General features: G+C 45.0%; 1 protein-coding gene across 1 annotated transcript; it reads left to right on the forward strand.

Annotated features, from left to right (window-relative positions):
- The first annotated feature begins 69,079 nt into the window (after positions 1–69,079).
- LOC130487203 (tetraspanin-15-like) lies at positions 69,080–192,946 on the forward strand. The gene is made up of 8 exons (XM_056860648.1): positions 69,080–69,171; positions 97,728–97,913; positions 127,438–127,512; positions 134,173–134,268; positions 141,463–141,573; positions 161,254–161,307; positions 165,694–165,810; positions 192,509–192,946. The coding sequence occupies exons 1-8, from the start codon at positions 69,085–69,087 to the stop codon at positions 192,722–192,724; spliced, it is 942 nt and encodes a 313-aa protein (XP_056716626.1). The 5' UTR covers positions 69,080–69,084; the 3' UTR covers positions 192,725–192,946.
- Positions 192,947–210,811: the final 17,865 nt, after the last annotated feature.

Consider the following 210,811-nt stretch of genomic DNA (forward strand, 5'->3'; position numbering starts at 1 on the left):
ATATTCAAATAGGTTAAAATAAGTTTTTTAAAAAAAAGGAAGATATACAATATTATCTGCTTGTGATCCTTCTTGAACCTGAGTAGACCAAGGTTTCCTGATCTTTAAAACCAACCACCCAAATGTTGCCACCTTAAAAGTCATCTCCTGGTTCTTATCTGATAACATACTATAAAGGTAAAACATTCAATTCTTCCCTGGAGAGCCCTTCATTATTGGAACAATCAAAGTATCCCAAATATGTTTGTACATTTTACAGTCAAAAATGACATGTTCTAAAATTGTCTAAGGCTGCCTCTCCAGTGTCTCAAGTTGAGGTCTTTCACTTCTGATCCTGTTAACTGCAGATGCCAGTGTTTGAACCTGGGACTGTCGGTACAGAGAAGCAGATACTCTGCCACTGAGCCTGGATTCACCCTCAGTAAGGGGACAAATGCCTGGCTGGGGGATTGCCCAGCTAGAACAGTTTGCCACTTTCCAACAAGATTGTCCCAGTCAGTGTTTCTGTGCACAGCATTTCCAGTTTCTACCAGTCATTGGTCTTCATGGGGCGGGGAAAGAAGACTTTCTGATTCTGTATAATAATTGGTCCTGCTTTGCACGTACTATTTTGCCATCTGGGGTAGTACCTAGGGTTGCCAAATCCCTCTTTACACCGGTGGGAGGTTTTTGGGGTGGAGTCTGAGGAGGGCAGGGCTAGGGGAGGAGAGGGACTTCTATGCCATAGAGCCCAATTGCCAAAGTGGCCATTTTCTCCAGGGGGATTGATCTCTCTCTGCTAGAGATCAATTGTAATAGCAGGAGATCTCCAGCTAGTACCTGGAGGTTGGCAACCCTAGTAGTACCTGTTAGATGGGAGCCAAATATATCTTGTGCCCACTGGTAGGCAGGCAGAGCTGTTCAGGCTGGGGTGGAGGAAGATAAGAGACTGAGGCCCAAGCTTTGTTTTCCCAGGAATAGGCAGGATGTGTCCCTATCTTGCTGGGGACAAGAAAGAGGCAAACACTTTGCTTGGACTAGCTGGCCTGGCAGGCAGTCAGAGTTGTGAAGAAAAAAGCAGAAGCTCAAAGGATGCCTTGCCTCTTACACATTCTGGTGTGGTCCTACTTCCTAGCCTCTCAAATGAACCATGATGTCACTGTTCCTAAGGAACAGTCTGTCCATCCATGTTCTATAAACCCCCAAGCAAAAATATATTCTCTTCTCAGCTTATATATTCCATGTGGTGTTTACCTCCAGGTTTGTTCTCCAAGCAGGCCGCTGATTTATTGTTTCATCCACCTGAGCTGACACAGCCTAATATTGCTTTTTTCACTCTTGTTCTTTTATTCTCCAAGTTGCCATGCAAAAACTGTTTTTAACTTGTTTACTCTTTAAGGGCACTGCTAGTTGACTGCGAAGAAAAAAAACATAGGGAAAGCAGAGTGATGTTTTAAATGCCCATCTTGAGATACAGATTCAGATAGAGTTTGGATTCACTAGCCCATTTTCAGGCCACGTTATGAGAATGAACCTTTTCCCTGTTACGTCAAATGAGTCTTTCAGGATGAACAGAGGGCAGATGGTTTGGGTGTGCTTAATAGCTGTTGATGGAGACATATTTTAGTTCCACCTGCTTTGAGTCTGCAAAGTGACAGCTGGCACTCAGACTCAACTCTCCGATAATCACCACCTCTTCATGTAAAAAAAGCCAGAGACACACTGAAGTCATTTGCAATTCCAGCCTAGTTCTCTGTCCTGGTTCCTTCTGACTGCGCTTCATTCATCAAGTACTTTGTCATTTGTGGCCTCCACGTGATTCTTGGGTCTTTCCCAAAAGGAAGTAGCTTGCTCACTTAATTGCTGTCTGTTAGTTTAGTTTTTTATATAATTAATTGCGAATAAACTGCAACTGAAAATTACCACGAAAACAGCTTCCTGAAAGACATGGGTATGGATTTTGCTAGGATGCTGGGGCTGCCTGAGTACAAGGCAAACACTAGGCAGAATGGCACCAGTCAATCAGGGTTTTTTTTTAATATGATTATTGCTTTCAAGAAAAGTCTAAAATCCTTGGCGATTGGATAAAGGTTGATGAAGGGTGGTACAATCTAGAAAAGGAGCCTATGGCAGAAAAAATCACAAGGAGCCTGGCATTTTCAAGACTATCAAGTGTCTTGGAGCATGAATGTTCATTCCCAATTGCCTACTCTATCAGATGCATGAGGTGGACTTGGGCTGGCAGCAGAGGGTGTTAGGATGCTAGATTAGGATGTTAAAATAGCGCTGGGGCAAACAAAGCCAAGTGTCCCTTGCACTTTTGGCCATTTTGATGGTGACAATGAATGTAGACTCATGATGGGTGAGCCTCTACTTGATCCTTATCATTGCTGCAGCCAGAGTCTGGCCAAATGGACCCCATGGCACCCCTGGCACTTGAAGGGTCCACTTGGCTAAGCTTTCTCCTGGGTCAGTGGACAAAAGCTTCAGTGAAAAGATCTCCTGTGTCATGGGGCAGCCTGCTGAAGCTTCCTCAGATGAAGAGGACCTTGAAGCGGCAGGCAGTGGAAGAGAGGAACAGCAACAAGCTGAGTGGGCACAGACGGAGGTATGTCCCCTGTGCCTACAACCACCAGGGCAGGGGACTCACCTGTGCCCAATAGCAGCCCTGTGGCGCTGAAGGTGGCGCTGAAGGTGCAGAACATTCCTACTTGAGTGTAGAAGGAGTGCTAGGTTACAAGCACTATGAAGAGTACTGCTGGCTGACAACGATGAGAATAATGAGCTCCCCTCCACAGAGAGTGCTGAGTCAGAGGAACCACCAGCAGCAGCTGATTCCGCTTAGGCTTATTTAAGCACACACTTGCATCCAGGCTGATGTGGGAACAACTTGTTACCACTACCATGTGTTCTCTTGGTCCTCTGATCATTCCTGAGACTCTCATGGCCTTGACCTTGGAATGTACTTTGACTTGGAATTTGGACCTCTTTTGATACTGACCCTTTGGATCCAGACCTAGAACAGCTCTGTATTGACCCTCAGACTGCTGTCTGACTAAGCTACCCATTTCTGGCCCCCAGGTCTGCTGGCATTCAGGACATCCTGCCTCCGAAATCATTTTATGTTGGGGGCAGTGGGATAATGTCCCAAGCTTGTCCCATAGGATAGAGGGTGGATTTTGCTTATGCTGCGGGATCACATTTGAGGTCAGTATTTTACCCAAGATCAGAATGGCTCCTGAGGCCACTTCCCTACCACTCCCAGCCTCAAACATTTAGAATCAAGTAGAATAACTCCATCAGTCCCAATTAGAGCTAGTCACAATCCTCTTGTGCATCTGTAAACTGCCATCACGTTGCAGCTGCCTTAATGGCGATCCCAGCAAGGGGCATTCAAGGCAAGTGAGAAGCAGAGATGGTTTGCCAGGCCTTCCTCTGCAGAATCCTTGCTCATCTCCCTTCCAAGTACTGACCCTGCTTAGTGTCTGAGATCTGACGAGATTGGTCTATACCATGCTCCCTTCCCGCCCAGCTATCCTCTTGTAGGTAAAGGTAAAGGTCCCCTGTGCAAGCACCGGGTCATTCCTGACCCATGGGGTGACGTCACATCCCGACTTTTCCTAGGCAGACTTTGCGGGGTGGTTTGCCAGTGCCTTCCCCAGTCGTCTTCCCTTTACCCCAGCAAGCTGGATACTCATTTTACCGACCTCGGAAGATGGAAGGCTGAGTCAACCTTGAGCCAGCTACCTGAAACCGACTTCCGTCGGGACCGCACTCAGGTCGTGAGCAGAGCTTTTGACTGCAGTACTGCAGCATTACCACTCTGCGCCACGGGGCTCCTGTAGGAAAAAGTAAATCAATATATTTATCAGCCGTTTGAAATCACAATTAAGATGAATCGATTAACTTGATTTTAATAAGGAAGAAAAAAAGAGTCAATTTGAGAAGTGAGAGGAGAGATGAGGTTGCTGGAAGAAGAGATTGACATGGTTTTTGTGCTGGTCTGTTTAGGGCAGATCAGAGTTACTCATTGGATCCGGACTGAGAGGAGTCAGTGTCAGTGAAATGGTAGCAGACGCTGGAATCCTCCCCACGCACATATACCCCACGGGGAAGAGAACTGGGTATCAGTTCCAGACCCAGTGATACTGCTCATATGAGCAACCAGTTCATTCTCTCTAGGGAATCCACTTACCTCCTCCTTAAGCTTCCATGTTCTCCCCAAAAATCTTCTCTGAAGTACAACCAATTTAATTTTGTCTACAACAACAATAACAACCAATTTAAGCCCCATTTACCATTGGCTGAGGGCCAAGCAATATAATAGTATGGAGGGGCAAGGTGATGCTCACAGTAAACATTGCGATGGACTGGACTACCATCTTGTTCCCTTATAAAAGCAACCTCCTGAGTTATTTCATGCGTAAGGCTGGATCATGTCTTTTCAAAAGGGAGAGTCTAGGTCATCATCATCATTGTTGTTGTTGTTTATTTGATTCATTTCCTGGCCAAGGCCGGGCTCAAAGTGGCTCAAACCCTTTTAAAGCAATTTTTAAAACAATCCATAAATTACACCGCATTTACAATAATAAAACCAGGCGCCTTCACAATAGAAGCACAGAATGTCTGTAAAAACGGCAAAGCAGCAATAATGCTTATACCAGGTTGTGGAGCTTTCACAGAGGCAGAGCGAGGAGGAAAAAGGGAAGCCAGCCAGATGGGAAACCGTCACTTTCCTCAACCATATGCCTAGTGAACCAGCTCAATTTTACAGGCCCTGCAGAATTGCTTTAAGTCCAGCAGGGCCCAAATTTCACTGGGCATAGCATCCCACCAGGCCAGGGCCAGAGCTGAGAAGGCCCTAGCCCTCATCGAGGACAGCCGGATACTCTTTGGGCCAGGGATCACCAGTAGGTTTTCACCAGCTGATCGGAGCGCTCTCGGGTGGGGTGTATCTGGAGAGATGGTCCCACAGGTACGATGGTCCCAGACTGTTTAGGTCTTTGAAAGGCAATACCAAAACCTTAAACCTGATCTGGTACTCAATCTGGAGCCAGTGGAGCTGGCGGAGCAATGGTTGGATATGTGCTCTCCAAGGGGTCCCCATAAGGACCCGCGCCACTGCATTCTGGACCAGTTGAAGTTTCTGGAGCCGTCTTAAAGGAAGCCCTGAGTAGAGCATCCCTGCTTCAGTTACCAGGGCTGTGAGCTTTGCTAGCAGCAACTTTGTTTATACTCATTCTACACAAAGAATGAAAAAATGCCAAGTTTGGAATGAAGATTAAAAAGGGAGATGAATCACTCAACACAAAGAAAAACAAGCACAACTCACTATGGCAGGCTGTGTACAATGCAGCATTTCCTTTCGATACCAGTCATCACAACCTTGGCAGCTTCCAATCCATGAAAAGCACCCCCTGCCTGGTAAGATTTAAGTTGGAAGGAGGCCATGGCTCCTCAGTGCAGAACTCAGAGTATTTTTGCAAGTCCCAACAGCAACCTGCCTTCCTTGAAGAAGAAGAGTTGGTTTTTATAATACTGACTTTCTCTACTACTTATGGAAGAATCAAACCGGCTCACAGTCACCTTCCCTTTCCCCTCCCCACAACAGAGGGACTGTGGCTCAGTGGTAGAGCATCTGCTTGACATGCAGAAGGTCCCAGGTTCAATCCCCGGCATCTCCAGTTAAAGGGACTAGGCAGATAGGTAATGTGAAAGACCCCTGCCTGAGACCCTGGAGAGCTGCTGCTGGTCTGAGTAGACCATATTGACATTGATGGACCAAGGGTCTGATTCAGTAAAATTCAGCTCCATGTATTCATGACACCCTGGCCATTTTTGCATGGTAATTAGCAGAGCGTTCCAGGCTGAATTGCCCTGCATATTTTTTTGAATTTTGCATGCTGAACCGTCATTCTGGAAGTGACTGTGAAGCCGGCACATACCTGCTTTGCATTACAAAAAAGCCCATCTAACACCACCTTTGGTGTTTGCTGCAAAGAATCTCCCTGAAGGAATCATGCAAAACAACAGCAGGCGGGTTAACTATGCATATGCTAATTGCTATGCAAACAGGAACAAAGGAGCAGGCAAGCGGGGGGAATGGAATTTCTCCTTTTGCTCCGGGACCATGAAAAGGCATTTGTAAAGTCACATTTTAAAAAAGAGCTTTCATCGAGCATCAAAACTTACCATGCAAAAAATGGCCCCTGTGAGGTAGGTGGGACTGAGAGAGCTCAAAGAGAGCTGTGACTAGCCCAAAGTCACCCAGCTGACTTCATGTGTAGGAGTGGGGAAACAAACCCAGGTCACCAGATTAGTCTCCGCCACTCTTGTGGAGGAGTGGGGAATCAAACCTGGTTCTCCAGATCAGAGTCCACTGCTCCAAACCCCTGATCTTAACCACTACACCACGCTGGCTCTCTTGAGTTGGGCCACTCAGATTCCAAGGGCTCATTCTTACATCTTGGTTCCGATGAAACGTTCCTTTCCCATTTCCTTTTGACTCATCACCAAATTGCATTGAAGGAATATGTTCTAACATTGCTTGAAGCATAAAGCTTCCATCCACTTCCTTTGCTGCTTTGCTCTGTTGCCTGTGGAAAGCGATCCTTTCCCCTGCCAATACAAAGCTACAAAGAACTAACCAGAAAAGGCGACTGTGAGAGGAACCATTTCTTCCCTTCCCAGCTCCTTTAAGGCCAGGTCCAGTACTGAGATGGAAGGGAAGGAAACCAGATAAGCATGAAAGAAATCCTTGGCATTTGATTCTACTTTAATTAGAACAGTGGAGTAACAACAATAGAAATGAAGCCCAGAGAGTTAAGAGGAGCCAGACACTCGACAAAGTCTCTTTGTTGCACATTATCAGCAAATCAGCTAATCTGCATACACATTAGATGAGAATTCTTTTTGCATGCAATCCAAGAAAACAATTCTGATAAATGCTTCCTTATTTTATGGTGAATGCTCTCCTCTGAGTGCAATGGCTCATTTCTGCCTCGTGTGTATATGTGGGCTGGCTTTGCTCCTTTGACCATCTGCTACACAGTTGAAATGCACGGCCTTTCCCAGTGGAAGTCTCACAATACGGACGTTCTACCATCCAGATACGGAGGTTGGAAGGAGAGTGTCTGCTTGGTGGTAAAAGCAAGAACGGAAGGCCAGATTAGATGCTTTAACAATGCAATCCTATGTAGAGCTGCTTCAGCGGAAGTAACTTCTGCATAAGACTTATAATCAAAAGGGATCAATGTTTAGGGCCAGTAACCAGAGCATTCTCCTTGCATGTTGGGCCAGACATGTGTTTCAGGGCAATTAGCTAATTCAGGATTCATCTGTCTAGTGTATACCATGGTCCCATTTGAAGGCAGCACTCTGAAAGAAAGAGAAAGAAGAGAAGCTTTGAATGAGAATAATGACATAATGACCTGTTCCTCCCAAGCCTACTAGCTCCTTTGCCATTCCAGTTTTCATTTTGGAAAAGTGAGACTCTAGGCCTGTTTTTGCAGAGATATAAGGGGGAAGTCCCCATATATATCTACACCAAAAAGGGCTAGAGACGTACTTTTTAACTTACTTTTTACAAAAATGAAAGCTGAAATTTCAAAGGACTAGTAGATCTGGCCCACCTGGAGTTTGCCACCTTAAATTGGAGCCACATTGAAGCCATTCCCCCCCCCCCCCGATCCCTGCTCTCTCTGTGATCCCAGAGAGACCCAGCTAGGCTGGCGTGAAATGTGGGGAACTGTCTTAAATGCATGTCACTGGTTGAACAGTATGGGGTCTGTGCTGGCTGGGGATCGTTGCCACGGTTGCCCCCAAGGGAGAACAAGATTTCTCCCTGCTCAAAAGCCATCGAGAGGGGCGCCCCATCCTCCGATGCTGGGGGGGGGGTGAAAGCCAGGGGAAACCCAGCTTGCCCATTGTGAGCTCAGTGACAGGCGGGGGGGGGCTCCTTTGTGACATCACTCCCTGCTGGTGCTCTGGGCCCTTGCTATCCTGGGGGGGCTCTGTGGGTTTTGAGAGAGGAGAAGGAGAGGAGAGGAGAGTGCTTTTGACTGTGATTTTTGGCTGTTTTGATTGATTTTGCCTGATTGATTAATCAGACTAGTCGCATTTAGCGATTCTATATATATTTATAATCCTTGTTTATCTTATTCATAGTTATTTATTGGATATAATTGTATATATTTGTAAATATTGTATATACATATTGTGTATGCTGATGGCCGCCCGGCACAGGAGAATGTAAGTGTTTTCTCTTCCCATTACTATTTGGCTCCTTCCTCTAGGGTTGCCAGCTTCGGGTTGGGAAATTCCTGGAGATTGGGGGGGGGGCGGAGCCTGAGGAGGGCGGGCTTTGGAGAGGGGAGATGCTTCAATGCAGGTCTCTGAAGAGATAGATCATACATTTTCTAAATAATAAATAAATATGGGATCTGAATGCAACAAACAATGCATAACCAAGAGAGAAGAAGAGAGAGCCAGCGGGGTGTAGTGGTTAAGAGCGGTGGTTGGAGTGGTGGAGTCTGATCTGGAGAACTGTGGAGGCTAATCTGGTGAACTGGATTTGTTTCCCCGCTCCTACACATGAAGCCAGATGGGTGACCTTGGGCTAGTCACAGTTCTCTTTGAACTCTCTCAGCCTCACCTACCTCACAGGGTGTCTGTTGTGGGGAGGGGAAGGGAAGGTGATTGTAAGCTGGTTTGAGTCTCTCTTAAGTGGTAGAGGAAGCTGGCATATAAAAACCAACTCTTCTTCTAACATCACCAGGTTCTCTTAAGTGGTCCAGCTTGGATGGAGGCAACTGCTTAATGGGCAGTTTTGCCCCCCACTTCAGGAATGGGCTGTCCGGGTGCCAAACGTTTGGGCTAAAGCTGATGTAGTTAAAAATGGAATAAAATTTACCCATAGTGCTTTGTGACATTGATGAGAGAGAGCAAGAGTCCCTAGTCCTGTCCCACACACCCACACATTGCATCAACAGTGCCTCAGTCTCAGCTGGATCAAACCTCCGTGTGTTGGTCCTCATCCAGTCCCTTGCCAGCTCTGGGCCCTGTTTACTACCATATCGGATTTCAGCGTAAAGGAGAAATAGAGCTAGATAACATCAGTGATTTCTAGGGTGAAGGAGGGTGGCCAATTCTGGTTTGAGAAATTGCTGGAGATTTTGGAGGTGGAGTTTAGGGAGGGTGGGAGCTCCTTGGGGTAAAATGCCATGGAGTATAATGGGGTATAATGCCCTCAAAAACAGCCATTTTCTTCAGGGAACTGATCTCTGTTCTCTGGAGAGCAACTTGCGATTCTGGGAGATCTCCAGTTCCCACCTGGAGTTTGCCACCTTAAATTGGAGCCACATTGAAGCCATTTTCCCCGACCCCTGCTCTCTCTGTGATCCCCCCCTTCCCCACCAGTCCTGTTCTTTCCTTCTCATCCACCCTTCTCTGTGACGTCTCTGGTCTCCTCCTTCAGGGCTCCAAGGGGTAGAGACCCTCCTCCTGCCCTCTCGGAAAGACAGGCCAGGGCCCCTATGGGTTTGCCCGCCAACTTGGAAGAGACCCCAAGAGCCAAAGAGACCCCCCAGTCTCTCCTCCACACTGACACCCCCTCCACTGCTGCCTGGCCCCAGGGGGGAAGTCTCAGGAAGGTGACCCAGCTAGGCTGGCATGAAATGTGGGGAACTGTCTTAAATGCATGTCACTGGTTGAACAGTATGGGGTCTGTGCTGGCTGGGGATCGTTGCCACCGTTGCCCCCAAGGGAGAACAAGATTTCTCCCTGCTCAAAAGCCATCGAGAGGGGCGCCCCATCCTCCGATGCTGGGGGGGGGGGTGAAAGCCAGGGGAAACCCAGCTTGCCCATTGTGAGCTCAGTGACAGGCGGGGGGGGCTCCTTTGTGACATCACCCCCTGCTGGTGCTCTGGGCCCTTGCTATCCTGGGGGGGCTCTGTGGGTTTTGAGAGAGGAGAAGGAGAGGAGAGGAGAGTGCTTTTGACTGCGATTTTTGGCTGTTTTGATTGATTTTGCCTGATTGATTAATCCGACTAGTCGCATTTAGCGATTCTATATATATTTATAATCCTTGTTTATCTTATTCATAGTTATTTATTGGATATAATTGTATATATTTGTAAATATTGTATATAAAATTGTACAATTGTGTATGCTGATGGCCGCCCGGCACAGGAGAATGTAAGTGTTTTCTCTTCCCATTACTATTTGGCTCCTCCCTCTAGGGTTGCCAGCTTCGGGTTGGGAAATTGGGAAGGTGATTGTAAGCTGGTTTGAGTCTCTCTTAAGTGGTAGAGAAAAACCAACTCTTCTTCTTCTAACTTCACCAGGTTCTCTTACAGCAGGCCTGATCATGATCCTCCTTGGGTCTGTTCAATGGGGATTACTCTCACGAAAGTAGTTTTAGGATTGCATGGATAGAGAGCCATCTGCAGCAGAGAGCTCATCATAGAAAGTTTGCTCTTAGAGAGAAGTAGGAGTTGAGCCTGCTTTTGACTGTGATTTTTCATGTTTGGATTGATTTTGCCTGTTTGATTAATCCGACCAGTCGCATTTATTGATTCTATATATATTTATAATCCTTGTTTATCTTATTCATAGTATTTATTTATTGGATATAATTGTATATATTTGTAAATATTGTATATACATATTGTGTATGCTGATGGCTGCCCGGCACAGGAGAATGTAAGTGGGGCTTCTGTTTTCTCTTCCCATTGCTATTTGGCTCCTCCCTCTAGGGTTGCCAGCTCCGGGTTGGAAAATTCCTGGAGATTTGGGGAGCGGAGCCTGAGGAGGGTGGGGTTTGAAGAGGGGAGATGCTTCAATGCCCTTGAATCCAATTGCCAAAGCGGCCCTTTTCTCCAGGGGAACTGATCTCTGCTACGGTTGCCCCCAAGGGAGAACAAGATTTCTCCCTGCTCAAAACTCATCATCTGACGCTTGGGGGGGTAGGGGGTGAAAGCCAGGGGAAACCCAGCATGCCCATTGTGGGCTCAGTGACAGGCGGGGCTGGGGGGCTCCTTTGTGACATCACCCCTTGCTGGTGCTCTGGGCCCTTGCTGTCCTGGGGGGTGGGCTCTGTGGGCTCTTATAGAGGGGTAGGAGAGGAGCCTGCTTTTGACTGTGATTTTGCATGTTTGGATTGATTTTGCCTGTTTGATTAATCTGACCAGTCACATGTATTGATTCTATATATATTTATAATCCTTGTTTATCTTATTCATAGTATTTATTTATTGGATATAATTGTATATATTTGTGAATATTGTATATACAATTGTACATATTGTGTATGGCCGCCCAGCACAGGAGAATGTAAGTGGGGCTTCTGTTTTCTCTTCCCATTGCTATTTGCCTCTGCCCTCTAGGGTTGCCAGCTTCAGGTTAGGAAATTCCTGGAGATTGAGGGGGTGGAGCCTGAGGAGGGTGGTGTTTGGAGAGGAGAGATGCTTCAATGCCCTAGAGTCCAATTGCCAAAGCGGCCCTTTTCTCCAGGGGAACTGTTGTAATAGCAGGAGATCTCCAGCCACCACCTGGAGGTTGGCAACCCTCCCTCCCTCTCCCCCCAATCCATAGAGTGCTGCTCAGGATGGGTGGTGCAACATTTCTTCCCCTGTTCCCCTTCCGCAGGAGGCACTTGGCAGCTTTAAGTCCGGGCTCCTTTCACCCGGTTTTGGGCCACCCAGAGCAGGGTGAAGCCCCTGGGAATGTGGTTCCCACAAAGGCCGAGTGACGGTCCGGGAGGCAGCGGGTTCTGCTTCCACAACAGACCCAGCTCCTCTCAACCACTCTCCTTGAGAAATGTGGGGGACTTCGAGGGAACCCTGGGTGCTGCCAGTCCCGCTCTGACCTTCTCTCTGCTCTCTTCCAGCCTCCAGCGCCTGCGGGCCCTTTTTGGGAACAAGAATAAAATCACCCCTGCGGCCCAGGAGGAGCCTGCAGGTGAGGGGATGCCCCAGGCTGAGGTGGCATTGTGGGCAGGGAGGGGAGGTGGGACCGAAGGTCTGCTCTCTCTGGGTATGAACCGAGTCCTCTCTCCCCAGCTACAACAGCAGCTGCTGCCAGCAAGATCCCTGCAAAAGAATATGTAGAAAGGTATCTTAATGGGAAGATCAAGGTGAGCCCCCTGAAGCGCAGGGACCTTTTCCAGAGCCCAGGGCACTTTCCCTTCCCTTGGGGGGTTGGGCAGGCCCCGAAGCATCTCCAAGGGACCCCTTTGGTTCCACTCCCTTTCTGATTTCTCTCCCTCGAGGGCAATCTGTGTTGTGAAGGAGGGCTGGGGAGTGTGGGGTGGGGGGCTGCCATGCAGATCCTGTGCCAGCTGACAGCTGTCCTGAGCAGGGGTGGTGGTGGTGGTTGCAGGACAGGGAATGGTTTGCCCCCACTCCTGGTGCCCCCCGGGCTGATGAAGGCTGCATTACTGGCCCAGGAGCACCTCTTGGAGGGACGTTGACTTCCGTACTGCCTCTGTCAGGGACACTGTCATCTGAGCGTCCTTCGGGGCCCTGCCCAGAGGCTGCCGGGGCAGGCTGGCTGGTTGTGGGGTTGCCAGCTCTGGGCTGGGAAAGACCTGGGGAGTTTGAGGGTGGAGGGGCCTTGAGCAGGTCTGATGCCGGGGAGTCAATCCTCCAAAGCGGCCATTTTCTCCATGGGGACCGATCGCCATCGCCTGGAAACCCGTCGTATGAGTGGGAGGTGCCCAGATCCACCCTAAGGATCAGCCCGCCAGCAATCCGGAGTGGGCCGGGCCGCCCTTTGGGCCAAAGAGGCCTCAGTGGCTTTCCGCTCCACTCTTCTTCTGAGCCTCTTGGGGAGGGGGGACTGGCCCATCTCCTGTGAGACCAGCAGCATCTCAGGAGGGATGGAGACGGAGACCTGGCCTGCCTGTTCCGGGGCAGCAGGGACCCCACCAGGGGGGGGACTTTTCAATTTCACGGGGGGGGGGGGCTGGGGCTGGGCCAGAGGCATTGCTATGACATCATAGGGAGGAGCCAGTGACATCACCAGGAGGGGTCTCTGTTGCTACTAGCTGTGGAGGGATTTAGGGAGGGTCTTCCCAGAAATTTAGGGGTGCTTCAACAAATGATCATCAGACAGCTGAAATACAAGTTCAACATTTAATTAACTCTGGAAACTGTTTATTTACATCTTTAAAAGTACTGTAGAATCAAACAGTCTCCTAATCCCCTGTTACCCCTTCTGCAGCTCCCACAAGCATCCTCTCCTGCCATATCCCACCTATCCTTCCCAATTTCCCTTCACCTCCCCACCCCAATAGTCAGCATGTGTTGGTAGGATTAGGGCAGAAACAAGAAGAAACTCTGCTTGATGGAACTGTAGGTTACTTTTTGGAAGAGCTGTGTCTAATGCGTCCACATTACCACACAAAAGCAGCAGTAAATGTAGCATGAACTATGTAGCAAATCTCAACAACCTTTGTGCACATCCACTGCTTTTGCCCCAGTACTCCTCACTCCCAGAAGATTCCATGCTGGCCCTAATGAGACAAGGCATAGAGAATAAAACTGCTGCTATCATACTGCCCTTGTACAAATCTATGCTGAGACCACACTTGGAATACTGTGTAATGTTCTGGTCACCACACCTCAAAAAGGATATTTCAGAGCTTGAGAAGCTGCAGAAAAGAGCAACCAAAATGATCAGGGGGCTACAGCAACTGACCTTTGAGAAGCGGTTAAAGTGCTTAGGGCTATTTAGCTTGGAAAGAAGGTGGTTAAGGGGAGACATGATAGAGGTCTATAAAATTAGGCAAACTTGTTCACCTCACCGTTCACCCCCAACTAATGGTCACTGATGAACAGGTTGAAAAGATGTTCTATTGTCATTTTTGTTGGGTTTGTCTTGTAGCGAGCTGTGCCCGGTTATCATTCTGACCTTTCCAATCATCTTTTTTTTTTTTACCATATTAGCATGATATTGTAATTGCAAAAATGCTTGCTGTAGCTCCTTCAAGTGAGTATCTCTGTCCGAGGGGTTGGAGCAGATGCAACTATAGCGTAGGGCTTGGCTGTAGACAATGGACTGTTTGATATGGTTGGGGCAGTACCAGGAGGCATATAGATATGTTTGCTAATCTGATGGTTTCCGAATAAGATCGTCCTTGTGCGTCCCTTGTGTATCCATACTGTATTGTCCAGGAAGGTTATTTCTTTTCTTTTCTTTTTAATTTTTAAAATATTATTTATTAAACAACAACAAAAAAAGAATGGAGATGGTTAACTGGGAAACTATTTGGTGCAAGTAAATGCATAATCTATATGCCAATAAATACAGCAAGAGATGAGCTATCTGATTACACCCAACTGTCTAAAAAAGTTTAATGGCAATACTGAACTACAAAGCAAAACAGAAACCAATACAACAACAAGGCCCATAAAACTAATCACAACAACCTAAGAAATAAATGATGGTACATAAATCAAAACAGTGAGTACAAAATGTTAAAATCAACAGCTCAAGTAACAAGGGATCCAATGATTTCTACATTCAAAATGTAGATTGATGGTGGGGTGGAAGTTGTTGAAAGCCCGGTGAAATTTTTTTAGGGCTTCTTTGCCATGAGTCCAGATAAAGAAAATGCCATCAATGAATCACAAGTAAAGGAGAGCTACCGATGGGCAGGAGTTCAGAAAACGCTGTTCTAGAACTGCCATTAAAACGTTGGCATACTGTGGAGCCATGCGGGTGCCCATGGCGGTGCCAATGATTTGAAGGTATAACTCCTCACCAAACCTGAAGAAGGTGTCTGTGAGAACAAACCTGCAGAGTTCATTGGAAAGATCCTTTGGGCCATAGGAACAGGTCTTTTAAGGCAGTGTTGAAATTCTTAATAAACACACGAATACATATTAGCAAACAGGAACAAGCCCCAAAGAATAATGGAAACTGTAATATGATACAATGGGAAAGTAGGACGGGGCTGTGCTTCAGCTGCCATTGTAACCGAGCCCTTCATGTGGGCACTGCTTTCCCGGGGGGGGGGGCTCAGCCCCCCTGGCCAAGTTCAGAGGGGCTCGAGCCCCTCAGCCTCCCTTTAGTTTACACCTATGGACCCCATGGCTCTCACCCCGCTAATAGCCCCCTTCTTGCCACTTCCAGGGCCGAAAAAACCATGGCCAGTTCCTTCGGGCCGTGTATCAAGTATGCACGGCCCAGGAGAGGAAAGGGCAGCATTTGCTCCCTTTCCAAAAAGAAGCAGTGGGGGAGGCCATCAAGGTGAGTGAGACTCAGGGCCCGGCTCCCAGGGGGAAGGGGGTGGGTGGGAGGTCCCAGGGTTGGGTTGCCGGGGGGGGGGAGGAATTGGCTCCCCCCCACCAGTATTATTATTATTATTTTGCTTTTTCAATGGGTTGCGCTTATGGCAGGCTGAGATCTCCCTGGTTTTGCACGTGTCTTGCCTCGGGAGCTCCATTTAAAGGCAGGCGGGAATCCCAGAGGGCCGTTCCTGCTCCCAGGACTGGTGTGCAGGTCTCTGGGATGCCGAAGAGCCCCGGCTCTGCGCGAGGGAGGCTGAGAGTGGGAGAGAGCAAAGGAGAGAGCGAAGGTGGGGCAGGAGCAGCCCTGCTGGAGCCCACGGAGCACTGACCTCTTCTCTCCCCACACTTTGTTTCTCCCAGGAGATAATGCTCCAGTCCTTTTGGGAGCTGGAGCAAACATTTCTGTTGGCCCAGAAAGCTGTCGGGCACCTTAGGTACGTGTGTCGCGGAGGGAACCTTTGAGCATTACAGTCACAGGGAGGGGGGCTCTGTGAGGAGAGGGGGAAGCAGCCGATGTGGGGGTTGCGGGACCAGCCCCAGGGAGCCACGTTGCTCTGTGCTGGCCATTTGTCCCTTGGGGCCTGGGGGGAGCAGGGGTGGCTCTGTGAGCACCCCCTTCCAGGGCAGGAGGACTAGCCCTCCCTCACAGCACAGAGCCCAACCCTTGCCTTTCCTTCCCACCAGCAAATTCCAGCCTCCCCTCAGCCCTGGACTGAGGGGGTCCATGGTGGGCTGGGCTCTGGGGCTGGTGCTCGGCCGTAGCCCAGCCCACGAATCGGCAAAGAGCCAGGTAGGTTACACGCCAGGCACCATGTGGTCAAGTGTGTGGTTTCCGAGGCCGTGTCTGCCCTGGAGTCGCAGCTTTGGGGAGAGCGGCGTTCTTTGGGCACAGCAGGAAGAAGCCAAGGAGACGGGGTCCCTCTTTGGGTCCGGGATCCAGGGGCCTGCTTCCTGCAGGACGGGAAGGCTGGCCCTCAAGGCTTTCTGTGGGAGGGGGGAATCGGCAAGCCCACACCGGCCCCCTCTTCCTTTTAGGCGCTGAGAGGCCCGGCGGAGGAGGGCCTGCGGAATATGCTCCAGGCCCTTCTGCTGGAGGACCCCACCGCAGGGCACGTGACAGCCCTTTTGGATGTAAGTGTGCGGAAGGCCCCTGTGTGGCAGAGGGCCTTCCCTGGTCCTGGGTTGCTGCTATGACCCCTGTGCCAGTTGAACCCCGACCGGCCAGGCCAAGGATGGTTGCCCCAGCTTCTCTGCCTGAGGATGCAAGCGGAGGCTGTGTGCAGGCAGCTATCCCACAGGAGCAGAGCCCCTTTCCAAACACGAGGGGATCTCCCTGCAGAAGAACAGAGTCTTTGGTGGGCTCAGCTGCCAGCGGTCTGGCAAGGGGGCCCTGCCGTCTCCCAGCCCGGGACTGAGGTGTCGCTTTCTTTCCACAGCAAGTGGCATATTGGACCCAGGTCCAGTGGGCAGGGCCCAGACGCAGGGCTGCAAACTTAATTGGTGCTCTGCTGGGCTTCCTAAAAGAAAAGCCCTTTATGGAAGTAAGTTCCCCACCTGTCCCCATCCCCCAAACGTGGCATGGATTGACTCCAAGGGCTATGGAGCAAAGCCAGAGAAGCGGGGCTGCCCCAGCTCTTGGGGGGTGCAGTTGAGGACCGGTCCTCCGGTCTCCGGGTGTCCTTCCCGCATTAAGACTCCTCCCAAATGCTGGAGAGTCTGACACTGGGACATTCCTCGCTCTCCATTATGATGACCGCCTTGGCTGGGGGGGGGGGGTCAGAAGGGGGCAACTCTGCGGATCGCGAGCTCCTTTGCTATCTGGGGATCTGCAAGAGGGGCCTCTTCTTCTCCTTCCCTCTAGATCCTGGATGCCACCACCTTGGGGCATGTGGTGGGGCAGCTGGCCATCTCCTTGGCCGACCCGGAAGCAGACATCCGGGAGAAGGCCAGGGAGAACATGAGCCAGCTGCTCAGGCTGCTTCTCCGCCGGCAGGGTGAGTTCGCTGGGCAGGAGGAGATGCACTCCCTTTTGCTGCAGCTGGTCATCTCTTCTTGGACCCCACCAGCCCCCCACCCCTGAGGTCAAGCCTGGCTGTGCACCCCCTCCCTTCTCAGCATAGGAGCTCCTCCCATCAAGGAGCTGCTCCCGTCTTCCAAAAAGCTGACTGAGAGGTTTCTGGATGCCTCTTCCTATGTGTCCCCATGGCCCCAGCCCCTCCACCCCTCTTCAAGGGGAAGACAGTCCCTTTCAGGAGGGCACGAGCCAGGCCGAGGGGGGTGGGGGGCTCGGAGAACCTTGCCCCATGGGAGGAAGAGACACCCCCCAGCCAGATGGAAGCAAAGCCGCTCTGTGCAGGGCAATTCTGCTGGAGCTCCGTCTATCTTCTTGGCAGGGTTGCGAAAAAATCCTCCCACCTGGGAGGATGACCCAGAGCAGCCCTGGAGGGAGAGCTGCCTCAATCTCATCTCCGTGGCTGAGGTAAAGAGAGCCTTTTTCCATGGTGCTGGACGGGCCTCCTGGAAGCACGAGACCCACGGGGGAGGGAATTCTTTGGGCAGGGGTGTGAAGGGGGTCCTGGGGCTCTTCCCTTGCCCAAGGAATGCCACAGCCATGGGTCATTCCTCTATTCCTCTCTGATATCCGTTTACCCACAATACTCCTGGCCCTGACCAGAAGAGCAGGCACAGGAGAGTCAAGGCCCTGCCTCAGGGAGTCGTTTCCAGTCTCCCTGTGGAAAGGGGCTGAAGGAGGGAAGGCAGGAGTCAAGATGTGGGGAGATCAAACACCAGGGCTGTGGTTTGGCTGGGCAGGAAGGACTCAAAGGGAGACCTTGTGGGTTTCAGGTGTTCCAGGTCCACCTCAGCCAGGGACAGTGGCTCTCCCTCCAGGAGGCAGCAGTCGAAAATCTGATGAGCCACGGAAGCCGCTGGGTGAGGCTGGGGGCCCTGGTCCTTGCATACGCCACCCTGGGCCAGGCACAAACCATTATAGGAGAGGAGGAGGAGGTGAGTGGATGGGTGAGGCAAGTGTGGCGGGTGGGGGGAGGCAAAGACACCAGCTCTTGGCTGAGATCCCAAAAAGGATGGGGATAATGTGGGCCATTTTCCCATCTCCCCAGGAAGACTATCTCCAGGGAAGCCTGGCTGCCCTCCTTTATGACCACCAGAGGGGCAGAGGGCTTCCCGAGATCATGGCACTCCTGCCAAAAACAGGTAAAGACCCCTTTCTGGGAGAAACTGAGGTGGGGAGGGAGCCGTGGCCACAAAACCACCCCAGGAGCCGAAGCTGCTCCTGCTCCATGCCAAGGCCCACCATCTGCAGCCAGGGCTGGGCATGAGTTGCCCGAGGGTTGCCCTCTTTCCCTGAACGGGGGCTGCACGGGACCACACCGTTGACATGCCAACCTTGCCCCAGGGCAAAGAGGGTGCTTTCCAGAAAGACCCGACAGCCCCAGGACAGGTTTGCCCACCCACTTCGGGACACCAACTCAGAAGCCATTCTGCCCTCTCTTGCATATGTGGTGGTCCAATGTAAGAGAGCTGACGTGGGGCCATGCCTGCCTTTCTTCTCTTCCATCCAGAAGATCTTCAGTAGTATGCTAGGATCTGCAGGAGTGCCCTTCCTCCTCCTCCTCCTCCTCCAGCTGGGCCTGACATCTTGGTTTCCAACTTATGGTTTCCAACAAGATATTATAAATATCTTCAAATTGACAAGATATTTATAATGAAAACAAAACAAAACAGAAAGGCTGACAAAAAACCCAACACGTCAGAAAAAGAACTGGAAGAAGCAGATAAAGAGGAAGAAGAAACAGAAACAGAAGAACAAGAAGATACCCAACCTAGTAGGGGGATGAAAAGTAATATGGAGAAAACGTTAGAAAAGCTGGCAAACCAATTGGCGGCGCTAACGTCACAATTAGCAGGAACAGAAGAAAGACTAAATGTCAAAGTGGATCAAATGAGTAAGAAAATTGATAAAGTAAACAACTAGAATTGTTAACAAAGGAATGCACTTCAGTCAGGGTCGATATGCAGAATGTTCAATCAGAGATGAACAAGAACTGAATACGGGCTTCTCGGATATAAAACAAAAACTAGAAGAAAATACCAAGGAAATATTAGAAAACAAAACAGAAATAAAAAAGATTAGAGAGGCAAAAAATGTTTGAGAAAACACTCTCAGTTCAACAGTCATGGAAAGCGGAAACAGAAACTAGGCTGGCTGTAAACGAGATGCAATCGAGGGAATGCAATCTCTGCTTTCAAGGAATCACAGAAGATCTGGATAAAGATGGCTTAGAGGAAGAAATGACCTATCTCTTGTCGAATTACATGGAGAAAGAAGAATTTTTTTTAGATATACAAGAAATTTATCGTGTAAATTCGGCTTATGCAGCACAGAAACAACTTCCAAGAGAAATACTAATAAAATTTGCGGATAAGAAAACAAAAGAGGAAATACTGACAAAACAAAGAAGAGATCCCTTGATGCACAAAGGAAAAGAAATTGCAATTTCCCCAGATCTTCCACCAGCAGTAAGGAAAAAAAGACATGAGTTTGACTCACTAAGGAGAACTCTATGGGAAATGGAGATAAGGTATTGCTGGGTTGTACCCTACTCCCTCAGTGTTCAGTTGGCCACTGGAAAAAGAATGATAAGGAACATGGAAGAGGCCCAAACGTTAGAAGAAGAATTATGTGCAGAAAGTCCAAATCAAGCAAAGAGAGATACAAAATCAAATACTAAGCAAAGGAACAAGAAAGACCAGCCACCCAAACAGGAAGAGGACAAATTGGATGAAGCTACGGCTCACTAATATTAGCAAAAAATTATGGAGAGCCTAAATATTATTTCGATAAATATTCGGAAAAAAACATTCAAAAATACAAAGCAAACAATGTGTTTACAGGAAACACATATAAAAAAGAAACACAATTACCTACTCAATGAAAAAAACTCGGTTTCCTCAGCAACGGTGAAGAAGAGAGGAATAGCTATATATATTAGGGATGAAAACATCAATGTGTTAGAGAAAATAACTGATACAGAAGGCAGACAACTGATACTCAAATTACAATTACTATCAGGAGAAATAAAAATACTTGCCTCAGTCTATGCACCCCTGTTGGCAAAGGAAAAATTCTTCATGACCCTCTTCTCTATACTTGAAGACCATCAGGAACATGAGATTATAGTTATGGGAGATATGAATGGGGTTTTCGATTGCGGTCTAGATCGCTCTAAGAATCAGAAAAGCGGCAGGCTCCCAAAATGTGTAAGACAAGGTATGCAAAATCTTAGCCTACAAGATATTTGGAGAATTAAAAACCCAGGAGTGAAAGACTTCACGTTTTACTCCGATAGCACAAAACCTACTCAAGGATCGATATGTGCTGGATATCGGCGACTCTAAAAAGAAATTTAGAATCCATCAAGATCCTGCCAAGGGTAATATCAGATCACAATCCAATTGTGGTGAAGTGGAAAAAGAGAATGACCAGGACATATAGATGGAAACTGGATGAGGGGATATTTTATAGACAAGCTGATGTTGACAAAGGTCGTGCAGAACTTAAAGAATTTTTGCAGATAAATGAAACTCCAGAAATAAGTAAAGCTAATGTTTGGGACTGTTGCAAGGCATATATGAGGGGTGTCTTCATTGCAATTAGCTCAAAAAACAAAAAGGAGAGGGAAAACGATCTGACAAATCTACAAGCGAAACTCAGATATCTCGAAAAGAAACATCATACAACTAACAGTAAAAAGATACTAAAAGAGATAAGAGAAATAAGACATAAAAAGACCTACTTCAAACAGAAGAGATGCAAAAAAAAATTCCGATTCATGAAGCAAAAATTCTTTGCACAAGCGAACAAATCGGGCAAGTATTTAGCGCACATGCTTAACAAAGAAAAACAGAAGAGGATAATAACATGTGTCAAAGAGAATTACAAAGATGAGGAGATATCAAGGTGCTTCTTAAAATATTTTGACGAATTATACAAAAACCCCTCAAAGTCTGAGAAGCAAGAGGCGATGAAAGAATATATTGCATAGAACCCACTGAATCGGCTCTCGAAAGAAGAAAAAGACTCCCTCAACCAAGAGATCTCATTGGAAGAAGTATTACAAGCTATTCACAAGCTAAAAACAGGGAAGGTGCCGGGCCCAGACGGATTGACAGCCACTTACTACAAACAATATGCAGATGAAGTGGCCCCAATACTTAATAAGGTGATGAATGAAAATAAGATATATAAGGTTCCCGAATCCTGGAGGGAAGCGCATATTGCTCTCATCTTAAAGAAAGGCACCGACCCTTCATTACCATCCTCATACAGGCCAATATCTCTTTTAAACACCGATTATAAACTTTACCTCAATATTGGTACAGCGCCTAATAACAAACATCGACAAATTAAATCACAAAGATCAATCAGGATTCATCCCGAAACGTTACATGAAGGACAATGTAAGGTTTTTAATAAATGTGCAAGAACTAGTGAGGAGTAGGAAGGAGAAGTTTGCATTTCTTTTCCTAGATGCTGAAAAAGCATTCGACAACATCTCCTGGGAATTCATGCTTCAGATGCTACACAGTCTAAGTGACAATGGAAATTTTACAAAATGGATCTCCAGTATCTATTTCAAACAAGGCGCAAAGTTGATAATAAATGGAACGTTAATGGAAAGTATAAATATTGAGAAAGGTACCAGGCAAGGCTGTCCACCGTCCCCACTCTTATTCAACTTAATGTTGGAAATATTAGCAAACAGGATTAGATCAACTTCAGCTATAGAAGGGCTAAAAATACAAGACGAAGACTTTAAAATAAGGGGATATGCAGACAATGTTCTATTGACAATCTCCCAACCACAAAAAAAACTTGGAAAACTGATGGAAGAAATACAATACTATGGTGACAAATTAAATAAATACAAATTAAATAAAGCAAAGACAAAAAATTTCTTAGAAAATATGTCCAAGGAAGAAGAAGCTGCAATCGTCAAGAAGACAGGATGTACGGTAACTACGGAACCAATAAAATATTTGGGGATCATTATCCCAAAGAGGAGTACAGATATATACAAATGCAACTATGAAACAGTGTGGGGAAAAGTAGAAAAGGATTTACAAAAGTGGATCAAATTGAAGACCTCTTGGCTGGGCAGGATTGCTATTATAAAAATGAATATTCTTCCTCGGCTGACTTCCTATTTCAGATAATCCCCATAAAAATCAGTGATAAAACATTCAGCAACTGGCAGCAAAAAATAAATAAGTTTATATGGGGAGGGAAAAGGCTACGGATAAAGTTCAAAATCATGGAGGACGAAAAAGGATGAGGAGGACTCTCGTTGCCAAACTTGAAAATCTATCATCAGGCAGCAACCTTGGTATGGCTAACAGACTGGATAATGTATCCCGACGATAGAAACATGAAGATAGAACTGGCTGACCTTCAATGCGGCTCTCATTATATGCTCTGGGGAAAACGATATCTGAAACAGATTCAATCACACCCGGTGAGCGGAAATATGATAAAAACGTGGCAGAAACTTAAACACAGACTAAGCCCTACCCCACCATTAGTAATGGCTCCTTTCAATGCCTATGGAACCAAAGAGGAAAAAGCTAAGTTTGGAAAAATAAAGTACCGTGACTTAATAAATGAGCACGGAAAACTCAAAACCTTACAAGAAATTCAGGAAACATATGCTAAGATATCTTGGCTTACATTATTTCAGTTAACTTCAAGATTGAAAGAGGACTGTATGATATGAGGGAAAATAAAGGAGGAAACGGACTTTGAAACATTGATAAGCAAACCGAGAGAACATCTTTTAGGAAAAATTTATAAGCTGCTAAAGTATGATATGAAACTAGAACAGGTTCAGGCATCTCAAATTAAGTGGATGCAGAACTTCAATGAAAACTTGTCTATAGAACAATGGGAACATCTCTTCCGGAAAGGCCTGAAATTCAATAAATCCTTTGTCAAGAAATCCATGAAAACTGGTTCAAAATGCTCCATAGGTGGCACATAACGCCCAACGACATTCAACATATGAACAAATCATCAACAGGACTGTGCTGGAAATGCCAACAGGCCAGACGTACTTTTTACCATTGCTGGTGGTCATGCAAAAAAGTCCAGAAAGTTTGGGAAAAAATCCACAATAACATCAAGAACATCTTAGAACAACATGTAGACTATGACCCCAAACTATACCTTTTAAATATAGTCCCGGACAATGTAAAAAAGGACCAACAAGTCATAATAAAATATGTAATAACTGCAGCACGGGTAACAATGGCAGCAATTTGGAAAACCAAAGACGTTCCAGATATTCAAACATGGGTTGGAAAATCTCTGGAATATATAACGTCGGCGCAATTAACAGAATATCTAAGAGATAGAATATTAGAATACCATCAAGAGAAATGGAAACCTTTTTATGAGTTTATCAAGAGAATCTAAATAGTAAGACAAGTAAGACGAGCAATGTTACATATGCACAACTACAGATATAACGCAAATAGAAAACTGTGGAGTATGATACTAATGCTTTAGATACAAACAGATATAGATACAAATCAAGAGTAACACAAGAATAAATAAGATTATGAATCAAAAGCTGACAAATTGCTGAGGGGGTAGAAAAGATTAAGAATGAAACTGTTATATAAATTTCCCTTCCCTCTTTTCCTTATTGTACACCCATACATGAAATACAATAACAATTGTATGCATTCTGAAGTTGCCATTTCCTCCAGGTTAATGTATCCCTGTAGTGTCGAGATCAGTTGTAGTTCTGGGAGAATTATAGGACCCACCTGGAGGCTGGTAACCCTACTCAGGGCTAGAGTTCTCAACTCTGGGTTGGGAAATATCTGGAGATTTTGGGGGTGGAGCCTGAAGAGGGTAGGGTTTGGGGAGAAGAAGGACCTCAGTAGGGTATAATGCCATGAAGTCCACCCTCAAAATAAACCATTATCTCCGAGGGAACTGATCTTGGTTGTCTGGTGATCAGTTGTAATAGCATAACATCTAGGGTTGCCAGGTCCCTCTTTACAATCAGCGGGAGATTTTTTGGGTGGAGCCTGAGGAGGGTGGGGTTTGGAAGGGGAGGGACTTAAATGCCATAGAGCCCAATTGCCAAAGCGGCCATTTTCTCCAGGTGAACTGATCTCTATCGGCTGGAGATCTGCTATTACCTGGAGGTTAGAATTCAAAGGCAAAGCACAAGAAAAAACAAGCCCAAAATCAGGCTAATGAAACTCAATAATGCTTTTTAGAAAAATATATTGGGAGGCAAAACCTCACAAGGACAACCGCAGTTGTAGGAGAGAGACCAACAGGTCTGGTGTTAACAAAGTATAAAAACGCACGGGGCGTTACACAGATGTAAAACAAGGTGCAAGGCTCTCAAAGTCATAAAAGTCCATACATAGAAATTAATACAATAAAGCAATGGAGAATAGACACTGCGCAATGGGCTTCCAGTAAATTCCCATTTCATGAAGAATTTTTTTCAAGCTTCTAGTCCTTCCGTATGCCAAAGGATACTGCAGAAAAAATTACATTGCTAAAATGCATGCTCATCATTGTGAAATGCTATACAGGTAAGTAACATTCCAAGAAAAAATATGTACACATAGTGACAACAATACCAACATACCATTCATGGAGAAAAGGAGTGTACCTTCCTAGTCTGTACGGATGGCTGGGTAGGACGTCTAAAGTTAGAAAGTTCAATGAGCCATTTTAAGAATTGCTGCGATAAGCGATCAAGTGAAGTACCGTATTTCTCCTAAAGTAAATTACCAAATATATGCTATATAATGCATATGTGCAAAGTATTTGTGATCCAGTTTAGAGCACTTCATGAAAATGTGATTCCCCAGGAATTGATTGGTGGATCCCAAAAGGGGTAAGGGTATACTTAGTAGGGTGAGAGGAATGGTACAAAGAGGAAAGCAGTGAGAGAATGCACATGTGCAAAAATATTTAGAACAATGGTACTCATTCAGTGGTTCAGGAGCCATATGTGGCTCTTTGACATGCTACCTGTGCCTGTCCCTCAACACAGTACCCTTCCAATGTTCTAAGAAAGTCAGAAAGGTCATTGCTCAGCAGGGCTTGTGTTTGGTAGGTGGTTCCTGTTGCCAGAGTATGCTAAGTATGCAGAGGAGCATCAGACTCACTGATTAAAGATAAAGTTGCCAGTATTGAGGGAACTAAATTTTAGGTTCAATAAAAGCTGAGAGACAGAGCCTCTCACTGTCTATCTAGCTAAGGAGGGAGAGAGAGGGAAGAGTGACTTCCGAGAAGAAGGAAGAAATTGTCCCGTAAGAATATCAGTCTTAAGGACAGACAAGAAAAGTGAAAAAAGGGTGGAAAGGGCTCTAACCTACAGCCCTAACTAGCTGTCCACTTGCCCACCCCCTGCTGGGTCTTCTTCTCAGTTCCTTTGCACACTAGACATTGTACTCTTCCAGCCTAACATCTGTTCTGGGTAAATTGGTGCAAACTGTTTTTAAAGAAGTCCCTTGCCAAAGGCTCCATAAATGTTGCAGTTGTGGGATTAGAAGATGGGTCTTTTCATTGGTTTGAAACTGTTTAAATAACAGTAAGCAGAGAACAGGAGTAAATGTACAGTTCTTGCAATGCAAGGAAATAAACAGAGAGGTTCTGCAGGGATCGGTATTGGGACTGGTGCTATTTCATTTATTCATGAATGATCTGAACAGTGATGGGGTAAAGTTTGTACATGACACCACATTATTTCGAATGGTCACTACCAAAGCAGATCTTCAAGAGGATCTCCCCAGGCTGGGAATTTCACTGCTAATGAATTTCACTGCAAGTGTAAAGTAATGAATCCTCATCTTAAAAATATGCTGGTGGGGTTTGGCCGAGCGGTGGCTAACTGGGAGAGAGATGTTGGTTTTTTTTTGGGGAAACAGCTCAACAGAAACTTTGATTCAGCGTGCAGCAATGGTGAAAAAGACAAGCTCTATGCCAGGGATTATTAGGAAAGGGGTTGAAAGCACACCGATCAGCATCGTAATACCCTTGTACAGATCTAAAGTACAGCCACATTTTGCTGTATCCCCAAAAGAAACTGTAGTGCTGGAAGTGATGCAGGGAAAAAGATAGGCAAACTGACCAAGGGGTTGGCGCATCTTCCCTTTGAGAGAAGCTAAAGAGCCTGGGGCTTTTCATTGTAAACAAAAGACGAATAAGTGGGAAACATGACATAAGTTTATAAACGTATACATAGGAGGACAAAAGTGGATGGAGAGAACTTTGCCTTCCTCTCCAATAAATATAACTTTTATAAGCATACAGTGAAGCTGATGGACACAAGATTCACTAAAGAAAGTGGAAATACTACTTTGCTGAATGAATAATTAACTTGTGGTATTCACTGTCATGCCCTGACCTGGATGACCCAGGCTAGCCTGATCTCATCAGATCTCAGAAGCTAAGCAGGGTCAGCCCTGGTTAGTATTTGGATGGGAGACCGCCAAGGAATACCAGGGTTGCTGTGCAGAGGAAGGCACTGGCAAACCACCTCTGTTAGTCTCTTGCCATGAAAACCCCAAAAGGGGTTGCCATAAGTCAGCTGCGACTTGACGGCACTTTACACACACACAGTAGATCATTACATCATAAAGGTATAGTGATCTACAAATTATCCATTTTTTAAAAAGCCCTTCTCAAACCCTCCAGGGGCATAGGAGGTAGGTGGAAAGAAGAATAAGAATAAGAAGATGATGAAGAAGAAGAGTTGGTTTTTATATGCTGATTTTCTCTACCACTTAAAGGAGAATCAAACCGGCTTACAATCACCTTCCCTTCCCCTCCCCACAACAGACACCCTGTGAGGTAGGTGGGCCTGAGAGAGTTCAGAGAGAACTGTGACTAGCCCAAGGTCACCCAGCTGGCTTCATGTGTAGGAGTGGGGGAAATAAATCCAGTTCACCAGATTAGCCTTTGCCGCTCATGCGGAGAAGTGGGGAAGCAAACCCGGTTCTCCAGATTAGAGTCCACTGCTCCAAACTACTGCTGTTAACCACTATACCACACTGGCTCTCTTGGTGAGGGAAGGAAAATGACACCAATGTGGAAGGCATTTCTGTCAATGGAACAAAACTTTCTTGCCTCCCCCTTTCACTGAGCTCCCTGAAATGCTGGAGGAAAGGGGGCCCTTTTGGGGGGCTTAGTGGGCTGCAGCAAGAGGGGGGAAGCAGAAAAGTTCCGTTTGGAATGGCTCCGGCTCTCTGTCTGTGCTCTAGAGGGTCTTAATTTTTATTCTTCCGTAATATAAGCTTCATCGAAAGGTTGGAGGAGATACTAAGAGCTACTGACTTTTCCAAAATGAGGCCTGTTTCTGGTGCAGCAGAGGGCAACTCTTATTGCGTTCCGTGTAATTGCTTTTCTTGGAGGAATTTTCATTTCTTTAAAAGTCCTGGGGAAACATATATGTTTTCAAATGGTACCTGAAGGCCATTTGTGATAATATAATAAAGGTGCCAATTGCATCTCTTGATGGAGGAACTTCCATAGCTTGGGGTGGGGTGGGGCGGCTATGGCCAGGTCAGGTTTCTCAAGAAGCAGCCATAGCTGGTGAACCTCCCTGAGCTGGTAAAAATCACCTCTACCATTTGTTTGTCTAAGGACAAGAAGGGTCCCTGTGGGGTAGTGGTTAGAGTGCTGAACTAGGATCTGTAGGGTTGCCAGGTCCCTCTTAGCCACCAGTGGGAGGTTTTTTGGGGCGGAGCCTGAGGAGGGCGAGGTTTGGGGAGGGGAGGGACTTCGATGCCATAGAGTTCAATTGCCTCAGCAGCCATTTTCTCCAGGTGAACTGATCTCTGTCACCTGGAGATCAGTTGTAATAGCAGGAGATCTCCAGCTAGTACCTGGAGGTTGGCAACCCTAAGGATCTGGGAGGCCTTGGTTCAGTTCCCCTCTCTGCCATGAAGTTTAGGCTAATTACTCTTTCTCAGTTTAATCTACCTTACAGGGTTATTGTGAGGATCAAGTGGGGGAAAGTAGGACCAAGTGCACCTAATTATGTGTGGCTTGATCATTCCTAGGGAACATAACCCCTCATCCAAGACAGGCTGCATTGTAACTCTTGGCCCACCTTATTCCCAACTGGGCCAGATTAAGCTTTTCTTTGTTTATTCGCCTGCACGCTCATAGAATCATCGAGTTGGAAGGGACCAACCTCCAGGTATTAGTCCAACCCCCTGCACAATGCAGAAAATTCACAACTACCTCCCCCCCACACCCCCAGTGACCCCTACTCCATGCCCAGAAGATGGCCAAGATGATCTGCCTAAGGTCATAGGATCAGCATTGCTGACAGATGGCCATCTAGCCTCTGCTTAAAAACCTCCAGGGAAGTGCTCTCTTCAGCACTGGTTCAGCATTTTCACCACTTTCACTGGAACTTGAGAGAACGATTGTACATGGTGGTGAAATTTATGTACTGATGACATTTCACTTCAGATCTCTGACTGATCTCTCCCAACAGTTTCATGTAAATATTGAATAGAATGTGGGGGGGGGAGGTGGAATTTTATTGCACCCTGGTACCCAGGGGGTGGAACAGAAATTCCCCACCACCACCATCTGCAACCTACCTTCCAGGAAACACCTCAGCCAACAGCAGACCATGCCTTCAAGACCCATCCCAACCAGGTGGTCCAGAAAGATATCAGTGTGGTATCAAAAACTGCTGAGAAGGTCCAGGAAGACCAAAATGGATGGCCTGCCAGTTGACCAGCAGAGTTCACCTGCCAGGGCAACCAAACTGCCATACATATCTCAAAACCATACTTAAAAGGGTCTACTCTAGATCAGGGGTGTCAAATTCATTTGTTACAGGGGCCAGATTATATAACATAAATGTTACTTGGTCGGGCCGGGCCGGGCCATGCCTCACCAGCCCAGATCGGGACTGGGGGACGGTGGCTGCCTTGGCTGGCTCACGGGCTGGATAAGAGCTTTCAAGTTGCTGGATCCGGCCCATGGGCAGTATGTTTCACACCCCTGGTCTAGAGAATCAATCTCACCCAGAAATACCTGGAGTTGTAAAGCCACCAGCCTTTCAACAATTGTTGCCTTAAAATAAAGCAATTTAGACATGAGCCAATAATTATTGTAGTCTATTGCATTCGGTTAAGCTATTTCATCTTCTTTTGAAGCCAGAGGCATTGAGCAATCTGTCAATGAGATGTTAATAATTTGTGCCGTTCATTGGGTCAGTCGTCTCTGGCAGATTTAACTAAGCAAGCCAGACAAGGATTCAGATGACAGGTGCTTGGTTTCATGCCTCCAGGTATTCTGTCCCCATCCTCAGACTGCATCGGCTCAAAGCCATCCATAAGAACATAACAAGTGGAAGCCCCCAGGAAGATTCAATGACTCTGATTAATGAGGAGTCCAAGTTGGATCAAATGCAGTCAATTTTTATCTGCAAAATGCTTAGCAAATTGGTTACTGCTTGCTGCTAAGGTATTTGATATTTTCTCTTGGGGGCCCGGGTGTCTTGCCTCTTATGACAACATTGCTGGATGGCACTGGGCAGACACGATGGCGGTGGAAAAGTGTGTTTTCCTAGACTCTTCTCTGTCACGGAGCAGGTGCTAAGATGAGCTGTAGCTTGTGTTGGATTGGCTTCAGCACCCATCTTTGACCACCTTTGGTTTAACTGTCATCCCTGTCATGTCATGGGCCCAGTTTCTCTGAGGACCAGGGGGCCAAACGAACACATGGGGAAACATGGGGTTGTTGCTGTAGCAGCTTCAGCCCCCTTCTAGGAGAAATCTGGCTTTATAGTTTACTAGGGAGTCAGGAGACCTGAAAATTAATGGAGAACAGCTGGAGCGTCATTGCTTAGAACCAAACAGAGCGAACTATAAAGTCCATTTATAAAATTATCAAATGGAAGAGATAGTGGTGAAGATTTATTTCTCTGCTACCATTAGATCAGCTGAATCACATCCACTGTCCTTCAGTGTTACTCCTCTGAAGATGCCTGCCACAGCTGCTGGCGAAACGTCAGGAAAGAAAATACCAAGACCACAGTCACACAGCCTGGATAACCTACAAGAACCAATGAACTCTGACCGTGAAAGCCTTCGACACATCCACTACATTTATTTTCAGTCTCAGGTGGGTGGCTGTGTTAGTTGCACCTTAAAGGCTGCCAACATTTTCAAGGGTATAAGTTTTTATGAGGGAGGGAAGGCGGCATGGTATAGCCTGATCTTGTCAGATCTTGGAAGCTAAGCAGAGTTGGTACTTGGAAGCGAGACCTCCAAGGAAGACTCTGCAGAAGAAGGCAATGGCAAACTACCTCTGCTTCTCATTTGCCTTGAAAGCCCCTTGCTGGGGTCTCCATAAGTCACCTGCAACTTGATGGCACTTTACACACCCAGAAGCTTTTATGACTCAAAGTTCATGCTGTCAGATACATCTGGCTTCAAGCCTGGGTTACTTGGACAGAATCAGAAATCCCTCCCAAAGCCATTCAGATAATACAATGATTGGTTGAGCACAAAATATACCAATTGAGACAAACATTTCTAATGGGAAGTAAGCCCTTTGGTTGGATGGTGTCTCTGTCTCATACATACCTGACAATGCTGTGCTACTCTCTTTCCTTGATGCTGCAACAGGGCATTTTTCATCATTAAAAAAGTAAATAAACAAATGTAAGTCAGCTGCGACTTGACAGCACTTTACACACACACACACACACACACATCCCTAAAGGCCCTGACCCAGATGGCCCAGGCTAGCCTGATCTTGTCAGATCTTAGAAGCTAAGCAGGACCAGTCCTGGCTAGTTCCTGGATGGGACACATGCCACCAAGGAATACCAGGGTTGCTATGCAGAGTAAGGCAATGGCAAACCACCTCTGTTAGTCTCTTGTCTTGAAAACCCTACTGGGTTGCCATACGTCAGCTGTGACTTGACAGCACTTTACACACACCCACACCCCTGAAGCAAAGTACACCGAGATGCTCCCTCAAACCACTTCAGTGTTGCTCCAGAATTCAGCCCATTCTACCCTCTTTTAGCAGTCCTCCTTGCTTCAGATCTGGGTGCTTCAGATCTGAGTCATTGCAAGTGGACATGTTGGGAGGTTAATTCTGGCTGAACAGTGAGAGCTACACAGTGAAACTAACATGATTGTTAAGAGTACCAAGAACACTCAGTATGCTAACATTCATGCATCTTTCCTTAACATCTTGATATTTGAAGCTGGAGCTTGAGGGGTTTGGATGCTGTGGCCAAGAATAGCTGAACTGGCACTCACAGGTTCGTAGCCTTTGCTATACTATTTCAGTTGCCACAAACACCCTGCAGCAGAGGGGGAAAGGCAGGCACATGTAGCTAGAAAGGTCTCAGAAAGGGCACTTAGATATCACACAGTTTCCCCTGAATTCCTGTGTTAGAAGTGTTTAGTTATACTGTGTCCCCAGTCAAGTTCTTGTCAGCTACTGATCTTCAAGGGCAAAAGGCCCTTCCCTTGAATGAAAGCAGGCAGAGTCAAGGGTATGGGGGGCATGTGTGTCATCATTGTCCTCTTTGTGAAGGCCTCATTACATAAAACAGATTAATGGAATTCATAGCCAGTTGAACACGTGAAGCTGCCTTATACTGAATCAGATCCTTGGTCCATTAAAGTCAGTATTGTCTACTCTATAAACATTCTGAAACCGATATGAGGTTTTTTGTGTTGTTGTTTTGTGTTGTGGGTTTACCGTGATCATCCACATGACCATAGGGATGTACAGAAAGTGCTCCTTCAAAATGAAATGCGCTTTATACATTTATTTAACACCCTGGCTCCCAATGGGTTAAATAATGAATTTGATTTGTCCTGTTTTCTATGAATTGAGCTACCTTTTTGACAATGTGCCTTTAAGAATCTAGTAACAACAACAACATGTGACCCATGAGCTCTATATCTGCTTACGCAGTACATTACAATCTAACTTAGGACCGGAAGGTTTAGCAGCCCTTTTTTTTGGGAGCGTAAAAACTAATAAAAAATTGCAAAAATAGCATATTATAAGAAACTAATATGTTTGAATAATAAAAAAATATATTAAACTATATGGATCATATTCCTCCCAATTAGTATGCCTTCTAACACACTAAGAGGTAAGCTATTGTATATTATTGTTGTCTATCCTTATATTTACTATTGATTATGTATAAATGAAAAATATCATGAAAAATATTATGTAAATTTTATAGGCTGATGAAGCTATGCTTTGGTGAAAGCGCTAAGATATCCGGAATAGCGTTTCCTCCCTCCGTTGTCTTGATACAACCTTTGGACTTATGTGGACTTTGTGCCTTCGTTTGGATCAGAAGATGTTGGAATAGGATAAGACCTTTGGACTTTGGACTTTTTCCATTTGCTCCTAGTATTCCTTTGTTTATATTGTATATATTGCACACTTGTGGTGGTTTCATTTATAGCACTTTAATGAATTGTTCAATTTCTTAATTGAGTCGTGCTAGTTCTTTTTTCCTATACTTGTTGTTACTAGTATTGTGAGCATTTTTTGCACTACCTGGAGGTTGGCAACCTACTTCTCTCTCTCTTCTGAGGTTCTGCCCCCAGGGCAAGCCCTACTCAAGGAACCCTGGAGAAGGAGACAGCCCCAGACTCCTGCCTGAAGCCAGAGTCTGACACATTCACCTTTTGAGCAAATCAGAAGTTGACATTCATCCACGTGTTGTTGTCCCAGTATACATGATTGTGTGTGAACACATCTGGAGGAAGACACACAGTCAGCATCTCTCCTGCCCCTTAAATATTTTGTAACATAGTTCAAATATTCTCTGGCATTCTTGCTGGCTAACTTAACAGTATTGTAAATTATCTGCCACACATTTATTTACTTCAGTTATATTTATTCATTTGTTTATTATTACATTTATGTGCTGCCTGTCCCCATGGCTCAAGGTAACTTAGAATACATAATTAAAACATCAAACAATAATAAAACCCCAAATTCCTCCTAACCTAATAAAGAATAATAAAATATAATAAAATGCAATAAATCCCATCTATCCTGTGTTGTCCTGTGCTGGCCAGAAATTCAGCACACATGTTCATGGCAGTGAACAAGGGGTGAATCAGAGAATGACCAGATAGTATACAAGCAGTTCTCTGATAGCCGAGATCAGGTTTCCATGCAATTATTCAAAGATAGGTTCTTCAGGACCTTGGAAAGCTCCCATAGATAGCAAAAGTTGTTCCAGTGGAGTCCAAGATATTGCAAGTTACAATACATGCAAAGGGATGGAGCTCTAGCTTTGAACCAATGAACAACTTAATTCTCTGATGTGCTAACCTTTCATCTAAAAGGTCTGACCTGCCAGTCCTGAGTTCAGTATATGGCAATGTGTGAAAAGTCTAAGGAAAGTTACCCCATCAAACTGTGCACATAGAAAATCCAAAGGCCATGGTACCCAGACAGAAGATTTTATTAACTTGAGATTAGTGGCCTCACTATAAGATAGGTTTGGGGACTGGGTCACAACATAAATTGCGACAGTTTGCCTCTGTTGTGATGAGGGAGCAACAATCAATGTCTGAAGAAGCATCTGAAGAAGTGAGTTGTGACTCACAAAAGCTCATGTCCTGCTAGAAATTTTGTTAGTCTTTAAGGTGCTACTGGGCTCCTGTGTTTTTCTACTGCTACAGACAGACTAACATGGCTACCCATCATGATCTATCAACAATCCATGTTGTATGCTTCAGAGAGTTCTAAAGGAGTCCAGTGTGAAGAGATAGACAGGCCTCCCTTCCTCCCTGCCAGACTCTATATTTTTTAATAAAACATTTTTATTGTTAATAAGCACTTAAGCAAAAACAATAATCACCAACAGATTAAACAACACAGAATTAATATGGTACATGTGCTAGAAAAAAGGACAAATCTTACTTAACAGTAAAGAAGGATTATCCTTAATCTTAGTGATGTGTATTCTACCATGCTACTTAGCAAAGTTCGAAGCTTTCCTTCATCCTAAAGAGCCTTCCTTCAACTTAAGTGGTTCTTCATCCAGCAGAAGCTGGAGGAAGGCTCCTTAAATTGGAGGAACTTCCTCCAGTCTAAATAGGATACATACCAGTATAAGTAACATTTCCAGCTATCTTCATAATTGCCATTCCTTTGCAAGCCTTCTTGTACCTGGATATACAGAGCTATTTTATTCATTATGATGAGCACTCATAATCCCATATACCCCTCCCTAAATTTAAAAGTGTCTATGCACTTCTGATATTTTGCTTATATCAATCTTGCCACTGCCAGCCTCTCACAGGCATGAGAAGAGACACTTTGTTTAGGACCATACTCTGCAATGCATTCATTGACCTATGAATAGTACTCAACTGTCTCCAGCACAGAATACAAAATTACCTCCAATACAACTATGATCAGTGCACAACTTTGCTTACAGAAAGTCCTAAATTCTATCCCCGCCCTCGCCAGTTATATGACATCACAGAGAAACCTTCCTTTGCTTGAGAGACTTTGAAGAGCTGCTGTTGGATAGAGGACACAATTCTGAGCTGGGTAGACCAGTGATCTGACACAGCATCAGGCAGTTTCATATGAAGTGAACTGGATTTTTCTTTCAACTCTCAGGGATAACCCACCAATTCTGATAATAATTTTGCAAATCGCTGATCATGCAAGTTCCTTCTCTTGGCCTGCCTGCACTTCCCTCAAAGTGAACTGAAATATGAAACTATGAGCAGTGCAACTTGGGGATAGGAAGCTCTGAACGAACAACTTGTGTGTGTGTGTGTGGGAGAGCCCATCAGGCACCTTGGCAGCAACAAATATATTTGCTGGAGTGTCAGAGGAAATTATCGCAGTGTCATAGATCTTGGGATAATTTGGAACATCTGTTTCTGAGCCAAGATTAGAACAATGTTTAGTATACCAAAAGGAAGCAATTGAGATACAAAATCATGCAGTGTTTAAATCTAATGAGAACCTTTTTGAGAGATCCAATATAACCGTAATCAGGCCTTCTTGATTGCAAATGAGCAAGCCACTTGGACTTAAGAACTGACCTGAGCAACATCCTAATAAACGTTGCCAAGTCAATGCATACACTGTTAATGAAGACTTAGATTTCTGTCTTCCCTGCACACATAAAGTGCCTGGTTTGCATTAGCAATGCACAGTTGGACGGTAACTAATCAAAACCCAAACACAACACACAACACTCTTTTACATAGTCATTGTAAATAATCAGAACTGGAAAATTAACAACATTCAGTAATATTAGAAAACATTCCAGTCTGTTGCCTGTTCTAATACCTGGCTGCGTGGCTTAGAATAGTTCCTGGAAACAAGACAGATATCAAATCAGAAAAACTTCCCAGAGCTGGTGGGATGGTGCAATGCGTGGCCAAAATGGGAAATGCTGGCACAGAAATGCCAGTTGGGATGATCCTGTTTGACCAGAAAATACATTCACTATTCTGTCTGGACAAGATCCCTGTCAGGCACGATCATTGAGCAAATCTCTCCCTTTACTCCCCTTCCTGTGCCCCAAGCTCAAGAAGACAAAACCAAACAATGAGGTGCTGGAATGACTGTTAGATTAGAAGGTTGTCACCTTCTCCTAAATGTCAGAAATACGACTCGGTGGTCATTTTTAATCAGAGCATTTTCTTTATTTCTAAATGAGCAGTGGTTAGAACAGGGCCATAATTAGACCACTGAATATCTACCGCATATCCCTGGGAAACTGAAACCAGACATCCAAATACTGCCCAGTTGTATCTGACGTCTCTCGGATGCTGAAAATAATACTTTTTCTGTTCACATCATTTGCGATATTTACAAGTGGATGAGGCTAAGGTTAAATCTTGGTTAGTCAGTTCGCTGATGGCACAAGTCTGGAGTCTATAAGTCCCCATCACACCAGCTCATTGACTACCTAAGACTTTCCATTACCCTAGAGATTCCCAGCTGAGGAGGCGACAGACCTGACATAAAGCCACTGAACAGTGCCACTGTGCTGAGCTGCATGCCAAGGCAGCTGCCCCATTTTGCATCTTTAACTCACACGTGGATCTTTGTCCAGTCATTAGTCATTAATATGTGGTGGTTCATGGGACACCTAGCCTTTGTTGTAGCAATCTTTCAGCCGCAGCCCTGTGAAATGTGGATCCCTTTTAAATCCAGTTAGTCTTAAGCTGCACTTTCTTCACTCGCTTGTCCGTCTGTTTGGCCATTCCTTCCTTTCCCTAGATTTAATAGCCATTAGCTATTTATCTGCCATTTCACACTTAAAGGGGGGGGGGAATGAAAATTAACTTCTTCTGGACTATAAAGAGAAAAGTTGCCACATTTCTCATGCAATTCACCACTCTACTCAATAGCAGATAACGCAGTATCCTCTTCTCAGAACGTGTCATTAGCTGTTTTATCCAGAGAGCAATATATTTATTCCATGCAATATTATTTTGTGAGCAGGCCAAAACAATGTGGGCTGGGGAGTCTGCTTGATCGGGACAAAATGGACATTTGTGTTCTTCTGCAATAATTTTATTGTATCTCCCTTGCATCTTGTCTAAGTCTAAGGCATTTCACCTTGCCAATAAAAAGCTCGTCTGAATTTATGGACCTCTAACCAGCAGAAATAGTCTGGCAAGGGAAAAGTACCATTCAAGGTTGCCTGCTTGATCTATAAGTTACTGGCCTGCATAATTTGTAGTTTGAGAAAGTTGACTCCTTCCTAGCATCTCTGCGTGCACAGTGGCAGCACACTTAACTGGGAGTCTTCTTCTAGTTCTGGGGATTCTCAGAGAGCCAGCATGGTGTGATGGTTAAGAGCAGCGGACATTAATCTGGTGAACCAGGTTTGATTCCCCATTCCTCCACATGAAGCCTGCTGGGTGACCTTGGGCCAGTCACAGTTCTCTCTGCACTCTCTCAGCCTCATTTACCTCACAAGGTGTCTGTTGTGGGGAGAGGAAGGGAAGGGTGATTGTAAGCTGCTTTGAGACTCCTTAAAGGTAGAGAAAAGCAGTGTATAAAAACCAACTCTTCTTCTGCTTTCACTGAGGTGAGTCGCTTCTCCCATCCCAAGAGCCTAGAATTATTATTTTTTAAATCCCACTTTTATCTTTAGCAGCAGGGACAGCATCAGCATACCTAAAGGTGTGGCAGCTGCCGAGGCCTTCTGGCAGGGTCCACTGTCACTTCCCTGATGTGTGCTTGCCCCACCACATGCCTGTGCACTCTTCCCCCACCTGCTTGCTCACTTGCAAGCCTCTCTGCCATCCTCACTCCCAGCCATATGGGCTGCTCAGCACCCCCAGTATGGTGTAGTGGTTAAGAGTGGTGGTTTGGAGCGGTGGACTCTGATCTGGAGAACCGGGTTTGATTCCCCACTCCTCCACATGAGCAGCAGAGGCTAATCTGGTGAACTTGATTTGTTTCCCCACTCCTACACATGAAGCCAACTGGGTGACCTTGGGCTAGTCACAGCTCTCTTAGAGCTCTCTCAGCCTCATCTACCTCACAGAGAAAGTCATCATATAAAAACCAACTCTTCTTCTTCCCAGGGGAAAGGTGTGTGGGTGATGCATGAGTCTGGGAGCACAGAGGGTTGGAGGGCTCACAAGCCAGAGGGGAGGGCAAGATGGATGGGTGGACAGTGGGGGAGGGACTCACAGGTGGGAAAGGGGGATGGGTCAGGCACTCTTTGCCCATGGCCCCCTAAAACCTGGAACTGGCCCCAAAGAACAGGGGTTTCAGTGGCATATCGTAGATGTTTTCTTGCTCCCTTCCTGTGGCTGAATTACCTCGTCGTCCTGCTGTCTTTTGCTGTGACCTAAGTGAGAAATAAATAGGAGAAGAAATCTATCTAGAAGAACAGCAAAAATGCCTTTTCCATCATTACTTCAGAAAATAAAAAGAGACTGTGACAACAGCAGCTGCAATTGATACGTCTGATAAGAGCCATAATGAAAAAAGCCATAATGAAAACCTAATATAGCAAAATGCATCTGAACAACAACACAAAGGGAACCTTTCCTTTAGCAGCTCAAGATGAAAACAATTCCACCTCGAAAGATGGGCTCACCCCAGAGAGACACTGATGAAAGTGAACCTGCTTCTTGGAGCTGTAATAAAAACAGAGGCTGTGAGACTTTACTCGTTTGTTTGGTATCTCTATAATAATCTGGCAAAGAACCCCCTGATAAAAGACGTGATGCTGCATTTCCATGACATATCAGGGTTCTGATCAAGCTTCCACCCCTTTGTTGTTCCTTTAAGCAGAGTGTTACGTAAGGCAGAGTAAGCTAAATAAGACTGAAGAATTGCAGAGAAAGAGAGAGTGAGCGATAATAATGCCACATTTTTTTTTGATCAAACGGTTCTACAGTTCCAAAAAGATGTTGCCTTCCACATAGCCCACACAGTGTGCTACGAATTACTCAGGCATCTGAAGCTGCTTTATACCATCAAACAGTTGATCCATCCCACAAGGTCACTACCAGGGCCCCTAAATCAGCTGGCAGCATGCAATTGTAATGTAAACACATGCAGATGGAGGAGAGATTTCAGCAAGGTTTAAGAGGGGAGAGGCTGAATTCAGTGGTAGAGCATCATTGTTGTATGCAGAAAGTCCTAGATTCAATCCCTGGCACCTGCATTTAAAAGGATCTGGTAGAAGGTGATGGGAAAGACCTCTGAGACCCTGGAGAGGCAGTGCCAATCAAAATAGACAATATCGACCTTGATAGCTTAATTGTCTCACTCAGTATAAGGCAGCTTCATGCATATGTATTCATAAGAGCCAGCATGGTGTAGTGGTTAGGAGAAGAGGACTCTAATCTGGAGAATCGGGTTCGATTCCCCACTCCTCCACATGAGCGGCGGACTCTAATCTGGTGAACTGAGTTGGTTTCCCCACTCCTACACATAAAGCCAGCTGGGTGACCTTGGGCTAGTCACACAGTTCTCTCCAAACTCTCTCAGCCCCACCTGCCTCACAAGGTGTCTATTGTTGGGAGAAGAAGGGAAGGTGATTGTAAGCTAGTTTGGGACTCCTTAGAAAGTAGAGAAAATCAGGGTATTAAAAACCAGCTCTTTTTCTTCTTCTTTTTCTTCTTGTGACAGTCAAAGGGAGTGATTCTCAGAAAAGGGGCTCATCACAGGATTGTTCCTAATTTCATCTGTGAATTATTGCCATGTTCAGTAGGTTGCCTTGTTTGCAGCCTACATCTGAGTGACATCCCTCGGAAGACTTTTTTACACTGGCACGAGACTATCAGCATATTTTTGATAGTGCGCCAGAATAATATTTGCTGACATTAATTTTATTAAGCAGCAGATTAAGGCAGACTTGTATTGCCATTGAAGCAAAATACATCACAACGGGAGGTTTTCTATAATTTCTCTCCCCTTGGCATTAATTCAATTGAAGCTCATTAAACTACTAGGGTGGTGCGATAAACAGGGTTACTTAATTGTGGAAAATCAAGACCTTGACCAACCAGCTGTCTTTGTTAGGTGCTTCAAGTGCTTGCTTGTGCCAGCTGAAGTTCACAAAAGGCTGAGTGTAAGAAAGGAGCTGAACTGGGAGAGAAGTGGAGCACTGAACCACGCTAGGCAGAATACCTTGAGTGGCATCCCAGCCTTGAAAATGTACCAGTAGATGCTGCTAATCTTGCATTTTCTTGAATCCTGAGCCACTTCCTCATATGAATACCTCTCTTTCTTGCTGTTTTATTTTCTAGAGCAATTTTGTTGTGGATGCCTATGAGGCCCAGGATACTGTTGTCTCTCTAGGGTTGCCAACTGCCAGGTAGTAGCAGGAGATCTCCTGCTAATTCAACTGATCTCCAGCCGATAGAGATCAGATTGCCTGGAGAAAAATGGCCGCTTTGGCAATTGAACTCTATGGCATTGAAGTCCCTCCCCTCCCCAAACCCAGCCCTCCTCAGGCTCTGCCCCCAAAATCTCCCACCGGTTGCAAAGAGGGACCTGGCAACCCTATGTCTCTCACACAGAAGGCCCAAGAAATACCCAGTCTTTCTGCTTACACAAGCACTCTTATTGAATGCATCATCTATGGGATCATCTATTAATTGCCCCAGCCATAGGGATGCCAACCTCCAGGTACTAACTGGAGATCTCCTGCTATTACAACTGATCTCCAGCCGATAGAGATCAGTTCACCTGGAGAAAATGGCTGCTTTGACAATTGGACCCTATGGCATTGAAGTCCCTCCCCTCCTCAGGCTCCATCCCAAAATCCTGGCAACCCTTCCCAGCCAGCATGTTTGCCCACTACTCCAAGGACGTAGAGCACCTGACCGTGAGAAAAATGTTGCCAGTAGGCTTGACCCTTTGAAGTCCTAGATTGGTAAACCTTCTCCCTCTTCCCTCTAAAACACCACAAAAGTACCTGGAAAATAATCACATTTTGCCAGCTGCAGAATATCAATAAAATTCAGGCCCATCTTCTTGGTACAAGAATTTTAAATTCAGTTGCTTGTCAAAGGTTGGCTAGCTAGGAGCTCTGTTTATGTTCCTTTGAAAACAACCATAATCTCACTTTTTTTTCTTTATCTCCCACAAGCTTTATGCATCTAAAACTGGAGAGAATGCTCTCTGCCAACCCATTGCTGACCTCCCTCAAGCCTTAGTGTCTTTGGCTTCATGCTGATGGAACTTTCAGATCTGTGTAATATTCCGGTGACTCTTTGTCTGCTTTTCACTGTTGCATGAAATGAGAGAAGCAGACGGGGCAGTGAGGAGAGAGAGAGACTGAGCAGGGAATCTAATTGACAGGGGTGCCTTTCAACCATGTGTTATCCCTCTGATAAAGATAATTCCCACAGGTGTTTCTGTGCAACATGTTTCCACTTTCTGTAAATTATTGCATGGTCCCCATTGGTTCAGGAAGGCTCGCTTGATTATATTAAAGGTCCTTTTGTTTGCTATACCATCTTTTGTTATAGGGCTGCCTGCTTGCATAGGAGCAAATGCTTTGACTAGCATGCTGAAAACACATGGGGCAGGCTTCAGCTCCCTCCCACCCAGCCCACATTTTGCTTTTGCTGAATCTGTCAGTGCCAGGAAGGGAAACTTTGCCGGGGACCCTTTGGTGGCCCTAATCAGCCCTGTTTGACTCTGGCCAACAGCAACCCAAGAATGCTTTCTAAATAAGCATTGCAGTCTGCCCTTGTTACACCCCATCTAACTGGTCTCCTTCAAGTAAGAGCTACAGTCTAGAAGTGGATAGGATTATTTGGACAAGGAACAGCAATTGTCCTAAACTGCAAAGTGTCTGTGGTTTGGAGATAAATGTTTCTTAGTAAAATGTGCTAGTCTGATTTTGGCTTTCTCTATGCTCTAAAATGCCCTTGGGAGGTACTGAAAGGAATCCCCACCCATTGCATAACTGACATTTTAACTATTTGGAAACTTGAGCTATTTCAAAATTCTAAGTGGCACATCTACAAAGAACTCGCATTGTACTACTTTCATCCATAGCCTTGGATTTATTTAGCTGCAAGAGGAAATGCATGTTTTGATTTTCTCTTTGGAAAATAACAAGTACTTCAATGAAAAGCTATTTTTCTCTTTCTCAAAAGGCCAAAACAAAATGATACATTTTGCCCAGACCGAGTTCAATGAATTGTTTGTTTGAACCCCTAGGACTGGGGAGCCCAGTTCCTACTGACTACCGGTAAGCTCTCTTGCCAACAGGGTCATGTCTGTACTCCTATGTAATCATTTGCTGTCCTGGCTTCACTTGAAAGATACAAACCTAATATTAGCTATCACTGCTGAGAAGTCTTGCCTAACAATTCTCCTTAATACATCACTTCTGCAGCAGCCAAACGTTCATTCGGATTTAGTATACTTGAGGACCTTCGTCAGTAGGAAAAGAGGCTGATTTTCCTCAGAAAGGGAAACAATGGTCGGAGAATAGCTACTTTCTTGCCTTGGTCCAGATTTAGAGATGAAAGGAGTCCTGAGACATCGTGGGCTAGTGGAAATGGTAGAATTGTGCCCACTGCTTGCTGTAGGCCTCAGTTTCTGTTGGTATTCAGGAGAATTCTTTGGTAGGTCTCTCCCCTTCTGTTAACCCAGGGATGTCAAACATAAGGCCAAGGGGCCGAATCTGGCCCCTTGACAGCTTTTATGCTGCCTGTGAGCCAGCCACACACCCCCATTCCCAATCTGGGCTGGTGAGACCATTATGGGCTCGCCAGCCAAGGCAGACCCCTTGGTGGCAAGGAGAAGAAGAAGAGTTGGTTTTTATATGCCGACTTTCTCTACCACTTAAGGAAGAATCAAACAGGCTTACAATCACCTTCCCCTTCCCACAACAGACACCCTGGGAGGTAGGTGGGGCTGAGAGAGCTCTTAATAGAGCTATGACTAGCCCAAGATCACCCAGCTGGCTTTGTGTGTAGGAGTGGGGAAACAAATCCCGTTCACCAGATTAGCCTCCTCCGCTCATGTGGAGGAGTGGGGAATCAAACCTCCAGGTCAGAGTCCACCGCTCCCAACCACTGCTCTTAACCACTATACCACGCTAGGCCAAGAATGGAAAGGTAGTGGCTTAATGAGCAATTTATACTGCAAAACACCGCAGTATTTTGGCCCCAGTGTCACTGGAGATCTCCATCACTGGAGATCAGGGAGTTTCATCTACGCTAGCCAGAAATCCCCCCCCCCCTGCACAAGTTTTCAACAGGAGGACCAGCAGATGAAACAAAGACACAGACTGCATTTCCCTAGCAAGGCTTGGCAAGTGGTACAGAAACAGAAAGACAAATGTGCCCACAAGCTCATTAATTTTCAACAATGATCAAGATAATTAAACTGGAATTTTATTCTGCTGTACACAACAATTCCCCGGTACAATTAATTTGTTAAAAGGAAGCGGCCAGGCTGGTGTCCCAAGTTAAAGCAATAATGTTCATTCATATCCCAAGCGATTGCAATGATGTAATTAGTGCCTTAGTGTGAATGGAAGAGATTTGGCTTCTTGAACAGAGCTGGCTTGGATCTTGAGCTGCCTGGGAGCAAGCTGGCCTGCAGGGGGTGCTAGCACAGACCTTGGCGTTTCCGCGGCAGATGGGACTCCTGCGTCTAAACAGGCCAAGGCTCCGGCAGTTGTGCGCCAGAGAGGTTGGTTTTGATGTTTAGGCTGCTTCAAAATCAGAATATAGTTAGTAATAGGCAGGGACATGAATGACGCCTTCCCTGTTATTGTAAAACAGGCATTCATGAAAATTGGATGGATCTCTAATAGAAGTCTGGCAGACAACGAGTCTGACAACTGGACTTGGGTTTTTTTTCCAAGTTGAATTTTTGGGTTGTGGTGGTGAGTTCTCAGAGAGGTCTTTTCGCACATTCATTTATTATCTTGCGTTCTTGTGTTTTTTCTTGCAGGTTTAGGTTGTGAGAAGATGTATTTGTGCTTTCAGTAGGAAAGCCATCTATCTTGTTTTTAATGGGTTAGTGATCTTAGAGAGACTCTGGCACAAGTCTGTTATCAGCATGATGTTGCAGTTTCACAGTAACTCTGTACCGTTAAGGCATTTATTACTGTGGGTGAGGAGAGTCCTTTTCTGTTAGCTTCTTTTCTGTTTTCCACTGGATGTGGAATGTTGCCATTGGTTTACAGATGGAGAAAATAGATGCTTCTCCCTCTCCCCTGCTGATAAGTTTCCCTAGAATAAGGATAACTGAAAATTGATTAATGGAATGGTTTCCCCATCGGGATCCCCCAGGCATTTTTTGAAAGAAATTTTTAACTAGGTGTTCATTTCCCAGCTCTGATTTTGGATCTTGATAGGTGCTGGCACGAGGTTTAAAACTTTGTCTGGACATACAGAGAGGCTCCTTCATTACAGCTATGGGGGATGGCCCACAGACTATGTTCTGAGCAGTGAACTGCTAGACCAGGCTCTCCTGGAAAACAGGAGTAAAAAAACAAGTTATGAGATTGTATGCATCATATGGGATTGTGGCAAGATGCCCACATTACAGCTTTGTACTGGATCTGAATAAGTGGTTTCCAACCTAAATTTAAGAGTTTTCAATTCATTATTTGAATGAGGTATGTCCATTTTGTGTCCATTATGACCAATAGGTATGACTGGGTGTATATTTAGACTCATGCCCCTGGGACTCATGTGAGGACTTCTTTTCTGGTTTGATGGACATTTGAGTGATTTTACACCTTTGTTGGCTTGCAGGTTTTATATTTCTAATAATACATTGAATAGATCCTCTATCTCAATTGGTAATTATATTACAGATTATTATCATTGTCATTTGTTTTGCAAATAATATTGTGTCAACCCAACATGTGTGATTGTCCTACCACAGCTATTAGCATCATCTTTGATTTGTACTGTACATTGCATTTTGATATTTTTGTGCTTTTAGTTTTGCTGTTACTGATCACCCCATTCTCCTATCCTTCCATCTGTCTATCCTTATCCATCTGTCCATCCATCTATCACTTCTTGAAAAACCACAGATATTACAAGAAGGAACCACCAATCCCTGCTGCTTGTCTCCAAAATCTGATATTTGGAAGTATATTGGAGAGGAAGGCTCAGTTTTGCTACCATAACTAAAAATTATTGATAGGCTTACCCTCCATTACTTCACTCCTGAAAGTGCATTCTGAAAGTGAATTGTGTGAAAAAAAAGTTTCCTTTTGTCTATGGTGAACCAGCCGTCAACCAGTTCCACTGGAAGAGCAAAATTCTAATGAGAAGGAGGAAAATCCATCTCAATCTTCCTTCCTGTCATCTGAATACAAGAATGATCTATGCTGCATCAGACCAAGGCCATATGTAGCTGAGAAGGCAACATGTTGTCTCTAAAAATGGCCAACCAGTTGCCTCCTGAAAGCTCAGAACTGGCTTGGAGGCAACTCCCTTCTTCCATTGTCATTCCCAGCACCTGGCATGTCAGTTTTCTTGTTATAGAGAGCACCTCTCAATAAGGAAAGAGGCTAGAGGCTTCTTGAAAATGGAAGATGACTCTACAAGGAATTGATCGATTTAGAGTCTTCCCCTTCCACCCACCAACCCACCAATACTCTTCCAATGCCTATGGGCCTTGGGATGGGAACAGATCTTCTTTCACTTATGGATCATGACGTTTCTTGTAGATTTTTCAGGGGCAGGGTAAATTTATTAAGACCTGTAGTACTGGCCAAAAATAGGGAGGGGTCTCATCCTGGACTAAGGATGATGATACAGAAATGAAAACACTCTTGATCCCCAACAGCCTGCCTGCCTTTAGCCGTCCAAAGCTACATTGCATCTATCTAAAATATCAAGGCTGCTGGTTTGTTTCAACGTGCAGGCTTGGCTGAAAGTGATGCCTGTGTGGGTGAGATACAGATTTAAAGCCCCTGAGGCTCTTCCATAAGCCATTTCAACACTCCAATAATTATAATTGGGAAAGAGCAACTTGAAGCACTTGGTGTATTTAGCCTTTTTTTTTTTCATCTGGCTCCTCTAACTGATTTTTTAAAAACCCAGTGACATTTCACAACACTTGACAGGCCAGCTGAAGAGGGAAGCAAATCTCTTTGTCCCTTTCCGAAGATGCCTCAGTCAATTCAGCATTCGTGGCATAAGAGGATGGGTCCTCTTATGGATTAAAAACTGGTTAAACAACAGGAAGCAGACAGCAGGAATAAATTGACAGTTCTCACAATGGAAGGAAGTGCGTAGGCAGCTCCCAGAAGGATTGGTACTGGGTCTGGTGCTATTTAATTTGTTCATAAATAATCTGGAATCGGGGGTGAGCAGTGTAGGACAGTAAAAGCCAAGGCAGACTGTGAAGAGCTACAGGTGCTTCCCACTTTTGATGGGGTTCAGCTAACACTTGCTGACTCAAGAGCCTTGGGGTTATGCTGGATCCAGCATTACTGCTGGAGAAGCAAGTAAATGTGGCTGCAAACAATGCTTTCTTCCATCTTGGCCAAGCCTGCAAGTTAGGCCCCCTACCTCGACTCGGTTGCTCTGGCAACCTGGACCCATGCAATGGTAACATCAAGACTAGACTACTGTAATGCACTCTACATAGGTTTCCCCTCAAAGACAATTTGGAGAGTCCAGTTAGTTCAAAATGCCGCAGCTAAGTTATTATCAAGAGATATGCAGAACATTTGTATTGCTCCCATTCTGCACCCACTCCATGAGTTACCGGGCTCAGTTCAAGGTATTGACCATCACATACAAAGCCCTTCATGGCCTTGGTCCCACTTATCTGCAGGGCCGCCTCTCTCCCTATGCTCCACCATGACAACTTTGCTCATCCCAGCAGGGCCTTCTGCAGGTACCATCCTGCAAATGAGCGAAATCAATAACTGCCCATACCTGTGCATTCTTTATTGTGGCTCCCACCTGATGAAATGGCCTCCCTGACAAGGTTAGGGAGGCTCCCGCTCTCCTGGCTGTCTGCAAACTATGCAAAACAGAATTATTCAAGAGGAAGTTTTGCACAGGTAAACAGAACTATACTGTAATGAAGAAAGTTGCATTGGTCAAAGGACAGGGTCTGTGACCTAGACAGGTCACTGTATTGCCACCTAATACTGTATGTATGCTCCAGGCTAGATAGTTTCTACACTACTTAAAGTATCATGTTTAGAAACTCAAGCTTTGTTTCAACTCTGTTTGAAATTTCTGTTTGTTTTCAGATATCTGTAGTCCAAACCCTATTGCATTGTTCACTAGATGTCATTTCCTGTTGGTTGTACTTGACTTAAAGTATGTAATCTGCCTTGAGTCTCAGCAAGAACATTGAACTATAATTTAAAAAAACAACAACAACATCATCATCTCTCTACACTGGGTAAGTGGACAATCGCATGGCGAATGTTCAGTGTAAATAATGCACATTGGAGTACATTATGATGCACATTTAGGGTTGCCAGGTCCCTCTTCACCACCGGCGGGAGGTTTTTGGGGCGGAGCCTGAGGAGGGTGGGGTTTGGGGAGGGAAAGGTCAGGTCTTCAATGCCATAGAGTCCAATTGCCAAAGCGGCCATTTTCTCCAGGTGAACTGATCTCTATCGGCTGGAGATCAGTTGTAACAGCAGGAGATCTCCAGCCACCACCTGGAGGTGGCAACCCTATGCACACTGGAGCAAAAACCCTAACTATAAATGTATACTGGACTAGATGGACCACTGGTCTGAACCCATAGGGCATCTTTCTGGTTCTTATGTCTGTTCTGACAATGCCTTTTCAAAGATTCTGTACCTTCTAAAGTACACTAATGAACTTGAAGAAGTTTGAAAGAACCTAATGCAGAAACTGAGTAGGGAGAGAGTGGCAGGCTAGTGGCCCTAGCCTGCCACTAACTCACCGGGGTGCCCAAGTCAGAGGGACTCAACTTCACAGGCTCCTCTGTCTGTTCAGGGTGACTATCCATAGACCAAAACAGTACCCTCGAGGAAAGTTCTCTGGAGCTCTACGGATTCCTTCTCCGGGTCAGCGTCCTTGTATTTTCTTGTCCTCCCTCAGTCTTGCTGGAAACTGTTCAGGGCAGTGTGGAAGCATGAAACATGGCATTCTGCAGGGTGGAAATGTCTGTAATGCAAACAACTCGCTGTGAGAAGGGAAAGATGTCTTCTCTTCTGGGTTCCTGAAGAGGAAAAGGTCAGAGGGATAGAAAGGGGTGTTTTGCATCAAGACAGGGCCAAGTTTGACATTTCAATTAATGAGCGCTGAGTTAAAAGCATTTAATGGTTCTAGCTGTCATCAGGAAGTATTTATAAAGTGGGAAATTACACATTACTTCTTTCAGGAAATGTGCCCTACGGAAACTTCTCATCTCCTGCTAAAGGAAAGAGTATCTGCAGAGATTTGCTCAGTAGTGAAATAAGCCCTTTGGATGTTGATGGGTGCGATATCTTTACACCGAAGGTTGCTCTATTCTTTTTGTCTGCACTGCTTCTGTACATTTATCAGCTTCCCAACCTGATGCACAATAATTTAGCAGGCAAAGCTTCTTCTGGCATACAGACAAGTGAAGGGGAAAGCTTTACCTGTTGGATTTCTGCATGCCAAGCTACCTCAAAGCAGGGCTTGTAGAAAAACTGTAGCAACCCAAATGAACAAATTAAAGGCAAGAACAACCAAAGGGGAAAGAGCCTGAGTGCAGTGGTTGTAGACATATGGATTGTAAGTAGACATATGGAGGCCTGGGAAGAACGTTCTTTCTCAACACCACAAACAATCTGTTCAGTATGATTGTATGTTTTTATCTGGGCAAAATTCACTGGCAAACCTATTCCTGTGCTTCCAGGTAGAGGAAAAAGGCCCCTAAGCAGAGTGGAAGCCTCCCAAACTGCAGAACGTTTTCCGATCCATGCACTGGTATAGTCAAGTGAGAAAAACACAGGGAAGGAAAGAGACAAGGAGACCTAGGTTGGGAAATACCTGGAGATTTTTGGGGGTGGAATCTGAGGAGGGTGTGGTTTGGAGAGGGGAGGGTTTCAGTAGGGTATAATGCCATAGAGTCCACCTTCCAAAGCGGCCATTTTCTCCAGGTGAAGTGATCTCTGTCATTTGGAGATCAGCTGTAATGGTGGGAGAGCTCCAGCCACCACCTGGAGGTTGGCAACCCTAAGGGGACCCCTTAGGCCAAAAGGCTTCCCAGAAGAACTGGAGAGATTTTTCCTCAGTGTGTTAATGTTTTCATTGAGGTATGAGTCACTTCAGAAGGGTGCTCCTAAGGGAAGCCCTAATAGCTAGGGTTGCCAACCTCCAGGCATTAGCTGGAGATGTCCTGCTATTACAACTGATCTCCAGCCAACAGACATCAGTTCACCTGGAGAAAATGGCCGCATTGGCCATTGGACTCTATGGCATTGAAGTCCCTCCCCTCCCCAAACCCCGCCCTCCTCAGGCTCTGGCCCAAAAACCTCCCACCGGTGGTGAAGAGGGACCTGGAAACCCTACTAATAGTTGTTACAGAGGGTCGGGATGGTGTATTAGTGTGTTGGACGAGGCCTGGGGGTATCCAAATTCAAGTTTCTACTCTGCCACGAAGCTTCTTGGATGACCTTGGATCAATCACTCTCTCAGCCTAAAATGGCGGAAAGGACAATTATGTAGCCATAGTGAGCTCCATGGAGGAAGGGCAGAATAAAAAGGTGGTAGAGGATATATGTCATGGTGTACCTGTCATCCTTTACATTTCACCAGTGCATGGCCAAAAATCTCCAGGTATGTCCCAACCCGTAGCTGGCAAACCTACTCCCCAGGCTCCACCTCCCTGAATCTCCAGGAATTTCCCAACCTGGAATAGGCAACCTCAGGGACTCCCCCTGAAAAGTCTAATGTCTCATAGAGTCCAATAAAGACAATTAGGAGGAGGTTACAATCAGTTCTTTATTTAGCTAAACAACAGAGCTGGGGTGAAATAGCCCACAATTAAGATGCAGGGTACTCACCAGAGAGACAAAGGAAGCATCAAACCTTTATGCTTTCATATGGGGGCAGGCCCATGGCTATTGACACGCAGATTGACATAGAAAAGCCCCAATCACACTTTAGGGATATACTTTACTTTGATTAGACTATCCTATAGATTTTGCCTGATGTTGTTTCTAGGCAGCTCTAGGTCTTGTGATCTTGGAAGTAACTAGATACCACATTCCTCAACGGAAAGGTAATTCCGAAGATACGCTGCTTACTGGTGAAAGCCTGTATCAGCCACAGACAGCGCCAGCTGGCTGATTCATGCCCCCCCGATGCCAACCTTCCCAAAGCTTCCATGTGTGCATTATGAATACACAGTATTCCAAACCTGCTTTTATACTTTAGGCCTAGCTTTTCCAGAAGAGCAATTATGCAAACTGAACACATATGCATACAATCATGATTACAGACATTACACCCCCCCACACACACACAGAGAGAGAGCTATAAGGCCACTGAAGAAAGGAACAGGATTCCTGCCTGGGGAAGAAGGCAAAGGAGACCTGGCCAGAAGCCTCTCCCAGTCAAAAGGCCCATTGGGTCTAGGGTTGCCGGGTCCTTCTTCGCCACCGGTGGGAGGTTTTTGGGGCGGAGACTGAGGAGGGCGGGGTTTGGGGAGGGGAGGGACTTCAATGCCACAGAGTCCAATGGCCAAAGCGGCAATTTTCTCCAGGTGATCTGATCTCTCTTTTTTTTTAAGATATTAACATTTTCAGAAAGAAAACACACAAATTACATATACACATTGGTTCTTGTAGGTTATCCGGGCTGTGTGACCGTGGTCTTGGTATTTTCTTTCCTGACGTTTCGCCAGCAGCTGTGGCAGGCATCTTCAGAGGAGTAACATTGAAGGACAGTGTCTCTCAGTGTCAAGTGTGTAGGAAGAGTAATATATAGTCAGAAAGTGTGTACTCTTCCTACACACTTGACACTGAGAGACACTGTCCTTCAGTGTTACTCCTCTGAAGATGCCTGCCACAGCTGCTGGCGAAACGTCAGGAAAGAAAATACCAAGACCACGGTCACACATCCTGGATAACCTACAAGAACCACTGAACTCTGACCGTGAAAGCCTTCGACAATACATATTCACACAGTTTGTACTCCTTCGGGGAGTCTGTCTCTTCATTTCAAATATCCTATATATTATTCTTATAGTCAATTAAAAAAAAAAGGTCCATCCTATATAGTAAGTTTTATAAACTAATCTTTATCTCTAACAATCTATCTTTTCTGTTTAGCATATTTGATATAGCATCCCCCCCTTTTTTTTTTTTTGAAGTCTTCAGTCGTCGTCTCTTTTATCAAACTGGTGATCTGATCTCTATCGGCTGGAGATCAGTTGTATTAGCAGGAGATCTCCAGCTATTACCTAGAGGTTGGCAACCCTAACTGGGGCTGTCTACTCAGAGACAGGAATGAGATCCTACTCTGAGGTGGAAGGGGAACAGGAAAAGAGTGCCAAGGGGGAACTGCTTATAAGAGGCAGAGCAGGGAAAGGCTGAGGAGGGAAGAGCTGCGGAGCCTAGGAAAGTTTCCTTAAAACAAAACAAAAAAACCTTTGGCTCAAAAAAGGCCTCACTAATTTTTTTCCTTCTCATCAAAACTGGTCCTTCCAACAGTTGCTTTTATTACATTGAAATAGAGCTCATGGGAAGAAAAATGTCTTTGAATTAACTTTTTAAAAACACTATCTGATTTATTAGAGCATTTTCATTATCTCTGCATGAAATATGGCTCTGGGAGTTGGAAGTCAGCATATGGGATTAAACAACTCATTATACTAAGAGGGCTTTTCTCCCCCCTGCCCCCACTAAAGCAACTCGCTGTTGTATTCACAAGGCTTTGAATCTACTTGAAAATACTTACTGCTCATGCACTCCACAGTGCTGAGTCAGGCTGTTGTGCTAAGGGGAACAGCCGGACAACTCAGTAACCATTTGGGGCATTAACATTTCTCCCACTGTACTATTTGTCTCTTTTAACAAGTACTGGAGGCTGATTTGTGTCCATCTTCAAGCAGCACTTAGAATAGGGTTGCCAGGTCCCTCCTCACCACCAGCAGGAGGTTTTGGGGTGGAGCCTGAGGCGGGCAGGGTTTGGGAAGGACATCAATGCCATAGAGTCCAATTGCCAAAGCGGCCATTTTCTCCAGGTGAACTGATGTCTATGGGCTGGAGATCAATTGTAATAGCAGATCTCTAGCTAGTACCTGGAGGTTGGCAACCCTAACTCAGAACCAGTCCAGGGCCCAAATTGCTCAGGGATACATTCAGGACCTTCAAAGTTGCCCCCATACCTTACCAGTCCCGGATCAGGATCCAGGCCTTTCCAAGGGTTTGGGCTGGCCCAGTGGGATTTTTTGACCTCTACAGCAACCTGTACTGTAAATATCTCAAACTGCTTCAGAAAAACTCATCAGACTAGACCTGTGGATGACAATGAACAAGGGGCTGCTGGCAAAAATGGCAAGCCCATATCATGTTCCCCTTCTGGTCCACTAATGCCATTCAGGAAGTATGTACCATAGGATGTGACATCATTACATTACAGAGTTGCCAGATTGCCAGCATTCCAAAGCATTTCAGTCTAACAGAATAGGGCCTAATGCTCTCATGGAGCTGCCTGGAATGACAATCTGGTATCTGGGCAGAGCCTGGAAGTGGGCAGAGTCCAGCTGTCAAGGTCCAGATCCTGGCAGTAGATGCTTGGTTCATCAACACAGACTCATCGTGTATTAAATGTACTCTGCTCATCCTAGGTGGTATGGTTCTGCCCGGCCTCAGCTCTGAGTACATTCCTTGAAGTCTGTTGTCAGTTACATTGCCAGTTACAGTCAGAAGCCCATTTATTCAGCTTTGTCCCCTGCCTCCTTCCAAGTCATGATCACCTGAAGACAACCAGATGCTTCTGTGACATCCACCGTGACATCTCCTTGATCAAGGCTGAGACATCAGCCCAAATCAGAGCATTTCAAGTGATAATCCCCATGAGGTGGAGCAGCAGCTTGCCCAAAGACACCTAGAATGTTTTTGGTGAGATTTGAAGCATGAATTTCCTGACTGAGAGCTCCCACTACAGTTCTCAGACCAACATTCAAGGCTGGTTCCCTGGCCAAGCCACCTGTGGGTAGAGTTGCCAACCTCCAGGTAACAGCTGGAGATCTCCTGCTATTACAACTGATCTCCAGCTGATAGAGATCAGATAACCTGGAGAAAACAGCCCGCTTTGGCCATTGGACTCTATGGCATTGAAGTCTCTCTCCAGACTCCACCCTCCTTAGGCTCTGCCCCAAAAACATCCCATCGGTGGCAAAGAGGGACCTGGCAACCTTACCTGTGGGACTGCTTAGAGTAGCATAATGAACAGGGTACTGATGCACCTCAGGTGATCAGCAGCATGGGAAACAAATGGCATCACCTTCTAGGTCCAAAATGCCAGTGGCCAGATCCCAGCTAAGCCCAGCCAACAGTGGCATGAGTCCAGGAAGTGATGGGTCTACCTTCCTTGGGGCAACAAAACACCTTGAACTGGCCTCACCCACATTAATTCTGCTTATATCTCCTTAGCTGTTTCTAAGTTAGTATCTGAGGATTGCATCCAGGTTGCAGAAACCTTGCAGAAACTATAGTTTCATCCACTTGTGATGTTCTGCCCTCTCCACTGTTGAAGAGGGGGTGGAAGTGAAAACCAGTTTCCTCATCCTTCTCACAAGGTTTCCCAGCCTTTAAAAAAATACATTTTGTAAAGATAATGATATGTCTGTGGCCTAACTGGCTTCCTTTTTGAGTGATATATTAGGTGCTGGTTTTAATTCTCTTCCAGGTGGACCTGTACTTTGTGACTTGACTCATTATTCATCTTTTGGACTATAACATCTCAGTTTCTGCAGTTTCCATATCAGAGGTAAATATGGGGCTTCAGATCTTTCCCTCAATGGGTGGGAAAGTGGTGAGGGTATTGGCTTTGACTGGGAGAAAAAATGCCTCCAATCAAAAATACTCCAATGAAAATGGCAGCCCCTGCGTTTGGATTTCACAAAAACAAAACAACCAGGGAGTGATCACAGACATCCTGTTTTTTCTGTCTAGATTGGCCCTGAGTTACTTGCATCCTCAATAGTGCCAAGGGAGGAAAACATCATGAGAAACAAGGCAGCCCAGATTGGTGGCCTCCTTTACATTCATGTTTCGTTTAATGAACTGCGACACATCATTTCCTTCATGAAAGGAGCCACTCTTCAAAGCTGTAGGTGATACCATCATTTTGTGCCTTTTGCATGACTGTCAGAAGGCCCAGGTGTGCTTTCAAGAGGCATTTCTATCCATTACAATATCATTTGATTGAAGAATGGCTGCTAAATTGCCAGAAATCAACTACTGCCAAAGAACATGACAGGATTTTAAGATAACAGAAGCTTCCAAGCAAGTGCAGTGATTGCGTACAAAGGTACATCAATAGACTGTGGGAAATTATCTGCGGTTTAAATGGTCTCCCGAGCGTTTGAAAGTCATGAAGATGATCTCAGCCCCAAATGCTCTTCTCCTGCTAGACAGTGAAGGTAGGCCCAGTCAGACTTGGCTCTTTGAAGCTGAGGACAGAATGAGACATAGGCAGAACAGGAGCAAGGCCAAAGCCAGCAGGAGCATATTTTCCGTGGGCCTAGTCCAGGAAGAAAATCTGACCTGAAAGCATTTATAGGTGTCAGGGAACTCAATCTCACTTGTCCTGGCTTTGTAATGTAAGAAAGCTGCCGTGGCTGGTCACCCACTGGTTCCTTCTTTTGGACAGGGCTAGGAGGTGCTACCCAGGTTGAATCCCTGCAGTATCCCTGCACAATCCCTTGGATCACCAGTTCTCGACCTGCTGTGGGATTTGACTCCTGATAGATCCCTGCCTAAGAGTGGGGCACAGAAGCAGAGGCCACAGGTAATTTAGTCCAACCCCCAGCCCAGAGTCAGTCAAGCAGGGAACAGAGGGCCTGCAGAAAAGCTTCATGTTGCTCAAGAAATACTACCAAGCTGCATGCAGGTGGAGAAGATGAGTAGGAAGCGTGTTTGCACTTTTGCTATGAATAGATACTATTGCAATAGCTTCAGCTCATGGCTGTGGGTTGTTGTTATTTTACTGATGTTCAATGAACAACAGCAAGTCTAAACATCTAGAATTCAAGCAATCTGGAAATCATACCCAACCACAAGGAAGGAGGCAAAATGAATAAATAAATTCAGTTTTGTAACACTTCAACTGCAAGATGCAGGGGGACTCTTCTTGGCCGGGTCAGAAAACTTTCCCTGTCTAATGCTGTATGTGTGCCCTAAAGAAATTAAAATCCTGTACCAAAGCAATCCAGATTCTGAGCCAAGAAAATCTGGATTCTAGGGAAGCCAGCAAAGTTCATAATTTCTAGGCACATAAGATCAAGCTCATAATGCTTGTCTTCATCTCTTGAACACTGGAACATTGAAAGCATACTTGGCTTCCCCCAGCCCAGGAATGGGACTTGGGCAGACAAAATGGGTAAACCAAGAACAAAAACCAAAAACACAAGACAAAGCCCAGCTTCATGGCTCCTTCCCTTCCCTAGGGCAGGGCCAGGATGTTGAACAGCGAAAAACGGAAAGCCCCCCCCCCCAAAAAAAAACCCCACCCTCAAAGTACCCCTTTTGTGAATATTTTTTTCTCCACGCTCTTCTGAATGGGGTGGAGTGGTTGAAACTCAATAAGGGAAACCTCCCTGCTCTACCTCTGTTCCACCTCTGGTTTATTCTTTATTTATGCCTGTCCACTTCCCACCTGAATATCCACCACTACTGCCAGTATGGAAGCATGTTAGAGCCATCTGGATTTTAGATTTTGCTGGTTTTAAACTGTTTGGTTTATATTGTACTACACATTGTTAACTAAATATTGTCGAAAGCTTTCACGGTCAGAGTTCATTGGTTCTTGTAGGTTATCCGGGCTGTGTGACCGTGGTCTTGGTATTTTCTTTCCTGACGTTTCTCCAGCAGCTGTGGCAGGCATCTTCAGAGGAGTAACACTGTCCTTCAGTGTTACTCCTCTGAAGATGCCTGCCACAGCTGCTGGTGAAACGTCAGGAAAGAAAATACCAAGACCACGGTCACACAGCCGGATAACCTACAAGAACAGATTGTTAACTGTTTTTATATGTTATATACTGCTATGATATGGATTTAACTGGATTGTGTCCTTGTAAGATGCCCTGAGCCCTACTTTGGTAGGGATCGGGTGGGATAAAAATCTAACAAATAAATAAGTCATGGAGTTACATTCTGGACTGATGCCTTCCTTAGCACACAAACCACAATTCCCAGTGGCAGTACAAGAACACACACACAAAGTATTTGTGATCCAATTTAGAATGCTTAATAAAAAATGACGGTTTTTTAGGTGTCTGAGGATGAAATTTGTTGTTTGAGCATTTCTAGATGTAATATCAAAAGGGTTATGACTATGCTGCCAGCTCAACCCCTCACTCAAGCATGCCACCACATTGAATGCTGGTGTGTCCTTCTTGCTCAGGCTGGTCAGTTCTGCCATCTCCTCTGTCATCATCTGGGTCACAGAGTTCCCACTATTGGTCACCTGGCCATAGACCACACTCTTCCCCAGCTAAAGGGGAAACTGCAGAGCTGTTTCGAACATAAGAAAAGCCATGCTGGATCAGACCAAGGCCCATCAAGTACAGCAGTCTGTTTACACAGTGGCCAACCAGGTGTTCTAGGAAGCCCAAAAACAAGATGAATGCAGCAGCATCCTGCCTGTGTTTCACAGCACCTATTATAATAGGCATGCTCCTCTGATACTAGAGAGAATAGGTATGCATCATGACTAGTACTCATTTTGACCAGTAGCCATAGATAGCCATATCCTCCATGAATATGTCCACTCCCCACTTAAAGCCTTCCAAGTTGACAGCCATCACCACGTTCTGAGGCAGGGAATTCCACAATTTAACTAAGTTTGTGTGAAGAAATACTTCCTTTTATCTGTTTTGAATCTCTCACTTTCCAGCTTCAGCAGATGACCCCATGTTCTCTCCATACCATGCATAATTTTATAGACCTCTCTCGTATCTCCCCTTATCGTATCTTTCTAAGCCACACAGCCCTAAGCGCTTTAACCGCTCCTCGTAGGGCAGTTGCTCACAGCTGAGCCTGTGCAAAAGAATCCTGCTACAGATGAAAGAAAGAGAGAAGGGAAGAGAAGAAAACGATGCACGTTGCCCGGAGCTCCTTGAAGAAGAGTTGGCTAAAAATGTGCTAGATATGAAAAAGGAAACGCATTGGGGCCTTGCTTAGATAACTCCTATTCATTGACCTCCAATGATGAGAATGTGGTGCTCCTGCAGGCTCAGTCTGAGTGGCCCTCGACTCAGAAAATTGCTCTTTTAATTGCCTGCACTTTTAATCCCTGTGCACACCTTCCACCCCCTGCCCCCTGCTAATTGCAAGCCCTTCTTTGCCATTTCTCTTTCCCCCCCTACAGTTGCATACCCTTCCCAGCCACTGTGTTCACAAGCCGGCTGCTACCAGCTGCGCCCTCACTTGCAGCGTTGCAGTTTGCCATTTGGAGCTTTAATCAATGCTTACCTCTAAAACTGCAGGCAGCCATCTCATAACACCAGGGTAATTGCCTCTCTGAAGGCTGTTTCATTCCGCTGTGTACTTAGTGCTGTAATTCATTCATTAATCCCACATACAGAAGATTGTCAGGTTTGGGAAACAGTGAAGCAGCATATGTGTTTGTGTAGAGGCCAGTGGTACAAGGGAGGGAACCAACTGTTGAATGATTGCTTCCAGCCCCAACGTTAAGCAACGTTCACTAGACCCTCCCTCTGATATGCTCCACTGAGGTTGCTCTGCCCAGCTAGGGTTGCCAGGCCTCTCTTCGCCACCGGCGGGAGATTTTGGGGGCAGAGCCTGAGGAGGGCGGGGTTTGGTGAGGGGAGGGACTTTAATGCCATAGAGTTCAATTGCCAAAGTGGCCATTTTTCTCCAGGTGATCTGATCTCTATCAGCTGGAGATCAGTTGAATTAGCAGGAGATCTCCTGCTTCTACCTGGCAGTTGGCAACCCTATGCCCAGCAGATCAACCCTTATGAAAAATTCCATCTTGCCAATGAATGAGAGGTGCCAGCAAGAAACAGAGGGGTTTTTTTTTTGTGTGTGTGGTGGCCCCTACCTGGTGGAACCACCTAACCAATGCTGCCAGAAAGGTTCCCACCCTGATGATTTTTCAGAGGCAATACAAGGCTGAATTATTTCAGTATATGTTTTGCAGGTGGGAAATGTAAGAGGCTGGCAGAGGGCTTACATGAATTCCAGGCTTGGTCTGATGATCGTATCATATGCTGGCTGTTGGTGTTTTTTATTGTATTTTAAAATGACACTGTAACCTATCCTAATTTTTTTTGTTTAAAAAAGAGGGGTCAAAATACCACAAATACATAAATAAGTACATCCATTAATAAAACTTGGGGCTCGGATGAAAATGATTTTTGTTGGTAAGGAAACTTGGTACTGATAGGAAATTGGAAAGCTGATGGTTCAGGTGACCAGCTGCAAAGGAAGACCTGTCCCCTGTACTATTAATAGATGTATACAGCAGGGGATTTTGATAGTACTAATTGCTGTCCAACTGATTGATAGATAGATAGATAGATAGATAGATAGATAGATAGATAATTTATTTATGGCCCTTAGCCAGTCAAAGCATGATAAAACGGAAAGCATGGACTAATAGATTCTTACAATCAAAGAATTACAGTCAGAGTCTTAAAACACTTAAAAAGAAAATTACAACCGAGACACATCTGTCAATTGCGCTAAGAGGCTGTCCTATGGGGTCGAATTTTCATTGCTGCCATGCAAAATTTCGCAACCTGAAGAGTGACTGAGGGATTATTCCCTTGTAGGAGCGTCTCAATCCTTTCTCTTGCCCTGTCAGGTCCCGTTCTTGATGAGAGGGGCTCAATAAACTTTGAACGGGGTAATGTATAAAAATTGCATGCTCAATAGTTTCTAAGTCCCCTGATTTGCAGGGGCAGAATCTCTTCTCCCAGGGTAGCTTCTTAAATTTCCCCTCTAGCATAGCAGAAGGTAAGGCTGCACATCTGGCCAGGGTAAAGGCCCTTCTATAATTATTTATCTCTAAATAGTGGAGATAGGCTGCTGGTGCTAGGATGTATTTAGAATGGAGGGGTGCCATGAATAGAGGCGCCCTTGCTAAATCTGCTTGTCTTTCAATGTCTTTAATCCTTTGGGATATAATTAATTTAGCTTGTTCCCACCCTAACTGAAGTAGTGCTAGGGGTGTAAAACCCAAGTTATTTAATTTGTCTTCTATGGCTATCACCCATTTTGACCTAAAGGTGTCACAAAGGATCAGTGGGAGAAGGCCCTTAGGGTTGAAGTTAATTTTTAGCCAGAGATAAATGAAGATGCTGTCCAACACAAAACATGTGCCTTCTAAGAGACTTTGAATCCAGTGTTTCCAAACAGAATTATTGCTGACATTTGGGACTGTGACATTCAGGAGTATCTGGAAGCTGGTTTGAGAGTTGTTCTGGCACTAGACTAGCACCATTTTCCTGGGCAGTGGGAGGGGTAGTGAAGGGAAAGAGTGACTAAGAAAATTATGTGCTGGCAGGGAGGTTGGCCATTCAGAACAGATAGCCAGTCTTCCAACTAAACAGGGTAATCCTAATGGTATTTCTGTTTCTACTTTCTGCCAGTCACTGTACCATGCCATTGATTTGGGGATGGGTTTCTGATTCACCATAAGCACAGTATTCTTTTGCTAAGCTACTGTGTTATTGGGTCAGTGTTAGGGTTGCCAGGTCCCTCTTCACCAGCAGCAGGAGTTTTTTGGGGTGGAGAGGGACTTCAATGCCATAGAGTCCAATTGGCAAAGCAGTCATTTTCTCCAGGTGAACTGATCTCTATCGGCTGGAGATCAGTTGCAATAGCAGGAGATCTCCAGCTAGTACCTGCAGGTTGGCAACCCTAGTCAGTGTACATGCTAGGCTGACAGATGAAATGCTTTGTTATTTGCAACTATATGAAAACCACATGTTGTCAAGAACTGGTGCTAAATTTATTAGTACCTGCAAAGTTGGTTTTTGCAGGGCACTGAAAACCATAGATTTCTCTCTGATGAACGGTTGATAAAAGTATGAGCTGATTAGATTAGTCAAGCTGACAGCATTTGAGACATCTAAAAATATGAGCAAATTGGAAGATATTCAGTGTGAGATGTTATGTTAGAGATAATGGATCTGATAACTTACTGCAGTTAAAATATGATGCAAATGGGGGGAAATGATCTTTGGTATTAAATATGGATTTGTTTGTAGCTCTATGGCTGTTTTGATAATTTTTAATAAAAAGGCTTTGCTTGTATCTACTAGAAGCAAGGCAGAGCAAGCTGGGTTGGATAATGGCAGAGGCTGCAGCTGCGCCTTCTCAATAGGCAGTTGTCCTGCTTTGCAAACTGGGGGGTTAAAATAATATAGCTCTCCCCCCCGCCACACACACACACACCACAACAGGTAAGAAGTGCAACCTGCCTGTCTTCCTTCCTGGGGAGAATTAGTGGCAAAGGCTTTCCATGCTCATGATTGCAGATAGGCTGGGAAGATTTGGGTAGAAGTACGACACAAAAGGTATAACTCCCTTCTCCCCCGTGCCATGATAGGTAGGCAGTGACAGCCAGCCTGCATGCCTGGCAGAAAACAGATCTCGTAGCTTCTAACAAATAGCCAAGGTAGTATAGATTGAGGGTGAGGCAGTGAATGTACGCAGGTCCAAAAAGAACCTGAAATCTCTTTGCCTTAAAGAGAACTGAACACACTCAGGCAAAAAGGTACTGCTGTGGGGTGGGTAGGGTTGCCAACCTCCAGGTACTAGCTGGAGATCTCCAGACATTACAACTGATCTCCAGCCAATAGAGATCCGTTCCCCTGGAGAAAATGGCTGCTTTGGCCATTGGACTCTATGGCATTGCAGTCCCTCTCCTCTCCAAACCCTGCCCTCCTCAGGCTCTGCCCCAAAAACCTCCCGCCAGTTGCAAAGAGGGACCTGGCAACCCTAGGGTGGGGCAAGGAAGTGTTGTGCAGGGTTGAGTGGATTGGTGTGACTATGTTCTGGGTTTGGTAAAGCTGCACTTGTTGAATTTCTGTGAGGACGCGTCCCTCAAGCCAAAGACTGGGCTGAAATAACAAGGCAAAGTGTGAGTTCAGGGAGTCAATGTTTTAAGCAAGAAAATACGTGAGACAAAAGGGGAACCTGTAAGGACTTGTGTGGGAAGGGAAATCCAACACACCCCTCTGGACCCCACTTCTTCCCCTCTTACTGAGCATGACCACTAGTTTTTTCCCCACAAATGCCAAGGCATCCCAATACAGTTTATCCATTCCCCCAGAACTCTGCCTGACTACTAAGATCTTCAAGGCCTAGTATTGTGCGCCCCCCTCACTTTCTGGAGTAACTAGGTTAGCAGCATCTCTTTGCCTGGTGCCTCTTCTTTTTACTTTCATTGCCAGGTAAAGGCATCGTTGGTTTCCTGGGCATTTGGCAGAGGTAAGCACGTGTTGGACTGTTTCTTTTCCCTGTGAGAAACATATGTTTTTGGTACTATTTATTGTCATTTTATTGCTGTTACTATTTTTCGTATTTTAACCAATGGTTACGTCTTTACAGGGTTTAATTGTAACTTGCTCGTCGTTTGCCGCCTGGGGAATGTTTTGTCAAGAGGCAATGGAGAAATAAGTTAAAAAATCAAATACATAAATTCAGCAAGCCGCTCGTTTTCAGCTCCCAAAATACACAATAGAAAAAGAGGGGCATTTGCATATCCAAGAGGATGCTTCCAATGGCAATAACTGGCTGCGCACAGTCAGAAGCTTGCGTAGAATTACATTCTTCTCAGTACTTGACAGTTTATATTCCACTAGAGACCTTATGAAATCTCAATATCCCTTCATGAGACAATATCAGTCAGTGAGACGACTGTAACTCCATCTCACAATTTAATACCATAAATTGAATTTCAGCGGATCCAGAGTGTTATCTTCAGATTTTTATACCAAAGCTTCGAATCACGCCAACCGCAACGGGCTAGCTAATAAAGCGAACACTTCAACAATATTTAAATAGTATGTCGACTATTTCTAATTTATCTAAATATAAAGGCTATCAGGCGGCGAATTGTTTAGTAAACATCGTCGCTAACAGAAATGGCCCTGTTCTTTGCCATCTGAGATTTAATGCTGTAAACATGAGACAACGGAAAGCCATTTTAAAGGAAATGTGATGCTATAACTTTGGAACATTGTATTCTGAAATGAAAACTGGGATGAAAAGAATATCATCCCATCATGGTGGCCTGGATCAGTATAATTTTTGAATGCCAGTATGCTTATGCCTATAAAGGTATGTTTATGCGTGTGTGAATGTCAGTATGCTATCTTCTACTCAGAAGGAAACGAAGGTTCCCAGAATGAATGTATCAAAGGCTTTCAACCGCATAGACAGGAATAACGACAGAGAAATTCTTCACACAGAGTTGAATGCCAGCAGCAGAGTAAGATGTTGTTTGGGGCTGGCTGGTGGAACAGAGATAGGCAGAATATTAAAAATAAGCACCAGATTAAGATATGTGTGGAAACAGGGGGCCTGAGGCCACAAGCAGAGTTGTTTGTTTATCAAAAGTGACTGCTGCTGTCTATTGTCCTGCATTGTGTTCAGTTATTGCTTGACACATATACACAAAAGTTCAAATACACACACCCCCCCCCAAGTTGGCATAATAGATGCTGGATTTTTACACATTTTATAACTTGATAAGAAGAACCAACTGACTTCTCTAAAGGGTGGGTTTGCTGGAATTAACTTCATTAGACCTAAAGGTACCACTGGATTTCTCTCTTACTTTGCTACAACTAATATGGCTGCCCTTTGAAAATGGCTATCTCACAGGGTTAAGGTAAGAGTAAAATAGGATGTATGCCAATAAAGGAGATTGTTGTTGTTGAGTAAAATAGGGAAGGGAAAACCATTGATGCTGATCTGAGTTCCTTGGAGAAAAAGCATGATAAAAAACGTACAAGAGAGATAAATAGTAAACTATTTATAATTTCTGCTCAGAATAATAACATTGGTAATCCTTACCTTAATTAAAATGTGTGAAATTTTGCCAAGTGACAGCTTGCATTAACATTTAATGTCGTAATTAAATCTGATTAGCGGCAACCTTGCTGGGATCCCTTGTGTTCTTTTTCTTTTCAACCAAAATGCCGTTTAAGTCAAATAAACTAACCCTAAATTAGCAGGGATACAAGCTACCTAACCAACAAGATCCAACGGCAAACTTGTTATTTTCATGTAGGTCTTCTTGGAGGAGATAATTTACTTTACATGTGGCTCTGATTTTATGGAAACTGCCTTGATTTTTGGAGCTTTGTGAATAGGTGAACTTATCTAATGAGCTCATCCTGTCACATGTTAACTGAGCTAGAATTCTATTCCCCAAGCTGCCTACAGGAAGGGGCTTCTATGAATGCTGGAAACTGGAGGTGGACAAAGTAATCTCCTCCCTTGCCCTAGCCAAGTTTCATCTCGCTTGTGTCCTTGGCCCAACTGGTTTCTTGCTTTGTGAGCCAGAAGGAGTGACTGTCAGGGCCAAACAAGATATGTGTGTGTCAAGTCACAGCTGATTTATGGCAGCCCCATAGAGTTTTCAAAGCAAGAGACATTCAGAAGTGGTTTGCCATTGCAACCAAATCTATGTATTAGCATGGCTGCCCCATTAAAGTCTAAAACAGAGCTGGTGCCTAATGTTGACATGATGATGGCCGAGAATCCTGTGAATCTCATCTTTGGTGTTCTTTTTCTAAGTCTCTTTGCCCTCATTGTTTCAGAACTATTTAATATAGATTAGGCATAGAACTGAACGTGGTCTGGTATTTATTCTTTCATTTCAATGCCACACAGGCTATGTCTGAAACTCACTTTTTAGGGAGAATCTCATGAATACATGAAGCTGCCTTCTACTGAATCAGACCCTTGGTCCATCAAAGTCAGTATTGTCTACTCAGACCAGCAGTGGCTCTCCAGGGTCTCAGGCAGAGGTCTTTCACATCACCTCCTTGCCTAGTCCCTTTAACTGGAGATGCTGGGGATTGAACCTGGGACCTTCTGCATGCCAAGCAGATGCTCTCCCACTGAGCTATGGCACTTCATTGATAGAGACGCGGTAATGGCCCCAATGCCTTGTCTGGCTGTCCTGCCCATTTGTCTTTCTGTTTCTGGCTTTGCTTCCTGTTCCTAAAATTGTTCCCTGAAGTTCCGGAGTCGTGCTGACCAAGTGACTAGAAGCCTCTCATTAAACTCTACATGTGGCTAGCACAGACTTGCTCAAACAGTTTGTGTGATGTAATTTTCAACAACACTTCTGAGTCTCGGCAAGCACAGAGCAGCAGGGACCAAGCTGACTGACTATTTATACCTTATCACTTCTTTGAGCAATGCATACAGTGTGTTATGGTTAACATCTTTGCCACAAACGCCCCCAAACATCTTGTGTGAATATAAGACCCTTACTCTGAGACCAGATTGTACTCAAACAAAGGTGAAGGGTTACCAGAACAGACAGGGAGCACCAGTAAACTGATCCAGCCATTGAATTTTTCTTTCTCTACTTCTATAATTTGTAATGAAACCCCAATAAAATTGATAAATTTTAAAAAACTATGTTGTTATTTATTGTTTATACTTGTATCCCACCCTTACCCTGCCTGGTAGGGCTCAGGGCTGCTAACAACAAACACAAACATAATAATGATAAAATTTAAGACTATTAAAACCACAATGATGAATTCAGTAGATTACATCTCAAACCATCAAAGATGACGCTTAATAAAAATCAACAACCCCCAGGTTAAATTATCCGATGTTGACCCTACAGAGAACAAGGGAGGGGGGGTTTACAACAGCTAGCTAGTTGGGGTCTTTCCTGGGCAGAAAAGATCTGGCCACCGTGATTCACTGTGATGCGTGCTCTAGATTAGAATATTGCAGTGTGCTCTATGTGGGGCTGCCCTTGAGTTGTTCAGAAACTTCAATGGGAGCAGATTGCTGCAGCCAGAACGTTGACTGGAATGGGTCTTAGGGACCATTTCAGTCTTGACCCATCTACACTGGCTCCCAATTTGTTTCTGCGTACAATTCAAGGTGCTGGTCGACCCCCCTTCAAACCCCTGTATAATTTGGGACCAACAATACTCCCTTACGAACCCAACCACTACAGTCATCTTTGGAGGCTCTGCTTTGGGTGCCCCTGACTTCTCAGATTAAAAGCTAAAGGTCCCCTGCCCTGTGCAAGTGCCGGGTCATTCCTGACCCATGGGGTGATGTCACATCCTGACGTTTACTAGGCAGACTTTGTTTATGGGGTGGGTTGCCAGTGCCTTCCCCAGTCATCTTCCCTTTACCCCCAGCAAACTGGGTACTCCTTTTACCGACCAGGGAAGGATGGAAGGCTGAGTCAACCTTGAGCCAGCTACCTGAAACCAACTTCCGTTGGGATCGAACTCAGGTTGTGAGCAGAGCTTTTGACTGCAGTACTGCAGTTTACCAATCTGCGCCACGGGGCTCTTCTCAGATTAGGTGAGTAGAAACCCTGGACAGGGCCTTCTCAGTCATGGCACCATAGCTCTTGAACTCTTTCCCAGGGAGATTCATCTGTTCCCTTCTGTTGCTGTCTTCTGCCAGCAGGTGAAGACTTTTTTTGTTTTGTTTGGCTTTCCCTCAGTGCTCCCTCCTTCTTAACCAATGTTTTAATTGCTGTTTTTATGTCTTGTTTGGATTTTAACTCCAATTGTTTTAACTCCACACACTTGACACTGAGAGACACTGTCCTTCAGTGTTACTCCTCTGAAGATGCCGGCCACAGCTGCTGGCGAAACGTCAGGAAAGAAAATACCAAGACCACGGTTACACAGCCCGGATAACCTACGAGAACCAATGTTTTAAAATTGTTTTAACAATTGTTTTAAATTGTTTTAATGATGTGTGTTTGAGATAGTGGTGGTGATTTTAATGTTTTTAATATGTGATTTTATCAGGTATGTTTTAATTGTTAGCTGCCTTGGTGGCCCTTGTGAGGGCAGAAAGGCGGGACACAAATTTTGTAAATAAATATATATTGAACAGTGTAACTCTTCTTAGGATTGCATATTGACATATTGCCAAATGACACAGATCTGGGAATCTACAAAATTGCATGAACTCTCAGATGAGTTTCCTCAGAATCTTCATCAGGACCCACATCCAGGTGACTTTAGATAAATCCCACACATGTCAGTATATGATTAGAGCATCTCAGTAAGCACCCTACCATCTCTCAGTACTAGTTGTTGAATCAAGTTCTTCAGATTGCCACTATCCAACATCTATAATACTATCAGCAATGCTGATTCTATGACCTTAAGCAGATGATGAGAGGGAGAGCATCTTGGCCATCTTCTGGGCATGGAGTATGGGTCACTGGGTGTGTGTGTGGGGGAGGTAGTTGTGAATTTCCTACATTGTGCAGGGGGTTGGACTAGATGACCCTGGTGGTCCCTTCCAACTCTGTGATTCTAATCCAAATCAGGGAAGGCTAATCAGGGGATGAAAGCCAATTTAAAACTACAAGCATATTACTTGTCATTTTATGAATTCTTACAGGTAAGGAGCCAGGCTATGTAACGTGGCCCTTCAATTTAAATTGGTTTTTTTAAAAAAAAATCCATCACGTTCTGCAACATGAAAACCAATTCAAAGACTATTTGGCATGACAAGTTTTGACATTTCAGAAGAACTGAAAAATGGATGTACAAATATAAATGCTTCCCCTTTAGGAGAAAATACTTCACTCATTACAATGTCCTCTGGGAACCAAGAATTACCCTGGCCTGAAGGACTAGAGCTGATGCTGTTCCCTTGCAGTTTCTCATCCATAGCAATGAGGCGGTTGTTTTTTTAATTCTTTGAAGATACTGTGAAGTGATGCCTCCCAAGCTTGCAAACAGCATTTCTACTAAAAGTCAGTATTTATATGTTTGCATCTATTTTTCAGTTCTCTTTCATTGGTCGAATGCATTACTGTCACTTCCAGCTAACAATTTCAATAAAATGGCAAACAGGCTTGAAACTGACACAAGCAGCCCAGCAAGCCATAGAAACCCCAGGGAGGCAGAGAAAGAAAGGAAAAAACGGGTGGAGGGTGGAACAGTCCCAGGAGCCTCCAAATGCCAGCTCTGATCTTTCTGGTTTATCCCAAATATTTCTGGGATTTTTCAGACCATTTTCGGTATTCCACAAAAATCCCCAAACATATTTTGGATGCCAAATATATTATTTTTCGGGTATATTTTTGGCTGGGGGTTTCACCCAAATGCACATCCCTAGACCTACATTTCCACCGTTGTTCTACTCTCTATATACCTGTGCCTCCTAGATGCTGGTAAGAGGGTGTAGAGAAGGAAGATGCCACAGGCTGGAGCTTTTCATGGGTTTCTTCACTGTGCCTGTAGTTGAGGGGTTGTAGAGAGACATGGGAGCTAGTGTTACTGAAACCTCCACACCTTTGGTATCAGAAATGGAAAGGGATTACTTCAATGAACAATGATGTCTTTGCTGTTCAGTGACTGATGCTGTCCGTGTACAGAGGATCAAAAGGGATAGTTGGTTTTGAAATGACCACTTCAGTTTCCTGAAGTCTCCAAAGTTTATCCTCTGATGAATTATGCCTACCATAAATGGACAGATGGATAGGCAGGCCAATTCTTTTACTACCGATTCCTGGTAACAGCAAGCCACATGGTTTGTTTTGTTACGATATTTGGTTCCGGTCAGGGTCATATGGGAGGGGCAGATGGAATCTTTGTCTGGGGCCCATGGTGGCTCTTGGCAGTCCTGGTGGTGGCATCACATGCCCACTGAGCTCCTTCCCCTCCCAAACCTTTGCTTTCCCTAGGATTCCTTATAGGATTCTATAGGAAGAAAACAGATTCCTTTGAAATGTGGTGTTGGAAGAGAATGTTACGGATACCGTGGACTGCCAAAAAAATAATCTGTGAGTTATAGATCAAATCAAGCCTGAACTGACCCTAGAAGTTAAAATGACTAAACTGAGGCTGTCGTATTTTGGTCACATCATGAGACGACAAGAGTCACTGGAAAAGACAGTCATGCTAGGAAAAGTTGAGGGCAGCAGTGTTATGGATACCATGGACTGCCAAAAAACAAACAAACAAAATCATTGAGTTATAGATCAAATCAAGCCTGAACTGACCCTAGAAGCTAAAATGACTAAACTGAGGCTATCGTATTTTAGTCACATCATGAGACGACAAGAGTCACTGGAAAAGACAGTCATGCTAGGAAAAGTTGAGGGCAGCAGGAAAAGAGGAAGATCCAACAAGAGATGGATTGCCTCAATAAAGGAAGCCACAGCCCTCCATTTGCAAGATCTGAGCAAGGCTGTCAAAGATAGGACATTTTGGAGGGCATTGATTCATAGGGTCGCCATGAGTTGGAAGCGACTTGACGGCACTTAACACACACAGGATTGCCAGGTCCCTCTTTGCAACTGGCAGGAGGTTTTTGGGGTGGAGCCTGAGGAGGGCGAGGTTTGGGGAGGGGCTTCAATGCCATAGAGTCCAATGGCCACAGCGGCCATTTTCTCCAGGTGAACTGATCTCTATCAGCTGGATGTCAGCTGCAATAGCAGGAGATCTCCTAGACACCACCCAGGAATTTCCCAAGCCAAAGAGGGCAATCCTAACGAGAAGGAATATGTTGGGGGGGGGGGGGAAGCAGAGAGAGCTCCGGCTCCTCCCCCCTCACTATGTCGCCAGTCGGAGTTCAAAGGTTGCCAACTGACCAAAGTCTGGATTTTCGTAGCGGCCCAACCAGCAGGGGAGGGGCCCTTCACAGCAGGGAGACCAACACGGCCCCTCCCAGCTCCGGTGCCCACAACTGCCCCCCCCCCGAGGGTTGGCTGCCTATCTGTGGACGGAAGGGTTAACCCGATCCGGGGCGATGCCGCCGCCCCGGCCCCTGGGATGGCTTTCACTTTCGCCGGAGCGGAAGTTGGAAGAAAGAAAGAGCCCCGGGGGAGCTCCTCGCGGAGCCCCTCCGAAGCCAGACAGGCGGCCGCCGCGATGAGCAAAGACGCCGAGTGGAGGGACTCCCTGCTCTACTACTACTGCATCAAGTTCGCGCTCTCGGCGTACGCCACCCTCTTCTCGGTAAGGTGACTCAGGCGCCCCCCCCCCGAAAAGCCCCCCCCTCCTCCTCCTCCTCCTCCTCCTCCTCCCTCCTCTTGTCGCTTTCCCAAAGGATCGTGATGCTCGGGCACAAAGCCTGGCCCGGTGCGCGCCGCCCAGAGCGAGCCCGCCGGCTTCCCCCCGCCCCGAAAAAGGATCAGAAAAGAGCCAGAGTCCAGTAGCCCCTTCAAGACTGACAACAATATTTTCTGGCAGGGTGGGAGCTTTCGTGCCTGAAAATATCCTTGCTAGCCTTGAAGGGGCTACTGGGCTCTGGCTCTTTTCTGCTACTGCAGACGGACTAACGCGGCTACCCATTGCGAAAAAGGATTGTTATTGGGCGGAAACGCATGTAGCCTCCTTTATTCCCTGTTTCAGCCAGGATTCAGCCAGGATCGGAGGCACGTTCGGCGAAACGCATCTGCCTTCGATCCTGGCTGAAACAGGGGATAAAGGAGGCTCAAGCGACCCTGCGTTTGCGCCCATTGTCTCCATTTTGGCGGCTGGAAGCGCGCTTGTCTCGCCAGCCATCGGTGCACGGGAGGGTTCGCCTTGGGTTTGCCGCTCTCCAGATGCACGTTTCTCTCTCAACAATGCTCAAAACTCTGCATGGGGCTTATCGTTGAGTTTTGAGCATTGGGGTGGGGGAAATGGGCGTCTAGAGAGCGGCAAATCCAAGGCGAGACCTCCCCTGCAGGGATGGCATGAAGGCTCTTTCTCCCCTGAATCAAAAGGAATGAGCAGAGTGTGTTTTCTCACCTGCTTTTAATCCCTTCCCCCCAAACAGTAAGGTAAAGGTCCCCTGTGCAAGCACCGGGTCATTCCTGACCCATGGGGTGATGTCACATCCCTGTGTTTACTAGGAGCTGTCTCTTCAGCCTCTGAAGTTCTTTAAACCCATAACAGGGATTTGGTCCTATTTCGAATCTGTTTTGAACTGGTGTGACCTTCGCACCGCTTCTGGTTTTTCATCCTCTCTGGTTATGCTGTGTGTGTTTTGCATACGGCAGCAGTGGGTGTACGCACACGCCCCTTTTTGTTTTGAAGGAGCAGGTTTGAAGGAACTGATGGTGAGGGGGACTCCTGTCTCATCCTTCCAGTTCCCCTTTCAGGGAGGCTGGTTTTTATGTAGCAGTGGCCGGCTGCCTGAACCAAGGCAAACAAAGTTGAGAAGCTAGAAAAGGAAGTCCTCAGCATAAGGATGGATGCTCCAGGGGAAGCTTGTGTAGCCTAGGGGCCAAGCCGTGAATTGGGATCTTCTCAACTGGCTCCCAGGGCTTCATCTGTGCCAGATTTCACCAGGGCTCAGCCTCTGGTAGGGGATCAAGCCTGCGCTATAGGAATTAAAAAGTTGTCTCTGAGATAGCGTAGTGTGTGTTTTCTCACCTGCTTTTAATCCCTCCCCCCAAACAGTAAGGTCAAGGTCCCCTGTGCAAGCACCGGGTCATCACCCATGGGGTGATGTCACATCCCGACATTTACTAGGCAGACTTTGTTTTATGGGGTGGTTTGCCAGTGCCTTCCCCAGTCATCTTCCCTTTACCCCCAGCAAGCTGGGTACTCATTTCACCGACCTCAGAAGGATGGAAGGCTGAGTCAACCTTGAGCTGGCTACCTGAAACCAACTTCCATTGGGATTGAACTTGGGTTGTGAGCAGAGCTTGGACTGCAGTACTGCAGCTTACCACTCTGCACCACAGGGCTCTTCCCCCCAAACAGTAGCAGTCATAAATTTAAGTTAATCCCACCACTTCCTGTAGGCAACTTGATTTCAAAGTGGCCTTCTCTCCGTCATCTTCCATTCCATTAAGATCACATTATCTATAAGGGTTGATATTTCTGATAAATCCTGAAGGGTGGCCTGTGTTTGTCTGCTGTACCAAAATAAAACAAGAGAAAATAATTTCCTCTTTGGTGCATCTGCAGACGTAAGCAGTGACTCACAAAAGTGCTCTGTGGAATAAATGTGACTTCTATTTTATTCTGATGTTAGCGAAACAATAGCGAATCACTCTATAAACGTTCAGCTTTTATAAATACATATTATTACTGCAACTGCATTCAGTATACAGGTGACTTCTTTCAGCAGTTGATTTTTGGGAGCTTTAATGGCTTGCCCACCCAGCCACTTGATGTGAAAGGCAGCTCTGCTGATCGTCACAAAGCAGTGCCACAGTTGGCTTATCTCGGCTACTAGCAGGGGACGTTTTAGGTGCTTGCATGACCCCTTCTGTCCAGTGTACTCTTGATAGTTTGGCTAGCATTGTCCTGGACTGAGTTGTACTAAAAAGCAACAATGTGTCAGTTACATTTGCGTGAAATTAAAATCTAGCTGCAACTTTTTGACCAACTCGGGGGGGGGGGATGGGCCCAAAGTTACTTGGATTATTATAAAAGCACAAATATACTTAGTATATATAGCCAACTTAATGTGTGCCTTGTATGGGAAGAGAATGAAGAGCAAGTGGTATAAGGTGCCTTGAGGGAAGATAGAGACAGGGCCATCTGCTGCTGTGCATGAAGTTGCTGGTGGGAAGTGTGGTCAAGTTGCAGTCTATTTATGGTGACCCCTTCCGGTTTTCAAGACAAGAGATAAACAGAGGTGGTTTGCCATTGCCTTCCTCTGTGTAACAGCCCTGTACTTCCTTAGTGGTCTCCTATTCATATACTAACCAAGGATGACCAGGAGATTGGGCTAGCCTGGGCCATCTAGGTCAGGGCATGCATGAACTGACAAGGTGTATAAAAGGGGTGATAGTGGTCAGGGAGGCCTTATTTTGAGGAAGTTGAATGAAGACATAGAGTGATCCTATAGAGCCTGCAGTGGGAGAACAGGGCGGATCACTAAGCTTCTGTTAAGTGGTGCAGGATTTGGCTTTTGTACATTCGTTCATTAGGTGTGTTAACAAGGAGAATGAAGAAAGCTTTTATACATGGCAGTGATGACATGGAGAGCATGATGAAATGCTACCAGTAAATGAAGCTTGCATTTTACAGTCAAATTTGCATGCCCCTGGATGCTATGGAATGACTTCTCCCCACACACAGTTCAAGCCTGATTCATGCACATGAAGAAACAACAGAACTTTAGCTAGTGTCATGGTATAATACAGTATGATCTGGCTTATTAAGGAACATTCAACCACCCACAGCCAGATGGAGTTCCAGTTACTGCTGTAGCCATTAGCCATTCCTGGCTGATTGGCCTTTTCCCAGGCTTCTGCTGCCAGAGGGCTGCATCCCTTTAGCATGGTATTTCCTCGTGGGGTTCTGTCACATGGTGGTGGAGGAGGAAGGTATTACAGCTGCAAGCAGGTGGTAGCAGGTAAGTTTTGGGGAGAATAGTTGAGCAAATAATAACAAGCTATCTGTAAGTTGTGTGTTGGGCCTTCTGGTGTTAGGATGGAGCATGGGGTAGGAGGTATGGCAGTAGGAGAAGTGCTGGTTGGGGGAAATGGGTGAGGAGGTGCTTATTTTATTTATTTGTAAAAGTCATGTCTTGCCTTTTCACCCAATTAGGGCCCTTAAGTGGCAGATAATTAAAAAGGCATTGAATCAACTTTTAAAACAGTACACACAGAGACATGAAGTACCAGAGGTTAAACACACACACACACGAGGCCTCCGAGATTAAAAACAAACAAAAAGGAGCATCAGGAAGAGAAGGACAACAAAACAGAAAAAACTTCACCTGCTGGCAGAAGACCTGGGGAGGAAATTCCATGATTTTGGTGCCACAACCGAGTAGGCCCTTTCTTGGTGTGCCATCTGTCTAGGCTCAGATAACAGGGACTCTTGAGGATGATCATAATGGTTGGCTAGGTTTGCATGGGAGGAGAAGATCCTTAAGACATGCACACCATGGCTGTCCCATCCATAGAGATGTCAGTAGAGGTGTTCTTCTTTCCTCTATTTCAAACTTGTTGATGTGCATTGCCAGATATGTGAAAAATAAAGAGCTTTACTATTCATGATCTTCTGTTAGAAGCTCGTGTAGATCTGGGCTTCTTTCACATACAGGTTTTTCTCTGGTTTGGGTTTTGTTGCTTTTTAACACATCCATATGATATCACCCCCTAGTTGTCCGTGATCCATGTCTTCTCCTCCTTTGCTATGATCTTTCCCAAAACTGGTTTTGTACAGTCTTTTGGGAAAGATTGCCATCAAAGTACCCTTGCATACTGTGTGGATGGGAAGGTGCACATTCTTGCAGATCCTGCTCACGTAAGAGTCGTTTTCCTTGCCTCTGCCCCCTGTCTCCCTACACCCCCAAGCCACTGGGCATTAAAAGAAATTAGTAACTGACAGATTTCAGTATGTTAATGCTACAGAGATGTGTCAATTACATTCCGCTAAAGAGATGTGTCAATTACTGTTTTTTAAAAGTCCTCCAGTGGCATAGGGAAAAGGCATGGTCATTGTTTGTGTGTGTGAAGTAGGAAGAAGAAGAGTTGGTTTTTATATGCCGACTTTCTCTACCACTTAAGGAAGAGTCTCAAAGCGGCTTACAATCACCCTCCTCTCAACAGACACCTTGTGAGCTAGGTGGGGCTGAGAGAGTTCAGAGAACTGTGACTAGTCCAAGGTCACCCAGCTGGCTTCATGTGCAGGAGTGGGGAAACTAACTCGGTTCACCAGATTAGAGTTCAGTGCTCTTAACCACTACACCACGCTGGCTCTCAATGAAGAAAAGTATATTCTTTATGGCAACAGAAGGAACACAGAATCATTGCCATGTGGATGTCCTTGGCTTGCTAGTCCTAAACCTGCTGGATGAATCTTCTAATGTCATTCTATTTCAGTTAGAGCTATCCAGGTCCTTCAACAACCCTATACTGGAAGATGGGGTACCTATTTTCTTCCCTGACTCCGTTTTCTGTCTGCATATGCCTGGTTTATTGTCTATCTTTCGCTGTGAGGATCTTATGTTATGTTTCCAGCACTGATTAAGGCTGCTGTTGTTTGCCAGTGGGTAGGCTGGTTGAGCTGTCATGATCTCGGATGTGGTGTTGATTACCTTGAGGATGATTGTCCCAGCTCACTTTAACGTTCACGCTGACAGGTCAAGGCATTTATGATAACCATGGGACTATCCCAAGTTGTGAGGGCTCAGTGCGTTATAAAGGGCATATGCTGAGCTGCCTTCTTCTGTACAGAGATGTTATCTGATAGTCCGTTAGGGATTCTAAAGATTTGGGCCTCGATCATGGTGTGATCATTGTCAGCTGAAGGCATGGTTGGACTTGTTGCAGTCTCCTCACAGGGGATGTGGACCTCTTAAGGTAGGTCTGCCCTTGGAGACTGATAACTAAAGAATCTTTGCTTCCTGGATAATGTACGAGTGACCGGGCCATTTAGGGGTACACAAAATCCCCTGTTTTTGGGACAAAATATATAAGTGTCTTTGTTTCAGACTCTTCTAAGAATCATGGTGCCTATACCACAAACTTCAGGGCTCTGGTTTACCAGGTGCTACACCAACAAATTTCATTTTCCTAGTTAGTGATACCCAAGTATCTTGTGTGCATCACACATATATCCACCCAGATTCTTTGAGACTGGGCACAAGCAAAAACGCAAGTAAACCCTTTGCATAAGTAGACAATGGGCTGTGTGTTGGGGGTGGAATGCAAGTATTCTTTTCTAGACCATTTCCTTGTTAGCTCAGTCTCCTTACTACTTGTTTGCACAGGTTGTGTGGCAGACTGGTAATCTAGTGACGGGTGGATTGCTCTTAATTACAGGAATTGTTTTACTGCTCAGTGAATCAAAGTTTGCTTGGAAAAGGGATTTAGCTCACAGATTGCATAGGTTTCTGTGCAGAAGGCAATAGAAACCAGGAAGCTGTTTTTGCCTTAGAGGCGGTTGATTGACAGCTAAAGGCAGTCCTGAGAATGGCTAGTGAAAGTGTGACATTCAGCTCTCAGTCAGTGAGAGGTGCAATTCAGCTCCAGAGCTCAGGACGGAGCTGGCAGCTGTGTGAGGAGTAGTCCTCAAGAGTGAAACATAAAGGAACATGATTATAAGTTGTTGGATTAATACAGAATCAGCAACTGGGTCATAAGGACGTTAACTCTGAGGGAATAGAATGAGTCTGGGTTTTGTCATTGGGAGTTAGCCCTGAGGAAAAAGAGTTCTCACAAACCAGGGAGAGGGAAGTCATCTCAGGTGTATTGAATGACCCCTAAGTAAGGTTGAGGATTAGTCTCTAGAGTCCTGAGTAATCCCACTCCAGTTTAGGTGTGAAACTGGTGAAGAGTGTTGTGTAGTTCCTTACTCCAGAAATTGAAACTGGAGTGTGTTTTAAAGTCAACTCAAGTGAAAACAGAACAAGACATAATTGACAAGCAAAGACAAGCCACTCAGTGAAAACAAAGATCTAGCATCCTGAAGTCAATTTAGCCACGCCATCTAGAATAACTAAACCTCTCTTGTGTAAATAGATATGATTGTGAAGTGCCTACTCTCTGTTTGCTTTTCGAATATCCTCATATCGTTCTGAAATCCAAGGTTACCTGCCTAAACCGTCATCCTGCCTTTCTGTTATAAATAAATTCCTGTTGTTTTGAACTTTTACCACAAGCCTCCGTGCGCCATCAAATTTCTGACAGACCTAATTTCCCTGAAAAATCCAAGTCTCCCTTTGATCCATCGCAGTTCCCAAAAAGTGAGTGGCAAAAATATGAAAAGTGATAGTGTTTCTGAGCTGGGTATGTGTTACACTCGAGTATGAAGACTTCTGACATGCTTCATGGGGGCAACGTCTGGCCCTCCTTCAAGCCTCCCCACTTCCCCATCCTCTGTTTCTCTGTGACAATGGTCAGCACTCTGACCCAGGTTGTCATTTTTTTCTTATCCTGTGTATGCATGGACCAAACAGGTGTCTAATGCAGTGACTTTAAGTGAGGGTACACAACTTCTCAAAGAAGTATACCCAGGAGAAAGCTAGGCTGGGGCATGCTTCTATCATGGAGGTGGGGGAACCATTCAAACAAAGCCAATACCTTGCCCTGCAGAGGCTTCATAGTACTCTGGAGATGATTTGTTTCAGTTTGACATCGGGGAGTTGCGGGCTTTGACTGTAAACACTTGTATCGATCTGTCTGATAATCATCGTCATCAGCCTGCCTGTCAAAGGGTGGCCTCCATAAACTACAGGAGCTATGTTTCCTGCAATAGCAAGGCACTGTTTAGAAGTACACTATTCACTAGGGAAGGGGACATGGCTCAATGGCTGAGCATTGTCCCTGGTTCAATCCCCAGCATCTCCAGTTAAAAGGAACAGGCAGGAGGTTGTGTGAAAGACCCGAGAGCTTCTGCCAGTCAGAGTAGACAATACTGAGATCAGTAGACCAACACTAAAGCAGCCCTGTGTAATTATTCATATGACAGCTTTAGATGGTCCGCTGGACAAAAAGGCTTTTGTACTTCTACAGAAGAAAACCAGAAGTCCTTGAGTAAATTGCCACAAGTTTTTTTTTCTTGATGATTATGATCATTCTGATTGTGCTTTTGGGGCTCATCAAACATTGGATTATGTTCCTTGAGGAAAGTATTGTATGTAGGAAAAGTTCTGTTTAGATCAAATTTAATCTTGTTGAGCCTTTCGGGTAGAAGGTGGTTCAAGTGGGCTATACAGGTGATAAGGGTGGCCATCATCTCTCTGTGAGGTTGGGTACCTGGACTAGGGTTTAGATTTCTTTAGCGGTGGTGGTGGGGGAGATTGTAGAAAGATGGCTGCCACTGCCAGCTGTTTTAAGATTTAAGTGGCACTTTCTTTTTCTTGCTGCAGGCACTGGAGTAGCCAGAGGCACAAGCCAGAGGGCAAGAGCCAAAGGTCCTTGATGGATCGGCTCCAGCGGATCACAGGCAAAGGCTGGATATTTAGTGTACATCTTGTTGTTGCAGGTGGTTTCCTCAATAATTTTGTATTGGGTGGTATAGCACTGCATATTGGGTACTGTTGCTTGTGGAGCTTCTCTTGGGTGTAGTGGTTAAGAGCGGTGGTTTGAAGCAGTGGACTCTGATCTGGAGAACCAGGTTTGATTCCCCACTCCTCCACATGAGCAGCAGAGGCTAATATGATGAACTGGATTTGTTTCCCCACTCCTGCACATGAAGCTAGCTCCTACATATGAAGCCAGCTGGGTGACCTTGGGCTAGTCACACTCTCTCAGCCTCACCTACCTCACAGGGTGTCTGTTGTAGGGAAGGGAAGGTGATTGTAAGCCGGTTTGATTCTCTCTTAAGTGGCAGAGAAAGTCGGCATATAAAAACCAACTCTTCTTCTTCTTTTTGGAGGTTTGCCAATTTCCCTAATGGTGGTATGTCAAGTGTTCAGTTGATGAGTCCATGAAAAGGATCTATGGGGAAATGTAGCAATGATTTTGCTTTCTATCATTTGATTTGCATTGATTTTAAAAGTTAATAAAACAATTAACATACATTATTACCGAAACTCAGCATGGCCAACCATCAGCTAGACTGAAAATATTGTGACTATCCATTTAGGTAAACTAGATTAAACAAATGTGATGAAATGGCCAACGCTTCTGCTCAGCCAAAGGAAACTGAGAGTTGATTAAGGTTCATGCTACAAAGTAATAGCTTTACAGTACAAAGGCAAGACTGACGGGCCAGTCCATACATATGTTCAGTGCTTGATGTGAAAATGTGAATGAGCCATCACAGGTCAAGACCTTGGACATAATGTTCATATTACCTTGTATCGCCAGTGTCATGATTTGGAGGCAGGCAATGGCAAACCACTTCCAAGTGTCTCTTGCCTTGAAAACTCCACCTGGAATCACCATAAGTCAGCTGTGACTTGACAGCACACACACAAAAAAGTCCCTCCAGGCATTCCTCACAAATGCTTCAGTGAAAAATAGATTCTTCTTAAAGTCCCAGTACTCTTTCTGGGGAATATGTAGGGAAATTTTGGTCATTTGGTGATGGAAGAAGAGAGGACTCTCTCTTCGCATGCTTATTAATTTGGCCCTGTGGTTCTGAAACACAGTTTCATCTGAGGAAAGCCTGGCTTGAAAGTCCTCCGGGAGAGGCCTGGAGCAAGATCTTCCTGGGTCTCACTTGGTCTTCTGTAGAACCAACAATTTCTCCTTGAATGAACCTTCTAACTGTACCCAGTTAGATGAATGAAGTCATCATGGTAGTGCTGGTGCCAATGGGCCATGGAGCCCTGCGCTGCGGGGAGTCACCACTTTTATGTATATTTGCATGTGGACCCAAATAGCTTTTATAGATGAGAAATTCAACAGATGCAGCTATTGTCTCCTGCCTGGAGACACTGATGGGGAAACTTCAGCTACTGAGTTTCAGTCTGTTGTATTATTGTTAACGATAATACAATAAAAACAGCGGCTCTCTTTTTTTTCTTCCCCCTTCCCATGCTTGTTTATTATACACTTTAATTTTACTTCCTGCTTCTTGAGTGATTTTCACATTCATTTCTGTAGTCGGTGGGACTATAAAAGCTAGGTTGTCAACTTTTGGGGAGGTTGTCTGTTTTCACAATTAAAAAAAAATCCCTGTCCATGTTACCCCTTAGGGAGGAGCTGTGACTCAGTGGTAATCTGCTTGGCATTCAGAAGGTCCCAGGTTCAATCCCCGGCATCTCCAGTTAAAGGGACTAGGCAGGTAGGTGATGTGAAAGACCTCCGCCTGAGACCCTGGAGAGCCGTTGCCGGTCTGAGTAGACAATACTGACTTTGATGGACCGGGGGTATGATTGAGTATAAGGCAGCTTCATGTGTGTTCATGTGTGTGTACCATCTTTCCTGGGTTCTTAGGATTGCCTGACCTTTTTGAGACAGCCCTGTTGTTCCAGGATTGAGACGATTGCCTTCCAAACCTTCTACGGAGATGATTAATTGCATAGAAAAAGGCCATATTGTAATTAGGGAAATTGCTATCTTGTGGCAGGCCTGCATAGCTTCACAAAAGTAGCCCATTTGGCTGTTAAGACTGCTGTGGCTTCTGTCTGCAAAGTATAAAAGAGATCTTCAGGCAGTTGCTGTGCAATTAGGGAGGGTTTACTGGCAAATTCAATTATGCCTGATGTTGAATAATGGGGTGTATGTGGAGAGACCAATGTCTTCCAAATTATGCATCTGACAGTTGAGCGCTAATTGAATTCACATTGTAAAGTTCCACCAATGGGATTCTAAGGGAGGGGGAAGGTTTGCAGGATGTGAGGCATACAATCCCTAGCCTGAAAGCTGCTATGTACTTAACAGCTGTGGCTATTGTTTTCTACCTGGTTTCATTGTGTCTGCCAAAGCTTGCTGATCAAAAGGAAAACAAACCACGGTGAGAATGCTGAAGTGTGGGGGTTTTTTGTGGGTAGGGACGTTTTTTGACATGGAGGAATGTTCAAGTGTAATCCTCTCAAGCACTCCTCAGAACTGTGCCACATGATTTACTTCCATGTGTAGATCGTCTTATTAGTGTTCATCTTCATATGGGAAGATGGGATCAGAGAGCATGCCTAATATATTAGGTTCTGTGGAACACAGGGAGGATGCTGCTGCTGCAGTCCTGTTTGTGGGCTTCCTAGAGACACCTGGTTGGCCACTGTGCGAACAGACTGCTGGACTTGATGGGCCTTGGTCTGATCCCACATGGCTTTTCTTATGTTCAAGAACAACAAGAGTCTCAGAGCTGTTCTGATCCCTGCTGTGGTGTACCCTTCACTTCTTTGAGAAGAAGCTGTGACTAGTTTCCCTCCTGGTTATAGTTCTGAGAGCATCTCAGACCTGGATTACACATGCAGAACAACGAGGTGGTAAAGCAGGTGCTATCCCAGGAGGTACAGGGTGGGAGATGCCATTTTTGAATTCTTATATATATTTTTAAAAAACTCTCAAAGTAAAAAATTGGGTGGGGAGATAAGTTCTTGCCTGCTTGCTGGGCATTCTTTTACACAAGGCATTATTTCAAAGTGGGATTGTCCTTTCCCATGCCAGTCTGAAACAGTGTGGGTTATCCTACCACCTCTAGACCTCTTTTTGCCTCATGCATAGACATAGCCTAAGAGCTGAACAGAGAATTTGGTTGAGTCAAGAATGACACTGTGAATAGCCATTGTTTCCGTGGGAGGGTGGATTACAGGGCAGCCTTCCCCTTAAACCAGTTTAATTGGTAGAACATGAGATGCTTCATCTTGGAGTCATGAGTTCCTGTAGAGCAAGCCGAAAAAGAAATGGCTATAATAGAAGATGTCTGATGCTGTTCTTCTTTGGTCAAAATGAATCATGGAGAAGGAGAGGGAAAGAGATGCCCTTCAATAAGGCAGGGTTGATTGCTGCTGTTGGGCTGACCTTTTAAATAATGGAATTAAATTGGTGTCTGGTGAGCAAAGAAGTATTTCATGCTTTGCTGTCAATAATTGTTAACTACAGATACTTTGGTGACTTGCCAGTCTTGGACTAAAAGATGGCAGATATTTTCTGTGTGGCTGAGAAATGTGCACCTTTGTGAGTAACTCATGGAAGGGTCCCAATTCCTGGTGTGACCAACTTAGCATAACTACATCATTGCAAATTCTGTATCCACAGCATATGAGATTCTTCATCGGAATCCCATTTTCCTTTTTGTAACCAAAAAGAAGGGGCCTATTTCTCACCTCAGTAGAGGGGATGAAGTAGTTTTCTTTGTTGGTTGATGGGAAAGTTTTGAATGGCCAGTGAAGGGGTTGTTTACACTTCTCAGCATTCCTCTCTCCCAAGGAGTCTCAGTCTCAACTCCCCCTCTCTTATACTATCTTATGAGCTAATTCACAGTGGGTAGCTGTGTTAGTCTGTCTGCAGTAGTAGAAAAGGGCAAGAGTCCAGTAGCACCTTAAAGACTAACAAAAATATTTTCTGATAGGGTATGAGCTTTCGTGAGCCACAGCTCGCTTCTTCAGATACAGCTAGAATGTGAATCCATCGGTCTTTAAGTAGAGGAGAGTGAATTCAGACAAGCATTAGTATGTAAATGTTAACAGTATGTCAATGTGAATAGCAGGCGTGATGGGATTAGGTGTGGTATGCAGAAGAGTCTGTGATGTCCAGGGGAGAGATGGGTGTGGAGAAATCAGCATTGGTAATGAGCCATGAATGCAAGGTCTTTATTCAGCCCAGGTAAATGCATTGACTTTAGTTTGAATATCAACTGTAATTCAGCAGTTTCTCTTTCCAATCTCCCTTTGAAATTCCTTTGTAAGAGAACTGCTACTCTTAAATCTGCAACAGAATGTCCTGGAAGGTTGAAATGTTCTCCCACTGGTTTTTGAATATTGTGATTTCTGACGTCAGACTTATGTCCATTTAATCTTTGTCTAAGAGACTGACCTGTTTGTCCAATGTAAATTGTGGAAGGGCATTGCTGTCTGCAGTAGTAGATGGCATAAATCACATTAGAAGATGAGCAGGAGTATGAACCTGAGATAGTATGGCTGACATTGGTGGGTCCAGAGATGATGTTCCTAGAATCTATATGAGGGCAAAGTTGGCACCTTGGTTTGTTGCAGGCCTTGGTGTCAGAGTCTATGTTCCTGTTAAGTAGTTTATCATCATGGGTGAGAAGTTGTTTTAGGTTAGCCGGCTGTCTGTAAGCAAGAAAGGGACGCCCCACCAGTGCTTCAGCGAGGGAAGTGTCACAATCCAGCATTGGTTGTAGGTCCTTAATAATACGTTGGACTGGTTTTAGTTGGGAGCTATAAGTGACAACCAGAGGTGTTCTGTTGTCATTCTCTCTGGGTTTATCTTGTAGTAAGTTGTGCCTGGGTATCATTCTGGCCTTCTCAATCATCTTTCTCCAATCCTTCAGAGATACACACTTGAGAGACCTACAGCAAACATTTTTGCAACTACAATATCCTGCTGATATGGTGAGAAAGATGATTGAGATGATTGTCCCAGTTGGCTTTTCTGTAGGCAGAATTTCCATTTTCTGAAGTTGTTGCATCATCTCACTGGCTTGGGAAAGCTTGCTGGTGCTCTATAAGCACAGGTCTTGTTTGCATAACTGTCGTGATAACATGCCTTTAAATATCACATCACACTGAGGTAGGGTTGTCAGAGCCCCCCTGACCACCAGTGGGGGATTGGAGGGGGGCGGGTAAGGTTGCCAGATATAGGTTGGAAATCTCCTGGAGATTTGGGGATGGAGCCTGGGGAGGACAAGGACCTCAGTGGGGTGCAATGTCATACAGTCTACCCCCCCCCCAAAGCATCCATTTTCCCCAGGGGAACTTATATCTAGATGAGTTTTTAATTCTGGGGGATCCCCAGGCCCCACCTGGAGTCTGGCATCCTGTAGTATTGTGCAACACACCCATAAACTGAGAACAAATGCAGAGACATATAAGGAGCATTTTGTATGTTTCTCTTATGTATACAACCTTAATGCAACGACGAGCTGTCCTGTTACCTAAGGCTGAATACACGCTAGGTGGGCAGTGGAAAGGCTATGATTGCACATGATGAAAGGCATAGCAGGTGTGGGAGGATGAAGGCACAAAGGCTGTGGTTCTTCCCCTGCCCCGTGAGGCAGGGAGGGCTAGCCAGCCCCCAGGTCTTGCAGCTGACAGAAGGAAGCATGTTGCCCATTCAAGCTGGCAGGCAGAGCACAGCAGAGACAGTGAGTAATAGAGACCCAGGCTTCTCTTGCCCCTTCCCTTTCCAGAGACTGTGGGGAACATTGATTTGATTTCTATCTAATGTGCTGCATGGGTAGCAACCTAAGATGCCTTCTTGCTGTCTTTCACAGGCACACAGACACTAGCCCAGATGCGATGCAAGAGATCTGCACTGAAGGATCAGATCTACATTTATTGTTACGGCCATTGGCCAGCACAATCAGATCTCTGTGTGTGAGAGAATTGTTGGTTGAAAAGGATCTGAGATCTCTCAGGGGTCTGTAATGCAAAAACTATAAGTAGATATACTTTCCCCCCCATACAAATCCCTGCCCCCAGATACTGCAAGCTCCAGAAGGAGACAGGAAGCCTTCCTCAATTATGCATAAGAAAAGTAGGGCTGGAGTGGTCTATTTTCAACAAGGCTGGTGGGTGCTGCCAGGGAATGAGACCCTGCAGGTCTAGTAACAGCTTGGAAGAAGCTTCTTGTAATTGCTTGGGAACTAGCTCAGGGGCTGCCATGCTCTTTGTCTTACTAGCCAAAGCTTCTTTTTTTTTCTCATGAAGTTCTTGATGTTTCTTATACTTTTAACTGGTTGCCTCCTTTTGTGCTTTCTTCTCTCCACTCTACTGGTTCTTCATTTCCTTTTGCTGTCTTAACAATATGCTGGTGAACTTGTACACTTGGGGGGGGGGGTGTTTTTTCTCCCAGACAGACTCCATTGCAGGAAGTCAGCTGGGCTTGGAGAAAATTTCTGAAAGTTAAGGCTTGGCTCCACTTGCTTGTTGTTTTGTATTTTTGTAAGAAGAGGTGTGTGTCCCCCCCTACCTCTGCCTAAGGTTCCTGGGAAAGGAGAGAAAAGCTTGCTTGGATCCAGTTTATTTAGTACATTTATTTAGTGAGTTTTAACCCACCCTGGTTAATACGTGGTTCTCTCTGTTGGAGGGGCAGAGAGGTGGGGAGAAGATGGTGCAAATTTAAAGAGTAACTATTTTTGTTTGCACACTTTAAAGGGCGAAAACGCATGGTCGCTTTATCCTCTTTTAATCCCTGTTTTAGCCAGGATCGAACGCACATTAGGCGAAACGCATGCGTTCGATCCAGGCTGAATCCTTTATATCTGAGATTCTCCTGTTCTCCATTGGCAGTGTCATTTTCTGAGCAGTGGATAAAGTTTGCCAGGTGTGAAACTGACAGAAGCTTAACAACCCTTGGATCTCCTTCCAAGTCAACCACCCTTGTGCCATTGGCACTGGAGTGTTCATAATTCCTAATTGCTCACCTCCTAATTAAAACGAAAAAGGTGCGTAGCTGATAAGCATCCAATGGGCACACACCCAATGATGAGGAAAGAAACCAATTCATGATCTGTATCTATTTGCTGTGCTTTCTGAAAAGAGTGTCCATGTCCAGCAGATCTCTGGTTCCAGGCATTTTCCATTCAACATCAATTGAAATGAATGTTTATGGTGTCTGGAGCTGCTCTGGTTTCTTTAAAGATGCTTAAGATTAAAATTAGCTGTTCATGTTTGCTACTTTGCTCACAAGGCACCCATAATGGTTAGCGTATTTCCCCTCAAGCTAGTCAAGGGAAAGCTGGTATCAGGGCACTGGGCAAATCTGGAAGTGACCCTTTGTGCATCTGTCATTTCAGATGGGGGAGCCTCTGTAGTGTACTTCAAATGAGTTAATCACACCAGCAAGGCAGCTGACACCCCTTCCCCCCGGTAATGATATGTTATGGTCCCCACTGTAGGAAATTCTAGGGTTATGCCAAATGCTGCAATCTTCTTCACCAGCTGTGTTCAAAACTGGCCAAATATTTAATTTAGCCTCCCCCCACCACCCAATCAGCTAAAATGTTTCAGTATACACTGGCCACTTGTTCTCAAAGTACATTATCATGCACCCTTGAGTATCTGTCAGACTTGAGAAAATGTTCGTTTTGTGTGTCTAAAGAGAGTGCTTGCGTCTGATGTGAATCACACCAAGTCCTCATGTGGGAAAACCTTTTTAAGCTTCTCTTTTTATTTTTATTGTTGTTCAGAAAGTTTATATTCTGCCTTTGTACCATTTAAAATTTTGGTTTTTTAAGATATTTTTATTTGGAAAAGTTATGTCCTGCCCTTATACCATTTAAAATGGCACTCAAGGCAACCTCCAAAGTAAAAGTTAATTTAAGAGTAGATAAAATACACAAATAAGAAATCCAAATAACAACAATCTCAAACAACATTGAAACAATAGTGGTAAACCAAATAAAATTGGCTAAAACAATAAAAACATAAAACTAATGATTAGCAGATAAAACTGATCACATCAGTAGAATCGAGAAAAAGCATGGCTAAAGGCCCTCCAGCATACTTTTAACAGGTTTTTGGAAGGCCAGGTACAAAAGGGGGAGGGGACTAAAAACCTTCCCTTCTTTAAACCCCAACTAAAAATAGCTTAGAAGCAGGTGTGATTGATTAACATTAAGGTTGTCAACCTCCACTTATTAGCTGGAGATCTCCCGCTATTACAACTGATCTCCGGCCGATAGAGATCAGTTCACCTGGAGAAAATGGCCGCCTTGGCAACTAGACTCTATGGCATTGAAGTCCCTCCCTTCCCTCCTCAGGCTCCGCCCCAAAAACCTCCCTCCGGTTGCAAAGAGGGACCTGGCAACCCTAATTAACGTAACTACTAATTTTGCTCTAGGAAAGGGCAGAGAGACCAACTATGACCACTACCAGAAAGGGGGGTTGTGTGCATGGTTTTCCCCCTGCTGTCAATGCCAAAAACAAGTGTTGCAGTTTTGGGAACTGCCTTCATTCATTCATTTTGAAAATGTCTATGTCACCTCTCCAAAGAACCTGCCCAAGGCGGCTTGAAATAAAACATTAAATGCCATAAAAGTTAATCAAGCCCTAGCATTAAAAAACCCAGCCACGACATAAAACCATAAAACATTGAGCAAAGCAAGTGTTAGTTTACAGACTGAAAGCAGATTATAACAGTGGTGTTAATACATCAGCCTTTAATATAAGAGTCTGGATGAAAAGAACCATTTTGGCCTGGACCCTAAAAGGGAGCAGGGCTTGTGCCTTGGTAGGTCTCCATAAGCTGCATCCGAAATTGCAGGTTCTCCCACAAACCAACTAGTTGCATTATCCATTGTCATTTAGGGAGCACATTGAGAAGTGTGCTGGGGTAGGGGGAGGACCTTCTGACTAATTTCAGAGAGAGAGCCAGTGTTGTGCAGAGGTTGGAGCATCACACTAGGATCTGGGAGACCCAGGTCTGAACCCCCCTGACCTTGCGTCAGTTGCACACTCTCAGCCTAACCAACTCACAGGGTTGTTGTGAGGATACAGTGGAGAAGAGAATGACATAAGCCACTTTGGGTCTCCATCATGGAGTCAGGTGGGTTATCTTACTGGGTCATTTTGTTCAGCAATGTGTTTCTAAAGTGGGCAGCCTTTGGAGGGCTTTAAGCAAAGTATTTGTTTTGCAGCTGTTTGCCACAAGCACCTGAGAGAGTGCCTCTGAACATGGAGGCCCCATTATAGAAAATCCATTGAGAAAGACCTGATTTTTTTTAAAGGGTATTAAAGATAGTGGTTCTGGATGGCACCTTTCTTTTTAAAATCCTGTATTGCTGATCTAAAAAAACACACAGCATTTATGTAGTAAAAGTCTCATGAACACACTGTCGGGGTCAGTATTATTAACTCAGTGGCTCTCCAGGGTCTCAGGTAGAGAGGTCTTTCACATTGCCTCCTAATCTGATCCCTTTTAAACCCTGGAGGAGCCTTGGATTGAACTAGGGACCTTCTGTAAGCGAAGCAGATGCTCTACCATTGGCATAGGAACCCTCCTTATGTGAAGGAGCTAACTGTAGGTTAGAGACTGAAGAGACTGAGCCATGGAGAGACGCAATGAAGGAAGATGGAGGATGCAGGAGGTAGCCAAAGATGCTTGTCTGATTTCCTGGCATTCATACTCATCAAAAGAATCCTGCAAACTGTCTTTCTCTCTCACACCCATTGACGTCTCTTCCTGTGGGGAGCTGTGCTTTCAGTCTGAAGTAAGAACCAAGGGAATTCTAAATCCCCAGTGTAGGATCCTGTGGGATCCATCTAGAGTTTCCCATGCACTCCATTGAACTGAGTTGAAGCCACTGAATATCAAAAACTCCCTTTAGCAGGTAGTATAAATAGCACACCATTTCTGCCAAGACCGAGCTTTGTTGAGACAGATCTCCCTGTCCTTGGCACCAATAGTACTGCAGGTTAGTAATTCTTATACTTTGTCTTTGTGAGATGCGTTAAGACTTAAAGCCGTTGTTGCTCTTGCTTGGGTGTTCGATTGCCTTCCCTCAAGGCCGCCTCGCTTAGAGGGCAGGGGTGGGTTGCCCGGGTGTCTAATTGCATCGGAAAAACAGTTGGCAATCACAGTCACTCCATTCTCAGCCGCTTTCTTGGCACTCCTCAGTAACATGAGTGACACGAAAGGCCAAGCCGGCTGTTGCAGGCTCAGAAAGTACTGGAGGGCTTATGTCTATTCATATGTTTTTCATTTATCAATCTGTGTTGAGCGGGGAGGAGTGGGCCAGAACCAAAACAGGCGGTGCAAGTTTTTGAAGCAGGAGTGGTTTTTCTCGCTTTTCCACCCCACCCCTTTTTTACCCCCACCCCTTTTCCACCCCCAGCCTGCTAGAAGGAAAAAAACCTTCTTAGTTCTGGACTGGTGATGGAATAGTCATAGGGCGAAAACGCACGGTCGCTTTATCCTCCTTTAATCCCTGTTTTAGCCAGGATCGAACACACATTAGGCGAAACACATGCGTTGAATCCTGGCTGAAACAGGGATTAAAGGAGGATAAAGTGACCGTGCATTTTCACCCAAAGTTTCTTTGGGTTGGATTTGGAGAGGCTGGATTGAAGCAGTCTCTTCTTTGAGTCTCTATTCCCCTGTAATAGCTGTTCAATTTCTGTTTGTAAATAGTCAGATTTGCACAAAAACAGTACTGATGGAAGTCAGGATTAGGGATGCTTGATTACCTGCCAGTTCAGTCCTGTTTGCCAGGTGTGTCCAGAGAGCCAGCATGGCGTAGTGGTTAAGAATGATGGTTCGGAGCAGTGGACTCTGATCTGGAGAACTGGGCTTGATTTCTCTCTCCGCCATATGAGCTGCAGTGCTAATCTGGTGAACCGGATTTGTTTCCCCACTCCTCCACATGAAGCCAGCTGGGTGACCTTGGGCTAGTCGCAGCTCTCTTAGAGCTCTCTCAGCCCCACCTACCTCACAGGGTGTCTGTTGTGGGGAGGGGAAGAAAAGGTGATTGTAAGCCGGTTTGATTCTTTCTTAAGTGGTAGAGAAAGTCGGCATATAAAAACCAACTTTTCTTCTTCTTCTTCTTTTTGATGGGCTGTTCCTCTCAGCAGCTTCAACTGTCCCTTCCTATCAGTACAGAGCTCCACAACTGGCTTTATGCACATACATATTCTCACACAGCCCAGTTAGGTTCTGCTCTCCCTATCGTTTCTGCTCTGCTCAGGAGGCAGTTGCTTACATAGACAATTAAATCAGTCACTAATAAATACGATGATTTTTTAAAGTACCTTTTGATGTTCATCTCAGTTGCTTGTAGAGATGTCAAAGGCTGCCAGTCTCTTTGGATCAGCCATGTTTTCTGCAATCACAGTTCTGCAAAAGCTGGCTGCAAGTCTCTTCGGCAAGCATTGAAGTAATTTGGTGTGGAACTAAACAGGCCCGGTGATCACAGCATATCTGGTCAGGTTGTGTGATGGTGACTGTTGCTTCCGGGACCAGCAGCCAACCCAGGCAGTACAATACCGACTCTCTTGATAAAATGCTGGCCAGATGCTCCGCTAGCGGCACAGCAAGTGGTCACTGCTTGAAACTTATCCCTTATGGTATTTCTACATGCATCAACGGTTATTTGTCCAAAGATATGTTATTGGTGTGTTTCTTTCAGCCCTCTTGATCCAGCACGGAGCTAATCCGTGGGCTCCCTCTCTCTGTTTTCCTCACTGCCACAGTTCAGAGATGATGGATGTAAAGTATGTAGGTTTTTGACAGCATAAGACACTTCAGAGCAAATTGCCGAGTCCAATCCAATGTATGCAAGTGGGGAAGACCAATTGTCATCCATCAAATTAATTGCTATCAAGAACAGAACAAGAGCAAATGCAGTAAATGTGGGAACCAGAGAAGGCTCCCCCACTGGAATTTTCATTCCTTGAGAACAGTGAGGACGAAGCTACTCAAAGACTTAAAATGCTACTACCTAGAGGCCAGGTTTGGTTTCCACTAGTCTGTTGTGCCCACTATGTCATTTGAAGCATAGAGCCTCCATGTACAGAAGTAGTTTGCCTTTAACTACAAGGTACAGGGGTGCACTGAGAAGGCAATTGCTCTGATACAGAGTCTACATTGGCCTCTTCCCAACTTCTGTTGGAGACAAAATGCTAGACAAAATAGATCCCCCACAGAGCAATACCAGATCACTTGGGTTAGGGGGAAGGGTGACAGAGATGGGTTGGGGGATTGTGCAAATGCTAATACCTCCCACCGAAATGGATTCCACTTCATAGCAGGGTGGGGATAGCGGATTAAGCCAGTTTTGCCCATGCGAAACTATTTCAAGTTTTAATAGGCATCTTCAAATGTGTCATTCCAGTGGAAAGACTTTATTTTTAAATGCATTCTTACAGTAGGATGACGCCTGTAAGTGACAGTCCCTAAATGAATACTTTGAGGTATACGATCTTGAAAGACTTGCAAAACAGCTACTCCCTACATACAAAAACCCCCCCCCAACATTTTCCTGTTTTTTTTTTCAGTAGCATGTTTTTCATCTAAATGAGAAAATTGTTAGAGAGCACCTTATATTGTAAGCCCTTCATTGCTCTCTCCAAGGCAAGGCCTGGCAACAATGCCCGTGCTTGTGCTCCCTGGACACTTTTGAGGGCCTCCTCGAATTGCTCTTGCTCCAGCATCTTTCCAAACCCTTTTGAGTTCTACCCAAACATTTTTCCGAAACTTGGTTTTTGCTGTTAAGCCTCCGGAGTTTTCCAACACTGCCTCATGCAACTGGAGCAGGGGGCTTGAGTCCAAAAATGACTGGGAAGCAAGTGGTGATGGTTTTCAGGAAAGCCGTGAGCCCATGGTGATTCTTTCACAGTGCGAGGGCTGCACAGGGAGAATGAGTAAAGCTGCAGTACAGTCAGGGCTTTGACTCTTCAAAAGCATATTACCGTATATACCCATGTATAAGCCGACCCGCGTATAAGCCAAGGTGCCTAATTTCTCCCCAAAAATGGGGAAAAATTAGGCACCCGCGTATAAGCCGAGGGTCGGCTTATAACCCCTCCCCCCCCCCGCAGGCTTACCTGACAGGGCTCTCCAGCGGTGAGGGTCCGGCGGCGGCGTGGCCCGGGGGGGCCTGGGCAGCCTTCCTGCGGCTGCAGGAGGCTGCCCCAGGCCGCTCCCGGCGGGAGGAAGCGGCGGCGAGGCCCAGGGGGACCCAGAGCAGCCTTCCTGCGGCTGCAGGAGGCTGCCCCAGGCCCCTCCCGCCCGGGAAAAATGGCGGCGGGGGGCGGGAAGGGCCGGGGCAGCCATCCTGCGGCTGCAGGAGGCTGCCCAAGGCCTCTCCCGCCCGGGAAAAATGGCGGCGGGGGGGCCTTGGGCAGCCATCCTGCGGCTGCAGGAGGCTGCCCAAGGCCCCTCCTGCCCGAAAAAAATGGCGGGGGCGGGGGGGGCCTTGGGCAGCCTTCTGCGGCTACAGGATGGCTGCCCAAGGCCCCTCCCGCCCGGGAAAAACGGCGGCGGGGGCGGGGGGGCCTTGGGCAGCCATCCTGCGGCTGCAGGAGGCTGCCCAAGGCCCCTCCCGCCCGAAAAAAATGGTGGCGGGGGCCGGGGGGCCGGGGCAGCCGTCCTGCGGCTGCAGGAGGCTGCCCCAGGCTGCTCCCGGCGGCAGGAAGCGGCACGGGCCCGGCGGCGGCGACGGCGGTAAGTTTCCCCCCTCCCTCCTCCCTCCTTCCCCCCGTATTGATCCGCGTATAAGCCGAGGCCGGCTTTTTCAGCCCATTTTTGGGGCTGAAAAACTCAGCTTATACGCGAGTATATACGGTATCTGCGGTGATAGCCATAGATGTCAAATTAAACAACTTGGGTTTTACACCCCTAGATTTACTTCAGTTAGGGTGGGAACAAGCTAAGTTAATTATATCCCAAAGGATCAAAGACATCGAGAGACAAACAGATCTAGCAAGGGCGCCTCTATTCACTGCCCCCCTCCATACTACATACATCCTAGCACCAGCAGCCTATCTCCACTATTTAGAGATAAATAATTATAGAAGGGCCTTTACCCTGGCCAGATGTGCAGCCTTACCATCTGCTTTGCTTGAGGGGAAATATAAGAAGACACCCTGGGAAGAGAGATTCTGCCCCTGCAAATCAGGCGACTTAGAAACTGTTGTGCATGCCCTCCTGAACTGCAATTTCTATACACTACCCCATTCGAAGTTTATTGAGCCCCTCTTATCGAGATTGAGACCTGACAGGGCAGATGAAAGGTTTGAGATGCTCCTACAAGGGGGTAATCCTTCAACCACTCTTCAGGTTGCGAAATTTTGTTTAGCAGCAATGAAAATTCGTCGCCTTAGAACAGTGCAATTGACAGATGTGTCCCAGCTGTAATTCTTTTTTTAAATGTTTTAAAAATGTTTTAAGACTCGGACTGTAATTCTTTGATTGTAAGAATATTAGTCCATGCTTTCCGTTTTATCATGCTTTGACTGGCTAAGTGCCGCAAATAAATTATCTATCTATCATATTATCTGCCCTTGAGCCAAACCACCTCTGATAATATGTCTGTGTATGGTATGGCTCTGTACAGTCCTGCTCTTGGGGTTTGGTAACTGGGTGAAAAGGCCTGCTTCTGAATCCCCTGTTCTTTCTTTTTAAAAAATGGTTTAATCCCTTACATCAGAGTGACTTCAAGTTACACAGATCTCCAAGGTTTTTCTTTTCTTTCCTCTCCAAGGCAACGTCTATCCTGGTCTCCTCTAAGAGGAAAAAAAACACATCGCTTTGCAGCTGAACTTCCTGAGTTTGCGGCCCTCTAGGTTAGAAAGGGCTCGAAGCCTGCAGTAGCTTACAATGCGCACCCCTCTCCAACTAGAAATTTGCATAAGGATTGAAAATTGCTTTGATACTGGAATCTAATAACACTTGAAAGTGTTCTCTGACCTTCTTTCAGAAAAAGCAGTTCTTCTAGACTGATCTCGGGAAGGATGTACATCCTTGTCCTTAGTATGAATAAAATGGAGAAGGCTACTGAAGGTTGCTTTGGTCCCCATTGAGAGAAAAGCAAAGTACAAATGTCTAAATGGTAAAATTATAGTAGCATCTTTATTGTTGCTTTGATTTGATGAGGACTTGAGCTGCTCCTTCCCCAGGGCCTATTTCCAGTATCAATTAACTCTTAGAAAACCAGTCAACTTTCCCCCCTTCTTTATTAGAGCATGTTGCAGCAAAATATCTATCTTGTCCACATGTATAACAAAACATTTTCTCATTTCTCCTGTCTTAAAAATGCAAACTGTTGGGGGACCTCTGATCTCAGATGCTTTTTTGGGGTGACCCAATATTGTCCCTTGAAGTTACTAAAAAGACCACCTTGCTTTGTAGTGTGGAAGGTTGCTCTGTTAGACTCTACACATTTCTGTCATTGCCCTCACAATTAATACCTATGGGGCAGGTATAATATCTCAGTACATTTCACAGCTGAGTCCCCCTCTGCAGCCAGGGAATTGTCTTGCATCACAGATGAGGATGGATTGCTGCAGCAGCGCAGAACAGCCATGAATTTAAATGGAAGGACAAAGATTGGCAATGAAGATATTGGGTCCAGCACCTAAAGTAAAGCAGCAAAATAAACAGCCACTGTCAGAACAGGGAGGAACAGGTCTATACTGATCCACCTCCCCTCTTTGTCTGCCTTCCTAGCGTACAAGCCTTTGAGAGGCTTAGGGTGTCCAGGCCCATAGCAGGAAACTTTCCACCAGCAACGCTTTGTCACGGTCTCTGACATAATTATGGTATTCTGTGACCATGTGCAGAATTAATTCCATATAGAGCTAGTACACATCATGCAAACTGAGCCACAGCAGAGGTTTGTGTAATGCATAATGAAAGCCTGTGTAATGCAAATGTCCTTAGAACAGGCTGACAGAATTCTCTCAAGGTCAGCTCTATCAAGAGCTAACTAATTATGTTACCCTGGTCTTGTCCTTGAAGGGGAAGAGCAGAGCCCCTTTCCTTATCTATCTGTAAGATGTAACTAAAATCACCTTTCTGACTCAGCTGCCAGATGTCAGAATCTCACAAGCAGAATACTTTTGCCCTTCTCAAGGTCTCAAGATATCTTAATGTGCTGAGAGTGCATTAATAGCTTACACTTGGCTTTTTATAGCTCAAAAGGCATTAAAGTCCCATCAAAGATATAGATAATATGCTTTCTTGCTTTCTGTAAGCTATGCAACTGACCAAATGGTCATAAAGTGACAATTGTAAACAATAATTGTGTTTTATGAGTTATACAGTTAAACATTGTGCTACAGATTTCTAAGTAGTCTCATTTAATGCGTATTGTCCTAACGAAGAGGATGGTATAAAAATTAAGTATATAATGTGATCATGAAACTCAGAAATAAGTGTTTTTACTTTAAGCAAAGTGGACTGAAAGGAAAGGAAGCCCATATATGGTCATGGAGACATGAGCAGCTGCTACTAAAACATTACCGCACTGCTCATTATATCTGATAGAGGGAATAAAAGGTATCCCTCTTGATGGATAAGAAAGAGGGGATAAAAGATTTCTCTTCACTCTTACTGAGTCTAGAAACCGTATAAATACAGCTACAGTTAGCCCAGAGATTTAGAACCTTCCAAAAGGCTCTCAGAAAAGGCTGAATGGTGTGTATGGTTTGTCACGAGGGGGTTTCGGCCCAGGCGTGGGAGGGTCTCTGCCCGGGAGGAGGTTGGGGTTGAGACAGTCTCTTCCGCCTCAGACCAGTCCGAGGGGAAGTCAGAGCTCGACTCTCCCTCAGACGTCACCAGGTTGCCGCAGGACACACCTTGCAGGCAGCCTCTGGCTTCTTTCCTCCCCGGCAGTCAGACTTCTCTGGCCTTATATACCCTCCAGGCCAGAGAAGCACCTCCCCTAACTCCGCCCCTAGCCCTCCCCCCGGAAGTTCATATAAGGGAGAAAAAGGGAGAAAAAGGCGCGAAAAGTCCTGAATTCCTATGCTCTTGTGCCATATCATATTCCCCCTCGAGCGCTGGTTCGGTGAGGCACAGAAGGAGAGGTGACTGGCGGAGGGGAGAAAAAGGCGTGAAAAGTCTGAGCGGGATAAGCGGCCCTCGGCTCTTTCCTGGCCCTTCGCTCTTGTGAGGTGATTAAACGGAGCTCTGCTTTGAGGGATAACTGCAGTTCTGTGCACAAGCAGTGTCCCAGTCACACGAGAGGGGGTTTCCTCGCGAGAGCCCTGGCCTGCTTGGAAGAGTTTTTGGGGAGAGAGGGGAGGACAAGGAACACAGTGCATGCTCAGAGGCACTCTTTCCTTCGTGCCAGGAAAGGTTGCCGCGCCACACAGTCACAGCCGCTGCGCAACAGGTGGTAGTACCGTTTACTTGTTTGTTTTAAACTTTAAAATTTAAAGTAATTACATATATGGATACCCTGGACTGCCAAAAAAACAAATGTGTTTTCTTTATCCTATTGAAAATGTCATTTATGCAAATTTATGCAAATGTATGCAAATGTGACGGGGGTCACAGGTTACTTGGCAATTGTAAAAGAGGGTCGCGACTCGAAAAAAATTGAGAACCACTGCTGTAGCTGGCATCAGCTGTAGCAGATAAAAAGCACTCTGTGCTACAGAGGAGATCCAGGCCTCCGACTGTAGCCACCTGTTATCATTGGGCTGAGCACACTGTTGGCCTTTTGCCTGGCATTCTCTCTCCTTTGCTTTGCTGCCATTGTCAGCAGTGTGGTACTGTTGTTGTTTTTTATTTTCAACCCCTTTCCAACTCTTTCAAGGGAGTTCCCTCTCCCTTGCTGCGTTTTTGTCTGACTGCAACTGCTTCTTTTCGACTATTTCTGCTCCTCACCTTTTGTCCACTCCTTAGTGTTCTTCGGTCCCCCTGGCAACCACAACTTTTCAGCAGCCTGCTCCTCCGGGATCGTTCCCTGTTAAAGGTTCAGCAGTATTTTACTTTGCCGTTTAATGGGATTGCACCCTCACCTTCCTGCTCAGTCAGTGCAGAGGTCTTTAAGCTCTGGAGGAAGCTCCATCGGTCTGGGGTGGGATTGAGCCGACCACTGAGTTAGGAAGTTATTTTTAGATAAACTGCAGGCTGCAAGGGGAGTGGGTGCACTAATGCCAGAACAGAAGTCACTCAACAGGTTTGCAGAAGGGGCTAAAATAGGGTTCTTTTATGCAAGACGGATGCATTTTTAAGACAGAGGTGATTCGAGTATTGGGGGGGGGGTAGAACAGTGAGAGGGTTTTTTTTGGGCTAAGTGGAATATGACAGGAACAGCTGTGTGTTGACATTCGAATTGAGGAACATGGTTGACTTAAATGGTGGTATCCTTTTGGTGATGAAAATGGAAGCGTGAAATATCCAGAAGCAGCCAGGAGATGTTTGTCATAGCAAAAACTGGGCCATCATCCACCTTGCTTTGAGAGCACAGGCAGGGGTGGGGGAGGAATGACGCTGATATGCCAGGCACGAGGGTAGCAACAGTAGTCTTCCAATAACTAATTAACTCTCTTTTGTTCCAGTTTTCAAGTTTCACTTCATTAACCTTCTGTTCCATCCTTCTAGAAACCTTGTTTCTAAATTCAGTGAAACAATGAAAATCGGTGTTTTTTTTCCTGAGTTTAGCTTTGTGCTCCAATATGTCATGCAAATCAGGGAATGAAAGGCCTGGACCCTGGGAGTGTCTGACGTTGATCAAAGCATACGCTTGTCTGGGCTTTCCACCCCCCACCCCCCTCATCCCTGGCATCTAATGTGAATGAGGCCTTCCTCTAAGCTCTGCTGTCTGGTTCAGTGGAAGGAATTTCTGGTGGATTTTGCCCCGTGCGCAAAACTCTTTCTATATTCCTTCTATGGTTGCCAACTCTGGGTCAGGAAATTCCTGGAGTTTTTTTGGGGGGTGGAGCCTGGGAAGGGTGGGTTTTGAGGAGGGGAGGGACCTCAGCATGGTATAATGCCATAGGGAAGGGATGGGGAACGTCAGGCCCGGGGGGGTGTATAAGGCCCGCGAAATAATTTCATCTGGCTCTTCGTGGGTCCTGGCAGATCTCTAGCTCAGAAGGATCTAAGACTGTCGATCGCTCAAAAGCGAGTCGCTCTACGTGGCAGACACTTTGAGCCGTATCCGGTTATGCCTCTTAGCCTGCTATATTTGGTCACACATTTAGCCAATTTTTAAGCTGATAATTTTGTACAGCCCGCGAATGATGTTATAAATATCCAAATGGCCCTTGGCAGAGAAAAGGTTCCCCATCCCTGCCATAGAGTCTACCCGCCAAAGTAGCCATTTTCTCCATGGAAATTGACCCCTGTAGTCTGGAGATCAGTTGCAATTCTGGGAGATCTTCAGGCCCCACTTGGAGGTTGGCCATCCTACTTCCTTCTCTACTAGGGTTGCCAGGTCCCTCTTCGCCACCGGCGGGAGGTTTTTGGAGCGGAGCCTGAGGAGGTTTGGGGAGCTGAGGGACTTCAATGCCATCGAGTCCAATTGCCAAAGTGGTGATTTTCTCCAGGTGAACTGATCTCCATCGGCTGGAGTAATAGCAGGAGATTTCCAGCTAGTACCTGGAGGCTGGCAACCCTGCTTACCACAAGGGAGCCCTAGACTGAAGACCAGGAGGGTCAAGTCCCAGCTGATCCTGCCATGGCCACTAGGGTTGCCATGTCCCTCTTGGCCACCGGCGGGAGGTTTTTGGAGTGGAGCCTGAGGAGGGCGGGGTTTGGAGAGGAGAGGGGCTTCAATGCCATAGTGTCCAATTCCCAAAGCGGCCATGTCAAAGCACCTCTACCAGCACAGGACTGCTTGATTCAGAGCCTTCGGTGACATTATTGATCAGTGTCAGCTTACTTACCCCTTGCCTTCCTTATGTATGGTCGCCAGTTTGTGGGAGGAAGCAGTGGGTGCACTAATCCCCGGCATCTCCAGTTAAAAGAGACTAGGAAAGTAGGTGATGTGAAAGACCTCTGCCTGAGACTCTGGAGAGCCGCTGCCGGCCTGAGTAGACAATACTGACTTGGATGGACCGAGGGTCTGGTTCAGTATAAGGCAGCTTCATGTGTTCATGTGATAATGCTTAGATGAATGGTCCCTGGCTTGTACCACCCCCACCCCCCACCCTGCGGGGGGCTGCTTAGCTTGGCTTGCTCCAGGACCACTTTCACTTCCCAGTAGAGTTGCCAACTGCCAGGTAGCAGCAGGAGATCTCCTGCTAATTCAACTGATCTCCAGCTGATAGAGATCAGATCACCTGGCCGCTTTGGCAATTGAACTCTATGGCATTGAAGTCCCTCCCCTCCCCAAACCCCGCCTTCCTCAGGCTCTGCCCCCAAAAAATCTCCCGCGAAGAGGGACCTGGCAACCCTACTTCCCAGTTTGTCCTGGTAAGAAGAGCAGGATATGTGTATATTTATGATGTTTAAATATGTTGATGATGGGTTCATTTCTTCATTTAAGTGAGTGCCTAATAAGTAAAACTTTACTTTCTGTGCAGAAGAATAGTTTTGCAAAGCTTGTTCATGTCATGGCCACCTCTCTCCCCCACCCCTTTGCAGATCATAGGCCTGGTGATCCTCTGTGTTGGCATTTATGCTGAGGTGGAAAGACAGAAGCACCGGACCTTGGAAGGCCTCTTCCTTGCTCCAGCTGTGATCCTTCTCCTGTTGGGCATAACTATGTTTGCAGTTTCCTTTATTGGAATGGTGGGATCCCTCCGAGACAACAGGACACTACTGAAAACTGTAAGGCTCTTTAATTCTCTTGGCCCCTTCTTGCTCTGTATGAGCAGACATTATTTTCTTCCAGTTTAACTGTCTCTGCTTCCTCCAAAGAATCCTGGGAGTTGTAGTTTGAGATGCTGGGAAATTAAAGACTAGCCCCCTCCCCTTTACTTCTAGAGTTTCAGCTGCTGAAGCCTGCAGTGTAGACGCAATTTGGAGACAAAGGCTGCATTCAGATGTCATGAACAAACCATAATTTGTTTAGAGTACTGTGTGTGAGTTAAGTGCCGTCAAGTCGATTCCAACTCATGGCGACCCTATGAATGAAAGTCCTCCAAAACGTCCTATCTTTGACAGCCTTGCTCAGATCTTGCAAATTGAAGGCTGTGGCTTCCTTTATTGAGTCAATCCATCTCTTGTTGGGTCTTCCTCTTTTCCTGCTGCCCTCAACTTTTCCTAGTATGACTGTCTTTTCCAGTGACTCTTGTCGTCTCATGACGTGACCAAAATACGATAGCCTCAGTTTAGTCATTTTGGCTTCTAGGGTCAGTTCAGGCTTGATTTGATCTATAACCCACTGATTTGTTTTTTTGGCAGTCCACGGAATCCATAACACTCTCCTCCAACCCCACATTTCAAAGGAGTCTATTTTATTCCTTAGAGTCCTACAGGCTTGAAATCCTTGAGCTTTTGCACACTGCCCAGCTAACACGATTATTAATATACATGGGATGATCAGGAAAGGAATTGAATTTTTAGAAGCTGGGGTTATAATATTTATGATTTGACTCCATCTGAAATACAGCATAGAGCTGGGAAAGGCACAAGAAAAGGCAGCCAAGGGGCCGGAGCCCTTTCTCAGTGAGAAAAGGCTAAGGAGTTTGGGGCTCTTTAGTTTAGAGAAAAGTCATGTCAGGAAGGGGACGTCAGAGGTTTATAGAACTATGCGTGGTCTGGAAAAAGAGGGGAGAGAGAACATTTTCCCTCCTCCCAAATACTAGAATTCTGATGGGCAGTAGATTCAAGGCAGATGAAAGAAAGTATTCACACAATGCATGCTACCAATATCCCCCACCCCCACCCCCCAAGAGCTTTACACTCTTTGACAGTAGTCTGGTGATCTCTGGTCCAAAGCTTATCCTCATCCAGAGCTTTCTCAGTGGTGGCCCGAACCAGGTGGGACTCTCTGTCCAAAGAGACCAGATCCCTGAAAAACTTCACTCAGTTTAGAAGGCCTTGCAAGACAAGAGATGTTCCGCCAGGCTTATGATTGAGGACAGCGACATTTACCATAAAGTGGGGGCCAAACATGATGCCTCCCTTTGCCACTCTTCTGCTGGTCATCTCACCAAGTTCACTACTACTGTTGCCACTCAGGTACGACTGCAGTGCTGTCCCTTGTATTTTACTGACTGCGGCCACTGCTTTATTTATATTTTTAGTAGAGGGACAGTTGCTTGTGCTATTTGGATGCCATCTTTTGTATGGATTTTATTGTATTGTAATGATGTATGTATTATGTTTCATATTTAGGTCTTACTGATTAACATGTGATTGTATATTGTTATATGACCCTGTAAACCACCCTGAGCCCCACCTTGGTGGAGGAGGGTGGCATAGAAATTTAATAAATAAAAGCTTGCAGAACTCACTTCTACAGAATGCAGTGGTGGGCTTTAGGTACCATAGGTGGGTTTAAAAAGGGATTAGACAAATGCCCTGATGATAGGTCCCTTGGTAGCCATGATAGGTCTCTTGGTAGCCAATGAAACCTCCAGGTTTAGAGGTAATAGACCTCTGAATAGCAGTTGCTGGGGATTCTGTGCTCCCTGATTAGTCATCTTCTGGGGCATCTGGTTGGCCACTGTGGGAGAAACAAGATGCTGGACGAGGTGCATCATTGATCTGATCCAGTAGTACTCTTGGGGGGGGGGGAGGCTGATTCTCAGTGGAAGAGTATCTGCTTGCATTAAGGAGGTCTCAGGCTCAATCCCTGGAAACCAGCCGTTGCTTCTGGCAGAGTTCTTTGTAGCGAGTAGGGGACCAGTTACAAGGGGCAGAGTAAAACAGAAAGAACATTTGTGGGGGGTACAGGAAAAAGCCCTGGGATTGGATCCAGACCAACCTTTCCACAAGCACGAGGATCCCCGTGCATGGAGCGCAGTTTTCCTGCCTTCCTTCTCCCGCAGCTGCCCCAAATGCCCTCCAAAACCCTGACAAAGGGGAAAGAGAAAAGAAAGTTACACAAAATGAAAACAAAGACAGTTGTGTCCTGTAGAATGTATTTATTCTGCATTGGCATAAGTTGCCTGAAGGCAAATGTGAAGCCTTCAAAGGACGCAGGGAGGCACAGGCTACACTGCCTTCCCCCCCAGGTGTTCTGTAGTCTGGAGGTCACTTATAATTCTGGGAGAAGTCCAGGCTCCACCTGGATGGTAGCAACCTTTTGGGGGATCCTACCTCTCCCCCCCCCCAATTCTTTGTGGAAGAGTCTCTACAACCACACCCTCATTAGCACATTATCTTGATACTTACAGGACAATGGTTAGCACATTACCTTTGTTACTTTTTGCAGGTCAATGATTCAGCTCAAACCCAACCCCCTTCTGACTATATATTACTCTTCCTACACACTTGACACTGAGAGACACTGTCCTTCAGTGTTACTCCTCTGAAGATGCCGGCCACAGCTGCTGGCGAAATGTCAGGAAAGAAAATACCAAGACCACGGTTACACAGCCCGGATAACCTACGAGAACCAATAAACTCTGACCGTGAAAGCCTTCGACAATAAATTGCATGGAAGTTAATCAAAAATCAAATACTGCAGCAAAAAGCTGCTGGAACAGTGGAAACACATTAAAATTCACATCAAATTATGTTTGTGTGTGCACTGAAGCAGGGAAGTTGTTCCCAGTCTTTCAGAGACGCCTCTTTTGCAAGGCAACTGAGCATCTCTTGAATAACCAGCTCAAATCAACTAAAACAAGTCTTTTCTTAGAAGCAAACAGAACATGATGAGAGCACTAAACCAGCTGATTTTCCAACTTAGGGCTCTATCAGGTTTCAAATGTTATGGTTTGCCCAACACAGATTTAACGGTGAACATTTTCAACGCAATCCTAAAGCGTCACACTATTCTAACCCAATGACTAGAAGGATGTAACTCCACTTAGGACTGTACTGTTAGTCACTTGGAGACCTTGACTGGGACACTGCATCACACTCTCTCAGTCCCAATTCCTCATCTAGCAAACTAGGTCAGGAACTGCTGTTAGGTCTCTCCCCCCCACCCTTACGTTTACTTATCATAATGTTGAGAAGAAAAAGAGTTGGTTTTTATATGCCAACTTTCTCTACCTTTCAAGGAGAATCAAACCGGCTTACAATCTCCTTCCTTTCCTCTCCCTACAGTGGACACCTTGTGGGGTGGGTGGGGCTGAGAGAGTTCAGAGAGAACTGTGACTAGCCCAAGGTCACCCAGCTGGCTTCATGTGTAGGAGTGGGGAATCAAACCCGGTTCTCCAGATTAGAGTCCACTGCTCCTAACCACCACACCATGCTGGTTCGCTGAGGAGGGACTCATTTGATACTCCATGGGCAAGTAAATGTGAACTGTCCTCTGCTGGCCCTTCAGAAATGCTGAAGCATTCAGGAACTTCGGCACTCAGTTCTTATTTGGTATAGGAAGAGTGCAACAGAGTAAACGGCAGGGTTACAACACCAAAGAATAATATAATAATAAATTAATTAATAAAATACCAGTTATGAAGGTAGAAAGCCAGCAGGGGTTGGGGGGCTATCCAGTGTGCTGCATGGAGTGGAACTCCCTGCCCCAGGATGTGGTGATGGCTGCCAGCTTGGAGGGCTTTAAGAGGGGAGTGGACATATTCATGGAGGAGAGGGGTATTCATGACTATTAGTTAGAATGGATACTAGTCATGCTGCATACCTATTCTCTCTAGTAGTCATGCTGCATACCTATTCTCTCTAGTATCAGAGGAGCATGCCTATTATTTTGGGTGCGGTGGAGCACAGGCAGGATGATGCTGCTGCAGTCGTCTTGTTTGTGGCTTCCTAGAGGCACCTGGTTGGCCACTGTGTGAACAGACTGCTGGACTTGATGGGCCTTGGTCTGATCCAGCAGGGCCTTTCTTAGGTTCTTATGTTCATTCACAGTCCCTGTAGAAGTCCATATTCACATTTGGAAGGCCTCTCTGGTTCGTGGGTGCCAAAGTCGAAGATCTGAAAATATTACCAGTACTGACAGACAAGGAATTCCAGCCCATTCAACTGTATTTGATGTCTGCACAGACAAAACTTCCCGTGTCATGCTGGGCTGGGGATGACAGCTTCACGACAGTTTGGTTTACACAGTGACAGTTGCTCAGTGCTTTTCCATTCTCTTTCAATAAGTGTCACAGCTGCCTGGTGGGTGTGATACTCTACAGAGAGGCCTTTTCCTCCAGTATGTGTGGAACCTGGATAGCCAAGTTACTATTATTACTCTCGATCTCGTTATCTGGTGTCTCTATCCAAGGGGGTTCCTTTATGAAAGTTGGCAAAAAAACATTACTTTAATGATGATTTTCCCCTGAGTTGCTTTCAAAGGACCTGCTGGCTCTTTCTGTTTTGCTAGGGATGAGGATATAGATTCCTAATGGGACAGTGAGGTGCACGGTTGCCATGCCAGCTGTCCCAACTTTTTGCTTAGGGTGGCTGCTTGGGGGAAGGGCAGAAAGGAAGGAGTTGCGGACCCCTGATAGCTTCCAGTTGCCACCAGTTTTTCATGCTGCCTTCTACCCAGAGATTTGGCTCCTGCTTCCCTTTCCAACTTCCATTTTTATTGTATGTTTTGTACAACATGGTGCTTATTCTGAGCATGATGTGCACATTTCCCAAGGTTTTCCCCTTGAGCCAGAAGGGAAAGGGAAAAAAAACCCCTCTTGCTCTGGCTCAAAGGGGAAACGGCAGGGTGGCTGTAGGTGACTAACTGTACATTCCTGAGCCGCGCCGGCGGCCAGGACGAAAGGCCTCTGGAGGCTGTTGACGGCCTGCACTGGTGCAAGGGCCCACAGCGCCGGTGTCCAGGCAGTGAACACCGGCGTTTGTGGCCCCAACGCCAGCATGAAGGACAAGTCACCGGCCACTGCCATGGCAGCACTGGGCCAAGACGCTGCCAGAGCCTTCCGCCGGTGTCTGGATGCCAGCAAAGTCTGCGGTGGCGTCCCGGGAGGGATGGCACTGGCCTGGGGGTGGAGCCGCCCGGGAACGCCCCCTTTTTTGTAGGCTGAGATACACCACCATTTAGGTGGCGATTCTCGAGTTGCATGGATTTTTGGCGCTGGGCAGAGGTTTCGACAGGGCCGAAACCTCCTTAGGAGGCAGTGCTACTGCCGGCGCAGGTATTCCCCTCAGGAATGCATGGTAAGAAGAAGAGTTGGTTTTCATATGCTGACTTCCTCTACCACCACTTAAGGAAGAATCAAACCGGCTTACAATCACTTTCCCTTCCCCTCCCCACAACAGACACCCTGTCGGGTAGGTGGGACTGAGAGAGTGTGATGCAGTGTCCCAGTCAAGGTCTCCAAGTGACTAACAGTACAGTCCTAAGTGGAGTTACATCCTTCTAGTCATTGGGTTAGAATAGTGTGACGCTTTAGGATTGCGTTGGAAATGTTCACCGTTAAATCTGTGTTGGGCAAACCATAACATTTGAAACCTGATAGAGCCCTAAGTTGGAAAATCAGCTGGTTTAGTGCTCTCATCATGTTCTGTTTGCTTCTAAGAAAAGTCTTGTTTTAGTTGATTTGAGCTGGTTATTCAAGAGATGCTCAGTTGCCTTGCAAAAGAGGCATCTCTGAAAGACTGGGAACAACTTCCCTGCTTCAGTGCACACACAAACATAATTTGATGTGAATTTTAATCTGTTTCCACTGTTCCAGCAGCTTTTTGCTGCAGTATTTGATTTTTGATTAACTTCCATGCAATTTATTTGACTCCTGTGGTAGGGTTGCCAACGTACACATAGGGCCTAGAGATATCATGGAATTTCAGCTGATCTCCATGTATCAGTGTCCCTGGAGAAAATGGCAGCTGTGGAAGGCAGACTCTATGGAAGAAGTCTTCAGTGTAACACCTGTGGGCATCATGGCGCCCACCAACACCTTTCTTGGTGCCTGCCAAGTGTTTTTAGAAAATATGAGGGGCCAGGTGGGTCATTTGCCCAAAAGGGCTTCTGATTGGCCATTGGAGATCTGATTGGCTGTGGAGATTTTTTAAAAGTTAGTTTGGCATCAGCTGCAGGATCTTTGCTGTGTGACTGAAGGTGTAAACTGAGTTGTATGCAAGAAAATGTTTTTAAACAATATATTCATTTTCAAAAGGCATCCTGTTAAATAGACCTGCCTAAATTGTGGAGGAGTTACCATTAGAGTTATGCGTGACCTCACTCCCTGACATTTTGTGGTTGTGCCGAGTACCCTGTGTCAAAATTCCAAAGGTGCTCACAGGCTCAGTAAGTTTGGGAGACCCCCGCTATAAGGCATCATATCCCTACGAAGCTCCTTGAGAGTCGCCAGCCCTCTGTGGGCAATGTCCAGGAGTTTTTTGTGGGCAAAGTCTGGGAAGGGGAGTGTCATGAGCGCCATGACATCAGGTCTAGTTGAGTGGCTAGAAATGAAGTTGCTGCATCTGCAATGCCCTCGGACAGTGATGGCGAACCTTTTAGAGACCAAGTGCCCAAACTGCAACCCAAAACCCACTTATTTATCACCAAGTGCCAACACGGCAATTTAACTTGAATACTGAGGTTTTAGTTTAGAAAAAACAACTCATACATTAACATCTTTTGTCTTAAAAGAAAAACACAATAACAACTTTTTATGGAAAGGTAAAAGTTTGCATTTGGCATGCTTTTGAACAATCTAGTCCAGCTCCTGTATCTCACAGTGGCCCACATCTATAATAAGGAGGTAGCACATACCCATCAGGGCTAGTAACCCGTGATGGACTTTTCCTCCAGAAATTAGTCCAATTCCCTCTTAAAAGCATCTAGGCTAGATGCCATCACCACATCCTGTGGCAAGGAGTTCCACAGGTTAATTACATGTTGGGTAAGTGGGTGTTCCTCTTTTATTGAGCAGAGGGAGAGTAACTGGTCCTCCGCACACCGGCAGTGTCTTTTCTGGTGGCTGTCTGCTGGTGGTCTTTTGCTTCTTTTTACATTTTGGGCCCCTTATGGATAGGTAGCAGTTAGAAAAGTGAAATATAAATACTGTCAATAATAGTAATACTGTGCAAGATTGCATTTATTTTTTATTAAGCCAGCAGTATCCTAGTTGGATGGCTGCATCCTGCTGTATTTCATGAACACTCACAGCTATGTGCAATTCTGCATGCACTTCTTTTCCAATAGGATTGGAGAAGCAATTCTGTGGTTTACCTTTAAGATCACATAAATTAGTTTTGTGTGACGTTCTTACAGATAAGCCTCCAGTGGGCAACAAGGCAGGGCCAGCGGCATGTGCAGGGCTGGCACCGCAAAGCCCGCACTGTGGCCTGAGTGCTCTGCTCCCCTCTGGCTATGCCATGCTGTGAGCTATGCTCCCCTCCAACCTAGCTCCTCTCCAGCCCCACCATGGGAATCACCTTCGCCACAGACTCAACAGGCTGCCATCCGCGCTGCACCCTCATGCCGCATGTGAGCCACCCGCCTTGTAGAGGAAAACGCAGGAGCCTCCGCTCCCTGTTTCTCTCTTAAGATGGCCAAAGAGACATTTTTAAACAAAACGCTGAGCACAGTAATCCCCTGAGCTCAGCCAGTAGTCTGCCACCAGCCCTTTTCAACCAGTTTAGCCCCAGGCAGAAGATAAGGGCAGCCCCTGCCTGCTGGTGCCAAATTAACATGTAACGCTCACCTTGCAGGGAAGGAAGCCCGGCAAGGGGAGACTACAAAAGCAAAGGGTTTGGTAGGCTGACCCCAAACAACAAGGCACTTAGAGTTAGGACACCACAACCAAAAGTATATTTTATGGATTTATTCAAAAGGTTTGTGCTCGTTACAGAATTGAAAGGATTTGTGAAGCAAAAGCAAATCAAAACAACAAAGCTTTTAAGCAGCTGGCTACACAGTAGGATTCTTAGGTTCAAGAGTTTGGCAAAAGCAAAGCAAGTAACAAAAATGTTACCCGTTCCAAAAGCGATGGTGCACATCAGTTCAGCATTCAATAAATGTTCCAAAAGTTCCGTTTGGCATATCCCTGCCCCAGGAATCAGATGGATTGATGGTATCCGACATGCTGTCTGCATGTCCAGACCACCACACGCACAGTTGTGTGTGTTCCTCTTTTATTTTCCGGGATCTGGGGGGGGGGATGCCAACTGACCAAAGATTGATGACATCCGGCTTGCAACAGAAAACACCAAGGTGACAAATGCTTACAGAGCAGATCACCTGGGGTTCCCTGAGGCAGGATAAGAGTTAATTGCAGGACCATTTGTTACTATGACAACAAGTGGTCCGGTGGATGGGGGAAGCAATTGCATTTTTTACCAATGTTAATTGAGGCACATCCTGGAATGTCTTGCAGTTTGATTTCCCCAGCCAGACCAAAGGCCTGGACCAAAGATTTTTCAGCAACAAGGAATTGGGGGGGGGGGGTCCCATTTCCTTGACATGCCTTACCCCAGACAGGGGAGGGAGGAAGTGCTCCCATTGGGCTGCTGGGCAGAGGGGTGGGTGATGTGAGAAATGCCCTCAGGCGCATGTGGAGAGGGGGAGGGGAGCAGCCTGGCCCCACGTCCCTCTGGCTTTCTAGTAATGAAGTCAGGCGAACTCTGTACTGGGGTGACGGTGCGCGTGCCCTCAGAGAGGGCTCTGAGTGCCCACTCTGCCACGCGTGCCATAAGTTCGCCACCACTGCCCTAGGAACTGCCCAAATCTCTATAGCAAATACTATAGAGAGGTGGGAAGCACCTAGAATGTTGCAGACATTCATAACCAGAAGTGACAGCGTGGCCAGTGTTTCCCCATTTTCCCCTCCTGCAGTTCCATAGAGGCAGCTCTATCTCTTTCTTCCCCAAACTCTGCCCTCCCCAGGCACACACCCCAAAATCTCCAGGAATTTCCCAAGCCAGGGTTGGCAACACTATCCTGAAGCATACAAATTCCTCATAAAAAACAAACAAGAATGTGACTGAAGGCTGTGGTACTTGCCCTTCTTCTAGCCTGGACAATGAAGCAAGAATGCTACACGAAAGAATTCTGCTCCTTGAGCTCTCCTCGATCTCTGCCTTTTTCTTTCTAAACCCTTTTCTGGCTTAGCAAATCAAGAGCAGTGTAGACAGAGAGGTAGTCTGGTTCCTGTGCTCCCTCTCTTGACTCTTTCCTTCTAGGTCCTTGGGGGGGATTCAAGAGCCGAGGAGGGAAGGGGGAGGCGATTGGCAGCTCAGTGTGGTGCGTATGTGGAAGCAGATGGCAGACTGGGTTTTGCCTGGAAGGTGCCTCTTGCTCTGCCTATTTACCAAGTCACTGGATTTAAGCCCGCTAATGTTGGACTCTGTAAGCCTTTACTTCCTACATGGTGGTCTTTTCCCATATACTTTTGTGGGTTCCATTCAGAGTGAAACCAGATGTTCAGAAAATACAAATGTGAGAGAGCTCAGGGGAGCACGGACCAGGAAGCAAAAATAGCCCTGGAGCAGCACAAGCTGAGTGGATGCTGCAGTGCTACAAACCAGTGCTGCCAAGACTGCTGAGTTTCGCAGCGCCGGCATTGGGTATTCGCGCCCCCACTGTTTCCTCCCACAAACTGGCAGCAGTGTGAGAGGTGGCAATTGCTGAGCGGATATGAAGTGGCCCCTGAGGCATTGGCAGAGTTCCTGGGGCTTGGCTGTGCTTTCTCCAAGCCACCAGCAGTCCTTCAGAGCAGCAGTGCGCCGGGAAGCTTCCCTGTAAGTTAAATGGCCAGTTCACACCTCAGCTCACATGAACACATGAAGCTGCCCTTGGTCCATCAAAGTCAGTATTGTCTACTCAGATCGGCAGCTGCTCTCCAGGGTCTCAGGCAGAGGTCTTTCACATCTCCTACTTGCCTAGTCCTTTTAACCGGAGATGCCGGGGATTGAACCTGGGCCTTTCTGCATGCCAAGCAGATTCTCTACCACTGAGCCACAGACCCTACCATAACTTCAGTCCTGGGACAGAATGGGGGTTTATGGCTTGCAAAGGGTTCCCAGACACACTTCAAGAGTCAAAGGGGGGAAGGGATCTGGACTGGAGGGGGCTGCATAAGAAAACTTGGCAGACAAGGAACTAATTAAGCCCTCTGCCCTTCATTTCTCCCCTCCAGGTCACCCCTCCCTGCCATTTTCAAGTAACAAAGCCGCAGCCAGGTTTTCTAGCCCTTCGTTTGTTGCCCAATGTTGCCCTTTTGTATGTGCTAAAAGAAGTAATTCTATTAGTATGCTTTCAGTTGCCAAAATTGCTTCTTGCATTCTCTTTGTCTTGCATTCTTGATCCTAAATTGAGGTGGACATGCAATTTGTGCAGAGCTACCTCCGCAGCAGAACAAGAAGAAACAACCCAAGGAAGACTGGCTTTACTGTGAGAACATGGCACCAAGCTGCCTTTTGAGCATCCTGCCAAGAAATACAAAGATGCATGCTGTTCTTCTTTAAATCTTGCACACCTTCATTCGGCAGGGAATTATTCTGAAAGTAACTCATGTGAATGTGTTGTTTTTTTTAATTGTATGGTGTGTACATCATATTGAGTATATTGTACAAAGTGACAATAGGAGTAACTAATTCATCTTAATGCTCATTTTATACACTTGGAAATGAGATATCACCTCAAAACCTGCCAAACTATTTTCTAAGCCAGTTGTTTTATCGTCCAGTTTGGATATACATACTACTTTTTACTATAAGTTGGTGTAGCTCTTCTCTTTTTCTGCAGAGTTGCTTTGTGCCAAATTGTGCAGTTTTTCAAAAGTATAGATTTTTCTTGGGACCAGCTGCACATCAGAGTGTATTGTGCTATAGGTAGCACCGTACTGGAACAAGGGTTATTAATTATATATAATTTATACCCTACCCTCAGCAAAAACTCATTCCACGGGTGACTAGCAACCTAATTTAAAAACAATGAAAATTTGCAACCAGGAAAAAACATTTTTTCTTAAACGCTGAACAACCAAGGAATAAAGTACAAACTAGGCTGTGTTGCCTGGATTCTGAGCTATGGGTGTCCCGAATGGGATTGGTAAGGTGCTTGGCAGAGCTGTGATTGGCTGCGGAGTTAGTTGGTATTCTAAGCAGCTTCAGCACCAGGTGGAAGGACAGGAGGCGGAACTTTGTACTGTACTTTCTCTCTCTGTGTGTGTTTATGGTGGTTCTAGATCCCTGGTTCCCAACCAGGGGTCCATGGACCCCCAGGGGTCCGCGAGAACTAAATTAAGGTCCGCAAAACAAAGTTATAAACCCATAATAAATTAATATTTTCAATTAAAAGTTCTCTATTATAAAAATATATATTCAAATATTATTCTAAGTTTAATGTTTAACTAACAGTTATGATTAAAGTTTATTTTCAAATTCTCAGAATTTTTATTTTGAACCTTGGGGTCCCTGCTCCGAACAAAAAAGTCCTAGTGGTCCCTGGTCAAAAAAAGGTTGTGAACCACTGTTCTAGATTCACCAGGTTTGCTGCCATAAGGTTGTGCTGGTGCTTTGCGCTGAGGAAAGCTGAGAAGTCCTGTTCTACTGATTTGCCTTTGGGCTCACCTCATTTCTACATTGTCTCTGTGTTTACACTGCTGTGGTGCCAATTCAGCTTGGCAACAGTGTAGCACCGCCTTATGCCACCACTAGGGTTGCCAACCTCCAGGTACTAGCTGGAGATCTCCTGTTATTAAAACTGATCTCCAGCCGATAGAGATCAGTTCACCTGGAGAAACTGGCTGCTTTGGCAATTAGACTCTATGACATTGAAGTCCCTCCCCAAACTCCGCCCTCCTCAGGCTCCGCCTCAAAACCTCCTGCCAGTGGCGAAGAGGGACCTGGCAGCCCTCTAGCTTTTGCCGACCCCCACCAAGCAGTTGGCAAGCCTAGCCACCACCATCGGGCTCAGTTATAGTCCTAAACCATCCAGAGGCAGGGGTTTAGCGGAGGCTGCAAATCCAGTTGTGTGGATGATTTCACAGGCCTTCAGAAACAGCTGGTTTCAAGTAAGAGGCCATGTAAGGTGCTGAACAAGAAAGCTTTGAAAGATTTGTAGTCTGAGGCATATTTATTCAGGCACATGTCCCATTGGACTCTTAATTAATGTGTCTTAATTCTGAGTAAACAGCGAATAGGATCAGACTGTCATTTACTTCTTTGGACCTGTATAATTCAAATCAGGAGGTAAATCAAATACATTCCAGGCTGCAGCTGAGTCTAGGGTGTTGCATAATTCTACCAAGCAAACAAAACTTTCCCTAAACGTGAGCCTAAACCACCAACTATGCTAACTTTTTTTAAAAAAAATAGAGGAATAGTTTGGGTTGCCAACCACCAGGTAGTGATTAGAGATCTCTTGGAATAACAACTGATCTCCAGATGACAGAGATCAGTTCTCTTGGAGAAAATGGCTGCTTTGGAGGGTAGACTCCATGACATTATACCCCCCTGAGGTCTTTTCCCAAACCCTGCCTTCTCCAAGCTCCACCCCAAAATCTCCAGGAATTTCCCAACCTGGAGATTGCAACCCTAGGAACATTTCAAGTGCCCTTTTGGGTAGCTCAGCTATATCTAGTTTGTTACCAACTTGGCATCCTTTGGGCTAGATCAAAGACAAGGGTTAGACCTGTGCATTGTGCTGGCAGATGCAGGGCCCCAAACTTGCCTTGCCAAGGTGAGGGGAAGGGGAGCTAACTGAAGGCCCTTTCTCCCTCTCCTTGGGTTTATGTCAAGGTTGGAGCACTCATTGGGAAGAACAGCTGGGAAGGGGGGTGGCAGGTAATACGTAGACTCATAGAAACATAGAATTGGAAGGGACCTCCAGGGTCATCTAGTCTAACCCTCTGCACAATTCACAGCTACCACCTTTGCCTTACAAAGGTTTCTTCATACTAGGGTTGCTAGTTCCTTCCCAGTTGGGAAATACTTGGAGATTTTGGGGGTGGAGCCTGAGGAAGGCAGGGTTTGGGGAAGGGAAGGACTTCAGTAGGTTATAATGCCATGGAGTCCACCTTCCAAAGCAGCTATCTTCTCTAGGTAAACTGATCTCTGACACCTGGAGATCTCCAGCCACCACCTGGAGGTTAGAAAACCACAAAAATAAAGCACGCCTGTGCTAGTACCATAAGGTTAGGAAATCAGCACAGAGATATCGGTACAAAGTGGACAACAGTGGACAATAGTAGATCTACTATTTCCCTATGAACATATTTATTGAAGTACCTTATGGACTGTTTTAAGAATTCTCCTACAATTACTATCACGCAAGAATACCTTTTTGCATAAAGACTGCATCAGAAAAAGAATTATAGATCTGTATATAGTTTTATGTGTTCTTGTATGTAACACTGCACTTAGTTTCAATATATGTTTAAATACCACTACACTGTGTCCACTTTGTACCGATATCTCTGTGCTGATTTCCTAACCACCTGGAGGCTGGCAGCTCTACTTCATTCAGAATAGCTCCTGTTAGAATCTGATGCAGAACCAGGCATGTTCCTCTCCCCCAAGCCATTTGAATGGGCCCACTCCTTACTGTGAGAATAGGAAGGCACAGGTGCCGTCCCCAGGATATTTATCAGGTCATTAAGCTCAGGAATTTTGGAGAGACTTCAGTGTGCTCATAATTTGTTTGATTTTCAGCTTGAGCCTTTGGCTTCCTTTTTGCTTTGTGTATTAATGTGCTTTGCAGGTGACAGAGAATACGGCCTCCAAAACAGGGCCTCTTTGCTTCCAGTTCATTTTACACCGGCAGTTTCCAGGCTTGCAGCCTCTGATCACAGCAGATGGAGAGCTGCATCCATTTCATGTCAGGGATGTGATAACCTGCAGTCAAATCAAGCCAGGGAATAAAAGATGTGGGAAGTAAAACGACTCTTCCACATTGTCGTAATGTGTAAATGAAATGGTACATTGAGAGCACTGGGAAGAATTGCATTATAATTGTGAGTGTGATCCCACTTATGATTTCAGTGGGGCATGCTTGCCTCCTCAAATAGTTGCATTGACGAAGGTTGGTTGATTCCCAGGTCTGTGGGATATAAGATTAAAAAAATGAAATGCCTATTTGGAATTCAGTTTCCAGATTATTTGGGGCAAGTTTGCAAGAAAGGCAGTTCTGTTGCCGAGGGAACTCTGGGCTTTGTACCTTCTTGGGTCCAGCGTGCTGTGGGCCACTCGTTCCATACAGTTAACAGGACAATTGCCATAACTGGAAAACAGCTACCTAAATGGTGTTCTGGGGAACACCAGAAGTATACAAAGAGTATGGAAATGAGAGGATCAGTAATGTCAGACAAGTTTCCCTTGGCTCAAGGGAGGACACCAACACAACATATTGGGGGGAAATAGGCCCCAGCTTTGTTAGATACAACCTCAGGAGCATTGGCGCAGCATGGATCCCACATTGGGCAATGTGTGACTGTTCTGGTGTGCCTCTTGACTAGAAGGAGGTAAACCCAGAAGGGTTACTCATCCAGGTACTTGGTAGTCAGCCTCCTTCTGCTGCGTCTTTGCATTAGGATTCTGGAGAGGTAGCTGTGTCAGTGGTAGCAGAAATAAACTGTGGCTGTGTGACATCCTGGTGGTGGTAAAGAAGTAGTAGTATTAATAATAATAAGTTTCTAATATGCCGACTTTCTCTACCACTTAAAGAAGAATCAAACCGGCTTACAATCACCTTACCTTCCCCTCCCCACAACAGACACCCCGTGGGGTAGGTGAGGCTGAGAGAGTGTGACTAGCTAGCCCAAGGTCACCCAGCTGGCTTCATGTGTAGGAGTGGGGAAACAAATCCAGTTCTCCAGATCAGAGTCCACCGCTCCAAACCACTGCTCTTAACTACACCAGGCTGGCTCTCCAATGTAGTGTACTGGTTTGATAGTCAGACGAGGATCAGGGAGACCCAGATTTGAATCTCACTCTGCCATAGAAGCTTACTGGGTCATTCACATGTGTACGAGGTTATGAAGGGGGGGGGATATTGTAGATCACGAAATACTGAAAATGAATTCCAGCTGATTCCTGTCCCTCAACCCTGCCCTGGCTGCTCGAGCTGATGAGAGCTGAGGGCCTGACTCACACCCATGAAAGGAAGGCTGGGAGAGGGAAGCAGCCAGGACCCATGCAGATCACTGACACAGTTGAGAACAAGGATGGAAGCTAGGCAGGGCGGGAAGGGGCTGGGTCCCAATTCAAGGCCAAGATCAGTTCACCCGGAAAAAATGGCCGCTTTGGCAATTGGACTCTATGGGGTTGAAGTTCTTCCCCTCCCCAAACCCTGCCCTCCTCAAGCTCTGCCCCAAAAACCTCCCACCGGTGATGAAGAGGGACCTGGCAACCCTAAGCCAGGGGAAGGAGCAGGGCAAGGAGACAGGCAGCAGGGGGAAGAGACAGAGAACGATTCCCTTTCCTTTTATAGCATCCCAGGTGGAGCAGGTGGAAGGGGATTGGATATAGGCCAGGTGGCGGGTGGGGCCAGGTAAACCCATAAAAGGGAAGGCACCTCACTGGATAAGGGAGGAAATATGGCCAGAGTGACCCAGGGAAGGAAGAGGACCAAGGTGCCAGAACCCTCTCTTCTTCCCAATTCTGAGGCTGGAGTGAGGAGGGCTTCCTCCTCATTCCCCTTTCATCTGGGGGAAAAACAGAGGGCAGGGATCCTACCCCAGGCAAACAATTTTGGTTAGTCTTGCCTTGAAAACCCTATGAGGTCGCCATAAGTCAGCTGCAATTTAATGGTACTTTACACACCCACACACAAGGGACCTCAGATCCTTCGGCAATGATGTCAAACTTCTCAATGAATTCTAATTATCCCTGCAGCATCCCCTTTAAGTACTTGAGAATGGTGACACATCTTCAATAGAATGTCCCAGGAATTGTTTGTCCCTGCTGCTTACAAGTTTTTTCCCCCCTTCAGAACTTTGCTTTATAGTGTTTGAATGATCCAGGCATATCCACTGAAGAGACAGGACAGAATGACCTATTGCTGAAAGCCTAGAGCATTAACTCATGCATAGGCCCAGCAGGGGTCTTGTGTTTGTTCAGTGCTGGTTTGGAATTTATAGCATTCAAACGGGGTGGGGTGTTCCCCATGCCGAAGCTGCATCCCCTGTTCTGTGCGAACGCAATCATTTGCAATGACTCCCTTTTCTGCCTCTCCCCTCCTTGCATCTTGTTTCAGAGAAAGCACGGTGGAGCTTCGTTCCCTCTTCCGGATGCCTTTTCACTCTGCCGGTGTCTCACTGCCTTCTTTGTTCTTCTCCACACTGCTTCGTCTCAGGACAAACTACACATGACATGCAAATGCCAGTACAAGGAAAGGGTTGGGGATTTTTAAGCCTTAGGAGGCTGCAATTTTGAGCAGAGAAGTAGCAGGGGGAAGGGCTGATTAGCCACCTCTCAGCTGGCTGCTTTTCTGCTTCTCCCCTGCAGAGTTTCGGGTCACATGTTCACGGGGATTTTGAATGCAAAAACAGCTGGTGAGGAAAGGGCAAAACTCTCACAAATGTAAATGCATCCGTGCATTTTCAATTTAAAAAGCTGGATTTTCAGTAAATGTGTGTGGTTTATCCCTGAAAATTGCTTTCAAGCTGGTGGTAAGTGAACGGTAATAGATCCACTTGGTGCCAGCTGTGGGAGGGAGGGAGCCATCTTGGGCAAGCCTGCCGGATCTTGGCAACAATGTCTAAGGTTTGTGAAGCTCCCTTGCCTTTGTGGGTCCTTCTTGCTTCCTGGAACACATCGACATATTATACTGAGTCCGATCATTGTTCCTTCACAGTCAGTTTTCCTATTTCAAGGGCCCCCAACCTTGCTGAGCCCGGTGGGCATCACCAAAATGGCTGTCATGGAAGGTGAGACCAACCACAAAATGACAGCTATGGGGCAGTTGAAAAAGTTGGGAAGTTCAAAGCCAAGCATCCTGATTTGATGTAGGCAGCTGCTTCTGAAAACGTACTCCCTGCAGACTCAAAGAAAAGCCATGCTGGATCAGACCAAGGCCCATCAAGTCCAGCAGTCTGTTCACGCAGTGGCCAATCAGGTGACTCTAGGAAGCCCACAAACAAGACAACTGCAGCAGCACCATCCTGCCTGTGTTCCACCGCACCGATAATAGGCATGCTCCTCTGATCCTGGAGAGAAAAGGTACACATTATGACTAGTATCAGTCCTTACTAGTAGCCATGAATAGCCCTGTCCTCCATGAACATGTCCCCTCTTAAAGCCCTGCAAGTTGGCAACCTGGGGCAGGGAGTTCCACCATTTAACTGCATTGTATAAAGAAATATTTCCTTTTATCTGTTTTGAATCTCTCACCCTCCAGCTTCAGCAGATGACCCAGTGTTCTAGTATTAAGAGCGAGGGAGAAAAGTTTCTCCCTGTCCACTCTCTCCATACCATGCATAATTTTATAGACCTCTGTCTTCTCTCCCCTTAACTGCCTTTTTTCCAAGCTAAACAGCCCTTAGTGCTTTAACCACTCCTCATAGGGCAGTTGCTCTAGCTCCCTTATCATTTTGGTTGCTCTTTTCTGCACCTTCTCAAGCTCTGCAATACCCTTTTTTAGGACCAAGTGTGGTCCAAGTGTGTAGAGTTGTACAAGGGCAGTATGAAGGCAGCAGTTTTATTCTCTATTCCTTGTCTAATTATGGTCATCATGGAATTTGTCTTTTTCACAGCAGCTGCACACTAGGTTGATCCCTTTCTTGGTCTGTCGCTAGCAGCACAGATCCCATGAGTGTATATGTGAAGTTGGGATTTTTTGCTTCAATATGCATCACTTTACACTTGCTCATATTGAATGTCATTTGCCATTTTAATGCCCATTCCTCCAGTTCGAAGAGATCCTTTTGGAGCTCTTCACAGTCTGATTTTGTTTTAACCACCCTAAATAATTTGGTGTCATCTGCAAACTTGGCCACCTCGCTGTTCACCCCCAACTCCAGGTCATTGATGAACAGGTTGAAAAGCACTGGTCCCAACACAGATCCCTGAGGGACCCCACTGCTCACATCCCTCCATTGTGTGCTAAGTTGGGGATCTCTGGTCTAGTGTGACTGGCAGCAGCTCTCCAGAGTCTCAGGAAGAGATCTTTCACGTCACCTACTACCTGCTCCTTTTACCTGGAGATACCAGGGATGGAACTTAGGACCTTCTACATGCCAATCTCTGCCACTGAGCCACAGCACCCTCCCTTTTGTTGCCCATTTCTAAAGAGCAATAAATGACATTTCTCCCCCCTTAAGGGATGTGAAGACACGAACAGTGCCCTGTGCCAGTTCAAACCAGCTGACCCTTCCAGCTTTTGGGAGTACACTTGCTCCCCTTACAGAACTGGTTCTAAGCACTATTGATTTGGCAAGGATACTAATTGGCTTTCCAGAAAACTACCGTCCTACTTGTTAACTCTGTAGCTGTTCTCAGTCCTTTTTAAGTGGATGTCCTGTGATGCTGCCTTTTGGACAGAGGGTTGACCTTGAAGGCCTTTTGTTCTTTTCCACACATCTCTTGAAAACTTCTTTAGCGATAGCTCTGGCTTGTCAAACAATAAAATTAGGGATTTTTCCTCTCAGCCAGAGACTGTATAAAATCAGCTCTTGTGATCTGGAGAAGTAGAAGCCGCCTGTCTGATTTGCAGTTGTCTTGAAAGCCCCTTTCAGGGTGCATGGGGAGAGGAGGGAGATCACTCCTGACTTCCATGTTCTGATCAGAAGGTGTCAGAGCCTGTGTGAGTACAAATTTGCACATATGGTCAGGGGCTTTGCATGTTGCATCTGATGCTGCCATACACTGTGGTGGGGAGTAGGTTGCCAACTCCACCTCGGTCAGTTCCTGGAGATATGAGGTGATACCTGGGGAAGGTGAAGTTTGGGGAGAGTCTGGGCTCATCATTAGGGTTGCCAGCTCCGTGTTGGGAAATACCTGGAGACTTTGGGGGTGAAGCCTGAGGTTGGTAGGGTTTGGAAGGGGGAGGGACTTCAATGCCATAGACTCCAATTGGCAAAGCAATTTTTTCCAGGGGAACTGATCTCTGTCACTTGGAGTTAGGGTTGCCAGGTCCCTCTTCACCACTGGTGGGAGATTTTTGAGGCGGAGCCTGAGGAGGGTGGGGTTTGGGGAGGGGAGGGACGTCAATGCCATAGAGTCCAATTACCAAAGCGGCCATTTTCTTCAGGTGAACTGATCTCTATCGGCTGGAGATCAGTTGCAAAAGCAGGAGATGTCCAGCTAGTACCTGGAGGTTACTGATAGGAAATTGTATGAAACTATCCCCAAAGGGAAAAATGTACAGCAATGCAACCATTAACAATTATTATATAAGATTCCACAGTCAAGCATACAAATTGGCTTTTATGCATAAATTATTCAATCACATACAGCATGTAAATATAGTATAGTACAATTGACAATCAGTGCAGCCGCACGTCCTCCGAAGAGGGGGGAAAAAAGAGGACGTGCAGCTGCACTGATTGTCAACTGTACTATACTATATTTACATGCTGTATGTGATTGAATAATTTATGCATAAAAGCCAATATGTATGCTTGACTGTGGAATCTTATATAATAATTGTTAGTGGTCGCGTTGCTGTACATTTTTTCCTTTGGGGATAGTTTCATACAAGTACCTGGAGGTTGGCAACCCTACACCTACCTCACAAGGAAAGCGATTGTAAGCCAGTTTGAGTCTCCTTTAAAAGGTAGAGAAAATCAGGGTATTAAAAACCAACTCTTCTTCTTATGATTTGAGCCATGGAGAGTTTGCTGATCACTCCCCGGGACTGTCTCCTCCAATCACCAGCAGCACTCTAAGGCCACCTGAGGCATTAAACTTGGGACTTTTTGCATGCAGAGCCTACACTCCACCATTGAACTATAAGATCCAATAAGATATACACTCAGAGCTGCTGACAGAATTGGTAGCCCTGAGGGCAAGCACAATTCATCTTCCTGCTCTCTCCCATACACATATTTCGCCAACATTTGACACTGGTTATCAATAGCATGGCCACGCAAGAAGAGGTGAATTACCGTATCTGCTAGAAGGGAGTGATTTCACCACTGACAGACCCCAAATATAGCATGCTTGGCTAATATGAAATGCATTGTCTTTTGGCAAAACCTCATACATGAATTTATTATAGGTATGTTTCCCTTTTGTCATTAAGAACATAAGAACATAAGAAAGGCCCTGCTGGATCAGACCGAGGCCCATCAAGTCCAGCAGTCTGTTCACACAGTGGCCAACCAGGTGCCTCTAGGAAGCCACAAACAAGACGAGTGCAGCAGCACCATCCTGCCTGTGTTCCCCATTGTTATGGGGTACAGGGAAGGGAAATCTTGTGAGTGACACAAAGAAATTTATCATGTCCTTTATAATAATGTGTTCTGTGGCTAACCAGCAAAGATTGCCACAGTGAGCATTTCAGTTTTTCAGTGTCGTGCATTTGATTTACTTAAACCAATATTATGCAAGCATATGCATGAGATGAACAAGGGCATGCCAATTTTTGAATGAATCCTATTGAAATATTAATGCTCATTCATTATAGGTATCCAGAGAACATGGTTAAACTGAACATCAAAGCCAAAAATGCTTGTTTTTAGCACCTTGTTTTTGTCTGTTCTTTTCCCTCAATGCCAAACAGATTTGGAATGAAAAGGCTCACTTTGGCAGACTTCCTGGAGGTGCCTTACTGTAGTTCGGTGAAAATCATATTGCCCCTAAAGCACGCAAATCATGTGGTTCCCATGAAAGGGTCATTTCACAACTGAAAAGTTACAGCTTCCCCGAACGCAAATATTCCTGTCTCTCAACTTTCCAGCGGCATCTTTTCCATCTATGTCAGCAAAGCAGATTGGGGGAAGAAGTGGACCGCTGAATAGACCAGACTGACTCGTAGAATTGTGGGACCCATAGAAGATTGTCCAATTTGCTTCTGACTTTTTGGATGGGCGATATTTCTGTTTTGAATCCAAACTTGTATGTCTTCCTTGTGTTCCTAGGTCACTTCTGCACAAAAGATTTTTTTTTTCAGTTTGGCATCCAAACTGGAGCAGGGTTTGTTTTGGGGTTTGCTTGTTTGAGCATCCACTTGATGTTATCCTCTAGGCCATTTGTGCATTGGAGGTTTTGCCTTGGATTTGCCGCACTCTAGATGCACATTTTCCCAATCCGAGTTTTCAAAACTCGGCATGGGGTCTTACTGAGTTGTGAGAATTTGGATGGGGAAAATGTGCATCTAGAGAGTGGGAAATCCAAGGCAAAACCTCCCATGCGGTTTTCCCCTGCTTTGATGTGAAGTTTCCGAAAGCTAATTTGGTACAATCTTTTTTTAAAAGATTGATCTCAAGCGCCTTTGCATCCTCTGTGGATAAGAAGGTGATTGTTTTAAAAGTCCTGTCTGCATCAGCAATATTTTCCTTCCCTCAGCCCCCCTCTCCAATAGCTCCCTACTACCACAAGTTGGCTTTTGGGAGGTTGTTTTAAAAACTGGCAATGCTGGATCACTTTAGTGCAGTAACATTATAACCATCTACTGCCATGATCTGCCCCTTTCATTGCAGAAATATAAGGGGGTTTGCATTTCGCCTTAAAACTCCACAACAAAAAGGTTAGAGACTTAAAAATGAAAGCTGGGAATTCAGAGGAACCAATAGATTTACATCTTGGCAATATATCATTATATAATGTTATTCAGCTACACCTATATAGCAACTGCCATTTTTTTAAAAAAGCCCTCTTCTTGATGGATAGCCAGTGGCTATTAAATCTAGGGAAAGGAAAAGCCCTCTGATGGAGCGGGGATGATGGTGGCAGCTGGAGAGAGCAGAAACATGGGAAGCACAGGAACAACTGCCAAGCACACGCTCCATTGCCACTGCAGATGCCTCTGAATTTGCAGCAGCAATGAGAGCTTTGTGGAGAATCGTTGCCATATGGAAACAGCCCTGCTCTTCACTTCAGAGAGGCTTATACACCGGAAGGGAACCTCTCTGATCATTCATCAAAACCTGAGGTTGCAAATGTCAAGCAGTGGCAGAGAGAAAATCATTTGGGGAGCAGGGACACGGCAGAATTTGAGCTACCCTGTCATTAGTTGAGGCTGAGTTGATCCAAAATGATCTGAACAATGTGGTGTTTGCTCCACTCTCTTTTTCTGGGTTGGTATTGGGGCAAGACTTACTGCCTCATAAATAAACCATAGTGATTTTTCTAAATAAAATATTGTCTTTGGATAGAGCGCCAGACAGACAAGCCAATTAACAGGCAGATGATAAAACAGGAAGAGCTCTGTAGAGACACCAAAGACCGCTCGTCTGCTCAGCGCTCTCGCTCCTCACTGTTTTATCTGTACACTGGAAATATTGCTGTCAGGTTGTTTGCTCAAAGCAAGTCTGAAGGGCCTTTGCTGGGGAAGAGTAAATAGCTTGGTAAAATTACCTTTCAAAAATGGAACTTTCTATATATATATGAGCTTCTCTGAGAGAGAAAAAAGCCTCTCTGATCATTTGCGTGAGAATAATTTCCTGATATGTTTTCTTTGCTATTTTAGCAAAAGTGTTATGTTTAAAATGTCACAACTGCTAGCAAGATTCCCCCTCCTCTTCAGTTCCTTCCTCATCAGTCACAAGCTCTGCATCATACAATGGGGAAAAAACTGAGCTGTCTAGAATAGGGTTGAAAACCTCCAGGTAGTGGCTAGAAATCTCCCGCTATTACAAATCCATCTTCCAAAGCAACCATTTTTTCTAATGCCTGGAGATAAGTTGTAATTCCAGATCTCCAGCCACCACCTGGAGGCTGGCAATCCAGAGAAAAATTCCAAAATTGCATAACGCCATTTATTAAGATCAACTAAAATATCCCCAAGCAGCATGCAAGTTGCTGAATTCTTCAGAACTCTTTACCTGCCTAGCTATTCAATAAACCAGAGGGAGGAGGGAACAAGTTTGTTTGTGCTCATGATGGAAAGGCCCCAGGTCTACAGATAAAGACTTGAAAGCTTGCATGCTGTTTGAGAATTTTGGATTCTAATAAAAGGGAGAAAGTGGAACACTGCAATGCAAAATAAACGAAAATGGAAACTTCTAGGCTACAGTTCCCTTTTATCAGTGGTAAAGAGCAAGAAATGATGAGCAGGCGTCATGTATAGGAGAGGGGAAACAAATCCAGTTCACCAGATTAGCCTCTGCCACATGTGGAGGAGTGGAGAATCAAACCCGGTTCTCCAGATCAGAGTCCACTGCTCCAAACCACTGCTGTTAGCCACTACACCATGCTGGTTCAGTACAAGAAATGCAGGTGTTTGTGCCTCTCTCCTGGTGTACTGATTATGCAAAGAGGTTTCTTTCATACTATAACAGTGGATTTTCTTCTTTGCTCTGTGATTTAAGGCTCTTTTGTTCTCACAGAGGGCTGTTTATTCTTTTCACTGGGATCCTGTTCCAGCAAAATCATGTGCTGTTTTTTAAGTCTCTGCTTTCAGTTGCCTTGGCAGGACCCAGATTTCTGAAGCTAGTTTTATTACACATGCCTGGGAGACAATGTGAGTACTTCTCAACGGGTGGGGGAGCCATATATGGTGTGTTTTGTCACTTGTGGCTGTGGCTTTCCCTTGAGGTCTTTCCCATGTTTGCTTCAATTACAAACCCACTTGGTGGGGGATTGCGTCATGGGGAAGAGGCTGTGGGTCATATGAAGGGGGCTGTAGCTTCCCTAGGTCTGGTCACTTAGGGCACCTTCTTCTGTGTCAATGTAGAAGTGTTCAGGTTAGAATAATCATGTGGGTCCAGTATTAAAAGCCTGGGCACAGCCAGAGGTTCTTTTACCAGAGAGGGGGGGATTGTGGGAACATGGCCGCCCACTGTAGAAGATCAAGGCAGAGCATTTGTCTGATTTCCTTTTTCAGGTATATAAAAGCCTGGGTGTTGCCAAAGGCACAAACCTTTTGGTGCCAGTCAAAGGACTCTTGGCCTGTGGTTTGCTGCCCACGGCTTTCAGTGGGCCCACTGAATGTCTCCTCAAGCAGCCTTGGAATGAACTGAATTATTTTTTCCTTTGCTGGTGGTTTGTTTGATAATATTTGTGTTTTTAATGTAAGCCACTTTGGATCACTTGGGAGAAAGCAGTGTATAAATATATTTAAATTAATACATTGGAAGAAACAGTCGTCATCATTCGTAACTAGGGTTGCCAACTCCAGATTGGGAAATTCCTGGAGGTTTGGGGATGAAATCATTAGGGATGTGATGCCATAGAGTTTACCTTCCAAAGTTGCCATTTTCTCCTGGGGAAATACTTACCGTGACCTCATTGAAAACCAATACAAAGGCTCACTTTTCTGTAGGCCTCAGGCCTACAGCACTTGTGTCCAAGAGTGTATTATTTATTTATTGTTCATATTTTTCATATGAATGAATTATTAATGGCCACTTAGAACACACCAGGTCTTCACATGATAATTAACCAAAGATAAAAATATTAGAAGAACCCTTCTGGACTGAAGTAAGCATCCCTTTAGGCCAGGGGTGGGGAACCTCAGGCCCGGGGGCCATAAAAGGCCCACGAAATCATTTGGTCTGGCTCTTCATGGGTCCTGGCAGATCTCTAGCTCAGAAGGATGCTGCCCTGCCTGAATCTCTTGGGCCCAGCTGGGGACAGCAGAGCTCAAAAGCGAGTCGCTCTATGTGGCAGACACTCAGAGCCGTCTCCGGTCATGCCTCTTGGCTAAATGTTTGACCAAATATAGCAGGCTAATTTTTAAGTTGATAATTTTGTATGGCCTGCGAATGATGTTATAAATATCCAAATGGCCCTTGGCAGAAAAAAGGTTCCCCACCCCCTGCTTTAGGCTAACAGCCTGTTTGCAACAGTGTTCCCTAGGGGTGCGCAGCAATTTTTTCGGTATTTTTCGGGTTTGGATTTAATAGACTTGGAAATTTTAGGAAAAGCTGAAAAAGCTGAATCCCCATACCAGTTTGAGGGGCGGGTGGTTTGTTTGTTTGTTTGTTTGTTTGTTTGTTTTTTGGATATTTTAATTTTTGGGGGGTCTATTAAATCCAAACCTGAAAAGTTCCAACTGCCTCCAAACTCCACATGGATCTTGGAGACGGCAGGCAGCACAGAGCTGATTGCTGGGCTCGGCTCCAAAACCCACTTGGAGTTTGGAGGCAATTTAAGGGAGCTGAAAAGTGGATCCTGAATAATGCCAATTTTTTTCGGCATTGTTCGGGCCACTTCGGCCCTGCTGCCCTTTTTTTAAAAATGGGAGGGATCCCCGTCTCCGTCTTGGTCCCAGAGGCGGCAGGCAGCGCAGAGCTAAACATAGAGTTCGGAAAATGGTGCACACCCCTACTTACTAAAGGTTACTGATTACTTGAAAAGAAGCCAAACTACAATTTACACTTTCTGAATTACTACTAAAATGTAGTCTTAAATATTTGTTTGCTATATTTTAGTAAAAGTGATTGAAACTAGTTTGTTTGTTTTTTAAATGAAACCTCTAAATCCATCTCAGCATTTTTTCTTTAGTGTCAACTCTGCTAAGTTTCCCACCCTCATTGTATTGTTTCTGGTGAACGTTCATGAATTAGTGAAACCAAGCACAAGCAGTTAAACATTCCCTTTGGGTGGTTTGGAAGGCAGGATTAATTGTAGATCTGGAATGGAGCGTGATTTATTGTGGTGTGGGACTGAGGAAGTTCTTAAGGATGGCTGACGGGTGGGTGGTTAATTGAATAAAGAATGAAGGATTTATTTCTACTGTGAGTTTGATTAATTGGTAGCTGGATCCTTTATTAACTATCTTGTCCATTTTGAACTTTAGCAAAATGTCTTTTCTTTCCTTATAAAGCGATGTAATTGTCAGGCACTTGGGGTACATTAATCCACTGAGAAGCTCCACTGAATTGGGCCCTTTGGACTAATTGAAGATATTATCTAACAATCTTGTTAGAAGAGGCTGTGTGAACACTTGGTGATTCTTTGAGTGTAGCTGGGACAGACAATATGCAGGTGCCCTGCCAACCATGCTTTGCAAATTATAGGTCAGTCTTAGGAATAAAAAGGAGTTTTGTGGCATCTTAAAGATCAGGAGATTTATTGTGGCAGAAGCATTTGTAGACTAGAGCCAAATTCATCAGATGCATGTGTGACCTCAGTTGGCAGCTCTGTGTGTGTATATCAAACTATATCCAATAGTGGAAGGCTAGCTCTTGTCAGTTCCAGCACCCTGACAGTAATATAAGGTTTTACAAACCCAATGGAGTCCCAGTAGGGGTGGGGATGGGGGAATTACCATTGGCAAATTGAGGCCTAGCCCCCACATTGTCAGCAATGTGTTCACGTGACTTCCAGCATTCACCAGAAGTGACGTCACCATGTCATCGCCGTGGGGACAGTCTGACAGCCAGCACCGTGTAGTGGTTAAGGGCAGCGGACTCTAATCTGGAGAATCGGGTTTGATTCTCCACTCCTCCACATGAAGCCTGCTGGGTGACCTTGGGCTAGTCACAGCTCTCTCTGAACTCTTTCTGTCCCACCTACCTCACAATATGTCTCTTATGGGGAGGGGAAGAGAAGGTGATTGTAAGCCGCTTTGAGATTCCTTAAAGGTAAAGCAGGGTATAAAAACCAACTCTTATTTTTCTTCTATTTCGGCAAAAACTCTATGGCAGAAGCCGTTTTTACCATAGAGTTTTTGCCCAAATACCAGAGCATCCCCATATCACCAGCGACGTGATGATGTCACTTCCAGTGAGTGCTGGAAGTGATATTGACACACCACTGATTGCATGGGGGCTAGGCCTCAGTTCACTGCTGGTAAGTCCCCTGCCAGCCAGCTGAACAGCGCTGGGGGAGGGGGCCCAAAGCAGGGGATCCCCTGCCCCTGGAGGGGGTATGGCAACCTTAGTTCCCAGATTTGCAGCAAAATCTGCCTTTTTTTGGGGGGGGGAGACTAAATTGGGGGAAGCCTTAATTGTGATGTCTGCACATGCAATTGACATAACAGCGAAATGATAGGTTTCGGGTAGGATTTTTGGGCTGTAACAACCTAAATCACAAGCAAAAACCTGGTGGTAACTAAGAGGTGAGGAGGAGAGCCAAAACTAGAAATGGTGGGAAGGGGGAGCAAGAGCCAGCAGTTGGGAGAAGGAAGCTTCAGCAGCTAAAGAAACAGACATTGATGTGACACCTGAGGCATACTTCATGCATCCCACAAAGTGGGTTGTTGTCCATAAAAGCTGATGCCACCAAAAAACAAAAACAAAAAAAAAACCAAACCCTCTTAGTCTTGAAGGTGCAACTCTTTTTGCTTTTGCTACAACATACTAATGCAGCTCCCCTTCTGGAATCCTCCAGCCTTATGAACACATGTTCCCTTCATCCACATCTTTCCCTTCCTGGCCATAACCATTTCTTCACGTTACACATGCATGACTGCAAATTCCAGTTTTGCGCAGGCCAGGTTCTAGGGTTGCCAACCTCCAGGTGGCACCAGGAGATTTCCTGCTATTACAATTGACCTCCAGACAACCAAGATCAATTCCCCTGGAGAAAATGCCTGCTTTGAAGGGTAGACTCTATGGCATTATACCCTGCTGAGGTCCCTCACTTCCCTAAACCCTACCCTTTCCAGGCTTCACTGCCAAAATCTCCAGGTATTTCCCAACCAAAAGCTAACACCCCTACCAGTTTCCCTCATAATAATGTATTGCAAATTGACTTCAAACCATGGTTTCAATCCATTGTTTGTGAAAACCTTGGGGTGCATAATTGCACCCGATTACCTCCAGAAAGGGAAGGGAGATGGGAGGGAAGAGAGTGACTCTACCTGGGGCTGCCCTTCCATATGTAAACCTTGGTTTCCTTCCCAACCAAGTGCAAGAGGCACCTGGAGTCAGATTATAGTTGTGATTTTTACCTAAACAAGAGTTATTTCAATCTTCCATTCTTTGTTCTTCTCAAGGGGGCCACACTAATAATTAGCGCTGGATTTCAGTTTGTGATTAAGTACCTGCCTGAGAAAGGTAATGCGGGGCAAAAGCAGTATTTAGCCCTTCAGTGCTCTGGTTTCATGGTTTTATTTTTAAGTTTTCTCTCCTTTAATTCCACAGCAAGGTGAGAATTGGAGTTGTAAGAGAGACTTACATTAACCTCATAACTGAATTTGGCTCTGACTGCATTCCAAGTCTGGGCTTGTGCAGATGCCCACATTGTCTGAGGGAGGTTAAATCATCTGTCTCAGGTGAGAGGAGAGGCAAGGCTATGCTTGTGAGCTTCCTAGAGGCGGCTGGCCAGCAACTGTGTGAACAGAATGCTGGATTTGATGGGTCTTTGGTCTGATCCAGCATGGCTCTTCTTATGTTCTTGTGCTATAAGTGGGAAGAAGACTCTCTTGGAAGGGTTCACAGCACATTGAACACTAATGCAGCTTTTATGAGCCAGGCCCCATTTCATCCAACTCAACATCATCAGATGCCAGAGTGGGCCCTGGCTCACAAAGGCTTTTGACATGCTAAATTGGTTAAGTCCCACAAGAATCTTCATTATTTTGCTTGCAGCACACTTCCACAGTTTCTGCTCTTGAATCATACAAGTATAGTTTGCCTCATTCTTGTAGCTTCATCCCTTCCTTTAACCACACCCACTCCAAATCCCCCCTCCCACCTTTGGCTGTCTTTCTTCTTTAATGAAGAAATTAAATGTCAGCCTTGACATTGGCTGCTCCTATTCCTGTCACATGACTCTGCTGTTGTCATGCACTTGCAGCCCAGTGGATCTTGGCTCTGGGAAGGTTGAAGTCCACCATTTTAGAACACCCTGTACATTGCTGGTGCCACATTATATCACAAATGGATGGGACCCAAAGAACTGTGAAACTAGTTTTATGTACGGGGTGGGTGGGTATAGTTGTATATTCTCAAACCGCAGCCCCACCCTAATGCAATTTGCAAGATGTTGTGGGTGTGTGGGGGGAATCTGTTAGTCAAAGAGAAAAAAGTCAACATTCTCAATTGTGCATACATACAGGCCTATCTAATGATGATGTACCCCAGCTCAAGAATTTGGTAGGGTCCTGCTGTTTCTTCTGTTTACCTTGCAGTGGGAGAGCAAAGAGATCAGGCTGTACATCTGTCTGTGGCTAGTTTGTATTTCAGAGAGAGATTGTCACTCTTGTCATTGTGTATGAACAAAGCCAGAGAATGCATAATTAGTTGCAAACTTATTTATTCATGATTTCTGTATCCATGTGATGAGACACAATCCCAATCTCTCCTTTCCCTCCTCTCTTCCTGTCTTTTCTGCACAGTTCTTCTGGGTCCTCTTGGCGATCTTCATCACAGAATTGCTGCTGCTGCTTGTCGAAATAATCTTTGAGAAACAGGTAAGTCATCCTTTGCTTCTTGAGAGAAATTTCTATGCGTATTTTAGCCCATTTCAGAGGCTAGAGACCAGCCTGGTTGCAGGCTGTGGATCTGAAAGACTGGCTGGAGAGACGATTACCCCAGGAATATCAGGTGTCATGCCAACTTTAGAGCTGGGCCCAGAGTAATCAGCCCTCTGAAATAACTTCTCACCACCACCTCTTGTCATTCAGTCTGAAATTTATCTCTGCCCTATGAAATTAGGAAACTCAGAGGAATTATTAATAAATGTCTGAGATACTAATGTTAGCATCTGCTAAGGTGCAGGAACTACTGTTGTATGGTCAGAAATGCATAGAAATTTGCAAGTCTGTTGAAGAATTCCAACCCTTATCTGAAAGGGGAGGGTACAGGCTTCCATCTCTTGTGGCTGCATTTCTTTAAGGTCCAAAGAAAGTAGCCCACAGGAATATTGATGAATAAATATAAGATATCTGCCAGTCTGAAAATCTAATGCTGGAGGATGTGACCAATAAATCATATTAGCAGCATAAACTTGGATGAGCAGTAGGGTGAGGTGGCGGGGTCAATTGATCTGATTGTTAGGAAGGAGGTGAAGTACCCCATATTTAAACTGTGTATACTGTTCTAATCTATAAAGATATTGTTGGCACTGTTTTAGAGTTGGCATTGTTTATAAACTAAAATAGTTTTTTTTAATCGCCTTTGCTATACATTTGCATAACTCAGAAAAAGTGCCCCTGCAGTCTCCTGGCTGCCTCTCCTAGCTTTATGCAGCTGGAACGTGGAGAAAGGTAGAGCGGGTTGGCTTCGCACCTTAATCCAAAATGTCAGGGATGACTGTTGTGGGTTGGATGCAACTAACTTTTCAATGGAGGGAAGGAAGGAGGTTTCCCCTTTGACCATAAAGAAGGCTATGGTGGGGATCCTGGGAACTGCATGAACAAAAGCTGGAAGTGATGTGGGTGTAGTGCTAGGTGCGCACACCGCACCAGGCGCTCGCACTGCACGCTACAGCCACGACCCCAGAAATAGGGTTGCCAACTGCCAGGTAGTAGCAGGAGATCTCCTGCTAATTCAACTGATCTCCAGCCGATAGAGATCAGTTCACCTGGAGAAAAATGGCCGCTTTGGCAAACCCCGCCCTCCTCAGGCTCCGCCCCAAAAATCTCCTGCCGGTGGCGAAGAGGGACCTGGCAGCCCTACCCAGAAAGCTCCCGCTGGTGGAGCTAAGGGGCCTGGCAAGCCTATCAAGTTGGTGTATTGGCCTATAGTTAGATGTATCTTTCCGTACCCCACCACCACCTTTCTATAGATTGGAACAACAATGGAAGAAGTCCATTCCTAGGGGAACTTTCAAGTTCTGTCCATAATAGGTGAAAGCAGTATGGGGTATCCAAAGATGTAAGAGTGCATTATCTGTCCAGTTATCTGCTATAATCCTCCTAAGGCATAAATATTCCTTATTTTCATTATATGTGTACTGCAATACATGTCTTGCAATATCCATGAACCTTTATTACAGCTATTTTGTATGTTCTTGTAGTAGCTACAATAAATGTCTTGCAACCTCTGGTGCTGTGCACCTTTTTTATCTTCTTCTAACAGAGGTTTCTCCCTCCTCTAGTTTTCTGTTTTTTCTTTACACCTTTCTGGATTTTGTAAGTATTTTATACTTGATCACAGAAGGGTCTACAGTTGGGCTGTTCACATAACATAGCAATAATGACTTCTTTCCCTAGGCATGCAGTAAGGAGTTTCCCCTAAAAAAATGAGTCATTATGTAAAGCAGAAATGGACATGACATTTTAAAAAGCAACACTTCTTAATTCTCTCATTAAATTGAAATCTTATAACAATGGAAGTGTCATCTTTCCCGTTTCAACTTGGGGGATTTGGCATTTGAATCTCAGTAATTTAACCCAGTGCCAGCTCTTTAAGAGAATTAAATAATGCAAAACAAACCAACAATTTTGTTTACATAATTGCATTCTTAACTGTAAATGCCAGGTTAATTCTGATTACACGTGTATACCTTTCTTCCTGAGGGTTGACAACAGTTCAGGAGGAGGGATAAGGTTGCATGAGCCAGTAGCAGTCCATAAAAGACTTAGACCATGTGAAGACACAGAACTGCCAAATCCGGGTTGGGAAATTCCTGGAGATTTGGGGGTGGAGCCTGAGGAAGGTAGAGTTTGGGAAGTTACCTCAGCAGGATATAATGCCATAGAGAGTCTACTCTACAAAATAGCCAATTTCTAAAGAGGAATTGAGCTCTGGAGATCCATTCTAATTCTGTGAGATCTCCAGGCCCACCTAGAGGTTAGCAACCCCAGAGTATGTGAGGAGCCATTCTTGCGCATGTTGGTCAAATAGATGCTTCACTGTCACTACCCACTCCTATGAGTCAAGGCAAAAGAAATCTTGAGGCCAAGGGGTCAGGCAATGTCAGGCGGCCTCAAGAGCTGAAGAATGATACTAGACACTTAGAAGGAAGAGTCCCTTTCTTTCTCGAAGCCCTCTAAACAGTCAGTGGACAACCCAGGGCTAGGAACTCTTAATTTAGAAAAACTGGATACATTGGGGGGGGTTGAATTCCTTTTTTAGTGTTTTTCCCCCCAGTTTCTCCAATGGAAATTTTGGGAGCTTTTTGGGAGAAAACCCTCCTATGAAATTTTGGTTTCCTTTAAAATGAGTGAAATTCTTTTAAAGGTCAAGTTGGACTCATTGAGAACATATAGCATGAAAATCTGAGAAACCTTTTTTCAATTTTTTCAATAACTTTTTTTTTGGATCAGTGTAAAAAAAAATCCCTCTGAAATGTTTTGTTTTTGTTTTGGATTTTTTAAAGACACAATTTTGCTCATTCAAAATATATCATATGAACGTCTGAGGTCTTTTACAATTTTATTTATTGGAAAAATTGGAAAATTTTGGGGAAATGCTAAAAATGCTCCTAGCTTATGGTCCAGCAGTTTGTAACTGTCTCGTGGTAGTATTGGGTACATTTGCTCCAGTGGCCCTTGCCCACTGGCACTCCAGTAGTCAGTGGAAGAAAGTTTTTTTTAATGACATCTTGCCTCTCTAAGAATTGCCAGAAACTCTGCGGTAAACCCATTTCTCTGTAGGAATCTCTGAAAACTCTATGGGGACTTTTTGCCGTCAAGTCACAACTGATTTATGGTGATCCTGTAGGATGTTCAAGGCAAGAGACATTAGGGGGTGGTTTGCCATTGTCCGCCTCCGTGTCACAACCCTGGTTTTCCTTGGAGGTCTCCCATCTAAATACTAGCCAAGGTCAGGGCTGAGAGTATGTGACTGGTCCAAGGTCACCCAGTAAGCTTCCATGGCACAAGCAGGGATTTGAACCTGGGTTTCCCAGGTCACAGTCTGAAACCTTAACCACTACACCACACTGGCTCTCTCTATGGTAAAACCATCGAGTTTTTGGCTATTCCTAGAGAGGTGTGACATCACTTCTGAATTTTCTCAATAGTGACATCATTCTGTTGTTGATGGCTATCCCTCCATGTCTCCCACTGGTTGCCTGCTGGGCCTGGTAACTTAAGTTAGGCCAGAACACATCCCAGGGAAATTGCTGCTGTTGTTGGTGCCCTGCTAAAAGCCAAACTTTTGTTACAGTAGGGACAGAGCTGTCACCTGTCAAACCACTGTGATTTATCTTTTTTATGTTTTTTATGTTTTATAACTGTGTTGGGTTTTAAAAAAAATCTTGGACACCTTAGATGCTAACACATTTTTATTCTTGCATCACATTTCATGGACTAGAAAGAAAAATTACAGGAAGGTTAAAGAGCCACAAAATGCACAAAATAGAAGGTGAGATGTAATTGCTTTAAGTGAATGATAACAATTTTTTGTTAAATCAGAACAAATTCTCTGGCAGTCTGTTCCTGGGTGTGCTAGAGATGGATGGTTTAATGAACTTCAACACCAGAAGTTTCTTAAAGAAATTTCTTACACACACACACACACACATTTTTCATATTTTCCCCTTAATGTTACTTCACTTTCTCTGTCTTCCCTGTTTTCCCAAGATTTCTCTGCTTTTGTTCATTGTTATTCTTGGGCTTTGGCCTCTATAATTTTCATGTCAGAATTAATTAGGCAAAATAAATTTGTTTTTAAAAAAGAGGGGGAGAAACAAAACAAACCAGTTTCCTTCATTAATATTTCCCTTTGTTTGTGCCTGGTGGACTTTTTCAGGAGACAAACCGCAGATGTCTCGGGGAGGAGGGCCTCCCCTATCCGGCAGGAGAGGTTCAGCCTTGAGGGGAGCAGGAACCTTCTGAAGCATCTGTTCAACCCATTTTATATTCAATTACAGCTTAGTTTGAAGCATCCAATGTGTCAAAGTAACCCTGAGGATATGTGCTCTAGGAATTGTAGGGGGGAGGCATTTGATTGCACCCATCTTTCCTCCCCCCGCCCTCTTTTTCATCAACCGAAGACACGGGCATAATTAAATGATCAAAAGCACCTGCTTAAAAATTAAAAAGCAGTGTTAAGTCCTCATACAAAGCGGCCTTTTCCACTTGCAATTTTGCTTCTCAATTTGCATATCTTTTTTTAAAAATTGGGGGATATATTGAATGTTTCCATTGCTTCTGTACTTTAAAAGATGCCATTATCACAAAACAAGATGGAGAAGGGACAGAGCTCAGTGGCTGAGCACCAGCTTTGCATGCGCTCAGGTTCCATCCATCCAATGGGGCAGCCTGGGCAATTGCCCTGGGCCTTGCACTTGAGGGCCCCCAGTGACCAGTGGGGAGTAGGGCTGTGCATATTGATAAACTCAAAGCGAAAATAAGCCAAAAAAAGATATTTTGGATAATCCGAAGTTATGGGGTCTGGAAGAGGTTGCCCCCTCCTGCTTCCATACACAAGCATTGGAAGGTAAGAGATTCTCTGTTCTCTAATCGGCTAATGCTTATCTATGGAGGAGGGAGGGGACGACCACTCCAGATCCCATAACACTGGACCCCCTGGCCCAATCTTTACCAAACTTTGGGGTTCGTGCAAGGAGAGTCCCTGAAAGCTACCCTGAAAATTTGGGACCTCTGCCCCCAAAAATGCCCCCCAGGAACTTTGCAAGAAAATCCCCATAGACTTTAATGGTGCGAATTTTCAGTTACCGTAGCTGACTTCCGCAGGATTGCATCTATGTAGCGAAAGTCGGCTAATGGAAAATTCCCACCACTAAAGTTTATAGGGATTGATGAGTGATGAAGAATGACAGTCCTTGGTGTGAATAGCTCCAGATGCCTTCAGTAGCCTCTCTCGTGAATTCCTCAATGAAAGAAAAACACTTCTCAACCAGGTTTAGAATAAAAGCTGATAAAAGTCTGGGGTGAATCTCTCTCCCTAGCCCCCTTAGAGGTCCCAGTGGAGAAGGCCAAAGGATACCTGACAAGTGTATGGTTTCAAGCCAGAGAACCCCTCTGAACTTCCTCACAACTTCACCTGAAACCCTAGTGGGCATAAAGGCCATTCTTGGGCTATAAACACTGTTGGGCTTTAGACTTTTGCTGGAGCTTCTGCATCCCTAGGAGCAATCAGGACAGGAACTCTTTCATTGTGTCGCTTGAGGTTTGCAATCAGGGCAGAATGGCCATTTAAGGTACCAGGAAAGTTCCTGATGGGTAGGCCACTGCTCTGGCAGCTGGGAACAAGCAGAGCCTAGCATGAGACAGCTCCACCAGCACTGAAGATGTCACTTGGCTCACCTCCTTCAACAGAAACAGTGAACACTGTCAGTTTGTTAGATGTGTCTTCCCACACTGTCTCCAAGAAGAAAAAGAGTGGGTTTTTATATGCTGACTTTCTCTACCACTTAAGGAAGAATCAAACCGGCTTACAATCACCTTCCCTCCCCCTCCCCACAACAGACACCCTGTGAGGTAGGTGAGGCTGAGAGAGCTCTAAGAGAGCTGTGACTAGCCCAAGGTCACCCAGTGCAGGAGTGGGGAAACCAACCTGGTTCACCAGATTGGAGTCCACCTCTCATGCGGAGGAGTGGAGAATCAAGCCCGGTTCTCCTGATTAGAGTCCACCGCTCCAAACCACCGCTGTTAACCACTATACCACGCTGGCTCTCAATGCTGGCTCCAGAGACAATGGGTGGGCTGATGTACTTGGCAACCAGATCTGAGCTCAGTGGTCCTTGCAGTGCTGTCCTACAGCACTGCAGGCTGCTCAACTTGGCGTGTCCTTGGGCTGGTTACAATTTCCTGTCCTCCCTGCTTGCAACTCTGAAGCTGGGCCAGTGTGCCAATGATGCCAACCGTTCATAGAGTGTTTGCCTCTGAAGAAAGCAGATTAGGAAGCAGAGTCTTCCAATCCCACAACTGTGTTTCTGTATTAGTTCAAATATTATCCCCCCATATCTCTTTTAAAAATCTAGAAAAACAAAGCTCTGAATTAAATTGTCTGTGATTATTTCAAACTTTAACCTTTTGAAAGGCACTACTGAGTGGGCGTTTTTAGCATCTGATTTTTGACAGCACAAAATTGGGGATTGTTATGAAGACAAAGGTCCCCCAGTCTTGCAAAGGTGTTGGGGGAGCGGGTTGACTTTGTTGACTTGGTTTCTGTTATTGAAGAGTAATTTGTACGTGTGAAATTCTGTTCCTTTCCAGATGAACGCAGTCTTCCATGCCAGTGTTCAAGATGGAATAAGGCACTATTACGATGACTTGGACTTCAAAAATATTTTGGACTTTGTGCAGCAGAAGGTGCGTTCTTGCTTTCTAAGAGGCATCTGGGAGGGGTGGAGCTCCTGAATGCTGTGGCTGGCCCTAGAAGAACTGCATTCTAATCCTCCCGTAAGTGTGGAATGGATTCTATAATCCATTTCAAACCATGAAGTGGCTTCTGTGCATCAATATGGTTTAAACTCTGAGCAGTCTGAGAGAGAATCAGTGGTTTTGAGAGAGACACAAAATCCTTTTCAGTGTCTGCTCCTTCCCTCTTTCTATAAAGAGAGTTCAAGTTCTTTTTGGAAAGCCTCCATAAAGAGAGTTCAAGTTCTTCTTTTTGGAAAGCCTCCAAATCACCCCTGCCTATGCTTTTTGCAGCTGCAAATTACTACTGTGTTCAAAACATGCCTCTGCGGCTAAGTATTGTGTTTAGCTATTTTTATGTGTATATCATTAAGTACCACTTGAGCAGATTATAATGTTTGATTTTTCTGATAATTTGAAATCCTTTTGGAAAGCTCTGGCATCTTAGATGCATTTTTTTTTCAATTTTGGGATCAGGTCATATTAATAGAAATAGGATGACTGAATGCCAAAGTGGACAGCCATCTGTATCTTTAATAACTATCTTGATGGTGGTACAGTTGGATAATTTTAGACTCTGGACTAAATGGTATTATCCCTCCTCCCCAATGCTAATGATTGTAACTTCACTTCTAATGTAAAGCACTGAATAAACATTCAACAATTGCCAGCTCCAGGTTGGGAAATACCTGGAGATTTTGGGGGTGGAGCCTGTGGAGGGTGGGGTTTGGAGAGGGGAGGTGTAGAGGAAAGCCGCCCTGCTTCTGCTGGGCGGTCCTCTGTAAAGGTGGTCCCAAAGTTACTTCTAACCAAAACACTGAGCACAGGAAGTTTTCCAGAGCTCAGCGGGTAAGCTGCCACCAGGCCTTATTCAATCAGTTAGCCCCAGGCAGAGGATAAGGGCAGCCTCTGCCCGCTGATACCAAATTAGTGCGTAAAACTCACCCTGCAAAGTAGGAGGCTCTGCAAGGAGAGAATTGACACAGACAAAAGTTTGGGTGTTGGTAGATGGACCCACAAAACGATAAAGCACTCAGATTTAGACTTGAAGCCCCCAAAGTCAAAGAACACAACCAAAATATAGGTTAAATATTTATTCCAAAGATTTGGGCTTGTTACAGAAAAGGAAAAGACTAATGAAATGGTTTAAGCAGAAAATAACAACAGGTTTAACACAGCTAACTACACAGTAAGATTCTTAGGTTCAAAAGTTTGGCAAAGCTTTAGGCAAGTTTCAAATAAGGTTTACCGGTTCCACAAAAATCATAGCATCTTGGTACAGCATCCAGAGTTGGTTCCATAGTCAGTCTGACAAAAAGTCCCCCTAAAAGGGCAAATCAAAATGGGTTTTTGATGAAGCTGACATGCTGCTGCATATCCCAAGCATTCATAGATTATGGCTATCAACTGGCCATTTTTATTCCCGTAGTCCCAAAAGAGTGAGCTCACATTGTCCAATGAGACTGTGAGGAAATCCATAAACCAGTAATTAATTGACATGTCAAACATTGCCCCACTCTTGCATCAGGGTATGTCAAAAGGTGAGCTTGAGCCTGCAGAACTCAATTCACCTGGTACTCCTCAGTGAGAGATAAGGCCTTGTCCGACAGATTAGTTGCCCTGGTGACTAACGGCCTTCAATTTAGGGAGGAAGAAAGTTGTAAAGGCTTCACAGCTGCATCTTATCTCCCCTACCCCACAGGAGTGAATCTTTCAAAAGTGAAACCGTTTCCACGGCAATAAATTGCTGGCTGGAATGTTTAATTCCAACTGCTCAGAGTCTATTATCAATCTAGAGCAGGCCCAAAGCCTGAACCAAAGAAAGTATAACAGCAAGGAATTATGGGGACCCATTTCCTTGACACGAGGGACTTCAGTGCCATAGAGTCCAGTTGCCAAAGCGGACATTTTCTCCAGGGGAACTAATCTCTGTCACCTGGATATCAGTTGTAATAGTGGGAGATCTCCAGCCACCACTGGGAGGTTGGCAGCCCTATTCAACAATAACTTATACTGCATATAGGAACTGTGAGGATCTGAACTGGTGCTTCGGCTGATGCGGGGAGACACTCTACTTCAGCTATGTTGGTCCCAGGTTGTTAACAGATGCTAGTCATTTGGAATATATCCAGCCAATTCTTTTTAGTAATTGGTGGCCACTTTTGTGTCCAAGTACAATTCAAAATTCTGATATTTACCTTTAAAGCCTTTGTGGCTTGGGGCCATCTTACCTGAAGGGCTGTTTCTCTCCATATGAGTCCGGTACCAATTAAAGTATTGGTGGTAGCCCCCATACCGTGCACACACACACACACACACACGTAAAGACAGTGCAGCCCAGAAACAAACCTTAATGTGCTGTGGCACTCACCTTACGAATTTAACGCCCAGAGTGTGTTAGAAAGGGTAAGTTTCTTTACACAGTTCTGGATGTGGTGAGAAACTTTCCAGATTAACCTTTGGCTCATAGTTATTAATATGTCTGGAGTCCGTGGTCTGATAGTCTTTGATTGCATTGTAAACCTGCTTGAGTATCAGAAAGGTAGTCTTCACATTTAGAAAAAAACAAACAAAATAAAAGCCAAATGGTGTTGAAACAGGATGTTGGACTAGAAAGACCTTTAGCCTGATTCAGCCAGGCTCTTTTCAGGCCCTGCCGTTCTCTGCCTAGCGGGCGATCTGGAAAGTTATCAAAACATTTGCTTTTCTTTCTGATGTTGTGAGGTGAACTCTCCTAATGGCAGGTGCTTATACGGAATGTGTGAGTTACCCAGGGCTAGAAAATAGCACGCTGTGACTTGGATTCTTTTGATATGCTTTTAAAACCAGTGCCTCCTAGGGTGAATAACACTCGCTCAGCTGAATGAGGTAGAATAGCAGAGAGGCAGGGGACCCTGTGGGTTAATTACAAGGCATCAGGCTGGTCTTGCTACTGGATGGGGGGCATAAAAAGAGCTCTGATGAAATTGGCGAGCGGGGGGTTAGTTCCTAATTCAATCTGAAAGGAGAAACAATTGGGAGAATTAGAGAGTTGTTAGAATTGTTTAATTGATCTTCATAAACTGCACCAGCTTGTGTTTAGTAGATATGGAACACTCTAGCCCCTTGGTGAGCTTTTTCTTTCTTTTTCTAATGCTAAAACCTTTACAATCCACATTCAGATCAGCATAATCTACTTGAATAGAGCCTTTCATCTGTGAAACTGACATCACTTTACAAGCAAACCATAGCCTTCCCCACATTGTGTAAGACAACTCAAGGTCATTCTTCCATTATCAGTGAGGGAACTTCTAACCTGATCCTGAATCGGAGTTGACCTTCGGTGTTAAGGAACTGATTTTTTACAAGGTTGTGTAAAAAAGATATGAAAAGATAATATTTCATTGTGATTCTTCAGTGGCTATTCATTTCTACCAATGTGACATGGTGAAAAAGAATGCCGGATTATACAGGAAGCAAAGTCATTTCTGCACCATATGACTTCAGCCTGAGTCTTGCTTGTTGAATGCTTTCCTCAAGGAGAAAGCTCTCTGTCAAATTGCCCGGCCAAACTGACTCCTTTTCCATGTCAATACTGATTCTATAGAATAGCTGACACCAAGGTAGGACAGTTTCCTTAAAAAAAAAATCTTGAACCATTCCAGCCTTCATAGGCAGCCTTTCATCAGAGCTTGTAGAGAGCTACTTTTGTTATGCCCCCAAGGGCCACTTTACTTATTAAAGAGTCCTTGTGTTTATTGCATGACATCACAAGGACTTTGAGTCAACTGTTCAATGGGATTTTTGAGCCTCCCAGACTCCAGAGCAAAGGGAGACTGCAACTGAGAAATCAGAAGAAGATTGAGACTGGGAAAGGCAGCCATGAAGGAGCTAGAAAAGATTCTTAAGTGTAAGGATGTGTCGCTGGCAACCAAGATCAAGTTAGTTCATGCCATATTATTCCCCATTACTATGTGTGGTGTGAAAGCTGGAAAATGAAGAAAGCTGACAGGAAGAAAGTGGAATTTGGGGAGGATGTGATGCCACTTCTGGGTGACACTCTACGCTGACTCCCTTAGTTTCTATGGTCTTTAGCTATAGAGATTCTGGGAAATTCCTAAAGCATCATTATTTGGGACCATTTTTTCCTCCTAAATCCCTCAAGAGTGGGAAATCAGGCCTGGGGGCAGGTAAATAGGAGGCCTACCACAAGGCAGTATCTACTGTCCTCTGTGAGCTGCTGATCTTTGTGAAGTGTGCACCTTCCTGGATATAACATAGGAAACGTAGCATAGGAAAGCTGTTCTAGGGAAAGGAATATTAGATCGTCATATGTGATTTGTTCATTTATTGTGACAATTGGGGCTGATTTCCTTTGTGTGTGTGTGTGTGTGTGTGTGTGTGTGTGTGTGTGTGTGTCCCCATGTCCAGGTTAGCTGCAGTTTCCATTAAATGTTGCAGTAGTAACACACAAGCTCTGCAAGACACACATCTGCATTCTGGACAGGAGGACAGACCTCTGTAATTGGCATTGCAGTCTCTTGATTGCCTGCAGAAATGATGGATTCTTCAAGCAGATTGAATTTCAACCCTGAAAAATTGGAGAATTGGAGTAGCATGAATAATGTTGCATATAATTAGCCTGTGTGGATTCACTCCTGCCCTGTGGAGTGAGACAGGAAGGGAGAAGGCTTGTTCAGAATTTTACATTTCTCGAGAAATACTTCCTTTCTTCAGCCTGGTAAGGTTCTACTAATGAGACTCAAGGGTGTAAATTTTTGCACATTGCGTAGTTCTTGAAAACTGCACCAGGTGAATGTTAAGGGGGTATCAAATGAAGAGTAGCGCTATTTTTAATGACACAACTGGATTAAAGCCGAAAGGACATTCAGTTGTTGACATGAATGGATGCAAGAGGAAAGTCCAAAGCTGTTCGACACATATATTAGGGAACACGGAATATGAAAAGTATGAATCAAGGTAAGCTCGAAATTGTAAAACGAGAAAGGGAACTTTAAACATTGCAATCCCGGGAGTGAGTGAACTAAAGTGGACTGGATTAGGACATTTTTAGTCAGAAAATTACAAACTATTTTTCTCAGGGAATGACAAACACAGAAGAAACAGAGTTGCTGTAAAAGTGAGGCGAGATGTAGTATAGGCAGCCAGGGACCATAATGCAAAGTCTGAATGAATAATTTTAATCAGACTTCATGGAAAGCCTATCAATATAACCATCATTCAAGTTTAGGACCCAGCTACAGATGCTTATGAGGAAGAATTTGAAGGCGTCAGGTAAAGAGAAAGACCCAACATCAGATGGATTGACTCTATAAAGGAAGCAACAGCCCTCAGTTTGCAAGACCTGAGCAAGGCCATTAACAATAAGACATTTTGGAGGACATTAATTCATAGGGTTGCCATAGGTTGGAAGTGACTTGATGGCACTTAACACACGTGTACACCTATGAAGAGACAGGTCATAGGAAAAATCTAGGGGAAAACCTACAGCATTAACTGAGATGAAAATGCTTAGTGTCCTTGTGGATCAAGTACTTTTTAGATGTCTCAAAAGCACTTTGAAAGAGGGAGATCTTGATTCAATTGTGACAACCCTAGTTAATTGCGGATGTACTGCCCAAGTTGGGGGGCAGTAACACTGCTGTGGAGCGTGGGAGACAGAGGTGAGGGCTGAATTTCCTTATCATCTGTGAATGCCATAAATGGCTAAACAGGACTGCAAAAATAATTGATTGGATCAAAAATAGTTCATATATACCCATGACAGCAGGGCCCCCAAATCAAGGTGATTGAAATCACCAAGAAAAGACTGATTTAAATAAGGCTTCCCATTTTGTAATTCATGCAATTCCTGACTACTAATGGGTTGTTATAGCAACTAAAACATATCCACTTGCCACTAAATAAAACCTTCATAATATGGAAAGGATCACAGTGCAAAAGGATGCATGAGGTTTTAGATTAATTAGATCTGCTTAGAGAGACAAGGGGATGGGGTGTGTGTTTTTCTTTGGCTTTCTGTGCACCTGCAAGGTTTACTTACTTGATGACAAGGACCACAAGGTAACTCTTGTAGTGCATGGTTGGAGAAATGTCAAGCGCTTTCCAGAAGCAAAACTGATTTATTTACTGAAGCATTTGCATCCTGAACAATGAAGCTGCTTTATACTGAGTCAGGGCATTGATCTACCAAGGTCAGTATTGTCTACTCTGACTGGCAGCAGCTTCCCAGGGTCTTAGGTAGAGGTATTTTACGTCACCTATTACTAGGGTTATGAACCTTCAGGCGGGGCCTGGATAGGGTGGCCAACTGTGGCTTCAGAAATTCCTGGAGGTTTGGGGATGGAGCCTGGGGAGGGACTTCCATTTCTTCTAGACTCTGTGGTATACCATAGAGACTGCCATTTTCTCCAGGGGAATTGATCTCTGTCATCTGGAGATCAGTTGTAATTGTAATTGTAATCAGTTGTAACCCTAGGCCTAGAGTTCTCCCAGAATTACAGCTGATCTCCAGAAAGTTCATTTCCCCTGAAAGAAATGCCAACTTTGGAGAGCAGACTCTATGGCATCACATTCCTGCTGAGCTTCCTTCCCCCCCACAGTGTCTATCCTCCCCAGGCACTGGCCCCCAGATCTCCAGAAATTTCCCAAGCAATCCTATTACCTGACCCTTTTAACTGGAGATGCCAGGATTGAAGCTGGAACCTTCTGCATGCAAAGCTACTACTACTGAGCCATGGTTTTTTCAAAGCATGAAATGGCTAACAACATTAAAGTATATCCGTCTGATACAATCCTAAAATCAGAGATTATCAGCAAAAAAAGGCATAACTCAATAATATACTTCATATACTTACAAACCCGCAAGGGCGCAAAGTACTAAATTAGCTCAATTTAGCCTATGCAGTATCTGCCATTAATCTTAAAGCTTCAGAGGACACAACTCTCCCGTCTCAGGGAATTCAAAAGGCAAAACAGGCCACCAGCCAGCCAAGTTCAATCAGTTTTTGCCTAGAAAAGCCTACAGGAAAAGGGTCAGATATGCATGACTTTCTAAATCTCTACATCTCTTCTCTGGCAGAGTTGGGGCTTTGTGTTTTTGACAATCACGCGCACGACTCAAGTGATTCTCCTTTCTTTTTGCAGTTTTCCTGTTGTGGAGGCGACGAGTTCACAGACTGGAATGTTAATCCATACCATGCATGCAACGGCAGTGGCCCTCTGGCTTGCGGGGTGCCCTACACTTGCTGCAGGAAGGTGAGATGGAAGGACTTTGCATAGTTTCTGCTGAAAGGGAGAGATGGTTGCTCTCTGGGCCACTCTCAGGAGTCCAGTGCTATCTGTAATGGTGCCTCTCTAGGCTAAATGTTGGTAATGTGAAGATTAGACTACTGCCATGTGCTCTATGTGGGGTTGCCTTGAAGAATATCCAGAAGCTACAGTTGGTACAGAATACTGCAGCCAGAATGTTGACTGGAGTGGGGCATCAAGACCATGTCACTCCAGTCTTGTTCCACAGACACTGGCTTCCAGTATGCTTCTGGGCCCAATTCACGTTGTTGGTATTGACCTTTAAAGCTCTTTATGGCTTGGGGCCAGCATACCTTAAGAACCACCTAATCCCATATGAATGTACCTGACCACTCTGGGCTTCTTCAGAGGTCCTGTTTTGGGTGCCCTTGCCATTTGTGGCATGATAGGTGGCGACTAAGGTTGCCAACCTTCAAGTGGCACCTAGAGGTCTGCTGCTATTACAACTGATCTTCAGGTGATAGAGATCAGTTCCCCCTGGAGAAAATGGCAGCTTTGGAGGGTGGGCTCTATGGCATTATATCTTGTAGAGGTCCCTCCTCTTCCCAAACCCCACCCTTCCCAGGCTCCACCACCAAAATCTCCAGGTATTTCCCAACCCGGAGCTGGCAATCCTAGTGGCAACCCAAGAAAGTGCCTTCTCAATCATAGCACCAAAACTCAGGAATTCTCTCCCTCTATCATTGTCCTCTGCCAGACTTTTTTGGTTTGTTTGGCATTCTCTCACTAATTCTTATGGGCCCTCCTTCTTGTTCATGAGTCTATTTATTTATATGTTTTATTTATATATGTATTTATATGTTGGGAGGGGCTGTGGCTCAGTGGTAGAGCCTCTGCTTGGCATGCAGAATGTCCCAGGTTCAATCCCTGGCATCTCCAGTTAAAGGGACTATGCAAGTAGGTGATGTGAAAGACCTTTCTCTGCCTGAGACCCTGGAGAGCCGCTGCCGGTCTGAGTAGACAATACTGACTTTGATGGACCAAGGGTCTGATTCAGTATAAGGCAGCTTTGTGTGTTTGTGTGCGTGTATTTAACTGCTTCAAATATATGTGTATATATGTATCTATTTTGATATTATTTTGATTATTTGCCATCTAGGGGACCCTATGTTGAGTGGAAAGGTGGCATACAAATGTTTTCAATAAATAATAAGTTTCGTTTGTTCTAAAGAAAGACTGCTGTCCAAGAGAACTGCTGTTCAAAGTAGAGTTGTTTTAAGTCATTCTGCATTTAGTTAGTCTTGATCTGTGGATGCAGAAATAGTGCACCCGCAACTGTCCTTTCCATATAACAAACTTTTAATCTGATTGTGTGGAGACCTATCCAGCTTTCTGGCCTGTTTCCAGCATTAGCCAGTTCTGGATGCTTGGGGAAGCAGGTAACCGTTATAATGGCTTGTTTTTAGTGGTTTATTTTTTATATTGTGGTTTTCAATTGGACTTTGAAGAGGTGGCTTATATCAAAGGTCACTTCTGCTTCCAGGGATGTAGCTGTTTTCTTTGTGGTAAAGTCCAAGAAACAGATACTGACAGTGCAATCCTTAATAGAGTTATACCATTCTAAATCCATTGACATCTTTGAATGTGGAAGAGTGTAACTCTCTCTAGAATTGTACCATAAACAGGACTGGATTTATACTTAAGCTAAGTTAATGGTAGTTTAGGGCCTCTGATTATGAGGGGTTTCTCAAAAGAAAAAAGTTACTAACAATTACAAACTTACCTTTTTTGGTAATATAATGGGGCCTCTTAAATTGGACCTAGCTTAAGCCTTAGTTGTCTTAATCTGGTCCTAACTGTAAATTTCTTAAACAATTAAGAGTTATAGCAATTAAATATGAAGAATCATTTGGTTCCTAAGTCATGCAGTGCACAATTGTGGAAATTCTCAGTCATCCATTACAATTGGCTGCTGGTATTTTTATGTTGCAGAAACCAAACAAGACTTCTTTCTTTGCACTCCCAAAAGGATCAGGGTCCCCTGGAAAAGAGGCAGCTTAACGATTTATTTATGGTACTTTCAACCCAAGGATTCTTGAAATGGTCTGCATAAAAAGAGGGAGCAATTAAAGCATTGGAACACAAGAAGGCTGATGGCATGAGAGCAAATTAGAGCACTTATCACAAATAGTGTTACCAGGCCACAGCCAGCAACCTTTGGGGGCATTTAGGGGGCAGGGATTGGTGTACCGGCATTGTGCTGACAACACTTGCAGGCTCTGAAAGTCATGCCATGAGACACTCTAGGATTTACAAAACTCTGTGGTAAAACCATAGAGTTTTGTGGATCCTAGAGTGCTCCACCCTGACCTGAATAGCTCAGGCTAGCCTGATCTCGGATCTCAGAAGCTAAGCAGGGTTGGCCCTGGTTAGTACTTGGATGGGAGACCACCAAAGTATACCAGGGTTGCTATGCAGAAGAAGGCAATGGCCACCTCTGAAGTCTCTTGCTTTGAAAACCCCATGAGGGCATGCCATAAATCAGCTGCAGCTTCACAGCACTTTACACACACACACAGTGCATTCCATGACATCACTTCCATTTTTTACAGGAAGTTACATCAGTATAGTGGTTCAGTGCTGACACACACACCCATTCCCCTCTCCCCATTTCCTCACACCAGTGCTTCATCCACTGGCAGGCAACAGAGTTGCTGGGAAATCTCCCACCCTGATCACAAAGGACACTCGGTCCAGGCATGATGGAAGGCTTTGACTGGAGTAATTCCATACAGGATTCTACAATAGTAAGAATTGTTATGGCAACTTAAGAAACATTTGGGGGGCAGTCTACAAAGTAGATCCTTGGGATTTCACAAACCTAGAACATCTTATAAGGTACATACAGTGACAGGCAGAGGAAGTATCAGCGCTGTTTGGTCGATTCATCTGGCTCCTTCTTTTTACCCAGACCTTTAACTTTTAACTGAACAGAAGAAATGTATGGGGTTTTTGTTGTGGTGGTTGTTTAAAATGTATATTTTAGCCTTTTTAATTGTTTCTTTCTTTTTATATGTCTCTGTAAGCTTCCTCATAAGCTTGGAAGGGTTGACAGTGTGGGATAAACCTTACACAAACAGAGTAGAGAAAGTGCACATTTTCTCTGAACATTGTTATCATATCCCTTCAAGGCATAAAATGCACCAACAAACCACAGAGGGCGCTGCCTTGAAGTGCCAGACTAGCAGATAACAATTTCCCAAACGCCCAGAAATATCCCGTTTAAATTGGAAAGTTCTCCAACTCTATGTAGTGTGACTAACAGTAACTTGAAAGAAGCACTTTGGGAGAACTTCCATTTTAGTTATCAAATTCTGATTTAACCTGGAGGCGCACAGAAAAGTCCTCTGGCACTTTAATGAACCCTTTTGCTTCTCGATGACTCAGGAAGACTTGAAATGTTTCCTCTTTATTTTGACGTCTCTCCTGACTGCAAGTTCAGATGTTTGGATTGTGCATTCACAACATGTTTCCTCTGTTCTTGTGCACAGTCAAGGATGGGCAAACTCTGCTGGTAGCTTAATGTTGGCAGAACAAAGACAAAAGGGAGCATCTTTGTCCGGAAGAATTCTATTTATTTTGCAGGTACTGCCCAATTCAGTTTAGAATGCAGAGTGAAGGTGGTACCGTTGAGTACAAATTTCCATATTATTTTGACTTCATCAGAAAAGTGCATTTCACCTTTGGGGCATGGATGTCCAAAAACAGGTGATTATTGTGAAGAACAGCTTTTCTAATTAGTTTTAGAATCATCTTGCAACCCTTTTTCTAGATGTTTATGTTCAGGGCCTAGACTACTGTCCAGCGTTAGTTGTGTCAAGGCATCATGCCCAGTCAGTGCATGACTTCTGGCTCCAGTGTGGTGTAGTGGTTAAGAGCAGTGGTTTGGAGCGGTGGTGTCTGATCTCGAGAACCAGGTTTGATTCCCCACTGCTCCACATGAGCAGTGGTGGCTAATCTGGTGGTTTTCCCACTCCTACACACAAAGCCAGCTGGGTGACCTTGGGCAAGTCATGCTGTCTCAGCCCCACCCACCTCACAGGGTGTCTGTTGTGGGGAGGGGAAGGGAAGGTGATTGTAAGCCGGTTTGATTCTGCCTTAAGTGGTAGAGAAAGTTGGCATATAAAAACCAACTCCTCCTCCTCCTCCTCTTCCTCCTCTTCTTCTAAAATATAAACCTCTTTTTGTGCAGTTTATCAGGTAAACTATTGGGGGGGGGGCTGTGGATGCTTCCCTGTCACCGCCATAGGAAGAAAGAGCAGAGCTGAACTTCACATTTCCCCCCTTTTCAGCCCTTTAAAGGTTTTTTCCCCATTTCTTTCCTGAGCCACACCATATCACCACAATGCAACTGAGAGAAATAAAGATGGAAGTCCCTTAAAGAGTTTTTAAAGGTGTTGTTAGGGGCTGTGGGAGAGGGGGAAGAAGCAGCGGTGGGGCAGCAACAGGGCAAGGGATGTGGGAACAGGGTGTGTGAACACTATTTCACTTGCTGCTGCTGCTGCTTTGGTGGGGTGTGTTTTCACACCCTGGTCTAGCAGCAGCCCTAGCTTGCATGTGTTGTGGTCTGAACAGATGTACACATGAGCTGCCTTATACTGAATCAGACCCTCGGCCCATCAAAGTCAGTATTGTCTACTCAGACCGGCAGCTGCTCTCCAGGTTCTCAAGCAGAGGTCTTTCCCATCACCTACTTGCCTAGTCCCTATAACTGGAGATGCCAAGGATTGAACCTGGGACCTTCTGCATGCCAAGCAGAGATCTTATGCAAAGGCCTTTGACCAGTTTGCATTTGCTTATCGTGATTCCCTGTCTAAGAGTTGAGCAGCTTGCACACCTGGCTAGGCTGTTGCTTAAAATGCACAGCTGTCACATTGCCTTCCCCAGGTTGTGCAACTAACAGGGTTTTCTTCTGCATGTTATCTGAGTGCCCCCCCAGTACATAAGCCATTGATATGCATACCATACCAGGCCAAGACAGAAGGGGTGGTGTATGCCAGAGACTTGATCAAACCCAGCTGATGTGATCAAGAAATGGCTGTGTCCTGATGAGCTGCTGTGGTGTTTTCAGGGCTGACTAAAACTCCACAGTCTTGTTTATCAAGCCCCAAGGTGGGGGTTAGCAGCAGCAAGAACTTTTCAACAAGGTACAGTTTGTCACCTCTCGGTAGGGGCTGGCCAAACTGCCATTGCTTTTTAATTTTCATGGTTCTTTCCCTCGAGGCTCCACGTGCTGCGGGGTGCCAAGCTGACACTTCAAAGGCGCACAAGGGGAGGCTTTAAACCACCACATCGACGTCCTCCCTAAGCCGCTCTGCAAGTACATATGATCAATACCGCACAATAGTTGTGTGCAGCTCATTGTGACCTTTGCAGCCAATGATCCAAGTGCTTTGTAAAGCCCCTCTTTTTCCAAGTGCAGGTGTGTGTGTGTTGGGGGGCGGGGGAGAGAAGGTTCTCCTCCCAAGCAGACCACTGCTGGGCAATGCCATTGCTGTGGCCCCAGAATTGCAAACCCCTGTGATTCTGCTCATTTTCCTATCAGGTTCTTCTTCTGATTCTTCTTCCCTTTTTGGTGAAACAGTTTGTGGTCTATAGTGATGGCAGGAAATGGAAATGAAAGGCCCTTCTGAATTTTGCTGGGGTCCCCCCCCCAATGGCTTGGAATGGGAACCTGGGAAGGTGAGGGCATGTCTCTCTACTTACCTCTTTGCTACTTACCTCTTTCCTACTGTACAGATTACAAAACAGAGACAGATTATGTAAATTGAGGAGTGGAGAATGTTGTGAACCACTTTGGGTCCCCATTGAGGAAAAAAGTGGGGCATAAATGAAGAAAATAATAAATAATTTGCCTGTGGAGATGTCAGTGGCAAAGCAGGAAGAATACTGTACCTGCTACACCACTTTGGCGCTCAGGGTATTAGACTGCTAGGCTCTAGGACACTGGTTCCCAACCAGGGGTCCATGGACCCCCAGGGGTCCACGAGAACTAAATTAAGGTCCGCGAAACAAAGTTATAAACCCATAATAAATTAATATTTTCAATTAAAAGTTCTCTATTATAAAAATATATATTCAAATATTATTCTAAGTTTAATGTTTAACTAACAGTTATGATTAAAGTTTATTTTCAAATTCTCAGAATTTTTATTTTGAACCTTGGGGTCCCTGCACCGAACAAAAAAGTCCTAGTGGTCCCTGGTCAAAAAAAGGTTGGGAACCACTGCTCTAGGAGACCTGGGTTCAAATCCCCCCTAAACTATGAAGCTCACTGGGTAATCTTGGGCCAGTCACTCTCGTTTAGCCTAGCCAACCTCACGGGGTTCTTCTGAGGACAGAATGAGAAAGGGAGAGCCATGTATGCCATACTGAGCTGCTTGGAGAAAGGCAGAGTAACAATGTCCTAGATCCATACAGACTTCAAGAATCTGCTGTAGCCTGTTTCATCTTGGCGTGATGAAATCTAAAGAGGATAAACATTCTAACATCCACCATTTTAACAATAATACTTACCATTTATACCCCCATTGTGATCATTATTGCCCTGACCTGGATAGCCCAGGCTAGCTCGTCAGATCTCAGAAGCTAAGCAGAGTTGGCCCTGGTTAGTACTTGGATGGGAGACCATCAAGGAATAGCAGGGTCATTATGCAGAGGAAGGCAATGGCAAACTACCTCTGTTAGCCTCCTGCCTTGAAGATCCTACTGGTTTCCCATAAGTTGACTGCAGCTTGACTGTACTTGATATATGATTATTATCACCATGTTGCTGATAGGGGAGACAGGCTGAAAGAAACTTGTACAGGGCCCTTTGGGGGAGGGTTGAGCAGGTTGGGGAGAGGAAGGGAAGGCAATTGTAAGCCACTTTGAGACTCCTTAAAGGTCTGGATCTGGCCCTACTCCCCCATCCCCTGCCAGTAGGTTGGGGGGGGGGGACCTGGCAGCCCCACTTCCAAGCTCTGAGGAGATCAGGCTAGCCTGAGCCATCCAGGCCATACTTCTCCTCTACCACACATGTATAACCTCCTCCAGTGGCCATATTACATTCCATAGTTCCCCTGAGTACATTCCCTCTGTGCCATGCCACCATCACCTTCGCCTTCCCTTCTATGGAGAATGCTACCTTCTCTTTCTCCGTCCATTCTGTCACATCTCAGCTTCATCCAACCTTTTTTTAGATATGGGGGATGGTGAGCTTCCCAGCAATTTCCAGCTTGGCTTCCCCATCCCATTCAGGATTGACTAAACACTGTGATGTTCATAAAAGAAATGAAAGAATCAAAACACGAATAATGTACTCTGGCAGCTTCATGAATTAGACCAGGAATGGGAGCCGGGCTTTGCCCATCTCAACGGAGCTCCCTAGAAATAGTAGCAATTAGTTTACAGCCGAGAAGCTAATTTGTACAGACATTCTCGAAACACGACTGGCTGTTGTTACTGGTGACTCTTCTAAGCCAGCCAGTTTGTCAGAGCAGGAGAAAGCTTTGGCTTTTAGGGTGGGTTTCACAGCTTGCCTTGTCATTGCTGCAAAGTGGGAGAATTTAATTAGAAACATTTGCCACATATTTCAGTTGGGGAAGGCAAATAATTGGAAGAAGTTCTTTTATGAGGGCATACACATTGAGGCAAGGTCCCATATAACGGCCCAACTAGACTGCTGTAATATGCTCTCCATGGGGCTTCCCTTGAAGGTGACCTGAAAACTGTAACTGAGTGCAGAATTCAGCAGGGTGTCTCCTTGTACAGGGGGGGAGATGTTGTTTTATGCATATGACACAACTTTAGAAAGAGTTGCACTGGCTTCCAGTTTGTTTCTGGGAACAATTCAGACTGCATTTGGAGGCTGTGAGGATGGTGTACGTTTTAGTGTTGTTTCTTTTTTGGATGTGTTTTGGGTTTTGTTGTTTTAGGTTAGCTCTCTGTTTGGAAACTGGCCAGAGGTTACTTTTAACCAGCGCCTGGCTTTCAACTATAAAATACTGGTTGCGGTTGCGTTATAATTTCGACCCTACTAGTCTTACTTACCAAATGCTTGAAGATTACAAATCTTTAATTGGTTAGTTTATAATTAGATCAGCTGGTCTATCTCTCAACTCGTTCTTTATGCTCTCAGCCACAGAGACATTCCAAATAATAAAACACAGATTTTTGGAGTCTGAACACCAAAATCTCAATAGTGCAGCAAATAAAACGTAGTCTCCTCTTAACTTGGGGATCTCCCTGGAAGGAGGCCAACCATCCTTGTATCTCTCCCCCCTGCAAGTTCCACAGCAACACAGAACCTTCTCCCATGTGAGCTTTAATGCCTTGCCATCTTCAATTTTGTCTGGGAGATTTCAAAATCTACCCCACTCAGCAAAGAATTGCCCGTGTGGGAAGAGCTGTGTTGAAACAATTTCACACATGCTCTTCTATTGTTCCTACTATGACGAAATTTGATCAAAAATTTTAACACCCATCTTGGTAAACAAGACTGGATTATCTGATTCTATAAAGGTGTCTTTTCTCTTGATTAATCGCTCTCCCATCATAACTTAGAACGTGGCCAAATTCTTTCAGAGTGTCATAAAAGTACCACATGACAAACATGGCAAACCTCAGGGATGAATACTGTTTACGATTGTGACATAATTTGATCTACATGTAATCTATTTTTCCACTGTCTTCCACACATATTCACATCAACAGGCGCAAGTATGTGCCCACAGTTTTTCCCCTGCTTAGGAAAGAAAGGAAGATGGTCTGTTTGAAGCCTTAGGAGAATAACATGACCCTCTTCCAGCAATCATTCTTCTGTGTTTCATAGTGTGGGTAAAATATTGGTAACAATAGGTGGTGTTTTTGACACAGAAACCAAGAGTGATCATTAAGCCATAATGATGAGGTTTCCTCACTGCATAGAGGAAAGCTGCCTCAATGTCTTTGACTCTGGGCAATTGAGGACCCCTGACTGCATTCTTGGGAGAATATCATGACCCTCTCCCACCAATCATTCTTCTATGTTCCATAGTGTGGGTAAAATATTGGTAACAGTAGGTGGGTTTTTTTTACATAGAAACCAAGAGTGGCCATCAAGCCATAACAATGAACTGCATAGAGGAAAGCTGCCTGAATGTCATTGCCTTTGGGAGATTGAGGACCCCTGACTACATCCTGGGCTTCAGCCTGAGGGCCTAACTACATGTTATAAAATCCTTAGGACTTTCAATCAGATGTGAGTTGCGAGTTCCCCTCTATAACTCAGTTCCAAGGTGCATGGGACCCAATTTGGATCAAGACATTAGCACATAGGGAAAGGGTGCTTATATTCCCCACTGTAGTGGGGAGCATAAGTACCCCCTGAAATGACCTGAAATGGGGAAGGGCCGTGGCTCAGTGGCAGAGCATCTGCTTGGCATGGAGAAGGTCCCAGGTTCAATCCCCGGTATCTCCAGTTCAAGGGACCAGGCAAGCAGGTGATGAGAAAGACCTCTGCCTGAGACCCTGGAGAGCCGCTGCTGGTCTGTGTAGACAATACTGACTTGGATGGACCAAGGGTCTGACTCAGTGTAAGGCAGCTTCATGTGTGACCTGGGGTGGGCTGTTTTCCTCACTGGAGACTCCAAGTGCACTGATGGGGCTCATTTTGGTTTACCCAGTGGGGCTCTTTCAGGTCAGGAAAATGGTGTGAGGGAAAATGTTTAAGCATCCTCTCTCCAAGTCCAAATCCAAATCCATGCACCAGGGAACGGTTTTGAGCACAGAACTCACCAGACATGTCTAACTTGAAATTCCTCATGGTGGACCTGAACATGACCTGAAGTCTTTGTAACTTGTAGTTAGACCCTTCAATTTGTTTGTTACTCAAACCAAGGCCATACCTGAATTCCCACTTTGCTGGAATTTTTTGTGTGTGCTTGGTATTAGGGTTGTCAGCTCCAGGCTGGGAAATATCTGGATATTTTGGGGGGTAGAACATGAGGAGAGTGGGGTTTGGGGAGGGGAGGGACTTTAGTGGGGTATAATGCCATAGAGCCCACCTTCCAAAGTGGCCATTTTTTGTATCTCTATGGAGGCTCGGGGTGAACTTTGACCACCATTTAAAGCCCTGCTTCTCCATTGAGATACATTGTGAAGATCACACTAAAGCATCTGAACACAGCCACTTTGCCAATGCTTTTCAATGGAGGAGGATGGGGGCAACCCCTTCCAGACCCCATAACTCCGGACCTCCTGACCCAATCTTTACCAATCTTGGGGGTTCTTGGAAGGAGAGTCCCTTCTAGCTACCCTGAAAATTTGGGACCTCTACCTACAAAAATGCGCCCCCCCCCCGAGCCACGGAAAGACATTCCAGAAAAAGCTGGATTTTTATCTGGCTTTTTCAGGAATGGCAAATTCAGCTTTGCCAACCTCCCGGATTTTGCGGACTCAGGAAACCCGAACCCGAATTTTACCAAATTTGCATTTATTCGGTATTTTTTTCAGTTCGGTTTTTACCGAATCAACAGCCCTATGAAGAACTTTACAGAACTACGCTAAGGGAAATTTATGAATGCGCTAGTTGAGTCCAGTCTATTTCTGGGGTGGCCTTCTCCAGGAGGCAGCTCAGAATGGAGAGCTGTTATACATTGCTTAATGAGGCATGCACACCTGAAGGAATCATTTTGGCGCTAGGGAGAAAAATCAGCATCTATCTAGATGACACAGTAGGTGCAGCTGTTACAAACAGCACACTCCAACAGTTTTCCTTCTGTTTGTCTGAGATCTCCAAGAAATTTTTTGCCAGTCAAAATAACAGCAATTCAACCTTTTGCAATAATAGCTGAGTGACAAACCCCCAGCAAATTCTAAAAGTGTTCCAGTCCACATCAGCCCCCTAGGAGAGAGCTGGACTTGTCCAGAGCACTCCAGTCTAGCACTCCAATCTAGACCTAGCATAATAATAACCCTGTCTCAATGGTGTCCCTTTAGGGTTTTAGTATAGCTTCAACACAGGTTCTTTGGTTGGGGAGGATGAATGACCATGGTTGAGAGGAGTTTCACCACATTGAGGCAATGCTGTAGGATTCACCCAAACTGTATGGGTTTTACCATAGAGTTTTAGGTCTATCCTAGAGTATCATTCCAATGCAGTGATATCACTTCTCAGTTTATGCCAGAAGTGTTATCAATGTGACACCAATTTCCCCTCTAATTTTGAACCTGCTGCTCTCCTGAACAGCAGTGAAATTGGTGAGGCTCAGGGCAGAGGTCTCCAACTATAGTGAGACCTGGCCACCCTCCTTTTGATTGGACCTGTTCTCCTGAAAAGCCCTACACATTCAACAAATCATACGGTCAATTAGGTGTTCCTTGATGGCCAGAGGGAGGATAGCCTGTAGGTGAGGTCTTGATCATTCCTTTCATATGTATCTAGGAAGGTTTAGCTTCATGGGCACTCCCACCTTGTGCATGGATGAACGTCTAGTTAGGATGATCACTCCTTAGAGACTAATGAGTCCAGATAGTTTCTCAACATCTCATCACTTGTACTTCTGTCAAAACTTTAGTTGACCTCTAGAATAGAGAGGGGTGAATCTAGTCGTTCTTCAACACATCCTCCCACTGATTGAGGCTCCTTTTGCTCTGGGGTATACTTATGGAGCTTGAGATAATAAAGGCATGGGGATGATGAAGGGAGCATCAGAAGGGGAAATCTTGGGACAAATACAACAGAAAACAGTGGAGAGCACATTTTAGAGCTTATTCTCTGGTGATCTTTTTGTGTGTTTCAAATAAATTGCTGTCTTGGAATAGTTCATTTAACTTTTTATAGCAATTATCAAACATTTGTGTGCATTGCACTTTTATACACAATGAGTCAAGTAGTTTAATTGTTCCAATTAGTTCCACAAAATAGTGATCTAAACACAATGGTATGACTGTGTGATAAGCAATTTAATGTGAATTTATATAACCATTTACCAGAATCAGTGGCATCTCAGTATAAGACTTCTTCCTGATCTTTTACTGTTACGTTTATGCTTTATAGACATAAAGTGCGTACTCTAAATATTTTTATTAAGATAAGTCCATCCAGCAATGTTCTTTGGGAAGAAGCACTTAAAAGTTTAACATGTCTTTTTGGCCACAGTACATCTTGAACCGTAGATGATGCATCCTTTTAGACGGCATCTGATTCAGAGATCTCGAGTTGTATATGGAAGAGAGCAGAACATTAAAAAAAGTTACTAGCCAACATGGTGTCGTCGTTAGTGTTAGACAACGATCTAGGAGACCCAGGTTCAAATACCCACTCGCTGTGGAAGCTCACTGGGTAAGCTTGGGACAGTTACTCTCTCCCAGCCTAACCCACCTTGCAAGGATAAAATTGAGATGGGGTGAATGATGCTGTGAGCCACTTTGGGTCCCCACTGGGGGGAAAGCAGGGTAATAAATAAATGAATAAATATACTATAAAATGCATGGGAAGAATTTACCTGGGTGAGTGAATTAAGGAATACTTTTGTATATGAGAGAACACATCTTCCTGACCAGTTCGGTGTCATAAATTCTTTTGGTGCAGTTTGTTTGAAGTTAATCCATGAACCTCTTGGATCGATGCCTCTATAGCTTTCTAAATCTTTCCGTGCTCATTGGTTCCTTCTAGTGGCAATTTCCTGTATTAAGAGTTGGAAAGAATAATTTCTCCTTTCCCTGCAGTGTCCATAATTTTAAAAATTTCCTAGCATGTTGCCATCTCTGCTCCCGAAGGCACCCAGCACCATCTTTGGTGTTTTATGTTATTGATAGGCTGCTAGTATATCATTGGTGGAATCAATACATAGTTAGCCTGTTGTCACGTAGGTAGTAAATAAGAAACAACAGAATGGCCAAACAACAAATGGTATGCAAGGGTGAGCGTTGTTGTAAGTATATCAAAGGAGTGCAACAAGGTGCATAAGCATATAACAAAATACAGCTTATATTCAAAATACAAAAATACAGGAGTATAAAAATACAAAAATGTCCAAGAAATATAGTCCTTTTAGTTCACAATGTGTACCTAGTTAAGGTGCTTTCAGGGCAAGTCATCCGTTTGCTTTATAGCATAAGTTCTTGGACATAAAGAGCTGTTGTAGAGTTCCCTTGAACTGTATCAAGAGTGTGGGAATACAGGGATCCAGTAATCTTCCTGTTTCGATGATTAATCTTCCTCAGAATAGGCTATATATTAAGGGAACATAACGTAAAGACTACTATATAACATGTGAACTATATAAATTTATTTAGTAGAAAGTTTTTAAACAGCAAAATATTTTTATCATTTTAAATAAATTTTAAACATATTTGTCATATAAATATCTTATTAAACAAACATTATTACTCTCTATATATAATACTCACACGTGGACTGTTCAATGGCTAGCTCATGCGTCAAATGAGAGAAGTTCTCTAATACAGTTTTGTGGAGGAACTAGAAGTAGTGTTTCACTACTGTAACAGCTGAAAGCGCTTGTTGGATGATTAATTACTAGTAGGGGTAATTTAAAGGAATAATATCTAAATAAAACAAGATAAATCCCAAGATGTATTCAGTCCTTTGGGGTACTGAGTCTGGAAAATATGGACAAATTTAGCCTCCTGTTAGAGAAGTAGTCTGTCCACATCAACCTGATTATATCTATGCTTTTCATATCTCCAGATGACAAAAAAAGTCATATCCCCATCATTGTGGCCTTTATTGATATAGTGCTGGACCAGAGGGGTCTCGAGTGTTTTATTACGGATACGGGAGTGATGGTCTCCAATCCTATATTTAATTGGGCGATTGGTTTTTCCGATATACCAAAGTTGGCATTCGCACTTTATCGCGTAAATAAGATTTTGTGATTCACAATTGTTAAAGGTTTTGATATTAAATTTAAAACCTGTGGTGGGATTCGTGAGTTCCTTAACTGGTAACATAAATTGACAAAATGTATGTCATTGGTAGCAATCACTTGGAAGCAGCTTGTGGCTTGCCCCACCAGAGTACCATAAAACACACCATTTAATTTGGGTCTTGCGGTCTGCACTTTCCTTGCATGGCTCCAGGCTAACTGGATTGGCAGGCTACTGCCTAAAATTTAATTCACGCAAGAGTTTGTGATTGCTTCATATGTGTATTCATTACGCCCAAGAGCATTTCAGCCTGTTTCTTACAGTAGTCAGGAATAAAAGAGTAAGGGCGAAAATGCATGGTCGCTTTAGCCTCCTTTATTCCCTGTTTCAGCCAGGATTCAGCCAGGATCGAACACATGCGTTTTCGCTGAACTGCGTTCAATCCTGGCTGAATCCTGGCTGAAACAGGGAGTAAAGGAGGCTAAAGCGACCATGCGTTTTCGCCCTAAGACTTTTCTTCAGAATGCCTCACCGTCAGGAAAAACTGACATTTTTGTTCCATTTGACTCTGCTATAAAAGAGTTAGAGAAGTATTAGTTGAAAGGAATTCATCTATCTGCTTGGGTTTGGGGGTAGGTTTTTTAAAAGGCCCTGTGAGTAAATTGGGTTTTTTGTTGGCTGTGCTTGTGTTCTATCAAACGGAATGCTGGATTGTGGAAAGAGGCCACAAGAAACAGAAAGATGAGAAGTAAATCGGCCTGACAGGTGGGGAGGAGGAAGGAAAACTCTTACCCTTATACCCAGGCACAAATACACTTCTTAATGTGAATTTTCTTTGTAAAAGTACCAGTCTTCAACATTTAGAATCCCATCCCAACATTATTATTTTTGCCTTCAGTTGTCAAAGACAGACAAGTGCATGCCTTGCATGGTCTATTAGCCACAACCTACCTGCATGGTCTATTAGCTATCTAGGATCAATGTATCAGAGAGAGCCGGTCTCTGTATTCAATGGAAGAGGTAGTCAGGAACACCTTTTCCCAGTTTATTCTGACAACCGTTCCTGAAAAGAGTGGGACTGGCCTCAGTTACACATGCCTTGGTACATAGATATAGTAACATCAACAGTGCACAGCAGTGGCCTTGCGCTGCCAAGTGTACAGCATGCATCACCAATTATAGCCAGTCCTGAACACTATATCATGGCACATGTTTTGCTGCTAGGACCATGCAACAGGCAGATCAACAAAGGTTGGTGGAGTTCCTAAACCAAGCTGGACTCCAAGGAAGATTTGTTACTCTAATATTTCTACCTAGGCTTGCCAACCTCCAGGTGGAGCTGGAGAAAGGAGGCACTAGGTACTTGTACGGGAATCAGAAACAAAATGAAGTACCAAACAACGACTAGAATGCAAACACAGATTTAGTGCAAATTTCGTGCAAGTGAGACATCAGTGCAGAAAGTGAAACAATGACAAACATCACAATACAATTCTAGAATACATTGCTCCCAACGGAGTCTTCAATGAGAACGTCTAATACTCTTTGCAATGGTCCCAAAGACTTCATATAAGAAGCAAAAAGCAGAACAGGTCAGATCGTGGTCGAAACGCAGTCCGGATTAACTTGACGTTTTCACCACCGCAAAGGCGGCTTCATCAGCAACTCTGTTCGGTATCAGGAGACAAGGCTCCTAAATAAAACTCCTATATAATACAATAAATACTATAAATATTTAAAATTGATACAAAATGCAATAAATAGATTACAACATAGTCTGCCTGACATACCTTAATATAAGAGTGTATCAAAACTCTACAGGGAGGAGGATAATTCTGCAGCGCTCACTGAGCTGCTCCGTTCAAAGTCGGATACTAAGGCTACAGGTGATGTTAATTTATACAGTACTTTCCAGCAAAAATTTCTTAAAGAGAACTCAACCAAAGGTGTGTAGATGTATAAAACTGAACCTAAACAATAGCAGCCAGATTAATATTAGTAATTACAAAAAACAAGACAAATCCATTTCATTGTTGAGCCCAAACGGAGAGTAAGATTTAAGTAAATATATAAAACGCATTTCCTGTTGTAATAAAATTTTTTGTACATTCTCCAAATCGAACTGATTACCTTTATAGGTCCAAATTACGAAAAAACGAATATCATTTTCGCTATGTTTATTATTAATAAAGTGCAAAGTGAGGGGAGCATCTAAAATCTTCTGTCTGATCCTAGATTTGTGCTCTCCTATCCTAAGCTTCACCTGACGAATTGTACTGCCCACGTATAATTTACCACACTTACATGAGATGCAGTAAACACATCTACTAGTAGAACAGTTTGAGAATTGATTGAGTTTGAAAGTAAAGTTGGACGTGGTAGATGTAAAAGTTTTTAAAGGTAAACTTAGAGGGCAGAAAGAGCACGAGCCGCACGGAAAATGTCCATTGATGGATGGGATAAGTCTCTTAGGGCGGCAGTCTGAATGAACAAGACGATCTCTTAAAGAGACATTCCGTTTAAGACCAAACATCGGGGGATTCGGGTGGAGCCTGGAGATCTCCTGGAATTGCAGCTGGTCTCTAGATAGGGTTGCCAACCTCTAGGTGGTGGCTGGAGATCTCCTGCTATTACAATTGATCTCCAGGCAATAGAAATCAGCTCCCCTGGAGAAAATGGCCGCTTTGGCAATTAGACTCTATGGCATTGAAGTTCCTCCCCTCCCCAAACCCTGCCCTCCTCAGATACCACCCCCCAAATCTCCAGGTATTTCCCAACCTTCAGCCAGCAATCCTATCTCCAGAGAACAGAGATCATTTCCCCTGGAGAAAATGGCTGCTTCAGACTCTATGACATTATACCCTGCTGAAGTCCTTCTCAAACCCTGCCCTTCATAGGCTTCATCCCAAATCTCCAGGAATTTCCCAACCCAGAGCTGGCAACCCTATTTCTGTCTTTGCCTCCTAGCCTTGCCCTGAACTTCTGAATCATTCTTCATTGGGTCCCAGTGAGAAAGGCAGACTATAAATGATGATGATAACTGGTGATAGCCAAGTCAATAGGCATGGACACGGGTGCCCCCTTGCTGAGTCCTGTTTTGGTTTGGTTTTGAGCCACAATGCAGCAGCAGTAAGTTGCTGCCTTATACCCAAGACTTGGTAACGGTTAGATGAGTAGGATTGCCAGGTCCCTCTTCACCACCGGCAGGAGGTTTTTGGGCAGAGCCTGAGGAGAGCATGGTTTGGGGAGGGGAAGGACTTCAATGCCATGGAGTCCAATTGCCAAAACAGCCATTTTCTCCAGTGAACTGATCTCTGTCTGCTGGAGATCAGTTGTAATAGCAGGAGATCTCCAACCACTACCTGGAAGTTGGCAATCTTATAGATGAGGCATACTGTAACAACCTCTGCTGGAGCTGAACAGGTCAGTAACTAATGCAGTTACCAGCCTCCAGGTGGGGCCTGGAGATCTACTAGAATTACAACTGATCTCCAGACTACAGAGATTAGTTCACTTGAAGAAAATGGCTGTTTCTGGACAGTAGACTATGGGATTATACCCTGCTGAGGTCCCTTCCCTCCTCAAGCCTTCCCTCCCCAAGGTGCCACCCCCAGATCTCCAGGAATGTCACAACCTGGAATTGTCACCCCTACTACAACTTGTCCAGAATTTGGCAGCCAATTGAGTAACTGGGATTTGGCATGACCAGTTGTTTGCCTTTCTGGTCCATTGCTAGATGAGGCCAGAAGAGAGAGAAAGAGAGAGGGAGAGAGAGATGGTAAACATCCCCAGACTTTACTCCCTTTGTGGATGGCTTTCTGGACATTAGTAAAAACAGTTCTTTTCCAGAGTGCCTTCAAGGGGGTCTATTTGCCTCCCTCACCCCCAAGTGGGTTGTTTTTATACAAGGTTTTAAATCGTGATATATTCTGCTTTTGTTTTAATGCTGCTTGGTTCTTTAATCTTTGTTGCTAGGGGGTTGTGAATGTTTCTCAATGGCTGATTTAATTCCATGTTGTTAACTTTATGGTTTTAAATAAGTTGACTGTTGTAAGAGACCTTGAGTGCTTTAAAATAGAAGGGAAAGGCATAAGTTTGTATAAATAAAGGGAAGTGGCCGTGTTCTCTAGGCTGCAGCCTGGGAGCCAGAATTGTATCTTTTTAAGCCTCACAGCTCGATTCCCTCACAAGTGATTGAACTCCATAATAAAGTTGGAGCCTCCTTGCAGTAAAGATTTCAGAGAAATGCAGCACATGCTTTCCCGGTGCAAGAGGATATGGAAGAAGTCATTATTTGTCATTCTTCATGCAGTGAACATCTGAATCCCGAAGAGAAGTAGGGTTGCCAGGTCCCACTTTGCTACCAGTGGGAGGTTTTGGGGGAGGAGCCTGAGGAGGGCAGGGCTTGGGGGAGGGGAGGGACTTCAATGCCATAGAGTCCAATGGCCAAAGCGGCCATTTTCTCCAGATGAACTGATCTCTATCGGATGGATATCCGTTGTAATAGCAGGAAATCTCCAGCCTCTACCTGGAGGTTGGCAACCCTACTTGAGGATGATAGAAGAAAACACAGATTGGGGCCAGAGCAGTGTAGTGGTTAGAGTGTCAGACTTAGGATAGGCAGCTGGCAACCAGTGGGTAGCTTAGTGGGGTTGCAGAGGGGCTCCAAGGGGACAGAGAGGCAGAATGGCATCATGTGACACAGCAAGGCCATTTCTGGCTGAAAACCAGAAGTGATGTCATCGCGATGCGCTTATGGAAATTCTAGTGTTTGGCCAGAAATTATGTTGAGGTGCATGGTGCCAGCCCTCCACCCTTTCCTTCCATTGCTAAATTTACTGGCAGGCAATAGGTTGTACCTGAGGATAGTTAGCAATCCTAGTCTGATTAGGATTTGGGACAGCCAGGTTTGAACCCCCACTCTGCTATGGAAGCTCGCTGGATGACATAAGGACATAAGAAAGGCCATGCTGGATCAGACCAAGGTCCATTAAGTCCAGCAGTCTGTTCACACAGTGGCCTACTAGGAAGCCCACAGATAAGACAACTGCAGCAGCATTATCCTGCCTGTGTTCCACAGCACCTAATATAGTAGGCATGCTCCTCTGATACTGGAGAGAATAAGTATGTATCATGACTAGTATCCATTTTTACTAGTAGCCATGAATAGCCCTCTCCTCCATGAACATGTCCACTCCCCTCTGAAAGCCTTCCAAGTTGGCAGCCATCACCAGATTCCAAGTTGGCAGATTCTGGAAGAGCTACAAAGGGAAAGTGGAACTGCAGCTCGCCTTCAGAAGACAATATGGGTGAAAACGCATGGTCGCTTTAGCCTCCTTTATTTCCTGTTTCCACCAGGATTCAGCCAGGATTGAACACACGTTCGGCGAAACGCATGCGTTCAATCCTGGCTGAAACAGGGAATAAAGGAGGCTAAAGCAACCATGCATTTTCGCCCATTGTCTTCTGAAGGTGAGCCGCAGCAAAGGCCTCAGTCAGTGTTGTCGTCAATGTAAACTGTGTATTTAGTGCTCACTCAGTCCCAACGCCCAAGTCGGAAAGCCGACAGTGGTTCACTGGGTGCGCTTTATTAAAATCCTTTATTACTGGTTTGCCAATTGTTTGTTTTTTGCAGTGTGGTGAAAAAGTCTAAGGAACGATCTGGAGAATCATATCTGCTTTCATACTTCTTTTAGCTTTGTGGGTTGTTGTTTTTTAATCGCATCCATTCATGCACTGTTATTAAGTTTGGAACAATTTTTCTTCTCTCGCCAGGTCCCTGGAGAGGTCATTAACACACTGTGTGGATACAGGACTCTCAATAAAGAGGTAACAAACTTATTAACCCGTGTATCAGGGGCTGAACTAAACACCAGGCAGGAAGAAGACCGAGATCCCCATTTGCCACCAGACACCTGCAAAGGGCTCCAGGGGGACAAGGGCATTGGCAAGGGAGAAGCTGTGAAGGAAAGACAACAACAGATTAGGGTGTTTTCCTGCACAACCGAATTGAAATGAACAGGAACTTTAGAGGTGCACGGCTGCAGGCTTTTCAGGAGGATTTGTGCCTGGATTGCTGTTGGTGGGGAAGATTCTCCTGCCTTTTGCTCTGTGGCCCTGAACAGCCCCCATATCCACTGCCTAAGGCAGTGATTGAAAGGGCATTTGAAGTTTGTACATATTGCTCTGCTTGTCGATGGATGCCAGTGACTAGGGTTGCCAACCTCCAGGTACTCGCTGGAGATCTCCTGTTATTATAACTGATCTCCAGCTGCTAGAGATCAGTTCACCTGGAGAAAATGGCTGCTTTGGCAATTGGACTCTATGGCATTGAAGTCCCACCCCTCCCTAAACCTCACCCTCCTCAGGCTCCACCCCCAAAACCTCCCGGTAGTGGCGAATAGGGACCTGGCAACCCTACTGGTGACCCTCCAGGGCTGCAAGGCTGGGGAGCCCACAGGGAACTTTCCTACTAAATTCATGGGCCGGTCCACCCTCGGTTCATGGCCTCTGCAAAGCTGTTTTTAAGAATGGGAACTTGTTCTGTACTTGTTGTTGTTTTTTTCCTTAAGATGAGGATGAATTTTGTAGGTTTTAAACTGACACTATAAATGCAAGCGGAATTACTGTGAAACACTCCTTGGCAACCTTTGTGTTGAAGGAACCTGTTAAGAAAGGGGAGGGGTGTCAGCCACACATTCAGAGATCATTGATTACAGCTAGAGTTATTTTTAAAAGAAAAAATGTTGACTTTCTAAGTGCCATATTTAACATGTCAAATGCAAGTGGTGTGTCATGCAGACCCCTCTGCACATGGAAATAAATGTCCTGCATGAATGGCACTGTGGGTGTCCAACTCTAAATTAGTGGTGAATGTGGCAGTCTGCTGGCATTCACTGATGTTCTGCTTACAATGAAAAATGAAAAAGAGGGCGTGTTGGGCCCTGTTAAAACAGCTGTAGATGCTGAACAATTGTCAATGATGTATTTGTATGTTTTTCAGCACACCTTTCTAAGAAGTCCTTATAGATTGTTAATATTATTTACAAAATTTATGCCCAGCCTAGGGTTGCCAGACCCCTGCTGGGAGCGGGGGATTCCCCGCTTTGGGGCCCCTTCCCCTGGTGCCATCCAACTAGCCACTGGGGGTCTTACCAGGTGCAAAATGAGGCCTAGACCTTGACGTTGCCGGCACGATGATCCCACTTCCAGAAGTGATGGAATCATATCACCGACGATTAGGGAGACACTCTGATATTAATCCAAAACTCTATGATAAAAACAGCTTCTACAGTAGAGTTCTTGCCCGAATGCCAGAGCATCTCCCTTGTCGTCGGCGACATGATGACGTCGCTTTCAGAAGTGACGTCATCGTGCCTAGGCCTCATTTAGTGCCTGGTAAGATTCCCCCACCCTGACCTGGATGGCTGCGACTTGAAGGCACTTTACACACACACACACACACACACACACACACACACACACACACGATTCCCCCACCCCCGTCAGTTGATCCCTTCTTTCTGCCCTATCAAGGCCTTTAAAACAAATTAGACAGAGTTGGAGACTGGATCTAGCGTGTGTGTAAAGTGCCATCAAGTCGCAGCCGACTTATGGCAACCCCTTATGGGGTTTTCAAGGCAAGAGACTAACAGAGTTGGTTTGCCAGTGCCTTCCGCTGCACAGCAACCCTGGACTTCCTTGGTGGTCTCCCATCCAAATACTAACAAGGGCTGACCCTGCTTAGCTTCTGAGATCTGACGAGATCAGGCTAGCCTGGATCTTACAATGGCTATTAACAGGGCACCTTCATGTCCAAAGAAAGTATACCTCTGAACAACACTGCTGGGGGACAAAGAGGGGAGGGCTGTTTTGTTCATGCCATGCTTGTAAGCTTCCAGAGGCATCTAGCTAGCTACTCCAATTCTAGACTAGATGAACCCCTGGTCTGATCCAGGAGGGCTGCTGTTAAAATGTGTCATTTAGGGAGGTCTTTCAGAACCCATGAGACAATTGCACAGAAGCACCCTCAGCTCCAGTTTTTGTGCAGCTGTGACAGTGTTATGGTATGATTGCTGAGTAGAGCCTCCATGTTCAGAGGCAGTATAACTCTGACTAATAAATACTGGGGACAAATGGGACAGTTCTAAAGGTTCCGTTTAAAACACAACTATGATGTTGACTACAGTGTGAGCATTTGAGGCGACAGAGCTTCACATACAGAATATTCCTAAACTGTTCTACTCAGTAATAAGCCCCATTTTATTCAGTGGGGTTAACTCACTTAGGAGTGAGTCTCACTTATCTTAGATGCCGGTTTGTTTACAGAAGTGCCGATTAATAAGGGTTCCCCCACCCCAATGGTTAGTTTCAGGTTGAGTTCCTTGATTGATGTGCTCAGGATTCTTGTGGTACTGAAAACCACCAACTGCAAATTAGACTCTTGTCCACCCTGGCTGATTGAATTTTGCTGTTCTGCTCACCAGAATTATATGTTCTTCTCTAAGTGAAGGGATTTTTCGGAGAGCACTGAAAGACGGTCTTGTAAACCCATTATTGACAGACACAGCTATGGGAAAGAAAGATCTTGGCAAGTACAGGCTGTCTTAAATCAAGCTGATTGAGTGGGTGATAGCGGAGCAACACCAGAGATTCTTGGGTGGTTTGTCTGCCCTTGAGCCATTTCAGTCAGGCTTGAGGGCTGACTGAAACAACTTTGGTTGTGTGGATGGATGCTCAGTTTACAAAGAGTAGAGGAAATAATTCTCTTTTGATGTTGAACTTGTCCCTGGCATTTGGTACCTGACACCATCAGATATTGGTGGAGCATTTGGAAAATGGAGTGGGGGGTATTGGGGTTAACCTCTAAAGGTTTCAGTGATCTCTGTCAGACATATACAAAAACTTTCCATTTGAGAGACTGTATCATCAGTATAGAAGTAGAAATATGATGTCTCTCAGGTCTCTGCCCTCTCACCAAGCCCCCAAATGAGATCATTTGTAGTTCTGGAGTTGGGTGTCATTAACATGCTGATGACCCCCAGCTATACCTATTGTTCACAAAGCCTCCCGAAGCATTTCTCTGAGTCCTGAATCAGAGCCTTGGTGCTGTGGGCAAGAGGATGCAGATGCACAAGCTGAATCTATTTCCAGATAAAACGGAGGTGATTCTGGTTAGGAAAGCTGGTGTTTTGGATGGGATTGTCTTGCCAGTGTCAGGCACTGAGACACGTAGCCACAGATTCTGGGCTGAAGTCCTCATAGCACCTGACAGACAGGCTATGACTGTTATTAGTCGATCAGGAGCACAGTCTGCTGGTGCTCTTGAACTCAGCCTTGTAAATGGAAAAACAGGTTAGGGCTGTTTCTAGGATTGCTTTCTTTTATCTTATCGGCACCTCCAACAAGGTTCCCCAGCCACCGCAAGGCTTAAAAAAGCCTTTTTTTAAGTTGAAAAAAGAAAATGGGGCTCCCCCCCCCCAATAGAAAACAGTGATGCTGTGCCAGGAAAAACTTGGTGCAGCAATGCTGTTGCTGGGGGGGGGGGGTGTTCCTGGGCTGAAGGGGCTTTGGAAGCTGACTGCCATCAGCTCTGCCCCTGGGAACACCCCGGGGAGGTGCCCCCCTTGGCGGCACCACAAATCTCTTCTGGGATTTAGGTCCTGGAGAGACCGTGGCATCGGAAGAGGGGCGTGCAGCTCCGCGGCACACAGGTGCTGACGGAACTGCCCCCCCCCCCAGCATAAGTGCCTCTTATTCCCCGATAAGAGACCACTTATCCTGGCAGTGGGGTCACTCCACCTTCAGAGAACTTTATTTAATTATTTATTATTTCCATTTGTTACCCCGCTCTTCCTTGGCCAAAGCCAGGCTCACAGCAGCTTTCAGCCCCCCTACCTCAGGAATGCACTGTATGTTTGCATTTGCAGGGTGATTCTTTCCAATTATTATTTATTTTTCTGTTTATTGATGGGTGGATTGGATTGTTTGCTACGGAGAGTTGATTTTAGCCCTATTGTAAGCTGCTCTGAGCTCTCGGAAGAACAGGGCAGAACTTTAAAACAAAGAATAAAAATAAACACAGCACATTTGGTCCTGCAATACCTCAAATCTTTGTGGCTTTCAGAAGTCCAGTGAGACCTCTAACGTAGTCTGCTCTGCGAGGAGAATTTGTGAAGTGTGGAATACTTTCACTATTATTTATTCTGTTTGCAGAGGCTGGAGCTGGTAGACATTATCTATGTGCGCGGCTGCATCCATGCAGTGGGCCTGTGGCTGAAAGATAATTTCGAGGCTACTTTCGGAATGGTTTGTTCTTTGCTGCTTCCTCAGGTATGTGGGTCATTTTGCTTCATCATTTTCTTTTCCAAGGCAGCGGTAAAAGATATTGCTTCATTCTTTTATTATTGACAAGTTTAGATCTTGATACATTACTTTCGCAACCAGGATCCGTAAGTTGATTAACAAAGTTATTTAGAAAGATGAAAACAGGAGGGCCATTTCTGATTTTAAAACATTATAACTAGATCCACTTTCTCAAATCCTTACCAGGTTAGTCATTCTTATTCTCATCATTGCCTGCTGGGCTCTGTTAATCCTATCATGCATTAGAGTTACTTGTGGGACCTGGTTGCCAATCTCCAGGTGGGGCCTGTAGATGTCCTAAAATTATAACTGATTTCCAGACTACAGAGGTCAGTTCCCCTGCAGAAAATGGTGGCTTTGGAGGGCACACTTTATAATGTTATATCCTATTGAGGTCCCTCCTAGGGCTACCAGCAAAAGGCTAGCAACTGGCAGGAGACTCACTATGGCAGGTGGCTCTACCATGTGGAGCAACTGGAAGTGATGTTAGCATGTCACCAGTGATGAACACATGAAGCTGCCTTACACTGAATCAGATCCTTGGGCCATCAGACTCAATATTGTCTACTCAGACTGGTAGCGGCTCTCCAGGGTCTCAGGCAGAGGTCTTTCATATCACCTACTTGCCTAGTCCCTTTAACTGGAGATGCTGGGGATTGGACCTGGGACCTGAGTGCCAAGCAGATGCTCTACCACTGAGCCATGGCATTCAGCCAAAACTCTATGGATTAACCCTCGAGTTTTGGCGAGATGCTAGAGAGCTGTCATGGATGCACCGACATCACTTCCAGTTGCTCTACAAGTGATGTCAGCATGTTGGGATGCTGATGGTTGCCCCTCCCATCCCCCCCCATTTTCTCTCACCACCCAGCTGAGTGGAGGTAAGAGGAGCCCACTGGGGTTGGGGAACCACAGGAATTTGGCCAGCCTAGTCCCTCCTCAAGTCTCCACCCCCAAATCTCCAGGAATTTCCAAGCCTGGAGGTAGCAACCCTATGGTCCTACATGAGTGGACCAAGCGCAGGCAGAAACTTAGCACTGGGTTCTTTTCTCCCCCTCTGGGACTAGATGGAAAATATAAAATCAAGTGATGCACTACATGAACACCATTATCCCTTCCTCCAGCCAGCTTTACCCTGAGACCCGAGGCTTTGCCCAGAGCCATCCACATGTACACACAGCATTAAATGATTGGTATGTTTCAGTTTTCAGATTCTATAGTGCCAATTAATAAGTTCCAGCTAACAGTATGTGCCTGAAAGTGAAATTGGTAAAAACAAAAGTTTGGGAACTTAAAAAAATCAGTTAAAGTTAGGCTGGGGGAGGCTCCCATGAAAGTGCCTTATCCTGAATCAGGTCAGTGGTGTCTTTTTGGACTGGTGGCAGCTCTCTAGAGTCCCAGGCAGAGGTCTTCCACATCACCTACCAGCAGATTCTTTTGACTGGAGATGCCAGGGGTTGAACCTGAGACTTCCTGCATGCCAAGCAGATGTTTTACCACTGACCCATGGCCTCTCCCCTGATTTCCAGCATGTGTACATGTAGTAGTAGCAGAAGAAGAAGAGTTGGTTTTTATATGCTGACTTTCTCTACCACTTAAGGCAGAATCAAACTGGTTTACAATCACCTTCCCTTCCCCTTCCACAACAGACACCCTGTGAGGTAGGTGGGGCTGAGAGAGCTCTTAATAGAACTATGACTAGCCCAAGGTCACCCAGCTGGCTTCCTGTGTAGGAGTGGTTCACCAGATTAGCGTCCGCCGATCATTGTGGAGGAGTGGGGAATCGAACTCAGTTGTGCAGATTAGAGTCCACCACTCCAAACCACTGCTCTTAACCACTACACCACTCTGGCTCTAGTACTTCTCCCATATCCTTGGGCTGAAAGTGACCAGCTGCCTTCTGCACAAGAAAACGGGTGGAGATTCTCACCAGCTTGAATTTCTGTTTCCCGCGACACCTCTTTTAGAGGCATTTTCATTTACATAGATAATTGATCGTGGTTGATGCATATGTTGCATAATTAGCCATTCACTTACCAAATGATTTCTCTTATTACATTCAACAGACAATTGTGATGGATTCTCCATCTCTGGTGCAGACAGTAGTAGTAGTCATGTCATCTTAAATTACATTCCAATCTTGCCCATCGCTCATTTCCAAACCGTTTCACACATCTGAAATTATTGTCTGTCTTTAACTCTGGGGGAAGCAAGAAAAAAAGGCCTGCCAGAGATCTGATAAACTTCCTATGAGAAGGTGAGAAATTTATTTGCATGTGGCCATAGGCCTTCACAAAACTTCCTATGAATTTATTTACTTGTCTTGCTAGGCTTTGGATGTTAAATAGACACAAGATTGTATTGTTTTCAGAGTTATTTCCCAGTTAATCTTTTAAGGCCTAAGTGTGCTGGTCAGTTAGGTTCCTAAGTCCTTGTACATCTGATATTTTATGGCTTCTGCATAGTCAAGCAGTTGCCACATTCTGCACATGATGTATCAGAAGTCATTTAAGGAATTCAGCCTCGTATTTATACCTCTTACATCAAAGAGCTCAGGGGATGGTATACATAATAGGGTTATTGTGTTTAGAGAGCAATCTTAGAATCATAGAGTTGGAAGAGACCACCAAGGTCATCTAGTCCAACCCCCTGCACTATGCAGGAAATTCACCTCCCCCCACACCCCCAGTGACCCCTACTCCATGCCCAGAAGATGGCCAAGATGCCCTCCCTCTTATGATCTGCCTAAGGTCATAGAATCTTGAACAAGTATACTCTGATCCCTTCTTGGGTATATTCTATGAGGCTTTACTCCCAGGAAAATATTCTTATGATTGTACTGTTATTTGCTCACAACAGCCCAGCAAAGCAGGTTAAGCAAAGAGAAAGTGCCTTTCCCAAAACTTCATGACAGGAGCAGAAATTATTTATTTAAAATGTTTTATTAACCTTTTATTTCCTGTAAGTTTAAGGTGGCTTCCAAAGCATGGCGATATTAAAACCAAAACAATACTATAATAAAATCATTAATAGCATCACCACAGTCACAACTAAACAAAGAAACCGGTTACTCCAGAGATTCCAACAGATTTGTGTAGCCCGTACAATAACATTGGTGCTATGGCAGAGAAAGTACGGGAATGAAGGAAGGTTGCACAGTCTACAGTGAGTGCATGATAAATGGGGCCACTACCAGGAGCATATTTTCCATGGGGGTTCATACCAGAAGAGGCAGTCCTTCCGATATGTGGGTCTCAGACTGCGACAGATTTTAAAGTTAAGAAGCAATTTTCTGAAATTGAGCCCAGAGCTGTGCCAGCAGCCAGTGTATCTGCTGAAAAACTGGAGTGTGTTCAAAGTGGTTAGCCCCAGTAAGAAGGCGTGCTGCCACATCTTGCTGTGGTTGAAGCTTCTGAATTGTTGGGCAGCCCCACGTAGAGCATGTTACAGTAATCCATTCAGTAATCCAGATCAGCGTGGCCAAATCAGTCAAGTCTAGAAGGGAGGATAACTGCACACCAGATGAAGATTAAAAACACATTTCCAGCAACTGTACCAAACGTCTTCTCTGCTTACAAGGATATAAGGATATATCCAAGAATATACCAAAGAGCACATTTGATCAGCTAAGGACAACTTTATCCCATTCAGACCTGGCAAATCAGGCCCTTCCAGAACATCAGATCTGGCCAGCATCGCCTCTGCCTTGTCTGGATTCAATTTCAACTTCTCCCCTTGACTACCCCATTTAGGCACAGCTGCTTCTGGTGGCTTAGTTAATGAAATATATAGTTTCATCAGTGTGCATCACTGATGCAAGTCTCTGCAGTGCAAAATAGTTTTGTCATTGTTATGTTTGGTGATGACCCAAGAGAAATTCAGCAGCAGGTGTGTAAATATAGCTTATTAACCATACCGTTCTATTTTTGTGTTGCGAGGACTGTGACAGAAAGTTGTATAAGCTTCCAGGTTTGCAGTTATCTCCCAAATAAGGTGGGAGGAAAGATCTGGAATAAATAAATGGGATCAGTTAAGAAAGGGCCAATGGCTTGCGAAGGAACTTGATCAGTCAGTCCAAAAGAAACGATCAAGTCTTTCCAGTGGCAAGATATCTAGCTTTTTAATCCATTTCTCATATTCTAATTAGAAGTCTCCTTTGCTTCCAGTACAGTTCTCAATGAAATTAAGTTACCACTGGTTATTGGAGCTGCCAAGGTCAATCATTAGTCCAGTTGCAGTTCACAGCTCTATCAACTGTAACCTGTTGGTTTGTCAAAAATGCATAAAAATGCATTCATCACAGAAGTGCCAAAAATGGTTGTTGTAAAGCAGGTTGTAGGGTCAGTGCAAAGAGAAGATGCACCCGCCTGCCTCTACAGCAGTGACCCCCCCCCCCCGGAAATAAATAAAACCAGGCTTTTACATTTGTAACAACAATTTCCCTCTAACACTTCCCTCTAACCAGACTTAGTTTTAAAAACATTTTTTAATTTACATTTCTAAGCAACACTCAAAGTGATTTCCAATTTAAAAATGTAAAACGTATGAAACAGCCAAATAAAACCATCACAGTAAAAAAAAAAAAAAAAAAAAAAACACTCCACATAACCCTGCAACAGTCAAACACATAAATAACCAGCAGTGGTAACCTAAATACATGTATTCACAGCCAGCTTCAAATACTTGCATCAGGTTGTGAGGAACAACCACGCTTTCACTTGCCTGAGGAAAATGATCCAAGCACAGGCCAAGCAAACCTCCATTCGACCTTCATTCCCTAGATCACCTGTGTCTAAGAATGAGACATGAGGCAGAGCCTTCTTGGTATATCTTAGGAAAAAGAGAAGGGTGGAGGTCCTTTCTGAAGTATGCTGGTATCCAAGTGAGTTTCAGTCCTTGCAGGCAGAAGGCACAATGGCAAATCTGAGTATGACGACTTAACTTGTGTAATTTTCAGGAATCAGTTTGGGTTCTTTTAAAATGTGTAACATTTTGGAGGAAGGTCATAGATGGTTGAAGGTAAAATGGGTGTAAATTTGCAGGGTCTTGGGACCCAGGAGGTATGCAGGCAGTGAGTATTACTCTGCTTGTGCAAATGCTCTTATAGAGTCCTGAATGCTGTTTGGGTCAGTTGGGGTAGGGTCGGACTAAAGCAGCCTCACAGGACAGGAAACAGGACAGGAAACTGTGTGCATGGTTGTAGTCAAGCCAGGAGGTCAAGTTCAACCCAGCAAACAGCCGGTCCAGGGAGCGGTAGAGGCAGAGTATAATGAGGCAAGGGGTCCTGTCCAACGATTGGTCCAGAGAAACAGGGATAGCCATGTTAGGTCCTTGCAGTACAGACACGTTTCTGGGACTGAGGAACTATCTGTCACCTAGCACCTGCAGTCTTTCAGGCAGCAGTCCAAAAGCTTTTATCCAGATTTTTAATGAAGGAATTGCATTTTTTCAGCTGATTTAGGGTTGGCTTCTTGTCAGAGGTCTGTTTTATGGGTCTATTAGGCTACTCTGTGATTGGTTTATGCTGTTTTTTTATGCTCCTGCCTTGTTTTTTAATATTGATAATTCGTGTTGGTTTTAGGGTAGTTTTTAATGGGGAAGGGCCATGGTTCAGTGGTAGAGCATCTGCTTGGCTTGCAGAAGGCCCCAGGTTCAATCCCCGGCATCTCCAGTTAAAGGGACTAGGCAGGTAGGTGATGTGAAAGACCCCTGCCTGAGACCCCGGAGAGCCGCTGCCAGTCTCAGTAGACAATACTGACTTTGATGGACCGAGGGTCTGATTTAGTATAAGGCAGCTTCATGTGTTCATGTGTTCTGGAGAAGCTATGATGGGACTCTGACCTCTGGCTTCCCCAGTTGCTTGCAGTTCCTTGAGTGGCCACTTGCAGGATGGTGCTGTGGTTCACATTGGTCCTAGCTCGGTTGACTTGCTAATGGCTATGGTGGGGGCAAGAAACCAGTTCCTTTTTGGTTCCCAGTGTTCTGAGTTTGAATCCCCCATCTCTTTACAAAGAGAAAGCGTGAGTTTTGGGGAAATCAGTCTACACTCTTTTCTGGGGAGCCCAGGGCTTCCTCAGAGGTTTAGCAGGAATGCCCCAGTGAGAAGGTCCATAATGCTTGACAATTCCCCAAAAGCTTTTTTGTGTGTCACTACCAACCTTCCCCCTGCAATGCCCATGCACAGGAGTTGTCCGGGAGTGTTGTAAGCAGAGCTCTCCATTCATGTGGGACAACGGGTTGAAATTAAATCAAAAGAGTTTCCGTCTAGACATTAACAGTTAGAGCAGTTCCTCAGTGGAACAGACTTCCTCGGGAGGTAGTAAGTGCTCCTTCCCTGGAGGTTTTTAAGCAGAGGCTAGATGGCCATCTAAGAGCCCCGTGGCGCAGAGTGGTAAGCTGCAGTACTGCAGTCCAAGCTCTGCTTACAACCTGAGTTCGATCCCAATGGAAGTTGGTTTCAGGTAGTCAGCTCAAGGTTCGCAGCCTTCCATCCTTCCGAGGTCGGTGAAATGAGTACCCAGCTTGCTGGGGGTAAATGGAAGATGACTGGGGAAGGCACTGGCAAACCACCCCATAAACAAAGTCTGCCTAGTAAACGTCAGGATGTGACGTCACCCCATGGGTCAGGAATGACCCGGTGCTTGCACAGGGGCCTTTACCTTTAGATGGCCATCTGTCAGCAATGCTGATTCTATGACCTTAGGCAGTTCATGAGAGGGAGGGCATCTTGGCCATCTTCTGGGCATGTATAGGTCACTGGAGTGTGGGGGAGGTAGCTGTGAATTTCCTGCATTGTGTAGGGGGTTGGACTAGATGACCCTGGTGGTCCCTTCCAACTCTATGATTCTATGATTCTAACAAAGGCCAAAGGGAACTAAAGGTACACCCCTCTCTGTCTGCACATTGGGGTTGTTTCAGAGATGTGTAGCTGTTCTTTGGCAGCTGAGCCAGTGTGCAAAGGGTTTTCTGAAGGATGAAAGTTTAAATGCTCTTGGGCCAGAGCAGCAGATTAAAGAGTGATTGGAGACAGGATTTGAAAGGAATACCCTGCAACAAAGAACATTTTTGCTGTAGCAGAGGTTGAAAGGCCCACGTGATTAAGCAGTAGGCTTTCTACCATGTCAGTGCCGACTAATGATTTTTCCATCTCAGAGCCCTTAACTGCTGCTAATGAATGAAGGCATGACAGCCAGTCTCTGAAGATGCTCTTCATTCTGCATTGCAAGATGGGATTCAGTGGGTCCCACACCATTGCTAATGAGGCACAATTTAATGAGAACACCTCCTGCCTGCTCAGGTAGGAAATCATAGATCACACAGTCCAGCACAAAAAGGCTACAAAGTACACACAACCACTTTTATCTACAGCATCCTGACTGAGCCCTGGTAGTGGGTCTTTCAAGCCCTGCTCTTAAGGCCTCTTTTCTGCATCCTGTGTAGAAATATCCCACAGATGAGAGTAGATGAGGTGATACTGGGTGGAGCTCATATCAAGCCGTGCCTTTAGCTTTTCCAGGGAGAAGAAGGCAAAATGGCAGGCTCCATGTTTCTGTAGCATCGAGTGGGACCCATCCCTTAAAAGTATCAAGAGCAGAGGAAAAACAAGGTAGTCACTGTATTAATGTCCCACTATTATCTCTTGCCTGTTTGACCAGTTTTCCTGTTTTGGCACTGTTTTTTATTTTAAAAAACTCAGAACATGGCCAGAGATGATAAGAAGGGTCAAAAGAAATGATGAGTGCTTTTGGCTTGTCCAAACAGACCATATCAATAAAAACAATCAATCAAATGATGAGTGCTGGGGATAGCAATGCCTCTAGCCCTCTCCATGCCACCCTTCTGCACTTTGACTGAACATGTGGAAAAAGACAGTGGGCATGAGTGTGCTGGTCTCCTTTCCTTCGCACATAGGTGCTGTGCTAATGAGCTAGCAATTGCGTGGAGCCAGAAATTGCCAGCGCACTCATGCTCACTCCCTTTCTGCGCGTGTTCAATCTAAGTGCAGAGGGTTCATCTCTAGAGAGGGGTTCTGTCATGGCTTAATAGCTATTTGTGACCCAGCTGGGCTGCTCCAGGGCAACCAGATGGTTTTGGCTCATGAGCATGCATGGGGGTGTGACAGGGAGAAATTATCTTTTCTGCTTGAGAAGAAAACCTGGCCACTTCTTCTTTCTCCAGAGGCAGGGGCAGTCTTATCTGTGGGCAGACTGGGCAATTAACCAGGCCCCTGCACTGGGTGGGGGGGCCATGACCAGTGGCAGTGATCGAAAATGGTGGTGGAAAATAGTCAAAACGCAAACTGGAAAGGAAAGGAGTATGTTCACAGTGAGCCAATAAGGCAGAGGGCAGTTTATTCAAATGCTTCCTCCAAAAAAGTTTTGGATCCTGCTTCCCGCCACCACTTCTGCAGTAGATAGGAGAAAAGTATTTTTTTAAAAAAACCCTGCCAGCAATGGCATGACAGCAGTCTGCTGTAGGAATCGCCAGTAATTCTATGGTTTTACCATAGAGTTTGTGGCAACTCCTACTGCGGTGTGATGGCAATTCCAGGTTTTCCCCAGAAGTGACATTACGCTGTCTCTGATAGTGTCCCCATGTCCCCACCCCGCCTAGGACACCCACTAGTTGCCAGCCACTGGCCGGCTATCCTAGGTAGAGAGGATGTTAGAGGTCTTCGACTGGAAGAAGTTCTCCTTTGATCCCACTCGGAAAGCTTACCAGACCATTGTAACAGTTAGCTTATGTGTCTGTACTAGAAGGCAAAGTGCCACATCCTGGACGTTTACATGACTTGCCCATCTTGGAAGAATGGCATTTTTAGTTCAGCTGAGATCCCCGCACAAAGCTTGGCCCTTTTCTTCCAAACAAGGTTGTGTTCATGGCAAGGCTGTGAAAGTGTGGCTGTCCTATGGTCACCTGGCAAACTTCCTTGTGCTGTTTATTTATTGAGGAAATTTATTAGCTGTCAGAGCAGTGTAGCGGTTAGGAGCGATGGACTCTAATCTGTAGAACCTGGTTTGATTCCCCACTCCTACACATGAAGCCTGCTGGGTGATCTTGGGCTAGTCACTGTTCTCTCCAAACTCTCTCAGCCTCACCTACCTCACAAGGTGTTGTGTGTGGGTGGGGGGAGGGAAGGTGATTGTAAGCTGCTTTGAGACTGCTTTCGGTAGAGAAAAGTGGGGTGTAAAACCAACTCTTCTTCACAAACCCGCTCGAGATGGCTCACAACATTCGAAAAATCAAATGATAAAAACATAAAAATCTTTAAAAGCTAGCATAAAACCCACAGCAAAAAAGCCCAGAGCATAAAACATTTGGCAGTCTAAATAGTCCTCAAGTTGAAAGCAGATTTTAAAAACAAAAAGATCAAAACCTTTGTTATGTGCAAGGAATCACTTCGCTGTCCCTCCCCACAAACTCGCACATGCACCCCACTGTGGCATGCTGGTTTCTGAAGGCTTTATATACTCCACATGCTTAAGCAGTATCAATTTATTCTCCAGTTGACGGTCTTCCACTAATCTAAAATCCAGGGGGTGGGGGAATTCTTTTGGGCTAAAGCTATACATGAACAATGTAACTGACCAATAGTTGTTATCAACAGTTCAAAATACACGTCAGCAACTGCAGGGTGTGACCTGGCAGGCTGTACTTTTAATGTTCATGCTTATGCCTTGGAGCTAGAATCATCCATGCCCCACTTAGAGAGGGACCCAAACTCGGAAGAATGACAATGCTAGGGACCTGGTGTCAGTCTATGTGAGTTCAGTATTGACTCTCCAGAGCAGGCACAAAACTTACAGTCAGATGTCATGGCAGAACCAACCCGTCCTGCTCAGAGCCTGGACCCAGTGGTCCAGCTGTGAGCCCTCAAGCTACTAAGGCAGCAAAGGCTGACAGGTGGTGGCAGCAGTAGAGAAAGGCACTGGTGGCTAAAAGACATAGTGCCCGGCTGGAAGCCTACCGGCATGTGCTGAAACAGCAGCAGAACTGTGAGTCCCCACAGGAGGAGGACTGACAGAGAAGTCAGATGCCAGAAAAGCCTCAGCTGAACAGCCCAGGGTCGAGGAAGCAATGCAGTGCATACCTGAGCAATCTGCTGCCCCCCACGCCTGAACAACACTGTGCCTTTAGACCTTGGACTGGCTGTTGGACCTCTGACTCTCCGTAACCCTCAACTAGGGCTGTTGAAAAAAAAATTCAGAAAAATTTGGATTCGGCAAAATTCAGCCCGTTTTTATTCAGGAAATGCCGAAGTCCAAACCCCCTATTTGGATCCATGGAATTCGGCATGAAATTCGGCATTCTCGAATAAATTTGGCCGAATAAAGCTGGCAGCGTAGATCTGTTTAAAGACCCACCCGTCCCCCTTCTCGGCAGCGCGGATCTGTTTAAACAGCCACCCCCACCCCTTCTCGGGGCTCTTTCCAAAAGGCGGGAAAAGGCAGATTGGGGATGCCAAATTTGCACGAATTTATTCGGCGTCCCTCTGAACTTGCTGAGTTCGGCTTGTCCTTTTCCCGCCTTTTTTTACTTTGGCTTTATCCGAACTGTAAACCGCCGAATTGGGGCAAATTCGGCAGTTTTTCAGTTCGGATGGAACCGAATCAACAGCCCTACCCTCGACCTTGGACCGGCTATCTGAACTACGAACCGTAACTGATTTGGCAAGTACTGACTGGACTCTGATTTTTGGCTTTGACAAACGGACTTGTTCTTTGGACTCTGCTTTACCCTCTCCCTGCCGTTGCCAACCGTCAGGAGCAGTATCTCAGAGACACTGCAAGTGGAGACCTGAGCATTGGCAGCTAGCCAGCACACCCACATTGTCAAAATGTTAACAAGCCTTCTCCAAAAGGAAGAAAGGGCACAAATAAGGGACAGGGTCAGAAAACAGGGACAGTCCTTGGTAACCAGGGACAATTGGCACATATGATGTGCCACTCTGAGCCTTAATGATAGAAGGGTATATAAATATATCAAACATGTCACTGTCCCTCTCGACGTTCTGCAGAAAGAGAGATGGACTTCAGATGTTGCCCGGCAGCTTCTACCTCATCTGCTTAAAAGTGGTGCCTCCAAGCCTTCTCTAGACCTGGCAACCCCTCACATTTCCAGCCAGTTAAGATCCATTTCTAATCCTGAGAAGAAAACTTTTTGGAAACCAGTGAAGGTTGCTAAGTGACAGTGAAGCACTTAGCAGCCATATCTTTTATAAGAACAAAGTGTTATAAAAGAAGGAAATGAATGGTTTCAGGACCTCATAAATCTTAAAACTGCCCACTGAGTAAACATAAACACATTATTCACACTAAGTAAAAAAGAACAAAGAGAAAGATATTGATGTTTTGTCAGAATATGCCAACCTGAGCCTCCTTGGAATGTTAATATATTCGTGTTAACTACATGACTCAGAGACAGTGCTAATAACTGCATTAGCCAGAATCCCAGCTGCTTTCAGACAAGAATATTTGAGGTGCTTTATAAATACTGGATGATTTTAAAAAAACACAAACACACAAATTATAGCCTTTTAATTTTGTGTGTGTTAAGTGCTGTCAAGTTGTTTCCAACTCATGGAGACCCTATGTATCAATGTCCTCCAAAATATGCTATTGTTAAGAGCCTTTCTCAGGTCTTGCAAACTGAGAGCCATGGCTTCCTTTATTATAGAGTCAACCCATCTCATGTTGGGTCTTCCTCTTTTCCTGCTGCCTTCAACTTTTCCTAGCATTATTGTCTTTTCCAGTGACTCTTGTCTTCTCATAATATGACCAAAGTCATTTTAGCTTCTAGGGACAGTTCAGGCTTGATTTGATCTAGAACCTGCTTTTTTGGTGGTGGGGGGGCAGTCCACAGAATCTGTAACACTCTCCTCCAACACCCCATTTCAAAGGAATCTTTTATACATTGCTAATTTAGTTACAAGGCCCTGTTGACTATGATGGTACAGATGTTAAGAAAACAGGAAAGTAATGTTTTCAAAGAAAGCTTTTCTCTTCATTCTTTGTCTCTCATAAAAAATCAGTTCCAGATAGGGGGCAGGGTTAAGGGGTAACGTTGAACATGCAGGGAGAAGCCCATACAAATCTGGGCAGATTATGTTGTCAGCCAACCATGCAGATCACTGCTTGACTGAATAACCAAACCAGCCTGATAAGAATTGATTACTTTGATCCCAAACATCTCTGTTCTATACCCCTTAAACAGATAGTCTGCCCCGTTCATTTAAGCAGAGAAAATACCTCCGTTGACTATAAAAGCCAGCCATGAATGCATTGCATATCGTATTGTTCCATCAGACTTGAACTGGATCAGTGGCTATATAAACTGCTTTCACACATTTAGGGATGACCCACAGTCATCCTGCTCACTAATGGGTGGGATGCATCATGCCCCAACGTACACTCTACCCTGATTTTGATCTTGCCCTAGTCCCCAAGGCAGGGATTAGCAGCCCGCTATAATTAAAGAGCCAAACAATGTCAAAATCCAGATAAAGATATCAACAAACAGCCAGTCTAAGAAAGTGCCATTTGCGTAACCAAAAATATGCAGCATAACATTACTAGTAATGGGCGTGTTGATTAACAAGCCATAAATTTTCTGCAGGCCAGACTCTGGTGCTTGCGAGTCCTTTATTAGGAAGTGGCAGATGTGAAGTCTCACAAAAAATATACACAGGAGCACTTTGTACAGTTGTTCTGGTGCACTGGCATTAATCTGTGTGCAGTTCATATTTGGATTGTTGGCAACTGTTCACCTCTACCTTCCCCTTTAGTCTGCTACAAATCTTTGCTTGCCATTAACTTCACATACAGGTTGTTTTAGCATCAAACCAAGGGTTCCCAGGTCCCTCTTTGCCACCGGCGGGAGGTTTTTGGGGCGGAGCCTGAGGAGGGCGGGGTCTGGAGAAGGAAGGGACTTCAATGCCATAGAGTCCAATTGCCACAGCAGCCATTTTCTCCAGGTGAACTGATGTCTGTCAGCTGGAGATCAGTCGTAATAGCAGGAGACCTCCAGCTAGTACCTGGAGGTTGGCAACTCTAATCAAACCTAATCCCCCAGTATACCACAGACTGTAGAATCCTGCCCCAAGTTCTCATCTCTTGAAGGAAGAGGGTCCCAACCCCTCTTTCTCAGTGGGCTTCTGCTGAAGTTCAGCTATGAGAGATTCTTCCTTGTTGCGCTGGCCTTTATTGCTTGCAGCTTGACTCCCCCTTTCTCTAATCCCTCCCTATCCCTGAGTTTTTTTTTTGGGGGGGGGGTGTTATTGGGATATTTGGTTAATATAGTAGAGTTTGCCCAGCCATAGAAGCTTGATATTGAGTGCAGTAAATAAATCTCCCAAGAAGTATATTGCAAAAGTAAACTTACATTTATTCAAGTAAATTCAGTTCACATTTAGGTTGCAGTCAAAAGGAGAAAGAGAAGGCTAATCTGAAGAGTACCTTCTCTATCGCAACTGGCCAGCTGATCCAGCAACGTGCGAATGGAAGTATGAGACACTGTTTCTACAGGAAAGACCTGTAGACATGTGTGACTCCATGAAAAGCCACATGGAGAAACGGAAGAACAAAGGATGCAGCGAGAGAGAGAAAGGGTCAGAGGGAAGCTCCCAGGTTAAGACAAAGAGAGAGACATCCCATTCACTGCCTCTCCTGATATGTGCCCCAGAGGATCAACTTACTAACTAACACCAACTTACTGGTGGTCCCCTGCCCAAAGAGTGTCCAGCTGGTCTCTACCAGAGCCAGGGCCTTCTCTGCCATGGCCCATGCCTGGTGGAATAGCCTCTCCAGTGAGATCTGGGCCCTGTGGGACCTTAAAGGGTTCAGCTGGGCTTGCAAGACAGAGCTATTCCGCCAGGCTTATGGTTGAGGCCAGCGATGGTATCTTCTATAAATGCTGGCCTCCCTACCCCTGCTCCACTTACCCTTTATGCTCCTCTAGGGGTTTCATTATCCAGCATGCCCTACTGTGTTCATCTGTGCAATTAAGGGCACCATCGGATATACATTATCCTTTATTTATTGATTTTATAGGATGGGTTTTTAATTGTTGTTTTAAAATGTTTTTAATTCTTGTTTTATTGTATATTTTACAATATTGTATATTTCTGTAAGCCGCTGTGAGCCTGGCTGTTGCCAGGGAGGGCGGGGTAAAAACGTGGTTAAATAAATCCAAGGAGATGACATTTATTCACACTTAGTGTGTTGTAGTGTGTCTCTCCCTCCACCCCCACAAATGTCCAGGCATGCTGAGCTGCTCACTCTGACATTTTTACCACAGTGCCTCCATTTGCTCCCTTTGACTTCCATCTTATAGTTTGAGACTTAGCTTGACTCCAAGTATTAAAAGCCAGTAAACCAAGCCTCTGGTTAGCAGAGAACAAAAGGAAGAGACTGAATTCAGATCATGAATCAAGGACCCGTAAATCTCTTCAGCAGGCCCTTTGCCACAACAGACTCTTCTGCCAATGGTCTGTCCTTACCCTATGACCTGTGCCCATAGCTGGGTCACAAATGCCTCTGTTCTGTTTACTGCCTTAGCCTTTCAATTTGACCCTGAACCTCCCTCTTCTTCTTAGACTGTCTCCAGTTTCACAAACTACTCCATCCTGGACACACACCACCCCCTCATGTCTGCCCTCTAATTCTTAAATTGCCCTCCTTTTCTTCTAGCTGAGGGCAGAATCCTTCCCTCAAAACCACTTCTGCCTGCTGAAATACTGTAATGTATGAACTGCAGACCTCCCATCAAGCACACAATATGGGATCCTCCCATTCCTTATTAAATGTATTTGTTGCCCAGACCTCTGATTCAGTGCTGACTGTCCACTGGGTCCCAGGATTGGTAGCTATAGATCTCTCTCATTCCTTCAAAACCAGCTTCTTCTGCCTTATCTCCACCACCCTCCCTTCCATCTGCATGGATCAACATGCCCAAATTCCTTGGAATTGGTCTCTAATCCCCCCTGCTTCAACGGGGTATATGATTTATCTTTAATAATCTTTGTTTCTGGTTTTTCAGTTCTGTCTCAGTTTTTGGTATTCCTTCCAAGTTTGTAGCAGTAGTTCATTGTCTAGCTGCAGATCCTGGTTACTGATGTGGGGGCCATTGCTCTGGTTTACAGCCAATGTTACCCTCTAACAGTGCATTCCTGAGGTTGGGGGCCAAAACCCCTGTGGAGGGGCATGACCCCTACACCAGCAGCCATGCCACTTGTGCCATGCCACTTGTGCGCGGATGCCAGCGTAGGGGCACTTAGCATTCTAGACTTACAAAAGTTCACAGAGACATGTGTCCAGGGTAAATACGTTCCTTCCCTCATGCAGTGACACATGCCTACTGCCTGCTTCAATTCCTCCTCAACAGCATCTCCTCTCACCTTGGACACCTGTGTGATACCCAGCAGCAAGAACAACATCTTCTGCCTGTTAAGGCTGCTTTCTGTAGTCCAAGTTGTGCAGTCAGTCTGCCAGGCAGAGATTTGCTGTACCCAGGGAGCCAGCCTAGTACCTACTAGTGTCCCTCTTCAAGGGATCAGATGGGTGATAGAGCATATATATGTGTGTGTGCGCGCGCGCATCCACATATAATAAACACCCATGAAAATTTTCTAATAATTCAAGTGTTTACTCCATCTTTGTTACTGATTTAATACATATATGTCTCACACTTCTAAAAAAAAAAAATTCCCAAGATGGTTTGTGGCAATAAAAAAGCATGAAATATACAATAAAAACAAATCCATAAAATGTAATAACAGCAAGAGATAAAAAACAAATGTGTGAGCAGAAAGGGCAATTAAAACACAGCAAGCAATAAACAATTGATCACAGCCATCAGCTGAAGCCCATAAAGGCCATAAATATGAGCAGGCGATCCTTTAGATACCTTCATCCTGTACCATTCACAGCTTTAAAGGTAAGGTGCAGCACTTTGGATTGAACCTGTAAATGAACCGGCAGCCTGCAGATTTCTTTATAGTTCGCACTTTTTAGTTAGTACCTGCAAGCATCTCTTCCTCCTCCATTCCAGACTTACTAAAGTTCTAAACCATCTTCAGACAGAACACAGAAAATTCTCTAACTTTCAAGTGCATGGATAAATATGGTCAGGTCCTTTTTGTTAAAGGAGAGCTTCAGCTGAAAGTCACTAATGTACCATAGTTGATCTTTGTGTATCCCTCTGCAAACACAGCGGCCTAAATAGCCCAGCGTAGCCTGAGTTCGCCAGAACCAGGAAGCTAAGGAGAGTTAGCCATGGTTAGTACTTGGATGGGAGACCACCAAGGAAGACAGGGGTTGCTATGTGAGGAAGGCATTGGCAAACTACCTGTACTCATCTCTTGCCTGGAATACCTATGGGTAGGGTGCCATGAGTTCTTTGTGACTTGATGGCATGTTCTTCTTCTGCAGACATGAACCTAACAGTGTCTCAAGCTGCATACTTGACCCTTTAGGGTGAGGGAAACTTCCTCCGGAAAAGATTGGTTTAATGCAGAACCCCAACCAAGGCAGGCTGGCTCCATCACCTCAGATACATCCTCTCTAGTCAATTTCAGCAGCAAGAGTTCTTTTTAGTTTGCCAGCACAAGACCCCTGCTTTGAGATAGCCAGAAACAAATTGGGTGGGGGGGTTCCTTCTCTGCTTTGGCTGTAAAATGGTGACTAGGTTGCAATCTGTTGAAAATAATAACGCTGAGACGGTAGTTATTAATCAAAGTAACAAACTTTATCTAGTCTTTAGGGAAAAGGTAAAACAGGAAATTCCTGATAAAATAATAAACTCCTAAGTGCTACATAGTCGGCTTACTAAAACATTAGGTTACATACCAACAAGCAATTAGGCACGGCCGGCAAGTGGCTATACGACTGAGTTACAAATTAGCCATTTTACCAAAATCACTACAGGAAACCAATTGAGCTCGTTAACCAACTCAAACAATGACGTAATTCAAACTGGCAAATCAGTTTGTCAAACACACCAAATAATACATAGGATTGGTTAAAAGCCAGATTATACTTTGAGGTCAGGTCTGTGATGTTGCTAAACAAATACATTAACCCCATAATGACTAAATTTAAATCTTTACTATTACAACACAATCAAATGTAAGAATCCCTCTCCGGGGCTGGCAGGGGCTGGTGACCCAGGGCACCCTCTCCCCTCATTTTTTGCAGTGGCATTTCAGTGATAAAATGGTAAAATAGTAAATATAAAAGAAGAGTAGCCAAGGGAAAGACTTGTTATCGAAAGATAGTAATTACAAGTCAGTTAATTTGCCCTACCTCAGTTGCACAGAGGTAGGGTGGGGGAATCTAACAGAACACATCACCAGATGTTTGAGAATGGTTTGTGTCCTTTAATGAACCCTCATACTAAAGTTTATTGAAAATGCCTCTGCTTGAAATGAATGAAGAGGCCCTCTGGAGCTCCCAGGCCTATAAGAAATCATTGGATCAAGGTAATTGTGTCACTTTACTATGTCATTTTAGTAGTCACTCTACTATAGACTGAATTTTATGTCATCCTAGGCTGCATTTTTCTTTGACTCAATCAGCTGTCAGTGTTTCCCACTCAAGCCCTGCTGCTCCTCTGGAGAACAGAGGGGTTTCTGCAGGGGAAAAATTCAGCTGACCATCTGCAAAGTGCCCCAGGGCTTAGAGAAAAATGTGATGAGTAACCAACTGCTCGCTCTTGTCAGGGGAAGAGGTTTATAGCAGACATAAAGTACATGAACTTGTCAAAGCAGAAAGTGCTAAAAGGTTTGGTGACATGGGAAAAACCTGCTTTATCAGCGGGGTTGCCAGTTCCAGGTTGGGAAATACCTGGAAATCTTGGGGGTGGAACCCAAGGAAAGTGGGATTTGGGGAGGGGAGAGACTTCAAAAGGGTATAATGCTATAGAGTCCACCTTCCAAAGCAGCCGTTTTCTCCAGGTGAACTGATCTCTATTGCCTGGAGATCAGTTGTAATCCAGCTACCATTTGGAGGTTGGCAACCCTGTTTATAAGTCCTGAATTGCTCAGGGAAGGAGCTGCCACTCCAGCCTGCTAAGAAACTATGCACATAGGGCCTAACTAAACATTACGTTTCGCTCACCTCCGCTCTGGGTCTACCACAAGCACATCTGAACAGAAGTGCACTTTGAGTTCTATGATGGAACTCCATTCCCAGGCATAAGAGGGCCCAATTTGGAGACTGCAGTGTGCAAGGACAGATGTGTTGATCCTTTTCCTTCCCCGCACTGTTTCCTTGACCAGAAAGGGTCCTGGGGAGCCTCTCTTTGTCACGCTGGGGGAAAGGACCTGTTGCCATCAGCGCATGTAAATTTCCGCAGTGAGGCAAACAGTGACTCGCTAGAGTTATTTCAGTTTGGGAAAACAGTAGGGGGCAAGTGGAAGCCTCTTTTCCCCATGTGCTGCCGTCACCCATCCAACTCTGGTCTGAGTGCCTGGGATCTGAGTTCTGAGCATAGAAGGAAGTCATGGCACAAGTCTTGATGGTGGACCAAAGAAGGAAGCAAGGAAAATGCAACCTGTGCCCCCCCCTTAGCATCCTGTCCCTTTGTTATATTGCCTGCGTGGAGTAGTGCTGAATTGGTTCTAGTGTTTGTAATAAGGGCTGCAAGTAAGTTTCCAAATAGAGCAAATTGCAGCTACCCAGGGCTGTTTCACTTTGTGAAGGGGGGGGGGCTGGAGCCCATTCATGTGCACTGTGATTATGACCAGAGTACAACCCCTGTGTGCCTGGGTGGCACAGAACTCCCAGCATACGTGCAATATACAGTCCTCGTGGCAACCACAAGGATTGTGTGAATTAGCCCATTTCAAGAAGGGGAGCGCAACCTGAACAGTGCGAATGGAGTAAGTTACAAAGGGACAGTCACTAGGGTTGCCAACCTCCAGGTGGTGGCTGGAGATCTCCTGCTATTACAACTGATCTCCAGGTGATAGAGATCAGTTTTCCTGGAAAAAAATGGCCCCTTTGGCCATTGGACTCTATGGGATTGAAGTCCTTCCCCTCCCCAAACCCTGCCCTCCTCAGGCCCCACCCCCAAAATCTCCAGGTAATTCCCAATCCAGAACTGGCAACCCTAACAATCCCTGCCTCATTCTCTGGACTAGTTCTTGCTCTACTCGATAACCTGAGGAAGAGGGCTGGCCACTCTACATCTTTTTCTTTTTTGTTACTTGTAAGAAATGCTCTTTTTGTGCAAGAGGAAACGTTCCCTCGTTTTGAGAAGCAATAAAAATGGAATTCACATTAAGGAGCCTTTTGCTCCTGGAAATGCGATGTCCTTGGTGACTGGCTTATTGAATCCATCTGTATCTCTCTGACAGCTTGTTATGGTTCTCTTAAGTAAAGTGTAGGTGGGTTGTAGAGTGAAGAAAAGGAGAGCCGAATGTTGCATTCAAAATAGTTGGACTCAAAATTCCGAGATCTGATTGTTAGAAATCTGCATCGTGTATCAGACTGCAAATTTACAGTTACCCAAAATGGAACCAACAGTCTTTACTGCTTACATTTGAACAATGTCATTAGCGACCATGACCCAGAAGTTGCTATTGAAGTCCTACTAATATTTGAAAACCAGCATGATAATTATAAATCTGATATAGCTTGAGATGTTTGATTGTTTTAGAATGCATATACTTAATTGCTTTAAGCCCAGACAAGAGTGAGATATATTTGCACATGGTAGGCACTGATGCCCCTCCCCCAGGTCACTTTTACCTCTCTGCAAATGTTAGTTCTGCCTCCAGCAAGGTACAGGTAGACCGGCTCAATTCAATGCACCAATTTATTTATTTGCTTCATTTATACCCTGCTTTTCTCCCCAGGGGGACCCAAAGTGGTTTACACTGTTCTCCTATGCTTTTTTTTTTATCCTAACAGTAACCCTGTGAGGTAGGTCAGGTGGAAAGTGGCTGGCCCAAGGTCACCCAGCAAATTTCCATGGCAGAGTGTGGATTTGACCAAGAACCTGAAAGTTATAACAAAATAGTAATATTTATTATACGGTGTACACAGAAATAAAAAAACTGGGCCTGATATACAGACTAATCAATTAAAAGAATAGATATAAAAATAAGTACTAACTTTCCAACATTGTTGATGATAAAAACCAGTATAAATGACCTATAAATAACCAAGTTGTATATCATGGATATTTCACCATTTGAAGTCTTGTAAGACCATAAGAACGGCCATGCTGGATCAGACCAAAGCCCATCAAGTCCAGCAGTCTGTTCACACAGCGGCCAACCAGGTGCCTCCAGGAAACCCACAAGCAAGACAACTGCAGCAGCACCATCCTGCCTGTGTTCCATAGCACCTAATATATTCAGCATGCTCCTCTGATCCTGGAGAGAATAGGTATGCATCATGACTAGTATCCATTTTAACTAGTAGCCATGAATACCCCTCACCTCCATGAACATGTCCACTCTCCTCTTAAAGCCTTCCAAGTCGGCAGCCATCACCACATTTTGGAGCAGGGAGTCCCACAATTTAACTATGCGTTGTGTGAAAAAATACTTCCTTTTATCTGTTTTGAATCTCTCACCCTCCAGCTTCAGCAGATGACCCCACGTTCTAGTATTATGGGGGAGGGAGGAACCCTGTCCACTCTCTCCAAAGCATGCATAATTTTATAGACCTCTATCATGTCTCCCCTTAGCTGCCTTCTTTCTAAGCTAAACAGCCCTAAGTGTTTTAACTGCTCCTCATAGGGCAGTTGCTCTAGTCCCCTAATTTTGGTTGCTCTTGTAATGTATTTCTAATGTTGTACGGATGTATATACCATCAATCGGTGATAAAGCGGATATATAACAATAAGTGACAATAGGCCACACAATGCTTATTGCTTTGTAGCATACCTTTTATATGCATTTCTGGATGTGTCCCTATAATGTAATTGTATATATGACCACTGAAGAAGGCCATACAGGCTGAAACGCTTCCTGGTTATTGATTGGTTATTTATATTGGGTTTTATCATCAATAGTGTTGGAAAGTTAGTAAATATTTTTACACATATTCTTTTAATTGATTAGCCTGTATACAAGGCCCAGTGTTCTTATTTCTGTGTACACCGTATAATAAATATGACTATTCTGTTATAACTTTCAGCTCAACTTTCAGGTTCTCGGTTTAGTTCAAGTTGAGTTTTTTTTTTTTTTCTTCCCTTGTCGTTTGTTCCAGAGTGCGGATTTGAATCTGGGTCTCCAGGATCCTAGTCCGGTACTCTAACCGCTACACGACAATGGGTCTTGCATAGCTGGAACAGTACCTGCTCTTAATACTAGCTGCATTTTGATTTGCATAATGGGGCTGCAAGCCTGGGAACCCTCATCCTGATAATCCTTATCCATGCTCATTTATTTTTCAGGGGGCAACTGTGAAGTTAAATTTAATATCAATTGCTTCTCCATTTTGTTACGGTAGTTTGTTCAGGAAGGGCCCACAGAGAACTTGATTAATATGTTTTCATCACATGTGTGAATATTACATTAACACAGATGTAAATTGATGGAGTATTAATGCTCTTCTCTTAGTTAACAGTTCACTGGATGTCTAATTTCTGGTTGCATATTTCCCAAAGTGCCAAGCTTATTATCTGCTAATTGTACAGCCCATTGCCTGATTGGTACTTTCCCCCTTCCTGTTAATAGAAGAATTGTTGTCTAATTGACAGGATGCTTAAAATGTTCATATAAACCCACATCTGCTTGTTCACATTTGCCATTTGTAAGGCTCTTGAGTAGACTGACAAGTACCAAACAAAGTCATTAGCATCATTTGTCCAAAACTACAGAAATTGCTTAATTTTGACTTTAATAAATATTGGTCAAACCACATCGTTATTTCCACATATATACTAATAACCATTTGAGTCAAGTCTCGTTGGGAAGTGTCTGCTCAGGTGCGCTCACATAACAGCTTTTTGATTGTTTCAGAAATGTTTACGCTGCCTCTCCAGAGACCTACTTGAGGAAACTCACTAAGTAAAAATTATACAACAGTGTAAAGTCAACAATATAAGAATTATGAATATGAGAACAAGCTATAAAAACAAGTCAGGGGCATAAAACAACATTTGGTAGCCATTAGAAACATGATTTGGCTAAGATACACCAAAGTATTCCACAGCATGAATGTCAGCAAGAGCCAGCATAATGTAGTGGTTAAGGTGCCGGACCAGGACCTGGGAAACCCAGGTTCAGACCCCCACTTGTGCCATGGAAGCTTGCTAGGTGATCTTGGGCCAATCACACACTCTCAGCCCTGACCCTGGCTAGTATTTGGATGGGAGACCTCCATTGCCTGCAGAAGCAAACCTCCCCTGAATGTCTCTTGTCTTAAAAACCCTACGGGGTCACCATGAGTCAGCTGTGACTTGACGGCAAAAACAAATGTCAGAAGTTTTGTTCCTTGGAGAAGATACACAACTCAGTTCTCTGATCCTAAGACTCACTGCACCAGGATGGGCTCTTAAAAGAACTGCACGCATGCCAAAAGCTGTGCTAACATGATTAGGGTTGCCAACCTCCAGGTACTAGCTGGAGATCTCCTGCTATTACAACTGATCTCCAGCCGATAGAAAATCAATTCACCTGGAGAAAATGGCCACTTTGGCAATTGGACCCTATGGTATTGAAGTCCCTTCCCTCAGCAAGCAAAGACATTTGGACATCAGATGATCATGGATCTTCAGCATCCAACCTAGTTGTGTCAGAAGGGAACAATTCTGCGACACTGGAAATGTCCAGGTCCGTCCCCAAAAGGGACCAAAACACACACACACATATATATATATGCATCAAGGGTTGCCAACTGGCCTGGAGAAGAGCTAGATTTGAGTCCACTAGAACCTTAGAGAACAACAAGATTTTTGGGGTATCAGCTTTTGGGATCAAAACTCTCTTTACCAGATACTTTGAGTCTTGAAAGCTCATACCCTGAAAATTCTGTTGGTCTCTAAGGTGCTACTAGACTTGAATCTAGCTCTTTCACTGCAGACCAGCATGGCTACCCTCGGAAACTACCTTCATGGATAGCCTGGAGAAAAATGGGCAGGCTGGAGCTTTTCATGGCGCTGTGGTCAAGAACATTGCCCTGTAAATAATATCCCATTATGCCCTTTTAATATTTAGGCCTGCTGGCAACCCCAATACAAGAATACCTTGGAGATATTGTGGGTTCGGTTTCAGACCTCCACAATCAAATGAATATCGCAATAAAGTGAGTCACATGACTTTTGGGGTTTCCCAGCGCATATAAAAGTTCTGTTTACACTATACCATAATCAATTAATTATGCAGTTTAGAGATAAGCTGCCTTAGTCTGGAGTTAGCCAATGGCTCTTAAGAAACTAGAAGATGGTATGATAGAATCAAGGGGCAATCTTGATCCTGCTCATACTGATCATTCAGGCTGTGCAGGTTTTTGAAGCAGCACAAAAACCTGCACAGCTTGTTTGATCACAGTGGATATCAGGGCAAACAACAACAACAACAGTACACATATCAGAAGCAACACTAGTAACGTATGCAATAAAATGTGACTCCTCAGCAATTGTTTTCAAGCTGCTATTGAACTTGGTCCAAATAGCTTCTGTGCAAAGGAACTATAATTTGAGTGATCAAGGAGTTAATGCAAAAGAAAAAAAGCTTCCTTGATTTTACCAAAGTGCCTGCTGTTCCCCAGGAGCCCTGGATGGTGTTGATTGATATTGTTACAATTAGAATTTATCATCAGCATCTGCTCTAACTAACAGCTTGTATCTGATTATTTTTGAGAATGGAGTGCATTGTCTGTTAATATATATGGCTCACAATTGCTGCATTGGGAGCATTAATAAGGAAACCATCCAGTGAAATCAGAAGCTATAAATAAGCATTCTTCACAAATGAAGTAGCACTTGGGGTGGGGTATGACTCTATTTGTAATATTCTACGAGTAACATTTCCATCTTCCTCTTAATCCGGGATGATGTTGGCCCAATTTTTATATTATTCTGGCGTTGCGGCTGTCTCTGGGATCCCAAACCACGTTTGTTGCTGCCCCATCGGTTCACCACTTGTCTCACCAGCTGCCCACAGTGTTTGGAGTGAATTTTGCAACATTCAGGAAACAAGGGCTGCCAACAGGGTTGTTTGGGGGAAAATGTCCTGCTCCCCTTTAACAGAGACATAATGTGTGGATATGGGCAGTTGAAGCTTTTCATGGCATGGAAGTAAACACACACACACACACCCGGTTTAAACCTCTATTAAAGGTACAGGACTTTTTTCTCCAGGCCTGTTGGCAACCTTACAGGAGACTCTGAAGTTTTGCAAGGTTTCCTGGCACCTATTCCTGTCATCTTCAGCCTTATCATAAGTCAGAATATGGCTTCTATTTGAGGCAGGCTGTCTTAAGGACACAACGTTGTCGCTTCATGTATTATATTTTCTCTAGCAGGATTAGCAGTTTTGCAGTGCAATCCTAAACACTCAGACACACACATAAATCCCGTCAAGCTCAGTTGGGGCTTACTCCCTAGCAAAGTCCCTGACCTGGATGGCCTAGGCTAGCCCGATCACTTCAGATCTCAGAAGCTAAGCAGGGTCAACCCTGGTTAGTACTTGAATGGGAGAACACTAAGGACTACCAGGGTCTCTGAAGAGGAAGGCAGAGGCAAACTGTGCTTAAAATGGCTCTACAAGTGCCTGTTTTAGGATTCTAGTTGCTTCCAGAAGCTGTGCTGAAACAAACATTACAAAGGCAGTATTTATATCCTGCATTCTCTCCCATCCAAAGAAAACAAAACCGTTAAGCACGCTACCACTAAAACTTCTCACCACTTAGGGAAGTGGGAAATGCACAACATTAAAGACTGAGTCATAAAATGAACTATAATTGGAAGTACTTCTCTGGTTTTATATTATAAATGGAGCTTCTTCATAATTTATTATTTGATGGTTGTTGAACAAAATGAGCAAATCTTGTTAAAAAAAATGCTGCTCCTGCAAGCAGAATTCTTAGACAGTGCAGAAGCCTGATACACAAGAAATAAATCTTGGTTCTTGTAGAAATGCAGTCTCTAGGAAATGAGAACTGGAAGTGCCCATTTGTTTTAGAAGAGTCATTTTCTTCCAGCATAACCGACCTCACAGGGTTGTGAGGATAAAATGACAAATCATGTGTGCCACCTTAATTTTTTTGGGAGGAAGAACAGCATAAAATGTAATAAATAAATAAATATGCCTGTGTCTCATTCACCCACCTCTGGTCCTACTCTCACTCTCTTGCCACACACATCTCCTTTCTGCTGTTCTCTTTGCCATCAGCCAGCATGGTGTAGTGGTTCAGAGTGGTGGTTTGGAGCAGTGGACTCTAATCTGGAGAACAGGGTTTGATTCCCCACTCCTTCATGAGTGGCGAAGGCTAATCTGGTGAACCGGATTCGTTTCCCCACTCCTATGCATGAAGCCAGCTGGGTGACTTTGGGCAAGTTACAGTTCTATTAAGAGCTCTCTCAGTCCCACCTACCTCACAGGGTGTCTGTTGTGGGGAGGGGAAGGGAAGGTGATTGTAAGCCAGTTTGAGTCTCCCTTAAGTGGCAGAGACAGTCGGCATATAAAAACCAACTCTTCTTCTTCTTCCTTCTTCTTCTTCTCCCTGTCTCATAATACTAGAACACAAGGTCATCTGCTGAAGCTGGAGGGTGAGAGATTCAAAACAGATAAATGGAAGTATTTCTTCACACGACACATCGTTAAGTAGTAGAGAAAGTCAGCATGTAAAAACCAATTCTTCATCATCATCATCATCAGGTTTTTTTAATGCAACAACATGAATCTTTGTATGCCAAGACTCACAAATGGCTGCTATCCCTGCAAGCATTGTGTTAAAATAAATTGTGTTAAAAATCCATAATCAGGGATCTGTGGTGGCCATTGGCACAGATGCAAGTCAGGAGAGAACCTGCCAGGCCAGGTGGGTGGATCTGGATACCATATCTTTCTCCCCTGGTTTCTGATGCCACAATAGTCATCCCAACTTCCCTGGTGCAGTTATTTGAAGGGCCAATCCGAAGAGCAATTTCTTCAACAGAAACCATTAGAACTTGATGGAAGCGGAGTAGGATGCCTCTAATACCCAATCGCGCTAAGAATGTCCTTTTCTAGGGGTGTTCAAAATGCATCTTTGTCGTCTGCTTCTGGGCTGGATCATTAGGGGCAAACACAGAATTTGGCAGAGGAATTCTTAATGGCCACAACCTTTCCCTGAAGATCCTTCTTCTATTCTGATCAGACTCAAAGCTGCCGCACTTGGGACTAGACAGTTACACCAACAATGTTGCTAACAGGGAAGCCTTGGTTGGCCCTTAGAAAATATTGTCATTGTTAAATTTTGCACTCTCCCTTTCTGCATGGGCCATAGTTCAGTGGTGGAGCCTCGGCGTGGCATGCAGGAGGTCCAGCTTTCAATCTCTGGCATCTCCAGTTAAAAGGACTAGGTAGTAGGTGAAGTGAAAGACTCTACCTGAGATGCTGGAGAGTCACTGCCAGCCTGAGTAGACGATACTGGACTGATGGTCAGATCCAGTATAAGGAAGCGCCGTATGTTCATTTAGGCTTGCATATCTCCATCTTTTCTTTCAGGCCATTGGCTTGGTGATGACTTGGCTCTACTGGCAGAAGCTCAACGAGATTCATTCCAGGTTGGACACGGTCGATTTCAGGCGACTGGACATGAGCGACTTCAACTTTGCCGCTGTGGACTTGACTGGGGCTGGCTGGTGCTGGTGTCTGCCCCGAGAAGGAGGCTACATTCCAGTCCACAACAAAGATGAGGATGTAGCCGACGATGTCGTCTGACAAAGCAAAGTAGGACATTCTTGGGTTCTCTGAATAAATGGCCTCCACAAGACAGGTTGCAGCCTGGAGCGTTCAAAGATGGTGCCATGTGAAGGAAAAGACACAAGGGGCCTAAGTTAATGACATGTAGCATGAATAACACATAGCGGTGTGGTTTTTATCACAAAAGGTGCTTGTGATCATACACAACCTTCAAGGCTGTATGTCTGTGTGTGAATGTTACTAATAACAGTCCCAGTTTGGGTCCTGAGAGAGCAATTCCCTGATTTAGGGGGGTCCCAAATTTTTGTATGTCTTCTTTCTGAAAAGTAAATTTGGATTTTGTGAAAGAAAAATACTGTTTTGTATACTATTATCTGGTAATACTGTCTGGTCTGTTATGTGGAAGAGATGTTAGGACCGGGGAAGGGAAGGATAGCTTTCGACGCCCCACATGAAGGGTTAAAATGTCTCTTCTCTCACTGCTCTGTGTATCCTTTGTTTGTTTGTTTTTAAAAAAATATCTCATCCTTCCTCTGAGGATCTCAGGGCAACGTGCATGGCCCTCATCTCCTGCTGATATCCCACAACAATCCTGGTTGGGCAAAGAGAGTGTCACTGAACCAAGCTCAGCCTGTAAGCTTCATGGTGGGGGCAGCACTTGAAGCTGGCTCTCTCAGGTTGTAATCCAGCCCTCTTGATTATTACACCATGCGGCAGTGGTGTGCCTGAGTGACTCACCCAAATACGTTTGAGACAAAAGCAGGCTTTCCACAGGTGAGAAAAGGTTCCCAAAACTTTCTATAGGTTTGGTCGGGAGGCTGACCTTCCTTGTTTGGTTTGGGGAGGGGGCGTTGGGGGTACCTCTTTGCAGCTTTATCATGCTGCTGCTTCAGTGCCATTGTTAAAGTTTTGTTCTTCTTTGCAATATGGGACTGGAACACTCATGGGGAGGCCAGAAAAGGAGGTGGGGAGAAACTCTTTTCCCTACAAGGCAAATAAAACATTAACAATTCTTGATGATGGGGTCTGCCGCCTCCTCCCAAGGCCTGTTCTCTGTGCCCCGGCCTTCAGAGACGAGGTGGATGGCAACCAGAGACTGGGCTTTATCAGTGGTGACACCTCCTTTGTGGAATGCCCTGCTCCTTGAAGCTCACCTGGCACCTACCCCACTCCCTTTATGGCCCAAACATTTCATTTTACCCCAGGTTTTAATTAAGGGGTTGGTCTTTTACAATTGTGTTTACAGTCTGCTTCTAGCCCGAGAGCTGTTTAACCAGAATCCTCTTAGGCTGCTAAATGTTTTTGTGTGGTTTTTATGCTGTGGCTGGGTTTTTAATGGTTTGTTCATTTTTATGATTTTGTTCTGTTTTGCTTTGCAAGCCAACTTGAACCGTCTCTGGCGAGGCGGCACGTAAGGGTTCTAAGTACAAAAATAGATAAATATTACTTTGCAGCCATTGGAGGATTGTATAAGCCAGTAGCAACGCTTCGAAAGACTCCTTTCCAGAAGTGCTAACTATAGTTCTACTGATTTTGGGAAGGGCTGTTACATGACCTTCGCCCAACAAATCCAGCCCCATTGGAGATGCTCTGGATGCTGGTCTAATGGCCAAACAGTTTCACGTGGTTTGGGAGATGTGGGTTCCTCCCCTTTGTGATTTTCTATGACCCATCAGCCTCTGCCCCCACCCAAACCTGGCCATAAAAACTCCCATTATTACAACAGCCTACCTCAAAGGGTTGTTATGTGGGCAAACCCAGTGAAGACTGAAGTACAGTGCAGATTTAAAGGCTGCATCCATTATATAAAATGTCTAGGATACGAGGGGTTTTAAAAAGGATTTTGACACACATTCTTTCCCTTGCTTTACAAAGCCGATTTCTCCCCCCGTTTCCCTCCCTTTTTAACAAAAAAAGGACCTTTTAAGATACCTTCATTTTTATTTATGACTTTCCAGCTGATATTTCCAGAGGACTTTTCCCCTTGGAAGCTTCCACTTTGTTGAGTTTGATGGTTGTTCTTCCATTGCTGAGTCTTGTCAGGCTGGAACAGCTGCATTCGCAGAGCTTTGATGCCGTTTATTTCCATCCCGGCCCCTTGATGTATAATGCATGTTGCAGAGCAGCATAAATCATTCAGTGATTATTTCACACCTTACCAGATGATATATCTATACAGAAATGATCTCAAGAGGTGGATCTTAAGGTGAGGCCCTTCAGAGACTGCAGAGATGATAGTCCAAGAGTGGCTTGTTGAACAGAGGGCTGGTCTTGAACTGTGTCCAGATCTTAGCCCAGGTGTGGATTCACCAAATTGCCCTGGGCAATTAAATATCTTGCCTCTGTTCTCACATGTTAAATGAGGCTAATAGTAACTGAGTGGCAAAACCTCCATAAAATAATTACAAAGTCCATATATCCACACTGGTTTTTCTTTACTGCCTTGGGCTTCCATGGAATTCCTCTCTTCCACAATTCTGCCCTTAGGGAACTGAATAATCCGAAGTCTGTAGCAAACCTTGGATGCCTCCAGCTTACATAATTAACTCACAGATCTGAGGCCTATTTGTGATGTATTTATTCATGTATACCCCACCTTTCTGCCCAGTGAGGTCCCAAAATAGCTCACATCAGGGGCCCTCAAACTTTCTAAGCCTGTGGACACCTTTGGAGTTCTGATACAGGGTGGTAGATGCCAGCACAAAATGGCTACTGCAGAAGGCGGAGCCAACCACACTGGGTAGCCTGAGTGCAGGGGAGAAGCGGGGCAATTTAAAAATATGCTGGGAAAGAGCAGTGAGAGAAAATTCAGCACAACACTGATGTGGCAGCTGACACTGAAGTAATGGTTTTTAAAAAAAAATCAGCGTAGCCAATCAGATCTCCAGTGGTCAATCAAAAGCCCTGCTGGGCAAGGCTCCTCTGGCCACACCCACTTTCTAAAAACACTTGGTGGGTACCAGTAAAGCTGATGGTGGGCACCGTGGCACCCATGGAGACCCCTTGGCTTTACATCATTCTCCTCCATTTTATCCTCACAACACTGTGAAGTAGGTTAGTCTGAGAGCATGTAATTGACTCAAAGTTACCCAGCAAGTTTCCATGGCAGTGGTGATCCATCCTGGAGTCTCCTAGATCCCAGTCCAACACTCTCAGCACTGTACTGGTAGACTATAACATGGACTACACCTCCCATGAAGCAGTGTGACTGAGTGAAATGTGTGTGCACATATCACCACTGAGGAGGAGGGTTCACTACTGTGGGTTGCTGCCCTATTTCTTCTCAAGGCAGAATTCAGGTTGATCCCAATGCCTTGGCATTACATTGCCCACAATCTGCAGTGGATTTGGTTTGGCTTCTTTTCTGGGCTGAGCACTGTAACCTTTCCATGGGCTAGTGATTACTTCAACCCACAGCAGCACTTGGTTGCGTGATGTCCTGTTGTTGGCCTAACCAGCTCATCCGTGGCAACCTCACATCTCCTGCTCCACAGGACAATCTTATGTCTGTAGATGCATCCTCCAATTCCATTTCCCCACTTTTCCTTTGTCCCTTGGGGCAGTGAAGAGAGAGAGGGATTCGGCAGATGCGTGCCGGATAGATGTGTCACTCAGCTGCATCACTTGGGCTGCAAAGCATTTGACCTGATTGGGGGAAATGCTGTATACAGGAAAGCCAATCATTTTAAATGGGTTGGGAAGGGCTCTAATTCCATTGAACTGTGCTGCATGCTGGAGACATTCCATCTATTGAGCATTAGCCTGACAGTAGGAAGAAGCAAACACCTTGCCTGCAGCTGACGGCTGCATAGACAGAAGGGGGTGGGGAACACAGGCAGAGGTTTTGACTTAATTTTTTTAATAGAAAAGGGAACATGCAGATGGAACAAGATAAAGCCAGCACCCTTCTAATCTCATCTTACTTGTGTGAAGTATTGCATTTTCTCCATACAAACCCATTACCTTGATAGAAATGGGAAGTAAGTTAAGATAGGCATAGGCTGGGAGATACATGCTGAAATCCATGGTGCTTGAAGAGAGTTTGTGCATGTGTGCACAGGGTTTAGTTCCCCTCACAATTTCTGTTCAAAATCAGGTCCTCTAACTTGCCCAGTTTCATCCCCACTGGAGGCAGGAGGTGGGGGAGACATTATATCTTCCATTGCCTCTTGAACTAGGATGTTTTCTCCTATCTGCCTGAAATCTGAGAAGCAGGATTCCTTGGGTGAAGGATACCCCCCACACACACACACACCTGAATATCATCCCAATTAGATGGGAGACCCCCAGAAAAGTTACAGGTGGGAAAGTGTTTCACATTGGAACCAGTGTAAATATCACCCGACTGCAATAACAACCCCAAATATGTGACACAGCAATATTGAAGACTCAGAACGAAATTTTTAATAAAAGGAATGAGCTGAACCTGAACCCAAATAAAAGTTCTGTGTTTCTCCTGAGAGGGAAACCCTTTCATTACAAAGCCACAGAAAAAAGAAAAAGAGCCTTTTGTAAATATACAGATGTAATGTAAAAAAGGACTTTTGTAATCTTGCCAGTTCCCATTTGGAAGGTGGATGTTGCTGTTAACACTTCTGTTCTATTCATCGGTTTGAGGAAATGGTTTCTTTTGCCTGTTTGTATTATCAGGTGGACAAAGATAGCAGGTTGAATCTAACCAGCTTCTCTGCCAGTGAAAAAGGGAGGTGGGTTAGGATGCCCAACCAAAAGGCCATGCTGTGGGTCATACAATGTGATTAAACAAAAGCCACATGGGACCAGGACTGTAAAAAGAGGGGAAATGAGCACGGCTGAGTGAAAATGCTGGCAAGATCCAGCCCCGATGTATGAATCATGTTTAGATGGCACTCCCATTTTAACTGTAGGCTTTTAATGTAACAATTGTAATTTTTAAAATTTTACTATAGTAGAAAAATGTTGGCTTTTTACCTTATGTATGGTGTATAGATATTTTTTATGCCTGTTAACACGTCGTCTGTTAAGTCAGGATGCAAATTAAGAAATTGATAAATAAATAATTTAATTGGTTACTGTGTGTATTTCACTGCTGTTGGCCTTACTGAAAAATGTTCTCTTAAGCGAAGGTGCATAAATATTTCAGAATTCATACATGGTCTCTCCCACTCTTTGTGTGTGTGCATGAGAGATAGCACGAAAGTTTTACATGTGCTGACAGTTGGTTTCTGAATTGTTGCATGGCCCAGCAAGAGGCTAGAGTCACAGTTCCCCTTCAGCCTTCCTGTGGTTTACATTTCAACTGTGAATGGAGGTTTCTATTTTATTTGTAGTCCTTCCACAGAGTGGAATTCAGAAGCCGAAAGGGGAATCTTTCCAACAGGCGAATCTCTCCTCCCTGTGCCAAAGGGCAGTTTCAGCGGTTTTAGGAAGGTGAGACTCTCATGTCAATTTCACCACCCTTCCTCCTGTCATGTCCTTCTTGCATTTGTTAAAGAGGTTTACACTAATTCCCACCTTCTCTCTAAAGAAGCAGCATGAATGAGCATGGAGAAGGGGTAAAGGGGTACTCAGCATGGAGGGAGCAAAGAAGAAGCAAAACAGATCACCTCCACCCTGATCATTCCTCCTTTCTAGCCCAGCAAATGGACTGTCTGGGCTTTGCAGCATCAGCTTCTCTCCACGCACCTCATCTACCTGCCAGCCTTCCCACTCACCTTCAGTTAAAGAAGATCTTCACTCCTCCTCCACTCCTTTCTCACCCAGTGTCAGAACTCTGCAGGCTTTCTGACCTCAATTGTTTGCTCTTGGTACCTTCCCCCGTCTGCTTTGTAGTAATTGCTGGCTGTTCCTGCTCTAAAGATGATTATGAGGTTCCCCAGCATGCCTTGGATCGGTGCTTGGTGCATTATGCCATTCCTTTCTCTTCATTCCATTCCCACCTGATAGGAATTGCAAGACTGAAAGGTCCCTTAATGGAAAAAAAGAGTAAATGGCAGCTCAATTGCAAAGTGGAAATGGGATCAGGAAATAATGTCCTGTATTTAATGATCAATTACAGAGCTGATTAAACTAACAGCACAGGGAAAGGCAAACAGGAGGCTGAAGAAGAACAGTTGGTTTTTATATGCCTACCTTCTCTGTCGCTTAAGAAAGAAACAAACCGGCTTACAATCACCTTCCCCTCCCCACAACAGACACCCTGTGAGGTAGGTAGCTACCCACCATTTCATCCGCACAATGGAATGCACTTCAGAAAGCATTTGCAAACATTTTAAACTCACAGGGATCAGCATGGGCCAGAATATAGTATAAGCAACTGAGGAGTACACTGGGGAGGGGTTGATATTTAAAACAGGAAACGTTTCTCTTGTGAATAATAGTAATCTGCATCCTTTGTAGTGAAGAAAAATCCCTGACTGTTGATTATGATACTTTATACAGCTTGTGTGATTTTGACCTAATTCTACAGTTAAGGTTAACCAATTATCACATCACAAGGTTGTCTTTCTGTGACTGGCCACTTGATTAGAGTTCAGACCGGGGTGTGTCATCACTCAGCATTTTTGCTTGAGCTGTGTTGCAGTATTTGCTTGCTGTCTCCAGGCACTGCGATACTTGTGGTTAGAGTTACCAAATATCTTGTCTCTTTTAATAAAGGCTTAATGGGATGTTATTTACCAGCTGATGTTGTATATTTCTATGTCATGAGAAGCTTCACCTGCCCATTTCCACACATTAAGCCTCTGTTACAGACAGGGCTTTTCCCCCTCCAAGCTGTTGGCAACCCTACTCTTAACATAAGAAAAGCCATGCTGAATCAGACCAAGACCCATCAAGTCCAGCAGTTTGTTCCCACAGTGGCCAACCAGGTGCCTCTAGGATGCTCATAAACAAGACAACTGCAACAGCACCATCCTGCCTGTGTTCCACAGCACCTAAGATCATAGGAATGTTCTCTGATCCTGGAGAGAAAAGGAATGCATCATGACCAGTATCCATTTTTACAAGTAGCCATGAATACCACTCTCCTTCATGAACATGTCAATTCCCCTCTTAAAGCCCTCCAAGTTGGCAACCATCACCACATCCTGGGGCAGGGAGTTCCACAATTTAACGATGTGTCGTGTGAAGAAATACTTCCATTTATCTGTTTTGAATCTCTCACCCTCCAGCTTCAGCAGATGACCTTGTGTTCTAGTATTATGAGACAGGGAGAAGAAGAAGAAGAAGAAGAAGAAGAAGAAGAGTTGGTTTTTATATGCCGACTGTCTCTGCCACTTAAGGGAGACTCAAACTGGCTTACAATCACCTTCCCTTCCCCTCCCCACAACAGACACCCTGTGAGGTAGGTGGGGCTGAGAGAGCTCTAACAGAGCTGTGACTTGCCCAAGGTCACCCAGCTGGCTTTGTGTGTAGGAGTGGGGAAACAAATCCAGTTCACCAGATTAGCCTCCGCCGCTCATGTGGAGGAGTGGGGAATCAAACCCGGTTCTCCAGATTAGAATCCACTGCACCAAACCACTGCTTTTAACCACAACAGTCATGCTGGGAAGTGTTGGCGTGACTAACAAGTATTATAGCAGTTCAAAATAAAAATCACACACACAAGGAAACTTTTTAGAGAACTTCAGCTGTTCTTTATGGTATAAGGAAAGCAGATAGCCCAGCTTAACCCGAGCTTGCCAGAGCTTGGGAGCTAAGCAGGGTTGGCCACAGTTAGTACTTGAATGGGAGACCATGAGGGAAGACGGGGGTTGCTATGCAGAGGAAGACAATGGCAAACCACCTCTGCTTGTCTCTTGCCGGGAACTAGGGCTGTCAAAAAAAAAAAATTTGGTACAGTTCGGATTCGGCCGAATTTGGCCCTTGTGGGTTCGGTACGTGCCGAAGTCTGAAATCCCCCACTTCGGATCCGTTCAATTCGGTGGGAATTCAAAGTTTGGAAAAAAATTCGGCCGAATAAAGCCATTAAAAACACAATCGCGCCTTTCCGCGGCTCGGGGGGGGGGCATTTTTGGGCTTAGAGGTCCCAAACTTTCAGCAGAGCTTCAAAGGACGTATATTGAAAGACTCCCCATGTTTTGTAAAGATTGGGTCAGGGGGGGCTGAGATATGGGCCCTGAAAGGGGTCCCCCCCACCCTTAATGTGCATCTCTCAGCAGAGCTTGCCGCCCACGCACAAAGCTCCCAGCCCCGACAACAGTTTGCAAAGCAACTCAACTTGTAAAACAACACCTTTGCAATAGGGAAAAACCAGAAGACACACAACTGAAACCTCCCCCCTCAAACCAGGGAGCGAGAGACTCGAGGGGGAACACACACCCCAGGCAGAACCGACGAAAGCCCCCTTTGGCTTCCCCCCCACCTACAGAAACTGCTCCCTCCCCACACACACACAGACTCTGCTTTCCCACACACACACACACATACACAGGAGAAAAATTATAGATTAAAGCCCCCAAAGGGGTCTTACTGTGGCTGTCTTCTGTTCCATCAAGAGGGGCTGAAGAGGACTTGTAATCCAAGATGATTCCAATTAGGCACGGGAGGTTTTCTCTGGAGAAGATGCACTGGATCGGCTGATCCATTCATCCCAAAAGGGGAAAGGGGAAAGGGGAAAGCCCATATCTCGGGACCCCCTGACCCAATGTTCACAAAACTTGGGGGGTATCTTAACAACACTGGTCTGAAACTCCGCTCAAAGTTTGGGATCTGCACCCAAAAAAATGCGCCCCCTGCAGCCATGGAAAGAGAAAAGGGGGGAGGCGATATTTCTGCCCCCACTGAACCCATCTTTACAAAACTTGGGTAGTATCTTAAGAATAATTGACTGAAGCTATGCTAAAAGTTTGGGGGCTATATCCCCAAAAAAGCGCCCCCTGCAGCCCATAAATGGAAAAAGGGGGGAGGGAAAAGGGGGAGAGCCCATATCTCAAGACCCCATGACCCAATGTTTACAAAACTTGGGGGGTATCTTAAGAACACTGGTCTGAAACTCCGCTCAAAGTTTGGGATCTGTACCCCCAAAAATGCGCCCCCTGCAGCCATGGAAAGAAAAAGGGGGGAGCCCATATCTCGGGACCCCCTGACCCAATGTTTACAAAACTTGGGGGGTATCTTAAGAAGCTTCATCTGAAGCTCCAGTGAAAGTTTTGTGTCTGTACCCCAAAAAATACGCCCCCTGCAGCCACAGAAAGGAGCAAATGTGCACAAGCACCCCACACACACACACGAGGATTTCGCTCTCTCTCTCTCTCTCTCCCTGGCCGGGCCGCACATCAGCTGATTCCTCCAGTACTCAATCCTGACTGATTGGCCAGAAGAAGACCCAGCTTGCCCACCGATTGGCCGGGGGAGGAGAATGCTGCTTACTGACGGTTATGCTGCTTACTGACGGCCGAATTTGCCGAATTTATTCACGAACTCACGAACTCGCTGAATTCGGCCCCCCCGGTTGCCTGCCAGTTTTGAGTTCGGTTCCTCCCTAACTAAAAACCACCGAATCAGGGGAAATTCGGCTGATTTTCAGTTCAGGCCGAACCGAATTGACAGCCCTATCGGGAACACCCCATGGATGATCACCATAAGTTGGTTGCCACTCAACAGCCCATTGTTCTTAGGATCAGAGTATGCTTGGTTTACATAAGTGAGTAAACATGAAAAGAAGCCAAAACTGTGTGAGAGAATCTGCATCTTGAACATCTGGTAAATAACTTGATATCAGATATTTATCCACATTCAGCCATAACTCCTTGTACACCGATGGGGTGAATATAGGTTTATCCAATGGGTCAAATAGTGCCCCCTTCATCTGTCTCAGTTGGGAAAATGGCATTCATCATACCCCAGTTTAAATTGGGCTCCTGTGCATTAGGGCACTGAATTCCTACTGGAGAAATCACAGCACACAACAGATTGAAAGGACTCAGACCCAAACAGGGCCTGAGCACGTTGTAATGTGAAGTTAGGCTGCAAGTCCTTTCTTGTAGGCTGATTTATGGATTACTGTTATGGAATGGGAGTTGCTTTGGTATTGTTTGGACCCCTATTGCATCAGTAACATCTGCAGGAAGTAACCACTTTCTTTCTCACATTGTTCTGGTATACAGTGGTTACTAGGGGTGTCCATTCGGCAAAGTCAAACCAGAAAACCCCCGAAAATACCTTATCTTTATTTGGGGGGGGGGGTATCCTGAAAAAATGGTGGTGATTTAAGACCGCCGAAAAGCAGATCCCGAATAATGCCAAATAATGCATTATTCAGGCCACTTCAGCCCCACCAACATTTTTTTAAAAAACTGGGGGAAATCCCCCCTCCCTCTCTCCCTCACTTTCCTGCTGTTTGGCTGCACAGAGCTGAATGCTGGGCTACTGCCTCTGAGACCCACGTGGAATTCGAAGGCGGCTGGAATTTTTGGGTTTGGGTTTAATAGACCCAAAAATTTCAAATATTGGGGGGAAAGCCAACCCCCCCCCCATACCGGTATGGGGATTTGGCTTTTGGGGGTTTTTTAGACAATTTCTGGGTCTATTAAACCTAAACCTGAAAAATACCGAAAAAATGGTGCACACAACTAGAGGTTACTGCTTTATCAAACGATTAGGCTACCTGGAAGTAGCTCCTATAGTCAAAAACGCATGGTCGCTGTAGCCTCCTTTATTCCCTGTTTCAGCCAGGATCAAATTTTTGTGAACGGATGTTACCTTATAGATTGTCGGCTCAGCCCTGTTTCGACGCAAAATGAACCCGGCTTTTCCCATTCCTCTTCTGGCCCGAGTCAAACTGTTCCTCCTGGATTGTCATTGGTCAATTTGAAACGACCAATAACCAGGGGTGGGGGATGTGGCAAACTAAACAGGAACTCCACGTCTCCTACATTTTCTGTTTTCATGGATAGGTTTTCACACAGTTTCGTCCCTGTTCATTCAAGGTAATGCGTCCAGTCCCCCTCCCCCCCAGCCCGTGTTACTTTGATCCTGGCTGAAACAGAATAAAGGAGGTTCGGGGACCATGTGTTTTAGACCTATGTCACATCAGTAGTCTAAACACACCCCACCATATTTGGAAGCAGTCATAATTTTCTGTAAAATGGACTTTACACCACTAGCATAACAAGAAGGCTCTTTGGAGTTAATTAAACGGGAGAAAGAACAGGCCTAGGAAATCACCAACAAGTTACAAGTTGCTGCTGTGAAAACATTTAGAGAATTTTCAATAGGAAAAAGCTCATGGAAGCTTCGAATGTTCATCAAATCAGCTCGATGGTGGGTTGGAAACAACAGTTGAAGGATGACTAATGAAGGCTGTCGATTTCTGGAGAGCTTGTTTGTGCAGAAGAATAAGTGCCAGAAGGAGCAGGAGAGTTCCAAGGCAACCTGCGCCTGCTATGGTCATCAGCACAGTTTGGAGTGACTGCTTGTTACGAGTAAACAATAGGGATGTGCAGTAAACTAAATCAGTATTTTTCAGATCTAGATTCTGGGGAGGTCATAATTATTGGTATTCTGGATTCTTCAGATCCTAAATAAGAGTTTGGTATCTGGGGGTCTGGATTTTGGGTGGGTCCGGAATTATTTGGGTCATTATTCCCTATGGGGAATCTTTCTGCAGTGGATGGGGTTGTAAGGGCGGTTTGCTGAGCAAATGACACCAACATTGCAGCAGAGTTATCACTGCCTGTCCCCTAAGGACCATCCCAAGTTTTAAGTGAATTGGACAGAGGGGTCCAATTCTATGGGCTTCTGAACAAAGTGCCCCCAGCCATCCATGCTTTCTCCGGGGCAAAGGATATCTGAAATTAAATCAAAAGAGTTTTTGGCTAAACATTAGGAGTAGTTTCCTGACAGAGCAGTCCCTCAGTGGGACAGGCTTCTTCGGGTGGTGGGGGGCTCTCTTTCCCTGGAGGTTTTTGAAGCAGAGGCTAGATGGCCATCTGATAGCAATGCTGATTTTGTGAACTTAGGTAGGTCATGAGAAGGAGGGCACGAAGGGTCGCATCAGTGCTTGGCTCTCATAGCCCTTTCTTACATGCCCAGGGTAATGCTAATTGCCACTTTGGGGGCAGGAAGCAATTTTTCTCCAGGCCAAATTGGCCAGGGATCCTGGAGGGTTTTTTTTTTTTTTTTTTTTGGCCATCTTCTGAGCATGGAGCAGAGGTCATTGGGGATATGGTGGGGAGGTAGTTGTGAATTTCCTGCATTGTGCAGGGGGTTGGACTAGATGACCCTGGAGGTCCCTTCCAACTCTATATTTCTATTATTTCTATGAATAGCCAACACACAAGAGCAACCAACCACTGGCCAAGAGCCTCCCAATGCAGACAGAACCAACAAGTTCAACACAGCCAATGTCAAACCAAAGAATCCAAGCCAGACCAACTTAAGCAGCGGGGCACTGTTGCAAGTTCAACAGAACCAATGTCAAAAACCACAGAAGCTAAGCATAACCCAGGTCATCAAGGCCAACAGAGCCAATGTCAAACCAGAGGATCCCAGCAGGCCCAACCTGGCAAGCTCCACCCAATGTGTGATCTCATTTGCCTATGAGAGGTGCCTGCCTCCCTCCTGTTTCCTGGGAAACCTGCAAAAAAACAAAAAACAACCGTCAAGTTTTGGGTTTTTTAGGCAGACAGAGCAGGATACATTTCTGTTGAATAGTATGACATTTCTTGTTTGAGGGTGAAGATCCAAGTGGTCCCTCTGGGGTCAAACGCACCTCTCTCCTTTGCTTGGGCCCCTTCTGCTTTATTAGGGCATCAGAAAAGGCTTTCTTCCTGGGCTGACACAGTATACATATCGCCCTACCCATTAGTGGAAAGTTTCAGGTTGAAAAAATGGTTTTAGCACATACAGTTGACAAGGAGTAATGGGGACTACTGTTTATTCTTTTTTAAATTCGAGGGCTCCTGTTCTTGTGATTTTTAGCCTCATCTTTCCTGTGTTGTCTAAAAGTCAATGTACTATATAGATTTCTTTTGAATAAACAGAATGTTTACTCCCTCTCCCACTTGCCTCCTTACCCAGAGTTCCTGTTTCAGACCTACTGTAAGGCCATGGAATCAGATACAGTCTTTTCCATAAATGCACATGCCAGTGAATATCCCAGTGCTGGCCTTCTGCAAGTTTTCTTTAAATGTGCAAACGTTTAAGAAGTCTCTCACTCGGCTTTTGTCAGTGATTGATAATTTAGAATCCCTCTATTCCTAGAGAATCCTCTCCAGTTAATGAAGCTCTGATTTACGGGAGGGCAGGTATCTTTCTCTTTATGGTAATCTCCATTTCCTTTTTTTTTTTTTAATCATGTGAAAAGAACGAGGAAAGGACGTTTCCCTTTTCTCCCACCCACATAATTCAAGCATACGTCTTCTCCTGGGTATGCCAATTTCCAGAGATAACCTGTATGCATCTATAAAATGTATTAACTGCCTCTCCATTGAAAGATGTCCAGGGTGGAGAGGTTGTTTCAAATCATCACTCCACCATTGTAACCAATGGTTACACCATGACACTTGCTAGTACTAACCAGGGCCGAACCTGCTTAGCTTCTGAGATCTGACAAGATCAGGCTAGCCTGGGTCATCCAAGTCAGGGCTTCCCCTCCCAAATCTTAGTCTGACTCACATTAAGGCTAGCCGAAAGGACAACCATGCCGAAAGGACAACTATGTATGCTGCCCTGAGCTCCTTAGAGGAAGGGCAAGACAAAACAATACAAAATAGTTAGGAATTTGTTCCATGTGGTTTACATGCATGCCCATAGACACTCATTAAACTATGACTTCTGAACTGCCTTAAAGGATAACCCACATAGAAAGCATTACAGCCATCCGGCCTATGGATAACTCATAGATGTATAACAGTGGCCAAGTTATTGAAGGCTTGCAATTGATGGAAAGTAACCCTACCACACATCAGCCATAGGAGATCACCTAGGCTGCAGACCTGATCTCCCAGGAAGTATGTAATCCAATCTAGAAAAGGAAAGTCACTTCCTCCATAACACCAAAAATACCAACCTCATTCTTCTTTCTTGTCTATATTCCACTTCTGTCTAGTTGTTCAGTCTAGCTATTTGCTTTTGGGGGAATCAGGAGACTAGATCGAGAAGGCACAGGTCCCTAACAGAGCTTCCACCACACACGGGTTTTGAGGTGGCTGATTTAAAAAAAAAAAAGTCATCCATGAAACATCAGTAACGAATGGCTGGATGCCGGATCTCTTGCTTTCCGTGTGCAGTGTAGCTCAGAGAAAACTGTGTGGCTGCAGCACCATCTTGTGGCAAAAAAGTGGGCACGATGATGGCATGGAAAGAGGTTAGTTTTAAAAAATAAGTTTTTTTTAAATTGCAAAGGCTGCTGGAGCATTATTTCTTGTGATATTATTTCTTTATTTCATGCCAGGCACAAGGGCAGGATTGCATCTGCTGGTTATTCAGCCAGAGTCTCTCTTGGTAGCCTCTGGCATTGAAGATTCATTGTAGTAGCAGCAGCATAGATATGGGCAGTTCTATACAGGATCATGATGGATCCAAATAATCATTCCATCACTACCCACTACCTGTCTTATAGGCAAATGGGAACCTGATGGGGACATTGCCCTATAAACATTCTTCCTGTTATGCAGCATTTCTTATTATATATATAGCTTTTCTCTGCATGAAGCCGCATAATAAGAAACGTTGCTCTGATCTTTGAGGGTCAAAACCATTTGGTCTTCAGACATCTTCCTCTTGTGCAGCTCTTCTGGGCACCAGGGCATTTACTGATGGACAAACCTACAATGGAATAAAGTGGAATGACAATCCCTTTTTTCCTGCCAAGTAATTCTTCTTGTAGTAGCTCATGGGACTACCCTAAGTAAGACACACCTCTGCTTAGGGTGGTAGTATACTAGGTGGTAAGGCAACAGAGTTGGGCTGCATGGTGCACCCCATTGTGTCTCAAAGGCCATTTCCCCCAGGCTTCATCCAAGAGACATGCAGTTGTAGAAGGTATACTGAGCAGACATTTAGTGCAAAAATGTTTCACTTCCAGCATTGTTTCCCCACATTGTAGGGTGTCAAATGGAGGAAATGGAGTGGCAGTGTGCAAGACATGTTCAGAGTGGGATATGCAGAAACCCTACATATTGTGGCATATGTCTTTCCTCCCCAGTTGCAAAAATGAAATTGAGGTGATGATCATGAAATCCTATTAGATTGGATTTCCTTATCAAATCTGCCCCAGCCTCTGGTCCACTCATTGGATCAAAACTCAATCTATAAGACTTCCAATCAGCAGTCCAGCTAAGTTCACCCCGTATCACCCTATTTTCAACTGGCCGTTGCCACATGGTGTGCAGAGATAAGCTGGTGTTCATCTCTGTCCCGGGCTGTGAGCAGCTTCTTCACCTGAAGATCTCACTGCTCATCACACTGCTGTTTCTGGCACAAGTTCTGGCTCAGACTCTATCCTGTGACTGGCATGTTGGTCAGGGAATGTATTCAATTTGAGGACATTCTCCCAAGGCAGTGTTGAGGAAGTTCCTGCCTTGTTGTTGGGTGCTTCAAAGCACTTTCCCTTTACTGATCTCTGTCAATGTCTGGCAGCTATTCAGCACTGCTATTGACAGCTGCAGTGCCGATTTATTGACACTGGGTATTGCAAAAAATAAGTAGTTCTGAACACCCAGTCAGAACATTGAAGGGGACAGATGGGGGGGGGCAATATGGTGCCTGTGGACAGGGAATCAAGTTTGGATGTGGAAGTCCCAGGCTGAAATCCCTGATAGGTCGGACAGCTGCAAGGGAAGAAAGCAAGAATGCTAGAAATTTCATTGGGGCTGAGAGAATTCAGGTGACCAGGTGGTGGGATCTCTTATTTTTCAACCAAACCAGAGGACCTGGATTAGGAAAGCTGAATCTCGCTCTGTCCTACATGTCATCCCTGTGCCTCAGTTGTTTCTTTCCAGCCAGGTTCAGATAAGGAAAGCCAGCTGGGCTGAGAGATCAGGAGAGCAGGGAGGTGTAGGGAGGTCTGAGTTTCCCTTGCCTACATATTCCATGTTAGTAAAAACAAACAAACAAACAAACAGATCTCTCCCATGTCCACACCCCAACTATCAATTCAGTTCTGGAGGAAAGAGGGGGTAAAACTCCCTCCAGGCACCACAGTGCCATTGCCTGTTCTGTAAGGGGAACGTTCTGATTGCTCAGAGAACAGAGATGCTATCTCTTATTGGCCCGAAATTTGGGAGGGTGGTTCCTAGCCTACCTCACAGGGTTGTTGTGAGGGTAAAATGGAGGAGAGGAAAACCATGTTGGCTGCTTTGATTCCCCGCTGAGGGAAAGGCAAATAATTGATGAATTAAAAAATACATAAATAAACAGATATGCTTTTCTCCTATCTGTCTGAATTTGGGAGGGCGGTTCCCTCTGGCAAGAGATATAATCCCTAAGACTCTCATTCACATTGGGAAGGAATAGCACCCAGAAATGTGTTTCCAATGAAGAGATCTATCTGATTGGTTTCCTAAACAATCCAACTTGAGTTTTTTGTTGTTTTTTTAAAAAGCTCTACTCCATAACTGACTTCTTTTTCCCCCCTTTTGTGCACCCTGTCTTCTGTTGGCATCTCTCTGTGTCCTGTGATGTGATGTCACTGCCCTCTGTTCAAATCAGTTCATGGGCCTCCAACTACGTTTCATTCTGGAGGCTGACAAGCTTCCAAAGCTGGGAATCAATTCTGAGCTTGTGTCAATAGTTTGCACTGCCTGTTTCCTCACTCTACAGTCACCCAGGATTTAACAGATTCCTAAATCTGCTGCTGATCAGATGTTGCCGATCCTCTGAATTTAGCCTTGAGTGTTCCCTGGGAAGTTTAAAAGGTAAGAACCAGATAATTCATTGTAGATCTTTTCAGTGTTTCTTAAACTTGGGGTTGTGGGAGCATTTTCAATCCTTTACGCTTCTCCCAGAAAGGATATCTCTTACACCAAATCAAAAAAGGAGTTATATGGCACATTAAACAGGACTAGATTTATAACATATCTGTTCCATCTTTCATCAGTTCAGGAACTCAAGACAAATTATAAACATTTAAACCATTTTTAAAAAGATCATTGTGCTAAGTGCCTTCACAGATTAGAACCCATTAGATGCATGAATCAAATCCAAAATTAGTAGATGGGTACCAGATTTTTCTCTGCATTGTTTATCTTCCAAAGGAGGACATACTTCTAGTGAACTGGGTTTGAATTTATGAAAGCACATGTCACAGTACATTTCTTGTTCTTTAAGGTGCCACAAGACTTTTTTTTAAAATCAAACTTAGAACTATTTGCAAATCTTATGAAGGTCGAAGTGGTGGATGCAGAATGAAAGCCTGGCTGGCTTCAGAAATGGTGCGATTTGTGTAGGGTCATCAGCCTATGCTTCTGCAATGGCTCAAAGCAGCCTTGAAGATTTGTATGTGGGTATGAGTACATCCTTATGAGAAGCTTCTAACGTTAGAGACAAACAATATTTTAAAGACAGGTGAGGCTGGTAGGACAGAATCCTCATGGTGGTGTACATACATTTCTCTTGACCTGCTATCATCTCTGGTCAAATAGTTTCTGCAGATTTTTGAGACACTAAAATCCTGCCAAGTCTGTTTGTCCAGAGACAACTGTGGGACACAAATAACAGAATGAATATGGGCACACATCGCTAAGAGTGGCATGATAAAGGCTTCACTGTCCATTGTGTGTACATGCTTGTTTCCCAACCCTTGCTACACACAATTGTCTCAGCTCAAGCTGAGTGATATATTCATGAAAGGCCCAGGGTGACCTGGGAGACTGTGATGCAGCAACCTTGCCAAAGCTCAACTTGTCTGGGTCTGGAACATCAAGTTTCCAGTGGCAGCCAGCCTAGGGCTGCCATTTGCCCATAGAAAAAAAAAGTGCCCCTGTCCTTTTAATAGAGGCTTAGTGGGATGTTATTTATCTCCATGCCGTGAAAAGCTTCATCTGTCCTTTTCTACACTCTAAGCCTCTGTTAAAGATATGGGACATTTTTCTCAAGTCTGCACTTGTAGACTGCCACTTTGAACTTCGAACCTGAAAAATGTTTTCTACTGTTCAACAGTAATACCCAAAGCACAGACTT

Source organism: Euleptes europaea, chromosome 14, assembly GCF_029931775.1.
Source record: "Euleptes europaea isolate rEulEur1 chromosome 14, rEulEur1.hap1, whole genome shotgun sequence".
In the NCBI taxonomy this organism is placed as follows: domain Eukaryota; kingdom Metazoa; phylum Chordata; class Lepidosauria; order Squamata; family Sphaerodactylidae; genus Euleptes; species Euleptes europaea.

Bases quoted from the DNA above. Each gene is read 5' to 3' on its own strand.
- LOC130487203 (XM_056860648.1), top strand. From the start codon at position 69,085: ATGAGCAAAGACGCCGAGTGGAGGGACTCCCTGCTCTACTACTACTGC. The intron at 69,172-97,727 runs GTAAGGTGACTC...ACCCCTTTGCAG, and splicing joins CGTACGCCACCCTCTTCTCG to ATCATAGGCCTGGTGATCCT. The intron at 97,914-127,437 runs GTAAGGCTCTTT...TTTTCTGCACAG, and splicing joins ACAGGACACTACTGAAAACT to TTCTTCTGGGTCCTCTTGGC.